The sequence below is a fragment of the Typopeltis vanoorti genome, chromosome 1, assembly GCF_054136105.1.
Source record: "Typopeltis vanoorti isolate ZY-2024b chromosome 1, IOZ_Tvanoo_1.0, whole genome shotgun sequence".
Classification (NCBI taxonomy): Eukaryota; Metazoa; Arthropoda; class Arachnida; order Uropygi; family Thelyphonidae; genus Typopeltis; species Typopeltis vanoorti.
In genome coordinates, this window is record NC_143549.1 from 138884118 (window position 1) to 139129608 (window position 245491).

The 245491-nt window shown below is 34.7% G+C and overlaps 1 protein-coding gene and 1 pseudogene across 1 annotated transcript; one reads left to right on the forward strand and one right to left on the reverse strand.

Annotated features, from left to right (window-relative positions):
* Window positions 1-38521: 38521 nt before the first annotated feature.
* Window positions 38522-218017, reverse strand: LOC150110470 (eukaryotic translation initiation factor 4E-like). The gene is made up of 7 exons (XM_090393999.1): window positions 217995-218017; window positions 196197-196381; window positions 144838-144901; window positions 138422-138535; window positions 81651-81790; window positions 56427-56481; window positions 38522-38739 (listed from the first exon to the last, which is right to left on the reverse strand). Exons 2-7 carry the CDS (start codon window positions 196340-196342, stop codon window positions 38680-38682), a joined length of 579 nt encoding a protein of 192 aa, XP_090250125.1. The 5' UTR covers window positions 196343-196381; window positions 217995-218017; the 3' UTR covers window positions 38522-38679.
* Window positions 169670-186425, forward strand: LOC150110471 (protein Dr1 pseudogene; annotated as a pseudogene).
* Window positions 218018-245491: the final 27474 nt, after the last annotated feature.

Genomic DNA, 245491 nt, shown 5'->3' on the forward strand with positions numbered 1-245491 from the left:
ATGTGACAGAAGGAACTCGAGGTTAAAGAGTGTTAGATCTGATTATAGTGTCGGGGAGGGTCAGTTAAAGACGTAACTATTCTGCCTCCGATTGGTGACAATGATAAGAAGATACTCACTTGGGAGGTGGCTAATTTTATGAATGTTCCCTTCAGAAAAGGTTACGTGCTGAACTAAAAAGCAGGAAATTATGACCGCCTGAGGGGGGTATGCTGGGCTCTGTGCCATGATATCAGTTATTGGATGGGAAGAATATTGATACTGCGTGAGAAGTGTTTAAAAAAATACTTAAATAATTCGATATCATAATATGTCCCTAAAGTTCGAAGAACAAATAGAAAAGAAGTGAAAGAGATGTATAATCTAATTAAGCAAGAGATGGTGTGGAAGGAATATAGTGTGCATGAGAATGATGTCAGTTACGATAATTATAAGCAGCAGGCCAGAAGAGTCACTAGTGTTATACGGAAAGCTAAGTAAGAGTATGAAAAGAAACTGGCTCTGCAAGTTAACGACAACCCAAAAGAATTCTATCGTTATGCTGCAAGTAAAGGACAGAATGCATTTGAAAGAATAACTCTGCTGAATGCAGATGGTATGCGGGTGACTTGATGTAGAAGTGAAAATGGCTGCTGATTAGTTGAACATAATCAGCAGCCATTTTGCTAAAAGCTATCAACCTGGTATATGCAACATTGAACTCATCGCTACCTCTTCACCATACGAGGAAACTCATGTAGATGAGGAAGAAGTACTAGAACTGTTGCATAAACTGAATAAGAATTCTGCAATAGGAACTGACAGCACAGATGCTAAAAGAGTGTTCAGTTGAACTAGCCATTCCCTTGACCAGGCTATATAATTCGAGTCTCAGAACAGAGAAAATTCCACAGGAATGGAAAGAATGTATGGCAATCCCATTGCACAATGGTGGTGCAAAGACCGATGTATCCAACTATCGACTAATCAGGATCTTCGGAGTGGTGGTGAAGATTTTGTAAAAGTTGGTTAGGACTCGCATTAAAAAATGAGTTTGAAAGAGAATCTCTACTTTGCAAAACAGCACGGGTTTACTAAGGGAATGCCATATTTTGGCAACTCGCTTACATTCTATACTAATGTCACCATTGAACTAGACAAGGGGAATGGATACACCATGATACTTTTGGATTTTGCTAAGACTTTTGACAGAATAGAGCATGGAATATTGTTGCATAAATTGGAGAACGTGGGTTTAGATTATAAAATATTAGCGTGGTTAAGAGGTTGGCTCACTGACAGATATTAACAAGTGATATACGGGGGATGTGATTTCTGCAAGATTTAAAGAAACTAGTAGTGTAACAACAAGGATCAGTCCTTGGTCCAGTGTTATTCAATCTGTACATTAATGATATTGGGAAGGATTTGACAGGCGACATACAGCTATTTGCTGCTGCTGCTGCTGATGATGATGATGATGATGCAAATATAGGTAGGGCAATCAGAAATGCTGTGATATGCAGTACTTGCAGAATGATTTGAACAGGTTGGAATTGTGGACATGTGAAAATGACTGTCGTTTGAATGTTAATAAATGTAAAGTCGTGCATTTTGACGTGATTAGATATCGAGTGTCGTATTATATTATATTGGTGGGATTATGCTTGAAGAAATTGATGAGCCTGGGGATCTTGGAGTTTTAGTAGACAGGAAGTTGAAGTTAAAGGATCATATTGCAAAAATTGTAAATCCAACCCAGAGAATAATGACAATGCTGAAACAAACCTTGACATGTAACGATAAGGAAGTCATTTTCCATCTTTACAAGACCTTAATAAGATCTCACTTGGACTATTGTGCACATGTCTGGTTTCCGTGGTGATTCTGATACAGTGGTGCAAAGGAGTGTCAAAAATAATATCAGGATTTTGGAATTCAGATTATGAAGAATGTATTATGTGTGTGGAATACAGATTGAGAATTTGTAGACTGCAGACACTAGCAAACATGAGAAAGAAGAGTGATATGATTGAGACTCACAAACTTCTGAAAGGGTTATACAGAATTTCTGTAGATGGAATTTGCCATTTTATGGAGATGTGGAAAAGACTCGAGGGCATCCATGGAAGTTGAAACAAGAAGGAGATTACGATAGAGTTTTCTCTCATAGAGTTGTGTGTGATTGGAATGGGTTGCGTTGGATGTTTTGTGTGCAAGCAGTGTGACTGAATTCAAGAACAGATTTGACAGATGAGAATAGTATGGCTTCCTTGTGTAAGAGCCTGTGTAGCTCAGTGGATGTGGAGTTTGCACACAATGGCGCTTGACCGCATGAAGGAAGACTTTGTTTCAAATCTAGTCGTCGACTAGAGGAAATTTTTCTAAGCCTTTTTTCGACCGGTTCCCGAGTTAGTCGATCTTTGGTACGGGAAAGCGGTTTTTTTCACCAGGAAACTCGGGTTCTTCGTCCCGTAAACTCAAGAAAATCAACCGTAGAACCCACATTATTTCAGACATTAAATATATTGTGTTAGGGTTAGGGGCCACGAGATGGCGGCACTTGCTAGCCGCCTTCTTCACTGCTTACTGATTAATTAGTGATAGCCTTGGGCCAGCTATCTCTGATTGGCTGCCAGTGGAGATTGAACTGCAAACTCAGTCTCCAAAAGTTAGATAGGGCTAAACGGCCTCGCCTACTACCTATATGGGAATAAAAAGGTGTTAGCTGATTTTGTTGATAATAATAATAATAATAATAATAATATAGTTCTTTCCCTGCAAAATACAGTGGTATGTTTCATTTCGCTTGGCATATTTTCATTTCATTTTGGCATGTCTAGTACTGACGTATCACTATTAACTTCAAGATCAAAAGCACAGTGTTACATTCTCGCTCTAAAATTCAATCGGTGACTCCACAAATAAGACTATCACTACAGTGATTATTATGTTTTGGTGAATACAAAAGTATTCAAAATAGGTGATGCTGCCAGTGCAACCAGATTTTTCTTGTTGTATTTAGCAATTGAAGAGGATTGGTATTGGCAGGCGCATGCCTATACGTAAAATAAAAATTTCTAATTCAGGTATGTGTACATAAAATGTCAGATAGCATCAATCTTCTTCTTCTTCTTCTTCTCCTTATCGTCTTGCAAGCTCTTTAGATTTCAGGTTGCATTGCTCTCAAACAGTTTTTACTTTTGGAGAAACTGATGTAGAATATGTTTGAAAATATTGTTTAAGTGACCTCTGTGAATTTCTGCCCAATAATGAAGATTTTTTTCTGTTGCATACACCGTTCAGCTAACTCTGACCAGTTATTCTTATATATATATATATAGCATTCCACTTACATGCGCTCGCGCGCGCGCGCGCACACACACACACACACACACACACACACACACACACACACACACACACACACACACACACACACACACACACACACAATGGAAAAACGTTTTACACATATACATCTGCGTGGTCGTGGAAAGTTTTTCTGCTGGATTACAAAGTATATTATACTTGCCAATAAATTATATTATTCTTTTAATCGTTATCCAAGCGTAAGCACATCAAGTTTGTACGTGAAATATCTTCACGTACAAACTTTTTTCCTTTTTTCCCTTTATTTCTTTTCTTTCTTTTTTTTTTTTTTTTGTACGATCTTGAAACAAAACGTTTTTACCACTTAAGAGATGGATTACTGTGAATGTGACCTTTTTGAAGCAGTAAGAAGTCATTTTTCTTTGATTTAAATATTTTAACTAACGACAACACTAAAGACCATTACTCTAAAAAAAAAAACATTCCACTAACATCTAATAATCGGAAGAATTATGAAAAATTTCTTTACGCGATGTTGAGATACTAACAGAAAAATATGCACTATCCAGAAAAAATGAACCAATTGAACAGTAATCAGGAAAGAGATGACCGATAATCTCAATTCTTTACCGTCGAATAAGAAACTGTTGCAAGTCTTTAATAACTGAACTGAGATTTCGCTTATTCGTGAAACTACGCATGCTTCTTACAACATATCACGAATTCCAATAGAATCTTTAATTAGGACATGACTCATACAGGATGATGAAACTGTATTTACGTTTGAGTTTATAGTACAGTGAATATGCATTGATTGCTAAACTTTAAGTAATGACTTCACTTTTATCATGTACATTTCCTTTTTAGGTGGAAAGTCTATTTCTTAGTCTATTTGTATGAATTAATGGCTTCTAACGTTTCCTCTTGTTATCAATAGAAAAGTTCAAATATCAGATGGTGCAGTTGGAATTTATTAAAAATAATAAATAAATCCCTGTATTCAATATAAAAAGGATCAATTTACTCGTTTGGATAGTAATCGGCGCTCTTACGGATCAACTACTAAAAGCGCAAAAATGTTTCATATCCATTATCATATTGTTATGATATTTGGATGGTATATTATATCCCATATTACCACGGTGGCCAAACTGAGGCTCGTGAGCCGCATGTGGCTCTTCCTAAGTTTTATTGCAGCTCAACTAACAAATAAAAAATATTTATAATTTTTTTTTAATTTTCTATTGTTTTTAATTTTATTTTTCAATTAACTACATTGCTGTTTGTCAGTGTAGTTATATTTATATTACCTTGTCAGAAAATTTAAAAAGATACATTAAAAGATATAAAATAATCAATTGACATTACAGACCAACCACAATTAGCAATTTTTATTCATTTTGTTCTTGAGGACGGAGTGACGCGAGAAGAATTATTAGATTTAATAGCATTAAAAGATAGTACTCGTGGCGTTGATATTAAGGAAGCTTTTGATGTTGCCCTTAAAAATGTTCCAAAAAGTAAATTTGTAGCTTTTAACAATTTCTGGTAAGTAACTATGGCTCTTGCTGCAAAAATTCTGGCCACCCTTACCATATTAAATATGATGAATATAATATAAAACAATTAGAGATACAGAATATTACATTTTCAAATATGCTAAAACCCTGTGGCATTCTTAAAACCTCTCTGGATACGGTGGTAGACCAAATATCAGATTTGTTCTACAATCTAACTAATTGTTAAATTCTAGAGAGGATAGACATATAGGAAGAGTAAGCATGCTCCATTAATGATATGTAGGCTGCTTCAGTGGCGCACTCAGGATTTAATCTTGGAGGGGGCCGAGTTAAGTAGACGATTTGAGATTTGAGAATACACACTACGCATTGCATACGACTTATGACTGAGCATCTGCAGTGATCGCCAACACATGATACCCGTGATCTTTGGCCCAGCTCGGGCAAACGAAGTATCACCCGAGCACTACTTTGTTCGCCTTGCGTTCACAACGACCATGATTCCAGAGCCAGAGGATATTCCCACCTTATGTGACCGCTAATTCATAAGTAGTATAGAAATAGAAGACACGACACAACATAAATTAAAAAAAAAAAAAAAGAATTTTAATTAGGAAAAGATTTTTGTAAAATGTTCTAATCTTTTTTCCTTTTTCTTTTGGGGGTAGCCAGGGCCCCTTGGCCCCCTCCCTGGGTGCGCCAATGGGCTACTTAAATCTAGATAGGAGAAGGATTGCCATTAGCAGTTTTCAATCTCTTTGGTGTACAGTTAAAGTTAATCGAATTGGTCGTTGTTATCATCCATAAACAGACTTTTGAAATCAATTCTTTGTGGAAAATTGTTCGAATAAAAAAAAAATGCACTGCTTCTAATTATCATGTATAGTTTTCATTTTGACTAGGACACTTCCACAGAGAGAAATGGTGCAAAACGTATTGAAAAGATGATGCATGATAATTCTCCGAGGCAATATGTAATGTATTTCAGAATAGAGATAGACTTCTGAATAATCTTATTTGCTTCGAACGTAATTCCAAACAGTACCAATACAGTCCATACATCATGTTTATCTGCTGTTATCTGAATGACAAATGATTGGAGAAATTTGACTTAATACATACCGTTTTGAACGGGACAGTACCGTTTTTTTCATATATCCTGGCTGTCCCGTCATTTTAATAAAAATGTCAACTTTGTCCCGTTTTTAATAAAAACTATAAATATACTTTAGTATTGGTCAATCATAAATTATTATTCATAACCTATAATCGTATATTAATATCATGGATACCAGAAATTTGTATAACTATGGAGTCGCATTGTTCGATACTAAATATCGATACCCGCAGTGATTTATTCAGAGAAAATAAAAAAATACATGTTGACAACACTTTTGCGTTCTCCGACGCAGCGTATGTTCTGCTGTAGCGTTAGTTTTTGTTTTGCCTGTATGCTAACCTGGGGCTTTGTTATTCAATCACAGTGGTTTAAATTTCATATTTTTTAAAGTTTTAAATTTTATTTTTTAAAGCTTTAAGTCTATCCTTGCAATGTGAAAGATGACACAAAAGTGGTATGCCAACATTGTAATGTCCATTTTTCCGTTGCTCATGGAAGCAAAAGTGACATCAACCAACATCTATGTAGCCAGAAACATAAGGGAAAACAAAAAATAGCTAACGCCTTTTTGTTCCCGTATAGGGAGTAGGCGAGGCCGTTTAAGCCTATCTAACTTTTGGAGACTTAGCGGGCAGTTCAATCTCCACTGGTAGCCAATCAGACATAGCTGGCCCAACGCTATCACTAATTAATCGGCACGCAGTGAAGAAGACGGCTAATAAGTGCCGCCATCTCGTGGTCACTAACCCTAATACAATATTTTTAATATCTGAAAATAGTGTGGGTTCAACGGCCGATTTTCTTGAGTTTCCCGGAGAAAAATCCGCTTGCCCCTGCCAGAGATCGACTAACTCGGAAACCGGTCAAAAAAGGCTTAGAAAGTGTTCTTCCAGTCGACGACTAGACTCCAACTTATAAGTCTTTCTTCATGCGGTCAAGCATCGTAGAGTGCAAACGCCACTTCTACTGAGCTACATAGGCCAATGGCGTAGCTCGAGGAGGGGGAGGTCCGCCCCGGGTGGCACTTTGAACCATTTTTGAATTTTTACAGTTAATTCTAAAATGCAGTCGCGAGAACTCAGTTCCAAATATTGTAATACTACTGCGAATTTTCCTCACGATTGCTGTAAGTGTTGCTAGTTGTGAGAGGAGTTTTTCTAAATAAAATTGATTAAGAATTACCTATATTACTATGAAATAGACTTCGGAAATGTAAGCGACGATTTTGTTAAATTTTTTAAATTTAACAAAATCGTCGATTACATAAAGTTAAATTAAAAGCAAGAAAAATAACATTTTAGAATGTTGAAATTAAAGTTTTACTTCAAAAATAAACATAGCGTTTTAATTTATTTCCATATACATCGTTTTGACTTTGTGTAGTATTTTTGGTGTGTATGTACTGAGAGGGGCGGTAAATTCATGTACCGCCCCAGGTGGCAAAAACTCTAGCTACACCACTGACATAGGCTCCTTGTTTGTCGACATTGATAAATAAATTTATGAACCAAAATTTTCTTCACCAAATCGGAAGCAAGAATTACCAACGTCTTATCACCAAACACTGGGTGAAGTAATAAAGGATTTGAATAAAACAAAAAAAGCATTACAGTCAGTTTAGATGCATCAAACAATAAAAAGACAAACTTTTTCCAACTGTTGTGCGGTACGTTTTACCAAATTGTGGTGTTCAAGACAAAATTATAGACTTTATTTCCTTACCTGGTAAAACACCCGATATACAGTGTGCTATGTTGAAGGAAATAAGTGACAAATTTCCCTTACAAAACAAAATTGTTGTTTTGTGTGCAAATAATACGAACACCAATTTTGGTGGTTGCAAAAGACTTGGCAAAAATAATATGTTTATGTAATAAAACCTTTTTATCCTCTTACTTTTTCATGAATACAGAATATTACATAACCCCTGTTCCATTTTCATCTGAAGGAAATATAGTCAGCCTATTCATACGTCAAATGGATAACAGCAAAAAAAATTAGAAAAAGCGATCATGTTAGAATTATAGTCGAAGCAAATAAGACTATGAGGTCATTATATTATTATTATTTGAGACCTCCAGGGAGTACAAAGACTCATCGAGGGAGAGTGTGCCAACAGCATCGAACGATTGGTCCCCTCCAACTACGAACCGCGCTCAAACTTACTTAACCGAGCCATTAGTAGCAGAGGCTCTACCAATAGACCAAATATTGTCTGGTAATTTTGTGTTCTGTCCAAATGCACGCTCTTTGACACGTTTCATCTCAACTGTGGCATTGAGTGCACATTTTCACTCTGATATTACATGCTAAAACTTCAAACTTAGAATCTCCTCTTTTGGGTCATCGATTAACTCTCTCTCTCTCACTCCCCCACCATATTCATTTACTGTTTCCATTGCACTCTTAATGCTACCAACCATTCTTAATTTTTATTTCCTTTTTTTAAATGTTAGTTTTATCCAGCCCAACTTTTCTAATAGTGAGATTTTCTTCCTTGGAGAATTCGATGTTCACGACTCCAATTGGCTTTCCCTGCAGAGGCCAATCAGACAAAGATATCAACAAGATATTTGCACGCTCACCAATGATTTGCACAAATTCTTCACAAGTCTACTAGAATAGCCAATAGTCCTAATCATTCTCCAAACACATTAAACTGTCTAACCTTATTACTGTCTAACCATCCTGCTGTCATCTAGACTATTCAAACTATTATACAGTAGTGTTGATCGCTTTTTCAATGGACCATCGCTCATTGCAAATATCAGGATTAGTGTTCTGAAGCAAATATTTGTAATGAGCGTATCAATAAGCAATTCTTATTGGTATGGAAAGTTCATTCCCAATTTTCTCTAAATTCTCGTACCAAATCCAGAAATAGCTATAAGAAATAACTATCACATTTGAATCTAATGTTCAAAGCAAAAATTTGTCTCAGTAGTCTTCTGGAAATGGGATTTCCTTCTATAGCTCTAGATAACCTGAAGATAGGTATAGGTTCGATTCTAGTTGTTGACTCCTAGAGAAACTTTGCCTTTTTTTTGGTTGGTTCCCGAGTAAACCGATTTTGGTAGAGATAAATAGGATTTCCTCTAAAAAATTCCACTTTTTTAATGCTACCGCCGTAAAAAAAATCGAAGAACTCGCACTATTGCAAAAGTAATATATACTTGTTAGGACTTACAACTATGGCATGATGGCGCGCACCTGCCATAATCTCCTAAAGGCCTAGAGTTCCCCACCAGAAACAATTGAGAAAACTACCTGTAAATCATTATCCCTAAGAGTTACGGCTGGAAGGAGCTCCGCCTCCTACTTCTGGGAATAAATTTCGGCGAGAAGCTTTTATTTCCAAACAGCAGTTGTCTTTTGGTCACTGCATAGATTGCCCATAAAATTATTCAAAACATGCTTCCACTTCTCTTACATTCGGATTATTCTATTGCTAATCTCATTTTTTTGTTTTGGTTTTTTAACTTCCAACTCCTATATTCTTCTTCTTCCCTTCATATACGTAGGCTGTTCAATAAGTAATAAGACTAATTTTACTGTGGCGAAACCACTCATCACAATATTAATTTCTGTGGAATAAAGAAATGCTGCTGTATGTATTAACAAAAGAGGTTGATAGATGGTGTATACGGGCTGATGTGCCAGAGTGTCACGTGACTAAACACAACTGCTCATCGCCGCGCCTAGTCTTCGAAATAGAAGCGTCCTTGGAAGAGCGTTATGCGATTAAATTTTGTGTGCGTTTGCAAAAATCGGCATCGGACACTTTTAACATGATACGCGAAGCTTTCCACGATGAAGCAATGTCGAAGGCAAGTGTTTTTCGTTTTTCGCTGGCATAAAACTTTTAAGGAAGGAAGGCAAAATGTGGAAGATCTTGAACGTGAGGGAAGACCTTCAACGTCCATCACAGAGACAATCAACATAGCAGCGATTATCATCAAGACGTCAAAAGGAAGCGTCCATTGCTGAAGAATGGCTTCTTATTGCACCACGATAATGTAAGGCTGCATACTGCTGGTTGTGTAGTGGACGTTTTGCAGAAGAACAACACAGATATCCTACCACACCCTCCATAGTCCTGATCTCGCACCGTGCGATTTCTGGCTGTTTCCTCAGCTCAAGAAACCACTAAGAGGCCGCCATTTCGAAAGCAACAAAGCATGTGTAAAAGTTGCGGAGGCGGTTTTGACAGAACTCTCACACGTGCTTAAGAAGTGGACGCAACATTGGGACAAATGCATCGCGTCTCACGGTAGTTACTTCGAAAAAGACCATGTAAATTATGACAATTAAAGGTAATCTGTTTTCTGTATAAATATAGTCTTATTACTTATTGAACAGCCTACGTATTAGGCCTAGTGGCTGGCCTATTACGGAGCTATCCTTAGCTCTTCTAAGCCGTCCCCGTCCCGAGGGTAAGGTGGTGGCTAGCCCTATGCCTCCCGGTGTGTCCTATGACTGTAGCCTGTATTCAAGGGGGCCGGTTTGCCTGCTTGCGGGACGAAAAACCCTGCTATCCATGTCCATGAGGATCTTTCTCAGCCTATGGCTGACAAAGATCCTTAGGTTTCTCACGTCGGCGACAGGAATCGAACCTAGGACACTCCTTTCCCAGGCATATGGTTGCGAAGCGCATAGCCACTCGGCCAACCACCAAAAAATATTTTACAGACAGAAGAGCAACCATGACATTAAAAACCACAACTGTAATGAAGTATTGATCTTGGTAAATGGCCTCTCACAATTATTTTAAACATGCGACATTCGATGTGCCCTTGATTTCATTTTTCACTACACAGATCAGAAGTCTTGTCCAAACTGGATGCCAAAAAAATCTAGTTTTCATGGCATTTCCCCAATTGTTTCGGAGTTGTCATTTAGAGTTGACTTATTTTTACTATGTTGCCTTTTTATTCTCTTCTATTCAAGTGGTATCTATCGTGCAGCTTGGATATATTATCCATTCCTTAGAAAGCTGACAAACCTTTGCCAACAAATTTTTATTATTATTATTATTATTATTATTCCTGATACCTCCAAGGAGTCCGAAGACTCATCGCGGGAGGACATCTTCAACTGTCTCTACACCTTACCTCTACTACTAATCAACGCCATCTACCGCCCACCTCCAACACCACTAGTAATTTTGTCTGTAAATTGCGTGTGTTCAATCAAATTACCATTTAATTTCACTCACCTCTTTCTGAAGTAATGAGGCCTTTACCTTGAAACATCTCAAGAAATAAAAGTTCGCCAGTATAATTTCACTACAGGAGATAAACAGGGGAAGTCTTCTATCACACACTTAATCGAACATATATGCGAAAAATCTAGGGACTCTCAAATGCTTTATTTTAATATCGTTAAGGCATTTGATCGAGTTTGGCATATAAGCCTACTAAACAATATCACATCATGTTTATTTTCTTAACTCTGGTTTCAAAGCCATCTATCTAGATGTGTGTTATATATGATGAGGGATAGTTTTATCCTCAAATGTAACTAATTATTATTATTAGTAGTAGTAGTAGTAGTAGTACGGGCAACTCCAAGGAGTCGAGAGACTCATCAAGGGAGGCCCTAACATCATGTCAAGAACAACTATTCAATATTCACACAGTATCTATCATACCTTGCCTTGAACGCATTCACAGTTATGGCATGCACAACAGATTCTGGCAGCTTATTCCACTTATTCACCACTTTCCAAGTAAAAAACCTACTTCTAACACTCTTGCAAGCCAGATTCTTGCCCAGCTCCATGTATGGCCCCTAGTCCTCCCATCACCACCAGTTCTATTCTCAAAAATATCTTCTGAATTAATCTTATAGAATCCTTTCAGTAAATGAATGTCTCAATCATATCACCCCTTTTCCGCCTATGAACTAATTTCTGCAACCCACAAATCTTCAACCTGTTTTCATAAGGTTCATTCTATAGACCTGCTATCATCTTGGTCACTCGCCTCTGGATCCTCTCCACCTCCTCCCCATCAAGAAGAAATCCTGGCGCCCATATCTGGGCACAGTAGTATAGATGGGGTCTTATCAAGGCTTGATACAGAGGAACAATAACTTGTTTGTCTCTGCTCGTCAAAGTATTCTTCAGTAACCAAGTGATTTGATGAGCTGATTTAGCCACTTTTGCAATATGCCCCCTCAACTTCAACTCCCTATCCACCAACATTCCCAAATCCCTGGCCTCGTCAATCTCCTGGAGTACAGTTCCACCAATATGATATACTGCTGCTAATCTTTTCACCCCAAAATGCATAACCTTACATTTTTCCACATTAAACTGACATCCATTCTCCTTAGCCCATAACTCCAATCTATTCAAATCACCATGCAAGATTTTGACATCTTCTGCATTCACTATTTCCCTACCCAACTTTACATTAGCAGCAAACAAATGGACCGTTCCTCTTAGATCCTTCCCTATATCGTTAATGAACAAATTAAACAGCGGTGGGCCAAGAACAGAACCCTGTGGCACACCACTAGTCACAGACCATTTTTTGAATTCTACTCCTGAATAAACCACTCTCTGATATCTCTCCATCAGCCACCCTCCTCTCCATCTTGCCAACCCTATATCCATCCCCCATATGCTGCAGTTTACCGATTAGAATTCCATGTGGTATCTGACAAAGGCCTTAGCAAGGTCCAGCAGTATCACTGTTAACCCATTATCCTTATCCAGTTCAGCCATCACTGTGTTATAAAACGTCAGCAAGTTACTGAGGCATGATCTACCCTTCACAAAATCATGTTGTCCCCCATACAGTATCCCGTTTTCATCTATCCAATCCTGTATTTTTCTCTTGACTAATTTCGTGAAGACCTTGACGATTCCGGATGTGCTAATCGGTCGGTAATTTACAAAAGCAGTCTTGGAACCTCCTTTATACAGTGGAACTATTTTCCCCTCTTTCCACCTCCTTGGGACTAACCCAGACCCGAGACTCAAATTAAACAAAATGGTTAACGGCACTGACAATTCTTTAGCTACTTCACGTACGACACGAGCTGGTATACCATCCAATCCCACAGATGTATTGACAATGAGGTTTTGTAATAGACTATTCCTCTTTCATTATTCATCCATTTAACCCCTACTTGATTTATTATTCGGACTCTAGGTATACAGTCAGCCACTGCCTCATGCAAACACTTCTTAACCGCTGAGGTTTTTCAAGCACTCTACTTTCTCCTTCTCTTCTATATTGAAAAAACTTCCTGTTGGTTGCAAATCCAATACAATTTTCTCAAACTCAAATTAGAAACCTTGCATTACACAAATCACTGAAAGATAAATCCTTATTTTCATGGATGGTGAGTAGGCACTGTTTGTAATATGTTCAAGTTGGGAGACTGGAGATTAGAGAAATCCATCTTGTTGACAGATTTGGGTGTTTTCAAAAGTAAGACTGGAAGAAATAAAGCAAAACGCGACTTTTACAACTTCTACAAATTCTGATCCCCAAACTTTTCTTCAATGGGGGTCTGATAACTTGACAATTGCAGTAATAGTAAAACTCAGTGTTTTTCTTCTAAACTTCAAAATCTCTAAAGAAGATGGATTATTCTAACTTCCAATCTCTCTTTCTGCTTGAACATATCAAAAACATTGCCTACTCATTCAAAAAAAATTAGGTTTTCTATCGCTCATGGATTACTTACTTCCGTCCAACGATTAAATAATTTTCTTCACATTATGTGAAGAACAGTATTCTAATAAGCTCTTAAGTATAGTACTTGTAAAACCTTCCTGGATGCGGCTCAGTACACAACAGAACAAACATGTAAACTGACATTTCTCACCAAGCATGTGATTGTCTTCCACAGTTCTTACATTTGATTTCATTTTGTAGAAATCGTATTTCCAAGGCCAATGTTCACTAGAATTGGCATCGGTAATTCCTATCCCTTCTACTTGCTATTCACTGACACAGCATATTCCACCAAATTCATAAAATGTTCTTCCATATAATTCATTCCTTCTATGGTCTTCTGAAACAGTCCTATATAATACCTTTATGTATTTCCTAAGGAGTACAATCCATAGCTTTTCAAATCTAATGTTAACATGATTCCTTTTTCTCCTGAACTCTGCCTTGTCCACAATCCTAATGTCTTGTAGGTCAAATAACCTCATATATATGTGGAATTACCATAAAAAGTGGAATGCATTTTTAATATTACAATCGTTTTTATTTCAGGATTGGTATATTATTTTTTTTCCCTTCAAGGTTGAAAAGCATATGCTATTTAGTTTATGTATTAATTGAAAATATGAGATTGGCTGCCTCTGGTCTTTAAAAGTTGGGTACTTTAAAAATTGACATATAGTTAATATTTATATTATTACTACCCATAGGAGTAGCATCATGGAATCAGCTATTAATATTTTAGTTATTTCCTGCCAAGGGGTCTAGATATCCTTTTGAGAAATTATGTGAAAATACATAGGTAGAGAGAAAATTTATACATCATTTCTACGTTATTTGGAGCATTGCTTCATAGATTAATTTTCAACTGGTTTCTCAGTTATCATTCTTTGGCACAGATAAGCACACTGGTGTTCAAAGCATAAGAACAAATATTACTTTTGAAGATTATAGCCACCAATTCAGATGAATCAGGGAGCATCATAGCCTCCAATTTATACTCACTACAAAAACAGGGGGGTCTGTTAACTCCTTGGAAAGGAGTTAACAGACACCTATCTTCCTGTAGCTTCCCCAATTTGGAAAATCCTAATTCTTAGATCTCATGACACCAGCCAAGGCTGCTACAAGCAATTGTGGAGATTACATATCTCCAAATTTTAAGCTTTCAGTCCAATATCTCTTCAACATAAATTTCAGTAAGGAAATACTGTGAGTAGACATATTACTTACTATTATAATAATGGAATTAACTCATGTGACATATTCTTTATTCGTAGAATTTTCCCTGAGTATCATAGGCATCATTTGCTGATTTATAGAGTATTATCTCCTGCAAGGGGGAAAGATGTAGACCATCGAATCTGTTTAGGTTAGGGGAGTGAAGTAACATTTCACGTTTCTTTGTAAAGCCGTTCCATTAGGAACCGACTTTTGTGAATGACTTTTGTCTTGTTCCACTGAACTCTATGTCTAGTGTTGATGGCATGCTCTGCAAGTCCAGACTGTTCAGGTTCAAGGTACTGGATATACAACTTGTGTTCTTCTAACCGGATCCGAGCAGATCTTCCTGTTTGTCTGAAATATGATAACCCGACCAGATTCCCTGCTCTTGTGGGTTATCATATTTCGGACAAACCGATCTGCTGATCCAGTTAGAACACAAGTCGTAGATCCAGAACCTTGATCCTGAACAGTCTGGACTTGCAGAGCATGCCATCAACACTAGGCATAGAATTCAGTGGAACAAGATAAAAGTCATTCACAAAAGTCGATTCCTAATGGAAAGGCTTTACAAAGAAACATTACTTCACTCCCCTAACTTAAACAGATCTGATAATCTATGTCTTTCCCCCTTGTGGGAGATAGTACTCTATAAATCAGCAAATCTTTCTTAACTTGTAATTGTATACACATAATTTTTTATTTTTAAATAAATTTACCCTTACCTACTTAGATGGCGCTTTGTGAATATAGCAGTTATTGTTTAATTAGCATTTGTACTTGTACTGATGATGCCTGTGATACTCAGGCAAAAATTCTACTAATAAAGAATATTTTGCGTGAGTTAATTCCGTTATTATAATAGTAAGTGATCTCTTCAATTTATGTTACATATAGTCCATGTACATTGTTACAATTTTTATATTGTATCCCTGTTGTCGCTGTGAGTCAAAAATATTGGAATGGTTAAACTATGAGTTTCATGCTCAAGCCTATATATACAGTCATGTTCAGATGAATAATGTTCTGTGTCTTCATGGAGTTCACTTTGTCTTTTATGTAACTTCAGGCAAAAAAATTGAGTGACACTTACTATTCAGAAGTTTGACACTCAGGCATATGAAGAAAGGAGCCCAATCTTGTTTGAACATTAGCAGGTTGTCATTCCACAAACAGCTGATGCATGACAAAGTTCACTACCTGTTAGATGTTTCTGCAAAAAATGGGCCAACAGCTTTACTCCAATTAATTCCTCCAGGCAAAGTGTACTCACAAAGTCACAAAATCCTGTTCAGCAGAAAGAGTATCATCAGCAATGTATCCCTTGAAAGTATGAATGTGGATTGAGTCTGATGCAAATGGTTGTGCATATTGAGTGTCTGAAGTGGAGACATTACATGTCATAGTAGTGTTATACTCTACTTACATAAATCATATGGGACTGAAGCAAAGTGATTATGATCTGCATGACTATTCCTAATTTGGCATCCTTCAATAAACGTTATGCTTCAAAGTTGTTTCATTTAAGTATATACACCCTGTAATATGGTCTGTATTATTATATAAACCTTACTATAAATAGCATGTCCTGGTGATGTGTTGTCCTATTGATGTAATAGGCTTTTGTACAGGCATGCAAATTAAGGAGAAACTTTACAATTGTAGGCTGAAGCATATCCTGCAAGGTGTTAAATATTTGACAATTACATGGTTTATGGATTAATTAAAATTTTAATGGCTGATCATTATAATTGTTAAAATTACAGACAGTGTTGTATTTAGGGCATACAAGTATTGCTACTAAAAATTGCTCCTACATTTAACTATGTGCGCTTGACACTGAGTTCATCACTTTCATCCTGGAATAGGGTGTGATTTCCCAAGGTTGTTGGGAGGGAGGGATAGTTACAGGCATTTAATACATATATTTCTTGATGTTTCACTCTTCTGCATCCCCCCCCCCTTATCAGATATAATCACACACACACCTTTGGAGTGAGGGGGGGGGATGCAGAAGAATGAAACATCAAGAAATATATGTTGTCTGCTTACAGGAGGAAACCTTAACCACTTTCATACGAAGAGCTAACCTGTCTTTGGTTGTGAAGCCTTACCTATATGAAGGCTATTATATTTGACAACTGTATTCTTGTTTTGATCCTTTACCCATGCATAAGCAAATAAAGTTTACACAGGAAGTATATTCTAGTACTTGTATATGCCTCAGCATCCTATAATATCATAACATTATGGGAAGGGTCACCACCTAGATCAGTTCTGGTCTGAAAGTGACCCTTCTCATAAAGTAATCTCTAATCTAAAGTATTTTATACACCATTTTTACTACTTGTTTATGGGAAAATATGACTTCTGCATTAACTTGATCTTAGTATCTTCATTGATCTAGCTTCCAATGATGAGACCTCAATAAAGGTCAACAGTTTCTGTATACAAAGTAATGTGTCATGAAAATACTTCATGCAAACTTTGTTTTTGCTTATGTGCCTTGGGTAAAGGATTAAAACACAAATATAATTTCATGTCAAGTACAATATGCTTTGTGACCAAGCAAAAAAAAAACCCTTTCTATAACTATATAAAGGTTCTTGTATCATCTATAGGGTTCAAAACCCAATTCTTTCTGATCAAAGGACAAAACATAACATTCTTGCAAATCAGCCATGGAGGCTCTTGACTGTTATATTGTTAAATTTTGCAAGTAAGAATTTGTGTATTGCATCAACTACATAAAATCAGAACAAATTACTCAGCAAAGAGTTCGTTCTAATAAGTAACATATCTGAGTTTGCAAATTATGTATTTCATCTTTTATTCATCATTAGTAAGATAAGCAATGAGTTGTCTAAACTGACCATTAAATATCACTTAATTTCCCTAACGAGTTTTGAAGTAACAGTTAGTATACTGCACGTGATCCTCCCGACAGCTTTATTGTTACTGATCTGGCTTTCTGGAATTGTTTTTCATGTAGCAGTGAATGAATGTATCACTGACCAGACTTCCTGAACTGGTATACTGGGGCCTCCTCGGTTATGTGACATTTTATGGTTGCCTTGGCATGTTGGATAGCCAAAGCTTGGATACAGGATGAAAATTCCAAGCAAAATGGAAGATGAGAGTACTTACATGAGTAAAAATAATTTATCCAAACAATGCTGTTAGAGATGCCAAATGATTTGAAGCTGAGAAGTTTGCACAAGCTTTTCAACTTCACCAGGTAAAAGAAATCTAAATCACTAAGATCAAAGTTAGTAAGCAAATTGACCACTATACTTACTGAAAAAAAAAAAAAAGGAAGGCAACGATTTTGGTATTTGTTAATAAAGTTATCTGAGTAATGGGTTTGAATCCCTTCATGGGTGTGGATATTTCTGACTGCACTTAGGTGGGAGATGAATTTCATTACTTAGTATGAGACTGCCTTGCTTACTGGATTCTGAAGTGGCTTGAAAAAGTTCAATGCTTGGTCTCTAAAGCATGGCTTCCAGATTATGTAAAAATTAAATAAAAAAGCCTTAAGCCCATCCATTACTGATGTACAATAAGTTTACGTTTTGTGGGTGGGCATCACAAAAAAAAAGGATCAAAAAAGAGATTCTACATTATCTTGTATATATTCACTACTTGACTTTTTTTTTTTTGATGGGTTAAAATATCTACAGTCTCTCTGTAAAATAATCAAATTCTAACAGTCATATTGTTCGAATTTGGTACAACTGTTTTTCTAATCTGGTGAAGTTATCTACAGATATAGGAACAAAATTGTTCCTATATCCTTTATTGCAGGGAAGACCACTGTCATCCTCTCGCCTACCCTTTCACCTCCACCACCTAATGCTATTTTTTTTCCCCATCTCAACAATTTCGGACATATGAGTGAGAGAACTAATCACATGTTCTAACATCAAAAACACTGTTTGAGGTTAAAATACTTAACATAATAAGGGCAAATAATATAGAATACCCTTCGAGCCACAGAGATAAGGTTTGCCCAATAATGTCACAAAGTAAGATAATCTCACATCATCATATCCAACAGCATGCAGAAACATGTCTGTGAGTCATCTGCATGAAAGTTTCATTTTGGAAGGAACGGTCAGTGTAAGGGTCAAGTAAACAGTACTATAAGGAAAACAATCAAGTCGAGCAGATTTTCAGTTACTGCAATTTGTTCATCCAGTGCAGCTATCGTATTGTGTTGTGATGTTTTGTGTCCAGTAAAGTAAAATAATGAGTGAACCACAAAAGTCTTTGAATATTTTTAGGTAATTACATGTTTCTAATTTTTTTCTGTTAATAATAATATTTCAACAAATTAAAATATGCATTTATAAACTTAAATGAACAAAGACCTGTGATGTGTTTTCCACAACGAAATTTTTATTGATGGCAGTATAAATGTATTGGTGTACAGAAAAACGACTAATACAGGTCGCTACCTACATTTCAGCTCCTCTCACCACATCTCACATAAACTCAGCATTGTACACATGTTAAAGAAAAGAGCGATTCGCATCACAACGGACGAGACCCTTCAAGATGAGTTAAAATTTATTTCCAACAATCTGTATTTGAACGGCTATCCAAGAAGACTAGTCAATAAATTCCTTTCCTCTGAACCACCACAAAGAGAACAAGATATTCAATATATAAAAACGATTGCAATTCCGTTTGTAAGTGGCATCTCCAACAAGCCCGCCAGCCTCCTCAAACAACACAAAATAAGAGTAACATTTAAACCAATAGAATCGATTCGTAAACTACTAAGATCTCCAAAAGACAACCATACTTTCTATAAATATGCTGGAGTTTATAATATTCCATGCACTTGTGGCTCTAGTTACATCAGACAGACTTCGAGAAGCCTCGAAATCAGGCAAAAGGAACACATTGGCTATGTCAAAAACAACAGACAGGATATTTCTGGCCTATCGTTTCATTTCTCTACAACTAACCATGTCATTGAGTGGGACAAAAGCTGTTCTCCTTACATAGAGGAAGATTACCATTCAAGAATTTTCAAAGAAGCGGCCACAGTCGCCCGTTCTACTGTCAACCTTAACAGAAATCAAGGCCTAATACTTCCAGATATATGGAAAACCCTAATCAGAACTTTAAAAACAAAAGAAATGAACTTTAATACAAACTACAGAAAGTTCCTTAGCGACAGCTAGCTAACCTTGTACACGCGATACGTGTTTCACTCACGTTCGATACTATTCCATTAATTATTCTAGTCAGTTTTGGAGTTACGCATAATTGTGAGATTGTTTAAACTTATACATGCCCTGAAAATGCCAACGGTTAAAGTGTGACGAAACTAGTTGGTTCAGTTTAATAAAATTTATCAACACTTGATCTGAAAACTAAATATTATTATACTAATTTATGATCAAGAAAATACCTTCATGATGAAATTTTTACGTTTATTGTTTAGAATTTGATAAAAAAAATTCTATAACTTTATATATACCTTAATGCAATTCTGTTTAAAAAAGGTATTGTACCATGCCAGATAACAAATACAAATTTTGGGGATTGAGAAGACAGGATAAATTAATGTTCATACAAGGTAACAAGAAGAAATAGACAGAAAACTTATGGTGCTTTCAAAATAAAGAGACGGTACATTTTTTTTTCTTTTCACACAACTGTAGATGATAAAAGTTAAAATCAAGTGACTTGAGTGCGAGTCGAAACTTATTTCACAACTTTACCACCCATACTATTTTAGTGTAGGGAAATTAAAAACAGGGTCATAGCAAATAACAGAATTGTAGTTTTGTGAATAAAGTACAAATGAAGTGAAAGTGACAATTTTGTTACTATATTTGTAGACAGCTCCTTCAGACTAGAAGAAAACACTCGTACCAAATATAAACGGCACGACTGTTAGAATTTGGTTATTTTACAGAGAGACAGTATATATTTTAACCCATCACATTACTAAAACTCTTAAAAAGTTTGGCATAGAAAATAAAAAGGTATCATACTGTGTGAAGAAAGCAAAAATACAAATTTTGGGGTGTGAGAAACAGGATAAAGAAGAAATAGGCAGAAAACATTTATGCTGTTTTCAAAAATAAAGAGACGATACATTTTTTTCTTTTCACGCAACTGTAGATGATAAAAGTTAAAATCAAGTGACTTGAGTGCGAGTCAACTTATTTTGCAGCTTTGCCACCCATACATTCTAGTGATGGGAGAATTAAAAACAGAGACCATAGCAAATAACGGAATTGTAATTTTGAATAAAGTACAAATGAACTGAAAAATGACAAATTTGTTCCTATATCTGTAGATAACTTCACCAGACTAGAAAAAGTCGTACCAAATTCAAACAATACAACCGTTAGAATTTGATTATTTTACATAAAGACTGCACATATTTTAACCCATCACGTTACCAAACTCTTAAAAAAAGTGGTGTAGAAAAGAAAAGGTATATGTCTTTTCTTTTTAAACATTTGTACATGATAAAAGTTTAAAAACATATGACTGGCAGTCAAAACTTTTTTTCAAAATTTGACAACACATGCTATGCTATTCCATTAGAACAAAAAAGGAAAAAAAAAAAACAGATGTGATAGCTGATAATGCAATTGTGTCTTTTGAAATGAATAAAGTACAAATGAATTTTTTTTTTTCTTGTGAAATTTCTTGCCACAAACTAACCAGACTTTTTTTTTTTTTTTGAAAAGCCACTCAGTGAATTAAGTCTTATTCGGTACATTTTTCTTTTCAAACATTTGTACATGATATAAGTTATAAAAGTTTTGACTGGCAGTCGAAACTTTTTTTTCTTCAAAACTTCACAACACATGCTATTCCATTAGGAGAACGGGGGAAAAAAAGTAAAAAAAGACAGATGCGATAGCTAACAATGTAATTGTCTTTTGAACTTAATGAAGTACAAATGATTTTTTTTTCTTGTGAAATTTCTTGCCACAAACTAACCAGACTTTTTTTTTTTTTTTGAAAAGCCACTCAGTGAATTAAGTCTTATTTGTTCATGCAAGCCCTCAGATATTTCAAGAAACCGTGTCAACTGCTGGAAGCAAAAGGAATCGGGTATTAAATTAATAGCCAGAATTTTAGTGGAGAATATTTCACCTGAAAAGTGACAATTTATTTATTATATATGTACATACCTCCAACAGACTAGAAAAAACGACTGTTAGAATTTGGTTAATTACAGAGAGACATTAGATATTTTAACCCATCAAGTTACTAAACTCTTAAAAAGTTTGTTGTATAAATAAAAAGGTAACGTAGCATGCAGATAACAAGTGAATCAACATGCAAATATCAAATAATACTAGCCATTGGAAGAGAAAAATCAAAAAACATTAACAAACTCAATAGCCAGATCCGTTCTTCATTCAAATGATACCAAATGATGAAAATATGGGTAGGAATTTCAAAACTTTGAAAGGGGTAATGAATTTCTTGTTTGGTGTGATCATAAATATTTATTTGAAGGTAAACATTTTTTATTTTCCTTTACAATTTTTCTTTCTTCCTTTCTTTTTATTTTGATGGTTGACATTGTTGCATATCGTTTTCAAGAAATATGTTAACCCTGCTTTCAGACATGTGTTAAGTTTAATGTCTTAATTTTTTTTTAGTTAGGAATGCGAAACATCCTTGTTTTGTCTCATTTTCGTTACTTAACCTTTTAATGCTAAAGAAAGAAAAATAATTTTTAGTTACATATGTAAGTTCAGAGGTTTGGAATTAAAGTGCGACAGTTAACATTTGGTGATTTAATATTTGAGCAATATAAAATATAAAATATGCATTTGTAACTTAATGAACAAAGATGTGTGCTGTTGTTGCGTTTTCCACAGTGAAACTTTACTGTTATTCTAATTACAAATTTGCGCAAAACATCAAAGGGAGGATATGAGTCATGAAAAAGGCGACGTTTGGATTGTTGTGTGGGAAGTATTATCAAACCCTCAAGTAAGAGCAGGAGAATTCCAATCCCCCCAGTCAGAAAAGTTCACAAGTAGACACAACAATTTGGCGAATACGGTCGCTGGCTGATATTACCCATGACAAGACACATTGAGCTACCATGGAAAAAAAAAAAATAGATTGAGCCACCATGAGTGTAGGAAATAAATGAACCACATTAGTCAGGAAAAGACATGCTGAGTTAATGGAAAATTGTTGCCTTTACTGTAAAACTCACGTGAATGCTAATAGCACTTAGTCACTGTGGGAACTGAAAGAGGACCGAAAACTAAGACCAGAAATTAATAACTAATCTTCAAGAAAGACTAATGAAAATATAAACACTGTGGGGAAAAAAAAATTTCACAGTTATTTATGTATTTATTTATTGCTCAGTTATTCTGGGTAGAAAAAATGTAGTCAACTGATTTTAAAGTAAAATAGAGAGAAAAAAAAACTATGAGTCTTAATAGCAAATTTACCAGAATTCCAAAATCAGGAAATCATTAGTAGTCAACAATATGGGACAGATAGGTTGGAAAAACAGCATGAGAACCGTGGGAAGGAATTAACGAACAGAACCAAACGGTTGGAAATCGAAAGGATGTAGTCAACTAGATTTTCTGGTTATTTACAGAAATATTGTTCTGTGTGTGCTGTGCCATGGATATAAAATTCAACTATTTTGGAATATTTGCATTTAGAAGAGCCATTCTGGAAAGACTAAGTAATTTAAATTATCATTAGAATTTTTAGAATACAAAAAGGTTTTGTAATCTATTTAACTGTCCATTTATTTTATTTTTTAAATCCTCTTTAGTTTTTCTCTTGACTGTGAAGTAAAAAATACCAATAGCTAAACATTTTGTAAAAAAGATAACGTTAATTAAAGAATGTAGACAAATCAAAATATTAGGATAAGTTATGTATATGGAAAAAAAAAAAAAGCGTTAGCGGGTTTATTACCGGAAATTTAATTTGCACTTATTCAATTATACCATCACAATTCCATTTTTGACCTTACTCCTTGAGGGACACCAGCATATAATTAAATTATTCAGAAAAGCCTAAACGCTGCTGCCACTAGACTCTACTGTACTCTAAGAATTCCCAGTCTTTTAACAAGAAAGAAATACCCCAAATTGTATTGGAAAATTAGTACTGCCATCTACAGACAACCAAACACAAAACTTGATGACAATGACGAATGTGTGTCACCCTGGGAAAATTCCAAGATATCTTATCTCAAAAACATCGCCCACAATTCCATAGGCAAACCAAAACACCATGTGATATCACAGAGAGACATATGTTCCCCAGAAATTTCCAAACACATAACTTCACGATTCCTTATCTCTAAATAACACCCACAATGCATTATGTAAACCCAACACACCACGTGATGTCCCTGACAGAAGAGCCCCCCCCCAGCGAAATTCCTATCCATCACCCATGCCATATGCAAACCATTTATTTATCTACAACTCATAACAACACACACATCCATCCACGACACGGATGTCGCTTCCCCTTTCACCCTACCCTTATTTTTTTCATGTCCCACCAATCACACCACGAATCCTTATCCACTAATATATATTCCTTTTCCATTCAAAACAATAACATCACTTATTTACAGCTAACAATTTACATCACTTATCTTCATGTGATAACAACACATCCATGTCACAATTCCTTATCTTACCTTGATCTGGTTAAAAGTGTCCTACCAATCACGACACGAATCCTTATCCACTAATATGTCTCCCTTTTCCATTCAAACAATAATGTCGCTTATTTACAACTAACAAATGATGTCACTTATCTACATCTGAAAACAACGCACACCCACGACACGATTCCTTATCTTATCTTGATCGTGATCTGGTTAAAAGTGTCCCACCAATCACGACACGAATCCTTATCTCTAACATCATCCATAATTCCATGTGTGAACCAAAACACAAGAACTGAAGCCATTGACGCATATGTCCCCAGGGAAATTCCAAACATTCCAAACTCATGACATCATCAAATGAACAATCAATCATGTCACGATTCCTTATCTTATCTTGATCTGGTTATTCATGCCACCCCTACTACTTGCATGAAAAATTCCCAATATTAACTGATATTGCGCAAAAAATTCTGTCGTGTTTTGGATCGACATGCTTGTCAGAATCTGCTTTTTCAAATATGACTGTCATAAAAAATGAATTAAGAAACCAAATTACAAATGATCATTTGGATGATTGCCTGCGATTGGCCACTTCTTATCAACTTGAAAATATTGACTTGGAAAATTTTGCGAGGTCCAAACAATGCCAAATTTCACATTAACTTTTTTTTTTTTTTTTTTTTAATCAACCAGCATTTCCTTGTGAGTTTGTAATCAATCTGTTGTTTTTTCTAACTTTGAGTTTCCAAAATAGAGAAATAAATATGTTATTCCAATATATTTGTTTTTTTTTTGTTGTATTAAAATAATTAAAAGTGATAAATAAATATTTAAATACACAAATAAAGTTTTTAGTTGTGTATTTTTTTTTAGTTGTTTATTTGTGCGTAATCAGATATCAGGTTGGGGGAACGTGATTTATATAAAAGAGTAGATCGCCGAATAAATTTTTATAGAAAAGTAGCTCACGTAGTAAAAAAGGTTGAACACCACTGGTATATAGAGTACTATAACACCTGAATTACTAAAATTTTACAGCTGTTTGCTAAACATGATTCAAAAATGCTGTGTGTCTTGGTTAAAATATTTAAATTAATCAATGTTAAATTCAAAATTTAACATCACTGCATAATAAATATATTTTATTTTTGTATGAAAATGCATACTTTACAAAGAATTTTTATATGTTATAACAACATACAAAAAACACTTTCAGTAACAGTTACTAACATTTTTGTTTAACTGTAATACAAAATATATATAAAACTTTCAGGACGCAACTATACAACTATGAAATAAAAATTTGTTCAGAGACAAAAAAAACAAAAACAAAACATATGCATTACTATCTTCATCATTTTTGATATCTAATCTTAACATATGCAGCCCAATAATGTTTATATTTTAACACAATATTTTCATTTTCAATCTTAGCTAATATTAGAAGTGGTTTGCATATTTCTAAGCAGTATCTTCAGTATAAAATAACTCCGAGGTTTATGTCTTTGTGACAATATACCTAAGATAGAATAGATGTATGCACTGTAATATTAGTAATAAATTATTTATACCAATATTTTATTACCAGTAATGGCTGATATCTTCAGAAAATACTAATACAAAGCTCACTGAACTATAAGAAGTAAATTAAAAGTGCATGCAATATGATGGACATAACTGGAATGGATCAACAATAATAATGACCTAAAGGTAAATTTATAAAAATACAGAAGTTAGAATTTTTTTGGATTACTTTCCATATATTTGAGTCAGAACAAGAATTAAAGCTCATTAAATGAATTACTATTAAACTATAAATAAACTATTAAAGCTCATTAAATGAATTACATGATAACAAGACATGTTAAAACATCTATTCAATGAGAAAGAAAGAACTGTGCAGGGAACTGCATAGACTGAAGATAAGGTATGATCAACCAAGTTATATTTCCCATGTCCAGTTTATCCAACACCTGAAAGAGACCATAAATACTTTTGTTTTTAAGAATACGTATACAGGACGTTTTTTTTCCCCCAGTGAATCTGAGCCCACTAGGTAGGGGTGCGTGTGTGTGTGTGTATGTATGTATGTGTGCATGTACACACACACACTTTTCTTCACAGATGCTATTTATGTACAGAGTGGTAATTCAAAAGTTGTCTTTGATACTAGATGTCTGAATGATATGCCTCATACAAACACAAGCAGCTGTTGTAGATTTTTTGAACAGCAGCTATTCCACATCTTTTCTCAACCCTACTTCTGATATATACTGTGCAGCCATCTTTAAACTGAGATTAAAACATTCCTACAAGAAAAAAAAAATCATCACTGAAAAAAGAAACCAATAACACTTGACCAGTTTCAGATATCAGGTGAATTTATGTTTCTCTGTTTATAGAAAATCCACTTTTTACTTTTACGTCCATAAACACACAAGCTCAGCTTCATCATGAACCCTAGCTCACAGAGTTGATATCTGCTCTAATACTCTTTTCATTGCATATATTTGTTTACATTCAGTTAGACTTCTCTCTCTCTCTCTCTCTCTTTCTCTCTTTTAATAGTCTGTGCTAAAATAATTTGTCAAGTTACACAAAATTAAAGACAATCTCAACTGGTATTTGAGTGAGTGGCACATGTCCTTAAAAGGTTCAATATTCTTCAGTATTTGCAGAATCTTTTTTTTTTTTTTTAAATTGATGGTTGAATTATTATGAATGAAATGGGCAATCTAGTGAAATAACACAAAAAACATGGATTACATTCTTCAATATCATAAATCTGGTGTAGCTGCACATGCATTTTAGTAGACCCAAATGATATTGATTCATTGCAGTTCTTTCAAACTGGAGGCATTATTTAAATAATGCTTAAATAACCACATCTTAATAAGATCAGTTCAGTACCTGTCTCAGGGAAGTGATAACCCAAAACAGGAATGCTTAAATTTATTAATCTAATATTTACCTTTAGGTCAGTACTGTTGATTGTCTATTCTAGTTGTATTCATTATGTTGCATGCTCTTTTAAATGTTACTAATGGTTAGGCATTAGAGTCAAAGAAATATTAAAGTAAATAATTTATATTTATTTAATATTTATAAATTTATTACTACTATTACAGTTAGTATTGCTATTCCGTTTTATCACTGTTTTCAGAATAAATTATAAAATATAGCTACATGGAAAGAATATTAAAGTGGACACATAAAATACAATGAAAGTAATATTATTATTAGAGAACATAACATGAGGAATAAGTTAAAGATAGTTTCATAGAATAAGAAATTCTTTAACCACCCAACTGGCCAACAAATTCAAAGATGATTATCCTTTTACACATAACAAATATGAAATCTATTATGAATAAGATCTATTTTGCTTCTGTTTCTAATGTTGTTTCTGATTTATCTAATAAACAACATCACCAAGAGTGGCTCCTCTTCAAATAATGCATATATCATCTGAGTTGTGATGAGATAAGAGATGGCCATCCAGGTAGTTTAAAATATCCCAAATATATAGAACTTATTTATAAACACAGTTTTAGGTGGACTAAATATTATACATTTGAAAAATATTCAAATCATAGTGCATTGTGCAACAAAGAATGTTGACAGCCAAATTAAAAATAATGAAAATAATATGTTTGGCACCTACAATATGCTTATCACATCATTAATGACATGTTCTAGAAAAAAAAATAATAAAATAAATATAAACTATTAAAAATATGACAATAAGAGTATTACAGCTGTCTAATCACTGAAAAAACTAGATTTTTCCTCATTTAACACTTATTAGGATTATGTTAATCATGCTAACAGGTTAATGTTCGCTCTTTGTTGTGGATTTAGTGATCCTTAATACAAAATATTTTTATGGTAATTTTTCTTTTTAAAGTTTTAATTTAAATAGTGAATATATAATATTGCTTTTGATAGCTAAAAAGACCCAACAGTAAATAAACTGGCTTTAACCTTAGATTAATATAAGGAGATATCCAAATTTCAAAAAAGTACAACAAACTCTCAATTACCTACATAAAATCAATTTGCTGGATGGATAATTGAAAGACTGATTAACTGAACATATGTAACATGGTGCTGAACCAGTAAAGTTGGCTTCATGGAGCAATTATGTAAGGTTTGGTTATTTGAAGGGTGGAAAATTAAGAGAGCACTGTACTAATATTGTTCACATAAAGGACTTGCAAATATTCAAAACAAAGCTTATTATTTAGTATTTAAAATAATTTAACTGAATATGAACTGGATTTATGTATATTCATTCATATGAGGTTCAGATAATCAAGTTTAAATGAAAATATTGAAAATCAATTGGAAAAGAAGTGGAATCAAAACCCTCCATATTACCACTTTAAAATACAATTGAACATTTTGATACAGCAGAAGAGAATAATTTAGGTCTATAGCATTTGACAGAAATGTTATAACAAGGACAAAGTGCCATTCTTTTTCATTTCAGTATATCAGAATTGACAAGTAATTTGTATAATCAAAAATAATAATAGACACAAGAAGTGCAATCAAAACACTGTATTACCATTAGTATTTTTTAAATCATTTAAACAATATGTCTAGTCAATGAACAAAACATTCTAAAGAACAGGTGAAGATCCATTAAAATATATTATATATCAGTCTTAAATTGAGAAGCAGAATATCAAAGAGGAAAGCCTGGAATTTTTGTTACAGAAATATTTTAAAACACATTTATGATTTAACCCTTAACCACTAATATTTCTGTTACATGCAGTCACAGTGACTGCACAGAGAACTTTTTTGATTAATGTTTGTTCATAAATTCAAAATCATCTACGCTGAGAAAAAATTATAACACACAAAAAAAATAATTTCTAACCTTAAATTGTACTGAAAGAAAGCAAATTAGATTTCCTATGCCGTAATATATATATATTTTTAATTCATATCTGGTAGAAATACATGTGCACTGGCTACTAACAATTATTGTAACTGTACAGTTACAATTGTCTCATTTTACAGATAATACCTTGTCTGTAAATGTACCTTAGTGCTGAACAGCAGTCAAATAACACAGATGTCATTTGATGTTTGTATCTTAAAGGTATAAGGCTTATACATATGTTTGTATCTTAAAGGTAAAAGGCTTATCACCTATCAGAAACAAATTCAAATAAAACTGCAGAAATATATAATCTGATCCACACAAGCTGCACATCACTAGTTAAGAATTAATGAAATTGAACCTGAAAATAACTACTCTGCTATAACACTAAAACCAATATTCAATTTAAGAAGACAAGTGGCACATAGCTGAAGTTTCTAAACTAGTTAATGAAGGTTAGAGGAAGTGTTGAGTTAAAATTAATTTTTTTTTACTCATTTTTATATGATATTTATTGAGATAATAAAATACTAAATACTGTCCGCATTTCTCCAAAAATAAACCAGTAGTATTTAGAAGAATAGCTCATAATGCTGAACTGCTCATTCAATTGGAGTTTTTTTTAAAGAATTTATGGAACATTTTTTAAAGATAATATTGATTATGCTAAAAACAGAAAGAAAGAAAGCAAAATTAGACTTTTTATGCCATAATTTTTTTTCCCAATTTATATTTGGTAGAAATATGTGTGACTAACCACAAGCAAAAGGTGAGGCTACTGTATATACATACACATATATGCAAATACACACAGCATGCTATCCACATCCTGAAGGTACAAGGTGACAAAAAATTAATATCAAAAAATGTTTCTTCTGAATATATGGAACGGTGGAAGTAACTTCTACCCCTTTCCATAGAGATTATCATTATAAGGATGCCATTTTGGTCGTTATTGATAAAGCTTTGCAAACAGTTAACTGAAGAGATACTATTCCTAATGCTTACTAAAACTGAGACCAAATTACTTTCAAGACTCATTTAATATATACATATGTTTGGTGCCAAATTAAATATATGAAAATACTGATTAAGATTTCATAACAATTACTAAAAGACTAAAATCTCATGCTAAAAATATTACAGGATAGATTATTATTCAAATTATTTTAAATGATATGTAGATTCCATTCACCAGAAATCCATAACAATACCCCACTTTTTCAAATACTCTTGACTATGACAGCATGCAATAAGCATTTTAGCAGTTGTATTGCTGTATTTCATTTTTGCCACACGGCACTAACATTTGGAGTATAAACTAAGTCAAACTACCTTGAGGAATTTCAAAAAAAAATTTTTTTGACAGAAGATAAGAAAAATACAAGTTATATAGTTCTATAGTTCAACACAATATTCAAATTATTACATATTTGTGCTCAGGCAAACACACATATATATATATATGCAAGTATTTGTTTCAAAGAACTTAGTATTCTCTAGAGCAGTAACTTGATCTTGGGTATGATTTCCAATGAAATCAAAACAGATGGAAAGTAACTATTGTGGGAAACAATAAATAACCAATAATTAAGATTGGTTATTCATTTTGCAGTAAGTGCAAGTAATGTGAAATTTTATATTTTAAATTATAACTATATAATAATATTATATAAAGTTATAAAATAAAAAATATTACAAACAACAATCCATACATATTGTAATTGTTCTTGTGTACTGTCAGAAGTATCATTATTGTTGGCCTAAGCTTTGAAAATGTTGTCTAATCCTGATATATATTTAAAATTATCTACATATTACATACTATTAATGCCATGGAATACAATTAGTTTTTTTTTTAATGCAGTACAATCAATTTCATGAATTAAAAAATGAAAATGATAATTTTCTGTTTTAACACGCGATACGACTAAATATGATAATTTAATATATGTTAAGTTACTTGACTTGACTTGAAAGCCACACAGATGAAAACACTGGGGAAGAAATTCATCTGCATCTTTTTAGTGATATATATATATGCAAGTATTTGTTTCAAACAACTTAGTATGTCTCTAGAACAGTAACTTGATCTTGGGTATGATTTCCAATGAAATCAAAACAGATGGAAAGTAACTATTGTGGGAAACAATAAATAACCAATAATTAAGATTGGTTATTCATTATGAAGTAAATGACTAACAAGAAGTAAACAAGATGGAGCACATTACATGTGATGAATACTATTTGCTTAAGATAGAATATAAAACATTTTAATAGAGAAAGTGGCTGTAAAAAAAAAAATGTACACATTAATGTCACAACTGATGGCTAAAGGATGACAATCTATTTTTATGCTACACAGCCTTGGATGGAACATTAATGCAACAAGCAGTGGAACAAAGATTGAGAAACAACAAAAGGGGAAATAAATTGGTTAATGAAAAAAATATATAGCTAATATAAAGAGAGTCTTTATGAGCTAGTGGTACATTAAATGATAAGCTGGAACAATGTGCATCTTGTATAGTGTAGTGGCATGGACATCCCAAAACAATGTGTATTGTGATGTCTTCATTAGTAATTCCGAAACAACTATATTATTATCAGAGTAACTTCCCCCACTCCCCCCACTTATATGCATTTTTGTAATTATGATCATTTGTATAAACAAATGAAACGAAATCCACGGTAACTTAGCAAAGAAAATGTATATAATAATTAATTCTTAAATAAATGGAATGCTTTTGACATGGCAATATTACCATAAAACAAATTTTTATTATTTTAAATTATTTTTTTAAACTACTCTCTGCCAAACTGGATGAATTTGTGTCCACCCTATTTCACTGGTGGACACAAACGGCATGCAAACAATAGATCAATCATGTATACAATCTGACACAAAGCAGGACCAATGTTTATTTATGGATCAGCTTCAAGTTTTACAATTCAGACAAGTTACAATTAAATGTGGTATATTGTAATTTACATTTCCCAATGATTTTGACAAGTTATTTAAAATTTAAATTGTCCACAAATATTCTAAATAAAAAAAGAAAAGAAAAAACTAATTCAGTAAACAATTGCACCTACACGAACACTATTTTCCCGACTGTTTTTATTTGGGGGGGGGGATGTTTTGTTTAATCCCTAATCATATACTGGGTTGTTCACTTAAGTGAATATTCAGGAACAAAATGCTCCATTTGTACTACTGCAAGACAATGGAAAAGTATATTGCATTTTTATGATAATTATTTTAACCCAATTTACCTTACATGAGGTCCACAACCTGAATATTTAAGGAAATATAATCTTATATATATATATAAGAAAATATGTATATTTGATAAAATCATCTCAAAACAGAAATGTTAATTGTAACTCAACTGGAGTTAAGGTTAAAAAAAAAAAGTGCCTAAACATTTAAAGGATGCAAAGTAGTCCTCCACTAGTCTAGTAAGAGGATCATATTGATCAATCATCTAATCACACCATGGAATCAATAGCTTTCAATTAGAATATAATTCATCATGTACACATCACTTCTCAAGATGAAGGCTGTGTCTTGCCAAAGGATGCTAAAATACTGGTATATTTGGCACATACCTTGATTTCAGGAATGAGAGGAACACATGACAAAAAAGCAGGAAATATACAAGTGCGACAGTCTCAATCTTCCTTTCATTATATTTTTTTCATTGTTTTATTCTTTCCTGAATAAAGGCACTATTTTTATGTCAGAAGGACAAGCATTTTTCAAATGCATTTTGCTATTATTACATCTCCATTAAGCAGAACAATTATTACTAATTTTGTGTGAGAGTGCATGTGTGTGTCTATTTGATAAAATTATAGATGTAACAAGTTCTGGATTATCTGCAAGTCAAGTATAGTATGTAAATATAGTTCAGGTCAAAAATCCACAGAAGATATATAATTACTCGAATTTTGGGTATACAGAATCAATATGTAGTCACACAATTATTCACAATTACAAAAACATATGAACACAGGAGCACCAGAAAGAAGCTGCTATCAATCTTTGTTGAGTTTGCATTCTGCCTTCAAAGAGAAGGGGATAGTATGTCATTTGTGACAGCAAGTTATATTTATGATAAAATGAACAAACATACCAAAACCTTAGATACAGTACACATTGCAGTTCATTAGAAGGATAATCACATATGTATTAATGCAACCCAATAATTCCTAAGTATATCATTTTGTCGGTACTCAAAGTTGAGAAGGCGAGAGTGTCCGCAAAAGATGAGATAAACATTAAAATAAAAAAATGGCAAGAATAAATTAAAAGAATACTGACATCAAAATTGGAATAATGTTGCCATAAACTATTTTTCTGTGGTGTTATTTATACTATGAAATAATGTCACAAATAACTACTAACATCTAAATATCTCTATTTAGACTAATACTGACAAAGTTTTGAAGCAGTTTATGAACTTAAAGATAATGTTCCTAATCCTATAAAACATAAATCTGAAGAAATACAATTACTAGTACTCCTACAAGTTTTAATTATCAGATTATGAGAGATCCACTACAACAGCAGAATGATGTGGTAATGGAAGAGATAGTGAAAAGAACAAAGGAAGAACAGTAACATCAGTCTTATGCGTTAGTGTAAAAGACTCCCCTAAATTGTCCGATTCTTTTGAAATGTCTCTTCAATAATGAACAGACATTTCAAGCATAAAAATATACAATGATAAACATGAATTCACCCAATTATATCAGGCTGACAGATTTTATAAAGGCAGAATGCAAGATAGATGTTACTTAGAGCTAAATTATTACTCATATCAGATTACAGCAAACCAAATAATGGCTGATGTTGGAAATTAACAAGTATGGACTAATAAAATTGTTTAATGACTGTGGGTTTCTCTATGTTTTACATTAGATTTGCAACATATTGAAACAAGATATTCAAGAGATTGAAAATCATGTCAGCCTCTACCTAATCAAAATTTGTAGAATTGAAGAAGTGACAAAAATAATAAATGTGAGTTGAGAATGACAAATAACAGATTACTTTGAGAGAAAAATTGTTGATAATAATGTCAACTTAATTATCTAGTCATATTATCCTGTACACCTACTGAAGGTACATATCAGTGATTTAAGAATGAAAAAGAAACAATACATAAAATTAAGAGGAAGAAGTTATTTAAAAGAAGGAAGAAGAAATTTAAAAGAAACAAAGAAAATATACATATTACATATGGAAGGAAAATTTGGGAATTGACAAAAGTAAATCAAAAGCTTTAGCCTTGGGGAACGTTTATAAAGGACAACAAGAGAAAGACCACATGAAAGGAGGAATGAACAAATGATGTGATAAATGTTATAGAGGAGAAGGAGAGAGAGAGAGAGACTAGCAAGATTTGATGATCTGACATTTACTATATATTTAACTGTCTGAATAAATGATAATCTATCAATTATTCAGACATATTGAAAAATATGATCACATATTTTGGCTTTTCTAGCCAATTAACTAAACATATAATTAACATAACATGGTTATAAAGTGCTGTTCCAAGAGTTAGTTGATTGTTAGTCATTCAAGGACTAGAAAATGAGGTTTGGTCATTTGAGGAGAAACATTTCTATAAATCATTTTCTCTGTTATCTATTACAATATATTTGTAATATTTTGGTCTCATTTACTTCTTACTTGCAATTTTCTTAAAATTAATATCTAATGACTATAAAATACTTGATTCATAATATATTTTGCAGCTGATTGTGAATTTTTTAATGCATAATGGCATATAATCAGATTATGATGGGCTATCACGCTAGTCATATAATGAAAGCTTTTTTGAATGTATCAGTTAACTGTGATTAACTTACTTTAATTGCATTTTCACTTTTTTCATATTGCAAAAATATTTACAAAACATGCTTGATAGATCACAGAAATCATATTCATAATGACAGGAAAATCACTGAATTTCCAGTTTCTGTGCACTATAGTTAATTCTGCACCATCTTTCATAGGCAAGACAAAAGTGCCATTGATTTTATGTGAATCAGTACTGTGAGTGGGCTCAATCTGGACACGTTCAGTTGTTACATTCTTCTCATTTGGGCGGGCAGGTGGGGGGGGGGGAATCTGAAGAATTAAAGATTCCTAAGTTATTAAAACTACTTTTTTTAATGAAAAAAAAATACAAAAAATATTATGAAACATAAAACGGTGTGTAAAAGTATAATCATTTTTAAATGTCATCAAAAACAAAATATCATATGCATGTTAAGAGAGAGGAAGGGTGAATTATATTCAAAATTCATATAACCAAAGAACTGTTAATAAAAGATGAAAAATTATTATCGAGCATAATAAAAATAGAAGTCAAATACCTTAAAACACGAGAAATTAATGATTCATGGCAAATATCTGTGAATAAATTGTATGTATGTATATACATACAATTTTTATATATATATAAAAACATTCCAGTTGAAACTTGATATAAATTCCAAATGAAATTTATATCAAAGTCTCTGTTTTTATACAAAAGAATCCTGCTGAAAATCTTTTCCCAAAGAAATCAACCTTAAGGAATACAATTATGCTTCAATTAAAACTATAAAATTTATCTCTTCTAATATTCAAGAACATTACCAAAAGAATCCATTAATTCAATTACCAACAGAGGATAATTTTTACCAGCAGGCACCTCTTCAAATCTTTGAATGCAGGCATTTTTGAGAAAGCTATATATAATAGATATGATAACATAAACAAATTATTTGATTTTGAGCTTACATAAAGCTGTGCATAAAACTATCCCAAATATGTGTATGTGTGTGTAGCAATTCTGGAAATAATACTAACTACATATATAATTATGTGTGAAAAACATATATTAAAACATATTTTTAAATCATGTTGCTGCAAAACTGCTTTACAGGCATCAAGCAATTATGCTATGTACAGATTATTCGTGTCTGTTATGAATTTGTTATGCTCTTTTATTATTTCCAATACTATTAGTAAGTGAATGTGCAAAACAAGTTGTAGGAGAGTCACAGTGATACTTTGGCTGCAAATGCAACAACCATAATTAACATCTACTAAATTTATACAGAAGAGCTTAAAAAGGCTTCATTTGGCATCAAAATCTATTAAAAGAAGGGATAATAAATACCCATTACTGTTTTATAGCAAACTAGCAGAACAATGATTGCTTCTGAAACAAACAGTTTTGAAAGTGACTGACAGGTGACAAGAATACAACCTTTGACATGGAAGTTGCCTGATACTGTTACTTAAAATATGATGAACTAAGAACCCATATTAACCCATAACTTGTTAGTAGTGCTTCTGATTAAAATTTTAATTCTCAAGTTAAGTTATATTCATCTAAACTTTAAAACTTGATCAAAAATGAAAAAAATATTTATTATTCCTTTGTTTTAATATACATAAAATAATTATTTCCGAGTCGCTTATCAACTTTATAAAATTATGAATTTAGATTTGAACATATTTCTTAAATAAGTTTCTGGAAAAATGTCTAATGCCTGAATTATATAAATAAATATTAAATAAACTAACAAAAAGTGAACAAATTACCTCACATGAAACTTATTTTGTATATTTTCAGGTATAGTATTTAAAACAAAAAACAAGGCTTCAATTTTAAATAGAAATCAGCTGCAAGATAGTTATATGCTTCTGTAAGTAATGACAAAAAAAAGAAAAAAAGTCAATTATTAAAATTATATATATATATCATAGAAACATTCTAAACCAGTATGACTTAAAATTATTTTTTTTATGATCATATAATATTTATGAAGTATGTTTTATCTTTCTCCAAATAGTAAGCATTTCATATTCAAAAAGAAGAAACTCCTTTAGCACTAAGCCATTCAGTCACTTGTTAAGTCTGGAGAATAAACTTGTATCTGCTTGTTAAATATTATCCAACAGTTATATACTGAATAAGTAGACATGAATTATTTCCTTTCAATAATGATGTGTGTCATTAAATACTATTTTTTTAAAAAAGAGGTTATGTTGCATACACACTGAAGTGTTTAAGGATAAAAAGCTATCCTTTGTAAAAACTGTGTATCCTTTTCTGTAAATATAAAAGTTTATTCTTTACAAAATATAATTTATGGTGGGTATTAGGAAAACAGAGGTTGTTTACCAAAAAAGTGTTGCATAGTAAAATGATATCTGAAATGAATACCATGCATTTTAATGCAGGATGTGCAAAACTGGTCCAAAGCTAATGTCAGGACAGTTTGTTTTCTGCACAGACAGCTGAACATTTAATTGAACATTTAGTTTTCTGCAACAGTAGTGGCTACATTTTATGATGAATTTGCTCTTTTAACAAATCCCTTGAACACAAGAATTAAGTAATTTGTATATCTGTATAACTAGGAAAAAAAAAACACTTTATATACACACACAAGCACACACACACTGATATTAAAAATTTATATCATTATATTATATAATAACAATTTGAATTCCCATTACAAAATACAGTAACCACTGTTCATAAGCTCAAAGCTAATTTTTAGAAGCATATATTTCTGATAAAAAGTATTTCTCATATACGAAGAATGTTTTAATGATTAAAATATAAAACTTACATATCTAAACACATTTCATACAGAATAGTTTTTTTTTTTTAGTTTTAAGGGGAAAAAATATCACCGAATGTTCAATTTCATATTTATCAAATATGATTATAAGGTTATTATTCTCACATATGCAAGAAAAATTACAGGAAATAAAGCTTCTTGAAGCAAGTTAGGAATGTGCGCATGCATGCATTTATGTGTATATATTTGCACACAAAAGCACAAATACATTAAAACCTATTAAAATGATTTTTGTTAAAATGAAAAAAAAATTATATGCAACATTTTACACAAATGCTGTTTTCTAGTTATAACAAGCAGTATAACATTAAACATACACAATACAATCAGATCTATCATTAACAACAATAAAATTTATAAAAGTGGATGCAATCAAAATGCCTGAAATTAAGTTTTATTCCAATTTGGTGTGCTCCTGAAGGAAAAGGAGAAGAAGATATTTAAATTCCATAAATCAAATACTACAGATAACAGGAGTAAATGGCAATCCACAACTTGGCTGTTGACCTATACCGGATGCTCAATTCTTTAATGTAAATGTGATGCTGAATTTAAGTCCAAGATTTCAGTGAAAAATTGAATGCAGCTAAAAATGGACATAGTTAAACTTGATACCTGTTCTTTGCTGTTGATCCAGTTTTGGACTGAGTGTCAGAATGGGCCTATGAAATTTAAAATGATATTTATAAGAAATGTTTCAGAAGTAGTCATTTCCCTACCTCTCCCCCAAATTGCAAAACAAAATACATTATTAAAAAAAAATTTAAAAAAAAGTGACAGAATATTCTAGATATTTAGTTTAAAGCTAACTACAAGATAACTCACTGTTGGCAGTCTATATTAGGATGCAACTACGAGTTATCTTGTATCGTATTGGCAATTAAAAACATAATGGCATTGGCAACAAGCTTACACATTAGACCAATGGCATTCAATTTATTAAACAGCATGGCTTCCTCTATCCATTTTTCATCTCTAACTGTAGTATAAAAAAAAAATAATAAATAAAAAAGACATCCCACTGTTATTCTAAAAACCTTACTATATAATATACTGGGTTTGGCTCCTACTGACGAGACCACAAAACCAGTTTCGACCTGGGTAGTGGCCCTTCCCTTAATGCATAGTATTATACGTGTCTGCAAGGAAATGTGCTTTGCATTATGGGAGATACTGAGACAAGGAGTGATGAGAGCTTGGTCCACTTTTACTACGAGTTGCCTCAGTCCTGAAGATACTTCAGGAGCAAACTTTGTTTGCTTATACTTGGATAAAGGATTAAACTAAATTTATTATAGTCTAACCAAGTGGAAAATAAACTTCCAACATCTTTCTCTAAATCCAGAGTAATTTAATAATAAGGTGGTACACCTTTTGGCAACTCGTATAGGTAAATATGACCTCTCCATTGCTTCTGCCTTAGTATAACCACTTCTGGGTCTGGCTAGTGGCCATTCCCTTAATGCATAGCATTATACACGTCTGCAAGGAGATGTGCTTTGCATTATTGGAGATACTGAGACAAGGAGTAATGAGAGCTTGGTCCACCTTTACTACGAGTTGCCTCAGTCCTGAAGATACTTCAGGCGCAAACTTTGTTTGCTTACACGTGGATAAAGGATTAAACTAAATTTATTGTATAACATACAAGAGACAATATTATGTCATAATCTTCAATGATTAGTTAGTGAATGAATGTGAACCACCATATATGATGGGATATATATATATATATATATATATATATATATATGAACATAATTACAATTATGGAAGTCATTTTAATTACATCTAAAAATAATATTGGATCCAAATCACTTTTGACATTTGTTTTAAAGAAATATCAATTACATTTCTGCCTTTTTATAAATTTTTGGTTGAAGTGAAATAGAAAGTTAATTACTCCAGTTATTTTTTAATTAAATGACATTTTAAAAATGAATAAGCAAGTAGTTCAAATAAAAAGAAAAGAAGCAGATGCAAGGTCCAGAAAGTAAGGTCCAGTCAAGAATTTAAAAAAACTGGTAGAGAAGAGAAAAGTTTTATTATATGCTACAATACCTACATGTATATTATGTTTTTCCACATAGTCACCATTGACTTCCATGCATTTCTGGTATTATGGCACCAGCTTTTTCAATACCATGTCAAAAAAGTTTGCCGCCAGTGAGTTCAACCACTGAGTCATACTGTTCTTCAGTTCCTCATCTTCTTCAAACTGCTGAGATAGGAGTCACTGTGTCATATGCAAGAACAAGAGGTAGTCACTGGGCACAAGATCAAGTTGTAGGGTGGGTGATCAAAATATTTCCACCCCAACTTCTGAATTTACTCGTCTGAGTTTCTTCAGTGATTCACAATAAGCTTTAAAGTAATTGTTCCTTGCTGAAGAAAATCGATGAGCAAAATCCCTTTTTGGTCCCAGAAGACAGTGGCCATCTTTTTTTTTTTTGTTTTTATAACCAATGGTGCCTGTTTGAATTTTTTTTTTCCCTTTCAGAGATGAACATTTGTCTGTGAAATCCACATTTCATCACCAGTCACAATAACAGTAAAAAAGTTCATCTCTATTTTCATAATGCTCCAAAAATTTCTGAGCTGATTACACTCGTTGCTGTTTATTCGCACTGGTCAGCATTATCAGACTCATCTGGCACATAATTTCTTATATCCTGGCTTTGTCACAATTTCATGAATGACTGAGTGTGAAACTTTTGGAAATTCAAAAGAAAGTTCTGTAATTGCGAAATGATTATTCTCACGAATTTTTGTTTTTACTCTTTCCATCCAAAATGCCTGTCACCACACTTGCCAGCCACTGTGCTCTTAATCATGAACATTGTTATGCCCTTCTTTAAACAAATGACATCATTGCCTAACCCTACTGCCTCATTATCTAGGCCCGTAAACAATCATTGAATTTCTGCAGAGCTATTGTTTCCCACTAACAAAAACCTATCAACACCATGAACCTCGCAATCTGCCAGTTGCGAGGTTCAATAGCTACAATATATGTGTGACCCCCCCCCACATATCTTGTTCAGTAGTAAATCGTGAATGCATCTTACTTTCTGAATGTCCCTCGTAACAAGGAAATGAGCTAGACAATATGAAACTAGAAACACCCAGGTATAGTTGATTCACACTATAGCAAATTCATAGTGAGTACAAAAATAATTTGCTATAGTGAATTTCTTTTAGCATAATTCTTACCAAATCCTTCCCACAGAACTTTAGTTTAGCTATTTTTACATGTAGTTTAACTCTTGTAGGGCATTGACTGACTTACATGCTATGATTTTGCTATAGTGAATTTCTTTTAGAATGGTATACAGTAGTATACCATTGGATTTTGGTTGGGATTTCTTAGTTTGTTATAATGAGCAATGTTTTTTTTATATAGTAGTGCATGATAGCACCACTACAGGGTAAGAGATGACAATGTATACTATTCATTTACTAATAACTAGTTCATTTAATTGTATTTAATTAATTTTTTTATTACAGACAATTATATTTAAAAAGTGTGCTTTATAATAGCATTCTAGAATGGTGATATATTCATTACTGCAACTAAATCCTAAGAGTTATTTTTGATAATGTACTGAGATGTAATTTTGTTTTTATAATTTTAATTTTTGGAGAAAAAGGCAAAGCTAATGACTGAAACACCTCTGGTTCAGAACATGGGGGGGGGGGGGGGACTAGTCAACACTAACACAATGTTTCAATACGATATGTATAAATTCCCATGGAGAAAAGACACAAGAAAAATGAAATCTTACTGACTATAAATGTTGACATTGATATTTGCAAATTAATTCAGGATAAGAATATACAGATCTGAAATAGGAAGTAATTATCATTTAATTCTAAACAGGATAAAAAATATCATATAAAAAGAAAAAAGATTTTAAAAAGAATTAGTCAATCAAATTTTAAAGGTGAATTGCAGACTCAATTATGCAAATGTTATTCAAGAAAAAAACTTGAATATTTGAAATATTAACTTAAATTTGAGATAACTTCAAAATTATTATTCCAGAAAATATTATACAGGTTTGAAAACAAGAACCACACCTTGGGTGTGTGGGAGGAATACATGTGGATTGACAGAGGAGCAAATCATCTTGTGCAATTTATTATGCTTGTTATGTGTATTTCTTTCTGTTTTATATATTTCACTTTATTTTCTGATAATTCTTTTATTGACTAATGATCAGTTTTTTTTTTTTTTTTTTTTTTTTTTTTTTAATAATAGCATAATATGTACATGTCAAAGCTTTATAACAGAGAGGAGACCTCCACACAGCCTTTAAAGGAATGCGGAGAACTGACCAGGGCTTCTGACCTAATGTCCAATCCTCACCTTCCCGTGGTGCGCCCTGTTGGGTATCTACTTGGATGAGGATGGGCTAGCAATTTGGGAACGAATGAGGATGGGCTGGAAATTTGAGATTTAGCTGACCAAATTGTATTCTTATTGGTTAAACCAAAATAAAAAATGATGGTACAACATGACAAAATTTCATGCTGGCTGGGGCGTCGCCAGTTAAACAAGGCCCCCGTTGTTTTTGCCAGGGAACCAGGGTGAACAGCGAAAAGTCAGCTACTGGAACAAATCTGAAAACACACCCAAACTCAGCATCAACAGAGTTAATGATCGGAACTATCAACATAAGAAGCCTGAATGGCAAAGAAATGGAGCTAGCAGAGGAATTAGATAAGTACCAGATCGACATAATAGGAGTGACTGAAACAAAAAAGACAAAAACTGGTGAGATCTTTTTGAGCAATAAATACAAAATGTTATATTCAGGCATGACAATCAAGGAAAAGAAGGAGTAGCCATAGTATCCAACACTAAATATGAGGGTAATCTTCTTGAATTGCAGGCAGTCTCAAGTAGAATGATGTGGGCAAATATCAGAATGGGGACTGGACAATGAGAGTTATTTGTTCCTATGGTCCCACAAAAGGTTCTACTAAGGTAGAAGTAGAGGAATTTTTTGAGTCTTTAGAGAAAGCAATTGACACAATGAAAAAGGAAAAGTTTGTCCTTGTTGGGGTTCTAAATAGCAGAGTAGGAAATGATTGTCAGACATACAAAAATATTTTTGGAAAATTTGGAGAAAAGAGCAAAGCTAATAATAATGGCAAATACCTGTTGGATTTCTGCTCAGGACATGGACTGGTTATTACTAACACCATGTTCCAACATAAAAATGTGCACAAATTCACATGGAGAGAAGAGGCAAGGAATAAGAAAACTCTCATTGACTATGTTATTGTTGATAGTGATGTTTTCTTCCCGGTGCAGGATACCAGAGTGTACAGAGGATTTGAAATTGGAAGTGATCACTATTTAGTCTTGAGCAGGATAAAATTGAATTTCATATTGAAAATAATGACATGTAAGAAAGTTTTAAAGCACATAAAAGTTGAGCAGCTCTCAGATGTGAACTGTAGACTAAAATACACAAAGATTATTGAAGAAAAAATGAAAGAGTTTGAGAACAGGAACCAAACCTTGGAGATTCAGTGGCAAGCCATGAAGAAAACACTGACCGATTCAGCCAGAGAGGCATGTGGTGAGGTTGTCTGCAAGGATAGAAAAACCAGAACTCCATGGTGGGCACAGGAAGTTAAAGAGGCAGTGAAGGAAAAGAAGAAATCATATCAAAGTTCCTGGCAAATAAGTCAGCTTTTGCTCTTAGAGAATATAGAGACAAATGTAAGAAAGCGAAACACTGTGTAAAACTAGCTAAACAAAAGTCATGGGATGACTTTGGCAAGAACATAGAAAATAAATATCAAGAAGGTGGTAAGATATTCTGGAGGTTGTTGAAGAATCTTAGAAATGGAGGAAAGAGTGCTGTAAAAGGAGTTAGAGATGATAAAGGTGACATGAAAACAGGAGAAAAAGATATCCTTGAAGTATTGAGTAATTACTTCGAAAAATTGCTAAATGAAGCAAGCAGTGATAACACAGTGGTAAAAGACAGGCATATAGTTAGGAATACATGTCCATACACACTTGAAGTAGAAAAAGGCATCAAAAGCTTGAAATGTGGAGTAGATGATATTCAACCAGAAATGCTGATGTATGTTGTTATAAAAGTCTTACAGTGGCTGCACTGCATAGTTCAGAAAGCCTGGACAGTGGGACGAATTCCCGATGATTGGAGTAGAGCTCTCATAGTACACGTAATAAAAATGGAAATAAAACTGAATGTGAGAATTACAGAGGCATTTCCCTACTGAGTGTTCCTGGCAAGATTTATGCCAGTATACTTGAGAAACAGCTGAGAAGAATTGTTGAAGAACAACCTGGATTCAGTCCAAATAGAGGCTGTCAGGATCATATCTTCACTTTATGACAAATAGTGGAGAAATCATGGGAATATAACAAAGATCTGTATTTAAGTTTTGTAGATCTGGAAAAGGTGCAAAGAGAGAAGCTATTCAATACGCTACAGTTATATGGTCAATGGGGTATTATATCAAGCAATAATTAGTCTGTATTTGAGTTGTAAATCAGCAGTTAGAATTGAAGGAAGTACAGGAAGGTGGTTTAATGTTAAATCTGGTGTCAGACAAGGATGTACATTATCCCCTCTGTTATTCATTATCTATATGGATCACATTATGAAGGAAAGTGGTATTAAACATGATATCAAAATTGGAGATGTTAATGTCAGCTCTTTGCTTTATGCAGATGATGCTATACTTCTAAATAAATCTGCAAGATTCTCTGACTAAACTGAATAACTGTTGTAATAGATATAGTATAAAGGTCAGCAATAAAAAGACAAAGACAATGAAAATAGGCAGAATCATTGAAAATGTCAACTGTGTTGTGAATGGAGAACCTGTGGAACAAGTAAAACATTTCAGTTACTTAGGCACGATTTTTAGTGAAGATGGTAAATTAAATATAGAAATAGACAACAGAATCAGCAAAGCTAGTATGGTGGGAAGTCAATTGAATAAATTCATATGGAATAAGAGAGAAATTAGTCGGAACACTAAATTAGCTGTATACAAGACAGTGTTCAAACCAGTTTTAACTTATGGATCAAAGAGCTGGATCAGAAGTAAAACACATGACCAAAGACTAAAGACAGTAGATATGAGAGTCCTGAGAAAGATTATAGGCTTGAACAGATGGCATCAATGGCAATATCATATTAAAAATGAGGATATCAGAAAAGAAGGAAATAATTTGACATTGTCAGCATCCAGGAATGCGTTAGCAGAGCTAATCTCAGGTGGTGTGTATACTGTCCATTCTTAAACAGAATGGGCGAAGAAAGATTAGCAAAACAAGTGTTCTCTGCCAGGTTGGCAACAAAACAACCCAGAGAAAGCCCAAGATATAGGTGGATTGATACGGTACAAAGTGACTTAGATGATAGAAATATAAGATCTGATAATGTTGGAGTCTTGACAAGTAACAGACTGATTTGGAGGAAAATTGTAGATAGGAAGTTAGTAATGATGTAATTTTTTTCATGTAGTACTATCATATCCTGTACATCCCTTGAGGATACATGGCAGGAATTTGATGATGATGATGATAATTTTGTTCTTAATAAGTTTAATTTTTGAAATTCACTTATCTACCTAGAGTTTTACAAATCCGAGTTGTAGATAAGCACTGATCTGCATACCTGTTAGTTTCTCTTCCCATAAATTATTATTACATGACACCTCCAGGGAGTCCAAAGACTCATCGAGGGAGGGTACCTACTCTACAACTCTGCACCACTCAATCCACTAACTGCTACTATTTTCATCATCTACACCAACGGCATCTACCGCTGACCACCACTATTAGTATTTTTATAGACAAGCACAAACATCCATGCCCACGGCAGGATTCGAACCTGCAGCCTTTTGGCTGGAGAGCGGATATGCTAACCACTCAGCCAACTAGGTGGGCAAATTCCATTAGGTCATCAATTAGAAATGCAGAGTATACTGTAGATGGATTTTCTACGTCAAGTGGTAAAAGTAGCTCATCTTCTCTACTGTAATCCTGTACCAGTACTGCCATGTTACTTACTGGATTCCATATTTCTTATAGTAAGGTTTCTTAATTTTCAGTTTCAAATATCTTCCTTAGATGAGGAACTGCTCTTTAAATATAATATCCGATTGAAATCATCATCTGAATTATTCACATCTCTGAAAATTTAGGTCATCAATTAGAAATGCAGAGTATACTGTAGATGGATTTTCTACATCAAGTGGTAAAAGTAGCTCATCTTCTCTACTGTAATCCTGTACCAGTACTGCCATGTTACTTACTGGATTCCATATTTCTTATAGTAAGGTTTCTTAATTTTCAGTTTCAAATATCTTCCTTAGATGAGGAACTGCTCTTTAAATATAATATCCGATTGAAATCATCATCTGAATTATTCACATCTCTGAAAATTTAGGTCATCAATTAGAAATGCAGAGTATACTGTAGATGGATTTTCTACATCAAGTGGTAAAAGTAGCTCATCTTCTCTACTGTAATCCTGTACCAGTACTGCCATGTTACTTACTGGATTCCATATTTCATATAGTAAGGTTTCTGAATTTTCAGTTTCAAATATCTTCCTTAGATGAGGAACTGCTCTTTAAATATAATATCCGATTGAAATCATCATCTGAATTATTCACATCTCTGAAAATTCAAATTTCATCAGATGTGGGTTCCCCCCCCCTTTTTTTTTTAACAGCAACTCAACTCAGGAAACATTATTAGAACATGTGGATTTTTTACGTTTCTAGTTTGTTGGCTTTCATCAGATGCATTCTTCTTATAGAATATAGAAGGATTCATTTTCAGTTAGGAATAGATAAATTCTTACTCTCTATGTGTATACTGTCCGTAGACTGGAGGAAGCTGTCCTTATATAATGAACAACACGCCCTCTCCAACAGCCACTATACTGCAGATGCAAGAAAAACAAGTATTTTACTGTATCACTGAATAAGGCACGGAGACAGTTGCAGTCTGTGTAATATATTTGTCAACAAATAGTGCAATTAGAGACAACTGGGATTAAAAAAAAAAGGTTCTACCTAATGAAACGCATGTCCCCTCCCACAGAAACTAAGATGCATAGACTCAAATATAAAACATTTTATTGTACTGCCAAACACAATATCTAACTAAAAGCAGTTGTCCTAACATTTGTCCAAATTTTCAATTACATGAAATATGTGTTTGTTTGATTGCATTTGCGATTTTCAATGTCTTTAAGACAGATCACAAATGCTAACTTCAAATAAAATTTTACTGAAAGAGTTGCAACATGCCATATAAACTTTGTGTCAGTGAGTCCACCCACCTGACACAGAAAGAGCATACAAATGGTAATGAGAAGTCCCTTGGGTACAATAAACATGCAAAACACATCCCAACATGAAGGTGGGAACAAAACACTGGAAGTGTTTTGTCACTTTAGTAAAAAAACAGATTTATTCTCAACCATGGGTATGCAATTTAACAGCACTTTTCCGAAATATCCCATGTTTCTGGATGTACTAGTGTATTCTTTCCTTCAGAATCCATCAGAAATCCAAAACATGGAAAAGTTGTAGTTGATGAAATATGATGGTATAAAAGCTCCATAGTGCTATACTATGCTATAGTGACTAATTCAGAAGGCTTGGTCATACAATTAAATCTTGAATGGAATAGTGGTCAGAACATAAAAATTTATGAGAAAGGGAATAAACTATTGTGAGCATTATGAAGGAATTCCCTTCCATGAAACAATTATGCATATACAGTGGTACCTTGACTTATGAATCCCTTGACATACGAACTTTTTTCACATCCCATTTTGACCTCTAGATATGAACCATGATGCTTTTCTTTTCAAATGAACCAAAGCCTGTTTTACATTATACTTTTTTTTTTTTAACTTTTTCCCCTAGTACTAGAAACAGGCTTAATGCAGAGTACAGCATCAGCATATATGTATGCACATTTAGCTGTGCACACGCTGAACTGTCTCTAGTGTAGCGATTGTTGTTACTATGTAGTATTTATGTAAAATACGACAAACATTCGCTTTTTTGTGTATCTATTTCTTTATTTGTGTAAATTAACAATACACTTCGTAAAAATTTTTTTAGATTTGTATTTATTATGTGTACTGTATGCATTTCTTTTATAAGTGACGTGTTTTATTGTAGCTTCATGTTTATTTTCTGAATAATCAGATAAGCATCATTTTCACTGATCAGCATATTATTTTCAACATGGGGGCCAAAAAACTAAGAAAGAAGAGAAGAAGAAAATCACAATAGAAATTAAGAAAGAGATTGTGGAAAAATATGAGAAAGGAGTCAGGCAAGGTGATCTGTGCAAGCAGTATGACTTGTTGAAATCCACCATAGCTACAATTGTCAAGAAAGCAGATTTTAATAAGGAATTGGATGTGGCCAAAGGAGTATCTATCACGTCATCTCGAAGAAATAAAGTTAAGGAAGAAATGGAAACTTTACTACTCGTCTGGATTAATGACATGCAACTGAAAGAAGATAGTGTATCTCAAAACATGATCTGTTTACAAGCTCAAACTATTTACAAAGATCTTTCGCAGAACTTGCTATTCACTAGCAGTAGCAAAGACATCGGCAAAGAGTTTAAAGCTAGCAAAGGATGGTTTGAGAAATTCAAGAATAGAACCAGCTTCCATAGTGTTGTTAAACATGGAGAAGGTGCTAATGCTGACAAAGAAGCCACTGAAAGGTTCATGAAGGAATTTCAGAAACTGATGGAGTCAGAAGGTTATAGACCAGAACAAGTTTTCAACTGCGATGAAACTGGGCTTTTCTGGTAGAAAATGCCTAAGAGAACATTCATCACTAAGGAGGAAATGGCATTGCCAGGACACAAGCCAATGAAAGACAGACTAACTTTGCTTTTTTGTGCCAGTGGTGACCTGAAGATAGAACCTCTGTTGGTTTACCACTCTGAAAATCCTAGAGTCTTTAAAAAAGCAGAAAGTTAACAGGCACAAACTCAGCGTTATGTGGAGAGGTAACAGCAGAGCCCCTGGGTGACCAGGCAATTCTTCTGTGAGTGGATGACAGAGGTCATTGCTCACACAGTGAAATGGTATCTACAAGAAAAGGGCCTACCTGAGAAAGTTCTTATAATGGACAATGCTCCAGCACATCCACCACAGTTGGAAGAAGATTTGGATGAAGAGTTTAATTTCATCAAAAGTGAGTTATTGCCTTCTAATACCACACTACAACCAATGGATCAATATGCTATTTCCAACTTCAAAAAGCTTTATACCAAAGCTCTTTTCCAAAGATGTTTCAAAGTTGTCACTGACACAGAATTAACCCTCAGGGAATTCTGGAAGAATCACTTCAATATTCTTCATTGTTTGCGTCTTATTAGTCAGGCATGGGAAAATGTTTCTGTGAGAACTCTAAAATCAGCCTGGAAAAAGTTATGGCCCGACTGTGTCCGAGGAACTGCATTGGAAGGACCTGAAAGCGAAATTGACATTGTAGATACAGTTGTCTCCCTGGGCAAGACCATGCATTTGGAAGTTGATGAAGCAGACGTAGAGGAGCACAAAGTTAAGCTGACCACTGAAGAGCTACAGGAGTTAAGAAGAGAGCAGGAAAAAGAAAGGGATGAGGAGGAAAATCAAATGTCTTCAGAGGACAAAGAAGACATCAACAAAAAGGGAGCAATTCCAACAAGTGACATAAAAAAATCTTGCAGCACTGGGGCAAATTTCAATAATTGGCTAACAAGTGGTATCCAAATCAAGGTGTTGTTTCTAGAGCCACCAATATCTTCAATGACAATGTCATTAATCACTTTAGAAGGGTGTTAAGGAAACGACAGATTCAGTCAATGTTGAATAGGTTTTTAAACCTCCCTCACTTAAGAGACAAAAAGAAGCAACTAATGACAACAAATCGAAAACTCCTGAACCACAAAACCAGCCACAAGAAAATTGATTTTTTTTTACAATTTAATGGAAGATGATTTTCATACTAATCATGTAAAACCAAAGATTTCATAAATAAAAATTAATATGTAATGGTATAAAAAATGCATATTTATAGTGTAAAAATGCTCCTTCTCACTCCTTCTCCATTTCTTTACATTTTCTTCATTTAGTTGAGAATAGTTTTATTATTTTTTGGATTTTTTTAAAATTTTTGAATCCAAGAACGGATTAATTGATTTCCCAATTTCCCATAAGATATAATGGAAAATTGGATTTCAAGATATATACTTTGAGATACGACCCACGGTCAGGAATGAATTAAGTTCGTAAGTCAAGGTACCACTGTACTTGAGAAAGGAACTAAGGAAAATTGATGATGAACAAACTGGCTTTAGGCCAAACATGGGTTTGCCGAAGACCAGATAGATTACAAAGGGTTGGGAAATCACAGGAAATCATCAGAATCTCTATTTAAGCTTAAGTGGGATCTTGAAAAAGCATATAATGTACCAAGGGAAAATCTGTTTAAAATGCTAAATCTGTATGCGTTAATGAAACCTTGTGCATATCAGCAGTCAAAATTAGAAATATATAGGAAAATGGTTTTTGATGCTATATATTACTTATAACCTATACAGATTGTTCTTTATAATCTATATGGACCACATTATTAAATGAAGTAATATTAAATCTAGTACACAAACAGGGCATATGAAGTTTGTTCTTGATGTTGACATAATCTTCCAAAATAAATCTACCACACATTTTCAAGGTATCTTCAGTCAGATTAAATAGCTATTATAAATTTGGAATGAATGTGACATACTTATATAATAAGCTGTTTTCAACAATTTCTGTATAAACATTAGCATGAAAGAGGAGCTAATAATAATGATTGCATGTATATGATATCTCAGGCAGCTTATGGCATACTGGGTGTCAATGAAAAATAGTGCAGATCTATATAATCATGACACTCAGAAGAGGTGAAGGAAAGAGAGTATAATGCCAGATCTAAACTTTGAATTTTCAGATAAGATGCAGATGAACCGATGCAATTAGAAGGTACTTTAATGATTTATATAAACATAACTTTATAAAAATATAACTTCAGAAATAAATATACTGATCAAATGGACCTAAATTCGCACATATAAATAATAGAAGAAAACTGTTCATAGGAAACTAGTAATGAGACAGTACTTGCGTTATGTAATCCCGGTACATTTAAAGTTAGTTAAATAAATACACAGAATATACACATCCCAAAATAATGATAATGACTTAACATATATTGAATCTTCTGAGATATTTTTGAGCATATTGAAATTCTTATTAAGAGTTTTAATGTAAGGGCCATATAACAAATTCCAAGATAATGTATCTAAGATGCAGCATGATACTTTATCATGGTATATCTCACTGCCATAACTAGCAAAAGATAGAAATAATTAAAATGCTAAGGAACAGAGCTCACAACATCTTATGTACTTCTATCTCCAAATGGATACAACTACAAGACAATAAGATCTTGCTAACCTTCCAGACAACAAAGAAGCAAGAATACTCTTTGTTATCCAACATGTAACAGACAAAATTTCTAAAATACTTTCATAACATGACATAAAAGTAGCTTTCACTCTACTATTCAAGATATTTTTCCCCTTCTCATAAATCACTTCATCTGCCACTCGAAAAAACCACATATTTATAAAATCCACTGTTCATGCATCATGTGTTATGTATGACAAATAGGATGACCTGGAAAAATCTGCAAGTTAGAAAATGGTAAAGATGTAGAAAAGAAGAGGAAACAAAAATCTGGGTTAGCCTATTATATAAATATCAAATGTCAATCCTGTATTTTGTCAGAAAGTGAAAATGCTGTACACATACAATAACTGCTTTGTCAGAAAATTCAAGCAAACTTTAAAAGTGCTGCACATACCTATTCAATGCAACAAAACCCAAGGTTATTACAACATATCAGGTCATTGGACAAAACTCTCTTGCACACAGACCTTGGTTATAATGCAAAGTATGTTTTGAAATGTGATAATTTCAGCTATGTAAATACTATCAACACATCCATTATTTTTTTTAAATTATTGGACAAAATTTAAGTAAACGTCCCTTGTCATTTAAGTTATTCCTAAAAAGTCTCCCAAAGTGTATGAAAAAGATACAAAACTCTCAAGAATACACTAAAAGTATTTAGTTCCACAACAAAAAGTTTCTGCAAATAAACTTTTGTTATTAGGTTATATATTTGTTCTGTGTGAACTATGCTGAGGATTTTAAGTGTTAGTGTTAACTATAAGTGAATAAATCATCTCGTAACTCATTCATCTATAGCGGTGGGTGGTGTTCAACCCGTCAACCGCGGAGCGATTTTTGGTCAATCTCTTGTTTATTCCTCCTTACTTACAAATTTAATTAAAACTGAAAACATAATATTTTATTTATCATTATTTTGTATTATTTTTTAATTCTCTTTAAGTGTATTGTTATTGTTTATTTATTTTTTGTTAAAATTGTCAAATCAGTAATTTTCTTATAAGTCCGGGTAAATGAATTAATTTGGATCAGTGGAAGTCAAACAGCAAGTCGAGTGAATACAATTATAAGCAAAGCACATCGTATGCATTTCGTTTATAATCGTGTTTGCTCATAACTACATCACACACTTCCCACTACCCCCTGTTAGAATTTCAGTTGCTCTAAATTTATCGTTGGATTTACCATTATTTTGTTCGCTAATTGATAAGTTATAAACATTTCTTATTTTAATAAAATATTTAAAAGTTTTTTTTTAATTTGAGAATAATCATGAGTGTATCAAAAAAATGGAAGACGTATCATTTTCACAAGAAATGGATTATTTCTTTACAATGGTAAATGGAAAGTGTTGTTGTTTGATTTGTAATTCATCTGTAGCAATTCCAAAAAAAGGTAACATTTTCGATCGCTACATGCAAAATATGAAGATTTTCCCAAAAATTCCAAAATACGTGAATCAAAAATTATAAATTTAAAGGCAGGACTTTCTGGACAACAAAATATGATTTCAAAAGTAATAAATAAACCAATATCAGCCACTATTGAATCTTTGAAAGTGTGTCATTTATTAGCAAAAGCAAAAAAGCCTTTTACTGATGGAGAGTTAATAAAAGAATCGTTTCTTATAGCAGCAGAATCTTTATTTTCTGATTTTAAAAATAAAAATGAAATAATTTCGAATATTAAAGATTTACAACTTTCCAGAACAACGGTTATGAGAAGATTTGAAATTTTAAGTGCAGATCTGAATACTCAGTTAATGTCAGACATTCACCAGTATGTGTTGCATTTTCATTACAATTTGGTGAATCAAACGACTTTACTGATACTGCTCAGTTAATGGTATTTATTTGCATAGTATTTCAAGATTATTCAAGTAAAGAAGAACTTTTGAAAATTGTACCATTATTGGGAAGGACTAGGGGAGAAGACATTTTTTCGGCATTTAATGAATTTGTGAAACACCACAAACTTGTGCTTTTTAAACTTGTGTCTATTACTACTGATGGTTCTCCTGCAATGATAGGTAATAAATCAGGCTTCGTTTCATTATGTAAAAACGATGACAAATATCCAGATATTTTAATGTACCACTGTATTATCCACCAACAAGTACTGTGTAATAAAAGATTACATTTAAAATTGTAAATTCTGTTTGAGGAAAAGCCCTGCAATGGCAGTTATTTAAATTACAGGCAGATGATAATAGGGAACTTCTGTTGTACAATAATGTTCGCTGGCTCAGCAGAAGTAAATTTTTAGAAAGATTTCTTGTATTAATTAACGATATAAAAAATTTTCTTGATGAAAAAGGAGATATTTATCCACAATTGAGTGATAAAAGATGGTTGTTACACTTATCATTTTTAGTAGATTTCTGTACAAAATGAAGCAATTTAAATTTAGAGTTACAAGGTAGAGATAAAAATTTAATTGACATGTTAAGTTCAATAAAAAGTTTCCAATAATACTTACTTTTATTAAAGAAAAATATAAATGGCCACGAATTTAGACATCTCCCATATTTATTAAATATGGGAGATGTCTTGATTTTTTGAACAAAATCAAGAAATGCTTTGCTGTGATTTAAAAGAATTTATTCGTGAAATAGAATTAGTTGAGGAAGAAATAAATTCAAGATTTAAAAATTTTAATAAAACTGAAATGATTGTATCTTTTATCAACAATCCATTTCAAGAAAACTTGAACATCACAGAAATTTCAAATAAAATTAGTGGGCTGTTTGATATAAACCAAGCTGAAGTACAACTTGAGATAATAAACATTCAGAATAGTTTACATTTAAAATCAGTAAACAATGATGTCATTTGGAAGTATATACATGAAAAATTTCCAATATTAACTGATATTGCGCAAAAAATTCTGTCGTGTTTCAGATCGACATACTTGTCAGAATCTGCTTTTTCAAATATGAACGTCATAAAAAATAAATTAAGAAACCAAATTACAAATGATCATTTGGATGATCATCTGCAATTGGGCACTTCTTCATATCAAACCTGACTATGAAAATATTGCGAGGTCCAAACAATGCCAAATTTCACATTAATTTTTTTTTTAATCAACCAGCATTTCCTGTAACTTGTGAGTCTGTAATCAATCTGTTGTTTTTTCTAACTTTGGTTTTCCAAAATAGAGAAATAAATATTTTATTCCAATATATTTGTTTTATTTGTTGCATTAAAATAATTAAAAGTGATAAATAAATTTTTAAATACACAAATAAAGTTTTTAGGGCTGGGAGAGTGGGTCCTCCGAAGTGAGTGAGCACATTTAATTGCATAGTTGTGTGTAATCAGATATCAGGTTGGGGGAACGTGATCTATATAAGAGAGTACATCACCGAATAACTTACTATAGAAAAGTAGCTCGCATAGTAAAAAAAGGTTGAACACCACTGACCTATAGTAATGAAATGTGTATAAAAACCAACAATTCATGCATGTAATGGATGTTGTCTCCATCTCTCTCTCTATAAAGAAGGGTGTAGTCTCTAAAACAGATATTACCTCAAGTTCCTTTAAGATATCCAGCTGTTTTGCACATGAATCTCATTTCATTATCAGTCTTTTTCTATCTGCTTGAGTTATGGTCCAGGCTTCTGAACCAGTTACAAAGACCTTTTTTCTTTTCCACTGGTTTTTCATTCCCAAGATTTCTCAAGCTGAATTTCTTAAAATATTGCAGAGATGATTCCACTCTTCATTAATAGATTCATCTGAGGGTAGTTGCTGTAATTTTTCATTTATTTTTTGCTGATATAGTTTTCTTTTATTGGAGTCAGATAATGAGCTGACTTTGAACTTAAGTTCTTGGTTGTCTAATAGATACTGGTATTTTATCCATCTTGGGTAGGAACTGTATTGATGTCACACAAAATAATGATCTGATTCAATTTCAAAACCTCAGAAGAATAACATCAAGAATGAGTCTATCTATTACAGATTTCGATCCTCTTGCTGATCATGTGAATTTATGAACGTTTTTGTGTTTGAACATTATATATTCACTATTCTTAGATTACTGGAGATAGAGAAATTTATTAATCTTTGGCCGTTTCTATTTTTTTTTTTTTTTTAACTAATTCTCAGTACAAGTGTTTGATTTGCTATAAATGTTTTATCTTTCATTAATAAATATGTAATAAAATTATCAAACTTGATGTTTCTGTAAATTATCTTAAAAATATTGGACTTTATTCATATATAACGAAGAGCACATTGTTTAGGCATTCTAAACAACTGCTTTCATTTAGAATTTTCCTATAACTGCATTGACAAAGGCTATGAAACTTAGCCAAAAATTTTACAAATAAAAATATTAAACATAAGTTTTACAAATAAAAATATTAAACATAAGTGATTCTGCTATTGATATTTTATTTTAAATTCTTCCTTTTATGTCTCAAGTTTTAGATGAAATGATAAGGATCTGTACTTAAGTTTTGGAAAAGGCATATGGCAAGGGTGTCCAGAGAAAAGCTTTTCCAAACACTACAATTATACAGGGCAAATGGAACATTATACAGAGCAATACATAGTATAACAATTAAGTTGTAAGTTAGCAGATATGACAATATTGGATTGCCAACAAGTAATAGACTGATTTGGAGGAAAATTGTGGATAGGAGGTTAATAATCATGTAAACCTAATCATGTAGTACTGTCACAGTAGCCTGAACATTCTTGAGGATACATATCTGGAAACTGATGATGATGATAAGTATTACACATATACTGTAATACATAAATGTCATACATTACATTAAAACTTACCTGGTAACCAATTGAAGCTAATGGATGAAGATTTAATCTTTCCTTTAATTTTTTCCTAAAAATAAAGCATTCATATAAGAAAGAATCAAAAAAAATATATTTATTAGTATGACACACAATGATCTCTCAATTATCCAGTCATGCTGGGAAATCAATTTGTTGTTGGTTAAATGGTGCTGTTGCAGAGACTATTTGATGTGTTAGCTCATTAAATGCCTGGATAACTCCAGGCCTTTAATGAAGATTTAGTTATATGAAGGTGGAAATGAGAGATCACTATTTCTTAAACTTTAACTAAATTATTTTATATTTATGTACTACTTAAAATAAGATAGAAAGCAAAAGTGAATATAGAGAGTTGTTGAGAGGATAACTATCTCAGGCAATATATGATAAAGACAGCCTGGTCGGCCGAGTGGTTAGCATATCAACTCTCCAGCCAAAAGGCTGTGGGTTCAAATCTCGCTGGGCATGGATGTTTGTGATGGTCAGTGAAAATAGTAGGTGGCATTGGTGTAGATTATGGTAAGTGTGGTTTGTTGTAGTTGGTGGAGGCAGAGAGTTGTATAGTAGTACCCTCCCTCAATGAGTCTTTGGACTCCCTGGAAGTGTCACATAATAATATTGTAATAATGACAAAAAAAAAATGAGGTTGTAGTGTGTCAGATTTGATAACACCACATGATGTAGTTCTAAATGAAATATCAACACTACTACTAATTAGCAAGAGTAGTCATGAGATATTGACTTGGGAGGTGGCAAAGTAGAAAAAAAGTTTCAGTCAAAAAAAAAAAGTGCATGTGCATGGGGGGGCATGTGGAACTATAAGGTAAGTCAATTACATACATTTCAATTACCTAACAGTGACAATCTTCCTTGGTGATTTCAATATCCACAATTCAGAAACCAAGCTCGAAGAGAAGCAAAATGATCTGCTATCAGTAATTATCTAACAAACTGTTTACCAACCCACAAGAACTCCAGATAATTCTTATCATTCTCCCCTAGACCATTTTTTAACTAGCTTTACCCTGAATATGTTGATGATGTTAGACTACACTTGGCAAGTCTGCCCATAACTTGTTTGTGTTTTCCTTTCTACAGATCATCCTTCTGCCAATTGATCTCAGCCTTGTGAGCTGAGATCAACTGGCAGAAGGATGATCTTGAAGATCATAGCAATGATCTTCAAGATTGCTATGCTTCATTTCCATGGTCAGATTGTGCAATCTTCTGATCCTAGCACCTACTCTGATCTAATAATCCAAAATTATTTGCAGTGGGTTGAATGTGTTTATTCTCCACTTCACTCTAAGCAGTGGTTCTCCAATGACTGTGCCAAAAACAGTCCAAGCCACGAAAACTCATCCTCTCAATCAACTTACACTACAGCTTGTAACAACTGTAGGAAAAAAAAAAAAAAAAGCATACATAAGGTCAAATACATTAAGCTTGTCTCCTATTCAAATGGCAATCAAGTCTTTAGTTCCTTGGCATGGCTGTGAGATGCAATTACTTCCCTTCCATAATTGTGTTGTGAATCTTGGAAGCAAGCTTTTATCCGGCCTATTCCCAAAATGGAAACAATATTCAATTAAACTAATTGAAGTTGGAACTATCTCCTACAGTTTCGACTTCAATTACTTAGTGATTCCCAAAAAGGATTCTGCCACTCTCACCCCACAACAGATTTCCTGGCTAACCTCACCCGCCTTTCGACTTAGGCCATGGAAAAGTTTGGAAAAACTCAAGTGGTCACTATTGATATTTTCAAGCCACTTGCTTGAATCTTGAGTTGAAGGAGTAAAATGACCAAGGATTGTCATCTTATGATACTCATTCTACCTGGCAATTCATTGCAAGTCATGGTGAATAGTTTCTTTTCAATGTATATGAGGTACACTATCTCATATACATTGATAATTCTCTGACATCCATCCTATTTATAGTTTTGCTAATAACAGTAATCTCAGTACTCTTGATTTTCAAAACCTTATAGTACTCAGGTAATTGAGGCTTAATCTTCTATAACCAATGCCATAAATACCCTCCTTGCCCTTCAAGTGGGGTGAGAATAACCTAACCCTACTAGAAAGCCAAGGAGGGCATTTAAGGCATTTTAAAGCTACTGAAATGTAATCAATCCTGTTTCATTTCCCAGAAGAAAGACCATGCTTGACTCTATCTATATGTTGATAATATTCTGCACACTAACCACAATTACTGTTCTTTTCTTGGGTTGACTTTCCCATCTACCATATCCTAATACAAACATGTTCCATAGCCTCTTCACCTCAAAAAAGGTTGGCATTCCTTTTTCATTCTAAAAACACTTCTCTCCTGCTAATATCCTGACACTTTAAAAAGCTCAAATCTGTCCTTAGAATACTGTTCTCACATTTGGTTAGGTAAACCTAGGACCTCTATCAGAATGCTTGATTGTATTTGAAATACAATAGAACAGCAACTGTATTTGGAAAAGCAAAATTTAGAATTCTGCAGTTCTAATGAATGGATCCCCAGGCCTGTGTAATCCTGTGGAAGTGGTGGTTGCTTCCATAGTGATAGGCTGCCCAAAGAAAGTCGTTCGCAGTTCAAATGTAGTCACAGATTACAGGAATTTTTTATAACCCTTTCTTCAACTTGTTCCTAAGTTAGTCAATTTCTGGTACAGGCAAATTTTTTCTCCCAGAAACTCAGGTTTCTTGTCCTGTAAACTCAAGAAAGTTGACCATAGAACCCATACTATTTCAGACAATAAATATATTGTATTAAGGACCATGAGACAGTGGTGTTTGTCAGCTGTCTCTTCAGCAGACGCCATTTATAGTGAGTGATAGTCGTGGGCCAGCTATCTCTGGTTGGCTACCATTAGAGACTGAACTCCCCCCCCCCTCAGTGTACAAAAAAAAAGTTAGGATTAAAATGGCCTACCTATTCCCTATAGGGAAATAAGAAAGCATTAGTGGATTTATGAACTATCAGCTATCATTTCTCCACTTTTCTCTAATCATGTACAAACATGATTCCAAACTTATCGAAACAACTTCTCATCCTTCTCCTTCATTCTTTACACCCCTATTCTATGGAACAGTTTTCTGCCAGTGATTACAAGCCTCATCTTTTCAAGGACCACATCAAGAAATTCCTTTCATCTCTCTTACACTAGCTGACACCACATTATAGGTCTTGGGACTTCTTGTATGTAAAGTGGATACTTAAAAAAGTCTATACAGTATTAAAAAGAGAACATTTAGGAGCACAGCAATAAAGCAGCAAATCATTTATCTGTTTAGTTTGATGCTATAGCATATAGACTGTTAGATGGCAATTAAAGCTAACATGTAACAATGTCATGTATCATTTTGGAAGCATATCTTAATCACACTCACAATCAAGTTCAGTAAATTAGAGCACACTTATTTTCAGTTATTCTTCAGTTTTGTTAATTTCATTTATTCATATATGCATTTACTAAAGTAAATGAATTAGTTTAAATAAATTCACTTAGTTAAATTAAAGTGAATTTACTTAAACTACCTAATGTTCAATAATCACTCTCTGCATCTGCAATGGACTATTAGGAATGAAAACTTGGTTATAATGACATTTCATCTGACTGTTGTTAACTCTCACTATGGCAGACTTCTATACTTATATATACTTGTACTTATACACAGGATCACAAGATATAAATAAGCTATGCCCACCTAATGACAACACTTAATGTCTAGCTAAAATAGTCTACATCCATATACAAGTCAATAGTGTAAAAAAATAAATAAATAATAAAAAAAGTGACTGAATCTTTCAGTAATGATTAAAATGACTGCACACCAACATTCTCACATCAAAGATTTATGGGAAAACATGGAACCGATGCTGTTGATGGTTATTCACGACTTATTTTTCACGGTATTAACAACACTTTTATCACAAAGATGTTTTATTAACGATTTTATTATTTTGCTGATTTTCAACTCAGCATCATCAGAGCACAACACACTTGTATACGCGACAGTGAGTGAGTGAAAACAGTGAGTGAGTTTTCACTCACTCATTGTCACGTATACAAGTGTGTTGTGCTCTAATGATGCTGAGTTGAAAATCAGCGAAATATAAGCATTAATAAAACATCTTTATCAGAAAAGTGTTGTTAATACCGTGAAAAATAAGTCATGAATGGAACCAATGCTATTAATACTTAATTTTATAATTAAATATTTAAATGTCACTTATTTCCTTTGATGTGTTGCACTGTATCTGCTGATATGACTTTACATCAGACATAAACATCAGTTGTTTCATGAAATTTGCTTCATTTAAAATGTGTTTCAGCACATTTACACTTTAATTATTATTATGAATAATTATGGACACACTGTGTTAAGAAAACTTACTTTAATTGTATTAAAGTAAAATTAGCTGTTTTGACTTTTATATCAAGGAATACATATATGTACACTGGATCATAAGATGCATTGGTACGTACTGCAGTAAACTCAGAATAGCTGCTTTGGTCAACTGTTGAGCATAGCCTGACTTCTGGTGGAAAAAAAAAAAAAAAAAAAAAAAAAAAAAAAAAAAAAATCCAGTAACTAGTTTCCTAGTTACTGGATTTCTGTTGTTGTTATCCAATTAAATTTCTTTTGATATCCCACTATGTAAGTTATTCTTGGTTGAAAAAGTTTTGAATTTTTTTCTTTTGCAGTTGCTATATGGGTTGTAAGTGAGTCATCTGACTCCTCAAAACTTTTATGCTGCCATTTTTGTTGAGATTTAGTTCCTTAAATTTTGCAACAGATTTTGGTCCAATGTAAGGACCAAGTGCCTTTCTTACAGAAAGACATCCAATCTGTACTGGAAGGGATCCATTATGGATAGACACAACTGGAAAGGCACCCAGTCCTTACTTCAGATCTAAACATGGTATGAATATAAATTCAAGAAAGCCTGCTAAATGCTTATCAAAACCAAATCTTAACAGAAATGATAGCATAAAAGTTCCAAGGATTTGGATGGCTCATTAACAACCCAAATAGCATCTGGAAAAAGAAATCCAACAATTTTTCAAGCAAGAATAATTAACATAGTGGATATCAGAAGAAAAGAAATTTAATTGGATAATGATACAATAACTCCCAGACAACAAATTCAAAATAACAGGACTACAGGAAACTAATTATTGCTGATGTAGTTTTACCAATGTAATTATGGATTTATTTTTATTTTTTAATTAATTTTTTTTTCCAAAGTCAGACTATGGTTAGTAGTTGACCAAAGCAGTTACTTTCAGCCCACGAACTACAGTATGCACCACTGTAGTGTGTGTGTGTGTGTGTGAATATAACCTTGATATAAAGGTCAAAATGTTGAATTTTATTTTAACAAATTATAAGTAAATTTTCTAACAAATAATTCATAATGATTGCTAATCACTATGTAATCCTAAAAGAAAGAAACATTTTAATTATACCTATGTAAATCTAAATTAGTTTTATAGGTTACATTACAAAATTATGACATTAAAAAATATGTTCAGTAATGTAAATTATCCAGTTACACTGGAAACCAATTCATTAGTCAGTTAACTGAGGGTATGTTTAATTGAACATAGTAACATTTTCAGGAAACAGCTGAAATGCCGATCAATCAAGGATTGATTAACTGAGAATTTGTTATTTGGAGGTCATAACTGAAAGATCACTGTGTTAATTTTTATAATGAATAACAGTTGTCTTTCATGTTATGTATTCTGATCCATAAGAATTGGTATAAATGCATGGTACATTAAGTAGAGAGGAGCAGAATAACATTATGATACTTAACACATGCTTAAAAATGTAAGCTTACGTTAAATATTAAGAATGTGTAGTAGGTAGTTGTGTTTTCAGGTAGCTTTGTAGTGGCACAAAACTATAACAGTTTTGTATCAAGTAGCATATGAAACTAATTCTGTGAAATGTAATGACCACAGGAAATTAAGTTAGGATATGCCTGGGTTGACCATCATCAATCTTCATATGAATGACAACCTGTAAATGTGGTAAATAACGTTCATAATTTTGAAACTCCACCTTATCTGCCCTGTTCAATCCTAGAACAAGAGCTCCAGCTTCTGTACACTCTCCTCTCATGTGAAATCTTTCAAGGGAATGTCAAATATAGTACGAATATCTAGACTAATTCTCCATTTGAGGATACTGCAGTAAAACAGTTCTGCAGGCTAGCTGATAGAGAGTATATGGAACCTCACATCTTATCTTTGTACTGCCCATTATGAATCGCAGGTAGAGATCCATATTAGTTAATCTCTTAAATGGAGATGGCACTTGACCAGACAATGATTTAGTAAAGCAACAACAATCAATTAATATTGAAATCTGAGTAGCTAAAAATGTTAATTTCCTTCCTTTATTAATATACAAAATAACAAGACTTCAAAATTAAATCAAAAATTCATATATAAACAAATTTAAATTGCTAATTTCTAAGTTTAACTTGCAATCAAATATGTCTGCAGTTGTCAAATGAAAAAAAAAAAAAACATCACAAATGTCTTGATTGCAATATATCAATGATAAATATATTTTAGCAAAAATTTTTATAAGAGCATGTTATGATTTAAAAAAAAAATCATCACCGATTTGTACTTCTAAAATATAGGATTTTTTTTTTTTTTTTAAATATATGATGTGTGCTGTGTATCACTCCTGCACTAGGCTGCAAGGCCTATCGCTAATAAATGTTGTGTATGAGCAAGGAAATTAAGAGAGCAAAGTAATCTGTTGATATTCTTCTTGAAGAGCTGGAGGACGGAGTCTTTGGGGAATACTTCACGGGGAAGGCTGTTTCAAAGAGCTGAGGTAGATGGAATGAAAGATGAATGGGAGCAGCAGGTTTGGTGAATCAGTAATTTAAATATTAAAGAATGTCTGACAGCTCATACTGATGCATGTTTAACAGAAATAGGGGCATGATGGATGTCCTATTGAATGCTGAAGAGACAGAGAGAAAGGGTATCAAACAACCAAGCCACTCTCTTCTGAACATCAGGAATTTTTATGGAGGCTTTAGGTACAACCCCAAATGTAAGCAGTATTCCAAGACTGAGCAGATTTGGTATTGTACTAATTGGACAGATGGATGAAAAGTAACATCTTGAGCAAATTGGATGCCAAGCTGAGAATGCTATACAAATAATATTATTATGCTAGGTAAGGCTAGGAGTAAGTGTCAGAGAAGAAAAATCTAGTCTTATGCTGAGAATTATCAAAAGTAAGGAGAGAAGAACTAAGGACATTTTTTTTTACAAGAAAAAAGGATAAAACATTGTTTTGAAAGCATTGAGGATAACGAGGTTGTTATTGTCCCCCCAGTGTGCAGATCAATATTTATAAGACACTTATTATAGGTGATTTTGAAGCTTGAGATGCTTGGGTCCTGTAAGGTTTGTCTCATATGAGTAGAGAGTGTTATCATCAACAAAACTCTTGATAGGATCTGAGGTCCATAAGGAAAGGCCGTTTATGCACATGAGGTAGAGGGTGAGAGAAATAAGTCTTGAGTAATGCATTAATCAAAAATCTGGAGAGAAATGCCCTCTACCATTACATGCAGTGAGCAACCCAAGAGAAAACTATTAATCAAATTGCAAAGGGAGGAAGCTGGACCAAAAAAATGGCAATTTTCTGAGAAACACTTGGTGACAATCTCTATCAAATGTCAAGTGCAACAGCACTGGTTTCTCCAAAACTTTCCATGGCATGGTCCAGACGTGGCTGATGTAGGTAAGAAGATCTGCTTTGGATCTTGACTCTAAAATCCATATTGGTGATCACTGATTAGCTAACAGTTCTCTGGGTATCAAAGAGGTTGATTGTCGATGACCATTACTTTAGACTACAACACAGTGAGAGCAGAGCAATGGGTCAACTGTACACAATCATCACTTTTTTTCTTTTCTGAATTGGCTGTGTACAGACTCGCTTCCTATGATGCACAGTAGATGCTGAGTATCATATAGTATAGATAGAGAAGATAAAGGTGTTAGTTCAGTATAACAACTCTCGAGAACATTGATAGGATACCATCAGAACCATTCTTTTAATATATTCAGGATGCTTAAGATTCTTCTAATAGCTTTTTGGCAGAAGGCATGCAATGCAATGTTCCAGAGTAAAGAGAGGTGGTGATTTGCCTTGATTATCTGTGCAGGCGATGGATTGTAGGCTGTGAATGAAGCTGGAACTTTTATCTCGAGTCACTTACAATAAGCTGTTTCTCCACCCTCAAAGTTCCTCACTGCTTTAGTTGGATTATTTCTGAGCAATGCTCAGAAATAAATCTAACATTAACTTTATGACTTTCTTCACACTTCATGCATCAGCATAATCCTGAATGCCACATTAATTATGTATTACTATCCCATCTAAATCGTTTGTTCCAAATTAAGCAACTTTTTATGTTTCACATTCATGACAAAGAAAATAAAAATCAGAGGAATTCTACAATTTAATAATGAAAGGACTGGGTTTATTAGTTTCTAAAATTATAACCACCCCCCCCCCCCCCACACACACACACAAAGCTGACTAGTTTAGCCATAATGGGAAAAGTGACTTCTTTCAGAGTAAAAAACAAGTAAGAATTACAAGTTAAATACAAATTAATTAATACAATATAAGTTAACTTTTAAAAAACTCAGATAAACCATTTGAGTATTAACAATCAAAGAATAAGGAGGCAGCGATGTGTGCCATGCATCACTGGTCTTCTAGAATTGTTTGAAAGTAAATTGTTAAAAAAAAAAAAGAAGTCAACTCAGCTATGTTAAGAGACCTAATTAATGACTTCCAGATGTCACTTACTATGATGCAATTTGTTTTTGTTGAGAGAGTGAATGATGGCAATAGTAGATTATTTGATGCAAAATGAAAGTTTCTTCAAGATAGGGAATAGTAGCTTTATCCTAATGATTTGTATTAGAAGAATGATAATCAAGTCCCAATTTTTCTTCTCTTCTGTAAGCTGAGCTACCAAATAAGATGTTTCTTCTTTCTTATTTCAAAAGTTGTGCAAGTCTGACTTATGTAGGGTAGAGCATGAGAATAAGGAATTTGGTAAATACCAAGATGTTTGTAGAAGGAGTTACTGTCTTTTAAAGATTGAATGAGACTATGTATGGTCTAAGTAGGCTTAAGTAACTGATATTATAACTTTGGAGTTGAGCAGTGATTTTGATGGAGTCTATAATGAATGTCAAGATTTTGCCATGTGTGTGTGTGGGGGGGGGGGTCAGAAGTAGTATTTTTGGATAGTGTGCCTTGAATACCTGAGGAAAAGGAAACTCTACAACTTACCTTTGATATTCTCTTTTCGGTTAATACTGCATTCATTATATAGAAAGGAAGGTTAATTCTATTTTACTCATTAATGCACTTACACAAGTAAGTTAATGTATACATATAATGTAATGTTCAAGCATGAGGTGGAGAGTTCGGGTAGTGTGTAAGTAGGTGTGTATGTTAGATTGTGAAGCGAGTAAGTGAAATTGCTTTCTCCAAAATTATTTTGTAGTAATATGTATGTAATTATTTATCATGTGGGTAAAACTGTGTTTGGAAAGTTGTTTTCTAAGAAAATAGTATTTCTATGACCTGTCATTACCATCAAGGAACCAATATATGCATTATTAAGAATTTAAATTGCTCAGCATTTAGTTCTGGAAGTATTTTTGGCCACTTTAAGACTGTGAAATTATAAGTATTTTTGTCATCTTGTAATTACAATCGCACATCAAATGCAGGCTTAACATACCTAACTTTGGGGGAGTTTCTGCAGTTTAGCAAAAGCAATGCTCTTCTGGGCTGTTTTTTTCTTGCTGTAAGCTGTCCTGTTACTGGTATTCTGAGCTTTCACTCCTAATAAACAATGCATGTATTTAGCACACAGCCGTTATCGTAAAGAATTAATTTCAGACTTCTTTAATTCTGCAGAATATGAATATCATTCATATCAAGATATTTAAGTTTAGCCATTCTGATTTCTGTACACACCATTTACTATTTTAGCATTTAGCTTTGCATTCACTGAAATCTATTTTAATTATATTTAATTTTCAGATTTTTTTTTCTTGTTGTTTCATCTTGTATAGATAATAAATCATATGGTGTTTTTATTTAGGAAATACTGCAATACATCACTAACAGCAGCTTATTTAAAGGCATGCTTCATTCACTGTGCACAGTATCTTCATAGTGATACCAGATAAGTAGGAGACTGTTTCATGATATATAAACTGGATCTGCTGACAGATTCAGATCTTGACTTGTAAAAACAGAGTAACTATTAATCACCACTATTTCAAAATTATCTAAGACAAAATTAACTGTGCAACTTATAAAACATGAATGGTGATGGCAACTGTATGGGATTTAAAATGTATTTATGAGAGGAATAAATACCTGTCAGGCAGCAGCAATATCATACAACTGTTCAGAAGTTACTGTGGTGCATGATTATTCTATTCAAATGTCCCATGAATTAATGTTTTATTTCTGGTCTGCTATGTTAATCTGCAAGATTTAAGCAAACAAAGTTTTCATCACCTGAATTACAGAGCCAAAATCTTACCTTAATATTGCCCTCGAGATTATCATCTTGAAATTCCTGATATGTACACTCAAGGAATGTAAAAGATACCATGAAAGTACTACCTGATTAACATTACATTATTACTAACTTTCTATCAATTGACAATTTTCCTCCAAATATATTAATTAAGTTACCAATATATTACTTTGTCCGAACTCTGAGACTGACAGATCTTATATTTTCAGTCTTTAAATGCACTTCTAACAGTGCAGTATCATTCTTCCTCTGGCTCTTTTTCCTGTCATTCATCCAGGTATCAAACACCTGTTTCACTCACTTTTTCTCTTCCTTCTTCTTAAGTGACCTCACCCTAAAATTAACTATGTTCACACATTCTTTAATGCTAATACGATTCTGCCACTCTTGCCATCTGCTAATTCCCTTAATTTTTCTCAGAACTCATCTCCGGTTTTGACCAACTATTATTTCTATCCCAACTCTGGGAGCTATTAGTTCAACTTCTCTGAACATTCTTGTATACTGCTAATTTAATATTTTGGTTAGTTTCTCCCTTATTCTATGTAAAGTTATTCAATTGGATTACTACCACTATACTAACTCTGCTAATTCCATTATCTATTTCCATATTTTTAATTTCCCATTTTCATTATTGTTGCCTAAATTAGGTGAAATATTTCACTTGTTTCTATAGATTTTCCACTAATATTTTCAATGTTTAAATATATTTTCATAGCTTGTCTTTTTATTATATTTTTTTCATACAAAACTTGAACATATATTTCCAATTTTGATAAATGCTATGTTCCTTCATATGTGAACCATATGGATGATGATTAAGAGTGCAGACTGCACACTCTTGTCCTACACCTGATTTGACAAACTATCTTCATGTAGCTCCTTCAATTCTAACTACTGGCTTACGTAAAAATATAGACTATGTATTGCTCTGTTTCATACAGCATATGAGTGGCTGAACAGTTTGCATTTTGACACTGTCATATATATTTCTTCCTGTTCTATAAAACTGAAATTAAGACTCTTCTAATATTCTCATGAGTTCTTACCTAAGTGAATATCTAATTTACTTAGGTAATTCTGAGAACCCCATTTGGTCTGAATTCAACTTGTTCTTCTCAAGTCCACAATTTTGATTAGCCTCTTCTCAAGTATTTGTGCATAAATCTTAATCTTACCATGAAACATCAGCACAGAAATACTTTTGTGATTCTCACATTGTTTTTCTCATCATCAAATTCCTGATATGCACTCTAAATGGATGTAGAGGGTATTTCAAGTAGTTCTAACATGGTATGTTTACATCATTAACAACTTTCTATTGACAATTTTCCTCCAAATTAGTCTGTTATTGGTCAAGACCTCAACATTATCAGATCTTATATTTCTATCTTCTAAGGCTTTTTACTGTATCAATCTTTTGGGTCTTGTTTTGCTGGCCCTTGTCCCATTCTGTTTAAATGACCATACCACCTAAGATTAGCTCTGCTAACACATTCCTGAATGCTAATAATGTGAAGTTCTTTCCTGATATACTCATTTTTAACAAGATACTGTCGTTGATGCCATCTATTTGAGAAAGATTCTCCTAATCTTTCTCAAAACTTGCATATCTGTTATATCCAGCCTTTGATCAACTATTTTATTTCTAATCCAGCTCTCAGATCTACAAGTTAAAATCGGTTTGAATACCACCTTATATATATATCCACTTTAGTGTTTGACTAATCTCAATCTCTCTCTCTTATTAAATACAAAGTTATTCATTTGACTTCTATCATACCAAATATGTTAATTGTCATTTCCAAATTTAATTTGCCATCTTCACAAAAAATTGTGCCTTAATAGCTAAGATGTTTTACTTGCTCTAATAAGTTGGCCCATTCAGGATGCATTTTCATAGTCTGTCATTTTACTGCAGATCTGTCACAGCTGTTATTCAATTTAGATCAGCAATCCTGGATTTGTACTCTGAGCATATCATTTGCATAACATCTCCAATTCTGATATCACACCTTATGCCACTTTCCTTCATAATGCAATCCATGTAGATACTAAATAACAACAGTACAGATAATGTGCATCCTTTATACCTGATTTAACTTCAGACTCTCTTTTCCTGTACCTCCTTCAATTCTAACTACTGACCTTACAACTTAAATATACACAACATTTTGCAATTTTGACACGAGTTTTGAAGTTCTTCTCTTTGCACCTTATCATATATATTTTCCACATTTAAGCAACTTAAATATAGATCCTTACATTCCTATTTCTCAAATATTTCTCTCAATGTGAAAGTCTCATCCTGACAGCTTTTATTTAGCTTGAACCCAGCATGTTTTTCTTCAAGTTTCCCTTCCATAATTTTTCTTAGCCTCTTTTCAAGTATGCTTGCATAAATCTCACCTGGAACATACAGTAGGGAAATTTCTCTGCAATTCTCATATTGTTTTCTTTTTTATCAGATGGTACTACTTCTTCTTAAGCCTCTTTTCATCCACTGCTAGATACAGGCCTCTACCTTAACTTTCTGGTTCTGTCTGTTTTTTTGACAATGCCAAATCTTTGTATTGGGTTGGCAAATAAGTTCATTTAATTTTTCAGAGTGGAATGAAACACATTTTATTTAATATATATAATACATACTAGTCAGTTATATATTGACCCTCTTTATCAATGACCTCTTGCCATCTGTCCACCAACTTCATTATGCTGCATTCATAAAACTCCTGAGGTTTACTGGCAAAAAACTGACACAGGTGTCATTTGACAGCCTCCTCATTAGCGAAGGTTTTCCCATTCAGAGAATTCTGAAATGATCAGAATAAGTGGTAATCAGAAGGTGCCAGGTCCAGTGAATACAGAGGATGCGGCAAAACACCCCACCCAAGACATAACAATTTACTCCAGGTTGTTAACAATGTGTGAGGTCTGGCGTTGTCGTGGTGAAAGACAACTCTTTCCAATTTGCCAATTCAGGATGTTTTGCGCTAATTGTATGGGCCAGTCGCATTAACTGTGAGCACTAGACAGTTGAATCAATCGTTCTGCCTGACAGTAACACCTCGTAGTGGACAGCACCTTTATAATCCCACCACACAAAGAGCATGATCTTCTCTGGGTGCAATCCCACTTTCGAGGTTGTTTGCAGTGGCTCACTCTTGTGTCCCCGTGATCTTTTATGTACTATATTATAGTACACAACCCGTTTTTCATCTTCCGTAATCATCCACTTCAAAAATGGGTCGTTTTCTTGGCGACGTCGCAGCGAATCATAGATGGATACGTGAGCAGTCATATTGGCCTCAGTCAATTTATGCGGCATCCAAACATTGAGTTTTGAAACATATCCCAGCTTGTGCAAATGGTTTTCAATGCTTGAATGGGATATGTTCAGTACTGCAGCAATCTCCCACACTGTTTGTGACGGATTTTTGTCAACGACATCCTTCACAACACTTGAATCAACCTCGGTCGGGCGACCAGCGCAAGGCACATCGCTGACGTTGAAATCTCAAGAACGGAATTTGGCAAACCACTTTTGGCATACGCGTTCTGTTAAGGCACCATCCCCATACACGTAGCATTTTTTTATGGGCCTCTGCAGCTCGTTTGCCTTTTTTGAAATAAAAAAGCAAAATATGCCAGTAATGTATGTTATTTCCTTCCATTTCTAAAAATATGTTACACACACATGCAACTGAAGTAGGCTGAACGAAAATTCACTGTAAGCTTATGTGAAATGCCGCCTTTCAACTGTATAATAGCATTGCGTGGTAGCGCAACAATAGCGACAGGTTAAGCGGCGTAAACTTGTACTAATGCATAAACCAAACAAACTTATTTGCAACCCAATACATCATTCCTCCATCTTGTTTTTTGATAACCTTTTGTTCTCTCGGTATCAATGCTGTGCTTAATTTTGTCCACCTTTCACCTGGCAGTCTACTAATATGGCCAGCCCATCTCCACTTACATGCTTTAAAACACTTCACAATATAATCAACTCCAGTCATCTCTCTAATTCTAGTATTTCTTATTCCATCTCCTTTTTCTTATTGCGGAGCATTCTTCTCTCCAAAGCTCTTTGGGCCACATGCAGCCCGTTTTCCTCTTTTTTAGTTGTTGCTCCATGTCTCACTTCCATAGATAAACACTAGAATAATGCATATATTAAAGAGCTTTCTTTTTAAGCATATAGGTAAATCTCCTAACAAGTAATCTTTATACAATCAAAATGCTTTGTTTCCTTATGTGATTCTTCTACTTATTTATCTTGTATTTCCTTAAAACTAACTGACCAAGGTAATATAGTCCTCCACAATTTCAATAAAGTTATCTGTTAATTTTAGATGGGTACTATGACATCTCTATTCCAATCATCTGGAATTTGATATTCTGACTATGCCTTCTGGATTATGCAGTGTAGTCAATATAAAATATACCTCCATGGTTGAACATTTCTGGCTGAATACCATCTATGCCATCTGCCTTTCCACTTTGATAGCTTTTTTCTACCACAAGCACCAATATGTTATCCTGATTGCATTCTTCTTGAATGTTTTCTACTACTGTTCTGTGACTTGGTTCATTTAGTAGTTTTTCAAAGTAATTACTTCAGACATCTAAATGTCTATGTTCACTTTTCATGTCACCTTTGTCAACTCCAATTCCTTTTACAGTGCTTTTTGCTCCTTCAATAACCTCCAGAAAATTTTTTCACCTTCCTAATATTTACCTTTTTATTCTCACCAAAGTCTTCCTGTGACTTTTGCTTGGTTACTTTTACACAACGCTTTCCCCCCCCCTCTCTCTCAGAGAACATGCTGATTTATTTGCTAGGAACTTTCCATGTGGCTTCTTTTCGATAAATGCCTCTAATTTCCTGAATCCAGTCCACCATGGAGTTTCAATTTTTCTATCCTTGTAGACAACTTCACCATACTTTATCTTCTATATTTTACCATTCTTTCCTCAACTTTTGTTTAGCTACTTTTATGCCTAGTTTTTTTTACATTTTTATCAATATTCTCTCTTAACAAACCTTTAAACTTGCTTCCAAGGAAATTCATCTTTTCATCTTTTTTCAGGACTGTCTCTAACTTCACGAGTCCACTACAAAGTTCGGACTTTTTTTTATCCCTGCAAACATCTTCAGCACATACTTTCTACAATCGATCAATCAATTACATAGTCAATGAGACTATTCTTATTTCCTGTGTCTTCTTCTCCATGTGAATTTGTGTACCTCTTTAAGATGAAACATGGTATTACAAATGACTCAGCCCATGTCTAGAACAGAAATCCAGTGGGTATTACTATTATTATTACCCGTCTCTTTTCTCCAAATTTTCCCAAAACATTTCTATATATCTAGTAATCATTTCCTACTCTGCTGTTTGGCTCTCCAACAAGAACCAGCTTTTCCTTTGTCAGTTCCTTCTCTAATGACTCAAATATATTTCACTTTTTCCTCAGAACGTTCTATGGATAGGCACAAATACATCTCACTCTCCAATTTTCCATTTTTACTCACATCACTCTAAAAGTGCTCATCATTCAAGAAGTTTATCTCTGTGTTTAGTGTCAAATGCTATAGTTACTTCTATCACTATTACCCAAACATAAAATATTAATATTTAGCAAAATCTCACCTGTTTTGATCCTCTTGGTTTTTGGTAGCAAACAAGCATGTCAACATGATGCATCTCTAATTCTTCTCCCAGTTTCACTATTTTTCCACTGATTCTTCTTATAATGATGATGCCTATCTTCAATTCTGGTGATGTTACATTTGAGATTGTTCCAATAGCTAACTTTCCAATGTTCGGACTGTTTCCCTGATGACAATCTTCCTTGAATAACGTAGCGCTTGCACTGCAGCCTGTGACAATTTTTTGTGATAGCCATATGCAGGTTGCCTTCTAATTTATTTCCATGTTAATGTATTAATCTCTCAAGGAAATGAAAGATAGTCCTCATGCATCTGAAATGTGGAAGTTTTTCTTTCAAGGAATTTGTTTCCTATAACTGTAGAAATTAATATCAAGAAAAGAAACTTTTCAAAACTGTTATAAAGTTTAGCTTCAAGTGAATTTCTATTATATGGAAACTAACCCTGTACACTACTGAAAAAGAATCCTATTTCAGGTTTTTCTTAATATTAGATGAATTAATTACTTTGTACATGGCTGTCGTTCAACAGAACATTTTGTTTATACAGTATGATATTGATCTGAATAAGCAGAATTAAACAGCAAAGAAAATTAACCTAATTTTCTCTGCTGTTTAATTTTGGTAGAGATGTGTATAATAGGTAAAAGAGAAAATTGACAATAAACCTTTTAGAGAAAAAATAAATAAGTCTTGGCTTTGTGAGACTCCAATTGCTGTACAATCTCTTAAATGTGAACAAATCTGAACTGCTATTTTAAATGGGTATGCTGATTGTTTATAATGTCAATGAAAAGACATTTTGTTAGTGTTTGGTAATTCATTTCTTTTGAGATTTTCTTAGATAAAATTGAAGAAACTTATCTAAATTTAACTTCATAGTCCAAACATTTTCTAAGTTGACATTTGATTCCTCCCCTCTCTACAGTCCAGTCAAAATATTATGATCACTCCATTATTTCACAATCAACCATTCCACCCTGATAGGTGGAATGGTTGATTGTGGCATTCATGAAATTCACCCTGATACAAGTGCCACCCTGATAGGTGGCACTTGTATCAGGGTGAATTTCATGAATGCTACAAGATGTAGCATTCATGAAAAAAACTGCTTAATGACACAGGATGGGATCTGATGAACTTTGAAGACATGATCAAAAGGTGTTGTCCTGCCATGTGCAAGTCCACAGACAAAAAACAGTGGAATGGCCAAGCATAAAATTAAACCAGGAGACAAACAATGATGTTTCCTGGATCAAATGCACCCCTCTCTTTAAGGACTTCCAAAGTAGGTACCAAAAAAAAAAAAAAAAAAAAACTGCTTTTACAGATGACTTCCAGCTATGATGTGTGGAAAATAGGTGGAAGGTAAGATGAAAACCAACGTGGAGGAATAACTCGAATAACTCCAATATCATAGTGCAGCACAAACAGGCAAGAAGTGACAGTGTGATGGTATAGGGCAAAGTTGGCTAACCTATGTGCATGTACCAAAAGTGGCACACCGGATTCCAATGATGATAATAAAAAAAAGTATTTATAGATAATATTTCTGGAAAATATTCCATGTTACTCCTCCAAATTAATATTAATTTTTATGGCTATTTTGCCTATTTTTCTTTAGGAGTATCCCTTTTATGATGTCATTGGCTTATTACTCAATTTTTATAGCATTATTGATATTTTAAAGACAGATACATGAAGAATGAGAACACTTGAAGAATATATGAAAAACACTCCTGTGACTGCAACATACTAATTCCAGAACATTTAAGCAATACGAAATGTAGTAACCAAAAGAGAAAGAAAATACAAAATATAGGGAAAATCAGAAATAGCAGCACATGCTCTTGAACAGAAACATACCCTGCAAATCGACAAAGCTGTAATAGTAGACATACAAGAAAACAAAACAATGCTTAGAATATTAGAAACAATAGCTATAAAATGTGACAAAAACTCCATAAATGTTCACCGTCCCTATATAATCTCTGAGAGTTGGAAGCTCTACAACATAAAAATTAGGTCATGATTACGACCAATGGAAAACAACACAGATAAACCCAAGACAAAAACACTAAGCTGACATCACATAGCCTCCACTTTTCCCACAAGCACCGAAGACAACACTCAGTTGAAACGGCTCACACCCTGTTACTCCCATCCCTAATTTTGATTCATCATATTCTATCCTTCTCCTTTTCCCTAAAAATATTCTATCTTTCACCTTCTTCCCAAAGAATTCACAGCCCACCTTTGGAATATTTGGGTTTTAAATTCACATACCTTTGTTTTATCCACAATTCCCACACATCTTGCTATCTCCACATTTCTGTCATACTTCAGCAGTGGTATATAAATGTCATCGCTATAAGTCTGATGCTGCTCCAAATTAAGACAACCAAGAACATCCTACAAAGGTATGCTCAAAATTATTCCTTCCTTCCTTATATTCCTCATGTATCTATGAACTTTAAAATATCAATAATGCCCTACAAATTGAGTAAAAAGCCAATGACATCACTGGCTATTTATTATTGACTAAAAGCCGATTTGCAGGGGAAAAAAAAGCTGAAACTTGGCAATTATTTTAGCAATTTTAGTGCACATATTTTGCGCATTCACTTGTTTAATCCTGAAGCGCCAAGCGTTAGCAACAGCAGTGAGTCATAGGTTTTTGTCAGTCAGTTTACAATTGATACTTGGAGTGTTTCTTTGTTCATCCTTTGTGAACATTTGAAATTTTGTACTTGAGTTATATGGCACATCTGAACTTATACATGAAAAAATTGGTGCATGGAATGTAAAAGGTCCCCCCCCCCCATGGTATAGGAGATGCTTTCCTAAGAATCTACAAAGTACCATCCATTGTGGCTCATCACGTATACTCCCTTCATGGTAAATGTCTTTTTAGATGGCGTTTTCCCATCAAGAATATGCTATGCCACACTGCCTGTATAATTCAAGAGTGGTTCATCAAACACAACAGCAACTTACAGGTGTTCACATTATTCCAGTGTTCTCAGGAATAATGTGAACTGAGAAAGCTGAAATTTGAATCCTCTATCCTAAACACCAATTGCAGTTCTATGGGAAGAAATCCTGAAAATGCAGTATACAGCAGAATTCCTGTAATGTTCAAAGTGTTATAAAGTCCATGCATGATGTATAGCAGCAGTTCTGGTAGCAAGAGAAGGGCATATCAATTTTCAGGATGGTGGTCATAATATTTTGATTGGACTGTGTAAATATATAATGAATATTTATATTTCTCTGTATTTATAATTTACCAATTTTCATTAAAAATTAAGTTAAAAAATTTATATGCCTCTAGATAACTGGTTCTCAAATCTGGCTCTTGACAAAAGTAAAGCAGGATAAGAAGTATGTAACTGTGATTACTAAAATAAGAAAGATCTTTTATTTTTGAATTAGAAAATATTTTTGAATTAGAAATTTAACTAGGCTGATGATTTTGAGGAAATCTTACTGTCAAAGTGATGTTTACTTAACCTAAGTGCTTTGCATATACATAAATAAATATACTGGATACAATTAAAATAGTTAACTAGTGAGATATGTTTATTAGATTCAAAACTAATCGGATATATTTAGTCCAACAATCAGACTCTCTTCTATAAATATGTTAATCTGTTTAAAAACAGCCCCTAGAGAAGAAGATTGAAATATCATAGCAAGAGAAGGAAACCAGCAAAAGGTTAATAATCTAGTTAAGCAAGCAGAATGTAACTAGGAAAGAATATGTTTGATCCTTTCTCTCTCTCTCACAATTTTTTTTTAAAAACAACAACAACATAGCATGCTATATTATATAGATCTCTTGCTATCTCTCTTAGTATGTCAAGAGAGAGATAAAGTACTATACAAAATGTAAATCCAAGAAATTAAATAGAAAAATGTCATTATGCCAATATGACTCAAAATTCCACTTATCAAAGTCCTCCGATGGAAAAAAAAAGTACAGTGAGCATGCTGAAGACCTATGCAATGAACACACAAATGGCCTGTATCTCTCATCCCTATAAGGTGTGAATATTTTGCAAACATAATAGTTAAGTATATGTCACATTTTCTGCACCTACACTGACTCCCCTATAAGTTGTTAAGTATTGCATGGTCATCATGGAAATCAGGATGATCATGGAAATCATCAAATTCCTGATGTACCCTCAGGTGCAGGGGGGGGGGGTACAGGATATTATGATAGTACCATATGAAAAAGTTATACCAACTACTAACTTCCAATCAACAATTTTCCTCCAAATTAATCCATTATATGCCAAAATTCCAACATCATCAGAACTTATATTTCCATCTTTTAAGGCATTTTTGGTGGTATTGCTCCATCTACATCTTGATTTTCCTCAGGGTAATTTTACTGCCAACATGGCAAAGAATGCTTATTTTGCTAATCTTTCCTCTCCCATTCTGTTTAAATGACCATACCACTTGAGATTAGCTCTGCTAATACATTCCTAAATGCTAACAATGGCGAGTTCTTTCCTAATATCCTCATTTTCAATATGATACTGACACTGATCTCTCTTCTAATGTTTCTCAAGCTCTCGTATTTGTGTTGTTCTCATCTTTGATCAAATGTTTCTAACCCAGCTTTCAGATCCATAAGATAAAACTGGTTTGAACATCATCTTGTATACAGCTAATTTAGTAGTTTGACTAATTTCTTTCTTATTCCATTTAAATTTATTCAGATAACTTCCACCATATCAGCTTTACTAATTCTGTTGTCTATTTCTATATTTAATTTTCCATCTTCACAAAAATTGTGAAATATCTGAAATGTGTTACTTGTTCTATAGGTTCTATACAAGTCAGGTTTTCAAAGTTAAAACATGAATGGAAAGGTATGGTATATTCACCTAGCCAGGCAGCATTTTATTCTGTAGTATAATCTTCAAGCAATGGAAAAGAATCTATCAGAATGAAGGAGAAAAGAAAGTTTGGATATGTATTTCTGCAATATTATAACTGCATTCAAGCTAATTGCAGCTATAATATTGTTAAAATCTGATTATGACAAATGCATATGGCATAATCAGATAACATGATGGCAAGGCAGAGACATTACCTGATTATAAAACCCAGGTACTATTTTCATCAAGAAACTAAGATGAAGTAAAAAGTCAGCCAAACAACCTCAACAGAAATGAATATAGGCACCGTTCACATAAGTACAAAAGCATCATGTCAACATAAAGAATCATCTAAATAACAAGCATAAGATGATTGATTCATGCAAGAGGAACCATGGAAAGCAGCTATAATATTCAACATTAAACATGAAGATAAATTTCTAAAAAAAAAAAAGTGGTTTCAAGAAGAGTGACAGGGACAAATTATAAAATGGGAAATTGGATAATGAGAATGACTTGTGTCTATGTTCCTATAGAAAGTGCCAACAGAAAATATATAAGTGAAGAAATTTGAGTCAGAGTCATTAGACAAGACAACATAGAAATTGTGTGTTTTGGGAAAATCTAAAGGAAAGACTAACACTAAGGGAAACCTGCTAGATTTCTGCAAAGGACATGAAATAGTTTATTATTAATGCCATATTTGAACATAAAACTGTGCATGAATTCGTGTTGAGAAAAACACAAAATTAAAAAATAAAAATAAATTAATGATTACATTAGTGTTGATAGATCATCTGAAGATGCCCAAGATATGTGTGCGGTACTTGTGTGGGTGTGCACATGCATACAAGTGATCCGAAATAGAATACAGTAGTCCCCCCCCCCATCCGCGGATAGTACCGAATCCTATATATATATATATATATATATACTATGTTTTTTCCTATACATACCTATGATAAAGTTTAATTTATAAATTAAGCACAGTAAGAGATTAACAACAATTATAACAACATACTGTAATAAAAGTTATCTGAATGTGAATGGAATCTTAACAACCTCAGCATACATTATTATTTTATGAAGTTGAGAACTTTTTCACTTAAAACGAAGCACTTTACAGCTTCTCTTTGGTATATCCGAATTGCCAGCATCACTACTCTTAAGCTTTGGGGCCCATTATTAAGTAAAATAAGGGTTACTTGAACACAAGCACTGTGATACCACAACAGTCCATCTGATAACCAAGAACTACTCAAAACGGCATGCAAATTAAAACTTGTGAATTGTCTACTACTAAAAGAAAGAGCCATACAGTTTCATTTCAGTGATGTAAAATTAATTAAATTAAGGGGATATCAGATCCCACATCGTTTTAAAACTGAATAAGAAACTCAAGGACTGGAATCAGAGAGTTTTATGTCGAATATAGTATAAAAACACTATAAAAATATCAGCGAATACTAGCGTGAGCTAAATGCAAGTAGTCCTAGAACGTAGTACAAGAAACTATGAAAGTTTCATAAGTTGACCTGAGAGCTTATGAGAATACAATCCTTGGCATCCCTTAGCTTGCACTACTTGACTTAAGTAGCTAAGACAACTCGGGGATGCCAAGGATTGTATTCTCGTAAACTCTCAAGCAACTTACGAAACTTTCATAGTTTCTACAAACATTTGGCTTTGAAATAATGTTGGATCTAATATCCACTTTGCCTATGTAATTAAAAATTGTTTATTTCTGGAATTTTCCATTTAATATTTTTGGACCAGGGTCAATCGTGGATAACTGAAACCATGGATAAGGGGGAACTATGGTATTTTGAAATAGGCTGGTTCGAATTATAGCTTCAGAGAGTAAGACAAGGAGAACAGTGTGTCTTGGAAATGCATGCATTTTTTTTAGTTGGTCAGTCTATTTTGCAGGATAAAAAATCCTTTCACTTGGACAGGTGGACTTGTCCAAAAAAAATCCTTATACTGCAGCAGTGGTACTATTGAAATCGGAGATTGAATTTTTAATGGAACTTGTGGCATTATAACATTTAGACATAGACATTTACAAAAATATAGTAATTTTATTACTGTAAATATTTCAACCAGAAACTAACTGGTCAACATTAGTGCATTAGCATAATCACAAAGTGAGCTACAACAAAGAATGTTAATCCTATTTACAAAGATGAGCTACGTGCCAGATCCACCTAGTGGGTAGTTACAATAAAATAATATTACAATTAATGCCATAATAAAAAGGGGAGATAGTTTAGAGCAGGATAAAATGAGTATCAAAAGTGAAAAGAAAAACAAATATGAAAGGTATGAAAAGAATCAAAGTTCAGCAACTTTCATCTATAGACTGATTTGAAGACCAACATATAATTTGGAAAAACATGAAGGCATTAAGACAACAAGAACCAAATATTACTGAAAAGCAAAACATGAAAAGAAATCATATAAAAAAGGTACTCAATGAATAAGTCTGCATGTGCTCTTAGAGAATATATAGAGAAAATGGGGGAGGGACTAATGAATGTATAAAAAAAATCATGGGAAGATTTTGGAAATAATACAGATGATAATATAATACTTCACAAATATCAGTGACTAAAAAAATCATGCGAATTTACTGAATGTCTGGAGCGATTATCAATGATCACTTCCTATTTCTGTATATTCTGGTATCTTGAAGTAGTTTAAAGACATCAATGTGAACAATAACATGATGTGAATCTATGCACATCTTTATGTTGGAATGTAATGTTAATAATGACTAACCATGTCCTAAATAGAAATCCATCAGTTACTTACCATTATTATTAGATTTACTTCTTTATCCATATTTTCCCAGAACCTTTCAATAAATCTGGAATTCATTTCCTATTCTACTATTATTTAGGTACTAAAGAAAATTAGCTTTTCCTTTTATGTCAGCTACGCTCAGTAATGATTTGAAAAAATCCCTCTCCCTTGCTAAAGACTTTCATGAGAACACAAATAAATACATTTCATTGTCCAATTTCTCATTCTAAAATCTGTTAGCATTACCTGCAATTCAAGCTTATTATTGTATTGAATACTATAGCTACTCCTTTCTGTTTTCATCCTTATGTTTTTTCTCTTATTCATCTCAGTGACAATAGTCAGTACACGTGTCCCTATCATTTCACTGCTAGCACATCTTTTCTACTGGTGCTTCTTACACTTACAGTATATCTCCAATTCTGCAAATGCTGAGATTGTTCCAGCAGCTGACTGACTTGTCATTGTCCTGATTCCTTGATGAAAACAGCAAGGGCATTGTTTGATTGTGTGATGTCTAAGTCAGCATGATAATTGATCACCTTGTACTATAATATAAAACTGCTCTAAAGATAAAACATAGAATGTTTTTGCCAAGGAGCTTTACCAACAATAAATGAGATAGTGTGGTTTCACTGGAAACAGTGAGAATCATCTAGAGACTTTCACAAACATTCCAGCCAATCCACAGCATGTTGGAATGTGTAAGCCGTTTACTTAGTCAACAAAGACAATGTGTGATCTGATAAGTTTACAAATCCCTGTTATAATATAATATAATACGATAATATTATGTTATAATATAATAAAATATTTATCCCCTGTGGATAAATATTATTTTATTTGTTAAAATTTTTAAATGTCTGATTTTCTTTTAGTGTTGGGGATCCATGTGATACTCTTAAAATTCAATTTAAGTTTCTATTATACTCTTTAACAATGCTGTCTACAGAACTCTTGATACTAATACCTAGTATCAAGAGTATAATACCTACTACTTAAATTGTGATGCCAAATGCTAATGGATATCATCATTGGGAGTGACAGAGCAGTGAAAGTATTAAAGCATATTAAAAAAAGAGGAAAAAAAAAACTTTTTTTTGTTTCTTTAACTAATAAAAATGAATTAATTTCATAACATCGAAAATAACATTCAGATTAAATTTCTCAGTTTTGTAATGATATTGGATGTATTATTTTTATTATTTTTTATTACCCAATTTTCATAATACCCTCTGTATGCTCCACTTCTGCTGTCCACACGCCAATTTTATCACCTTTCTGCCTGACCTGGACTACGGCACCACAGACATCTTTGCTATGTTCATCAAAGGCCTCTCCTATTAGACATAAAAGCTGCAAAATTAACCAAAACCAAATATGCTTACTACTTCAGACAATATTGTTACAGAGAATATTTTGCTGAGCATGCATTTTAGCAAATATCACAAGCTGATATATGCTTCATGGTTTGCAGCAGTATTGTGCTGCCTATAAAATAATTAATTAATAGTAAGCAATGCATGACCATGAAATAAAGTTGACAACAATGATGCCTATTCTGTAGTATAATAAGTTTATTATAGCAGAATTTGAGTATTAATGTTAAAAACAAAGTAACATCTTGATTATCCATCTCAAATCAACATAGTAATCTGGCTCCTGGATGAACCATATTCATTGTGATATCCTCTGAAAGAGGATATCACAACTTGAATGATTAAATAATTTACTGATGCTATAAGTAATTTTCAGTTTAGTTTTCAATCAATGAAAAAAGTTGACAATGTAGATCTTTGGAGTCAGCATGCAAAAAAAAAGATGAATATTGTGCAATGAAGTATGTGTAAGGCCAATATTTTTTCATAACAAAAAAAAAAAAAAACTGTAATTTACAAAAACCAACTACACACACACAACAGTATAACTGCACAAGTGCCAATATATGCTTCAGGTCACAACATGAAACTGAAAACCATCCTCTACACAATCTTCAATTACATAATTAAAATATCTTTTTGGAGAGAATAACAGTGCCAAAAGTAAATAAATTCAGGTGCATTAATTGGTAAACAGTTGCTAAAATACATGAGAAATAAAAATGATCACCTTGTATTAATCCATGTGTGCAATAAAAAATAACAAAAATAAGAGTAAAATTTGCAGAACCATTGAGTTTTATATGCAGTTGGTCAAATTAGGGGGGAACCATCATATGGGAAAAAAAAATCTAACATTTATTTCTTGCCTTTCCTTGCCAGCCTGGCTGGCCAAATAGTTAGCATATCCGCTCTCCTACCAAAGCCTGTGGGTTCAAATCCCGCATTGGGCATGGATGTTTGTGATTGCCTGTGGAAAAACTAGTAGTGGTGGCCAGCAGTAGATGGCATTGGTGTAGCTGCAGTCAGTTGGTGGATTGAGTGATGAAGATTGAGTTGTAGAGCAGGTGCCCTCCCTCGATGAGTCTTTGGACTCCCTGGAGGTGTCTAATAATAATAATAAACACATCGCTCAGCAACTTTCCTCAGTCTCTAAAAAACCAGATATCCTTTTCATTCAATATGCTACCCATCCAGCTAGTGAATCTACAAATACCAAATCTGCCTTAAAATTCTTAAGGTTGTCCACAAGAGGAATTCAGCTAAAAGACGATTTTCCTTACTCACTGACGCTTCAACCACTATGAGGCAGTTTCAGCTGTTTAACAAGTACTTCCGTGGCTGCTCCACAAACTCCACATATGAGATTTACTTTCTTTTGGCACATGCAATTCTGTCAATTATGCCAGTGCTTCTTAAACTATGGGCCACGGCCCCCTTGGGGGCCATCAGTTTTGTTGAGTGGGGCCATAAAATAATGAAAACAAATTTAAAATGTTTTAAGACTAAGTAGATTTTTTTTTATCTTAAAAGAAACGTATTTAATTTTTTTTTTTTTTTTTGCTATTTTTTATATTTTAATGATAAAAAATTACACACTAGTGTTGGTTCACAAATTTTGCTTCCTGCGTATTTCAGAGCTTAATGAATATTAGTAAATATATGCTAATTCATATAAGTTTCATTTCAAAGGTATTGATAAGAAGTACAAAAAGCTTACAAATGCAAAATCTTGCACTCAATTAAAACAGCCAAGTTTTTAACGCTTTAAATTAATGTTTCATTGCTAGTGTACACAGTGTGGGCGATGCACAGGAAAGAAATACGCTTGGGGTACAGGGTGACTGCACTGATAGCACAGATCACATGCAATTTTTTTTTTTTTTTTTTTTTTTTTTTTTTTTTTTTTATGGGGGGCCATGAAATATTTTAATTTTTCCAAGGGGGCTTTTACATCCATAAGTTTCGGAAGCACTGAATTATGCCATCTGTAAATCGCTCTTTTGATTCCAAGTGCTTTAACTCAACTTTAAAATAAAACAGCGAAAACTAAACTACAAATCAACATTCATATCCCAGGATATCATATATACAATTTATCCTCTTAACCATTTAACTCACTAAGAGACCGAGTCTTTCTAACACTTACTGAATACAACATACAGTTAATATAACTACACAAGTGCCAATATATACTTCAGGTCACAACATGAAACAAACCATGAAAAACATCCTCTACACAGCCTGCTTTAATTACAACATTTTTATCTTTTTGGACAAAAATGCTGAAGTCTACTGAATGAAATATCAGTAGACTTCAGCAAAAGGAATTAACTCAGACCATATCAAGAGTTTCAAATTACTCATCAGAGTGAGAATTAATCTGAAGCTCATGACTCAGAAATAAATTTTATTGGATTAATTTTTATATGAACTGAAAGCCATAGTTTCAGTTCTAAGTGCATGAATCTTATATGGACTAATGACAATATTACAATAAACTTCACAAATGTCTTTTTTAAAAAAAAAAAGATTTCCCTTTTTTTTAAAAACATTGATCGTATTAATGATGGTCAAGTTCTAGTTAAAGATTATATGGGATAGGTTAAGAAGCATTTTGATTATTCCAATATTTTGGAAGGATGATATGCAGTTTTGTTGTACGTAGTAGCATGTGAAGATTACAGTATACTGAAGTCATCAATATTCTAGATGATGAAAAGCAGGAAAGGAGGATGTTCAGAAATGCTAATTTTGTGCTCCTTTCTTCATTAATACACTCCAATCATGTATTGGAGTCCCTTGAAACAATTTCAAAGATCTTTAAAAAAATAAAGACCTGTGTCTACTTTCTTTTATGTTACCTCCAACCAAAGTGAAAGTCTCTTCTTTCCCTTTCGGGTGTTTACCAGGTTCCTTGTGATTGTCTTCTCTTATACAAGAGAAGACAATCTTGGAAGACACTATGCTAAACAGAGACTACAAGAACATCAAATCTTACATTCTCTGTAAAAAAAAAGTCTCGTGTAGCTCAGCACACACGAGTGGACAATGACCATGATCTTCTGGCTGAAGACCTGCCTGTCTTTTACATCAATGCCAGGTTCAGACGAAATAGAGGTGTTAGGATTAGATTTTCACTTGAAGATAAACAGTTGAGAAGACATGAGAATATAACAAGCATCTCAGATTTTAGTAGATCTGGAAAAAGCAAGGTTCCGTGAGGAAGCTGTTCAAAATGTTATTAGTTATATGGTATAAATAGTACATTATACTGAGCAGTACACAGTCTATATTTGAGTTGTAAGTCAGCAGTTAAAATTGAAGGAGTACTGGAAGATGGTTTGATGTTAAATAAGGTGTGAGACAAGGGTGCACATGATCTCCACTGTTATTCATCTGCTATGGATCACATTATGAATAAAAGTGACATTAGACTTGACATAAAAATTTGAAATATTCAATTCAGTTCTTTACATGATGCACATGATTCCACACTCCTAAACAAATCCAGTACAAGTTCTGCATGTTCCCTAACTAAACTGCTGTAATAACAGTGGTATGAAAATCAGAGTACACGACAACTGGGTAATGGTCAAATGGGCGACGTCATGTAGGCGACAGAAATTTACAAATTATTGCACGCTTAGCACGCATACGATTTGAAGGATTTTTTTTTTTTTTTGTAAATATTGGTAAAATATATATAAATATGTTGAAAGTTTATTTTTCACTTGGTTACACTATAATAAATTTAGTTTAATCCTTTATCCAAGTGTGAGCAAACAAACTTTGCACCTGAAAATATCTTCAAGACTGGGGTAAGGTAGTACAACACCGGGAAACTCGTAGCAAAGGTGGACCAAGCTAACATCACTCTTATCTCAGTATCTCCCTGGAGATATGTATAATGTTATGCATTAAGGGAAGGGCCACTACCCAGACTAGTTTTGACCTTTATTGAGGTCTCTTCAGTGGGAGCCAGGCCCAGAGGTGGAGATACCAGGCAGAAGCAATGGTAGGTCATCTTTACCTACAGGAGTTACCAAATGTTGTGCCACCTTTTTATTAAATTACTCTGGATTTAGAGAAAGATGTTGGAAGTTTATTTTATCTAATCCAGAGTAATTTAATAAAAAGGTGGCACACCGTTTGGCAACTCCTATAGGTATAGATTACCTGCCATTGCTTCTGCCTGATATCTCCACCTCTGGGCCTGGCTCCCACTGAAGAGACCTCAATAAAGGTCGAAACTAGTCTGGGTAGTGGCCCTTCACTTAATGCATAACATTATACATATCCGCAAGGAGATGTGTTTTGCATTATGGGAGATACTGAGATAGGAGTGATGTTAGCTTGGTCCACCTTTGCTATGAGTTTCCCAGTGTTGTACTACCTTATCCCAGTCCTGAAGATATTTTCAGAAACCAAACTTTGTTTGTCACACTTGGATAAAGGATTAAACTAAATTTTTTATAGTCTAACCAAGTGAAAAATAAACTTTCAACATCTTTCTCTAAATCCAGAGTAATTTAATAAAAAGGTGGCACACCATTTGGCAACTCCTATAGGTAAAGATAACCTGCCATTGCTTCTGCCTGGTATCTCCACCTCTGGGCCTGGCTCTCCCACTGAAGAGACCTCAATAAAGGTCGAAACTAGTCAGGGTAGGGGCCCTTCCCTTAAAGCATAACATTATACATATCTGCAAGGAGATGTGGTTTGCATTATGGGAGATACTGAGATAGGAGTGATGTTAGCTTGGTCCACCTTTGCTATGAGTTTCCCAGTGTTGTACTACCTTACCCCAGTCCTGAAGATATTTTCAGAAACCAAACTTTGTTTGTCACACTTGGATAAAGGATTAAACTAAATTTATAATATATAAATACGGTTAAGACTTATGAGGTATGAGTTATAAGTTATGAACTATGAGTTATTTCCACATAATTGAAAAAAAGACTAAAAATAATCCAGACCTAATGACCTAAGCTTACCAGCGTGAATTCGTCTCCGAAATTCTAATTTTTGATAAATTAAAAAAATTTATTTTTTCGAAGAATTGATCAATCGAGAAACTTACTTTCTAAGAATTCGTTTTCGAAGAGATGGTTAAAAAGAGTGGTCCAAAAATGATTTAGAAATGAAAAGGTATAATCACACGATATTAAAATAAAGAAAAATACAGTTTTTTAATTCATGTATTAATATTATTTTGTAAGGAACAAACATATTTATACAAGTTATACATGACAGCACAGTGGTAAAACACGCTGACTAGGCATGCAGTCAGGAATACATGTCCATACTTGAAGTAGAAAAAGCCATCAAAAGCCTGAAATGTGGAAAGGCAGCTGGAGTAGATGATATTCGACAAGAAATGTTCAAGAATTGAGGTATAAAAGTCTTATAGTGGCTGCATAGTTCAGAAGGCCTGGACAGAGGGGATGAATTCGAGATGATTGGAGTAAAGCTCTCATAGTACCCATATATAAAAATGGGTATCTGGTTAAAAGTTTGCATGAAGCAAAATGCTTATGAAGATTTTGTACAACATGAAAAAAGTAATCATTTATGTTAGCTTGCAGAAATACTATATGTATAGCTTGATGAATGGCAATTTCGTAATCAACATTTATATTTTCTGGATCTAGTAATGGCCACATTTCATGCATCATATAAATAATTTTCTGTATGTTTCAAGAGTCTTGTTAGTTAGTAAACAATATAAAACACAGAAAACAGGACCTCCATCCTTTCTAGCCAAAAAACAAAAATTTGAGCAAAAGAGGGGGAGAAAGTAAAAATGTGCCATCCACAAATAATTCATTCATTCTTTGGCTCCACATTGCATGACTTTCATGACCAAAAATTAATATTGTCATTATGATATAAACAAAAATATTTATTAACTAGCTGACTTATTTTTTGCATCGGAAATTCAATATAACTTCTATACAATTTCCTAATTCTACACAGTAAAAATAAACTCATTTATATGCGAGTTTTTTCAAATTTTATGTTTATACCATTCTTTTAACTCATTTCTCAAAAAAAAAAAAAAAAAAAAAAAAAATTAATTTACCAGGGGGTAGTAGATCGATAGAATAGCATTGCATATTTGATCTATTATTTTATCACCCAGATGTCCGGTGCCCACTTAGCCATTGCCCGGTTGACAATTGCCCAGTTGACAGTATCCCAAAAATCACGTTTACAGATAACTTTAGTATTAACTAGTGTAGGGCTAGATCAGTAAGAATATCAGCTGCATCCTGAATGGAGAACCTAAAGATTAAGTAAAATATTTCACCTATTTAGGCATAATGCTGATTTTTTAGTGAAGATGGAAATTAATTATGGAAACAGACAACAGAATTAGCAGAGCTGGTATGGTGAGGAGCCAGCTGAATAAAATTTATATGGAATAAGAAATAAATCGGTCAAAACACTAAACAAGCTATCTGAAAGCTGGGTTAGAAATAAAACATTTCTAACAAAAATGTTCAAGTAACTTACCAGCTGTTTTTGTACACTAACTTGGTTGTGCACAAGTGGGTGTAGTACATGTTTAAACACCACAGCGCACTCACTGCTTCATATTTCAGTTGAAAGAAACTGTTATAAACTGACTAAAATTTAATTATTTATAAAAGATCAATCAGCTATGTGAGAACTGTTGCACATGATGGATTTTAATTTTCTTCAGTTACAAGGGTTCTCAGCACTGTTTCTGCTATGACTTTTACCTGCCTTCAGCGACCCAAGAGCACTGAAGTTTTTCAATATGCACAGCAATGGGACAGTTAACTATTCATGCTATGAAAGCCAGCTGCTCACTAGTTACTAAAATTTATAAATTATATATTTAGTTTAATCCTTTCTCCAAGTGTAAGTAAACAAAGTTTGTGCCTGAAGTATCTTCAGGACTGGGGCAACTTGTGGCAAAGGTGGACAAACTTCACATCACTTGCCTTAGTATCCCATAATCTCCTTGTAGATATGTATAATGCTATGCATTATGGGAAGAGTCACTACCCAGACAGTTTCAACCTTTATAAAGGTGTCATCAGTGGGAGCCAGACCCAGAGGTGATACCAAGGTTGGAGCAATGCAGATAGTCATATTTACCTATACAAGTTGCCAAAAGGTGTCACACCCTATTAAGGCAAGTGATGTGAAGTTTGTCCATCTTTGCCACAAGTTGCCCCAGTCCTGAAGATACTTCAGGTGCAAACTTTGTTTGCTTACACTTGGATAAAGAATTAAACTAAATATATAATTTATAGCCTAACCAAGTGGGGAAAAAACTACCAAAAAAAAAAAATATATATATATATACATACATATACTAAAATCTAAACATCAATGGAGCATTTTCAGAATGGAACGAGAGAGAGATGGCAGATTAAGATCTGAGGAATCTTACTATGGCCTTAAGTGATTTCAATAGTGTTCTTGCAAGGAAAAAAAAAAAAAAATCCTTAGAAAACAGGGCAGGCCAGAAATGTTGAATGAATGCAGCGAGTAAAATGATGGTGTATATTATACTAAGCAGTTTGCTTATTACAGTTTTTAATAACTAAAGGAAGGACACAAATTCATCAGAACAGGCATAGCCTAGTCATACGACACATTTGATTCCAGACCACCACTATATAGCAAATCACTGCCCCCCCCCAAGACACATTTTTAGGTGCCAATGTAAATATAAGCATAAATAAAGCATTCATTAATGTCAATTACACAAACAAAAAAAGTTATTCTGAATAACTTGGCTTAAGGGAAACACATCAACAGTTTGGTTATCAATATACACCATTAAAAGTTTTTCCATTTCATTAATAAGATTGTCATATTTACAGATAACTTTAGCAATTTTCACTTCACTAAGAACTTCATCTTTGTTTGAAACAACTGTAACAGTAATGCTGACCAATTTCAGTGTTTGATAAACCATCAATAAATTTAATAATTGCAATCTTAGCATATAATGCAGGGTGTCTCAAACTCAAATGCAGCAAAGGGCCAGTCAATTAGATGTATATCTGACGTGGGCCGTATTCAATATTATTCTGTGACCCAAAACATAAACTAGAAAAAAGAAAGGCTCTAACAAAGGTGCTTTTGTGGCCTGGCCTTTACGACTTACGTAAACAGTTACACCACCATTTCAAGACTTTTCTCAATACACAAATATAAGTCATTTCCTGTCGTTGTTCCTGATATACGCACTATATCCATTGTTCTTCAGTCACATTCATATCATCATCAACACCATGAATAAATATTACTAACTAGGAAGTATTAATAATTTGTCAACTGCAATGGAAAATGCTACAAAAACTCTTTATTTTTTCACACAATATATCTTGGAAGTTCTCTGCTATATCTTCAACACGTTCCGCAGCTGCATTTCCTGATAGGATTATACTTTGAAATGCTTGCTTTTTTTCCAGACATATGATTTCAACTGCACTTAAAATACAATTTTTAATAAATTCTCCATCAGTAAAAGGTTTTGAAGCCCGAGCAATTTTTTTTCACCTATGACATAACTACATTTAACAGCAGCATCACTTGTTGTGATAACATTCGAAAATATCCTCTGTTGAAACCTCAGTTCATTTTTAAAATCTTTAAATTTGTCATCACGCATCTTTTCTGTATAATTATCACAGTTCTTATGGTTTGTTTCATAATGGTGTTTTAGGTTATATTCTTTCACCACGGCGACACTTTGTCTACATATCAAACATGTTGGAATATTTTTTACTTCCACAAAGAAATATGCCTTCTCCTATTTTTCTTGAAAACTTCTGTCTTCTTGATCTATTTTTCTTTTTTTAACTTTAAATTCAGACATTGTTATGGGCAAAAAAAATATAAGTTATTGAGGTAACTTTTTATTAACACACTATCATATTACAATGGTAACCTGTAACTTACTAACATTGTATCATGTGGCTTAAAATGGCTGCATGACAATCATGCAGTCAATTCAATGTTGCCAACATCAAATGTATGTTGGCAACATTGAAGTGTTGCCAACATTTGATGATAGAAACATAGTAATAAGTTTTACTTTTGCTTAAAGCTGTCATAAAACATTTAGAAGTTTGAATTTTTTTCTGTTTTAATCCCCACAGGATGTTAAAAATATTGATTTTTAGAAAAGAAATTATTGAGGTTGCAGGCTGGATATGAAGCCTTCACAGGCCTCTGATATAATGTAACACGTTTATGCATCTTCTTCATTTCAATGAAAAAGCAACAGTGCCTTACAATGAGTTTCAGCTGTCATTATTAACAACACAAAAGTTATAAGTTTAAAATTCCCAGTGAAACATCATAACACAAAGAGATTATGCAAACAACATTGTAAATGGACAGTTCACAACTCTGCATCGGTTGATTCATGGAAGTGTCATGTCACTAAAATCTTTGTATGAGCAAATGCAGCATTGTATAAATGGGCATGGTCATAACTGAAAAACATATGCGTGGACTGTCATGAAGTGAGGTGTTACTGTACAATTTTGGAAATTTAACATAAACTGTATATTACTTCATGTGTATTATATTATATTATATTATAATATTATATTATATGTATTATTGTATTATATTATTGTATATGTATATTACTTTACTTCATGTAATATACAGGGTGTTCGGGATAAATTTGACAGTTTCGTAAGGAAAAAGAAAATCTTCTTTGTATCTATTAAATTTAATGAATTGACAAAAAAACATTACAGGCAGAGTTAATTACAATACTATCAACAAGATTTACTCAAAATAACCACCATTAGCATCGATCACAGCTTCAATTCTGCTTCGGAACCTCGAACAAGCTGATGCTACAGTCTCCCTGGGAAGGGCCGCAAAAACTGTTTTAATTTTATCCATTAACTGGGCTTTTGTATTACTGGAAGTGCGATTGGTGTCTTTTTCAACTGCGCCCCATACAAAATAATCCATGGGGTTAAGGTCTGGGGAGTTTGGAGGCCAAACATTTGGACTGGTGAAGTCGTAGAAATTTTCAGACAACCATTTTTGACTTTTCCCAGAGGTGTGGCAAGGGGCCAAATCCTGCTGCCATACATATGGCCTACCATTGGCTACCCTTGTTATCCAGGGCTTGACTACAGTTAGCAACTCCACGAACAAAGCCCGAATTCCAATGCCAGGGTTCTTCAACACCTGTTCCTGCAGATTTGCGAGGAATTCTGCTGTACGAACACAATCAGATCGTCTGCTAGGGATCTTTCTTCTTGCTACATCCTCGTAGTCACCATTGCAAGTCTCTAGTTCATGCCTGATTGTTTTTACTGTATTCAGGGAGCATTGGGCAGCAGTCGTAATATCCTTATTTTGATGGCGGGCACGAATCATCATGATACAAGTTATTCTCTTCCATGATTCAGGTGGGTTCCAGCTATCCATCCTTTCTGACATCTTGTATATGAATGAAGAAGGGTCCAAACTTTTAAATGAAGAGAAGTGTGTGTTAATACATGTAACTTACGGAAAAATATAATTAATTATAAATATGTCAAATTTATCCCGAATACCCTGTACATCTGTTATATTATCTGTAGACTGGTACCTCCTCTTCCTTCTCTTCTTGCTCCTTACCCCCAATGCTATTAGAGTATTCGAGGGCTAGGGGTGAATCTTTCCTATTTTGCTGTATCATTTCATCTTATGCACTATTGTGAGGCACCAACCCGTCTGGCCAGCATGGTGCTATAAGGCAAAATATCTCCTCATGAATGAATGAATAAAATAGGAAAATTACATACTGTCTCGTCCATCCCCCAGCATAAAAAGAGACGCGTCCTGGACTTAGGCAGAGGGTCTAGGTTGAAAAATATGCTACAGTCTCCACTAGCTACAATGAGTCCACCTACAGTGCACAATGATAGAAGGATATTAGTAGGAACATATAACTGCAGATCTCTATGGGATGATAATAGATTGGAAGAACTGATGAAGGAATTGGAACATATAAAATGGGACGTTGTGGGCCTTTCAGAGATAAGAAGAAGAAGAAACTCTCATGTGATTAAAAGATGGACATCTACTCTACCACTGTGAATGTGACAGAAACTCAACTGGTGGTGTAGGATTCCTAATAAATAAAACAATCAAGGACAATGTCCTGTTTGTAAATAAAATAACATCAAGAATAGCTGAACTAAGTCCCTTCATAAATAAAAGATACTAACTGAAAATTATACAAGTATATGCCCCAACTATGGACCATCCAGATGAAGAGATAGAAAATTTCTATGAATCATTAGAATCCACATTCAATAATTCTAAAGAATTCTACATAATTATAATGGGTGATTTTAATGCCAAAATTGGAAGCAGAGATGACCATCTGAACTCCATCAGTAAATTTGGATTTGGACAGAGGAATGAAAGAGGGGAAAGACTTGCTAAATTTGCAGGAAAAAATAACCTCTTTATTATGAACAGCTTTTTCAAGAAGAAAATAACCGAAAATGGACTTGGAGAAGCCCAAATGGACAAACTTGCAATGAAATAGACTTCATCCTCTCCAACAGAAGATATATAATAAATAATACCGAAGTGCTTAATAGATTTAACACAGGACGTGACCACAGACTAGTAAGCGCAAAAGTATGAATCAACAAAAAATGGGAACGGAATAAGCTCATAAGAAAAAAGTCCAATTTAGTGAATCTACAAAACCTCCACCACAATAAAAGCTGTTATAGAGAATCACTCAAAAATGAACTAAAAAAGTTAAACACAGCTACTACCATTGATGATGCTAATGAAATATTAACAAAATCTATCTTGAATTGCGCACTAGAAATAGAAAGTGTAAAAAGGCACCAAGGAGAGGAAAAACTAAGACAGGAAACCTTAGATCTGATGAAGAAAAAAAGAGATATGAAAAAAGATTTGAATTCCAATAAAATAGAATATACGGAAATTTGTAAAACTATACGTAAAAGGATGAAACATGAACTTAGATCGTATAATACTAGGAAAATTAAAGAAACAATAGAAAACAATAGTAATATGAAGGTCCTAAGACAAACATTATCAGTTGGAACAAAGGAAATAGCTCTGTAAGAGGAAAAAATGGTGAACTGATAAAAAATAGAGATGCAATAATCAAAAGAATTCAGGAATTTTATACTGAACTCTACGAAGACAAAGACCGGGACATCCAAGAATCATCTATGGATTACTCAAGTGAGGAAGAACATGATGTCCCTGAGATCGTACAAGGTGAAGTGGAAATAGCACTGCAGGAAATGAAGAATGGAAAGGCCCCAGAAGAAGATGGAATTATGGTAGACTTCTTAAAACTGGGAGGAAGCCCTGTCATCAAACAGTTGAGTAAACTCTTCAATAAATGCCTAAAAAAGAGAAAAATTCCAAAAAATTGGAACAATTCACTTCTAATATTAATTTTTAAAAAGGGCAATAAGGAAGAAATTAAAAACTACAGACCTATAAGCATACTCCCCACCATATATAAAGTTTTCACAAAAATTATAAATAATAGAATAAAATCTAGACTAGAGGGAATGCAATCCTGTGAACAAGCTGCATTTAGGAAGAATTACAATACTTTGGACCATATTCACACATTAAGACAGCTCAATGAAAAATCAATTGAATACAATAAACCCTTATGTCTGGCCTATATAGACGATGAAAAAGCATTTGATTCAATTAAAACATCTGCAACACTAAAAGCACTTGAAACCCAGGGAACTGAGAAACCATATATTGAAACACTAAAACATATTTACAATAATGCAACTTCTGTAATTCTTCTTCTTATTGTGCTATCTTCTATCGAAGGTCAGCAACCATCTTGGTGAACAAACTGTGCTCTTGTGCTAATCTGAGCAGTTGTGCACTGCTCTTTCCTGTCCACGTCTTGATGTTGTCAAACCATGATATTCTTTTTCTTCCTCTAGTTCCTTTGCCATCAATTCTTCCTACCAAAATAGTTTGTAGAAGTTGGTATTTGCTGTTTCTCATGATGTGTCCAAGATATGTTTTTCGTTTCTTGATTATTTGTACAAGATGTTTAGCTTTGCCAATGGATTTTAAGACATCTTCATTGGTAATTTTTTCTGTCCATGATATCTTTAGCATTCTTCTGTATAGCCACATCTCAAAGGCTTCGATTTTCTTGATGGTTGTCGCCTTCAATGTCCATGTTTCAACTCCATAGAGCAGAATAGACCACACGTAGCATTTCAGCATTCGGCATCTGACTTCCATGTTTAGGTCTTTATTGCAGAATAGTGTTCTCATTTTCATGAAGGACTGCCGTGCAACTTCAATCCTTGTCTTTATATCTATTTCTGGATCCCACCATTCATTAAGCCAGCAACCAAGATATTTATATCTTGACACTTGATCAATATTTTTCCCATTGAGTGTCAGTTTCATTGATGAGGCTGGATGTTTGCTGATGATCATGTATTTTGTCTTGTTGATGTTTATTATTCCCATTCTTTGGCTTTCTATGTATACTCTGTCAACGAGTTTTTGGAGATCCATAATGTTATCTGCAATTAGCACGGTGTCATCTGCATATCGTAGGTTGTTAACAATCTTTCCATTTATTGTGATTCCCTCTGGACATTCTTCCAATGCTTTTTTAAAGATTACCTCTGCATATATGTTGAACAGGAGTGGTGAGAGCACACATCCTTGTCTCACTCCTCTTTTGATGTTAATATCACTGGTGGTACTGTTGTCTAATTGAACAGTAGCTGACTGATTCCAATACAGATTTGTTATTAGTCTTATGTCTTGTTCGTCTAGCCTTATTTGTTGAAGGATTTCTATTAAGTTGGTGTGTCTGACTTTGTCGAATGCTTTTTCAAAATCTATGAAACACATAAAGACAGATTTCTGTTTTTCTATGCATTTTTGTATCAATATTTGGGTACAGAAAAGGGCCTCTCTAGTACCAAAACCATTCCGAAAGCCGAATTGTGTTTCACTTAGAGTTTCTTCACTTTTTCTATAAATACGATTCTGAATTACTTTCAAAAATATTTTTAATGTTTGGCTCATTAGACTAATAAGTCTGAAGTCACCACAGGAATTCGCTTTGGGTTTCTTTGGGATAGTGATAAATGTAGATTTGAGCCAATCTGATGGAAATTCATCACTTTCATATATTTCATTAAATAGTTTTTCAAGACGTTTGATGTTATCTGGTTCGATTAATTTTAAAAATTCTGTTTGCACACCATCTGGTCCACTGGCTTTTCCTGTTTTACTTGTTCGTATAGCATTCTCTATTTCACATTTCATGATTGCTGGTCCTTGAATGTTATCTTTTATATTTATAGGCTTCTGTCTAGTATCATTGAAAAGTTCTGTTACATATTTTATCCAAATCTGTGCTTTATTCTCTTCTTCTAGAACTATTTTTCCATTTTCGTCTCTTAGAGACACTATTTGCTTTTTCCTCAGTTTTCCAGAAATTTTGTTGATTTTCTTATACAGATTGAAATTATCATGTTTCTTCTGAAGCAGTTCAATTTCAGTACATAAATTTTTCATCCAATTTTCCTTGGCTTCTTTTATTTTTTTCTTGATGATGTTATGTGTTTCTGTATACCTGGCTAGGTCTTTGTTTTTGTACATTCTTCTTGTATCAATAAGAGAAAGAATCTCATCTGTCATCCATTCCTGTTGTTTTATATTATTCACATAACCTACTTCTTCAATACTTGTTGTTACGATGGCATTCTTTAAGCTATTCCAAAGAGATTCCACACTTTTATTTTCTTCTATGTTAATCTGTTGTAATCGCAGGTTAAGCTGTGTCTTGGCACTTTTATTTATGTTCGGGTCTTTCAGTTTTTCTACATCACTTTTCTTTTTCTTCTTTTGTGATTTTTTAGCTGATTTTAATCTAAGACGTACTTCTGCAACTATGGGATTGTGGTCTGATGAGATATCTGCTCCAGGATAAGTCTTTGCACTCTTTATACTACTGTGGAATCTTTTATTTATCAGTATATAATCAATTTGATTTCTGACAATATTATGTTGGTTATCTTGAGGCGATTTCCAAGTGTACAGTCTTCTGGGTGGAAGTTTAAACCAGATATTTGCTATTGTTAGATCTTCTTCCTGACAGAATTGGACTAGGCGATCTCCTCTGTCATTTCTGGTGCCTAAGCCATGTTTGCCAACAATTTCTCCATCACCCCCTCTTCCCACTTTTGCATTGAAGTCATCCATCACTATGTTTATATCATGTTTCTTTGTTAGGTTTTTAATCTCTTTTAGGTGTTCATAAAACTCTTCAACATCTTCTTCACTTCTGTAATTAAATTACATAAAAACAGTGAAAAGTTCCCAATACAAAAAGGCATCCGGCAAGGCAACACCATATCTCCCAAATTATTTACAGTTGCACTAGAGGAAGTCTTTAGAAGCCTTGGTTGGGAAACAAAAGGAATAAACATAAATGGAGAAAGGCTGCATCATCTGAAATTTGCAGATGATATTGTCCTGATAGCAGGTAATCTTGAAGATCTGGAAGAAAGGCTAAATCAGCTAAACGAAGCCTCCAGAGAAATTGGATTAAAAATAAATAGAGAAAAAACAAAAATAATGTTGAATAAATACATAAACCATAGAGCTATCAAAGTTGAAAACCATGAAATAAAACAAGTTACTTTATATGTATATTTGGGCCAATTGTTATCCTTTGAGGAGTGCCAAAGAAAAGAGATTGAACGAAGAATTCATCTTGGATGGATGGCTTATGGGAAAATGAGAGACATGACATCAGAAGTGACATCCCTATGAGTCTACAAAGGAAAGCTTTCAACCAGTGCATACTTCCTGTCATAACATATGGAGGAGAAACATGGACTTTAACAGAAGCCCTAAACAAAAAGCTGAGAACAACACAACATTGCATGGAACGAAGTATGCTAAAAATAACATTAAGAGATAGGAAGACAAATATCTGGATAAGATCTCAAACAGGTGTCATGGATATTGTAAAATACATTAAACAGGCTAAGTGGAGATGGGCTGGCCATATTGCCAGATGCAGTGACGGGAGATGTACTAGAAAAACAAGAGTGGAGACCAATGGATGGAGCAAGACAAAGAGGAAGACCGAGAAGAAGGTGGAGAGATGAACTGGAACAAATTGCAGGAGTGAGATTGATGGGAGAAGCAGAAAACCAAGTGATCTGGAAAATCATGGGGGAGTCCTTCGTCCAGCAGTGGACAGAACCAGAAGGTTGAAAAAGAAGAACATAAACTGCATCTTGGAAACTGGAATTAAGCATTTGAGCTGAAGATAGAGAAATTCTTCCGAACTGAAGGTGAGGAATGTGTATGTGTGTGTGTCAGTTTAAAATTTGAATTTCAGAAATGTCTTCTGAAAATCCTGAACATTCCTTCTTCCTTCAATCTGCATTTTTTTTTATTGCTATCCTGGATTCTTTAAGATGGTAACTTAACCATCTGTTGTGAAATCATATAGTACTAGGCTGATGAAATTTCTATGAGAGTGAATGACACTGTGTAAGCTAACCACCAACAAACCAGTTCAAAATAAGATTTCATAAGAATTTATTATAATTTATTAAATTTATGTATTTGGTAACTAGATGGGTGTAAATTCATGTTTACAACAGAATTAACTGCATGTATAGTTATCATTGTTGCTTTCTGCATGAGGTGGAATCTTTGGATTCAATAATTAAAAAAAAAAAAAAAAAGTTAAACTAAGAAAGTATGTGGTAAAGTTGTCTGCAAGGATAGAAAAATAACACCATGTGTACAAAAGAAAAAGAAGCAGTCCTGGAAAAGAACACAAAGTTCCTAACAAATCTGCAGCTGCCATAAAAGAATGCAAAGAAAAATGAAACAGAGCTAAGCATTGTGTGTTAAAGTAGCTAAAAAAAAAAACAAGAAAGACTTCAGTAAGAATAATGAATACAGAAAAACAAATATCAGGAAGGTGGCAAAATGTTCTAGAAGCCATTGAAAAAGCTTAAAAATGGAGGAAAGAGTATTAATAATACAAGGGTGGTCTGAAAGGTTCTCGGCCTTGACCATAGATGGCAACACCATCAGCAAGACTTTTTTTTCTAAGTTGGTACATCTGTCATCCATGTGAAACTGCAAGTCATTCTATCAAATAATTTGCTTTATACAGCTGTCTGAAGCCAAAGTGTGGTCTGTATCCCTTGAAACGGATAAAACTGAGTAATATGAGGTTATAAAATTCTTTGTAAAAAGAAGGTTTAACAGCAAATGAAATTCATTTGAAGTTCATAAAAGTTGATGGGCACTCTTCTCCTTTGTTTTCGACAATTAAGAAATGGGCTGCAAAGTTTAAACATGGCCATACCAGCTTTGAAGATGATCCACGTGAAGAATGTCCAGAAAGTGTAACAACACCAGAAATCATTGATCAAGTGCATGATATGGTATTGAATGACAGGCGAGTCAAAGTGTGTGAAATTGCTAAGACTATAGGCATTTCAAAAGAACATGTAGGATATATTTTGCATGAAGAATTGCAAATGAAAAAGCTTTGTGCAAGATACGTGCCACGCTTGCTCACAGCAGATCAAAATGCACTCGCATGAAAATCTCTGAACATGCTTGGAGCATTTTAACAAGAATAAAACTGATTTTGTGAGTCGAGACTTGGATTCACCATTACACACCAGAATCCAAACAGCAGTCAAAACAGTGGACAAAAGCTGGTTGTTCAGCGCCAAACAACATAAAGTCAGTTCCATCAGCAAGAGGGTCATGGCATTGGTGTTTTGGGGTGTTAAAGGCATTTTGTTTATTAATCATCTTGAAAAGGGTAAAACAATAACCATCATTATAGTTCACACATTGTTTGTAGATCTCTCCTTGGCATTTTGCCAAGAACAGTCGATTCATGCTGAAGGGGAGAAAGAAATGAAGGATGTATGAATTGGTCGCCAACATGCGAAATCACGTGATTTCTTGTGTGTCGCTGTACTAGTACTAGCTTGATTTTTGTTGTCGCTTTTTTGCATTATTTTTTTATTATTAATTTATATGATGGATCCAGTACAGTCAACAAGTTCTGTTGTTAAATGTTTCAGTAGCTCTTGCAAAAGAATATTGAATAATGTGCTGACATTCTGCGAAAAAGAATCGTCTCCTTGTTCCCCTTTCTCAAGTCATAAAACGTGCAAGTGCAATTGTGGGCGTATCGGGGTCGACTGTTAAAAGAATTTGTAGGGAATCAAAAGGTGAAGGTAAGCCAAAATTTAAATCTCCTAAAAAAAACGCCAGAGTAAATAAAACCATCGAAACCGTAGCTTTGAATGATTTTGATGTAGATGTTATAAGAAGAACTATTCACGTATTTTACGTGGTCGAGAAAAGAGTGCCAACTATTCCAAAATTGATTCCTGTGCTTAAAGAAAAAATTAATTTTCCTTGGAAAAGAGAAACTTTAAGGAAAATACTTCACGAAATCGGATCTTGTTTAAAAAAGTCCCAGAATAAAAGGAAACTTATCATGGAGCGAAATGACATTGTTTTATCTAGAACACAGTATTTGAGAGCAATAAGACGTTTCAGGGAGGAAAAAAAAACGATTGTGTATCTAGATGAAACTTGGATTGATAGTAATTTAAATTATGGAAAATGTTGGCAGTCTAAAGAAGAATGTCGAATGCTACAAACCGGAAATGCCTCGCAGTGCATAATAATTTTGTGTGCGGGTGGAGAAATGGGTTTTTTACCGAATTCAAACTTACTATACAAAGATAATTACCATAGGCAAATGAATTCTATGATCTTCGAAGAGTGGGCAGAAGAAAAACTGATTCCAAACCTTCCTAAAAATGCTGTTGTTATAATTGATAATGCTTCATATTATCGCTCTATTCGATCAAACAAAGTTCCAAATTGGTCTAATAAGAAGCAAGTTCTTAGGATTGGCTCTCTGCAAATAACATTTCTCATTCCCCAGATATGCGAAAAATTGAATTGCTTAATTTGGTCAAAAGAAACTCGCCCACAACTAAACTATTTAAATTCGACACAATGCTCAAAGAGTATGGATTTCTAGCTTTGAGGCTACCACCATATCATTGCGATATTAATACTATTGAGTATGTTTGGGCAGAAGTGAAAAGTTTCATTCGCCATTGCAACGTAACTGGAGATATTGACATGTCGAAACTTTTTAAACTTTCCGAACAGGCGATTGAAAGTATTACAGTTCAAAACTGGGGAAAATATTACTTTCATGTCACCTCATTGGAGATGTGTATTGGGACAGAGACAGAATTATAGAAGAATTATGCGAACCTTTGGTGATCAGGTTAAGTGAAAGCGATGACGATTCGGACACCGATTTAGATGACTATGAAGATTAAAAGAATTTCATAATGGTATTTTTTTCCAACCTTTTTTTGCATGGGTTTGTTAAAAAAGTCACAACAAGTCATAAATAATTAATCGGTTTAGGATTAATTCAAGTATCTCAGTTCTCTCAACTGTAAGTTTAGAATATCTAAGTTCATTTGAAAAAATTTCTGTTTTTATTTTATAGAAAACTTTCTTAAAAATAAACTTAGTTAAATTTTTGTTTTATGCTATACCTTTTTTAATTCTGTTAATACGCTACGTACATTTTTCCAACTGTTTTACAAGCAAAATAGTTACACTTTAAAAACTGCAATGTTCATAAAAGAAAAGCTAAATTTTCCGACCTGTAATAATAAACAAACACATTCCAGAAGACAGATTGATTATCCTATTATCAGAATGGATTCTCCTTTTTCTGACATGAGCAGAAGTGTCGAGGGACCTCTAATTGGTGGGCGAACTATATCAAATTCCTGCCATGACCTCTCAAGGGGATGTACAGGATATGATAGTACTACAGGAAAAATTTACAATATTACAAACTTCCTATCTACAATTTTCCTCCAAATCAGTCTCTTACTTGTCAAGACTCCAAAATTATCAGATCTTATATTTCTATCGTCTAAGGCACATTGTACTGTATCAATCCACCTATATCTTGGTCTTCCTCTGGGTCGTTTTCCTGCCAACCTGACAGAGAACACTTGTTTTGCTAATCTTTCTTCGCCTATTCTGTTTAAGTGACCATACCACCTGAGATTAGCTCTGTTAATGCATTCCTGGATGCTGACAATGTCAATATGATATTGCCATTGATGCCATCTGTTCACGCCTCTAATCTTTCTCAGGACTCTCATATCTGCGGTCTCTAGTCTTTGGTCAAGTGTTTTACTTCTGACCCAGCTCTCAGATCCATAAGTTAAAACTGGTTTGAACGCTGTCATGTATACAGTTAATTTCGTGTTCCGACTAATTTCTCTCTTATTCCATATGAATTTATTCAATTGACTTCCTACCAAACAGCTTTGTTGATTCTGTTGTATATTTCCATATTTAATTTACTATCTTCACTAAAAATCGTGACTAAGTAGCTGAAATGTTTCACTTGTTCCATGTGTTCCATTGTCAACCGTTCACAATGCGGTTGACATTTTCAATGATTCTGCCTATTCTCATTGTCTTTGTCTTTTTATTGCTGACCTTCATACTGTTGGTTTCTGAATGAAGAGAACTGGAAATTATTAATACTTCATTCAGAGTCCAACATAATCTACCATTCCCTAAGCCAAATTTGCTCATCAGACTAATAATCTCTTATTCACAGTATGTTATTCATATGATTTCTTTCAAGTTATGTTTATTAATATTTATTTGTTCATTTATTATTTTTATATGAAGTACAGTTGTAAAAACTATGTATTAAATGTCACTTATTATTATGAGATTAATGTTACTGAAACAGACATAAAAACTGTAAAATATGCAATCTTATTATGCTATTAGTAAAAAGTAATGTATCCAAGTAATTCTTCAAAATAACTTGGTTGTTGTGAGAAATTGTATTTTTAGCCAGCGCATGCTTTACGTTGAGTTACTGTACAGTATGCAAGAACCAGTTCGGTATCAACAAAACCAGTTGGAACCAGATTTTGGCAGGAAAGGAGAGTAGGATGTTATGAGCAGTACATGAAAAACTAGAACAGAGTAGAAAGGGAAAAGGGGGAGAAATAACCTAGGGTTGGACGGGATAGGAAGGACTGGAAACCGTTCTGTATTTTGACTCATCTTTCTTCGAACTCTTATTCTTTTATAAATTCCTATCGCCTCACAGAAGTATAATGTTGGACGAAAAAATAATAAGAATAAATAAGAAATATTCAAAATTAGACAATTATGAGCAAGAAGATAAATTCTCCCAAGTTAACTAATCAGCTACTGAAACCCAGTATTCTATACTATTTGTGTGCTCTTAAAGTGAAAGTATTCAAGAACCAAGGAGTGTTTCTAGGATTCTCAATAATGAGGAAGCTATGTTGAAAGTTTATTTTTCACTTGGCTAGACAATAATAAATTTAGTTTAACCCTTTATCCAAGTGTGAGCAAACAAAGTTTGCGCCTGGAAGTAGCTTCAGGACAGAGATAAGTTAGTACAACACCGGGCAACTCGTTGCAAAGGTGGAGCAAGCTAACATCACTCCAATTTCAGTATCTCCCATAATGCAAAACACATCTCCTTGTGGATATGTATAATGTTATGCATTAAGGGAAGGGCCACTACCCAGACTAGTTTTGACCTTTATTGAGGTCCCTTCAGTGGGAGCCAGGCCCAGAGTGGAGATACCAGGCAGAAGCATTAGCAAGGTCATCTCAACCTACAGGAGTTGCCAACAGGTGTGCCACCTTCTTATTAAATTACTCTGGATTTAGAGAAAGATGTTGAAAGTTTATTTTTCAATTGGTTAGACTATAATAAATTTAATTTAATCCTTTATCCAAGTGTGAGCAAACAAAGTTTGTGCCTGAAAATATCTTCAGGACTGGGATAAGGTAGTACGACAGCTGGCAACCCATTGCAGAGGTGGAGCAAGCTAACATCACTCCTATCTCAGTATCTCCCATAATGCAAAACACATCTCCTTGCAGATATGTATAACATTATGTATTATTAAGGGAAGCGCCACTACCCAGACTAGTTTCGACCTTTATTGAGGTCTCTTCAGTGGGAGCTTTACTGTACAGTATGCAAGAAGCCAGTTCGGTATCAACAAAACCAGTTAGAACCAGATTTTGGTAGGAAAGCAGAGTAGGATGTCATGAGCAGTACATGAAAATCAAGAACAGAGTAGAAAGGGAAAAGGGGGAGAAATAACCTGGGGTTGAACAGAAACACGAGATGTGTTTTGCATTATGGGAGATACTGAGATAGGAGTGATGTTAGCTTGCTCCACCTTTGCAACGATTTATCGGTGTTGTACTACCTTACCCCAGTCCTGAAGATACTTTCAGACGCAAACTTTGTTTGCTCACACTTGGATAAAGGATTAAATTAAATTTATTATATTCTAACCAAGTAAAAAATAAACTTTCAGCATCTTTCTCTAAATCAAGAGTAATTTAATAAAATGGTGGCACACCTATTGGCAATTCCTATAGGTAGAGATGACCTTGCTAATGCTTCTGCATGGTAGATCCGCTGTGGGTCTGGCTCCCACTGAAGAGACCTCAATAAAGGTTGAAACCTTCTCATCAAGTTTCAACTTAATGGGAAGGGCCACTACCCATTGGCCCTTCCCTTTATGCATAATATTATACATATCTGCAAAGAGATGTGTTTGCATTATGGGAGATACTGAGATAGGAGTGATGTTAGCTTGCTCCACCTTTGCAACGAGTTTCCCAGTGTTGTACTACCTTACCACAGTCCTGAAGATACTTTCAGACGCAAACTTTGTTTGCTCATACTTAGATAAATGATTAAACTAAATTTATTATAGGAAGCTATATTGTTTATACCGGTAAGGATATCTTTTCTATGCCGCTTGTGAAGTAGCAAAGCTTGTTTCTAGAGAACATGAAATAGTTCATATTGCTGAAATTAACAGTCTAGATTAAATGTGTGATATAATGAAACATTTCCTCGTAAACGCAATATATGAAGTATTTCTGGATTAATAGTTCAAGATTGAATGTGTGATATAAAGAAGCCTGTTACGTGAGAACACAATGTAAATTTGAGAATGAATTTTCTGAGAACTACTGTGTTAGATTGATAAACTTTAAAGTTGCTGAATGAATGTCTGATGACTTGTGCTTTGTGATCGTTCTGAATAGTTAAACTGAATCAATGTTTGAAGTACATTGAATGATAGCATTGTTTAGAGTAAAATTGTGTTTGGAATCTTGAAGATAAGAAGATGCATAAATTCTAATCGTAATTGATATACTCAGCTGAGTAAATTACTAATGTCTTAATGAGAACTTATTCATTCTTAATTGTATTATCCTTATTAGACATCTTTGATTTAATGTAAATTTATGTGTTAAAGCATTAAATATTTTTATCTGAGTTGAATCTTGTGTTTACCTGATTTCTTTCATTGCACCACTCATTAAAATAGTTCGAATCTTAGCGGGAACCCTATATATATAAAGAGAATTTCGGCCTGAATTAAGTTGATTACTATATGGTGCTAACTGATGGTTGATTTCACAATGTTGCTTATGCAAATCAGAACATAGAGTGGTGCATTAAAAAAATAAATTTTCTGTGTTTGAATGTGTGAAGTCAGTCAACAGCTAGAACATACAACGGAGTAGAAACTACAACACAACAAAATGGTGCAGCCAACAGGATGTTGATTCACTAGTATTAATTAAGAGATTAAGTTTTTTTATATTTAGCTTAAGAGGAACTAATTCCTAAAACTTTAGTAGTAAAGTTAAGTGAATCATGGTGAGTTGGTTGTGGAACAAATCAGGCAAAGAATTGTATTTCGAATAGTTTTAAATTTGAAGTTCTGAGAATTAAAGTAGTAACTGATAATCCAATATGGCTCTTGCATCTAGCATGGGAATGGAGGACAGCGAGTTCTTCCGAATTATTAACCCCCAACAGGCATTTCCTCAATTTTCAGGAGAGGAATCAGACGATGTGCTATCTTTTGTTTCTTTTGCATCACCTTATCCAGATATTAGCAAATCTGGATAAGGTGATGCAAGGATTAGAGGGTATCAATCAACAGATGCCCATTGCCATTCAACCTCAGGCAAAGAGAGAATACCTCTCAAACCATAGAGATCCTCTCAAGTGTTTTAGATGCAACAAAACTGGGCATATTGCCAGAAATTGTTCCTATGTTAGGGGAACATACTCAAAAAGATGGGATTCAAATTTTGGGCATTTCTGAATCCTCACAGAAAGTGCAGTAATTATCAAAACTCCTTTAAATTGAATGAGTCAATAATGAAGATTAGAGGAAATATCCAAGGATTTCAGTGTAATATTTTGTTAGACACAGGCTGTAATGCTTCAACTATTAGTAGAGATTACTTCCTACACATAAGGCATAGATTGTGGAAAGACATTGCTCAATTAAGGAAACCAGTGAGAATTACTGCTCTCTCAGACTCTAGCTTTGTAGCATATGAGAAAGTTTGTGTGAGAATTTATCTGCCAAATTTTAGACTATGTGCCTGGCAAGATCTATTGGTTATTCCTTCCACACCTAACTTGGATTCTCACATCATCTTAGGAACTAACTTTATGGAAAAGTATCACTTTTCATGTGATTTTTCTAAGGGTGAGATATCCCTGATGAATAGAAGTGTTAGAAACAACAATATGCCTGCTTATATTGGAAGGAAGCGACTGACAGAAAGGTTTAGTAAATTAAATGAATTACAACCTCCAAGTAAAGTGAAATCACCTACAAATAAGCTGATAGAGCACAATAGGAGTGCAGACTCTGATAAACTGAATCAGCCTGAAGCTCAACTCAACACAGACATAGCATTACAAGAACAAGTATCCAAACATGAAATAAAAGTTGACCCTGCAGATCAACTAACAATTGGAATTAACTTTGCCAGAGCAACTAGTCTACATACTAGATCAAATAAAACAAGAAGAGAAATGGAAAGAAGAAACAGGCCTGACCATGTAATATTTCTAAGGGATTCACTGGAGACAGTATGGAAAAGAAAGAAGAATTACCATAGAATGAGTAATTGCAGAAAGGATACAAATAGTACAAAACAACTGAGACACAATAATAGCAACGGACATGAATTTTATTCTGAGGAGGCATTCCCACACTACAGGTACAGAAGACATGCTGAATTCGATAAGGATAGTAAATATTCAAATGAAAAAGGAGAGGAGAATAAATGCACAAATCATAATAAGGAATCAAGTTTTGTCCAGATGAGATATAATCTGAGACCTAGAGAAAACAATAAGAAGTCTGAATCCTCTGCAGGAGTGACCTGTGAAAAATATGGCTTATTAATCTCTTCCTGTGAAAAATTTTTCTTTGAAGAAAAATTTTTCACAGGAAGAGATTAATAAGCCATATTAAATGTGGCTTATTAATCTCATAATAAGCCACATTTAATACATAGTTTTTACAACTGAACTTCATATAAAAATAATAAATGAACAAATATTAATAAACATAACTTGAAAGAAATCATATGAATAACATACTATTAATAAGAGATTATTAGTCTGATGAGCAAATTTGGCTTAGGGAATGGCAAATTATGTTGGATTCTGAATGAGGAGAATTGGAAATTATTAATACTTCAGAGTCCAACATAATTTGCCATTCCCTAAGCCAAATTTGCTCATCAGACTAATAATCTCTTATTAATAGTATGTTATTCATATGATTTCTTTCAAGTTATGTTTATTAATATTTGTTCATTTATTATTTTTATATGAAGTACAGTTGTAAAAACTATGTATTAAATGTGGCTTATTATGAGATTAATGTTACTGAAACAGACATAAAAACTGTAAAACATGCAATCTTATTATGCTATTAGTAAAATGTACTGTATCGAAGTAATTCTTCGAAATAAGATTTGTTTGGTTGTGGTGAGAAATTATTTTTAGCCAGCACGTGCTTTAGCGTGAGTTACTGTACAGTACGCAAGAAGCCAGTTCGGTATCAACAAAATCAGTTAGTACCAAATTTTGGCAGGAAAGGAGAATAGGATGTCATGAGCAGTACATGAAAAACAAGAACAGAGTAGGAAGGACTGGGAACTGCTCTGTATTTTGACTTATCTTTCTTCGAACTCTTATTCTTTTATAAATTCCTATTGCCTCACAGAAGAATAGCGTTGGACGAAAGGATAATAAGAATATATAAGAAATATTGAAAGTTAGGCAATTATGAGCAAGAAGATAAATTGTTCCGAGTTAACTAATCAGTTACTGAAACCCAGGATTCTATAATATTTGTGTGCTCTCAAAGTGAAAGTATTCAAGAACCAAGGAGTGTTTCTAGGATTCTCGATAATGAGGAACCTATATTGTTTATACCGGTAAGGATATCTTTTCTATGCTTTGTGTGAAGTAGCGAAGCTTGTTCTGGAGAACATATAGTTCATATTGCTGAAATTAACAGTCTAGATTAAATGTGTGATATAGTGAAACATTTTCTCGTAAATGCAATATATGAAGTATCTCTGGATTAATAGTTCAAGATTGAATGTGTGATATAAAGAAGCTTGTTACATGAGAAAGCAATGGAACTTTGAGAATGAATTTTCTGAGAACTATTGTGTTAGATTGATAAACTTTAAAGTTGCTGAATGAATGTCTGATGACTTGTGCTTTGTGATTGTTCTGAATAGTTAAACTGAATCAATGTTTGAGGTATATTGAACGATAGCTTTGTTTAGAGTAAAATTGTGATTGGAATCTTGATGATAAGAAGAGTGGAATATGTATGCATAAATTCTAATCGTAATTGATATACTCAGCTGAGTCAATTACTAATGTCTTAATGAGAACTTATTCATTCTAAATTGTATTATGCTTACTAGAAATCCTTGATTTAATGTAAATTTATGTGTTAAAGCATTAAATATTTTTATCTGAGTTGAATCTTGTGTTTGCCTGATATATTTCATTGCACTGCTCATTAAAATAGTTCAAATCTTAGCGGGAACCCTATATATATAAAGAGAATTTTGGCCTGAATTAAGTTGATTACTATATGGTGCTGATAGATGATTTCACAACATTGCTTATGCAAATTAGAACATAGAGTGGTGCATTAAAAAAAATAAAATTTCTCTGTGTTTGAATGTGAAATCAGTCAACAGGTAGAATATATAATGGAGTAGAAAGTACGACACAACAATACCATATCTATTACAACAGTTATTCAATTTATTCAGAGAATCTTGCAGACTTGTAGCAGATTTATTTAGAAGTATAACATCATCCGCATAAAGCAAAGAGCTGACATTAACATCTCCAATTTTGATATCATGTTTAGTACCACTTTCCTTCATAATGTGATGCATATAGATAATGAATAACAGAGGGGATAATGTACATCCTTGTCTCACACCAGATTTAACATTAAACCATCTTCCTGTACTTACTTCAATTCTAACTGCTGACTTACAACTCAAATACAGACTAATTATTGCTTGATATAATGCCCCATTGACACCATATAACTGTAGCGTATTGAATAGCTTCTCTCTTTAAACCTTGTCATATGCCTTTTCCAGATCGACAAAACTTAAATACAGATCTTTGTTATATTCCCATGATTTCTCCACTATTTGTCATAAAGTGAAGATATGATCCTGACAGCCTCTATTTGGGCTGAATCCAGCTTGTTCTTCCACAATTCTTCTCAACTGTTTCTCAAGTATACTGGCATAAATCATGCCAGGAACACTCTGTAGGGAAATGCCTCTGTAATTCTCACATTTAGTTTTATTTCCATTTTTATATACGTGTACTATGAGAGCTCTACTCCAATCATCGGGAATTCGTCCCACTGTCCAGGCTTTCTGAACTATGCAGTGCAGCCACTGTAAGACTTTTATAATAACATACATCAGCATTTCTGGTCGAATATCATCTACTGCACATTTCAAGCTTTTGATGCCTTTTTCTACTTCAAGTATGTATGGACATGTATTCCTGACTATATGCCTGTCTTTTACCACTGTGTTATCACTGCTTGCTTCATTTAGCAATTTTTCAAAGTAATTACTCAATACTTCAAGGATATCTTTTTCTCCCTCCATTTCTAAGATTCTTCAACAACTTCCAGAATATCTTACCACCTTCTTGATATTTATTTTCTATGTTCTTGGCAAAGTCCTCCCATGACTTTTGTTTAGCTAGTTTTACACAGTGTTTCGCTTTCTTACATTTGTCTCTGTATTCTCTAAGAGCAAAAGCTGACTTATTTGCCAGGAACTTTGATATGATTTCTTCTTTTCCTTCACTGCCTCTTTAACTTCCTGTGCCCACCATGGAGTTCTGGTTTTTCTATCCTTGCAGACAACCTCGCCACATGCCTCTCTGGCTGAATCAATCAGGGTTTTCTTCAAGACTTGCCACTGAATCTCCAAGGTTTGGTTCCTGTTCTCAAACTCTTTCATTTTTTCTTCAATAATCTTTGTGTATTTTAGTCTACAGTTCACATCTGAGAGCTGCTCAACTTTTATGTGCTTTAAAACTTTCTTACATGTCATTATTTTCAATATGAAATTCAATTTTATCCTGCTCAAGACTAAATAGTGATCACTTCCAATTTCAAATTCTCTGTACACTCTGGTATCCTGCACCGGGAAGAAAACATCACTATCAACAATAACATAGTCGATGAAAGTTTTCTTATTCCTTGCCTCTTCTCTCCATGTGAATTTGTGCACATTTTTATGTTGGAACATGGTGTTAGTAATAACCAGTCCATGTCCTGAGCAGAAATCCAACAGGTATTTGCCATTATTATTAGCTTTGCTCTTTTCTCCAAATTTTCCAAAAATATTTTTGTATGTCTGACAATCATTTCCTACTCTGCTATTTAGAACCCCAACAAGGACAAACTTTTCCTTTTTCATTGTGTCAATTGCTTTCTCTAAAGACTCAAAAAATTCCTCTACTTCTACCTTAGTAGAACCTTTTGTGGGACCATAGGAACAAATAACTCTCATTGTCCAGTCCCCATTCTGATATTTGCCCACATCATTCTACTTGAGACTGCCTGCAATTCAAGAAGATTACCCTCATATTTAGTGTTGGATACTATGGCTACTCCTTCTTTTCCTTGATTGTCATGCCTGAATATAACATTTTGTATTTATTGCCAAAAAGATCTCACCAGTTTTTGTCTTTTTTGTTTCAGTCACTCCTATTATGTCGATCTGGTACTTATCTAATTCCTCTGCTAGCTCCATTTCTTTGCCATTCAGGATTCTTATGTTGATAGTACCGATCATTAACTCTGGTGATGCTGAGTTCGGGTGTGTTTTCAGATTTGTTCCAGTAGCTGACTTTTCGCTGTTCACCCTGGTTACCTGGCAAAAACAATAGGGCCTTGTTTAACCGGGCGACGCCCCAGCCGGCATGAAATTTTGTCATGTTGTACCATCATTTTGTATTTTGGTTTAAGTCAATAAGAATACAATTTGGTCGGCTAAATCCCAAATTGCCAGCCCATCCTCGTTCGTTCAGTATCCAGGTAGATATCCAACAGGGTACACCATGAGAAGGTGAGGAGTAGACATTTGGTCAGAAGCCCTGGTTGGTGTTCCGCATTCCTTTAAAGGCTATGTGGAGGTCTCCTCTCAGTTATACAGCTTTGACCTTAAGCACCCCTCCAAAGCTCATTAGAGACCACATTTTCAGTGGTGATGTTTTCAGATGCTCTTCAACATTTCAAGTGTTTGATGAATTTTTCTACTTCAAATATTGATACACACACACACTTGTTTGCATTCCTCTTGAAAATTTTCTACTACTGTTCTTCTGTCACTACTTGTTTTGCTTAAGTCTTTCAAAGTAATTACTCCAGGCATCCAGGATATCTTTATCTTCAATTTTAATGTCATCTTTATCATCTTTGATTTCTTATAGAAGAAAGAGTATGAGGGTGGTCTGAAAAGTTCTCAGCCTAACAATGAAAAAACATTATAATTTGAAAATTTTTTATTTTTCAACATAATCTCCCTCAAGACTAATAGTTCTGTAAGTTCTGCAAAATACCCCTCTACAGCTGCAATCACCTCTTGATTTGATTCGAAGAAAAACGCTGACCAGCGAGGAAGTGTTTTAGTTTTGGGAAGAGATAGAAGTTAGAGGGGAGCCAAATCTGGGGAATACGGTGGATGCTCGAAATAACCAGGAAATATTATTCTGATCTTTTAACCAGACTAGACAAAAAAATTTGAGAAAAGACTCAGTTTGCAGAAGAAAAAAATCATTTTTCATTAGGACAATGCACCCGCCCAGAAAGGTGTTTTGGCAATAAAAATAATTAAGGGATCTGCACTATGAAATGTTGGAACATCCACCCTATTCCCCAGATTTGGCTTCCCTCTAACTTCAATCTCTTCCCAAAACTAAAACTCTTCCTCGCTGGTCAGCGTTTTTCTTCGAATCGAATCAAGAGATGATTGCAGCTGTAGAGGAGTATTTTGCAGATCTTACAGAAACACTACAGGGATGTGATAATGGTGATGGACAGGTCATTTAGTAACATGCAAGCGAAAATAGGAAGAAAAATCTACATGGGATTCAAACATTTGTCCTTTGACTTAAATTGCTAGTACGATTATCATCAATTTCCTGATATGCCAACCCAAGGAGTGTTCAGGTTATTATGACAGCACTAATGATTAAGTTTACATTATTATTAATCTTTTGTCAACAATTTTCCTCCAAATTAGTTTATTACTTGTAAGCACTCCAATACTGTCATATCTAACATACCGTTCTTCTAAGAAGCCAGGTGGTGGCTTCTTAGAAGAACGGTGGCTTCTTTGGTGGCTACCCACTGTACCAGCAAAGCTGGTACAGTGGGTAGCCACCAAACTAGCAGTATACAAGTTCCTTTCTAATATCTTCATTTTTAATATGATTCTGCTACTGATGCTATTGGTTCACTCCCATAATTATTCTCAGAACTCTCATATTTGTGTTCTCTCGTCTTTGACCAAGTGCTTTATTTCTTACCAAACTTTTAAATGTATAACTTATAACTGGTTTGAACACTCTTGTATACTGCTACTTTGGTGGCTAATTTCTCTGTTATTCCATATAAATTTATTCAGATGGCTACCCACTGTACCAGCTTTGCTTATTTTGTTGTCTATTTCCATATTTAACCTGCCATCTTCACTAAAAACTGTCTAAATAGCTGAAATATTTTACTTGTTCTATAGGATCTCCATTTAGAATGCAGCTGAAGTTTTCTATGTTCCTGCCTATTTTCATAGTTTTGGTCTTTTTATTGCTGATTTTCATGCCAAATTTGTTACAGCTGTCATTCAATTTAGTTAGAGAATCCTGCAGACTTGCATGTCCAGGATTCTCTAGCTAAATTGAATGATAGCTGTGACAAATTTGGCATGAAAATTTGTTTAGGAATACAACATCTGCATAAAGCAAAGAGCAAAGTTGGACATCTCCAATTCTCAGCCACTTTCTTTCATAATGTAAACCATATAAATGATGTATAAGAGTGGAGATAAATGTACATCCTTGTCTTATCCTTGATTTTACATCAAACCACCTTCCTCTATAACTGTTGATTGACAGCTTAAATATGGACTATTTATTGCTCTGCATAATGTTCCATTCACCCATACAACTGTAGTTTTGAAAAGCTTTTCTATGGGCACCTTGTCATATGTCTTTTCCAAATCTGCAAAACTTAAGTACAGATTCTAGTCCTAGTTGAGAAATCATGGGAATAGTCCTATTCCCATGATTTCTCAACTATTTGTCTTAAAGTGAAAATCTGATCTTGATAACATTTATTTGGTCTGAACTCAGCCTTGTTTTTCACCAAATATCTCTTCCACAATCTTTCTCAACCTCTTTTAAAGTGTGCTTGCATAAATCTTACCTGCAACAATTATTAGAAAAATTCCTTTGTAACTCTCACATTCAGCTTTGGTTAATCACAATTAAGACCAACTTTTTTTTCCCCCTTTGAACTGTTAGATTAAGAGAATGAGTAATAATTTCCTTCAACCTTGTATATACAATATTTATATGAAATGAGTTATTTACATTTGTAATAAAGTTTAATCAAAATTACATTGCAATTCTAGATTTTAAAAAATTTAAGAAAGATTTGCAGATTGGAGAAGCACTATTTCCCATAATAAAATCATAACAAGTTCAAACTCCTCAAATTACAATGATTTAATAATGCTTAGCTGTTTTTTTTTTTTTTTTATATAGAAAGTTTTTTGCCTTGGGTATAATATTATATGTTAAAGATACCAGCTATTTTAAATCTGGTTTTAATCCATTTCCCAAGTAAGCAAACAGACAAGTAAGTCAAGTTTGCGCCTGCAAGTAGTGCAAGTCTTAGGCAGCAACTCGTGGTAAAGGTGGAATAAGCTCTGATCACTATTCTTAATATTTACCCTTAATACAAAGCACATCTCCTTGAGAAGATGTATAATGCTATGCATTAAAGGCAAGGGGCCAGCCACTACCCAGACCGGTTTCAACCTTTATTGAGGTCTCATCAGCAGGAGTCAGGCTTAGAAATAGCAAGGTTAAGTAATACAGAGCTCATAAGTATTTTACCAAAACAAGTTAACATAAGGTGCTTTGACCTTATTAAATAAACATCTCAGAATGAGAGATAGATGTAGAAAGTTTTTTGCCTTAGGTATAATATATGTTAAAGATACCAAGCTATTTTAAACCTGGTTTTAATCCATTTCCCAAGTAAGCAAACAGACAAGTCAAGTTTGCGCCTGCAAGTGATGCAAGTTTGGGTGACCCGCAAAGTAGTGCAAGTCTTAGGCAACTCGTGGTAAAGGTGGAATAAGCTCTGATCACTATTCTTAATATATAATATATGTTAAAGATACCAAGCTATTTTAAACCTGGTTTTAATCCATTTCCCAAGTAAGCAAACAGACAAGTCAAGTTTGCGCCTGCAAGTAATGCAAGTTTGGGTGACCCGCAAAGTAGTGCAAGTCTTAGGCAACTCGTGGTAAAGGTGGAATAAGCTCTGATCACTATTCTTAATATATAATATATGTTAAAGATACCAAGCTATTTTAAACCTGGTTTTAATCCATTTCCCAAGTAAGCAAACAGACAAGTCAAGTTTGCGCCTGCAAGTAATGCAAGTTTGGGTGACCCGCAAAGTAGTGCAAGTCTTACGCAACTCGTGGTAAAGGTGGAATAAGCTCTGATCACTATTCTTAATATTTACCCTTAATGCAAAGCACATTCCACCTTTACCATGAGTTGCCTAAGACATGCACTACCTTGCGGGTCACCCAGACTTGCACTACTTGCAGGTGCAAACTTGACTTGTCTGTTTGCTTACTTGGGAAATGGATTAAAACTAGGTTTAAAATAGCTTGGTATCTTTAACATTTTTTTTTTTTTTTTGTTAAATAAAACCCCTTTCTATAAGAAATATACTCTTATGCAAATATTCTTTCAAAAGTGCAACACAAGAGTTCAAAACAAGTATTCCAAAATATCTTAGGCCACAAGAGCAACTAATCTGGTAGAATCCTGAAAGTTTACTGAGGAAATTATCTTTTAGAAGAAAAAGAAGGAAAAGTAGAAATTTTCTAAACTAAACTAAATGCTACATTAATGTAGAGAGGCTTGAATATTTTCCTGTAACTACTGAATGCTTTCTCATGTTGGGAGCTTAATGGAGCAAAACACATTGAGAAAGGATTAAAAATATTAATTCTTCAAATATTTTGTCTCGGTCACTGGCACCTTCAGGGAGTACAATACTTGTAATGCGCACACACGCAAAGGACGATCAGCCGCCATCTAACCTAACCTGGTTAGGTTAGATGGTGGCTATGATGGTGGATGAAGATTTAGAGAAGTTGGCAAAAACTTGTATACAAAAATGGGCACACAAACAAGCTATACTCTGCAAGAAGCAGCATGGATTTACTAAAAGGTCATGTTTTAGCAATTTGCTCATATTTTATAACAATGTTACGGCCAAGTTGGATAAAGGGAATAGATATACTATGATGTTGGATTTTGCTAAGGCATTTGATAGGATACCACACGAAAGGCTGTTGCACAAACTGGAGAATATGAGATTGCAATATAAATTCTCGACTTGGATCAGTGGATGTTTAACAAACAGATATCAAAAAGTGGTGTGAATCGCCAGATTTAAGGTGACCAGTGGTGTACCTCAGGGTTCAGTCCTTGGACCACTGTTGTTCAATTTATATGATACATTAATGACATTAAGAAGGGTCTGGCAGGAGATGTGCAATTGTTTGCCAATGATGTGAAGATAGGCAGGGCAATCAGGAATGCTACTATATCCAGCACTTACAAAATGATTTGAATAGGCAGGAAATTTGGGAAAATGAAAATGGCTATCAGTTTAATAAGCATAAAGTTATGCACTTTAGTGTGATGAGATTTCTATCGCATATTATATTAGTGGGGAGTAATGCTACAAGAAACTAATGAGACTAAGGATCTTAGCATAATAGTGGGGAATTTGAAGTTCAAAGGTCAGATAGCAAAAGTTGCAAATACAATTCAGAGGATAATTGCAATGTTGAAGTGAACTTTAACATGTAAGAATAAGACCTTGATAACACCATGCCTGGATTATTATGCACAAATGGTCTCCCAGGTTCCAAGGGGATAAAGAAGCTGTGGAAAGGGTGCAAAGAAGAGTTACAAAGATTATATCTGGCTTATGGGATTTAGATTATGAGAACAGACTGAGTATGTGGATTACAGACTCTGGTTAACCGAAGAGAGAGGTGATATGACAGAGGTCTATGAACTTTTGAGGCAAGTGTTGTAGGTTATCATCTGATGAAATTTTTCATTATATGGAAGGTGAGGAGAGAACACGAGAGCATCCATGGAAGTTTGTTCACAGTCAAGAAAGGGATAAGAGCTAGGTTTTTCACTCACAGAGCAGTGAGTGGAATAGTTTGCCCCTTTAGAGTTAGTGAATGCATCTAATGTGAATGAATTTGAGAGAAGAGTATATGTCAATAAGCTGTTGCTCATTGACATATGCTCAAAAGCAAGGAAGAATGCCTATGTTTATCTCAAAACTACTGTCAAATGGCCGTCACCTCAATTCCTTCAAATATAATGAAGGGATAGACAGTCAATGAGATGGATGGTGTCTGATCTTCAGACTTGAAGCCTCCAAAAAAGCAATGTAAAAACCTTGTCAAGATTCAAGATTATCTACTGTAGGCTTGATGATAAGAACCTAGTCATTATTAACTCCTCCACTGGGGGGGGTGAGAAAAAAACAGTTCTTTCCCTTACCTTGAGAGAAGACCTAAGGCCTTTCTAGGCATAATCACATACTTCTTTAGTATCCTCAGCTTCTTAAAAAAAAAAAGATTTCTGCTGATTCATGACCCAAATTCTTTATTTATATCAATGTAACACGACTACTACTCAATGTATCGATGGTCATTTTTATATATCAATAACAGATCCCAGAGAGAGAGAATCCCAAAGCTATGAATAAAGTCTTAATTTCTGAGTTATGGTTACTGTGGCTTGATTTATATATATATGCTTTTGTGTCTGATGAGTACCATGTGCAACTTTTTTTGGTAAGAAATTACTATTTAATTGCTTCTGTACAACATTTCTAAGATCAAAAAACTAATTAAAAAAAGTATTCACAGAGAGATTTCTGAATTAACTGTCATTATTCAGAAAGCTCTGTAAATACTTTTTATAGAGTATTTTACAATTTTATCTTCTTCTTCCTAACATAGATTTTAGGCCAAGTGGCCTGTTCCAGTCTCATGCCATCTCTTTCTTGGTCTTCTGATTCTTCTTTTTCCACTTATTTTGTATCTGTATAACATTTTTGGTAGTCTCCTGTTGTCCATTCGATTTAAATGTTCTAGCCATTTTTATTTATACTGTCTTATCTAGTAATTAATTGGTTTTATTTTCAGGAATTGTAAGATTTCTTCATTTGTTTTATGGTCCCACTTGGTATATCCAGCTGTTTTTCTGAGAAACTTCATTTCTGCTGTTTGAATTCGCTTTTCATCTTTCCTTTTTATGGTCCATGTTTCACTTTCATGTAGTAGATGAGTTGGTTTTGACAAGACAGATTTTAGTCTGATTCTAGTGTGTTTTTGTACTAGGAATGGCTTAAACATATTATGCCATTTACTTTGACAAAGTTTGAAATTTTGGTGTGTATGGCTTTTCCTCTTCGTATGATAAATCGCATCCCAAGTATCTGAAAGTATTTACTTGTTCTAATATTTTGTCTATCATTATTTTACTTCTTATTGGGTTTTCTCCTTTGAATGCCATTATTTTTTGTTTTTACTTTAAATATTGTCACATATTGTTTTGAGATATCATTTAATGATTTTAATAATCTTTGTAAATCATCTTATGATGTGGCTAATTCTATTTGATCATCTGCAAATAGTAGTGTATTCATCTTCATTTGTGAGGTTATTTATATATATATATTGAAAAGCAGAGGTGAGAGGGTACATCCTTGTCATACTCCTCTTGATATATCTATCCATTCTGAGATATGTTCTAATTTAATTATTTTATTTCCTGTATGTATTTCTTGAATGGACTGTAAAAGTTGGTTTGTATGTTTAAATCGGTTAATATTTTAAACAATTTTTGTCTACTAATTTTGTCAAAGGCTTTTTCATAATCTAAAGGCCACGTGCGTTTCTTTCTGAAATTCTCTTCTCTTTTCTATTAATAATTTAAAGTAAAAATTGGATCTATGCAGGATTGGCCTTTACAGAAACCATTTTGTTCTTCTAGTAGTTTGTCCTCTACAATACTGCTTAGCTTCTCTTTTAATATTCCTGCATATATTTTATATCCTGTATTCAGCAGACTAATTCCCCTACAGTTATTGTAATCTTCTTTATTTCCTTTTTTATAGATTGGGATAACCAATGCTTTTTTCCAGACATCCAAACTATATTAAAAAATGTAAGTAGTCTTTCATTAAATTTTTCACCTGCATTTTTGTATAGTTTTATATTTATATTGTCTTCTCCTGGTGTTTTCCTATTTTTCATTTTCTTTATTGTAATTTTTAGTTCTAACATTGTGATATTTTCTATTAGGTAATTCTTTGTTCTCATCTGTCCAGAGATTTTGAAAATAGGTCACCCATTTTTCTAAATCTATTGTTTGCATTTTTATCTTTTTCTTTTATTTCTTTATTCATGTATTTTATTACTTTATAGATTTTGGGCTGTGGCTTAAATAAATCCTTTACTAGTTCTGTTACGAAACTGTTCCATCTTTCTCTCTATGTTTTTTCCTTACTTCTCGTTTTGCAATTGCAATTTCTTTTATACTCTATTTCTGCTTCTATTGTTTTGGAATTTAGCCATTTCTGGTAACTGTCTTTTTTTATTATATTTTCTATTTATTTGTTCCAGTCTCGTAGTCCTCTTTTTCTAATCCATTTGCACTTTATTCCTAAGGTTTCTGTTGCTGCTTTTGTGAGAATTTGTTTCAAATTTTCACATTCATCTTCTGTCACTTGATCCATGTGTGATTTCTGTTTTTAAGTTTGTGCATTTTTGATATTGTTGTCTAACTTGGGGATCCTGTAAAGAAGAAATTTTATAGCTTGGCTGGTTAGAATTTTCAATTTTGTGTTTTTAGCCACTTTGGTTTAAATCGAAGTTTTGCCGATACGAAATAATGATCAGAGTTTAATTCAAAGCCTCGATATGCCCTTACGTCTAAAATTAACTCTGCTAATTTAAAATTTGCAATAACAGTCAATTACTGATTTGTATCCTCTGGCTGACCAAGTATATTTATGTATTTCCTTGTGTTTAAACACTGAGTTCATTATTCTCATGTTATCATAAATGACTAAATTGCGCAGACCATTTTGATTACATGTATCCTCGCCAAATTTGCCTGTGTTTGTTTTGTATTTTTTGTTTCCTATTCTGGCATTTCAATCTCCTGTTAGTAGTAAATAGTTTTGTTTGTTTTATCTATGGTATTCTTTATAATATATTACTGTCTTCTTCTTTTCTCTCTTCTGGTGCATATACACTAGAAGAGGGAAAATATTTTATAATTTTATATTTTAGAATTACGAAATTTAAAAATATTTTAGAAATAATTTTAGAATTTTATAAAATTCATAATTAGAAATACTCTAATTATAAAAAGTTAATTAACTTTTCACGACAGACGTTGTAGGCCATGCTTTGAATATGGTTCATAGAATCAACTGGAAAAAAATGTCCATGTTGCACCATCATAGCAAATTTAGAAAAGAAAGTGTTTTTAAAATCTGCAACTGCTCACAAAAACAGCCTGCCTGAATAAATATCCTTGCATAAAACCTACCCACTACCCACAATATTGAAAACACTAATACCTAATACTTCAAGATCCCATCAAATGTCCAAAGCCATCAACAACTACCCACAAAGAGTACCCTACCTAGTTAGAACTAGTCTTTTGTCTATGTTTTTCATAGTTTTGCTTTACCTTTTGCGTGTGTGTTTGTGACAAGCCTCATATTATAGTTCCTGAAAATGTCTCTGTGGCAGATGAAATATTGGAAGAATTAAATAGTATTTTTAATCCTTTTTCAGTGCTGTTTCATTCATACTATTAAGCTTTCAACACAAGTTCTTTCAGCACTAAGCTTTAACACATGGACATTGAATGATTTATTGATCATCATCATCCTTTCAGGGATCAAGGCCGAGGGGCCTATTCTAGTTTAATTGCACGTACTCCTTGGTCATTCCTGACTTCTATATCCTCCAAATGGGTGGTATCAGAATAATTTTTTGGGCAATCTTCAAATGTCCATTCTTTCGATATGTTCAATCCACTTCTTTCGGTATTCATATACTTTCTGCAATACTGAGTCTATTTTTAATTCTTTATGTATTTCTGTGCTTCTTTTGTCCCGGAGTGTATAGCTTGATGGCCTTCAAATTTCATTTCTCCAGTTTCTATTCTTTTTTCTTCTGCAGTATTTGGTCCATAATTCATCTCCATACATAGACAACATCTTGTCAAAACTTTATAAACTCTTATACTTGTATGCTTTTGCACTTGATTAGGTTTGAAAGTATTACTGATCATTCCTGTTATCAATAATACTTTCAAACCTAAACTTCAGAAAGTTTGCAATTTTGATATCAGTGTCAGCTTCTTGTATATGATACAGAACATCCAAGGTATCTGAAGCAGCTGAATTGTTCTAAAATTTATTTTCAATTATGATTTTACTTTTTACTGGAAATGGTCCTTTAAAAGCCATGCTTTTTGTTTTGTCTGTTGATATTTGCATTCATATTTTTTAGCAATTATGTTTGAGTATATTGATCTTTGGAGTTCATCTTCACCTCTTACTATGATTATCTGGTCATTGGCAAACAGAAGGATATTAAGTATAGTTCCACAATTCAGTTTAAACACTGGTTTCATATTTTTCTTCTATTTCTTTACTATTTCATCTATATAGATATTAAATAAGAGTAGTTATATTGGGCATCCTTGACAGAGACCTCTGTTTATTGATTTCCATTCTGTAACTTTTAAAATGATTCCTACAGCTATTTGGTTGTTTTGATACATGTTAGTTATTGCAGCAAGCTGATTGGAATGTTTAGATTCTTGAGTGCTCCACAGTTAGTTCCTTTCACTATCAAAGGCTTTCTGGTAATCTAAAAATGCTATGTGTGTTTGTAAGCTGAATTCATAATGTTTTTCCATTAAGATTTTTAATGTAAAAGCTGGGTCAATGCATAATCATCGTATTCAGAAGTCATTTTGTTCTTTGCTAAGTTTATCTTCTACATATGATTTAAGTTTTGAAATTAATATTCATGCGTATTCCTCTGTAGTTTTCACAGTTGCACTTATCTTTTTTATAAATTGGGATGATAATTGCCTTATTCCAACTTTCTGGGATTTTTCCTTACTGCCAGATAGTTAAATAATTTTAAGTTGTTTAATAAATAGAATGCCTGCACATTTTATAAGTTCTATATTTATTCCATCTTCTCCAGAGGATTTTCCTGATTTGCTTTGCTGTATTGCATGTTGAATTTCTTGTAATGTTATTTCTTCCACTGTATAGTTAGTAGTAAGTATTATGTCATGTTTAAGTTAAGGGATATTACATCCCATATCGTTTCTTAGCCGAATAAGAAACTCGAAGAGTTTCATGCCAAATATAGTAGAAACTATATATAAAGTTCAGCGATTCTAAGCGTAAGCAAATACCTGGATACTGTAGCAACTGACCCTAAGGTAGTGCAAGCTGAGGCAACTCATGTCAAAGGTGGAACAAGCTCCAATCACTATTCTTGATATTTACCCATAATGTGAACTTAGCTCCTAGGAGCTGTATTACTGTTCTACATTATGAGAGAAGGTCACTACCCAGACCGGTTTCAACCTTTATTGAGGTCTTATCAGTGAGTAGGTAGACCTAGTTAATACCAAATTTGTAGCAAACAGAACTTACAACCCTTCTATGAGTATTGCCGAGAGGTGTCCTAATAAATTATTAGATATATGAAGAGCCAAAGGCTTCAATTTGGCGACACATGACTTGTTTAAGTTAAGGGAACAGTAATACAGCTCCTAGGAGCTAAGTTCACATTATGGGTAAATATCAAGAATATTGATCAGAGCTTGCTCCACCTTTGACATGAGTTGCCTCACCTTGCACTACCTTAAGGGTCAGTTGCTGCAGTATCCAGGTATTTGCTTATGCTTGGAATCGCCGAACTTTATATATAGTTTCTACTATATTCGGCATAAAACTCTGAGTTTCTTATTCGGCTAAGAAACGATATAGGATGTAATATCCCTTAACTTAAACAAGTCATATGTCGCCGAATTGAAGCCTTTGGCTCTTCATATATCTAATAAAGCATTATGTCAGTTTTAGATTTGTTACTATCTTGCCATAAGTTTTGGAAGAAGTCTAGCCAGGTTTTTTCTTTGATTATTTTAAGTTACACTGTTTCTTATAACTCCTTAAGCATATTTTTTAGAATTTTGTGTGTATTTGGTCTCGTCACCGTAAGATCTCTTTCCAATTTTGCTATGAGGTTATCCCATGTTTCTTTTTCTGGCATGCTTTTTTTTTTTTTGCTATTGCTCTTTTGTATTAATAATTAATTTATGCTTCTAGTGATTTTTTGTTTAACCATTGTTTACATGCTTCTTTCTTGTCTTTTATTATTGCTTCAATATTTTCATCCCAGTTTCTTATTCCCTTTCTCCTCTTACATTTATTTTTTGTTCCAAAGCATTCTGTTGCTGCATTTATTAATATATTTTTTAAATTATTCCATTCTATCTCTACATCATGATTTTCTTTTATTTGCTCTAAGTTTCCATTTATTCTTTGCAAATAAATGTAGTTGATATTTTTATCAACCAAGAGTTGAACTCTAAAAGATTCCTGGAGATTTCTCTTAGCAATGATTTGGTTCATTTTAAACCATCTTGGTGGTATTCTTAATTTTCCTAGTAAGAAATAATGATTAGATTCTATTTCTACACCTCTAAATACCCAGCTATCTAGTATCATATTTTCCTATTGGCTATTATATAGTATATTATATTTTTTAGGTTTCTTGTTTCCCAAATGAAATTATGGCAATCTTTATGCTTGAAAAAGGTATTAGTAATTTTTAAGTTATTATATATGGAAAAAATCCCTAAGTCTGTATCCATTTCTATTGCATGTTCTTTTGCCATTTATTCTTATATTTGTACTTAGTGGAACGTTCCCTACTCTGGCATCGAAATCTCCCATTATTAACAGATAATCATTTGGATTTATTTTATCTTGTATTTTTTTGTAAATCTAAATAAAAGGCATTATCTTCCTCTGGGATAGAGACACCAATAATAGTCAGGAAGCCAAAGGTTATTTGTAATCTTAGTTCTAGAATTCTCTTGCTCCAGTATTTGTAATGCATGATATTTTTTCTAACTGATTTTTGAACAAAAATAATCACTCCTGCTTTTGCTCTTTCTTCCTTTTTGACTCCATGTAGATATAGATGAAATAATTACATCTATATCTAAGGGTGTCAGATGAAACAAATAATTAGTTTCATCTGACCCTTTGTTTTTTCTTTGTTTGTTATTACTGCTAATTTGTCAAGATCTAAACAAATCTAATAGACTTTTGTCTAGATCTTGATATATTGTGATGGATACTCCCAACATTCCAGATATTCTTGGTTATTTTTATTCTTTTTCCTTTCCCTATCCTGCTGATATCTGTTAACCTGTCTGAGTTGTTTTCCAGAGTGACAGTTCAGTTACATCTTTCCTGAGACCTTGGAGTAAGAAAAGATCCAGCTAGATTGGTTATTGCCCATCTGCAGCCAAGTTTGATGGTGGGGTTCTCACCTTAGGACCTAAGTCTCCCTTTCTCTTGTTTGTACCTGACCAAGTTTCCTACTGGGGGGGGGGGGGGGAGTACCCAATCTTCCACTTGGTTGCTCAGATTCCAGGGTTTACCACATGGAGGTGAGAGGTAGATTGAGGAGGAGAGGATAGGTGATCCTATTTGAGAGGATTATATATTGCACATCCATCCCCTCTGAACCCCATGATTTATTGATAAAGGTCCCATTGAAGCCATTTACTATGAATGGTGACTTAATATAACTCTTGAAGTAGTAAGGTATCTTTAGAATTCAGATGCATGGGCATGATGAATCAAAGTTTTAATAGCCCCCATGTTTCTGACAATGATGAGTGTGCTTGGATGCAGCGTAAAATTTATGTTTTTATCTATTTTTATTTATTTGTTTTGTTGTTTCTTACATTTTAATTTTTAATATTTCTTAGACTGCGCCAGTTTAAAGAAAATCTTGCTCACCTTATATTTAGTCCTCTATACTGAATCAACTGCACTGTCTAACAGAGCTTATCTACACTACGATGTTATTTCCCTCTATCTTAATTTGTGTTCCCCCCCTTATTTTCTTGTTCTAGCCCTTTGTTCCTATCACATGTGTAGCAGACTCTATTGTATGCCCACAGATGCTAGACCCTTCGACACTTCTGTGCATGTCAAAAGAAGGAAAATCCATTCCGATATTAGGGTAATCAATACGTTTCGTAGGATGAGTGTTTATTATTATGCGTCAGAAAATTAGCTTTTCTTTTATGAAAATTCTAGTTCTTAAAGTAGTAACTATTTTGCTTGTACAACAGTTGGAAAATTTACATATAAAGCACTTGATTTCGGGTGTTAGTGAACAATTCATATATCCTTTATTTCTTTCTCCCCTTCAGCATGAGTTGACTATGTAAAAATAATCATATTAAAAAATTCTGAATATTTTTACGTATTAATTATGCTTGTTAGTTTTGTTTTCATACACGCAGTGTCTGCACTTGTGATGTGCTCGTTATAAAAATGTTATATTAGAAGTAAAAAAATTGATATACTTACTAAACTGAATATTTGTGTTACTTATAAGAAAGTTTGTTGTGGTTTAAAAATGTTGAATTTTGTGTTTTGTGAAAGACTTTCTCTTAGCGCTGATGGATACAGCGAGTTAGCCATTTTATTTGCAGTGCATAGTTTCTGACTTTTGTGGAGTGCGCATGCTCCCGGAGAGGATTTGATGAGTGATTGACAGCTGACAAGGAAAGCGTTGCGTATCCAAGTAACGGTTGTAAACAAGAGAGCGTTCGGAAGTTTTTTTAGAACACTGGCCGGTAAATATTCAAGTTGGAAGGAACTTGATTTTTTCTGTGTGTGGCAGTCGGAAGAAATTTTATAGTGTATTCCGAAAAAGGAATAGTGGAAATAATAGGTTTCAAGGAGGAATAAGTAATGAATAAAAGGGAATCTTGAAACTAAGTTTTTTTAAAGTGGAAAAAGTTAAGACTGTCATTTAGTATTGTGAATGAAAGAAGAACTTGTTGCTTACATTCTAAAGTGAATTTTTTTCTTAGAGAAAATATTGATAAGGAAGTTCTATAAGTATTAAGGATGCCTGAAAGTGAATGTTTAGAAAATCTATTGATTAAGAAGATTTATAGGTATTAAGGATGCCTGATCTGATGAGTATTGCTACTAAAAGGAAATTTAGTCAAGAAGGCTTTTATGTGTGTTACATTGATTGATGAAAAGGATCCTGAAAATGAAGTACAGAGCTGTATAACTTCTGAAAAAGAGCCTTAACAGAAAGAGAAAAAGACTATGAACATTTTTTTGTGATTGTGAAAGAAAAAGTGTTTAGTCTTAAGAGTAAGTTTATATTTTTAAATAAGGCCTTGGATCCATATAATCTGTAGTTATAGTTGTGTATTATTGCTAGAAGTGTATATATATTGTTTTAGTTTTATTAAATGTGTTTATTTTGTACTTGGTTTTGAGTCAATGATTAGTTGGATTCTGAAAGAGAGAGTTAAAGTCATTGCACCAATTGGAGTGAACTTTTGTGCAATACAATAACATATAGGAACACTCGGAGTCAAAATAAAAATAATTGTTAGTAAATGAGATTTATATAATAAATCACCTCATAAGTATATAGCATAATTATTAACAAAGGCACAGCCGGTAGACTAAATAGTTAATATAATATACTATATGTATAAAAAAGGAGGGAATATATAAAATATATAAAAAAATAACTATTCTTGGCACATTGCTATACTAGGTTCTATGAAGTGTGGGCATACAATAAATATAATTATCGACGGCTATATACAATTGTGATTTATTCAATCTCTCACATTCTCCAGTCTGACAAATTTATTTGATTTACATTGATTTACAACTGCGCCAGTCAGACTGAATAACAGAGAGCGAGGAATCAAAAAATGGATCAAAGGCAATACCTAGTCAAATTTCTCTTATCCATATAGCAAGTCATGGCAATATCTAATTAACCCACAGGGTCACCATTTTTTCGAGATAGTGCATTGGCAATTATCTGATCAGAATGGTGTTCAACAAAGCATTTATTCTAACTAGAAAAATTGTAATTACATACTAGACAAGTAATGGGGAATAACTGTTTCTCCAAGCATAGCTAACTCCAGAAAATGCACAAATAAAACATATACATTTCTGCCTTCACGCAACTGTAACACACTACTTAGCATTTTACAAATTTAGGACAAACTCTTGCTTAACAAATACATACATATATCTATCTAACAGTCAAACAGTTACATATATCTACAATCCAAGAACATCAGAAAAACTCACAGTTTTTCCTCTTATGAACAGTCCTTTTACTATGAACAAAGTTTCCATCAGAACATCTCGTATCTTTTCCTTATATTTCTTTAACTTGGGCATTTCAGTACTCTATATACCATCGTGGTTGTCCTGGCTCGAGTAGCAAACGATATCCTTCCTTCTCTTTTCTTTCTTTCTCGGCTGGCAGCTGCCTGTTGTTTACACTAGTAGGTAACTGAAGAGATTATGATTCCATCTTCAATGTTTATCCATCAGGAGCTCAGTTCAGTTGGGCTTGAAATCACAGGGAGTGCGGCCTGCTATACTGCAGGATACATCAGTGGATGTACCTTGGGAACTGCCCGGAGAACTTCAGGGAGAAGGACCGTCGACAATACTCTAACAATAAACCATGAGTGTACCCTCAGAGTCAAGAGTTACAAAACTTCCAGCCAGGAACTCCCAATCATCTCCCTCTCTCTCTCTCTCTCTCTCCTTTTTTTCTTGCTTGTCAGCCCCTTAAAGTCCTCATCATTCTTTGTTTCGACTCTGAAGTGTTTGCAATCACCCTCGGGGGAGATGACATCACTCGTGTTCTCTTTTGGTAAAAGTCTTTGTTTTAGGTGTCTAAATGTTCGCATGTTGTTGCGAACTTTTCCTTTTAGATGTGCTTATCTTATTTTTTCTTTAATCTGGCCAGCTTAACATCTTTTTTCTTTCTTTCTTTTTTTTTTTTTTTTTTTTTTTTTTTGCTGACTCACTATACTAAAAGGCATAATCTCTTTCTTCTGGTTTTAAACACTGTATTTACACAGGTAATATTGAATACAGTCTACAAAGTAGTTAATTTATGTAAAAATAAAACAATACATTCTATTCTCTATAATATTTTGATTTGACACCCTCGTAAAACCGAGCTCAATAAGTTAACTAAATTAGCTTATCGTGTGAGATTTTACAGTAACTTTCTGTATATGTTTTCTTGTTGACAAAGAATCAACAGAACTAAGCCCCATCAACAGAACTAATGTAGTTTAAATTATAATTAATGATTTAACACATTTCATATACCAGATAATTCTCATCATTCTCCCAACATCCTGGACCAGAATTTCCTCCCAGTATATTAAAGACACTAGCTCTCATCTTGTCCAAAAGCCTTGTTTGCAGCGTTTCTCAACCTTTCTAAGGCCAAGGACCAGTAAAATGCTCAAAACATTCTGCGGACCACTAAGTTACAGAGGCATAGCTGGGGGAGGGGTAATCTGCCCCAGGCAGCACTTTGGCGTTTAAGAAATCTTGCCTTACTGTCTATAAAACAGTAACTGAGTGGTGAAAGAGACTTTGACAATGTCAGTGACGATTTTGCAACAGAAAAGCAAGAAAAATAACATTTTAGAATGTTGGAATTAAAGTCTTACTTCAAAAATAAACAAAGTGTTTTCAATTTATTTCCCTATATCATTTTGACTTTTCATAATTTTTTTTAAAAACCTAAGTAGGAATTACCAACATTTCAAAAAAACTGTGCTATTTATAACATAATAAATCTAAAAGCATGTTTTGAATACATATGGAAACAATTAAATTGGAAGTAAACAATTAAAAGTATCATCATTAAACAAAGGTTTTAACTTTTATTAAACAAATAAATTGGATTTCTGCTCAGGACATAGACTGGTTATTACTAACACCATGTTCCAACATAAAAATGTGCACAAATTCACATGGAGAGAAGAGGCTAGGAATAAGAAAAGTCTCATTGACTATGTTATTGTTGATAGTGATGTTTTCTCCCTGGTGCAGGACACCAGAGTGTACAGAGGATTTGAAATTGGAAGTGATCACTATTTAGTCTTGAGCAGGATAAAATTGAATTTCATATTGAAAAGAATAACATGTAAGAAAGTTTTAAAGCGAATAAAAGTTGAGCAGCTCTCAGATGTAAACTGTAGACTAAAATACAGAAATATTATTGAAAAGAAAATGAAAGAGTTTGAGAACAGGAATCAAACCTTGGAGATTCATTGAAAGTTTATGCATAACCCTTATGCAATTCCCTTAATGCATAACATTAGACATATCTGCAAGGAGATGTGTTTTGCATTATAGGAGATACTGAGATAGGAGTGTTGGTAGCTTTCTCCACCTTTGCAACGAGTTGCCCTGGTGTGGTATCACCTTACCCTAGTCCTGAAGATACTTCAGGCGCAAACTTTGTTTGCTCACACTTGGATAAAGGATTAAACTAATTTTATTATACTCTAACCAAGTGAAAAATAAACTTTCAACAACCTTCTCTAAATCCAGAGTAATTTATTAAAAAAGGGTGGCACACCGTTTGGCAACTCCTATAGGTAGAGATGACCTGCGAATGCTTCTGCCTGGTATTTCCACTAGGGCCTGGCTCCCACTGAAGAGACCTCAATAAAAGTTGAAACTAGTCTGGGTAGTGGCCCTTCCCTTAATGCATAACATTAGACATATCCGCAAGGAGATGTGTTTTGCATTATAGGAGATACTGAGATAGGAGTGTTGGTAGCTTTCTCCACCTTTGCAACGAGTTGCCCTGGTGTGGTATCACCTTACCCTAGTCCTGAAGATACTTCAGGTGCAAACTTTGTTTGCTCACACTTGGATAAAGGATTAAACTAATTTTATTATACTCTAACCAAGTGAAAAATAAACTTTCAACAACCTTCTCTAAATCCAGAGTAATTTATTAAAAAAGGGTGGCACACCGTTTGGCAACTCCTATAGGTAGAGATGACCTGCGAATGCTTCTGCCTGGTATTTCCACTAGGGCCTGGCTCCCACTGAAGAGACCTCAATAAAGGTCGAAACTAGTCTGGGTAGTGGCCCTTCCCTTAATGCATAACATTAGACATATCCGCAAGGAGATGTGTTTTGCATTATAGGAGATACTGAGATAGGAGTGTTGGTAGCTTTCTCCACCTTTGCAACGAGTTGCCCTGGTGTGGTATCACCTTACCCTAGTCCTGAAGATACTTCAGGCGCAAACTTTGTTTGCTCACACTTGGATAAAGGATTAAACTAATTTTATTATACTTGGAGATTATACTTCAGGAAACTCTGAAGGAAACATTGATTGATTCTGCCAGAGAGGCATGTGGTGAGGTTGTGTGCAAAGATAAAAAAATCAGAACTCCCTGGTGGACACAGGAAGTTAAAGAGGCAGTGAAGGAAAAGAAGAAAGCATACCAAAAGTTCCTGTCAAATAAGTCAGCTTTTGCTCTTAGAGAATATAGAGACAAATGCAAGAATGCTAAACACTGTGTAAAACTAGCTAAACAAAAGTCATGGGAGGACTTTGGCAAGAATATAGAAAATAAATATCAAGAAGGTGGCAAAATATTCTGGAGGTTGTTGAAGAAGCTTAGGAATGGAGGAAAGAGTGCTGTAAAAGGAATTAGAGATGATAAAGGTGAAATGAAAACAGGAGAAAAAGATATCCTTGAAGTATGGAGTAATTACTTTGAAAAACTGCTAAATGAAACAAGCAGTGATGACAGCACAGTGATAAAAAACACTGACCAGGCATGCAGTCAGGAATACATATCCATACTTGAAGTAGAAAAAGCCATCAAAGGCTTGAAATGTGGAAAGGCAGCAGGAGTAGATGATATTCGACCAGAAATGCTGAAGTATGGTGGTATAAGAGTCTTACAGTGGCTGCACTGCATAGTTCAGAAAGCCTGGACAGAGGGACGAATTCCCGATGATTGGTGTAGAGCTCTCATAGTACCCATATATAAAAAGGGAAATAAAACTGAATGTGAGAATTACAGAGGTATTTCCCTACTGAGTGTTCCTGGCAAGATCTATGCAAGTATACTTGAGAAACGGTTGAGAAGAATTGTGGAAGAAAAGCTTGGTGAAGAACAAGCTGGATTCAGGCCAAATAGAGGCTGTCAGGATCAGATCTTCACTTTACGACAAATAGTCGAGAAAGCATGGGAATATAACAAAGATCTGTATTTAAGTTTTGTCGATTTGGAAAAGGCATATGACAAGGTGCCAAGAGAGAAGCTATTCAATACGCTGCAGTTATATGGTGTCAATGGGGCATTATATCAAGCAATACTTAGTCTTTATTTGAGTTGTGAGTCAGCAGTTAGAATTGAAGGAAGTACAGGAAGATGGTTTAATGTTAAATCTGGTGTGAGACAAGGATGTACATTATCCCCTCTGTTATTCATTATCTATATGGATCACATTATGAAGGAATGTGGTATTAAACCTGATATCAAAATTGGAGATGTTAATGTCAGCTCTTTGCTTTATGCGGATGACGTTATACTTCTAAATAAATCCGCTACAAGTCTGCAAGATTCTCTGACTAAATTGAATAGCTGTTGTAATAGATATGGTATGAAGGTCAGCAATAAAAAGACAAAGACAATGAAAATAGGCAGAATCATTGAAAATGTCAACTGTGTTGTGAATGGAGAACCTGTGGAACAAGTAAAACATTTCAGCTACTTAGGCACAATTTTTACTGAAGATGGTAAACTAAATATAGAAATAGACAACAGAATCAGCAGAGCTGGTATCGTGGGAAGTCAATTGAATAAATTCATATGGAATAAGAAAGAAATTAGTCGGAACACTAAATTAGCTGTATACAAGACTGTGTTCAAACCAATTTTAACTTATGGATCTGAGAGCTGGGTCAGAAGTAAAACACTTGACCAAAGACTAGAGACCGCAGATATGAGAGTCCTGAGAAAGATTAGAGGCGTGAACAGATGGCATCAATGGCAATATCATATTAAAAATGAGGATATTAGGAAAGAACTTGACATTGTCAGCATCCAGGAATGCGTTAGCAGAGCTAATCTCAGATGGTATGGTCACTTAAATAGAATGGGAGAGGAAAGATTAGCAAAACAAGTGTTCTCTGCCAGGTTGGCAGGAAAACGACCCAGAGGAAGACCAAGATATAGGTGGATTGATATGGTACAAAGTGCCTTAGACGATAGAAATATAAGATCTGATAATGTTGGAGTCTTGACAAGTAACAGACTGATTTGGAGGAAAATTGTAGATAGGAAGTTAGTAATGATGTAATTTTTTCATGTAGTACTGTCATATCCTGTACACCCCTTGAGGGTACATGGCAGGAATTTGATGATGATGATGATAAACAAATAAATAATATGATCTAATTATGTTACTACTTACTTTTAATGAGATGGTTGAGCTTCTCGGTCCTTGCAGAGTTGCTGGATATCTGCCTCAATATTAGTCAAATTCAGTCAAAGGTCAGCACACACACGAAGACGATTTCTGCATTTTGTTTTTATTTGAAGGAGTGATGAAAATCCTTTCTCACAAAGACAGGTTGTAGAGAACTGCATGACAATTTTCAATGCTTCTTAAGATAATTCGGGAAATTCACTTCTCACTGAAGGTGAGATCCAAAATCGAGCCAAACCAAGATCATGGAATTGCATTTTAAGTCCACTGTCACTTGAAAGCTCAATTAACTGTTCTTTTTTCGATAACGAAAGGTCGTTCTCATGACTGCAAGCCTGAAATGGATCACCAACCCACAGAAATTTCTTATACAAGTTATTCGGAAAATATATTTCAAAATTCCGTTTCAGATTTTTGAGGCGGTCACAAACCTTTTCCAGAAACTCAGAATCAACAAAAAGATAATTTTCCACTGAAAAGGATTCCAATGTTGGAAAAGGTGCAAACTGTCTTTTACATAATCAATCCATAAAACCAGTTTTTTCTCGCATTTTGTCATAGGCATCAAGAACAGTTGAAGAATTTCCCTGAAGGGAGAGATTATGTTCATTTAATTTCGAAAAAATGTCTGAAAGATAGGATGGTGTTTATAACCATGCTTCGACAACAAGGAGTGATGCAAAATCAGAATTACGTTCATTTACAAATAATAAAACTTTGTGCATTAATTGAAATAACCTTGTTAGTACTTTGCCCTCGGAAAGCCAGCGAATTTCAGAATGAAACAAAAGTTGTATATATTCACTACCTGTTTCATCGCAGAGTACTGAAAATAACCTGTTATTTAACGGTCGAACTTTAATAAAATTAACTAGCGTTACAGTGTTATATAGCACAGTTTTAAATTCTGGTGGCATTCCTTTGGAGGCTAACGCTTCCCTATGTATGAAACAATGTACCTACCCATTTCAAATCCAGAACTACTTCCTTGACCATAGAAACAACCCCACTATGCCTGCCTGTAAGGACATGAGCTCCATCCGAACAGAAGCCTATATATTTTTCCCACTGGATCCCTTTGTGTATTATGTAATTATTGAGTGTGAAATATTTCTTCTCCAGTTGTTTGGGATGGCAAAGTTCTACAAAACAGAATATCATGAATGTTGTTATCATGAGCATATCTTACGTAGCATATTAACTGCGCATCACTTGTAACATCAGTAGTCTCGTCTATTTGTAACGCATAATAAGGGCTTTTCTTAACTCTTTCAATTAACTGAGATTCTAAGACACCTGCCATATCATTAATTCTGTGACCAACAGTGTCATTTGAAGGAGGAATCAAATCAACATCTTTTAGTAACTTGTTGCCAAACATCGTTTTTACCACATCTTTTATAGTTGGAAACAGCAAATTTTCCCTGATAGAATGAGGTTTCCCTGTTTTTGCTACGTGCAAACTTAAGAGATAGGATGCTTCCAGTGCCTTGCTATTAATGGAACCCATGGCTGAAATTATATCTTTCCCATGATTTAATGTCCCTAAGCGTCGCTGAAAAAATTCAACTGGTTTATTTTTCACATCACAAAGTTTCTAAATGTCGGAGTTTTGCAGGTTTCATGCACTCGTTCGACAACACTTCATAACACAAAACACACTGAGGTTTCTGTTCACTTTCATCTCCACACCAAGTAAACCTGAATTCCAAATATGAACTGTTATATTTCCTGCTGTATTTTTTTCTTTAAACTCCTTGTTTCTTCTTCTTTAATAGTATCAGATTTACTCACTGTTACAATACTTGTATCACAATTAGAGTTAGCATCACCTGTTTCATTTGCCCTTCTTTTCAAAGTCCTAGTTCTAAGCCACTTTTCCATTATTAAAAAATGTTTCCGAAAAATATATAAATATATAATGCTGGGATTAACTCAGGATACACTTTGTCCAAGTATCACTTAGCACTTCTCAAGATATACTGAGCCTTGGTTGAAGGAGGGGAACCTTCAATAATAAATATTAATAAACAACAAGCCATTGGTTGAAATGTGGATAACACATGTTCACTTCAAATCTGACAAAACAGCAAGGGAAGGTGAAAGCAATAAAACTATATTATTGTTCACTTCACCCCTCTTTTATTATTGTCATTCTGCTGCTACAAATTTAGCAGCAGAATGACGAATAATAAAAAGGGTGAAGTGAACAACAATATATATAGCTTTATGCTTCCGCCTTTGAACATTCTGATGATATTTGTTGTTGTTTTTTAAGTCTCCATTTGATTTCAATAATTTTTACTTACTTATTCAATTTTAATTTGTTTAGATAATTAAAAATATATATTTATTTAATTAATTTAAGCCTGCCTTCAGACCACCTGTCCCATCGTTGCAGACCACAGGTTGAGGAAACACTGTTCTAAGGCATTTCTTACTGCATCAATCTGAGATCTTGGTCTTCCTCTGGTTCTTTTTCCTGCTACCATATCACAAATTATCCACAGGTAATGTAGTTTAAATTATAATTAATGATTTAACACATTTCATATACCAGATAATTCTCATCATTCTCCCAACATCCTGGACCTTTCCTTAACCAGAATTTCCTCCCAGTATATTAGAGACACTAGCTCTCCTCTTGACAGCTCCAATCTTGTCCAAAAGCCCTTGTTCATATTGCCTTTTCTACAACTCAACCCTTTTCCCAGCAAATCTCAGACTTATGTTCTATGGTATAATAATGATGTCAATTAGAATAACCCCTGTGACTTCTATGCCTCTTTAGATCAGAAAGCAAAAACATTAATCAACTGCATGCTTGATTATTGTTTTTGCTCTCCACCAGCTCCTACAAAATAGATAAAATAATATTTGCTGGAATGAGGGCTTTTTTCCACTTAAAACCACTATCCAAGACTTAGATCTTCAAACAAGTGTGACAAAGCAGTCAAGATAAAAATTCAGCATATATTCAACAGCTCGAGTCAAAAGCCTAATTTCTAATCTAGCCTATACTGCAAACCATAATCATAAAAAAAAAAAACATAAACAAATTGAAAACCTAATCTGTAAGAGCCAAATGCAAGAAACGTTCAAGTGCAATGGGGAATGAAGGTCCTAATTTCTAGCAAGTATTTCAGTTATTTGGATGGAGCAGATGTTTGCATCAGGAGAGCAAAACAGTAATCAAGCATGCAGTTGATTAATATTTTTGCTTTTGGATCCAAAAAAAGGCACAGAAATTGCAGTGGTCATTCTAATTGCCATCATTGTTGTGACATAGAACAAGGCTGAGACTGGCTGGGAAAAGGCTTGAGTTGTAGAAAAGGAAATATAGACTAGGCTTTTGGACAAGATTGGGGCTGTCAATAGGAGAGCTAGTCTCTAATACACTGAAAGGAAATTCTAAATAAGGAAAGATCCTGGGAGAATGATGAGAATTATCTGGTATATGAAAAAGGTGTATTAAATCATTACATATAAATATCAGTTGGGCCTTATACCTCACTGAAGTTGTTGGGTCCAACCTCCACATTACTTATTTTTTGTTTGTTTTTACACCTCTGCTCTCTCATTCTGGTGGTAAATGGCCTAAAAGATAAAGCAGATATATCTTGGCATCAGCACAAAGTAAATTTTCATCCACTATACCACAAACTTCTCACATTATGCCCCCTCTGATCTTTCACCTCTAGGCAGGAAAAGCCTCATTATTCATGATACTAATAAATTCCCAACTAATGGTATCCCTTCAATTGTGCTGTAGAATGAACATCAATCCTATAAGGCCTATAAAAGTTATCATACTTATCCTTCATTTACCAATCACCATCTGAAAACATCAAGAGTCAACTTCTTCACTATCCAGAAACACAACAATTAATGAGTGATCATCAATTTGGATTCCAGTACTCTCATTCCATATCAGACCTCCTAATTAACCTTACCTACCTTTGGACACAAACCATGGAAAAGTTTGGAGAAACTCGCAGGTTATTTGTGATCAAGATATTACATCTGATCAACTCTATCATCAAAGCCTTTTTACTAAGCCCACATTTTATGCACTCCCTCCTGCCCTTTGTGACTGGATTGCCAATTTCTTTGATCAATGAATACCATAAGAAGATTCATCAGATTTCTATATCAATGCAGATTCTTGTGCTTTTGTCCATATTCTTCCTTCTATTCATCAATGATCTTTTCTCACTAACCACAAATACAATCCATAGTTTTGCTATGGAGAGCATTTGGTGTTACTTAGAAAAGCTGACAGTACACTCTATTCCTTTTCTTCATTCAAGAAATCTCATTATCAGTTTCCTGATGTGTACCTTCAAGGGGTGTTCAGGGAAATCATTAAGAAATCTTAAGTGCATAAATGATTTAATCAACGATATTAAAAACAACCATCTTCACTTTCACTCTTAGAAGTAATTGGAAAGCAGTACACGTAAGTGAATAAAAGTGCGGAAGAAAAGAAACGAAAATTAAAGTGTGCACAAGGCGAGATTTAAAAAATAAATCGTCCGTGAATATGAACGTTAAGTGAAACGTTAACGTTTCACTTAACGTTCATCTAGGCATAGCGATCTTTGCATAGTATGCCATTTAACTGCATAAAGCCAATATTTAAATAAAATCACATCAGAACTTACTAGAATTACCTACATCGTGCATACTATTAATAACTTAATATCTAAACGGATAACCAAGACTTACTATACTTAATACAAGTAAATAAATCAATTTGAAAATCACTACAGACAAGCAAAGTAATGTTTCATAATTGCATTCTTGTATAACAATTCCTTTTATTATCAAGAATTGAACCTGAAATCATTTTTGACAGATGCACTATAGTTAATACCAAAATTTTAAATACTATCAAATGCTTGGAAGAAAGTGCTATTTTGAATTGTTTTGCTATTACGGCAATAAAAATATTACAAGCAGTCTGCAGTCTTGAAACAGACTAGTTTAATAAAATTATTAGAAAGAAATGCAGTAGTTACCCACCAGACAAAAGATTGTTTGAAATTTAATTATTCTCAAGTGAAAAAGATAGCCTATCAGAACATGATCTAGTCATTTCTCAGAAGAAAAATCTTGCTCCCCTTCTCCTAGTTGACTACTGCATCTAGCCCCCTTAGCTTCCAGAAAACTTGATATTCTTTTTCACTCAAAACAGTACTTCTCTTATATATGACTCCTAACACTTTATAAATCACAAATTTGGCCAACTTTAGAACAATTCTTTCACATTTGGGGTAGTATGCTCACAAAATCATTCTAAGAATGCTTGATTTTATCTAGAAGAGGACATTCTGCTTAACAGATGACCCCCCCATCATCTCACAGACTACTTCTGACTTCTTTGTCATAGATGCTCTTTCTGCACTGTCTTTTCTGTATGTTTACACAAGGACTGCTTCACTGAAATAACCATCACCTTTCCTCTGATCATGTAAGAACATGAGCTGCTGCTGGTCAACTTCCATATCCAGTTCAGTTCCAAACATATTGAGTCAACTCTTCATTCTTTTCATTCATTTCATCTACCTTCTTTGGAGATGTTTCTATGGTATTTTCTCCAATGAATAAAATCCCAGCTCATCAAGAAATGCATTAACAGAGTGTTGTTTTTTTATCCCTTAACTACTTGACCATGCATGACACTGTTGTGCTTTAAGTCTTGTGACTTCACAGGTTTGGAGTTGACATATGTATATGTTAAAAAGGCATGTACGAGTTACTTGTAAAATGTCATTAGATAACATGCACTAGTGTGACATTTTGGATGTTAGTGTACTGAGTTAGGAACTATTAGCACAAAGTATTATGCGATGATCATTGAAGTAACTAACAGTAATTGCATGTGTATATAAAAATAGCGTGTAAATGTATTTTTTGTAATATGCTATGAAATTAGTTACTTCAAGACAAATAATCTTATCAAGAATACCATGTAGCATACTGCTACAATGAGTCGAAATTGTAAATGAACTTACAGTTTCTAACCAATAGTTATCAAGATCTGTCACTCTCTGAGGCCGAGATATGTTTAGCAGCCATCGTCCACCACGTTTGTTATGCTCATCTTCCCACATAGGCTTAATATTGTTCTAAAAAAACATAGTTATTTAGTTAAACAGAATAAATAAGTATAAGGGGGATGGGAAAGTAATCAATTTTTTGAACTACATTTTTAATATACATTTTATTAAAGAAAAAATTAATATTATTCAATTATATAATTGCCATCATTAATTATAACCTTATTCCGACGATCTACTAAGTTTATAATTCCTTTTTTGAAAAAAGTTTTTTCTTTGGAGGCAAAAAATGATATCAAACTCCTTTGGACATCATCTTGCAAACGGAAGGTTTTATTTCTTATGCTGTGGTCTAAGGACCTGAATAAGTGATAGTCACTAGGGGCAATATCCAGCGAATATGGAGGATGTAGTAGAAGTTCCCATCCTAACTGCTTAATTTTTTCTTGAATCATTCTTGCAGAATGTGGTTTTGCATTATCTTGCTGCAAAATTACCCCTTTTCGAATGATAAGCGCAGGACGTTTGATTAACAATGCTTGATGTAGTCACTCTAATTATTCACAGTAGATGGCTGCTGTAATAGTCTTACCTTGTTCCATGAGTTCGTAATCAATAATTCCATGAATATTCCACCAAATGCACAACAGAACCTTTTGTGGATGAAGTCCGTCTTTAGGTGTTGGAATTGGAGTTTGATTTGGAGAAAGCCACTGTTTTTTGCATTTATTATTCTTATACAGCACCCATTTTTCGTCATCACTTACGACTTGTTCCAAAAAGGGGTCATTTTGTTGTCTGGTCAACAATGAATTGCAAATCACCCATCTCTGTGCTTTATTGTTTTCTGACAGTTCATGCGTTACCCATACACCCTGTTTAAAAATCTTGTCACTCTTATGTAAGTGCTCTTGGACAGTTGACCATGATGAATTAAGTTTCTCTGCTAATTCTTATATGGTTTGTTTTGGATCTGATTCACCGAGAGTCTTAAGAGCATCGTCATCTAGAGTAAGAGGTCTTCCAGATCGAGGACAATCAGAGAGATCAAAATTTTTTTCTGCAAATCTCCTAAACCAGCACTTCCCAAACTGTGGGCCGCAGCCCCCTTGGGGGCCGTAGGTTTTGTTGAGGGGGGCCATGAAATAATGAAAACAAATTTAAAATGTTTTAAGACTAAGTATTTTTTATTTATTTTAAAAGAAACGCATTTAACTTTTATTATTTTTTTTTTGTTATTTTTTATATTTTAATGGAAAAATTTACACATTGGTGTTGGTTCACAAACTTTGCTTCCTGCGTATTTCGGCGGTTAACGAATATTAGTAAATATTGCTTATTCATATGTTTCATTTCAAAGCAGTGGTTAATTGTATTTACTTCGAATGCTCTCCAGGGAAACTCCAAATCTTTCTGTCCTTTTCATAACGCATTCGTAATCAGGGACTGTTGATATTGACTTTAAATACATATCAAAACTCATTTTATATTATCACTGTCATCCGAGCTAGTTTTCTGTTACCAATAAAAGTTTCGCATATACTTCACACATGAAAAAAAGCTTAAACAAGTTCATGTGGGGATATAGTAACTCGCTTGCAGTGGTAAACAACACGCTCTCCCTAAGAGCCACTATACTGCAGAGGCAATAAAAATAAGTACTTTTATTATGCCAGTGAATAAGGTATGAGGAGTCTGTGTAATATATTTCTCAACAAATAGTGCAATTAGAGACAACTGGGATAAAAACACACTAATTAATGAATCACATGTCCCCTTATACAGAAACTATGCTGTATAGACTGAAACAAAACCATATGTTGCATGGGCAAACACAGTATCTAACTAAAAACTATTGTTATTAATTAGATGTGAGTTCGATTTCCCAAGGCAGCAATAAAATTCAACCGAACGTATTAAAATTCGTAAAAGTGTTAAAACTAAGTAATATATATATATATATAAATAATGAATGTTATGGCAGTTTCACATATGGAATTCGGTTGAAGAGAGTTAGCATTTCAACTCAATTGTCAGCTATGCTTTTATCTTTCGGTTGCGCGATCTTTTGTTAATACCGCACCAATCATATGCACATTTTAATAAACAGACTGCCTTTGCTGTCTGTTTCGCGTTAGGCTTAATTACCGTAAAAGGAGAAAAGTCACAAAAGTGAAAAATGTTCCTAGTCCGGGGGATTCCCTTATTCAGGTAATATTCACTAATTTCATGTTATCAGTCTGTGGTGTGCCAGTATTGGTAAGTGGTGATATTATTTAATCTATTCTACGTTAAAAAATTTAACCCTGAGATGGATAAGTGGTTGGTAAAAAATAAAAAAAAAATAAAAAAATCCCACGAACAATCAGAAGAAGCAGAAACAGACTAAAAAAAAAAAAAAGGACAGTATTTTACCAGAACAGCCCGCATCGTCTTCAGAACCAAACGGTAAGAAGCAAAAAAATGTAATATATGCATTTGATTTTTGCAATATTCGCTGTGTATGTTTTGTATTGAATATAAATACAATAAATATTATAATAATATATCTCTATTACGATTTTTTTTCGAGGAGGGCTGTGAAATATTTTAATTTTTGCAAAGGGGGGGCCCCCTGACATCCAGAAGTTTGGGAAGCACTGTCCTAAACCATCGGTGACATTTGTTAATCTTCAATACGTGTCCATAATTGAGCAACTGATTTTGGTAACCTCGGTAGCATTCCTTCCTTGGTGAAACAAAAACACCATACAATGACGTAAATGCTGCTCTTCAACTTTAAAGTCCGCCATATTAAAAAAAAATAATCTGAAATATAAAAAAAAAAAAGATTTTTTAAATAAAAAAGTAATTCTAATATTTAAATAAAAATCTAAATTAATAATTTATATGTTATTTAAAAAATAATACAATCGACTAAAAATGAAATATTAAAAATAATTGATTACTTTCCGGTCCCCCTAATACAACTTATTCACTAGAACAGAATGAATAGGAATTTCTTTGTATTTATCTAATTTAAGCAGTATGCAAATATTTCTGATGCTTTAGCAAATACACTAAAATAAACCATTGGTTAAATATATTTAATATAAAACTGACACTGGTCAGTTTTAATATAAAATAAGTTTTAATCTTATATAAGAATATTAAAATGACTTGCTGTTATGGTATCAGATTTTGTAATTTATTAATTACTAACACATAAGAATCTTATTAAAGCTTTCTTGAATGAAAGTGTTATGTCACACTATTTACTAGCAAACTGTAAGAATAATGCATGTTTATAAATTTTATTTACCAATTTTTTTTTTAATTCTGTTTTTCTTGGACAAAATTGAATAACTGTTTATATTTTAACATTTCCAAGTAACTAATTTATGCTAAGTAGAGTTACACAATAAAATGAAATAACTAATATATATCACCTCTCACATGACAGATTGCAAATCTCACAGCACAACAGTGCCATTTATGTGTGGGCTGGTGAACCGTGAGAAAGAAAGAATCTGTTGATGTGTTTCTTAAACAAATGGAGGTTGTAGTCTTCAGGAAAAACAGCATGGAGAAATCTGTTCCAAAGAACAGAGGTAGATGGAATGAAAGATGAAAATGAAAAAGTTGTTTTGATAAGTTTAATGGTGAATTGAATTGTATTCTGGATAGCAGCAAGACTTAAGGTTTTTTGTGCACCACCTCCACATGTGAAACTAGCATTCTGAGGTTGTGTGGATTTAGAATTTATATAGTATTAGGAATTCTACAGGCACAAAGAAATTGAATGGAAAAGGGCACCAAGTTTTTTTGGAGGGTGAAGAGGCTGTGGATGTGATATGTTTCTTCCAAGATGAAAGCCCAAGAGAAATCTGATATTCAATGGAGATAAATATTATCTAAAGTAAAGGAGATAAGTTGCAAAGTGTCATTGCAAACAATGACAAGAGAGTATGGTTTGGTAATATTGCAAGTTCAGACTATCTTCACCACACCAGAGAATGGACTATCATTAACTTAACAACCATTATGGAAGATATAGAAACTTGACTCATTTAATTAAGTACACCAAGGCTTATTGAATGAAACAAAGGAATGGCATATACTGCCATCAGCAAAACTGCAGACAGCATTTCAGTTTAGTGAGAGAAGATCGGTAAATGTAAACTGATAAGGATGTACATGTTGTAAAACTAATAATGATATGCATTCCTATTCAAATACAGAGATCACGTTATGCAATTTAAGCTGTAATCTCTGACCTATGTAACCTGAAATAATCAAAATTTCAGTTAACCAGTCCCTGAATGGATTGACATGAGAAATACCTTTGGAATAGTGCTATCATAAGAGAATCCAAATGTCATCATAGCTTGGTAACTATCATATAAATGACCGGAGACAACATGAATTGGATAGTGAAAAGTTTGAAATTAATGTTAGCGACTAGATATGATAATGCAGGGTTGAGCAAATGTCAGTGATAATGAATGAAATAATAGAAAAAATGTATAGGATTCGATATCTGCATTTGATGACAAAAGAGAAAAATTGTGATAACTCAAAAACTATGACGAATTTTTATGCAATTTGGTGAAAAGCTGTATAATATGAGATGTGATGTGAAAGAAATATCCATAAAAATTGTAAGTACATAGCATATAGACTACTTTTGTGAAGCCTTCTGCACAGAGTGGAAGAAGATATCAATGTTCCTGCAGCTGATACAAGGTCAGATGTAACTGATTTGAAGTAGAACTATTCTGATGAGTAGATAATCAGAGATATTGGTCATCCACTGTGGTTGTAGGTGGTGGCTTTCTTTCATTGTATCTGTGGACCACAATACAGTGGTCCACACAGGACAACTCGCATGCAACCATCTGGCTAACTCTGCCTGATTTTGGCCATCATCTATTCTTACAATGGCTCACTACATCAGTTAAATTATGTCTTGCAGCCATATCCAATAGGAAAAAGAAAACCAGGACGTCCTCTTAAATGATTCAACGATGACTTCTAGGCCGGAACAGGCCATACTAGGCCTAAATCCTTGATACGTATGATGATGATGATGATGAGCCATATCCAAGAATTCTGCTATCACAAAATGTCCTGTTCTCACTCCACCTCACACATAAAACAGAAACCACTCTGAAATGCCCACTTTTATGCTAATGCTCATTTGCATATACTGCTGATAGTGCACTCATTAGTATATAACCGGACTCAGTTACTTTTTACATAACATACCTGACTTTGGTATGTCCCCCCCCCCCCAAAAAAAAAGTATCGCAATTTTTCTCTTTGTTTCTTAATTTGTGAAAGCCAGTATATTTAAGATGCTGAAAGGTATTTATTTACTAGACTGACACTTCTGCCTTTCTGAGGAAAAGCAGCAAGGACAAGAAACCGAGTCAAGGATTAAACGAGAGTATAATTTCTTGTCAAGTATAATACAGATTAACTTTTCAGTTTTGGTTCAAAATCTCATACTCATGTTTTGTCTGTGGCAAGAATTCAGTTCAAAAACTGTTTGAAATTCAAAATTTTTACAATCTTTTCAAAATCAGCTTGGTCTTTTGTCTGGTGTTGGACCCATCCACTTGGCAGCAACTTTTCTCATGATCAAAATTTCGATCAGAATTCTGAAAACAGATATGACTGAGATGTTTACTTTGTTTACAATTCATCACATTTTGCACTGATTTTCTTACAGCAGTCTGTTGATGACAGCTAATGACATTAATTTGTAGTCATCAATTGCATGACTTTTTGGATTATCTTTAATGCCAGTCTGACCAACATGGAAGCAAGATGCCCACTGTAACACTGTGTTGTAATCCTTAACACTGCCACCACAAATTGCATATAAAGCATTCTGAATTTCATTGGATTTTTTTCCATGTAAGGTTTCAATGTTGATGTATAAATGCTTGTTACTATGTGATACCTAAGCTGAATTAGATTCTTCTGCCATTTTGAAGTCATATTTCATGGAACAAGAAAACCACAGAGAAAATAAGCAATGTCATTTTTATCCAGAGTCTGGCTTGCAACTAATGTGAAGATGGAAACTAGTTATTCCTCAATTAGTCAACCACACTTGAAGGGCAATTTGATAAATGAAGATGCAATGACATGGTGCTAAACCAGAAGTCAGCTGAATCTTAACTCATTCAAGAGTCAATTAACTGAAGGTTCCTTCAAAGGTCACTATGTAATCATCCCAGTGGCCCCATGCAAGTAGTTTGCAGAAATTCTGGGATGATCCTTGCAGCTGTTCAATATATGACGAGAAAAATAATTTCTTTTAAAATCACTTTTGGAAAGGTGAGTATGTCTCTCCCCCCCCCCTCAGAATTTTAGACACTTACCTTAAATAATGCATAATCACAGCCAGCTAGTAATCTACTAGCAACTTCAATGTGGTTATATAATCTGAAAAAAAGTAATTTTCATTAAGTAATGCATGTAATAGAAAACCAAATTAATTTTTCCCCTCTTCATTCAAACCAATTTAACAAAAAAAAAAAAAAAAGAAAGAAAGAAAAAGAAAAAAAAGCTTAATATACACACACATACATAACTTTCTATTAAAACAAACTTATTCCATAAAACTATTTCAGACTGTCTTTAAACTGAATAGCAGTCCATCTTCATGAAACACTTTAGGCCAGAAAAGCAGGCAGCTGGAGTGTGGTGTTACTTTCTTTCAATGCAGTTAAGAGTAGTCAAACAGGTAATGTTGGCTAAGGCTCTGATTCCAGCTCACTCTGAAAACATTTAGAATCAGACATTTACAAGTATGGAGTGAGGAGATGGAGTACTATGGTGAAACATGTAGACCAGCTGCATGGTCATCAATACATACAATGTAGTTATCCAAAATATCAATATATAACAGTTTCTATACAATCCATTATAGGTAGCTATTTTGATGCTGAACAAAGAATAAATTGGCATTATGGGCCTTAACTGATCAAATTGTACTCTACATTGACTGATCATAATGTATCTGAATACCACATATACATTATGATCATAAAACAATCATACATCATGCCAGCTGAGGCACCACCACCAAGTTATACTAAGTAGGCTCTGATTCCAGCTCACTCAGAAAGCATTTAGAATCAGGCATTTACAGGTTTAGAGTGAGGAGATGGAATACTGTGCTGAAAAAAACACACAGACCAGCTCCATGGTCATCAATACAATCATCAAATTCCTTGCATGTATCCTCAAGAGGGGGTATACATGCAGTTAAGAGTAGTCAAACATCTAGTGAAGATGGCATCGATTTTTCTTTCTTAGAACTCTCATATATCAGAAGTTGCCAGTCTTTGATCAGCTGTTTTATTTTTGACCCAGCTCTCAGATCCATAAGTTAAAAATGGGTTGAATTAATTTCTTTCCTATTCCATACAAATTTATTCAGCTAACTTCCTACCATACCAGCTTTAGTAATTCTGTTATCTATTTCCATATTTAATTTGCCATCTTCATCCTAAAAATTGTGCCTAAATAGTTGAAACATTTTATTTGTTCTATAGGTTCACCATTCAGGATGCAATTGAGGTTTTTAATGTTTCTGCTTATTTTCATTGTCTTTGCTTTTTTATTGCTGATTTTCATTCCAAATTTATTACAACAGTCAATTTAGTCCATGAATCTTGCAGACTGGTGCTGGATTTATTCCGAATTATAACACCATATGCATTAACCGTAGATGATGCATCTGCATCATCATCATCTACCTGTTAGTAGTGTGCCCCTAATCTTGGGATGCCCATGAATATCTCCTACAACATGTCCAAAGGGCACGATCCTCTTGGACTTCTTTTTACTTCAGCTATGTGTTGTCCTACTATTCAGTCTCATGATGGCTCGACCATTGGTCAGAATAACAAGGGTCACATTACCTGCTTGGGAGGAGGACAGATCATGAAAAGTGTACTAAAGTCCTCACATCAACCAAACCTCAGGATTTCCTCCCTGAACACTGAAGGTCTCTCTCGAGATCCAAAGCAATTGAAAAAACATCCCAGAATAAGAACATCGACATTCTGTTACCTCAAGAGATCCATGTGCCTGATACTGGCCCAAATAGACTCAAGATCCCTGGATTCATCTTAGTAGCCCAGAAGTGTTCACACAAACCATCTCAGCCATGGTTTGGCCACTTATGTGCACTCAAGCCTGCTTCAGCCATTACCCGATGGAATATGCCACCGGAATAAAGGTAGACAATCTCCAACAACTCAACCTAATTTTTTGTGCCAGCCCAGTCAAGCTGGATCCACATCCGCAATACCTGGGAGTGAACCTGGATAGAGGTCTGACCTATAAAAATCATATTCGTAAATTAAAAAAACAAAATAAAAACGAGAAACATCATCTCAAGACTAAATGGAACTAGCTGGGGTTGCTGAGCCAAGGTACTTAGGATCTCAAGTATGAACCTTGTTTACTCTGCTGCAGAGTACTGTGCACCAGTTTGGGAAAGAAGTGTTCACACAAACATTATTGACTCCCAAATGAACATAACCATATGCATGATTAGCAGGACCCTGAAATCCACCCCTATGCCATGGCTACCAGTGCTTTCCAACATAGCCCCACCAAATATACAAAGGCAGGCTTCACTAAAAGAACTGGAGAAAATAAATCACAAATAACTCCCTCTCCACTCAACCCTTATAAATCCCCCTAGAACCCTGGCTGACAAGGTACTCATTTTGGGACATAATCAGAGCTTTTTCTGGTCCAGCAACTTCGACTCACAACATATGGAACCAACAATGGACTATGTGCTTGTCAACAAATGGCTCTCTTGCAAAAGATCCCACCTGCAGTCGCCAGCAGAGCTTCTTCCTTCCTTCCTAGAAGGCTATGGGCAACTATCAACAGAATGAGGGCAGATGTGGTTATCTCCTACATAAATGGAATATGGAAAATAGCTCTTACTGTGACTGCCCCTTTGCTGTTCCATGGTGACCTGCAAAAGATACATGAAGTATCAAAGGAGGCTCAAGAGTGGCTTTCAACATTGAACATTGAACTATAATTGAACTCTGTCATAAGAATATATCTGCATAAAGTAAAGAGCTCAGATGAACATCACTAATTGTGATTTGAAATTTAATACCACTTTTTTTTTTCATAATGTGATCCATATAGATAATGAATAACACTGAAGATAATCTGCATACTTGTCACACACTTAATTTAACATCAAACCATCTTCTTATACCTGCTTCAATTCTAACTGCAGACTTACAGCTTAAATATAAACTATGTATTACTTGATATAATGTCCCATTTACAACTTAACAGTAGTTAAGTTGTAAATGGAAGCTTAAATAGAAACTATGTATTACTTGATATAATGACACATTCAGAACATAACAGTAGTGTTTTCAAGAGCATTCCTCTTGGCACCTTGTCACAAGCCTTTTCCAGATCAACAAAAGTTAAATACAAATCCTTCACCTTCTCATGGTGCACCCTGTTGGATATCTACTGGATAATGAACAAACGAGGATAAGCTGGCAGTTTGGGATTTAGCTGACCAAATTGTATTCTTATTGGCTTAAACCAAAATACAAAATGACAGAATTTCATGCCGGCTGGGGCGTTGACCGGTTAAACAAGGCCCCCGTTGTTTTCGCCGGGGAACCAGGGCAAACAGCAAAAAGTTTGCTACTGGAACAAATCCTAAAACACATCAACTGAACATCCCCAGAGTTAAAGATCGGTACTATCAACATAAGAAGCCTGAATGGGAAAGAAATGGAACTAGCTGAGGAATGTTGAGTTGGTGTGTGTTTTTACCAGATCGACATAACAGGGGTGAAACTGGTGAGATCTTTCTCAGCAATAAATACAAAATGTTATATTCAGGCAATGACAATCAAGGAAATGAAGGAGTAGCCATAGTATTCAACACTAAATACGAAGCTAATCTTCTTGAATGGCAAGCAGTCTCAAGTAGAATGATGTGGGCAAATATCAGAATGGGGAACTGGACAATGAGACTTATTTGTGCCTATGGTCCCACATAAGGTTCTACTAAGGTAGAAGTGGAGGAATTTTTGAATCTTTAAAGAAAGCAATTGACACAATGAAAAAGGAAAAGTTGGTCCTTGTTGGGGTTCTAAATAGCAGAGTAGGAAATGATTGTCAGACATACAAAAATATTTTTGGAAAATTTGGAGAAAAGAGCAAAGCTAATAATAATGGCAAATACCTGTTGGATTTCTGCTCAGGACATGGACTGTTTATTACTAACACCATGTTCCAACATAAAAATGTGCACAAATTCACATGGAGAGAAGAGGCAAGGAATAAGAAAACTCTCATTGACTATGTTATTGTTGATAGTGATGTTTTCTTCCTGGTGCAGGATACCAGAGTGTACAGAGGATTTGAAATTGAAAGTGATCACTATTTAGTCTTGAGCAGGATAAAATTGAATTTCATATTGAAAATAATGACATGTAAGAAAGTTTTAAAGCAAATAAAAGTTGAGCAGCTCTCAGATGTGAACTGTAGACTAAAATACACAAAGATTATTGAAGAAAAAATGAAAGAGTTTGAGAACAGGAACCAAACCGTGGAGATTCAGTGGCAAGTCTTGAAGAAAACCCTGATTGATTCAGCCAGAGAGGCATGTGGCGAGGTTGTCTGCAAGGATAGAAAAACCAGAACTCCATGGTGGGCACAGGAAGTTAAAGAGGCAGTGAAGGAAAAGAAGAAATCATATCAAAAGTTCCTGGCAAATAAGTCAGTTTTGCTCTTAGAGAATACAGAGACAAATGTAAGAAAGCGAAACACTGTGTAAAACTAGCTAAACAAAAGTCATGGGAGGACTTTGGCAAGAACATAGAAAATAAATATCAAGAAGGTGGTAAGATATTCTGGAGGTTGTTGAAGAAGCTTAGAAATGGAGGAAAGAGTGCTGTAAAAGGAGTTAGAGATGATAAAGGTGACATGAAAACAGGAGAAAAAGATATCCTTGAAGTATTGAGTAATTACTTCGAAAAATTGCTAAATGAAACAAGCAGTGATAGCACAGTGGTAAAAAACACTCTCCAGCATACAGTCAGGAAAACATATCCATACTTGAAGTAGAAAACGCCATCAAAAGCTTGAAATGTTGAAAGGCAGCAAGAATAGATGATATTCTACAAGAAATGCTCAAGTATGGAAGTATAAAAGTCTTACAGCAGCTGCACTGCATAGTTCAGAAGGCCTGGACAGAGGGACGAATTCCCGATGATTGGAGTAGCGCTCTAATAGCACCCATATATAAAAAGGGAAATAAAACTGAACCTGAGAATTACAGAGGTATTTTCCTACTGAGTGTTCCTGGTAAGATTTATGCAAGTATACTTGAGAAATGGTTGAGAAGAATTGTGGAAGAAAAGCTTGGTGAAGAACAAGCTGGATTCAGGCTGAATAGAGGCTGTCAGGATCAGATCTTTACTTTATGACAAATAGTGGAGAAATCGTGGGAATATAACAGAGATATTTATTTAAATTTTGTAGATCTGGAAAAGGCATATGACAAGGTGCCAAGAGAGAAGCTATTCAAAACACTACAGTTATATGGTGCCGATGGGGAATTATATCAAGCAATACTCAGTCTGTATTTGAGTTGTAAGTCAGCAGTTAGAATTGAAGGAAGTACAGGAAGATGGTTTAATGTTAAATCTGGTGTGAGACAAGGATGTACATTATCCCCTCTGTTATTCATTATCTATATGGATCACATTATGAAAGAAAGTGGTATTAAACCTGATATCAAGATTGGAGATGTTAATATCAGCTCTTTGCTTTATGCGGACAATGTTACACATCTAAATAAATCTGCTACAGGTCTGCAAAATTCCCTGACTAAATTGAGTAACTGTTGTGATAGATATGGTATGAAGGTCAGCAATAAAAAGACAAAGACAATGAAAATAAACAGAATCACTGAGAATATCAACTGCATTGTGAATGGAGAACCTATAGAACAAGTAAAACATTTCAGTTACTTTGGTACAATTTTTAGTGAAGATGGTAAGTTAAATATGGAAATAGACAACAGAATCAACAATGCTGGTATGGCAGGAAGTCAACTGAATAAATTTATATGGAATAAGAGGGAAATTAGTCAAAACACTAAATTAGCTGTATACAAGACAGTGTTCAAACCAGTTTTAACTTATGGATCTGAGAGCTGAGTCAGAAGTAAAACATTTGACTAAAGACTAGAGATATGAGAGTCCTGAGAAAGATTAGAGGCACAAACAGATGGCATCAATGGCAATATCATATTAAAAATGAGGATATTAGGAAAGAACTTGACATTGTCAGCATCCAGGAATGTGTTAGCAGAGCTAATCTCAGGTGGTATGGTCACTTAAACAGAATGGGCAAGGAAAGATTAGCAAAACAAGTATTCTCTGCCAGGTTGGCAAAAAAAAGATCCAGAGGAAGACCAAGCTATATAGGTGGATTGATACAGTAAAAAGTCCGTTGGACGATAGAAATATAAGATCTGATAATGTTGGAATATTGATAAGTTACAGACTGATTTGGAGGAAAATTGTAGATAGGAAGTTAGTAATGATGTAAATTTTTCATGTAGTACTATCGTATCTTGTACACCGCTTGAGGGTAAATGGCAGGAATTCGATGATGATTTCTCAACCATTTGTCTTAAAGTAAAAATCTGATCCTGACAACCTCTAAGTGACCTGAATCCAGCTTGTTCTTCACCAAGCTTCCTCTTCCACAGTTGTTCTTAGCCATTTCTCAAGCTTACTTGCATAAATCTTACCAGGATCACTCAGTAGAGAAATACCTCTGTAATTCTCACATTCAGTTTTCTCGTTTTATAAAAAAAAAAAAAAAAAAAAAAACGTGTAGAAAGGCTTATGTGTTTGTCATACATTTTGACTAATTTTGATGGTAATATATCAAATTATTTAAATTCACAATACATGCAGGATATTTCACATGGAAAGAGAAAATATACAAACAATTAGATGGGACAGCTAAGCCCCACTTTCTTCACCCTTAGCCAACGTCTACATAGAACACCTGCAAAAACTAGCTATCAATACAGCCACACTCAAACCAATGCTTTGGCTATGCTATCTTGACGATGTGCTTGCTATTTGGCCACATGGCCCAGGCACATTGGATACATTCTTAGCACATTTAAATAGCCAACATCCAAAAATCCACTTTACAATGGAACTGGAAGCTAATAACTGTCTGCCCTTCCTGGATACACTAATCACACGTCTTCCAGATGGTTCCTTATCATTCTCAGTTTTTAGAAAACTCACACATACAGGGAGAAATTTACACAAACAATTGCACCATCATCCTTCTCAACAGTATGGTATCTTAAAAAACACTAACCCACAGAGGGAGAGCAATCTGTTCCAATGACAATGTTCTTGTTGCAGAACTGCTTCTTAGCCAATGGCTATAATTCCCATAAGATAGACAAAATACTAAATGCCCACAAGAAACTTCTCTCACTATCTACCACGGAGAACTACAACAAAGCAGTCACCATCCCACGTTAAAGGCACATCGGAAAAGATATCTAGATTTCTCAATGAACAGCAACTATGCAATGTATTCGACCAGTGTGTCAAATTAGCAACTCTCATCCGTTCACCCAAGGACAGCATCTCTCCTTTATCACATCCAGGAGTCTATGAAGTACCCTGCTCACGAGATCAAGCTTATTACAGTCAAACAGGAAGAACTGTGGATATCCACATCAGTGAACATAAAAGATACATCCAGCACTATCGCTATGGCAAGTTGGGCCTAGCAGACCATGCTTTGGATACCCCCTTGCACACAGGATCAACTGGAAGAAAACAAAAGTACTGCACAGAAGCTTTTACAAGTCAGAGAGATTGTTCTTTCAACAGAAGCCTTAAAACATACTCCAAATCTTAAAAATATGGCTGTATAAATTTGCCTAAGATATGGGAGACAGTCATCTTAGTACCTGCTTTCTCAGTTTTTTTTCTTTTTTTTTTTTTAACCATAGAGGGTGCCTAATTAAGACTAGTCTGTGTTGTTGCTACAATTTTTCAAGCTAGTCCCATTATTACATCATGTTGTTGTAGTCTCACTTACTGTGACAAACTGTTTTGTGCTCTGAAGATGCTGGTTATAACACCAACAAAATATCAGCAATAAGTCAATAAATAATTGTTTACTTATCTCTTTTTATAAATTGATACTATGAGAGTACTGCCCCAATCATCTGGAATTCGATCCTCTGAGCAAGCATTCTGAATTATACATTGTAGCTACTGTAAAACTTTCATAATCCATATTTGAGCATTTCTAGTCAAATTTCATCTACTTCAGTTGCCTTTCCACATTTCAAGTTTTTGAAATGTGGAAAGGCAGTCTATGCAAGGCCTCGACTTTTTCTACAAGTATGGATATGTATTCGTGACTGCATTCCCGTTGGGAGTTGTCTGCCACTGCCTGTCTCCTTCAGCAGCCTTTCAAAGTACCGTATTTTTTGGACCATAAAATGCACCTTTTTACATAGAAAAATCAACGGAAAATTGGGATGCGTCTTATGGTCCGAAGGTAACATTAAAATACAAATCTTTACACTGTACTGAAGCTGTTAGCGAAGTTCAATTATTGGCGCAATATGTTAATAAAATTAGTAAGTACACCACTGAAGGTGCCTACCCAAGTTATCTTGCTGCATGTGGGTGAATCACCGATTCAGAGCGTCAATAGTTCATTAGTGTGTAAACATATGCACTTTTGTACGGTTCATTTGAATTATTTTTTATAAGTCATTAAAATTTTTATCTTAAAATTAGAAAAATGAGTGTAAAACAAAAAAGACTTTCATATAACATGAGTTATAAATTAAATATGATAAATTATGGAAAACAATATGGAAACAGATCAGTAGAAAGACATTTTGGTCCACCACCAATAGAAAAAATGGTTCGTGAGTGGAGAAAACAAGAGGAACAATTAAAACTGCTAAGTAAACACAAGAAAACATTCCGTTCACACCTAGAAAAATGGCCAGAATTAGAAGTACAAATGAAAAATTGGGTAACAAATCATCAAACACATAGGAATATCTGTTTCAACAAAAACGATCATTTTTGAAGCGACATGATGGGCAACTGCTAACGGATCACCGTCTTGGTGCTTTAGATTTATGAAAAGACACAGGTTATGCATGTGCACAAAAACCACTCTTGCACAAAATATGCTGGCTGACTATGAAGCTAACTTTATAGAATTTCATAGATTTGTCATATTATCAGTGAGAAGGAAATTTAACTTTGAGCTTAATCAAATTGCAAACATGGATGAAGTGCCTCTAACTTTTGATGTTCCTTCAAATCGAACAGTAGATTCAAAAGGCACCAAATCAATAGTGATCAAAACAACAGGTCACGAAAAAACTCACTACACTGTAGTTTTAGCTTGTTGGAACAAAACTATCCTCCATGTTAATCTTCAAGAGAAAAACGTTACCGAGAGATGAAATTCCTCGTGGCATTATTATCCCGTTCAAGATAAAGGCTGGATGGACGAAACAAGAATGAAATTATGGATATAAAAGATATGGGCAAAACGTCCAGGTGCGTTGTTTAAAAAGCCTGCGATGTTAGTGTGGGATCAATTCAGAGCGCATAAAACAGAATCAACCAAGAAGCTTCTAAAAGAAATGAATGCAGAATTAGCTGTCATTCCTGGAGGCCTTACAAGTCAATAACAACCCTTGGATGGATCTATTAATAAACCATTCAAAAATTTTATGAGGGAAGAGTGGAACAAATGGATGGCAAAGCCAAATCATGATGTTACAGCAACAGGACGCATGAAACAGCTAACAATTTCAGAAGTATGTACCTGGGTGAAAAATTCATGGGAAGCTGTGAAAGAAGAGACGATTATAGTCATTTAAGAAATGCGGGATAAGTAATGCAATGGATGGTACCGAAGATGACACAGTTTTAAAGGGAGTGACAACAATAGTTCAGACAAAAGTAATATGAACGGTGATATTAACGAGACAAGTGATAGTACTGAGAGTGAAGATGAACTGAATATTGCTAATACATATGATTGCAACAATAAATAAAAATTAAGTAAGAATTTGTAAATATCTTTATAGAATAAAATATTTTTTTCTAAAAATCATCTCATAAATTTGGCGTGTGTCTTATCGTCCGAAAAATACGGCAATTACTCCAAACATATAGAAAATCTTTGTCTCCAGTTTTCATGTCACCTTTATCATCTGATTCCTTTTACAGTATTTACAGACCTAGAAGAGAACCTCGGTATCTCTTCTAGGTCTGGATCTCACTGGTGACATTATGTTTTTTTTTGTAGAGAGGCTCTGCTCAATGGTGGGTTTTTGCCTGTCAGTGAGTGGAGTCACTGTTGAGTTTTCTGTCCTGGAATGATTCAGGTCAGGAGTGATGAGTTTAGATGAACGATCCATTTTAGGGTCATCCAGTGAGATTTAGAGTTCTTGTAGATCATTCAGAGTTTTTGGAGAGGTATCCCTACACTTTAACATATCTGAATAAAGGTCGAAACCAGTCTGGGTAGTGGCCCTTCCCATAATGTAAAGCATACACATCTGAAAGGATGTGTGCATTGCATTATGGGATACTAAGGCAATTGATGTAAAGTTATTAGCCTCTATATACAAGTAGTCCAGTCATGAAGATACTTCATGCATAAACATTGTTTATGCATGAAGTATCTTCATGACTGGACTATAAAAGATGAACCAATAATATAATTTCTTGGTATCATTAATTTATACAAGGCCTTGATTGTTCTTGTCAAGGAATCAGGACAATCAGCATTTAAAAGTCAACTTCAAACTTACTGTTTTTAAACATGTACTTGAAATAAAAGTAACGTATTAAGAATTAGTAAAATTTCATTTATTTTTTAAATGTAACTTTTTCATGAAATTCTGACACAGATTTATAAACATGTGAATCACATTAATTTTCTAACGTTTACTCAGAAATTAAGAAAAACATTAATAGTGAACCATACTGCTATGGTTACATGTTTAAAGAAGTAATTCTTTCATGAAAAAGTTACATTTAAAAAATAAATGAAATTTTCCTAATTCTGAATAAGTTACTTTTATTTCAAGTAATGTTTAAAAACAGTAAATTTGAAGTTGACTTTTAAAATGCTGATTGTCCTGATTCCTTGACAAGAACAATCAAGGCCTTGTATAAATTAATGATGCCTACTGATGAATTTTGATACAGATTTATAAACATGTGAATCACATTAATTTTCTAAGGTTTACTGAGAAATGAAGAAAAACATTAATACTGAACCATATTGCTATGGTTACATGTTTAGAGAAGTATATCATTTAGAAGCATTAAGAAAAAATGAATAATTTTAGGACAAAAACTGCATGTACATATATCCAGCTGAGAAGAAAAGACCACCATAAGGTATAGCTATGTGAATTGTAATGCATTTAGTCTTCATTCAAAATAAGAAAATATGAATCCCATTTAATCCAAAGCAAATACCACTCCTTTATTTTTCAACAGTTCATTTATTCCAAAATATGCTTTACTTTTTTGTGCAAGCACAATCTTCCTACTGATGACTATTTAATTTTGTTTAAACTGAAGCTACAATTGCATAGCTATACCAAAAAAACTTTTTTCTTCTTAAGATTTTCCTTTTTGTTTTTTCCATGGACTTGAACAAAGGCTGACAACAAATTTTTAATTTTCAACTGTAAGTTCAATAGACTGGTATAGAAATTGAATGGATGTTAACTAATTAAATGATATAGCTGCATGAGCAAATACAGACTCATGTAAGAGTTATAAATTCCATAAACTTTACATAACTAATATTTTATGTAAATCCAATTTAATCCCATCACCTATTAATCCCCACTGCTTACATATTTACAGTATAGGTATGCAGTGGTGCATTAACATATTTTAAGTGTTATTTGTTTCATTTAGATGAACATAAAAATTAATTTCAATATGTAATTATTGATGCCAAGTAATATAATAACATATAAATAGCATGAGAAAAGTATTATTTTTCAGGAAATTACAATGTACACTAAATATTAATTATGATAACTTTAATTCATACTTCATACATTTTGGCAACATTACATTGCTGTCATCATCAGGGATCACAAAGCAAAAATATGTGCATGCAGAAACTAACACTAGGTAAATACCGGCCTGGTCGGCCGAGTGGTTAGCATATCCACTCTCCAGCCAAAAGGCTGCGGGTTCAAATCCTGCCATGGGCATGGATGTTTATGATTGTTCTGTAAAAATACTAGTGGTGGTGGTGGGCAGTAGATGGCATTGGTGTAGTTTTGGTTCGTTGTAGTTGGTGGATTGAGTGGTGAAAACAGAGTCGTAGAGCAAGTGCCCTCCCTCGATGAGTCTATGGACTCCCTGGAGGGGTCACGTAATAATAATAAATGGCTGAAGAAAGGCAACCAAAGTCGGGCCTAGAGTCCTAAATGGCACCCCTAGTCGGTTAAATTTGGTAGTCTTGGCCACAGTACTAAAGATCTGAGGATGAGTACTTCCCAAATTTGGGGCAGTTTTGTGCACCCAAATTTGCTGAGGTTTGAAGTTTCTCAGGAATCTGCCTCAGTTTCTCAGAAACTGAGGCAGATTCCTGGAAGGAGACCACTCTTTTGCACTGTAGCAAATACAAATATGAAAGGCAGATTCCAGGAATAGCCTTTCATATTTGTATTTGCTAAAGTGCAAAGAGTGGTCTCTTTCCATTGTATCCTGTGGTGGGTATCCAAAGTAGCTGTAATGGTGAAAACGGATGTAGTCCATGCATTCAGAAAATCTGATATTCGCTGTCCTGCTTATTTGACTGTAGTAGGACAGTTCGCAATGCCAAGGAACTTGCAAATCCAAGGAACCTGGTAAACACCCAATAGGCCTAGAGAATGTGGCTGGTCTTTGGTGGAGTGAATAAGTGAAGCCAATTTTTATGTTCTCGTTCAACCATGGTCACTCAGATACTCAGTGATGTGCAACATCAGTCATGTGGTCCTGTTGTATGCTTTTCTGGAGACTTCAATTCTCCAAAGATCAGTCACTCCAGACACACCATCTATCCATCTCATGGTCTACCCCTTCCTCTTTATCGGAACTTTACCTTCTATTAACTGTTCTGAGGTCCTCCTTTGATCCTTTCAACGTGTCCAAAGTACTTCAACTTTCAATATCCTTAAGGAGCTTTAAAGTTCTACTGATCCTTTCTGGCACCCATCCCTTTGTCTGGCTTTCAGTATATATCCTCAACAGCTGTACCACCTAAAAACAGCTATCCTTTTTCTACCAGACTTCTTTAGATTCTAAGTCTCATATCCATAAGTCACTGTTGGAAAAACAGCTGCATCCAACATCCTCAATTTTGTTCCCATGGAGATATACAGGTAGGGTTGCAGTTACAAGGTTTTACTATTTTGTGATGGCTGTAGCCATTTGGCTAAGAAAGTGTTGAGAATGTGGTCAAGTTCAGTAGTTAGGGTTATTAATTTTGCTTTATTATATAGGATTTCTCTTCTTCTTCTTCTTCCTAACATGGAACTATTTTGTGATGGCTGTAGCCAATTGGCTAAGAAAGTGTTGAGAATGTGGTCAAGTTCAGTAGTTAGGGTTATTAATTTTGCTTTATTATATAGGATTTCTCTTCTTCTTCTTCCTAACATGGAACTATTTTGTGATGGCTGTAGCCAATTGGCTAAGAAAGTGTTGAGAATGTGGTCAAGTTCAGTAGTTAGGGTTATTAATTTTGCTTTATTATATAGGATTTTTATAATACAATATTGTTCATTGGGGGAGGGGGTGACTGCTGGTGGTCACAACCCTCGTACTGGTTATATCTACCAGTACGAGATTGTTTGAAAAGTTGTTCATTCATACCAGTGTCAGCATGTATCATCTTTTTCATGACCCCCTGGCAAAATTTTAGCTACGTGTGATGTGTAGTTCTCGTTTGGCAAACATTTAAAATTACCATGTTCGCATTTTTCATAAAAATGGAGAAAAACGAGTTTCATGCAGTGATAAAACACTTTTATTTGAAGAAGTGGACAGATGCGTAGATCAAAGCTGAGTTACAGGCAGTTCATGGGGCTCTACACTAGCATTAAAGACTGTTTATTTTTGGATAAATGAGTTTAAACGCGGTAATAAGTCCATCAAAGATGAAGCAAGCTCCGGACACCCAGCTGAGGTCACTACAAAGGAAATGACTGATAAAATCAGTCATTTCCTTTGTAGTGATATCGTTAAGGAAGACCACCGATTGAAAGTGCGTGAGATTGCTGAGATTGTAGGCATCTCAATTGAATGGGTGTATAATGTCCTGCACAAAAAAGTGCACATAAAGCTGTGTGCATGATGGGTGCCGCGATTGTTGAGTGCCGATCAAAAACGTATGCGAAAAGACATTTCAATGCAGTTTTTGCCAATGTTAATTGCAATTCACAGGATTTTTTGCATCAATTCGTGACTGTAGACAAAACGTGGATCCACCACTACACACCTGAGTCCAAGCAGCAGTCAAAACAGTGGGCAATGCCTGGTGAAAGAGCACCGAAAAAAAGCGAAGACCATTTTGTCAGCTGGGAAGGTGATGGCCACTGTATTTTGGGATTCCCAAGGAATTATCATAATAGATTATTTGGCAAAGGGTAAGACAATAACAGGAGTCTATTATGGTTACCTTTCTTCAGCCTCATTTATCCAGTGTTAGTGCCTGCATGCACATATCATTGCTTTGTCCTTTCCTTTATGCTTACACGGTGATTAGAATACATTTTATGAAATTTATGGATACAACTACCATGTTAGAGTAAAACTTTAGTTTAATATAAACCAAAATATACACTCGACGTTTCGACCTTCACATTAAGGTCATCTTCTGGAGTATACGTATATATATATATATATATATATATACATATATATATACACATACAAAGAAACAAGCTGCACTACAATCTACATGGCATGCTAAAGTTATTGATCAATCGTTAAAACTATTTGTCTGACATCTGGTGTTAAAAAAAAAACCTTACTACATCAAAGCTAGAGTTCTGTTATCTATTAGGTTACAAATTAACTTAAGCTGGAGAGTAGCATATTCATATAGAAAAATAATAAATAAATAAAAATAAAATTACCCATATAAATATGCATATAAATTGCAACAACTGTTTTTTTTTTTTAACACCAGAGGTCAGGCAAATAGTTTTAACGATTGATCAGTAACTTTAGCATGCCATTTAAATTGTAGTGCAGCTTGTTTCTTTGTATATATATGTATACTCCAGAAGATGACATTAATGTGAAGGTTGAAACGTCGAGTATATATTTTGGTTTATATTAAACTAAAGTTTCACTCTAACATGGTAGTTGTATCCATATTTTCATAAAATGTATCGTTGCTTTGTGATTCCTGATAATGACAATGCAACATTGCCAATATACAGGAAGTGTTGATTAAAGTTATTATAATTAATATTTAGTATACATTGTAATTTCTTGAAAAATAATAGTTATGAATAACCAACATAAGCCCTTCACAACCAGAAGTATGAGAAAACAGAAAAAAAATTCTTTAAACTTGTAAGCAAGCTGCAACCATGAAACTCGACAATTCTCTTGTGAAGTGGACCATTTGCTTTGGACTCAAGGTGTGATTGTTTTGCCTCTGCTTACTTTAATACTTGCAATGCTTAAGCATTATTTTACTGCTCTCAGTGTCCATGCATATGTTTATTTTAAACTAGCCCTGTTCACATAATAATTAATTTGTGTAAGAAAAAGAACGATTTAAAAATCCTGCACACATCAACACATTTCTTATCACTGTCGTTGCCATCTTCCTCAGTGTGCTAGGCTCAGTGGCCTGTCCATCAAGTAACATAATTTCATAGAAAGCAAATATTATGATATGATCCAAGTATGTGTATATTAATTGTGCGAGTCATTCTGATTGGTTAGCCTGTTTTGCATGATGCAAAAATTCCAAGTTCTCAAGGGATATGCAGGATACTATGATAGTACATGACTAAGTTTGCATTACTATTAGCTTCCTACTGACAATTTTTTTCTAAACAAATTTAATTTTCCAGATCTCCAATAATGTCAAAACTAACAATTCAGTCTTCTAAGGCATCAATCCATCTAGATCATAGTCATCCTAGATCTTTTTGTTCTGCCATCAAATAACCAGCTTAGCTAACTTTCCGTCTTTTTTTTTTTGTTTGTTACCATACCACCTTAGGTCAGCTCTGCTCACACATACTTAAATGCTAACAATGACACGTTCATTCCTAATATCTTCATTTTTTATGATTCTGCCAATGATATCATGTATTCATTCCATATTTTTTCACAGAACTCTCATCTGTGGTCTCTGATCAACTATTTTATTTTTAAACCAACTATGAGATCCATAATTAAAACCAGTTTGAACACTTATCTTGTATACTGCTAGTTAGTGTTTAAACTCTCACGATCCATTTAAATTATTGAAAGTTTCCTATCATACCAGCTTTGTTCATTATCTATCTAACTACCATCTTTGCTGAAAATTGAAACTAAATAAAAGATTCTGCTTGTTTTCTAGGTTCTCCATTGGGAATGCAGTTAATGTTTTGATGGTGCTGCCTATTTGCATAGTTTTTGCCTTTTCATATGATTTTCATATCTAACTTATTACAGCAGTTATTATTAAAAAAAAAAATATGGAAAACAACTACTATGGAAACATGTTATAGCAAAATTTCAGTTTAATATAAATTAAAATAATCACCTGATGTTTCAACCTTCATATCAAGGTCATCATCTGGAGTATAGACATATATACAAAGAAACAAGCTACATTACAATCCACATAGTATGCTAGTCTCATTAATTTGGTCAACTGCTAACACTACTGGCCTGACCTCTGGTTTTGAAAAAAAAAAAAAAAAAAAAACCTCACTACATCAAAGCTAGCATCCTGTTATTCATCATTAAAAGATATATTAAGCTAAAGAGCAACAAATTGATCAAATTGATAAATTTGCTAACATTAGCTACTTAGGTTGATAACTGATCAAAATTTCACAGGCTTCCTTGAATTTGTGTTCAATACCAGGTTTTTGTAAGCTGTAAAGAGCATGATCCAAGAGGCCTGCTTTACCAAAATTGTTAAATTTAATGTGACTTTTTTTTTTTTTTTTTTTTTTTAGAGACTGGAATTGTGCATCTAGGTTCACCACTATATGAGAAGTTACAAGTAAAATGGATTTGGTATATCATAGGGATGGCAAAAGGGGGAGGGGGGGGGTCCTTGGAGGAGTTAAATATTTACTTAAATTAAGGGGATATTAAATCCTGCATAGTTTTAAAACCGAATAAGAAACTCAAAGATCAGAATCAGAGAGTTTCTTGCTGAATATAGTAAACTATAAAGTATCGGCGACACTAGCGTTAGCCAATGCAGGTGATCCTAGTACGTAGTACAATACCGGGCAACTCGTTGCAAAGGTGGAGGAAGTTCAGATCGCTATTCTTAGGTATATCTTTTATACTTAAGTTAAATGTTTGTTTTTTTATAATTTTAGAGATGGTTTAAAAGTAGCATTAAGACTGTAATAGTGTATAATTCTATTTATTTTATCTAACAAACCTTTAAGGTATGGGACAGCTATGGTTTTAATGTAATCTATACTATTTGCATCTTTTGGAGAAGTTTTATGATGAATTTTATGGATGGTATTTTTGCTATAACCATTGTTTATAAATGTATTGCTAATAATTTGTAATTCTTGTTTAAGACTTTGTTCATTAGAGCAAATTGTTTAAAATTTGCTATAGGTCTTAGGGGAGAATTAGGTTTGTGGATTTTTGGTAAACTGTAAGTTTTTTTTTGTAATCAGTAGGACATTTTTTAACTTCAGTTTTTGTGGGATCATGTTCAAGTAGGTAGTGCGATCATGGAGAATAATATCCATTTTCTGATAATCAAATAAAGCCCTCTGGATATACAAATGTGCTAGTCTGGCCCTATTACGAGTAGGTTAAAGCAACATGCGCCGGCCTTGCTACGACAAATGCTGCAATTGGCTCGTTACAATCAGAGCTCTCTGCTATACTCAATCCTGAATTTTGGTCCATTCTCTTTGGCATCTCAGAAGCTTCCTCTCAGAAAGAATTCCAAAAAATAAGCACATCAAAAAGTTTAATAACCTTTGTAAATCTAAACCGCTCCATACAGTAGTCAACCTATCGTCTAAAAGACTCAGCAAAGATGCTGTTAGTGCCCTAAGACTCGGACAAAATTTTGTCGTCGCACCTAAAGAAGTTCCGGTATTGGATATTATGTACAACATCGAACACGGAATCTGTCACTTAGCTCCAGAAAATTTTCAAAGCAGCTAGCTAACTCTTTGACCCCCCCCCCACTGGTCTTACCACATCTCATGTGAAAAACTCTACCCACTTGAAAAACTTAATTGAAAATCTTATCTTAAATAATACAGACATATTGGTCAGCTATGACATCATCTCATTGTTTGCCAATATTCCCCTAATTGACACCTTAACACTCTTGAAAAACGTTTTTCCTTCTGATATCTTAGAGCTCTTTTCCTTTGCCATCAACTCTGGTTATTTTTTTTTGGAAGAACAAAATCTACAAACAGATAGAGGGAACTGCCATGGGTTCTCCCTCTCATCCCCTCTTGCCAATTTTTACATGGAAAATTTTGTAAAACAAGACATATTCTTACACTCTAAAACCTTCTATAGAGAACACATCATCTATTTGGCCTCATGGCCCAGACACATTAAATTCCTTCCTCAGTCACCTCAATAGTCTACATCCAAGAATCCAGTTTATGATGGAAAAGGAATATAACAATAGTTTACCCTTCCTAGACACCTTAGTAACACACCTTCCTAATGGTAGCCTTTCTTTCTCTGTATATAGAAAACCAACTCATACAGGCAGATACATTCTCAAACTCTCCCACCACCCCTCTCAGCAATATGGGATTATTAAAACTCTTACCTATAGAGCCCACAATCTTTGTTCCAGTGAAACTGCACTTTCAACTGAACTCAAACACATACACAACACCTTTCTTTCCAATGGCTAAAATGACTACAGAATTAAAAAAAATAATCAAGTCCTTCCCAATTCCCCGACCATTTCTTCAGGACTTCAGAAATGCCATCACCATACTTTACATCCATGGTACATCAGAAAAAATAGTCAGATCTTTAAAAAAGTACAACCTCCATACAGCTTTTAAGCCCCACTGTAAACTTGCTACCCTTATCCGTTTTACCAAAGACCAGCTCCCTCCTCTCTCAGTGCCTGGAGTATATAGAGTACCTTGTGCCTGTAAATTGGCTTACTTCGGACAGATGGGCAGATCAGCAACCATCCAGTTAGAAGAACACAAGTCATACATCTGCAATCACGATTATGTCAATCTGGCCTTGCAGACCATGTTTTGGATACAATCCACAGGATCTTCTGGAAAAAAAACCACCATGCTCCACCATAGTAAATTCAAAAAAGAAACACTATTTTTTGAATCTGCATCTGCACTCAGGAATCAACCGAATTTAAACAAATACGATTGCATTAAACTTCCCAAAATTTGGGAAACATGAATTATCAGAGATCCCTCTTTACATCCTAGGCCACCTGCAAATGCCCATAGAGGGCACACCACCTAGATAGGACTTTAGTTTCATTCACTATTGCATTATTTTTGTGTGTGTGTGTGTGTGTGTGTTGTTACAAAAAGTTTTTTTGTAATCCCTGAAGATGTCTCTGTGACTGAGACGAAATATTGGAAGTATTAAAATTAGCTTTAATCCTTTCTCAGTGCCGATAATATTCCATTAACTCTCCAACACGAGATCTTCACAAACATCCACATCATAGGGGAATTGGAACCCATGGTTTATTGGATGATCAGCAGACACTAATCACTTTGCCAACCAGGCCAACTTTTTAATGTTAAATTATGGATAAGCTGACATTTACAATATTCTTTGGTTAAATATGTGAACTGTGTTGTGAAGCATGCATGGTAGATCACACTATGGTGGATCATTATGTTGCTAACAGACTCCATGGAGCTTCCATATAATAATAATAATAATAAAATGCAGGCCCAACCTACATTTCATATAGATAATATCTGGGAAACATTGTCACATTTGAAGTTCAGCAATCTTCCTGAAAACCCATCCTTATTGTAACAGCTATGATTTAATTGCTACTTAGCTGCAGGGAATGCTGATGATGTTCAGCCAACAAATAGAGAAATAGATTTACTAGAACAAAAAACATTAGATACGTGTTTTGCACTTAAACTTGCAGTGCATAAAATCATTTCACTTCCTCCCTTCCACCAGTATATCTATTTTTAGAAACTGATTTAATTGATCCAATACACAAGAGGTAGAAGAAACTACAACACATCACTGCTCTGTGTGCAGGGAACAATCCACAATCTCATCTTGAAGATGAAATTGTAGTTGTTGTGAAACACTTCATGAGGAAGTATTATACTTAACAAGAAATTATATTCTTGTTTTAATCCTTTGCCTAGCAGCATAAGCAAACCAAGTGTGTGCACTAAATATCTTAACGACTAGTTAATTTGTCTATGAAGGCTGCTGACTTCATATCTAATGTCTCAATATCCCATAATGTAAAAGCATTATGGGGAGAGCCACTATGGTTTGGACCTTCATTGAGGTCTCATTAGTGAAAACTAGGGACCCAGGAGAATACAATTAAATCAATAAAAAATCATATATTTTCTTTTTGCAAGTTCTAAAATGGTACATATTGCCATGTTATTAAATACTCTATATCAGAGAAAACTGTATAAAGTTTTAGCACTGGGGTAGAAAGTATATTATACTTGCCAAGAAATTATCTATATTTTTTTAATCCTTTAACCAAAAATAAGCAAACAAAATTGGCATATGAAATATCTTCATCTACAAAGTTTGTTTGCTTAGGTTCAAATAAATGATTAAAACAAGAATATAATTTCTTGTCAACTGCAAGGGCTGGAAGTTGATAGTGCATGGGAAGCGGTAAAAGAGCTTTTGAAGGAGGTAATGGCTGACTGTATACCTATAGTCCGGATAGTAAATCAAGTAGGGGTTAAATGGATGAATAACACCATTAAGCTTGAGCTGCAAAAAAAAGAAACAACTGTGGAGGGAATTTAAGGAGAAAGGTTACCTGCAGGTCCATGAACAGTATAAAGCACAGCCAGAAGGATAACAAGTGTGGTAAGAAAAGCAAAAGTGGATTATAAAAGGAAATTAGCCATGCAAGCTAAAGAGAATCCCAAACAGTTTTTTCGATATGCTACAAGTAAAAGGAAAATGTATACGGCAGAATGATTTTAAGGATTGCCGATGGTAGGGAGGTGACTGAATCAATTGACATAGTGGAATTACTGAGCGAGCACTTTGCAGGAGTATATCATCCAGGTGGTGATATTGCAGGAATGAAGGAACCAATAGCTTATACGGGAACTGAGGTGAACGAAATGGAGGTGAATAGTATATTACAAAACCTTAATGTGAATACGTCTTGTGAGTGCCCTTGACCATTTTGTTTAATTTGAGCCTCGGGTCTGGGTTAGTCCCAAGGGAGTGGAAAGAGGGGAAAATAGTTCTACTGCAAAAAGGAGGTTCCAAGACTGCCGTTGCAAATTACCGACCAATCAGCATATCAGGAGTCATTGTCAAGGTTTTGCAGAAAGTAATCAAGAGCAAAATACAGGAATGGATAGGTGAAAATGGGATACCGTATGGTGGGGGGGGGGGGAGCATGGTTTTGTGAAGGGTAGATCATGCCTCATAACTTGCTCACGCTTTATAAAACAGATACGGCTGAACTGGATAAGAATGGGTTTACAGTGATACTGCTGGACCTTGCTAAAACCTTTGAAAGGATACCACACGGAATTCTAATCAGTAAACGGCAGCATATGGGGATGGATATAGGGTTGGTGAGATGGATAGTTTATTCAGGAGTAGAGTCCAAAAGACGGCCTGTGACTAGCGGTGTGCTGCAGGGTTCTGTTCTTGTACCAGTACTATTTAATTTGTTCATTAACGATATAGGAAAGGATCTGAGAGGAACTGTTCATTTGTTTGCCGATGATGCAAAGTTGGGTAGAGTAATAGCGAATGCACATGATGTCAAAATTTTGCATGATGATTCGGATAGATTGGAGGACTGGGTTAAGGAGAATGGATGTCAATTTAATGTGGCAAAGTGTAAGGTTATGCATTTTGGGGTGAAAAGATTAGCAGCAGTATACCACATTGGTGGAACTATACTCCAGGAAATTAATGAGGCCAGGGATTGGGGAGTGTTGGTGGATAGCGAGTTGAAGTTTATGGGGCACATTGCAAAAGTGGCTAAATCAGCTCATCAAATCACTTGGTTACCGAAGAATACTTTGAAGAGCAGAGACAAGCAAGTTATTGTTCCTCTGTATCGAGCCTTGATAAGACCCCATCTTGACTACTGTGCCCAGATCTGGGTGCCAGGGTTTCGTCTTGATGGGGAGGAGGTGGAGAGGATCCAGAGGAGAGTGACCAAGATGATAGCAGGTCTATGGAATGAACCTTATGAGAACAGGTTGAAGATTTGTGGGTTGCAGAAATTGGTTGATAGGCGAAAAAGGGGTAATATGATTGAGACATTCAAATTACTGAAGGGTTTCTATAAGACTAATTCAGAGGATATTTTTCAGAACATGACTGGTGGTGGTGGGAGGACTAGGGGCCATCCATGGAAACTGGGCAAGAGTGTGGTTAGCAATGGTGTTAGAACTAGGTTTTTTACTTGGAGAGTGGTGAATGAGTGGAATAAGCTGCAAGAGTCTGTTGTGGGTGCCATGACTGTGAATGAGTTCAAGACAAGGTATGATAGATACTGTGTGGATGTTGAATAGTTGTTCTTGACATGATGTTTAAGGCCTCCCTCGATGAGTCTAAGGACTCCTTGGAGTTGCCTGTAATAATAATAATAATCCACTGTAGGTAGTTTTCAGTATTGAGACCACATATTAATATAAAAAATTTATTAAAAATAACCAATTCAAAAATCCAACAAGTTTTGTGTCGTAAGACTTACATCGTCAAGGATAATGGTACATAAAAGTTTTACACAACAAAAGCTTATTGCCAATTAATTACACATATTACATGTTTTTAATAACTTCACAACTGTTAAATAATTGAGAAACCAGAATACATGATAATAGTTATTCTGGTTAAAATAAATGAGGGAGAGAGAGAGAGAGGTGCATTCAGCACGTTTGTATGCAGTTTAAAAAGTAATGTTGGATAGCTACTACTCATGTTTTAACAGACTAGTCTGATGCAGCAATGACCATGGAAGTACCTGTAGAAAAGTCACAGAGCTTAAATAGTACATCTGGGAGTAGTGACTGAATCGAGTTAGTGGGGGGGGGGGCAACTATCAGCCAAACTATTCTCCATCAAGAATTTGTAGGGATGGTTTGGATGCACCACCCTGAAAATGTAAACAATATTCCAAGGATGGGTGGATTTGTAGAGAGTTAGCTGGATAAATGAAAAGTTGCATTTGAAAAGAATGCCTAGTTTCCATGAGACTAAGGAAATGTCTCTCCAGAAATGTCAAGAGTGACATTTTCAAAACCTCTCCATGGCATATGTCCAGTGATGGGATGAGGAATTGGATAAATACCAGATCAAATAGGGACGACTGAAACAAAAAAGACAAAAACTGGTGAGATCTTCTGAGCAATAAATACAAAATATTATCCCAGTCCTGAAGATACTTTCAGGTGCAAACTTTGTTTGCGCACACTTGGATAAAGGATTAAACTAAATTTATTATAGTTGAAACAAGTGAAAAATAAACTTTCAATATCATTCTCTAAATCCAGAGTGTGCCACCTTTTTAATAAAAAAGGTGGCACACCATTTGGCTCCTCCTATAGGTAGAGATGACCTTGCTAAACGCTTCTTCCTGGTATCTCCATTTGGGCCTGGCTCCCACTGAAGAGCCCTCAATAAAGGTCGAAACTAGTCTGAGTAGTGGCCCTTCCTTAATGCATAACATTAGACATATCTGCAAGGAGATGTGTTTTGCATTATGGGAGATACTGAGATAGGAGTGATGTTAGCTTGCTTCACCTTTGCAACGAGTTGCCCAGTGTTGTACCACCTTACCCCAGTCCTGAAGATACTTTCAGGCGCAAACTTTGTTTGCTCACACTTGGATAAAGGATAAAACTAAATTTATTATGACAATCAAGGAAAAGAAGGAGTAGCCATAGTATTCAACACTAAATACCAGGCTAATATTCTTGAATAGTAGGCAAGACATCACTCTACTTGAATAGCTTCAAGTAAGGTGATGTGTGCAAATATCAGAATGGGGAAACTGGAAAATGAGACTTATTTGTGCCTATGGTTCCACAGAAGATTCTACTAAGGTAGAAATGGAAGAATTTTTTGAGGCTTTAGAGAAAGCAACTGACACAATGAAAAAGGAAAAGTTGGTCCTTGTTGGGGGATCTAAATAGCAGAATAATAAATGATTGTCAGACATACAAAAATATTTTGAGAAAATTTGGAGAAAAGAGCAAAGCTAATAATAATGGCAAATACCTGTTGGATTTCTGCTCAGGACATGGAGTGGTTATTACTAACAGCATGTTCCAATATAAAAATGTGCACAAATTCACATGGAGAGAAGAGGCAAGGAATAAGAAAAGTTTCATTGACTATGTTATTGTTGACAGTGATGTTTTCTCCCTGGTGCAGGACACCAGAGTGTACAGAGGATTTGAAATTAGAAGTGATCACTATTTAGTCTTGAGCAGGATAAAATTGAATTTCATATTGAAAAGAATGACATGCAAGAAAGTTTTAAAGTGAATAAAAGTTGAGCAGCTCTCAGATGTGAACTGAAATACACAAACATTATTCAAGAAAACATGAAACAATTTGAGAACAGGAACAAAACCTTAGAGGTTCAGTAGCAAGCCCTGAAGAAAACATTAAATGATTCAGCCAGAGGGGCATGTGGTTGAGGTTGTCCGCAAGGATAGAAAAATCAGAATTAAATGGTGGACACACGGAGTTAAAGAGGTAATGAAGGAAAAGACGAAAGCATATCAAAAGTTCCTGGCAAATAAGTCAGCTTGTGCTCAGAGAATACAGACACAAATGTCTGTATTAGCTAAACATTGAAAGCTAAACTAGCTAAACAAAAGTCTTGGGAAGACTTTGGCAAGAACATAGAAAATAAATATTAAGAAGGTGGCAAAATATTCTGGAGGATGTTGAAAAGGCTCAAGAATGGAGGAAAGAGTGCTATAAAAGAGATGATAAAGATGACATGAAAACTGGTGAAAAAGACATCCTTGATGTATGTAGTAATTACTTCAAAAACTTGCTAAACGAAACAATCAGTGACAGCACAGTAATAAAAAACACTCAACAGGCATGCAATCAGAAATACATATCCATACCTGAAATAGAAAAGCCATCAAAAGTCTGAAATGTGGAAAGGCAGCTGGAGGAAATGATATTCGATCAGAAATTATTATTGTTATTATTATTCCACGACACCTCCAGGGAGTCCAAGGACTCATCGAGGGGAGGGCACCTACTCTACAACTCTCTGTCACCACCACTCACCCCACCAACTACAACTAATCGCAACTACACTAACGACATCTACCACCAACCATGCTGAAGTATGGACCATAAGTCTTACAGTAGCTGCACTGAAAGTGCAGCCTCTGAAATTCTTAAAATTCAGAAGGCCTGGGCAGAGGGACAAATTCCAGATGATCGGAGCAGAGCTCTCATAGTACCAACATATAAAAAAGGGAAATAAAACAATGTTAGAATTAGTGATAATTCTCTGAGTGTTCCTGGTAAGAGTTATGCAAATGCATTTAAAAAACGGTCAAGTAGGATTGTGGAAGAGAAGCTCGGTGAAGAACAATCTGAATTCAGGCCAAATAGAGACTGCCAGGATCAGATTTTCACTTTACAACAAATAGTTGAGAAATCATGGGAATAGAGCAAGATCTATGACAAGGTGCCAAGAGAGAAGCTATTCAAAATGCTACAGTTGTATCAATGGGGCATTATATCAAGCAATACTTATGTTTTATTTGAGTTGAAAGCCAGCAGTTAGAACTAAGTACAGGAAGTTGGTTTAATGTTAAATTTGGCATCAGACAAGGATGTACATCATCCCCTCTGTTATTCATTATCTATATGAATCACAATATGAAGGAAAGTGGTATTAAACCTAGAATCAAAATTGGAGATGTTAATGTCAGCTCTGTTTTATGCAGAATGATGTTATACTTCTAAATAAATCTGCTATAAGTCTGTAAGGTTCCTTAACTAAATTGAATAACTGTGTAACAGATATGGTATGAAGGTCAGCAATAACAAGACAAAAACAATGAAAATAGGCAGAAACATTGAAAATATCAACTGTATTGTGAATGGAGATCCTATAGAACAAGTAAACCATTTCAGTTACTTAGGCACAATTTTTAGCAAAGATGGTAAATTAAATACAGAAATAGACAAGAGAATCAACAAAGCTGGTATGGTAGGAAGTCAACTGAATAAATTTATATGGAATAAGAGAGAAATTATTCAAAACACTAAACTAGCTGTATACAAGACAGTGCTCAAACCAATTTTAACTTATGGATCTGAGAGCTAGATTAGAAGTAAAACACTTCACCAAAGACTAGAGACCGCAGATATGAGAGTCCTGAAAAAGATTAGGGGGCGTGAAAAGATGGCATCAATGGCAATATCATATTAAAAACAAGAATATTAGGAAAGAACTTGACATTGTTAGCATCTAGGAGAGTTTAGCATCTCAGGTGGTATGGTCACTTAAACAGAATAGGAGAGGAAAGATTGGCAAAACAAGTGTTCTCTGCCAGGTTGGCAGGAAAAAGACAAAGAGGAAGACCAAGATATAGGGTGGACTGATGTGGTAAAAAGTGCCTTAGAAGATAGAAATATAAGATCTGATAATGTTGGAGTATTGACAGGTAACAGATTGATTTGGAGGAAAATTGTAGATAGGAAGTTAGTAAGGATTAAGTTTTTCATGTAGTACTATCATATCCTGTACACCCCTTGAGGGTACATAGTAGGAATTTGATGATGATCAGCCATAGATCTGGAATGGCAGAATACATACTGGTAGTTGCTGATTAACGAGGTCTGTAGTTAATGAAGAAGTTGACTGTTGATGACTTTCTCCATTATTTTGGAGATAGTCATTAGGTGAGTATAAAAAATGATGAGTATAAAAGACTGTAGACACAATATACACCCAACGAAATTTTGCAATGTTGTTACACTCAACAATTCACAATCTGTGTAAGGATCAGAAAGATATACAGAAAGCTGAGAAAAATTTATGCAATACAAGGGAAACGGGGTGTGTGTGTGTGTGTGTGTGTTTGTGTGTGTGTGTGTGTGTAAAGCAAGACCAATTTCAATGTGATATTCATATATGAATTACATAGGAAAGGGTAAAATGTAAAAATTTTTCCCTATTTTTATGTGAATCCCAAACAAGGCTTCCTATCTAGAATGCATCAGCATTTGTAACCATGGACAGGCTAGACAAAAACAGAAGCTTTTTCAAGTCACCTTAGGCCTTTAATAAGTAAGGTTAGTGGTTTCATGCCAGGCAATAAAATTATCTGTGCCCATAGTGGGATTCACACACACACACACACACACACACACACACACACACACACACACACACACACACACACACACACACACACACACAGTTGCTGGTTGGAGAGAGAGTAGATATTCTAACCTCTCAAAACCAACCTGGCTGGCAAAATGGAAGATATAATAATTATTATATCTTCTGCATTTTGAACTATATAAAAATAGATCAAAGCCAACACAATGGAAGATAGTTTCAATATTCAAAAAGGTAATACATGAACATCAAAGTTATTATAGAGGAATTAATTTAATAAATGTTCTAAAATAGATGACAATATTAAATGAAAAGTAAAAGAATATACAAAAATATTAATGAGGATGATTTCAAAGATTCTGTGTGGTACTATGATTCCACCTCCACATTAGCTAGACTGAATAAAATGTCATGGGCTCATCTGCTATTTTTCATGTTCTTGTTTCATGAAATAAGACTTCAAAATGGAGGAGATCTGACCGAGGAATATCATGTATGACATCAAAGCTGAAATATTAAATGGCAAAATCCAAACTGAGATTTAACAACCACTTTATGTGCAGTTTGTGGAGTTGGTGAGTAGTCAATGTCTTATCTTCATGAAAGCTATTTTGCTTTCATGAAGATAAGACAAGCACTAAAAAAGATCCAAGAAATGGCAAGTCACTGACAGCTACATCGATATTTTTTAAAAGCATCCATAGGGAAAAAAAAAAAAAGAGAGAGAATTAAATCTGGAATTAAAACAGTTGCAAAAAGTTCACTGCTACTCAAAATTGACTTTGGGAGGAGGAAAAAAAACTTGCCTTGCCAATAAAGCCTTCTGATCCTTCACCTAATCATCAGATGCAACTTCTGCCCATCCACATTTCCTCCTCTCCATAATATTCCAAAGACAAGCTGGCCTCTTGGCATTACTCTTTTCCTCCAAATACTGCACTGATAATCGAGACAAAGAATCTCCCACTTTACCAAGAATTTTTCCCTGCATTACTTATTAGTCTTTCATCAGAAGATTCCTGAACTTAGATACCAACAAGTCTTCTGGCCCAAGTGGTATACTTTTCTGTTGTACTTAAAAAACACATTCTTCCAAACTACACATTTCGTATTCATCTTGCATTCTTGCAAGATGGGTATGTCATAGTTCAATGTCATTCTTACAATGTGCTATGCTTCATTTCCATTAAAATGACAATATGAACATAACCAGCACTTTTCAAGTCTGATTAATTAAAAAATATATAAGGGAGACCAGAAAGTAATCAATTTTTTGAACTACATTTTTAATATAAATTTTATTAAAGAACAAATTAACATTATTCAATTCTATAATCGCCATCGTTAATTATAACCTTATTCCGACGATCTACTAAGTTTAGAATTCCTTTTTTGAAAAAAATTTTTTCTTTGGAGGCAAAAAATGATATCAAACTCCTTTGGACATCATCTTGCGAATGGAAGGTTTTATTTCTTATGCTGTGTTCTAAGGACCTGAATAAGTGATAGTCACTAGGAGCAATAACTGACAAATATGGAGGATGTAGTAGAAGTTCCCATCCTAACTGCTTAATTTTTTCTTGAATCATTCTTGCAGAATGTGGTTTTGCATTATCTTGCTGTAAAATTATCCCTTTTCGATTGACAAGCGCAGGACGTTTGATTAACAATGCTTGATGTAGTCGCTCTAATTGTTCACAGTAGATGGCTGCTGTGATAGTCTTACCTTGTTCCATGAGTTCGTAATCAATAATTCCATGAATATTCCACCAAACACACAACAGAATCCTTTGTGGATGAAGTCCATCTTTAGGTGTTGGAAATGAAGTTTGATTTGGAGAAAGACACTGTTTTTTGCGTTTATTATTCTTATACAGCACCCATTTTTCATCACCATTTACGACTTTTTCCAAAAAGGGGTCATTTTGTTGTCTGGTCAACAATGAATTGCAAATCGCCCATCTCTGTGCTTTATTGTTTTCTGACAGTTCATGCGATACCCATACACCCTGTTTAAGAACCTTGCCACTCTTATGTAAGTGCTCTTGGACAGTTGACCATGATGAATTAAGTTTCTCTGCTAATTCTTGTATGGTTTGTTTTGGATCTGATTCAACGAGTCTTAAGAGCATCATCATCTAGAGTTAGAGGTCTTCCAGATCGAGGACGATCAGAGAGATCAAAAATTTTTTTCTGCATATCTCCTAAACCATCACTGACATTTGTTAACCTTCAATACGTCTTCATAAGTTGAGCAAATGATTTTAATAGCTTCGTTAGCATTCTTTCCTTGATGAAACAAAACAGCATACAACGACGTAAATGGTGCTCTTCAACTTTAAAGTCTGCCATATTAAAAAAAAATAATCTAAAATTAAAAAAAAAAAAAAAAAGATTTTTTAAATAGAAAAGTAATGGCTAATATTTAAATAAAAATCAAATTTAATAATTTATGTGTTATTTAAGTAAAAACAATTGGCTAAAAATGACGTATTAAAAATAACTGATTACTTTCCGGTCTCCCTTATACCAATGCTTAACATTGTGTTATTACTACCCATGATAACAAGCATCAGCATGTGCAGAAAACAGTTGTTTTTTTTTCCCCAAATATTATAAATTTCTTTCCACTGTTCAGAAAAGTTAACTACTATTCATCCACAAATTAACTACTCCCACTTACAAAAGGATGTAAACTATAGCACAATGTTGTGAAGAAGCTAAAGTTTATTTTATTTTACTTTTTTTTTTATTTTTAACATAAATTTTAGATAAATATATTCAGAACAGGAATAGAAAGTATATATGGCAATTCCAACTATCGACCAATTAGTAACTCAGGAGTGGTGGTGAAGATTTTGGAAAAATTGGTAAGGGCTCGCATTCAGAAATGGGTTGACAGTGAATCTACTTTGCAATGAGCAACATGTGACATGGGTTTATTACGTGAAGATCATGTTTTAGCAACTTGCTCACATTCTATAATAATGTTACCATTGAACTAAACGGGATACACCATGATACTTTTGGATTTTGCTAAGGTTCTTGACAGAATACAGCATGGTAGACTGTTGCATAAATTAGAGAATATGGGTTTGGATAAGTGGATGTCTGACTGACATTGACCATTGACGTTACTGACAGGATGGGTGAAGCACAAGTGCTTTTCATATTCCCCTTTATCTGTAATGAGAGTTATTTGGGAATGGGAGATTTGTGAGCAATTAAGCTCGCCCTCTGAGGGCAGTAGTGTTAGCTATGATCAGTTGAGAGAAGAATAGCCTTCGGTCTTTTGTGTTTGTAGTAATCAGTCTCATTGTAATTGACAGCTTGCACGATTAGTGGGTTTGAATGTGAACTTGACTTCACGAAGAATTTTTCTGCAAGATCACGAAGAAGAGAGGAGATGTATGGAGTGCCGGTTTCTCGGTGAATTTGTGAATTTCTGATGAACCACGGTGCATCCAGGATCATCCTAAGGCATTTGTTTTGGATTCTCTGTAATTTTGAAATGTTTGATCTTGAAGTGTGACTCCATGCTGGTGAGGCGTAGGTAATGATTGGACGTATTACCATCTGGTAAAGAAGCAATTTATTATGTAGGTTCAATTTGCTCTTGCGGTTGATCAATGGGTAGAGCTGAGCTATGACTTTGGAAGATTTGGAACAAACGAGATTGATGTGTTTGTTGAAAAGGAGTTTCTTATCCATCAATACCCCAAGATATTTGGTCTCTGAATGCCATGGGATCTTTTGACCAGAGAGCAGGATGTCTTCTTTGTTGCAGATCTTTCTTCTTGAAAACATCATGGCTGAGCTTTTGAGGGGGTTTACTTGAATTCTCCAGTTGGTGAACCAGTTTGCTAGCTCATTGATACTTCCTTGGAGTCTAGTGATTGCTAGGTGAGGGCTGAGCGATCTGGCTAGAATAGCGGTGTCGTCAGCATAAAGAGCCATAGTAGTTTTTGGGTTGAGAGGAACATCTGCCATGTAAGTTGTGAAAAGTATTGGGGCCAGAAGAGAACCTTGAGGTACTCCCGCCAGGATTTTGCGCCTTGAAGAAACAATTCCGTTGAGTTTTACTTGCATGTATCTTTCATTGATATATGAATATATGAGTTTCACTAGTTTAATTGGGATATTGTTCTCAATTAGTTTGAAGATAAGGCCTTGATGCCAGACCTTATCAAAGGCCTTGGCAACATCCAAAAATACAGCAGCAGTATGAAGGTGCCAGTTAAAGCCATGAGTGATATGTTCTGTTAGTCGGTGAATTTGTTGCACCGTGTTGTGAGCTTTGCGAAACCCAAATTGTTCATTTGGGATTATTTTCTGTTGGTCCACTGCTGTTTGTAGTCTTGATAGGATGACCTTTTCTGTTACTTTGCCAAGACAGGAAAGAAGACTGATGGGCCTGTAGCTTTGGGGGAGTTGTGGGTTATTACCAGTTTTTTTCAGAGGTATAATGTCTGCGACTTTCCAATCAGAGGGAAAGTATTGGAATCTTAAGATGGAATTGGTAATATTAACTAGATGAATTATGGCTTTCCGTGGGAGTAGCTTTATTATTCTATTGGTAATGCCGTCAGGGCCGGGGGCCTTTTTATTCTTCAGATGGGAAATGATATTTATTATTTCTGTTGGAGATGTGGGGTGGTTTCTGAATCATCCTTAAGCTGACTTAGTGCATTTCTAACTTTACGATGGACTTTGTAAATAAGATTGATATTTAAGTTTGCATAAGATGGGCTGCATTGATTTTCCAGATTGTCAATTAGGGCTTCTGCTTTTTCTTCATCTGTGTGTGCAACTCCAAGATTGGTCTTTAAAGGGGGAAGTGGTTGTCTTTTGGTACGAAGAGATTTTACAAACTTCCACATGGAGTTATCTTCTGGGTTGATTTCTTTCAGTTTGGTTTCCCATTTGGAGTTTCTGTGGACCTGGAGGGCTTCTCGAACCTGTCTGTTCAAAGTGTTTAAGGTTGCTTTGTCCTGCGGGGCTCTGGTGTTGTGATATCGCTTTCTGGCCTTGTTTTTGGCTCTAATCAGGTCCATTATCTCTTCTGGGATCTTAGAAGCGTGGAAGACAGTGGTTTGAGTGACTGATGCTATTGCTGTGTTGATTTGCCTAGTTAAGTTGTTTACTGCTTGATCTATTTCTTCTTTTTTACGAATGACAGGGGGAGGACCGATGTGGATTGGAAGAACCTTAGAGAGCTTGTCCCATGGTATGAAAGAATGATGGGGAGAGAGTTGGTTTTGAAGTCCTAACCTGAGTAGGATGGGATTATGATCTGAGTTAAGCTCTTCTACTGTCTCCAGCTGGTATTGATATTTGATGTTTCTGAGGATAGCTATGTCTAATACATCAGAACTTCCTGATGGGCTGTAGTGGGTGGGCTCAGTGGGTCCAGCTACTATTGATGAGTTGAGTAATGTGTAGTTGTATAAGGTACGGCCTTTGGTGTTGATTGATGAACTGAACCAAGCCGTATGTTTAGAGTTAAGGTCTCCAGCTATAATTATGGAATCTGTGGAGCCAAGGATGGAGTCTAAGTCTGCTGTCAATAGTGGAATACTGGGAGGATTGTACGCTGCGTAGATTTTGAGTTATTTGTGTGCACCTCCACACCCATCACTTCAAGGTTTAGAGTTTGGGGGTTGGGCAGCGAGTTGTGGCTTAAATAATTTTTGATAAAGATAGCTGTTCCACCTCCACTAGAGTTAAGTCTGTCTGTCCTGTGTAAAATATAACCTCTTAGTTTTGGATTGTTTGATGGTCTGAGGTGGAATTCACTGATCAAGATTATGTCTGGATTGTATCTTTTTGCAAATTCTTGCAGCTCGAGAATTTTGTTTGTTAAGCCATTGGCATTCCATGCTGTTATCATGAGAGAATTTGGTTTAAATTTTTTAAACATTATAGAGAGCTGTTAATATGGATTGGGTTTCTAGGTAGAATCTTTTTCTGGAGGATGGTGAGGTGCTTGCTTTGCTGAATTCATGCAGCATTGTTGCAAGTGACGAGGTTAAAGCTGAGGTGAGATTAGAGCTTGTTCGCTCTTGTGATGAAGAAGTCTGGGTTCTTACCGCTTCTGCATATGATTTGGACATGGTTGAGGGTCTAGTGCCTTCCTGTATTGTTGAATGTGAGGTAATATGTTCTGGAGGGCGAACTTCTTGGATGTGCATTGTGTCATTTCTTGGAGGAGCGTGGTTACTTCTTAATGATCCACGGTTTTTTGGATGGAAAAGGCAACCCTTGTAATTAGAGGGGTGTGGTCCTCTACAGTTGGCACAACAGGCAGGTGTCGACCTGGGTTTGGTGCACGAGTTGGTTTGATGACCCTCACCGCATTTTAGGCATCTATATGCAGCTCTGCACAGTTTTTGGGCATGTCCGAACCTCTGGCATCTGTGGCACTGCCCTGCCGATGCCTTCTTCCTTAGAGGTTCGGTTGTGATTTTAAGCTTACAGATGTCCGTTATTTCATAGATGCTTTTTTTGTGTATTGGAGATTTCAACCAACACCAGTGGCATTGGTGTTTTATCTGACCTCAACATTCTAGTGACTTTGGTTGGAGTCGGTCCTTGATTGATGAGGTCAGCTGTAATCTCATCAGTTGAGATGCCTTCAGCCACTCCTCTTAGAACTACCTTTAAGTTCTTCTCGCTTGCTAGCGCAAAGGTGTGGAAGGGCAGTTTGGAGTTGTCAAACAATTTGGTCATCAAGCGATAATCGGTGACAGTGGTAGGGTGGATCTTTACACCCTCTTCCGTATTTCTTGCCCAGGAAAAATTGATATTATGTTCTCCTAGGGATCTTGAGACTGAGGTCCATTTGTCTTTGTCTCGAAGGATAACTGGAGGGACCTTTTCTTTTCTGTCTTGGGAGATCTGATTTTGTTGAGTTGATACATTATCTTCCAGTTCACCTCCCGATGTTCTTCGTCTTTTATTAGATTGTTCCTCATGAGAACAATCGAGCTGTCGGGAAGTCTTCGTAGGTAGAACAGGTGTAATGTCCTCTTCTATGTCTAAATCATCATCTTCAGTGTCATTTACTTGAGTGAAGAGATTCAAGCAGCCAGGGTAGTCTGTATCAAATTTCTTAAGGATGAATTTGAGAATGTCAAGTGACATATCTTTGTTTAGCTGTTGAATGGCGTCCTTGATATCGTTTACATTCTCCATTCTTGTGTACGAAATATTAAGATATATTTCGGAAAGGTATGATGGCGTATAGAACGGGCTAGGGCCAGAAAATTGTATCAAAAGTTAAATTCTTACCTTCTATTCCGTAAACAAAGCAGATTCACAATATCTAAAACTCACTAATCACCACTGATATCAAAAAACATTCTTCACAACAACAACCGACATGCGAGACGCCATCTTTTTTCGTCTGACTGACAGATATCAAAAAGGAGGATATGAGTCTACAAGATTTAGGGTAACTAGTGGTGTACCACAAGGATCAGTGCTTGGTCCACTGATATTCAATCTATACATTAATGATATTAGGAAAGATTTGACATGCAGCATACAGCTATTTGCTGATGATGCAAAGATAGGTAGGGTAATCAGGAATGCTACTAATATGCAGTACTTGCAGAATGATTTGAATAGGCTGGAATTATGGGCATGGGAAAATGTATGTCAGTTTACTATTGGTAAATGTAAAGTCATTCACTTTGGCATGATTAGATATCCAATGTCGTATTATATTGGTGGGATTATGCTAGAAGTAACTGATGAGGACTGGGATTTTGGACTGTTAGTAGACAAGAAATTGAAGTTCAGGGGCCATGTAGCAAAGATTGCAAATACAACTCAAAAGATAATTCCAATGCTGAAACGAATGTTTCACATGTAAAGATAAGGATGTCATTTTGCCTCTTTACAAGGCTTTGATAAGACCTCACTTGGACTATTGTGTACAGGTCTGGTCTCCTGGTTTCTGTTGTGATTCTAATATAGTGGAGAGAGTCAAAGGACAGCGTTAAAAAGGATATCAAGATTGTGAAATACTGATTATGAAGACAGATTGAGAATTTGTAGACTGCAGACACTAACAAACAGGAGAAAGACGAGTGATATGATTGAGACTTATAAACTTCTGAAACATACAGAATTTCAGTTGATGGAATTTTTCAATTTATGGAGGGCGGGAAAAAGAATAAGAGAGCATCCTTGGAAGCTGAGAATGAATGCCACTAAGAAGGGGGTCAGGGCTAGAATTTTCTCTCATAGGGTGGTGCCTGATTGGAATGGATTGCCATTGGATGTTGTCAGTACAAGCAGTGTGAATGAATTCAAGAATAAGTATGATAGTTGGTGTGTGTAGTGCATGTGGCCTCCCTCAATAAGTCCGTGACTCATTGGAGGTCTCTTAATAATAATATATAAATGCTGATTTCATTCTTTAAAAAACTGGAGTCATCAACCATTCCTTCAGCAAATGCTAAGCAGTTTGTTATAGCTCACTTTTTCCACATATTTCAATGACCTTTTGCTAACCTTAATTCAACCATGGTTTTGATCATGTAGGTATGCTCCATTCCTATACTTCATTTCATAAACCTTGTAATAAGCAAATGTTCCATGCTTCAAGATTTTCAATAATCAATGCCTTAAACACTGATCTCCTTGCTGTTATTCAGTGGGGTAAAGACATCTTAGAACCTAAACATTATTTTTCCTAAGAAAGATCTTAATTTACTTTCATCTTGATAATAATCAGTTCTGCAGGCAAGATTATATTTCTCTCCTTGAGATGACTTACAAATTGGGCATCTTCTGGCATATATCCTAGTCCATAGCCTCTTTAGTCAACAAAAAACGTATCTCCTTTTCTGTTCAAGATATTACTTCTCAATCATGAAATTCCAAACTCAGAATGTTTTTCACGTTTTACACCATCACAAAAAACCTCCCAAAAATACTCAATGCAACTGTACCAAAAGAGTACAATCTGCTTAACAGATGACTATGCCTCTCACTTGAATTACTTTTCTCATAAACAATGATTCTGCTTTAAGCATTGTCCATAAATATTTTTACGTGCACTGTTTCAGTAAAGTGGCCACCATCACATCCTCCACTTTCCTTTAAGCATGTAAAAATACAAGGAGCTGCTAGTCAACATCAGTACAAGTTCAGCTTCACAAGGAGATCTTTCTTCCCACCCCTCTCCTTTCATTCCATGAAAGGAGAGGGTGGGAAGAAATCCATCTACACAGTTCAACTTCAAACTACTGTACCAACTTCTCATTCTTTTCTTTCATTCCACTTAACCTCTGTTCTTTAACAGTCTTAACATTGTTTTCTGCAAGGTTTTCATTCAATACAATATCAACAGGTTCCTTTTACTTAACCATTTGTTCGCATATACCATTTAACACTAATATTGATAATGCATGCAAAATCTTGTGCTATACAGTCTCTTGTGTGGAATCGATATTAAAAATAAATAAATTAAAAACATGCTACACATTAAAATGCAGACATACAAAGGATTTAGACACACAGATAGTTTCAGTATTTTGCTAAAAATTAAAGCAAAATGATATGCATCCTTTCATGAGTGGGAACCATATAATAAATATAATTCCAGAATATTGAACAATGGAATAAAAAATGCCAAACTGAACAACCAACTATTTCATTAAAGGAAAAACTGATACTGTTAAATCATCATTTATCTTCTAATAAGCAGAAAAGAACTGATGCTGGAGAATGACATAGCTTTATGAAGAGGAGAGCTTGCTTAGTAAATCACTCAACTTTATACAATAAAGTGACAGCTGAGTTGGATGTGTAAATATTGCACCATGATATTACGGGACTTTGCAAAAACATCTGCAGGATAAAAAATCCCATTGTGTAAGTTAGAGCAACTGTGGATGGACATGAAGCAAACAACACAGATAAAAGGGTGGCAAAACTTAATCAAATAGGCACTGTATGAATAACAATTAGTCTGGGCATTTCATGTTCAGTCTTTAGCCTCCATGGAGATGCTAAGTAATAATAAATACCTGTGGCACATGAACACACAAATATAAATTCTACTGCATTCTGTATAATGTCCTCATTTGTAAGTTTCTTTCTTTTTTTTTTTTTTTGAAGTAAATGCCCACTAGAATGAATCCTGACCTAATCCAAGTCAAGCACAGTCAGAGAGAGAGAGAGAGAGTAAAGTTATGATCCACACTATTTATCACTTCAGAAATTGGAAATTCATCTATGATCTACAGATGATTTTTGAAATGTTTTTTTGGGAGGGAAAAAAAAATTGTAAAACCAAAATCAGTTTTGGGGAGAGAAATCAAATGCAGTATACATGAAAATATGTTATAGCTTCCTCTTAACTCAAACACTATAATACATACACTACCTGATCAAAAGTATCTGAACACCCCCTCTGTAATTCATAAACTGACGTCTAGATGTCACTACGACCTCACTTACCGGTATAAAAGGAGGCATGGAGCTGCGTATGTTGTTCAGCGATAAAAAAATACAAGTAGAATGGGTAGGTCAAGGGAGCTCAGTGACTTCGAATGCAGATTAGTTATTGGCTGCTATATCAGTAAGAAATCTGTCAGAGACATTTCAACCCTCAAGTTGCCCAAGTCAAAAGTTGGTGATGTGATTCTGAAGTGGAAACATGAAAGCACAATCACAGCCGGGTAGGCTGCGTTTAATGAAAAACAGGGACCATCGAGCATTGAAGAAGTGGTTCATGGAAATTGCCAGACATCGAGTAAAACAATCACCTGGGAATTCCGCAGTGCTACTAACTGTCCAGCCAGCACCACGACTGTGCGTCGAGAGTTAAGAGGGAATGGGGTTCCATGGTCGAGCAGCAGCCCATAAACTGAACATTTCTCCTGTGAATGCTAAGTGCCACCTGCAGTGGTGTAAAGAGCGATGCCACTGACAGTAGACAACTGGAAATGTGTGATTTGGAGTGATGAATCACACTTTACCATGTGGCAGTCTGATGGAAGGGTCTGGGTGTGGCGATTGCCTGGAGAACGATTCCTGCAAGCGTGTGTAGTGCCAACAGTAAAATTTGAAGGAGGTGGCATTACAGTGTGGGGGTGTTTTTCACGGAATAAACTTTGCCCTCTCATAACACTAGATGGAAATCTAAACGTGGAAGGGTACAAGGACATTTTTACCTGTTGCGTACTGTCTACGGCAGAAGATCAATGTGGTGATGATTATTGTCTCTATCAGCATGACAAATCTACCTGCCATAAAGCAAGGTCTGTAAGAGAATGGTTTGTGGACAATAGCATTCCAGAAATGGACTGGCCTGCCCAGAGCCCTGACCTGAATCCTACAGAACACTTTTGGGATGAAATAGAATGCAGACTTCACTCCAGATACCAACGACCCACATCACAAACTGCTCTGGCTATAGCTCTTCTGGAAGAATGGGCTGCCATTCCTCCAGAGATGTTCTGACACCTAATAGAAAGTCTCCCTGGAAGAGTTAGAGCTGTCATAGAAGCAAAGGGTGGACCAACCCTGTATTAATGTCCACTACTGGAAATTGTGTCACAGGGAAAGTCTGATTACAGTTTCGAGTAGGTTGTCCAGATACTTTTGATCAAATAGTGTACATACAATGGAAATACTTGGTTATTCATTCTTCTACAGTCTAATTTAACTATAACTGTAAACAGTGTAAATATTTCTGTTTCAGTTCTCTTTTCAGTTTTAGCACATAGCATAAATAAGCAGAATTGCTGATATCTCCTCCTCCAAATTTTCCCTAGTTAGATTCAATAACAATATTTAGAAGTTGGTTGAAGTGTACAATTAAGCGCATAAAAGGATAAAGAAGATCACGTTTGTTTCAATCCATTTTCTTTCAACAAGAAAGCAGAAGCATTATAATAAAACAAACGATGTCGATGTGTAATATTTTGGGACTAAGTTAATAGGCATGCTTCAAGGTGTTTTGTTTTCCACTCTTTTCTAAACAGCAGTTTTAAAGTAAACCTAAATGCGGAATATAATTTCCATTAATCAATTATTCTGTGAACTGAAATATGATCTAATTAAAAGAGACAAAAGGCCATTTTGAAAAGGAAAAAAAAATGTATTTGAAGTCACTAATTAATCTATAATTAAATATGGAGAGAGAGAGAGAGAGAAGTTTATCTGTCAAATTATATAGTAATCTACTGTCAATAAATTCACAATCTAAAAATTTTTACAGCCCACCAACCCACACCCACACAATTCTCTTTCTCTCTATCTTGCCATACATGTGCTTAAATATAGGATTCTGAAGTAGTAAAATCATTATGTAGATTTCTTTACAAAATATTGATTTTTAGAATAAAATGCTCTGTTCTTCCTCCTCTTATTCAATTCCTTTAATAAGTAAATGAAAATTACAATAAAATAGCTGATTCGTCAGCTATGCCAGTCCCAAGCTTGGATAAATTGGGGGGGGGGGGGGGATGGTGCCGCACTTCCCCATAAAAGGGGCCTCACGGCCATTATATCATCATACAAAAAAATAAAACAAAATAAATATTCTGAATTTGCTTAATAAATATTCTGTTAAGAAAACATAAGTCGCAAATAAACTTAACACTGACAGTGTTCCAGTTGGCAGTTTAATGTAGCAAAGTGAAAGATTATGATGCACTCTGAGATTAAAAGATTATCTATGTATTATAATACAAAACTGGACTGCAGGAAACTGATGAGGCTAAGAGTCATCTTGTGGGGGGGGGGATGATGTTGAACAAGGAGTTGAAGTTCAGAAGAGCTACCATGAAAGTGAGCAAAATACCTCAAAGGTTCACTGGGATTTTTGAAAAGCTTTCAGACAGCCAACTGAACTACTATACAGTGTAAGCAGTGGAAAAGATTCAGAAAGTACCAAGATAGTAACAGGTCTGTGGAATGGTCCCTACCAAGGAAAAACTGAAGACATGGATTGCAATAATTAGTTGGTTTGGAATTAGTTTTATGGGACTGATAAAGAAAAAATTATTCAATACATGACAAGAAAGATATGAGAGAGTCATCTCTAGAATTTGTGTTGTTAGCAAGAAAATATAAATATAAAAATCAGGGTATTTCAAAAGGGTATTGTTGGATTCTGATTATGTAGAGATTAGAGTAATTATTATTTGCTTCAGAATCCAACATGATCTTCCATCACAAAGGCTAGACTTGTAAATATTATTTAATGTAAATAACATGAATTATAACTGATATCATATAACTGCCTTAATTATATCAAGTTTTTAATTATTTAATCAAAAGAAAGTGTTAATGATAAAGAGGTTCTGTATTAAATATTATTAAGCTATTTTATTTATTGTTATGTCAATATTTTAAGAACTTGTATTTGTAATTTAACTACGCATTTATTGAAATGCAAATATTCTATTTATTCTGTTTTGTGAAAGCTTAATGTCATGTAATAACTCAATGTAGTTGTATAGCCTAATGTAACATTTGCGAGAATGTTTATGTTTATCGGTTGTGATAGAGACGCGTGAAATAAACGAGCGCGAGTGGAAGAGAACGTGGGCTAAATTTAAATAGAGAAGAGAAAATATATACGTAGTAAGGGAGTCGGAACGGAATTTTGGAAGTAAAAAGTAGCAAGGAGATAAACTACAGAAGTAGAAGTAAATAAAAGGTTCTTAAGGGGGGGGGGGGGGTTCAGTGTGGTGAGGACGATAGGGTTTTTGTGCCTCTTCCTGGTAGAAGTTCAGCAGAACATGTTCTTGCAGCATTAGAAAGCTTAGGATTTGGGTCATATAAAGAAGCAGCAGAAGCAGTAATGAAAGACTGTAAAGCTGTCGCTGCTAGGCGGCGAAGACAGAGTACAAGGTTAGAAAATTTGGGAATCCCTGAAGATGAATTGCTCCGTCAGCAACAAGAATTATTTGCCAAGGCCCGGCAACAACAAGCTGAAATTGAACAGCAGGAATGTTTACAAATGCAAGAAGCTGCTCAGCAGCAGTTGTTATTACAACAGCAGAACAGTCAGACAGATGATGAAGACGATTACTGATCATTCTGGGTATTATGACGTTATTGTACTGTGATCATGCAGCCCAAATTGACAAAAGTAGACATGAATCATTCTTTCCCAGTGCTCATGTTTAATGTCATAGTTCATAATTATCCCGCCGACTGCGCCATTTTGTCGTGACGTTTTCTTCATGTTGTGTTCTAATCCGCCATCTTGTTACTAGTCACTTTCATAAAATAAAACACAACTAATTGTAAATTGATCACTAATCCAAGGGTAGAGAAATTTCTATTATACTGCGCCACTCTATCCTTAGATAAGTCTATATGAAACAGTACGATCAATTCAAAGTTAGTTAGCATTCAATCAGGCCGAAGTATTTATTTTCCTTCTGCGATTCCCGCTAGATTCGAATTTTTGTGAACGGTGCAGTAATAAGAAATTCAGGCAAATACAATAGTTAGATTAACCAATGAAACATTTAATATAGGTTATATAACACATACATAAATTTTACTTCTAATTTCTATATACTAGAAACAAGTCAAACATTAAGTTTAGATAATCTCAATAGCACAATCTTCCAAGTCTTCACATGTACTTTCTCAGCTTCTGGGTTACAAAGTTTCTACACTTAAATTAATATAATGGAACATCCAATCTAGTCAGTTTTCACACAATTCTCAGTCATGCTGTAAGTTCAAAATATTACAAGCACTAATAGCTGAAAATATCTTTCACACAATTCTTATCTCCAACTCTCATTCACAAAGAGTTTCCACAGTTAAAGTAGCATTAAGCATAGCGTAATTAACACACAATAATTCAAGCATAGAATTAATACACTATGATAAACCTTACCGGAAATAGTTCCTAATACATCAATTATGTTGTGAGCAAACCTTTGGAACTTATTTATCTTACTTAATAAAAACACATCTACAAGACTTATCCACGGTTATACTTAAAGCACTATCAAACGCACTTCAGAATTCTAGACTTCAATTACAGGGTACTTCAACTATCGTCGTTACCACTCATAAACTAATTAAACACCGTGAGGTTCCTTTTAGGGCAAATCGGAAATAAGCCACAATTCTAGAATAGCCGGGTTCATTCAGAATTCTTCCTTAAACATCCAGCTTTTTATTTTATCCGATTGTAGTATTAATTTCCTTTTCGTTATTACAGCTGATTATACTTTCAGCTAACTATAAAGCTCGTTTCGTCCTTGCTCACTTATAAAAAAATATCCACTCAACTCCTACCCTTAAGAACCTTTTATTTACTTCTTCTCTAGTTTTCTCCTTGCTACCTTTTAGTTCCAAAATTCCGTTCCGACTCCCCTACTACGTATATATTTTCTCTTATTTAGCCCACGCTCTGCTACACTCGCGCTCGTTTATTTCACGCGTCTCTATGACAACCGATAAATGTAAACATTCTCGCGAATGTTACATAAGGTTATACCACTACATTCAGTTATTACATAACGTTAAACTTTCACAAACAAGAATAAATAGAATATTTGCATTTCAATAAATGCGTAGTTAAATTACAAATACAAGTTCTTATAATATTGACATAACAATAAATAAAATAGCTTAATAATATTTAATACAGAATCTTATCACTATTAACACATATCTTTGATTAAACAATTAAATATATAATTAAGGTAATTACATGATATCAAATTATAATTTAAGTTATTTACATTAAATATTTACAAATGTAGCCTTTGTGATGGAAGATCATGTTGGATTCTGAAGCAAATAATAATTACTCTAATATCTACATAATCAGAATCCAACAAAGGCTTACTTTCCTTTGAAAAATTTTTCTTTAAAGAAAAATTTTTCACACTAGACTCACAAGTGGAGAAAATTGACTTCTTATCTCCCTTCCAAGATCTTAAGTAGCACTTAGTTTGAATATAACTGGATATTTTATTACAGTTGTATATGCTTTTCTGCATCTCTCCACTTGAATTCTTGTTGTTTTTATCATAAGGAGAATTCTGATTGCTACACTTATAACGTGATATTGTCCTTTCAGGGTAGAAGTTCTGTTCTCTGTTACTAACTTTTATCCTCAGTTGTCTATCATTTTGGTAATTTGTTTCTTTTGTCCTAGTTCTGTTATATAGACTAGTCACTCTGGCACAATTTACCTCAACTGTTGTTTGTTCCTTATTGATAACTTCAGGTTCAGGTTTGGCTATTAGTTGTTGAGAATGTTCATCAGTATTACATTTTGATTTTGGTAGATAAGGCATAACAGACTGTGTATTACTATTCTCCACAGTTGGTTCAACTACAGACAGCTCCACTTTATTTGGGGCAAATCCTTTCTCAGGTACATGAAACCTTTTTCTCTGCCTCCTTGTTCTATTATGCATATAATTGCCATTTGTTCTGACACTTATTTTTCTGCCCATTAGGCATACTTCCCTTTTAAAAAAATCACAGGAGAACTGATATCTTTCTAAGAAATTTGTTCCCAATATGATGTGGGAACTTATGTCAGCTGTTGAGGGGATGATAGGTAAGTCTTACCAGACACTTAGTTTAAATTCTGGTAGGTAGATTCTTGCTCGAACCTTTTCAGATGCTACAAAGTTTGAATCTGAAAGAGAAGTAATTCTTACAGGTTGTCTAATTTTGGTAATATTATTCCTTAATTTATGTCTTATAACTTGGAGACAGTCTTTTCTAATAGTTGAAGCATTACATCCTGTATCTAATAAAATATTACACTTAGAACCTAGGATTTCTCCTCTAACTCTCATCATTCTTTCATTAGGTCCTTGGTGTTTCTGCATTCTATTATATCCTCTGTGGGGTGTGTATCCAAATTTTGAGTCCCATCTGTTATTAGAGTAGTTTCCTTTATTATAGAAACAATTCCTGGCATAATGTCCAACTTTCTTGCAATTATAACATTTTGGAGGATCTCTTTGTTTTGTCTCTGTCTTAGATTGAGAGATAATAGACATCTGTTGTTTGACATTATCTAGCCCTTGAATTATTTTATCTAGACTAGCTAAAATGGGTTGATTTTGTTTTTCCACTTCATGTTTAATTATCTCATTAATTTTATCAGTTGTGGGGTTTTGGTTTTCTTCAGACTTCAAAGTAATAGCTGATAATTGTCTCACAACCTCATTAAGACTATCCATTATTGGCTGATTTAACCTATTTACTTCCTGGTGAATTAGGGTTTTCACTTCTGTCATCAGCCTTTTGTCAAATTGCTCTTTACCTTCAGTTATGCAATTAATACTACTTGGATTTTCTCCAATATTCTTTCCCTTTCCATCCTTATTTTTCTTTTCAACTTCAGATTGGTTCAAGGAACAACCAGTCTTATTTACAACATTTACAAGACCTACACTGGTTGAGGGATAAAGATCTCCTAACATTTGTTCTTTTTCCTTGACACTTTTGAGACACTCTTCTAAGGTAGAAATTTTCTTCTTATAAGCTGTTTCTCTTAATTCTTGCCTAACACCTTGTCTAAATTGTTGGAATACAGCCCAATCTAAGTGTGGTTTATCCTCATTAGTCACATTTAAACTGTTGGCTAGTGTCAACAAATGATTGTCAAAATCAGTAACAGTTTCTTTATCTTTTTGTAAAACTCTCTGTAACTTCCATAAATTTGGGCCAATACCTCTTAATTTTGAGAACTGAGAAATAAGATTGTCCTTAAATATTTGATAATCAAATGTATCCTTGAGAATTGGAGATGAGTTAAAATATGCTTTAGCCTTGCCTATTAATTTACTTCTGAGTAAAATTAACAGTTGAAAATCCTTCCAATTCGCTATTTCTCTAAGTTTTTCAACATAAGTAAAAAAAAACAGTACATTATCTGATTCTTCACCTGAAAACTGGGGAAAAACCTGTTGTGGGTTCACTGTACGAAAAAATTCACTATCTTCCATTTTAGAACTTGATGAAACAGCCATATTATTCTATTAACAACAACTTTAAAAAAATTAGAATTCTAAAATAACTTCTATGTTTGCCTGATTCTAGTTTACAACCAATTCACTTGATTCACTCAATTTACCTTCAAATTCCTTTACTATTACAAATTTTAATACTTAATATTACAATCTATTTTAGTGAAATCAAATCCTGTCGGCTGCGCCATTTTGTTGGTTCCTACTTCGTCTTAATCTGTACCTTGGATCCGACATGTTATTTACTACGATGTTCTTAACCTAAAAATAGTTGCTAGTTGGTTTCTAATTCAAATATAGAGAAAATTTATATTTAAAGACTGCGCCACTCTATATCTGAATTAGTTCAAGAATTGAAGAAAAATCAACCCTCAACTATTTCTCCTTAATATATATACTGGCCGAGTATATTTGACTTACTTAATTTACCCGCTTTGGTTCGAATATTTTATGAATGGTGCAGTAAAAAGAAATTCAGGCAAATACAATAGATAGATTAACAAATGAAACATTTAATATAGGTTACATAACACATACATAAATATTACTTCTAATTTTTATAGCAGAAACAGTCAAACATTAAGTCAAGTTAATCACATTAGCACAATCTTTTAAGTCTTCACATGCACATTCTCAGCTTCCGGGTTACAAAGTTTCCACACATAAATTAAACAAGCAGAATATCCAATCTAGTCAATTTTCACACAATTCTCAGTCATGCTATAAGTTCAAAATATCACAAGCACTAATAGCTGAAAATATCTTTCAAACAATTCTTATCTCCAACTCTCATTCACGAAGAGTTTCCACAGTTAAAGTAGCGTTAAGCATAGCGTAATTAACACACAATTCTTCAAGCATTGAAATAATACACTATGATAAACCTTACCGGAATTAGTTCCTAGTACATCATTTATGTTGTGAGCAAACTTTTGGAATTTATTTATCTTACTTAAAAAAAAACACATCAACAAGACTTATCCACAGTTATACTTAAAGCATTATCAAACGCACTTCAGAATTCTAGACTTCAATTATAGGGTACTTCATCTATCGTCGTTACCACTCATAAATTAATTAAAACACTGTGCGGTTCTCCTTAGGGCAAATCGGAAATAAGCCGCAATTCTAGACCAACTGGGTTTATTCAGAATTCTTCCTTGAACGTCTCAGCTTTTTATATTATCCAATTACAGCATCAATTTCCCTTTTATTATTACTGCTGGCTTCACTTTCAGCTAACTATAAAATTCACTTCGTCCTTGCTCACTTATAAAAATTATCCTCTTAACTCTTGCCCTTAAGAACCTTTCATTTACTTCTACTTCTCTAGTTTATGCCCTTGCTTCCTTTCACTTCCAAGTTTCCGTCCCAACTCTCTCTTGTTACCTCTTATATTTTTTTATTATTCTTTTTCCAGCCCTCACTCTGTTCCACTCGCGCTCATTTATTTCACGCGTTTCCATCACAACAAATAAATGTAAACATTTTCGCTAACGTTACATAAGGTTATACCACTACATTCAGTTATTACATAACGTTAAACTTTCACAAACAAGAATAAATAGAATATTTGCATTTGTCGTGACGTTCTCTTTTTCAATGTTCTGTTCTAATCCACCATCTTGTTACAAGTCACTTTCATAAAATAAAACACAACTAATTGTAAATTGATCACTAATCCAAGGGTAGAGAAATTTCTATTATACTGCACCACTCTATCCTTAGATAAGTCTATATGAAATAGTTGGATCAATTTAAAGATAGTTAGCAGTCTTTTCATTCATTCAGGCCGAAGTATTTATTTTCTTTCTGGGATTCCCGCTAGATTCGAATTTTTGTGAACAGTGCAGTAAAAAGAAATTCAGGCAAATACAATAGTTAGATTAACCAATGAAACATTTAATATAGGTCATATAACACATACATAAATTTTACTTCTAATTTCTATATACTAGAAACAAGTCAAACATTAAGTTTAGATAATCTCAATAGCACAATTTTCCAAGTCTTCACATGTACTTTCTCAGCTTCTGGGTTACAAAGTTTCTACACTTAAATTAATATAATGGAACATCCAATCTAGTCAGTTTTCACACAATTCTCAGTCATGCTATACGTTCAAAATATTACAAGCACTAATAGCTGAAAATATCTTTCAAACAATTCTTATCTCCACCTCTCATTCACAAAGAGTTTCCACAGTTAAAGTAGCGTTAAGCATAGCGTAATTAACACACAATTCTTCAAGCATAGAAATAATACACTATGATAAACCTTACCGGAAATAGTTCCTAATACATCAATTATGTTGTGAGCAAACCTTTGAAACTTATTTATCTTACTTAATAAAAACACATCTACAAGACTTATCCACGGTTATACTTAAAGCACTATCAAACGCACTTCAGAATTCTAGACTTCAATTACAGGGTACTTCAACTATCGTCGTTACCACTCAAACTAATTAAACACCATGAGGTCCCTTTTAGGGCAAATCGGAAATAAGCCACAATTCTAGAATAGCCGGGTTCATTCAGAATTCTTCCTTAAACATCCAGCTTTTTATTTTATCCAATTGTAGTATTAATTTCCTTTTCATTATTACAGCTGATTATACTTTCAGCTAACTATAAAGCTCGTTTCGTCCTTGCTCACTTATAAAAAAATATCCACTCAACTCCTGCCCTTAAGAACCTTTTATTTACTTCTACTTCTGTAGTTTATCTCCTTGCTACTTTTTACTTCCAAAATTTCGTTCCGACTCCTCTACTACGTATATATTTTCTCTTCTTATTTAGCCCACGCTCCCTTCCACTCACGCTCGTTTATTTCACGCGTCTCTATGACAACCGATAAACGTAAACATTCTCGCGAATGTTACATTAGGCTATACAACTACATTCAGTTATTACATAACGTTAAGCTTTCACAAAACAGAATAAATAGAACATTTGCATTTCAGTAAATGCATAGTTAAATTACAAATACAAGTTCTTAAAATATTGACATAACAATAAATAAAATAGCTTAATAATATTTAATACAGAACCTCTTTATCATTAACACTTTCTTTTTATTAAATAATTAAAAACTTGATATAATTAATGCAGTTATATGATATCAATTATAATTTATGTTATTTACATTAAATAATATTTACAAGTCTAGCCTTTGTGATGGAAGATCATGTTGGATTCTGAAGCAAATAATAATTACTCTAATCTCTACATAATCAGAATCGAACAGTATATACAACTGCAGAACAGAGAATAACTCATAAAACATGCAAAAGCTGAGTGAGTGTCATAATGTAGTGAAACACAATTCTTGACAACACTAGATGGCATGATAAGTCACACCATTTGAAAATGGCGACTTTCGATGGTGCAGAGCGAGTACGTTGTGTGTTTTGATTTGAGGAAACAAAGTCTGAACAAAAGTTCAGAGGAATTTCCGCATGCAATACGGCAAAGAACCTCCTAGTAGATGTACAATCTACACTTCTTAGCACAAGAATTTTGTGGAAATAGGCTATTCTGCAAGTCATCCAAGGTCAACAGGAAGGTCAACTTCTTTCATAACAGGAATGCTGTTAAAGAAGACATTCAGTAAAGTTTCCAGAGAAGCCCTGGAACAACTAGATGGCATCTTGTCAAATTGAAATTCCACATGTGAATGTATGACATCTTTTACAACAGCGTCTACATTTAAGCCCTACAAATTTACCCTTATACAACATTTGAAAAAAGATGGTAAGAAGATAAGCCAGGATTCCTGGATGGAAATGATCAGTAGGATTGAAAAAACAATGAGGACTTTTTGGACACAATTGTTTTCAGTGATGAGTGCACTTTTCACATTAGTGGGCAAGTAAACACTAACAACTGCAGAATTTGGGTAAGTGAAAATCCACACACCATTGCAGAACATGTTCACAGCACCCCCAAAGCTAATGTTTTGTTGTGCCATAAGCAAGCATATGAACCCTTCTTTTTTTTCAGAGTCTACCATTACTGGCAATGTGTATCTGGACATTCTACAAGAGTACCTAATACCACAATTAGATGACAATGAAGATGACAGACGCTTACATTTTCAGCAAGATGGGGCACCTCCTCATTACCTGACAGATGCAAGGTTGTACCTTGACACTCATTTTACATGCAGATGGATTGATAGAGAGGCACCTGTAGCATCGCCACCGTGTTCTCCTGACCTTACACCGTTAAATTTTTTTTTATGAAACTTTGCAAAAGATCAGGTGTTTGTACCACCATTACCAGCCAATGTGGATGAGCTGTGTTCAAGAATTACTGCCTCCATTGCTGAAGTTGCGAAAGATATGATCTACTGCATGTGACAGGAAACTGATTGTAGATGGGACGTTTGCAGAATTACTGGAGGCAGTCATATCAAACTTTAACTGTGTTGAAACTTCAAGTATTATGCTACATTTGCATGGTAATAAAAATTGTTCATCTATCTATTTACCTTCTATTGTCATTCAAACTAGCATACCCCTTTTGAAACATCCTGTATATATATGAACTAAATTTTTTGCTTCAAGGAAACCCTTCAATATACTCTCCCCAACAAACTATTGCTATCCTCATTATTTCAGTATACAGTTTAAATCTCACTACGCATTTGAAGATCTTAGGTGATAGATGAATTTCACTATTTTGTATGAAGTCACCAGCTTGCTTAGTGGTGAAGGGACTTTAAAAGTTCCATATCTGATCTATAAAGCAATGTTGATTATCCAAGCTTTAATCCACCTACTAATCTAATGTATACATAGGTTAACAGATTTTTTTTTTTTTTAAAAGTGACATGGAAAGAGACAAATGATCTTAAAAGATTCTCTTGGCACCTTGTCATATATGTCCAGATCTATGAAACTTAAATACAGATCCTTATTATATTCCCAAGAATATTTAGTACAAGTATATTAAATAATATGCTGTATATCCCTTGAGGGTACATGTCGGGAATTTGATGATGATGATGATGTGTATAAAATAATTACAAGTTCAAAGAATTGATAATTCAAATATACATTCTCAAAGCAATAATCTATTAAACTAAAAAATAGTTGTAGAAAATATAAACAAAAATATTGCTCACAGCAATTAATCATGTGCAATGTGAAAGTGTAATTCTTTTTTTCCCTAGAGATGGAGGGATCCTTGCAACAACTGCATTTTTATACACACACACACTGGTGGGGGCTCTGTCCCCCTGGCACCTATGCCGCCTTATCCCCCCCCCCCAAGTTCCGGGCTGGTAAGCCAGTAGAGCCGGTAAGACAAAAAATGTGACATTAAAAGTTTCAAATTTCGGCTAATCTTTTTATATATATAGAACAGATATATATATTTGTAGATAACATACATGGTGTAATCATAAAACAGAATTATCTCTAGATATTCATATATACTTCCTTCTTCATGCAGAAGCCAACCCAATTATATAATGCATATTTTTAAAAGGAAATGTTACATAAACTTGAACCTCAAATTAGATATTCCTTTTGAAATATTTTTCTATATCATAAAGTCAGTTCATAAATATTAATTTTAAAAAAAATTCTACAGAAAAAAACTTGAAATAGGCATGCCATATATATTGACAAATGTGTAAAAATGTGCCAACCTGATGAGTAAAAGGTTTAAGTGGTCAAGCAAGCACATTACACATACACGGCCCATCATGAATGTGTTAAGCAAAAATTTAATTTTACACAAAAAAAATAAATAAATAAATAAAATAAAATAAAGTATAAATTCAATGATAAACAATTTGCTTAATGTGATGGCAGAACAATAACAACTTACGCCCAGAAATCTTCAACAGTGTCAAATGAAGTGATTTCTAAAAGATTATCCTCCCAAGCTTTTGTTTTATCATTCTTATAAAACCATAGACTCCACTTGTTTTCCAGTGGATGCTTTACAAGCATTTCTGGAGGAAATTCTTCCATGTTGTTGATTTCAATGTTTTGTTTCTCAGTCTGGTTCAACTACGAAAAAAATAATAAATAAAATAAATTATAAATTAGCAAAATTAATGAAAAAGAAACTATTACTCTCAAGAAAAAAAAGTATCAAAAAGAATAAATCATCATATGCATAAAAGCAGCATGAAATGACTAAAAGATAATGACCATATACATATTTAGAGAGAGAGAGATGATAACCAGATATCTTCTCCACCATTTTTTACTATTGATTTTAACAGGTAGAAAATGAAAAATGTTATGAATCTTAAATCCAAATACAACACTCTGCCATGATAGTCCACCACAATGCCCATCAACTGGTGCAGAATTCACACATATATATATATATATACAGGTATCCCTCGATTAATGCAGTTAATTAATACCTCAATGTTACCGTGTATATCAAAATCGCGTTAATCAAATCTAATAATCAATGGTAAAAATTACAATTTGTCCATGATCGATTACTGTATTAATAATTCTTTTTATATGGTACTCTTTTAGAAAGGATAAAAAATGAATGCAAAATAAATGTTTAATAAATACTTGTGCCTACATTATTCACTGCAATTTTTTTTATCAAGAGTTGTTTGAACAGTTTTAATTTTTTCTTATCGGCGTAAATTCTACGATAACAAGCAAAATGACTCTTCAGACCTTGGCAAACAAGCAATAAAACAAAGAAAAAACACTGCAAATATAATACATGATGGTACAAATTAAGTGGATATTGAATCCAACATTATTTCATAGCTGAATATAGAAACTACAAGAGTTTCGTGCCGAATATATAGAAACTATAAAAGTTCGGCAGATGCAAGCATAAGCAACCTTATAGGCAACTCGTAGTAAAGGTGGAGTAAGCTCCAGAGCACTTTCCTTAGTATTTTCCATAACGTAAAGCATATCTCCTAAGGACATGTATAATAAATAAGCCTTTGGCTCTCTATTTCAGTAATACACGATGGTTTCAGTTACAATCTAGAAATTATTGAACAAAGAAAAAAAAAAAAAGAAAAGAAACAACTCAACCATACTATACTGACATCAGAGGTCGCGGAATCTCTCAGATACAATTTACTGTCAAATATAATAAACCTTGCTAAATTGACAGCAAAAACAGTGCGGAACAAAAAACTTGTAACATATGAATGCACAGCTACTCATGACCTCCAAGTTATACACTGAATTGTGTAAGAATATTTACATTATATATTTCCCATGTATCTGTCAGATCAGCTGTGAGCTCTGCAGTGTTAAAGGCACATTAATCAAATCCCGCGTTAAGCAAGGGATACCTGTACTATGATTTGATTAGCACAAAACACTTGATTGATAACACAGAGATTGATCAAGAATCTATGGAAACAATTCAAAAACTGTGATGAATAGGAAATAAAATCTTATCCATGCATCCTCTGGCACTAGATTTATAGTTTACAGCTATAAATCTTAACAGAAGTAAGTCTTAAAATGACACTCCCAAATTTTTGGTAAATTAATATAGCCATACCTGAGGTTCACATAATCATTACTGATGCTCACTCCAAAAAGTATCATATTTGTAACAGCTTCTATAACTATAGTATTCAGTGTGGAGACATTCACTGTGCAGCATTTCAGAAAGGCAATGCAACCTGTGCCATTTGGCTGGAAAAGACTTGACTTTTTCTCAACTTAGTGAATGAGCAGAATTCAAAAGCCTGGGGAGAATTTTAATCCTCGAAACCAGCCATCAGCCTTGGTGTAGAGTTGAGTCTGCAGAGTAGACTACCCATTTGAAAGGATATTCTATTATAAGGTATAATTCACAGTAAGATGCTACTTTGAAGTTAAGTGTGTGTGTGGGTAGTTTTGTATTTCGTGTAATTAGTTGCATTTAGTACCATATCAGATTTGTAAGTATAGAATGGTTAAGTCTAATCTTGCTATTGTGGCAGTGTGTGTGCGTGTAAGCTGGTTTTAGCGCATTTCCTTTTAAATCAAAAGATGTTATTTTATAAAGTGCGAGTCTTTGAAGTTACGTTGTAAATTTTTGGACTGTTTAATGATTTGTATTTGGTATAGCATCAGATTGTGTAACTACTGGATAGTTGTTAAGCCTAACCTTGCTATCTCTCTCTCATTTTGCATTTACTTATTGAGTATGCATAGTAGTTCATCATCATCGAATTCCTGACATGTACCCTCAAGGGGTGTATAGGATATGATAGTACTACATGAAAAATTCACACCATTACTAACTTCCTATCTACAATTTTCCTCTAAATCAGTCTATTACGTGTCAAGACTCCAATATTATCATTATCAGATCTTATATTTCTATCGTCTATGGCAGATTGTACCATATCAATCCACCTGTATCTTGGTCTTTCTCTGGGTCGTTTTCCTGCCAACCTGGCAGAGAACACTTGTTTTGTTAATCTTTCCTCACCCATTCTGTTTAAGTGACCATGCCACCTGAGATTAGCTCTGCTAACACATTTCTGGATGCCGACAATGTCAAGTTCTTTCCTAATATCCTCATTTTTAATATGCTATTGCCATTGATACCATCTGTTCAAGCCTCTAATCTTTCTCAGGCCTCTCATATCTGCAGTCTCTAGTCTTTGGTCAAGTGTTTTACTTCTGACCCAGCTCTCAGATCCATAAGTTAAAACTGGTTTGAACACTGTCTTGTATAAAGACAATTTAGTGTTCCGACTAATTTCTCTCTTATTCCATATGAATTTATTCAATTGATTTCCTACAATACCAGCTTTGTTGATTCTGTTGTCTATTTCCATATTTAATTTACCATGTTCACTAAAAATCGTGCCTAAGTAGCTGAAATGTTTTACTTGTTGCACAGGTTCCCCATTCAGAACACAGTTGACATTTTCAACGATTCTACCTATTTTCATTGTCTTTGTCTTTTTATTGCTGACCATCATACCATAATTTAGTCAGGGAATCTTGCAAACTTCTAGTGGATTTATTCAGAAGTATAACATCATCCGCAAAAAGCAAAGAGCTGACATTAACATCTCCAATTCTCATATCATGTTTAATACCACTTTCCTTCATAATGTGATCCATATAGATAGGGGATAATGTACATGCTTGTCTCACACCAGATTTAACATTAAACCATCTCCCTGTACTTCCTTCAATTCTAACTGCAGACTTACAACTCAAATACAGACTAAGTATTGCTTGATATAATGCCCCATTGAAACCATATAACTATAGTGTTTTGAATAGCTTCTCTCTTGGCACCTTGTCATATGCCTTTTCCAGATCGACAAAACTTAAACACAGATCTTTGTTATATTCCCATGCTTTCTCGACTATTTGTCGTAAAGTGAAGATCTGATCCTGACAGCCTCTATTTGGCCTGAATCCAGCTTGTTGTTCACCAAGCTTTTCTTCCACGATTCTTCTCAACCATTTCTCAAATATACTTGCACAGATCTTACCAGAAACACTCAGTAGGGAAATACCTCTGTAATTCTCAGATTCAGTTTTATTTCCCTTTTTATATATGGGCACTATTAGAACACTACTCCAATCATCGGGAATTCATCCCTCTGCCCAGGCTTTCTGAACTATGCAGAGCAACCACTGCAAGACTTTTATACCACCATACTTCAGCATTTCTGGCCGAATATCATCTACTCCTGCTGCCTTTTAAGCCTTTGATGGCTTTTTCTAATTCAAGTATGGATATGTATTCCTGACTGTATGTCTATTGAGTGTTTTTTACCACTGTGCTATCACTGCTTGTTTCATTTAGCAATTTTTTGAAGAAATTACTCAATACTTCAAGGATATCTTTTTCTCCTGTTTTCATGTCACCTTTATCATCTCTAACTCCTTTTACAGCACTCTTTCTTCCATTTCTAACCTTCTTCAACAACCTCCAGAATATCTTACCACCTTCATGATATTTGTTTTCTATGTTCTTGCCAAAGTTCTCCCATGACTTTTGTTTAGCTAGTTTTAAACAGTGTTTCGCTTTCTTACTTTTGTCTCTGTATTCACTAAGAGCAAAAGCTGACTTGTTTGCCAGGAACTTTTGATATGAATTCTTCTTTTCCTTCACTGCCTCTTTAACTTCCTGTGTCCACCATGGAGTCCTGGTTTTTCTATCCTTGCCGACAATCTCACCACATGCCTCTCTGGTTGAATCAACCAGGGTTTTCTTCCAGGCTTGCCACTGAATCTCCAAGGTTTGGTTCCTATTCTCAAACTCTTTCATTTTTTCTTCAATAATCTTTGTGCATTTTAGTCTATAATTCACATCTGAGAGCTGCTCAACTTTTATTCGCTTTAAAACTTTCTTACATGTCATTCTTTTGAATATGAAATTCAATTTTATCCTGCTCAAGACTAAATAGTGATCGCTTCCAATTTCATATCTTGTGTACACTCTGGTGTCCTGGACAAGGGAGAAAAGATCACTATCAACGATAACATAGTCAATGAGAGTTTTCTTATTCCTTGCCTCTTCTCTCCATGTGAATTTGTGCACATTTTTATGTTGGAATATGGTGTTAGTAATAACCAGTCCATGTCCTGAGCAGAAATCCAAGAAGTATTTGCCATTATTATTAGCTTTGCTCTTTTCTCCAAATTTTCCCAAAATATTTTTGTATGTCTGACAATCATTTCCTACTCTGCTATTCAGATCCCCAACAAGGACCAACTTTTCCTTTTTAAAATTGTGTCAGTTGCTTTTTCTAAAGCATCAAAAAATTCCTCCACTTCTACCTTAGCACAACCTTCTGTGGGATCATAGGCACAAATAAGTCTCATTGTCCAGTTCCCCATTCTCATATTTGCCCACATCACTCTACTTGAGACAGCCTGCCATTCAAGAACATTAGCCTCATATTTTGTGTTGAATACTATGGCTACTCCTTCTTTTCCTTGATTGTCATTGCCTGAATATAACATTTTGTATTTATTGCTCAAAAAGATCTCACCAGTTTTTGTCTTTTTTGTTTCAGTCACCCCTATTATGTCGATCTGTACTTATCTAATTCCTCAGCTAGCTCCATTTCTTTGCTATTCAAACTTCTTATGTTGATAGTACCGATTTTTAACTCTGGTGATGTTGAGTTGGGGTGTGTTTTCAGATTTGTTCCAGTAGCTGACTTTTCACTGTTCGCCCTGGTTCCCTGGAGAAAACAACAGGGGCCTTGTTTATCCAGGCGACGCTCTAGCCAGCATGAAATTTTGTCATGTTGTACCATCATTTTTTATTTTGGTTTAACCAATAAGAATACAATTGCATAGTAGTTTAATTACATTATATATTAGTTTTTATGAGAAGGTATGAAAATGGAGAGAAAGTTGCTTTAGAAGTGGAATAATCATCAGGCCACTATGTTCAATGTATATAAGAGCTTGCTTTCTAGTGAAGTGCTTGTTGATGTAGCTTTGGCATCTGAAGGATTAAATTTAAAAGCCTTTAAGTTTAAAATAGTGCCTGCAGTGTGTAGTCCTTTGTTTCAAACTTTGTGGAAAATCCATGTAAGCATCCTATAGTAATTATGAAAGATATGGGATATGAAAATTTAAAAGTGTATTTGTAGATTTTATGTATAGTGGTGAAATTAGTGTATCTTATGATTGTTTACCTGAACTTCTGAAAATTGCTGACATGCTTAAGGTAAACAGTCCTGCACAAGGCAATCGGCATTCATTGGCAAGGCTGTAAGGACAATCAAATTTCATCACACGTGAATGAATTGAAATCACCATGTGTTAAAGATGCTACTTTGTTGCCTGCGGCCTTGCTGAATGCTAGGGATGTGGAGGAGTGTGATCAAATTTCATCAGAAGAAAATGCTAGTGATATAACTTCTGCTACTTTGTCATCTGCTGGATGCTGGGTTGTGGAGGAGTCTATGTTTGGTGGTGGAGAATTTTAGGTGGAGCCCTTGGAGTCTAAAGAAGTTATCCAGGCCTTGTTGCCTAAGGATATTTCTAAGGGATCTGATTATGCAGAGGTAGAGGAAAAATTATCAATGCATGACCATCCACAGATTCTGGTGTCCATTCCTTTAGCAAAAGATCTGCAGCGAGGGAGTCCACTGCTGCCAGTCCAACACCATCCGACCTTCTTGTAGTGCCTTGTGAGGGAAACTTGTATGAGAACAAGTGTGGTTCTACCAAAAAAAGGGAACAAAGGTAATGGAAAATAGAAACTTTATATAAAAAAAAAACAAAAGACCTCCAAATCAAGGGATGCTATTTTATATGGTGGTAGCATCAAAGATACTGAATCCACTATTTTAAATATATAAAATTCAAATGTATTAGCAACATCTAATAAGAGAAGAAAATCAGTTTGGTTGTGGATTATTAGGACAACATTCAGCAATTCAAAGGACTTCAGTTGATGTGCACAAAGTTTGATTAATGGAGTAAGCGACAGTACATTGCCTTTTTTCTATCCACCAGTACTTAAAGATATTGCGTTCAAAAATAATGTTATGTTTGTCTGATGTATGCCTCAGGCTTAAAAAAACATGTGGTATGAGATTAAGCAAGATGTATAGATATGTAAGAAATGTAAACTTATTGAAGAGATGATACACGAAAACATAAGGCAAAACGTGCATAAAAGCAGAATGATTTTGGAATGAGTGAAGAGTGGAAGTGTAGAACCAAGATTTTAAAGAGTTTGGAGTCCACTCTGGAGTCCACTGCAGACAGCACAGAGTGAGATTTGGGGTTTGGATAAGAGATCTTTGGGAAGTGGAATGGAAAGGATGAATTTGGTAGAGATGGATAGATAGGGGAGGAAAGAGATGCAGGGAAAAGTTAAGAAAATAATTCTAGATTATTCAATGATTCATAGAGTAAAAAGTGGAGATGTCTAAAGAATGTTGGCTGGGAGATACTTTAGCGTGTGTGACTAAAGCTATAAAGAGGTGAGAATGTAGATGAAATGTAATGGTTGGGACGAATGATCTGAGAAGCAGCATAAATCATGTGAAAAGGGATTTGAGGGAGATGTTGGAGACTTAAGAGATTTAAGAGTAAGAATGTGAGGATAATCAGTGTGCTGCCTAGATATGATAGTGGAGAATTGAGAAGAATTAATAAACGAAATGGTAGCTAAAATGTGTAGGGAGAGAGGGCTTGAGTATGTGGATGTATGGAATGAATAGGATGGAAGAAAGGAATTATACGCTGATGATAGCCTGCATTTAAATAAGTAAGGGAGTAAACATTTACAGAACTTATTTTTTAATGAAAATGTGTGGGTATTAGACCAGGGAAATGAGAGTTATTAAGATGGAAGGGAATGAGGATGGCTGTCAGAAATAACATTGACAAGGAGGCAAGAAAAAATGAAAAATCAAGGGTAAAGCTTAAAAATACCCTTCTCTGTTTATATACCAATGTGAGAAGTATAAGGAATAAGTCAAAAGAGTTTATATCATTTCCAGTCAATCACTAAAAATGATATCTTGACTGGAAGTGAAGTTAATGGATATATTATTTTTAGAGAAGACAGAAATTATAAAAAAGGAAGGGGCATATAACTGATGATAGCAAATGAGTTGTGTCCATGTAGGTCTGTAGAGGTAGGTGGTAAAAATGAGAGTGATTTTGAAAGTGTCTGGTCTGAAATAAGTGTTATTAGAGAGAAATATTTAGAGTGTGTTATAGACCTGGGAATAATGAATGGGTTGAGAAAGAAATGTATAGGCAAATTAGTTTAGCTAGTGAAAAAAGCATTATAATAATGAGGGATTTCAATTGTCTAAATATTATTACTTAACACCTCCAGGGGAGTCCAAAGACTCATCGAAGGAGGGCACCTGCTTTGCAACCCCCCCTGTCTCCACTACTCCACCAACCACAACTACCTTCATCATCTATACCAATGCCATCTACCAACCACCACTACTATTTTCACAGACAATCACAAACATTCATGCCCACAGCTTTCTGGCTGGAGAGCAGATACACTAACCACTCAGCCAACCAGGCCAGCAAAATATTTTGTAATACTTCTACACCAAAGGCATCTACTGGCCACCACCACCACAGATATTTTCAGACAATCACAAACCTCCATGCCCACGGCGGGATTTGAACCTGCAGCCTCTTGGCTGGAGAGCAGATATGCTAACCAATCAGTCAACCAGGCCAGCAAAATATAAAACTGGAAAGAAGAAATAGATTATGGGAGAAAGTTAGTAACTATCGCATACAGTTAGTGATGGATGGACCTTGTATGCACAATGCAGGATTTAGTGATAACATCAGATAATATAATTGTCAACAGCATATCAACTGCCACCAGTTGGTGACACACTCATGTAGTCCTGCCCTGGGAGGTACAAAAGCATGCAGAGGCATCCAGAGTAAAAGGATACATTTGGAACTGCAGGGTAGGAGATTATGGAAAACTCAGAAAACAGCTTGAAGGAGTTCTATGGAAAAAATAAAAAAAAAGAGATTAATATGGTGCAGATGATAGTTGAGAAGTATTTGATGATATCAATAACTGACTTTGTGCCAAAATCAAAAAGGATTAACAAAATCGGTGTTCAATGGATGAATAGGGAAATTAAGCAGGAATTGCAGCAGAGGAAGAGAAGATTATAGAGAAAATATAAACTTGGAAGATGTGAACAGTTACATGAAATCTAGAAAGTGCAGGCAAGAAGAGTGACAAGTATAATAAGAAAGGCAAAATTAGATTACCAGAGGAGACTAGCAAAATAGGCTAAGAAAATTCCCAGAGAGCTTTTCCTGTTATGCAGCTAGCAAGAGAAAGAATGATTATGGGAGAATAACTTTGCTGGATAGAGATGCTGCAAGAGACTGACCAAAGAAGAAGAAGTTATTATGAAGTTGTTCAGTGTTCATTTTGTTAAGGTTTTTCATACTAAAGGAAACAGGAAGGTGAGGAATCAATACATCAACCTAGTTCCTTGAAGGTGAATGAGGTATGTCTATAGAATTTACAACCGTGTTAAAAAAACTTTTTTATTATCCCAACGTTTCGATCTTCATATCAAGATCATCATCTGGAGCATACATAAATATACAAGACAAGCTCAGTTACATTATTAACTGTAAGCTAGAGAAACAATGATTTGATCACATGTTATTCTACTGGCATGACCTCTAGTGGGAGGGGGAAAAAAATTATAAATTACATCAAGCTAAATTCTATTTATAATGACAGGATTAAATATTCTTTCTTACAGATGGTTTTCTTTCAGAAACAACAATGTCCTATTTTTAGTATTATAATTGTTATTTAAGATACTGGATTTTCTACAGTCCTGTTTATATATCCCGAATATATGCCTTCCATATGTTTGGAATTTTAAGACCATCATTATTGTTCAGATTGGGGTGGTTGATAATGATCTCACAGGCTTCCTTAAATTTCCATTCATACCATGTTTCAGTGCGATGTAGACAGCTAGTGCTTTTCGACAATTTTGTGTAAGGTATTCAGGGCATGATCTGAAAGGCCAGCTTCACCATAATTATTATATTTAATGTGTCATTCATGTTCTTTTTGTCTGAAAGGAATTGTGCGTCCTGTTTCTCCTATATATGGTATGTTGCAAGTACAATAAATATGGTATACTCCAGGGTGGGCTAGTGGAGGGAGTGGGTCTTTGGATGAGTTGAGTAAGCTTTTTAATTTTGCAGAAGGTTTAAAGGTGGCTTTGAGGATGTATTTTTGTAGTCCTCTGTTTATTTTGTCAGATGTTCCTTTAATGTAGGGAATGGTTATAGTTTTACTGTAGTCTGGTTTGTCTGTATCCGTTTTTTTGGAAAGTATTGCTGATAATTTTAAATTCGTCTTTCAGTGCCTGTTCACTGGAACAGATCGTCTGAGCCCTGTTTTTTAGAGTGTAGTTTTTGTGTTAGGTGGTAGTAGGGGTTTATGTGTATATATTGTCCCGTATGCGTTGGTTTCCGGAAAACAGTAAAGGAAAGATTGCCAGAGGGAAGATGTGTGACAAGTGTATCTAGAAATGGAAGTGTGTTATGTTTTTCAATCTCAATTGTGAACTGTATGCGTTTGTCTTGTTTGTTTAGGTAGCTAAGGAATGTGTCTAATGTCTGGCGGCCATGGGACCAGATCGCGAAAACATCGTCAATATATCTAAGCCAGACTTTGGGTTTTAGGGGGGGAGGAACCTAAAGCAAGTTGCTCAAAATGTTCCATGTAAAAGTTAGCAATAGGGGGGATAATGGCAAGCCCATGGCCGTGCCTTCTTTTTGTACATAGAATGCATTTTGCCATAGAAAATAACCAGAACGTAATACATGCGCAAAGAGCGGCATGATACCTGGAGGGAATTTGTTCTGTAGGAGAAGGATTGTGTCATTGATTGGGACATTCGTGAAGAGGGCAGAGACATCAAAACTGACTAATAAATCATATTTTTCTAATGTAATGTCTTTGATGATGTTTTTGAAGTGTTGTGTGTTTTTGATATAGGAGGGGGAATGACCTACCAACTCCTTGAGTGTTGGTAGGTCATTCCCGTTGCTGCTAATTTTTTTAGCTAAGTGATACATCGGGCTATCAATTCCTTCAACTATAGGTCTTAGCGGTTTGTTTTCTTTGTGAATTTTCGGTAGCCCGTTAATTCTTGAGAAGCACGCATAGTGCAGAAATAGTTTTTTGACCGTATCTTCGGGCCATGTGGTAATTGACTTAAGTAGTTTCTCTGTTTTGTTTTTTTATTCTATTGGTTGGGTTGTAGTTAACTAATTGGTATGTGTTATTGTCAGAGACCAGCAGATTCATTGTTTTCTACATAAGTGGTACGGTTTAAAATAACGGTGGCATTTCCGTTATCAGCTCTGGTAATTATTACTAAGTTCAGGTTTGTTTTAAGCGATTTTATCGCTGTTAATTTGTGTTTAGTTATGTTGCTTGTTATTGTTTTGCTATGATTTAAAATGTTGGCAGTTTCTAAACTGCCAACATTTTAAATTTCTTTGTGAATTTCTTTGGTTTGTTTTCTTTGTGAATTTTCGGTAGCCCGTAAATTCTTGAGAAGCACGCATAGTGCAGAAATAGTTTTTTGACCGTATCTTCGGGCCATGTGGTAATTGACTTAAGTAGTTTCTCTGTTTTGTTTTTTTATTCTATTGGTTGGGTTGTAGTTAACTAATTGGTATGTGTTATTGTCAGAGACCAGCAGATTCATTGTTTTCTACATAAGTGGTACGGTTTAAAATAACGGTGGCATTTCTGTTATCAGCTCTGGTAATTATTACTAAGTTCAGGTTTGTTTTAAGCGATTTTATCGCTGTTAATTTGTGTTTAGTTATGTTGCTTGTTATTGTTTTGCTATGATTTAAAATGTTGGCAGTTTCTAAACGTATTTTGTCTGCTATGTTATTTGGGATGAATTTTAGGCCTCTTTCAATATTAAAAATAAATTCAACTTTGTTTATCGATTTCGGTGCTATAGGAAAATTTAAACCTTTGTTAAGTATAGAGATTTCATCTTTGTTTAGAGAGTGGTTAGATAGGTTGACTATGTTATTGATACCTGTGGGCGATTGGTGGCTCCTGTTGTTTCTTGCTTCTGGTTGGTTGTTGTTCACTGTGGAGAACTTTGAATATGGCGGCTAGTTTTGTCGTTCTTTTAGTCATTGGAATTTGGAAATCCTATATCAAAAACACACAACACTTCATAAACATCAAAGACATTACATTAGAAAAAGATGATTTATTAGTCAGTTTTGACATCTCTGCCGTCTTCACGAATGTCCCAATCAATGACACAATTCTTCTCCTACAGAACAAATTCCCTCCAGATATCACGGTGCTCTTTGCACATGTATTACGTTCTAGTTATTTTGTACGGCAAAATGCCTTCTATCTACAAAAAGAAGGCACAGACATGGGCTCGCCATTATCCCCCCTATTGCATGGAACATTTTGAGCAACTTGCTTTAGGTTCCTCCCCCTCTAAAACCCAAAGTCTGGCTTAGATACATTGACGATGTTTGCGCGATCTGGTCCTATGGCCACCTAAACAAACAAGACAAATGCATACAGTTCACAATTGAGATTGAAAAACATAACACACTTCCATTTCTAGATACACTTCTCACACGTCTTCCCTCTGGCAATCGTTCCTTCACTGCTTACCGGAAACCGACATATATAGGACAATATATACACATAAACTACATGTCATCAACACTCTAAAAAACAGGGCTCAGGCAATCTGTTCCAGTGAACAGGCACTGAAAGACGAATTTAAAATTATCAGCAATACGTTCCAAAAAAACGGATACAGCCAAAACCTATTAACAAAATTCTTTACAAAACCTCAAAAAAAAAAGACAAACCAGACTACAGTAAAACTATAACCATTCCCTACATTAAAGGAACATCAGACAAAATAAACAGAGGACTACAAAAATACAACCTCAAAGCCCCCTTTAAACCTCCCACAAAATTAAAAAGCTTATCCAAAGACCTACTCCCTCCACTAGATCACCATGGAGTATACCGTATTTATTGTACTTGCAACATACCATATATAGAAGAAACAGGATGCACAATTCCTTTCAGACAAAAAGAACATGAACGACACATTAAATATAATAATTATGGTGAAGCTGGCCTTTCAGATCACGCCCTGAATACCCTACACAAAATTATCTGGAAAAGCACTAGCTGTCTACATCACCCTAAAACATGGTATGAACGGAAATTTAAGGAAGCCTGTGAGATCATTATCAACCACCCCAATCTGAACAATAATGATGCTCTTAAAATCCCAAACATATGGAAGACATATTCGACCCACGAAACCTTCCTCACTAAGAACAACTATAAACAGGACTGTAGAAAATCTAGTATCTTAAATAACAATTGTAATACTAAAAATAGGATATCATTGTTTCTGAAAGAAAACAATCTGTAAGAAAGAATGTTTAATCCTGTCACTATAAATAGAATTTAGCTTGATGTAATTTATAATTTTTTTTTTCCACTAGAGATCATGCCAGTAGAATAACATGTGATCAAATCATTGTTTCTCTAGTTTACAGTTAATAATGTAACTCAGCTTGTCTTGTATATTTATATATGCTCCAGATGACGGAGCATATATAAATATACAATCTTGATAAATATTTCGATCTTGATATGAAGATCGAAACGTTGGAATAATAAAAAAATTTTTTTAACACGGTTGTAAATTCCATAAAATTTTTAAATGAATGCTGATCACTGTGTAACACTAAAAGAAAGGAGTATAAGTCTATGGTTGTTTAAGTCATCTTGATGTGAATAAGGCCATTGGACTGGATGGAATTTCACATGTTATGAAAGAATGCATTAAGGAACTGACACTTGTTGACTCAGTTGTTTAATGAGTCTGGTGTCCTCAACAATCCCTAATTAGTTGAAAGAGGGCAAAACAGATGTTTCAAATTACAGACCAGTTTGCATTTCTGGAGTGGTTGTTAAGGTCTCGGAATGATTGTTAGGAATAGAATACAGGATACTGGGTGGTGTTAAATCTGTAATTCGTCGTCTGTGTTATTGTTATATCCTTACTTTCATATAATGTTATTTCGTAAGTTCAATCTTATTATACATTAATTTACTGTCTCTAGAATCTATCCTTTTGCTTACTCAAAACTGTGTACAATCAAAGTCCTACCGGCTACTCTATTGTTATGTCTCTATCTCTCTATATTATATCTTATTCTACCTCTATTATAACTCTCCTTCTAATCTATTGTCGTGCTCCTAAAATACTAATTCAGATTTATTTCCTCTTCGGATATTGGCAAAATTTATATTTCTCTGTGCAGCCAATATCCTATAACAGAAGAGACTCTTGTTCAGGGAAATAATTCAAAACTTAAAAGGATACACACAATTTATCTCACGCTAGCGCTGTGCAGATTCAGTTAGCAGTCGTAGACCGAATCTTACTTAAATAATTATATCTAAATTCCTTCCCGCCAAAAAGGTTCAATTTCATAAGTGGTGGTTTGAATTCGTAATCAGGCATAACTCAGGTATAAGGTACAAAGCATGTTTATTGGAAAAACATAAAACATTTTATAGTTATTTAAGTTTAAATACTCAATGGATCAAAATTTACTCTAAGTTAAGGGTTATACTAAATCACAATGAATCAGAGCAAATTAAATCCTTCAATTATGAAAGGATTAGGTTTAAGCATAATACTACTAATATATAACTCCTTTCACAAATTACTCACAGAATACTTATTGAACACTTTCATTAATACTCTATCAATGATTACCTTAATTCTAAATTTCATTTAAGCAAGTCTAGCCACTCACAAATCACTGCCTATTTAACAACTCTTCTTTGTTCCACAAGGGCTTAATTAATTCAGTCAAATTCTCACTAAAAGTTCTCTACTAGTGTCCTTTAGTTACAACACACACAAATTTCTTGTTCTTCTAAACAAATTTTTAACATAGAACGAAAACTCTTACATTACTGGATCCTTTCAGATTTCATGCCGCCATCTCATGTAGGTCTGGATTACCGTACTGCATATTCTTCGGCTGTCTTTGCGCCTGGCGATGTACTATGCTTTATCTTCTAATCATTTCCGACTGTTGCGTGCTGTCTACCACTCCGCAGGAAACTTTCTCTAATGAGACATTCTGCTAAGGCTCGATTCCACGTGGGCCATCATATCACGATCAGCTCTGCTTGAAAATCTTAAAGCATTCTCAAGAAAAGAACCTGCCATCCGTCATTCCCGTAGTCAACTCGCCACTCTCTCACGAATCCTCTGACAAACTCCCCCTAAAACTCGAATCCGGCACTCCAAGATCAAAAGGTCAAAAGGCCCCTTAAAACGGCATGCTTCGTCTTTTATTCGCCCTATTCGGGCGCCCTCTATTCAATGCGGTTTTCACCCACGAACCCCATCGTTCATGCCCCTTGGCTGATCCTACACTCTCACTAACCTGTCCGGTTACATTATTCTAGGAAGGTGCTCTGACGTCATATTTCCGAGTAGGTATAGCCTCCAGCACTACGCTCGCATACCGATTATACGCGATTATTCCGGATTACTATTATAAACTTTTCTCAGAATTTTGCAAGGTACTAGACAGCTTACTTGGGAATTACAAATAACCTAACAATAACTCTCACTATATGGCACACATGGACTACAATTATTACAAGACATAAAACAACACTATAATTATTAGCTGATGTGCAGATATCTCCTTAATAAGTAGTAGTTTATCATGTTAAATCCTGAATAAAGAATTTACTTGTAAAGCTCTGCATTCAGGATCTAACAGTGGAAAAGGAGAGGATTCTGTATAGAGGTCAACATGGATTTGTTAAAGGGAGATCTTGTTTAACAAATTTACTTATATTTTTTAATAAGGTGACTACAGTTCTGGATAGGGGCGATTCATATACAGTGATACTTCTGGATTTTACAAAGGCATTTGACAGGCTACCATATAATAAACTGGTGTATAAGTTACGGCAAGTGGGATTGAAAAATCAGTTGGTTGATTGGATAGCAAACTGGCTTTCAAATCGATATCAAATGGTGGTCAGAGGTACTATGTCACTCAGGAAGAGAGCTACCTGTGCCACAGGGTTCTGTCGTAGGACCACTGCTGTTTAATTTATTTGTTAATGATATTACAAGTGGTCTGCAAGCTGATATTCAGCTGTTTCTAGATGATGCTAAGCTTGTAGATGTACTGGTGCTTCAGAGCAATTTGAATAAAGTAGCTATGTGGACAAGTGGAGGGGATGTCAACGATTTACACCAGAAAATGTAATTATCTCAAAAAAGTAAAGCTGTGCGTATCATATTGGAGACGTTGTATTACAAGAGGTGGAGGAAGCACGGGATATTGATGGATAAAGAATTGAAGTTCAAAGGACATATTGAAAAAAATGATAAAAACAGCACAAAGAAATGCCAGTATACTAAGAACACTGACAAATAGAGATAAGAATGTGGTAATTCCACTGTACAAGGCTATGATTAGACCACATTTGGACTACTGCACATCAATTTGGTCATCGGCATTCCTAGGCGAGAAGCAAACTCTGGAAAAAGTTCAGGGGCAAATCACAAAAGCAATATTGGGATTGTAGAATACTGACTATGAAGACAAGCTGAGAGAATATAAATTACAGACTCTAGTCAATGGCAGAAGAGGGGTGATATGATAGACTTAAATTGTTAAAGAGTGTTTATCAAATAGATATTCAGGATATTTTTCAAAGGGTTGAAGGAGGGAAGGGGATGGAGACAAGAGGTCATTCTTGGAAGTTGTATAAAGGAGTGGTGCATAAGAGAGTGCAGCATGATTTTTTTTGCATGAAGAGTGGTTGACGAGTGGAATTTATTGCCAAGTGAGGAGGTGAGTGCAGAAACATTGAACCAATTTAAGATGAGGTATGATAAAGATTATCGCTGTTAGAATGCATCCTGCTATTGCCTCCCTTGATGAGTATTGACTGCAGGAAGTGTTTGTATAATAATAAGAATTAAAACCTTTCACACTAATCCTGATCCAGAGTTTTATACCAACAGCAAATGCTCCAAAACAAACTGCTTGCTCAGACAGATCAAAGCTCTCAATTTCTTTCTATCTTCCCATACTCTTTCTTCATGAACAAGGTTCCAGCTCAAGTTTTTTTTTTTCCCTAAATTTTCTATAATCTGGTCTCTCCACCTCTTCTGATTAAAATACTGTGATCAAGAGTATTTTAATAATATGGTGAATCACCATTTTACTATTTGTAAATGGAAAATGACTTCTGCATTGATTTAACCTCAACATCTCAAGTCCAGCTTCCACTGGTGAGACCTCAATAAAGGTTGACACCAGTCTGGGTAGTGGCCCTTCCCATAATGCATATAATTATACAGATCTGAAAGGATGTGTGCTTTGCATTATGGGATACTAAGGAAACTGATGTGAAGTCTGTCATTAGCCTCTATATACAAATGGTCCAGTCTTTATAACTGGGCCACTTGTATACACTGCTTGCTTACACTTGGATAAAGGATTAAACTAAGAATATATTTTTTGGGCATCTTTAATAGTACAACCCAGTGAAAAAGCTTTCAACATCTATCCCAAGTCCTATTATACCAGGATGTTCCGCAAAAAGAATACTGTCTTCTCTGAGGAAACCAACTCATATGATTACAAAAATAGATTAAGATACCATTTCCTTACTCTAAATTAGCAGTTTCAAGATATATGCAATTTCTAAAACCAAGTCAATATTGTGTAGCATGTGAACCCCATTTCACATGCTGCAGAATTGTCTATGTTCGCCAAAAGATAGCATTTCTTTAGAAATACATCCCTGAGTTATACATTTAAAAACAATACTGTAAGTGTTCAGATGGTTTTTTTTTAAATGTTCTCTAGTATGTCTATCTTCCTGACAAAGCTATTAGTATATAGTGAAACATATGGAATAAATCTGTGAGTACAACCTGCTGTAATTTCTTACAAAACAAAATTTCTTAAATAAATATATATATATATATATATATATATATATATATATATGACTTTGAATAAATATTTACTTTCAGATACCATCTTTGTTTAATTATTAAGAATTTTATAAAATAATGAATATTTATTCCTTAGATTAAAAGAAATTTGAGAAAAATGATGCAATACTGGACTAACTCTCACATGGTGTTGCAGTTGTATTAGGGCACCCCAAAAGTTAAGAATCTCAACAAACGAAATTAAATAGAGGACTATTTCCACCAGGATGAGTTATTTTATTATAAATAGGCAAAATAGCCATAAAAATTAATTTTTTTTTAATGTTTAGTTTTTATAGTGAAGGATTTCTGGATTATCCAACTGAGTAAATGCCATCCAATTTCCTCTTGGATGGTATTCACATAAATATATATTTGGTTCATAAAAAATTGACTCGCCATCCAGGCAAAAAAAAAGGATTTTTCCAAAATTATTATTATTATGTTACACCTCCAGGAAGTCCAAAGACTCATCGAGGAAGAGTGTGCCAACAGCATCGAACGATTTTTCCCTTCCAACTACTAACCATGCTCAAACTTGCTTAACTTTTTACATGAGCCATTAGTAGAAGAGGCTCTACCAATCGATCAACCTTTGCTGGCTAATCAATTAAGTAAACTTAGAAATACATTACAGCAAGTTATTCAAATGCAAATACCATTCCACAAGGATTGATTTGTAAGCTTATATTATCATTTATTAATATAATCCATTTCCTCTTGCAGTGACTCTGCATCAGGCCATACCTTATAACCATTTTTTCTCTTTACTTCAAGAAAAAATTACTATGCTATATCCCCCTTCAGATTATTCAAAATATCGATATATTCATAATATTTCTATTTCCATTTTCTCCTTGCATATTAGTCTCAATGACCTATCATGGTCAAGTCAAGATATCATTAAAACTAATTAATGTGCTGATGCACAGTGAATTATGGCTGTAGTGAAGCATATAGGTCAGTTCGTTATTTTGTAAGACGAAACATCTAAGCTCTCCAGCAGAAGGGAAACCCTGCCTCATCTACCTGAGACCATTTAACTCATCTTCAACTGAAAAATCCTAATAAAGATTCTGTGTTCTAGGCAAGACTTGAAGACAGGAGTTTTCAACCAAAGGACCGTGTCAAAACCAACTGATTTTTACAGAGGTGGACACATGCACAAAGTAGATTTTCAACCGCTTAATGTAATCCAGTTCCTCCTGCAACAATCTATATTGGAACTTTCCTTATTTCCTTTTCTTTCTCATTTACTCCAACAAAATTTGGATGTCTCCCTTTCAGATCATGCTTCCAATTTATGTGTATACTCACATACACATTAATCAAAGAAATCCTGACTGAAATCACAGGTCCATCGAGGTAATCAAGGTAAAAGGAATTCCTCAATCGATGCATCACAATTCACTTTTCATTACCAGAGAAATAATACACAGTTATACAAGAAAATATTTAATGTGTATACTGCAGGTGATTACAAATCATCTCATCAATAGGATACTAGTACAGTAAACCCTTGCCGAATGCGGGGGTTACGTCATTAATACATTGCCCGCACGGCAAAATCGCGTTCCACAAAGTTAACTTTCTATGGAAAAAAATGTGTTAGGTATAATTCAAATTAAGAAATTAAGAAAGTATGTATGTATAATTTAAACTAACCTAAATTAAAAGGGAAAAATGAAATAAATGTTAATTGAAAGGATTTTTATTACTGTTTAATAAGTAGGTACATGATACAATTATTTTTTTAAAAAGCTAGTGATTTTTGCTTGGGACAATGACTGATGCAACTCTTAAATAGTTTCGCGGTAAGGAACGCAGTTTTTCAATGCCTTTCATAAAGTGTCCTCTTCTTTCTTCATTTGGGTCAATCTCCATTGCAAAATCACAGTTCCTGTGCCTTTTTTACCAATTCGTTTAACTTCTTGTAAGTTAAAAGTGCTTTATCTTCTTCACAATTGCTGCTTTCATGTTGGCTGGTGTTACAAGATCATCCAATTCTTCATTCGTCATTTCTCGATCGTCATTCTCGATTAATTCTTTGACTTCTCCTTCTTCCATATCTGAAAATCCTTCGCTGCCAATTGCTTTTGCAATTTGCACGATTTCTTTGGCTTCATTTTCAATCGATGGAAATCCTTTAAAATTGTTGACAACTTCTGGTGAGCGCTGATGCCAGCAAGCATTCAATGTTGATGAATTCACTTGTTCCCATGCAAGTTTAATCATTTCTATGCAGTGGCTTATGTTGAATCGCTTCCAAAATGCCATTAGCGTATCCTGCTTTCCTTCGTCTAGTGCTTTATTTGCAGAGGTGTAAACATGCCTGACATAATAGGCTTGAATGTTTTTATGATCCCTTGATTCATTGGTTGGATTAAGGAAGTGGTGTTAGGTGGGAGGAATAAAACCTCTACATTTGGATGCAATGTTGTGTGGGCTTCAGCATCGTGTCCTGGAGCATTATCGAGAATTAGGAGAACTTTAAAGCACGTTTTGCTGTTCTAAGTAATGTTTGACTTCTTTATAGAATGAATTTTCAAACCAGTTATTAAAGAGGGCTTTTGTTACCGAAGATTTTCTATTCCACTTCCACACAACGGGCAATTGCTCAAAATTTTTTCCCTGCAATGCGCGAGACGTTTTTAGATCGATAAATGAGCAGAGGCTTGCACTTGAAGTCACCTGATGCATTTCCACAAAAAAGCAAAGTGAGTCTATCCTTAAAAGCTTTAAAACCTGGGGCAACCTTTTGTGTCTTTGTGATGTAGGTTCATTGTCCCATTCGCTTATAAAATAGGCCCGTCTCATCCGCATTAAAAACTTGCTTGCTGTGGAACGTAACCCCTTTCTTCAATGAATTTCAAAAATTGGGGTTTGAATTTCTCTGCTGCTTCTTTATCTACAGAGCCAGCTTCTCCCAGAAGCTTTACATTGTACAAATTAAAACAACGCTTAAAGTTTTCAAGCCAACCTTTGCTTGCTTGAAAGTCAATTTTCTCTGACGATTGGTCATCTTTATTTAAAACGAAAGAAAAGAAATCTAAAGCTTTGTTTCGAATAGCAACAACATCCACAACTGAGCCTTTTTCGTTTACTTGATTGTCAATCCAAGCTATTAACATTTTTTCCATCTTTTCCAACTGCAAAATTCTTCTTGAAACTTGAGCAACCTTTGCGGAAATATCGTCTGAAGCTTTGACACTAGACCTAATCTTTTCTTCATTCTCCTGTATTGTTCTTATGCTTGATTCGTTTATAGCTAGTTCTCTTGCAAGCACGTGTACCATTTTTCAACTTATCTCAAATTTCAATTTTCTGAGATAATGTCAAAACTTTGCATCTTTTTGCTGCTTTATCATCTTCATTCTTCCTCTTAGATGTCATATTGAATTTTTGAAATTAAAAGAAATACAAATGCAAAAGGAGAAGAGGATAAACACTGATAAATACGTGATTATAGCTCTGCTAACGTGAGTGAAATGATCGCAACTCGGCCTGGGTCACTCAGCTAGCGGGCAGCGCCAAGCAGGTTTGCCGGTCGACGCTCTGTAGCGTACCGCGTATGAATGAAATTCTAGCGTTGGACAAATTAAATGGAAACAATTAAGATAACGCGTAGGTGCAAAATCGCTTTCTGCAAATCCGCGCTCGGCAAGGGTTTACTGTATATCGATGTTGATCTGGTTCCAACATGCGGCCAAAAAGCACTCTGACGGCAGGTGGAAGGGTCAAACAGCTGATTTTAATTAAGTATATACATATCTAAGTTATTAAGAACTTAAACCGCATATCCATAGGAAATGCTATAAGTTACAAGATAAAATTATAGTCCTCTTCATATATATATAAATATATACACACACATTTTCAACTTATCGGCAATCTTGCACAAATAGCATAACGTTAGTTGTCAACCGGCATTCATGTGGATATATTCTAATTCCAGTGTTTCACATTGAATAACCAATTTTATTTCTCTAATACTGCGTGAATTACAAAATTAAACCTCTCTCAAAAATTGCATGTACATGATAACAATTTAAATTTATAAAACTGTTTACCTCCAACTCCTTAGCCCCTTCTGCCATTTTAATCTTCGACACAATGTCAACGCACCCTATCCCCAAAAAAGGGTATTAAAAAAATAATAAAATAAAATAGTATGACCCGAATGATTTGGGAAGAGCTGCGACATCTGCAAAAATTCCGTCTGATGAGGAGCGGAGAAAATTAACAATCAGAATCAAATATATAATAACATCAGGATAAGTGCCTATTAGTTTAGGTGAAATTGATGTTTTTTTTTTTCACTTTCTTTTATACATTAGAGTAAGCTGATACAAACAGCATCTATATGCTGATGTGGTCAAGAAGCATTTGATTCCGAAATATGTAATGTTAACAAACAGAGTTTCCCAATTCATGTTTGATTTGGGTAACTTATCGAAAGTTACAGACTGCATTTATGTATATCTCACTCTAAGATTACTTGACAGTCAAAATATTTGAGTTTCAAATATCACAGGAAATTGCGATATATAAAACTGGAAAAAAAAAAAAGAAAAACTGTTATTATGAGTATTTGTTTCTAAGCATTTCCTTAGAAACAAATGTATGCAGTTATTAGAAAGAGGAATAAATGTTGCTTGTATTACATATTGTTCATTTTAGAACTAACGCAAAAGAGATCAATGGTGGAAGAGTTTAACGTGTGAGATGTTGTTCGCTGCACTGTGCATGAGAACTATTCGTTGCTCAGGGTAAAGGTTTTGTGCAAGAAAAGTGGAAAGTAACTGCAAAGCAAGTTCGAAACGTAGGAGGGAATACCAAATATGATACTGTGGGGTTGAACAACAAAATGTGAAGAAAACGCTACTGAAAATATTGACCAAACCCTTGCTGAAAGGGCTTGGTCAATATTTTGGTCAATATATATATATATATATATATATATATATATATATATATATATATATATATATATATATATATATATATATATATATATATATATATATATATATACGAGGGCTGTTCAATAAGTAATAAGACTAATTTTACTGTCGCGAAGCCACTCATCACAATATTAACTGTGGAATAACGAAATGTTGCTGTCTGTATTAACAAAAGAGGTTGATAGATGGCGTATACGGGCTGATGTGCAAGAGTGTCACTTGACTAAACGCAAGCTTGTTTCGGCGCGCCTACTCGCGACCAGTCGTCGAAATGGAAGCGTCCTTGGAACAGTGTTATGCGATTAAATTTTGTGTGCGTTTGAAAAAATCGGCATCGGACACTTTTAACATGATACTCGAAGCTTTCCACGATGAAGCAATGTCGAAGGCAAGTGTTTTTCGCTGGCATGAAACTTTTAAGGAAGGAAGGCAAAATGTGGAAGATCTTGAACATGAGGGAAGACCTTCAATGCCCATCACAGAGACAATGATCAACACAGCACCGATTATCATCAAGGAGTATCGCAGAATTACAGTACGCTAGCTGCATGTTGTCCTGAATATATCTGTAAGAAATGTTCACTCAATCATGGCTGAACATTTGGGACTGAAACTTGTTTGTGCTCGATGGATTCCCAAATTCTTGACACCGGAGCAATGCAGCATCGAGTGGATGTGTTCACAGAATGGAAAGAAAGACTGGAACAAGAAGGCGACAACTTCTTAAAACGCATCGTTACAGTAGATGAAGCTTGGTTGTATCACAATGACCCTACAATGAAACAACAAAGCAGTGAATGGAAGCATACGTCTTCGTTTAACCCCAAGAAAGCAAAAACTACAAAATCGGCTGGTAAAGTTATGACCATAATGTTTTTTGACTACGAAGGTATTGTTTACCAACACACTGTAGAACCCGGGAATGCTGTAAACGGCTCATACTATGGATGTTTTACGGATAATGGTACAGCACGTCAAAAGGAAGCGTCCATTGCTGGAGAATGGCTTCTTATTGCACCACGATAATGCAAGGCACATATTGTTGGTGGTGTAGTGGACGTTTTGCAGAAGAACAACATAGATATCCTACCACACCCTCCATACAGTCCTGATCTAGCACCATGCGATTTCTGGCTGTTTCCTCAGCTCAACAAACCACTAAGAGGCCGCCATTTCGAAAGCAACAAAGCATGTGTAAAAGTTGTGGTGGCGGTTTTGAAAGAACCCTCAAGAAACGGACTTTCACATGTGTTTAAGAAGTGGACGTAACGTTGGGACAAATGCATTGCGTCTCACGGTAGTTACTTCGAAAAAGACCATGTAAATGATGACGATTAAAGGCAATCTGTTTTCTGTATAAATATAGTCGTAACTTATTGAACAGCCAATATATATATATATATATATATATAGAGAGAGAGAGAGAGAGAGAGAGAGAGAGAGAATTTACATAGTCCTTCACCGGAAAGCGTAGCCAGCCTGGTGAAAATATCCAGCCTAGAGGCTGTGGGTTCGAATCCTACCTAGGCATGGGTGCTTGTGATTGTCTTCCACCTTCATACATTTATTCATCCAAGTATAAACACTCTCCCAAAATGGACTGGGTCACAATGGGAGAAGTAGACCCAACTGTTCTGCAACGGGAGAGGCCTTCACCCTGTCGTGGAGGCCTCTCCCGTCATCATCACAGGAAATTGTAAGGTAGAAGTGGTGGAACAACAAGAAGTGTAGGTAATATGGCAGAGGAGTGAAACGAATGCGAGGATCAATGGAAAAGGCAAACTTTATTATTATTATTATTTTATGAAAAAATTAAAAAATATAAACATAGATGTATGGAACACGTTCAAAGAATGAAAACGGAAAGATTACCAAAACAAGCCTTAAAGTACAAGCCATTAGGAAAAAGAAAACCAGGACGTCCTCTTAAACGATTCAGCGATGACTTCTAAGGCCGGAACAGGTTATACTAGGCCTAAATCCTTGATACGTATGATGATGATGATGATGATGATGATGATTAACACAATTAAAACACAGTCAAAACAAGATATCATTCAAACAAACGTTTGACTGGTAATATAGAGCAATTCAGATTCTACACAAGAATATAAAACTAGTCTGTCAGGTAGTGGCATAAAATATAGACTGTCCCAAATAATCCGTTTTTCGCAGATCATACAGACTAATCGGCCTTTCAGAAAACATGCAATTTACAGACAAAACTACTAGCTTTGGTGGTGGTGGTGGCACTAGATGGCGTTGACGTATATGATTGGTAATAGAGGCTCGGTGTAGGGGTGGAGACGGAGAGTTGTACAGTAGGTGTCCTCCTGCGACGAGTCTTTAGACTCCTTGGAGGTGTCACAAATAATTATAATAATAAATATGTAGCCACCAGTGGCGACCGGTGAAAACTTTAAGTGGGGATGCTGCATATACAAAATAAAAAAATGATTTTTTTCCTAATCAATAACCAGTAAATCAGTATTGTTATTATTTATAAACACAAACAAAATTTAATTTTTTCATTTTTTTCCCTTGGTGGTTACTACAGTGTCGCAGTGCTTATGTACGAGCCGCCACTGGTAGCCACTTTATTAATGTTTACTTCTTGTAAAGAGTTGGATGCTTTTTTGAAATTGTACCGAGTACACCGATAACTATTGAGTGGACTTTGGTGTGTTTAAGCCAAAACAGGCGAACTTCGATTGCGAGATCTCGATATTATTATTATTATTATTATTATTACTATTATTTTCGTAACACCTCCAAAAAGTCCGAAGACTCAATGTTGGATGCTGCCACGTTCTGCTGTTCAGTTTCACATTGTCCAAGGTCTCACTTGGATATATTTTTTTTATCAATGCTGACCAAACTTGGTATAGAATTAGGCCCTGGTGTTTGTTACACTGCGTTGAAAGTCTAAGCATGTTTGCAGTTTCCTTAAATTTCCTTATGTAACAATTTTTTTCAATATAAGACATGTTTGTTTTTTGCCTGAGTACATTATAGCAGGTGGAAGTTGTATGGTATGCCAGGCCTGATTTGTGTTCTCTTCTTTTTTTTACGTCTTTTTGGTGTTTTCATGCGAATTTCACCTGATCTTCCCGTCTGGCCTACAGAGAAGATGCCACAGGAACAATGAATTTTATATACACCTGGTTATTTTAAAGAATGATGTGGAGGTTTTGGGGATGTAGAAAACTTGAAATTTTTTTGCTATGTAGGCCAGACGAAAGATCAGGGGAAATTCGCATGGACGAACACCAAAAAGACGTACAAAAAAGAAGAGAACAAAAATCAGGCCTAGCATACCATACACTTCCACCGGCCATAATGTACTCTGCTAAAATTGTTACATTAGGAAATTTAAGGAAGCTGCAAACATACTTAGACTTCCAAAGCAGTGTAACAAAAACCAGGGCCTAATTCTACACCAAGTTTGGTCAGCATTGATAAAAAATATATACCCAAGTGAGACCTCGGACAATGTGAACCTGAACAACAGAACGTGGCATCATCCAGCAGTGTTCAAACTTAGCATTGCACTGAATCTACATTCGGATATTCAATTTAATAACAGTTAGACGGCCACAACTGTATATAATGAATTATATTGAGTAATTTCTCATTTCTTGTGTTTAAACTTTTCGTTAGCTTTGATCCCTGAAGATGTAAGTCAAACGACTTACGAAACTTGTCGGGTTTGTTTTTTTATTGTCATTTAGCTTAATAAACATGTTGTCCAATTAAAGGAATCTTTCTTATGAACTGCTAAACCACAGAAACCTTCGCATACAAAACCTCGCCATATTGTTTAAACGTAATATCCTGGCTTGTATCCACTTGTATTTACCTGCCATATTCGCCCCATTATCATTTGACTGTCCTCTTACATTTCTAATATTTAATCTGCCTGATATTAACTTTTTTTCCATATCATTCACAAGTGCTTTGCCAGTTTCTTCATGTGTCACAATAAAATCTATGAAGGTTTCTTCAATACTACATTTATTCTTGTTAGGATCAATGTTAACATAGCGCAAAATTTGAGTTATCTGTTCCTGGTGAGAAGTGTCAGGTGTGTTATCAAATAAAATAGAAAAATATTTTGCTTTTTGAATATTTGAAATAATATGTTGTCTAATTTTAGAAGCAACTATATGAATTATATCATTTTGTAGTATAGGAGAGAAATAATTAACTTGAATTTTCTTATGACTTTCAATAAGTTGCGCAACAATAGGATCGTAATGACTAATTAATTCTATCATGTTCAAAAATTTTCCACTTTCAGGATGACCAATTTTTTCACAAGCTCCTCTCAAAGCATCATTATTTTTTACGCAGTGCAGAATGGCATCCAAAATAACTTTTAAAATATGCCTCCACTTTTCTTTTTAAATTGCTTCTTGTAATTCATGGTCTATGTTTATTTATTTATTTAGCGTATGGCATAATAAAGACACATGACATCAGAATATATAAATACATATTTGTTCAGACAATAAAAATGAAATAAGTAATGCACATATACAAATATCATGTAAAAAAAGTCTAAAAATTTAAGTCTAGTTCAGATAGCCAATCAAGAGCTGCCTCAAAAAAGTCTCTCAGGTCACCAGGGTAGGCTCTTATGCTGCAGTTCTCCACAATATGCAGGATGGTTTGATTTATAGCCCAACAGTCACATTGGGATGAGATGATCTTCGCCACTTGTATAAGCTACCTGCACAGATATCATGTCTTGTGCGTATCCTATTTAGGTTTTTCCATAGCTGACGTGGAAGCTCAATCCCTTTCGGATTTTAGTTGGGAAGGATATACTTGTTTAAGTCTGGTGGCGAGTTTTCTTTCCAAGTTTCTAGCCATTTTGAATGAACATTGAAATTGCTATTGACTAGTTCTTCAGTCAGTATTAGTGGAGACCATCGGGATTTAAGGCGATTCATGTTTATATATGGGAGGTCTTCATGTATCGGCAGCAGGAGGATTGCTGTTTATTTTTTTGTATTCTTTTACTAGAGCATTTTGTCTGCATAAGTTCGGTGGTGCAATATTGCTCAAAGTTGGAAGCCAGTAGAGGGGGGTGGATTTGACACAACTTGTTATTGTCCTAATCGCTGCATTTATTTGCGTGCCCATTTTCTTGATATGAGGCCTGTTTAACCATACTGGTGAACAATATTCTGCCAGAGAGTAGACTAAGGCCAACGTGGAGTATCACAGTGTAATAGCAGAAGAATTCCATGTAGAACCACATAGTTTTGTATGATGTTATTACGGGTTCCGATCTTTAAAGAGAAATTCTCCAAATGTCTTTTGAAATAGAGTGTTTTGACCAGGGTAACACCCAGATATTTAGGGAAATCTTGGTGCTGCAGCATTGTTTTGTTAAAATGACCTGAAGTTTCCTATTTGCCAATTTGGTGTTTAGGTGAAAAGAGCTAACCTCAGTCTTATTGGGGTTTGGTGTTAGTCTCCATTTATTAAAGTATTCTCCAATGGTTCTAAGGTCATTTGTGAGAATATCTTCTGTTATTTCACTGCTCTTGTATTGGATGGTGAGGGCTATGTCATCAGCATAAGCAAATTTTTTGACCTAGTTGTCGGTAGATCAGATGTATATAAGTTGAATAAAATTGGTGCTATACTTAGCCCTGTGGGAGCCCATTGTTCAGCTTTCTCAGTTTTCTCATTTTGTTTCCCAGTACCACATGGAAGAACCTGTCACAAAGCATTACCAATAAGTCTTATGATATATTGGCATGGACGCTATACAAGCTTTTATCAGCTTGTATAGCGTCCCCTTTCCATGCCGTGTCGTATGCAGCAGTAAGGTCAACAAACACAACAAATGTTTTCAAACATCTCTGGAAGCCTGCTTCGATATAGGTAGTAAGGCTTAGTACTTGGTCCGTACAACTACGTTGAGTCCTAAAGCCTGCTTGTTCAACAGGGATAACTCATATATTTTTGGCCCAATTCTGTTAAGGAGGAGTCTCTCGAGGAGCATATAAATTAATAGGGGTTCGAGGTTATATGCTTAGTGGCCGGTGTAATTTAGCGCTCGTGTAAAATTGGTGATTTTTGGTTTTTTTTGTGTGTGTTTTTCCTTAGAAAATTGGTTTTATAGTATATTAGAACGATTTTCATGTTTTTAGAGTATTTGTGTGTCTTTATAACATATTTTATTAGGGCTGTCGCCGCTAGAGGGATTCGTAATGTGTAGTGTTCGTGAAAGCTCCGGATAAGATAAGTATTATTTTCAGTTATCTTTGATAAATTTATTTAATATTGCATAGTTTTGTTTGCCTTGCGTCTCTTAGTGCATCTTTTTGTGTGTTTTTGGTGTGTTATAATTCATAATTTGATAAAATACGTTGCAAGTAAGTATGGCTTCAGTACGAAGGAAAATGGCGGCCAGTAATGATGGTTCGCCATCTTTATCAAAGAACGGTAGTATAAAAGAGATGATTCAGTGTACTAGCTGCGAAAATGCGCTTTGCGGAGTGTGGTTAGATGATAATAAAGGAGTGAATGTGTGTAGAAAATGTAGGGAGAATGAGAAATTGAAGAGTATTTCGATCGTGAGTGTGATATTTTTGTCAAACATCAGAATGAAGAAAATAGGGATATGACAAGAAACGGCGAGGTTGTACCAGAGAATTGTGAGAGTGTGAATGATAGTATTAATGGTTTTACTGAGAATAAAAAAGATGAGATAGACGCAATGAGTGAGATTGCGTTGTTGAATTGTGCGATACAAAGGGCAAAACAGCAGCTAGAGCGTATGAGCAAAAGTCGACTGAATGAACCAGCCAATAATAAAAAGTATGACAGAAAAAATAGGCGTATGAGTGTGAACATGAACAAAATGAAGGATAAAGTGCTGTATGGAGACTCGTTAGTACGAGGTGTGTTAGTAGAGGATTTGACAAAATCGTACCAACCTGGTGCGACCCTAAAGGATGTAACTGAGTCTATTAGAGAACAAAAGGAAAGGGTGAAAGAAATGATTGTTGTGGAAGGTACGAATGATTTGAAAGGAGACAAAATGGAAATGATTAAAGACCTGAATGAATTGTTTGAGGTAGCAAAAGAAAAGCGTGAGAGAGTTAGAATGATTAGTCTTTTGGCAAGGTATGACAGTGAAATGTTTAAAAGGAGAGCCATAATTGCAAATGACTTTATGCGTGGGTTATGTATGACGAGAGGTGTGTAATTTGTGGAGTGAGTTCGATGGGCGAAAGGATCTATATAAGATGGATGGCTTGAATGGTTACGGTGTAAGAAGACTTGAGAAAGCGTTTCTGAGTGTGGTGGATGTGCAAATTCAGGGAATCTAGATTTATTAAGGGGGGGGGAGTAGATATACTGTCCTTAGGGAGGCAGTTGAATGTAAGAATGAATATAATATGCCCGAGCAAATAAGGACAACAAATCAGAGTGGGATAGTTAATATAAGGCATCAAGGTAGGGTTGGGGCTAATGGGGATCTTATATTCATATACACTAATGCTAGGAGTATTAGGAACAAGAAGGAAGAGTTTTTGGCCATGGTTGTCACATCCAGACCACGGTTATTCGTATTAGTGAATCATGGCTTACTGTAGATGATATAGCTAATGGGATTCAATGTGATGGGTATAGTTTGTTCAGGAATGACAGGGAGAATAAAATGGGGGGAGGAGTATTGTTGATGATAGCTGATGAGCTGCAGCCAACGAGAATAGAAGTTGAATTGCAGGATAGAGAAAAGAGCACATTTGGGGCCATTTGGTGTGAGATTGTGGCTAGCAGAACTAAATATATAATTGGGTGCTGCTATAGACCAGGTGATGGAAAAGATGGTGGTGACGCTATGCACAAGCAAATAGAAGAAATGAGTGGAAGGAGGTGATTATTATAGGAGATTTCAACTATGGTCGCATTGATTGGAGTGAGGAGAGGACACACGGGAGGAAGGAATTGGATTTTATGCGGTTATTAAGGGATAACTATCTGCGACAGCATATAATAGAAAATTCTAGGGGTAAGAGAGTGCTTGACCTAGTAATTACATCTGAGGATTTGGCTGTAACAAATATGACCACATTGCCACCAGTTGGTGAGAGTGATCATAGGGTCTTGACTTGGGAGGTGGCTAAAGGTGTGGAATTTTCAATTAAGACAGGGTACATGTGGAATTATCGGGCTAGAAAGTATGACAAGCTTAGGAGTTTGATTGGTTCAGTGCCACGGCATGTACAACTGCAAGGACTAGAAGTCGATAGTGCATGGGAGGTAGTTAAGAAGTGTTTTCATGAAGCAATGGCTGACTGTATACCTAGAGTCCGAATAATAAATCAAGTAGGGGTTAAATGGATGAATAACACCATTAAGCTTGAGCTGCAAAAAAAGAAACAACTATGGAGTGAATTTAAGGAGCCACATTGCTACCAGTTGGTGAGAGTGATCATAGGGTCTTGACTTGGGAGGTGGCTAAAGGTGTGGAATTTTCAATTAAGACAGGGTACATGTGGAATTATCGGGCTAGAAAGTATGGCAAGCTTAGGAGTTTGATTGGTTCAGTGCCACGGCATGTACAACTGCAAGGACTAGAAGTCTATAGTGCATGGGAGGTAGTTAAGAAGTGTTTTCATGAAGCAATGGCTAACTGTATACCTAGAGTCCGAATAATAAATCAAGTAGGGGTTAAATGGATGAATAGCACCATTAAGCTTCAGCTGCAAAAAAAGAAACAACTATGGAGTGAATTTAAGGAGAACGGTGACCGGCAGTCACACGAACGGTATAAAGCGAAGGCCAGAAGGGTAACGAGTGTGGTAAGAAAAGCAAAAAAGGATTACGAAAGAACATTAGCCATGCAGGTAAAGAGAATCCTAAACAGTTTTTTAGATATATAGCAAGTAAAAGGGAAAATGTACATGGCAGAATGATTTTAAGGAATGCCGATGGTAGGGAGGTAACTGAATCAGTTGATATAGTTGAGTTACTGAGTGAGCACTTTGCAAGAATATATCATCAAGGTGGTGACATTGCAGTAATAAAGCTTATACGGGAATTGTGGTGAATGAAGTGGAGGTCATTAGTCTATTACAAAACCCCAATGTCAATACATCTGTGGGATTGGATGGTTTACCAGCTTGTGTCGTACGTGAAGTGGCTAAAGAATTGTCAGTGCCCTTGACCATTTGGTTAATTTGAGTCTCAGGTCTGGGTTAGTCCCTAGGGGGTGGAAAGAGTGGAAAATAGTTCCACTGCATAAAGGTGGTTCCAAGACTGCTGTTGTAAATTACCGACCGATTAGCACATCAGGAATCATTGGCAAGGTCTTAGAGAAATTAGTCAAGAAAAGAATACAGGATTGGATAGATGAAAATGGGATATTGGATAGATGAAAATGGGATCATGCCTCAGTAACTTGATCACGTTTTATAATACAGTGACGGCTGAACTGGATAGGGGTAATGGGTTTACAGTGACACTACTAGACCTTGCCAATGCCTTTGACAGGATACCACATGGAACCCTAATCATTAAACTGGAGCAGATGGGGATAGATATAGGGTTGGCGAGATGGATAGGAGGGTGGCTGAAGGAGAGATACCAGAGCGTGGTTTTTGCAGGAGTGGAGTCTAAAAGACGGCTTGTGACTAGTGGTGTGCTGCAGGGCTCTGTTCTTGGACCACTGCTTTTCAATTTGTTCATCAATGATATAGGAAAGAATTTGAGAGGAAGTGTTCACTTGTTTGCTGATGATGCAAAGTTGGGTAAAGCAATTATGAGTGCACAGGATGTCAAAATTTTACAGGAAGATTTGGATAGTTTCGAGGACTCGGCTAGGAAAAATGGATATCAATTTGATGTGCCAAAGTGTAAGGTTATGCACTTTGAGGTGAAAAGAATAGCAGCAGTATATCGTATTGGTGGAACCGTACTCCAGGAGATTGAGGCCAGGAATTTTGGAGTGTTGGTGGATAGGGAATTGAAGTTTAGGGGACACATTGCAAAATTAATAAAAGAGCTCACGCACCAAATCACTTGGCTTCTGAAAAATACTTTAACATGCAGAGACAAACAAGTTGTTGTTCCTCTGTATCGAGCCTTGATAAGACCCCATCTGGGCTATTGTGCCCAGTTATGGGCACCAGGGTTTCATCTTGATGGGGAGGAAGTGGAGAGGATCCAGAGACGAGTCACCAAGATGATAGCAGGTTCTGTGGAATGAACCTTATGAGAATAGGTTGAAGATTTGTGGGTTGCAGAAATTGGTCGATAGGCGAAGGAGGGGTGATATGATTGAGACATTCAAATTACTGAAGGGTTTCTATAAGATTGATCCAGAAGATATTTTTGAAAATATGACTGGTGGTGGGAGGAGTAGGGGCCATGAATGGAAGCTGGGCAAGAGCGTGGTTGACAAGGGTGTTAGAGCTAGGTTTTTTACTTGGAGAGTAGTGAATGAGTGGAATAAGCTTCCATAGTCTGTTCTGGGTGCTACGACCGTGAATGAGTTCAAGGCAAGGTATGATAGATACTGTGTCAATGTTGAATAGTTGTTCTTGACATGATGTTAGGGCCTCCCTCGATGAGTCTGTCGACTCCTTGGAGTTGCCCGGAACAATAATAATAATAATAACTGGGGAGCGCAATTGGGCGATAGCTCTCTACTTGATTTTGAGGCTTGTTGGTTTTTAATATGGCTATTATTTTGGTTCTCTTAAAGGCTGTTGGAAGGTTTCCGGTCCTTAAAATGTGAGAACGGAATCTTGATAGCCATTGACGAGCATTTTTTCCACAGTTTACCAAGAATTCAGCGTGAACACCATCAAAGCCTGGGGCTTTGCCATTTTTCACCTCCTTCAAGGCCTGAGTTATTTCGTCTGTGGTAAATTCCCTTGAAAATTGGCAACTGCCATCTGCACTTTGTCGTAGGTTTTTGAGTATTTGTTTAACTTTTCTTGTGTGTTGAGGATCTCTAGTGGCTCTAGACAGCGAGGTTATTCGACAGGAAATTTGATCTGGAGTCACCAAAGGGTCTTTACGAGTGATTGGGTTACTTACACCTAACTTCTTTAATAGGCTCCATGCTTTTCTACTTGATTTTTTAAAGTCTAAGTCCTCTGTTTTTTATACATTTTTCTCTGCGCTCATTATCAAGCTTCTGGAGTAATTCTTCAGGTATGTCACAGTCACCAGATTCTAAATAGATTTGTTATAGCTCTTCGCAGTCTTTATTCCAGCCAGGTATGTATTCCTTTTGGAAACCGCTTGGAATATACTTCTTTTGCTGTTGATATGACTACTCCAATAAATCTGTTGTAATTTTCACTCACAGGAGGTATTCATCTTACTATTTTATCCAGTTCTTGTGAAAATTTCTGCCATTTCGCTTTTCTAAAATTCCATCTTGGTCGTGGAATAGACCGTATTGTTGATATTTGTATTCTTATACCAATACTGGGCGATGTTAGCTGTGTGGAAAATCTTCGAGGACTTATCTTGTTGTGTTTATCAGTTGATTTTGCAAATTTTGGGTAACAAAGCAGAGGTCTGAGTTCTATTGCCTTTTCCGTGCTGCAGCCTTAAAGGTTCCTTTTTCCTTTGCATCAAATATTATGCTAAAATTGATTTGCTCAGCCCAGTTTGTTAATGCTTCACCATTTTCATCATTATTATTATAATTCCACATGGTGTGATGGCTTTTAAAATCTCCTATGTAAATAGTAGGATGTGGAAATATGGGAATTACCTCAGGTGGCCATTCTACCAGGGGAGACTTATAGATGTTAATCACTGTGAGAGCTACAATTTTGGCTATGACAGTATGCATATTCTGATTAATATCTGCTGATATGAAGTGGGCACTCTCTATATTATTGCATACATAAGTTGCACACCCATGAGTTGGTAATGAGTATCTCCAAGTATATCGTACCCTGAAATTTTTCCTCAAGATTTTAATTGTTGTTCTTTAGATCTGTGCGTCTCTTGAATGACAGCTATGTCTATATCATTTTCTCAAAGGATTTTTGAGAGATATTGACTTTTAGCAAAGCTGATTCCTTCAATGTTGAGTTGGCAAATTCGGAAATGAGCACCTAGTTTTCTTTTGTTGTCTTCTCTTCTTTTCTTTTGGTCCTGAAAAGGACCGTTTGTAACTGCACAGCTTGTAATTTCATGTGTCTATAGCCAGGAGATCGTTAAGATTGGTCTTGCTGCCAGTAGTCGCTCTAACTCATTTAGCATTACCCAGGGTGCACCTGGGTAATGCTAATTTTTTTTATGATATAATGAATTTTCATGACGTGGTAACATGCGATTCAAATGCTGCCAGTATAGAAACCCTGCAGTTGTACATACATTCTGATTTTTTACAAAAAGAATACATGAAAAACCGAACAGTGCATCTTTTCTCTTGTAATATAGCAACCAATTTCTGGGTTTTCCGTTTGACCTGGGTTTTACAAACGATTTTTTTATCAAAATGCCGATTTTCTGTATCAGGATAACCACTTGTATTATCGCACAACTCTGGTCCATATTGAACAAATATTTGTATGTTACTATTGGTTATGTGCCATGTTGTGGGATCATTAAAATCTATTATTTTTGCATTATCATTATTTTCTAATTTAACATCCACCATATAATTATCATTATTACATTGCTTCTCGATTTCCTGGTTTTCATGTTCAATTGTACTTTTCTCTTCTGTTTCAATTTCACATGAAACATGACTACTTGTAGAAGACAGATTTAATTCAGTCGTCAAGCTTGAATGAACTAGAGGGGTAGATGATTTTTTAATAAAAAATGTCAATTGGAGTTATATTTTTCTTTATATTTTCAATTTTCTGTTCTCTTATTTTTTTTAAACTGTGCACCAGAAGGGTTTTTTGGTGGCATATTACCCTAGAAGTGTTTTGTAATTTAAATTTATATTTTTATTAATATAATTATTTATAGTATTTACTCATTATGCTAGTATGTTGTATATAAACAAAATTATCTGTCTTTTCCGGTATGTATTGTTCCACAAAAGAGCGAAAATATCTAACAATAATTATGACACAGCAACAGCACAACTGATCTTATGAATGACAACATGACTAATAATAATTACATGATTTTGAAATTCTCTTATCTAAAAAAATAGAGACGAATGGAAATATTGAAAGTGGGAAGATTGTGATTTTCATTGGATTCTGGGTTTCGTGGGTGTAAATAAGGGCTGGCGAATAATTTTTTGGGTGGGTCATGAAACGAGGGATTCAGGTAGATGGAATGATATCGAAGGAGGTCATAAAGAGATTAAAATTATAATTTGGAAAGTAATAAACTTGAGATGGGCAGATAGACACATCAGGAAGAATGTATTAGATTATCTATGCAAATGTTTAGGATCAGACGGGAATTTGGAGATACAAAATTCTACAAAATCATAAAATGGGAAAATACATTATTAATTGTTATTGGTGCGATGGAACAATTTACTTGAGACAAAAACAAGAACAATTGCAAAGAAACGTTATGTTCAAGTCGTGATATTAGGCGCTGTCGTTGCCATCTAACTCGAGACGAATTGGAACTCACCAGTGTTACCAAATGTAGCGGAATTCCGCTGTGTATAATAATTTGAATGTCTAAAGCAGCGTATTGTCGAAGTTTAAAAATATAATATAAAATAGCGGACTTTTATATCTATTTATTTATTTTTATTTTTTACCTTTTGCGACTCAAATCTCGTTGCGCCCGTGCCGGGCCTCTCTTTCGCCACGCCATCGTTACGGCACTGGTTGAGGCTTTTCTAGTGGGTAATGCGATGTCAATAATCTAAACTTGTACATGTTCAATAAACGCCAATCTGCTTGTATTCTAAACTTCTTTCCAGTACCTCCTGGCACGAGACCTCCCGAAGTAACAGTTTTGTGAGTTGATTCACAACGCCAACTAGAGGACCTTTTTTTAAAAGTCCTTTTTTTGGCCGGTTCCCGAGTTAGTTGATGTCTGGCCGGGAAATCAGGTTTTTTTTTGCTCGCAGAAACTCTAGTTTTTCGTCCAGTAAACTCAAAAAATCGACCGTAGAATCCTCATTAATACAGATGTTAAAAATATTGTTAGCATTAGGGAGGACCACGAGATGGTGGTACTTGTTAGTTGCGTCTTCAATGTATGCAGCTTAAATTAATGATAGCCGTCAGCCAGCTATCTCAGACTACATACCAGTGGAGATTGAACTGCTCACTTAGTCTTCAAAAGTTAGATAGCACAAAACGTCCTCGCCTACTCCTTATAAGTAAATAAAAGGCGTTACATGATTTGATGACGATTGATTTTTGTTTCTATTTTATGCTGCCACCAGTTATCAGAAGTAGGAAAACAAAACCATATTTTTGCATACATACCAATGAATTATTTTGGAGACTTCATAATGACGGTATTTATAATCAGTATGAGCTGTATTGTGCAGGCACTGATTACAGGTTCTACACTCTCATCATTCTGATCGCATAATCTTAAATTGCTGTTATTAATCATGTTCAAATTTTTGCTTTGATTGTGTTAGTATGTAATGCCTGTTCTTGAGCGGCTAGAATAAATCCTTCTGTTCCTTTTCTAATGTAGCCATTGCCACGTCTTAGTCACGTCAGCTTGTTCCTCAATATGTTAAAGGAATTGGTCAATCAAGGGTTTAGTTTTACAGCGACCATATCGCTTATTTTGTTGTTACTTTTTGTAATTGTCTTTGTTTCCTATTGCTTTTAGGTCTTCTTTTGTAATGGCTTGAAGCATTTGCTCAGTGCTATTGGCAATGTAATTTTTTAAACTAATTTTTCTTCTTCCACAGTCTGTCTCGCTTGCAGCAGTTCCCGACCAGCAATTCTTCTTGGTAGGTACAGCTGGACAACATCATTTTGTGGATGCAATGCATGATGCATAGTCATCAGTCTACCAGTTTTGCGGTCCAATGTTTGCAGAACTTCTTTTATTCAATCATTTATGCCAACTGTGTATCGGATCAATGGTATAGCTAAAGAGTTCATTGCTTTATTTTGATAAACCACTAAGTTTTGTTTCCAGACTATTTCTGATTTTTTTTTCGTGTATTCTGTTACTGCATGTTGTTTAAATTTCGAGTGACGAGTATCACTGGCTTACAGTATTCTTAGGCATTTATAGCGTTCGTTAGCTGAAATTGCTTTTATTCAGATATATTCAAATGTATATTCAAATATAAATTTGAATTTCTATTTGTTGTGCCAATTTTCCATATAACTTCATATTTAGGAATTTCATATTCAAATTTTATTTTCTTCAGTCCTTCAAAACCTGATCGTCCACTGATCCTGTATGGATTTCTTCTTACTTTTCACATACTTCTTACTTTTAAAATAGGAAGCGGAATTTTATTATTACACACACACACACAAAACCATGACAAGCCCCCTCTCAAAAAACACCACTACAAGGACACAAACAAAACACACCATGTCAAATCCAACCCTACCTGCAAAAACAGTTAAACTGTGTAATAGCAGTTGAAGCCTTACTGCTATTACCATCAAACAGTAAAATCAACACCTGGCTTATGACCAGTATAGAAACATAACCACGAAACCACCGCCATCTATTATCTTCCTCAGATAAGCTCTGCAAAGCTTCGAGGAAGAAATCAGAAATGTCTCCCAAACTATTATTATTATATTAGTTATTCACTCAAAAAAAAATTATTATTATTATTATAAGTTTCTCCATAGTCTCTGAAGACTCATCGCAGCCATATATTGACAAATTAATATTGTTGACATAATACCTAACATATTTCTCCTTAAACTCATTCATAGACGAAGCACTCAGAACTACATCTGGCAACGAATTCCACATATTCACAATCCACAAAGCAAACAAAATCTAGTACTGACGCCCTTGTTAACACTCTTACACAATATTTCCAGTGATGAACCCTCGTTCTCTCATTTTCTGCACTGTATAGAAAAAAAGTCATCAGTATCAATTCCACAAAACCCCATTAAGAACTTATATGTTTCTATCATATCTCTTGTCTTACGCTTCTCAGCTAGTTTTTGAAACTCAAAACCTTCAATCTATTCTCTCGGGAAAAATTTCACAGACCTGCAACAATTTTTGTCACTGTGTATCTGGTGGTCTGGATCCCTTGGTGAGAAAGAACTGGCTGTGAGGGATCCAGATGACCAGATACACAGGGCTACTGTGCACAGACCAAAGCTCTGTACACAGTGGTCCAGATATGACCTTATAAAGTGGAACAATAACTTCCCTATTCCTGATTCTCAGTGTGCTCTTCAACAGCTATATAATTTGATGTGCTGTTTTGGCCAATTTTGCTGTATGCCCTTTAAAATTAAATTCCCACAATGACCCCCTAAGTTCCTTGTTTCGTTACCTTCTTGCAGTTCAATTCCATTATCACAGTAAACAGCATGTGATCTCATCCTCCAAAGTACATCACCTTACATAAGTAAAACTGGTAGCCATTTATATTTGTTCATACCGCCAACATATTTAAGTCATCCTGCAAGATATGCATAACTAAACGACATAACTAATAAAATACGTGAAAGTGAAACTTGAATAAGCTGGATTTAAGCCAAACAGATGCTTTCAGGATTTAAGTTGGGAAATCGCTGGAATGTTACTCTGAAACGAACCATAAAATACAAGGATAAAAAAGGCACTTTGCCATTTTAGAAGGCCTTGCTACGACGTTACTTGAATTATTATGCGCAGGTCAGATCTCCTGGTGTCGATGGACATGCCGATACAGTAGGGGGAGAGAGAGAGAGAGCAGAGGAAATTACTAAAGATGATAAGGCATTTGCAGAATGGAGATTATGCTAGCAGATTAAAAATATGTCCACTACAGACAAAAACAAATTCGAGAAAGAGGAAGATGATATTATGAGACAAACTTCTGAAAGGATCACCCATGACACCAGTACATGGTACTTTTTATTTTCTAGAGAATAGGAAAAGAATGAAAGGCACCATCCATTTAATCAGGACGAATCCAATGAAGAACATGGTGAGAGCAATGGATAATCGCATTTAAATTGTAATTCAACAACAGAATTGAAAACAGTCCAGGAAAAAGTTTCGATGTTAAATCAAAATTCAGAGAAGGTTGCCTATTATTACGAGCGTTATTCATCATCTAAATGGATCACATTTTGAAAAAAGTGGTGTTAAACCTAATATCAAAATTGGATATGTTAACCACAACTCTTTACTTTATGCAAATGACGTTATACTTTAAAAAAAAATTCTGTGGAAGACCACAGAATTATCGAATTAAACGAATAACTGCTATAATCTTTGAATAAAAGGCAGCAATATAAATGCAAATTCTACGAAAACAGTCAGCAACATTGAAAACTTCAAAAGAACTTATAGTGCAAGTCAACTACTTTTAGTCATGCTTAGTCATGTCAAATAAATATGCAGAATTAGCACTGCTTATATAATAGCAAACCTGCCAATAAATATATATACAAAATAAGAGAGAAAGTAGTCAAAATATTAAACCAGCAGTGAACGCTTTGGGTTTGTGTCACAGATATGAGTATCCTGAGAAGATCAGGAATTACAGATTGCATCAATGGTAGTATCGTGTTAAAAATTAGGATATCGTGGAAGAAGTTGATACTGTTAGCATTCAGAAATGTGTATGAGAAGAGCTAGCCTCAGATGATACGAGCACTTAAAAATTGGAGAGTAATAAATTAACTGAACAAGTACTTTTGCAAGGAAATGAGAAAAAATCCCTTTCGAACACTATAATATGGCTAAAAATTGAGTTAATGACAGATAACAGATTAATGTAGAGGAAAATGTCCATAAGAACTTACTAAGGATGAAACCTGTGTACCCACTTGTGGGTTTATATCACCTAGTTCATGACGATGATGTTAATGCGATTAGCAAGTTCTTGAACAGTACAAACCACAAGTACGAAAGATCACCACCGTGATAAGAAACGGAATAGCATATAAAGCGAGGAAGCTAGAGAGAAAGCTAAATTCCACTTATAATTTCATTTTTCAAAGAGATCTTTGGATATGTGGTATGTAAAATTAAAAATGACTTGGTTGGATATCTTTAAAGTGCACAAATTGTAAGGGGATAAAAGATGCAGATGAAATAATCCAGTTAGTGAGTGATCATTTTTGAAACATGTAACAAGTATGTGAAGATACTTCTGCAACAGGACTCTAATCTAATATACCGACATCGTTTGTTAAATACGTACTTCCCATTCATTAAGATATCTTAATGTATGGGAAGGTAGGTGTTATTTCTGGTTTTATTTATTTTATTGATAGTAGCCTCTAATCTTCTGAAGCATAGACGAATGATATGGGGAAAACCCCACAAACATGGAAGAGGAGTGACCACACTGTACCAGAGATGGTTCTCATTGTTATGTTGGGAGGTGTGTAAAAAAGAGTCGTGTGGCGACCCAGCTGCAAACTAGCAACTAATGTTCCACCACTAAGAAGAACAGAGCTAGGACTGCTCTTCTCAGTGTCCAAGTATTACAAACTCCAGTTGTGTTGGTCAGCTTGTTTCCGATATTGTTTCTTGTAGATGGAAGAGTAGGCGTAAGTACGCAGTATATTGAAGAACATTAATAGAAATACAGGCAAGCGATTCTGTGGGAGACTACCCCATTTATCACGAGAATGTCCAAGGGAATTACGTGTTTATCTAACCGAGTTGTTTATATTAGGTTTTGGTGCTAAATGGGTATAAAGAGTGGAGAGAAGTAAGGGAGCAAAATAGTTCCATTTCATAAAGGGAGCCAAAAGCATAAGTAGCAAATTAGAGACCTGTCATTATCATTTCAGGAGTGGTGATAAATGTACTGGGAAAGTAGGATATGAGCAGTATTCAAGGACACCTTCTTGGGGAAGTATATTGCAATGAAGTCAAATCATTGTTAGTTGCTCGTTTTATATAATAAAGTGACAATCCATTTGGATAGCTAAAACGGGCATTAATCTGGTGATAAGGATAAGATAGCAGCTAGTGAAGAGATAACAACGAGTTGTATGTCGGGGAATAAAGCTAAGAGCTGGTATTTGAAATAGTGCTATTTAATATTTAGAATAATGAAATAGGCATCGATTTAACGTTAAATATTCAGTTGTTTGTCAATGGAGGTAAAACTGGGAAGATCGATGATCAATGAAGTTCTTCACTTAGGATGAAGAGTAACCAAGTAAATAAAAACCATATAGATCACATTGAATGAAAGAAAATGTAGACTCGATTGTTTGCTTTCACTTGGGTAAAGGATTAAACAAGAATATAATTTCTTACCAACTACAGGGTGTCCCAAAATTCACGCAAGAAGTAATTTTGATAGAAAGCACAGGTATTTAGTTAAAAATTGTAATTTCTCATTGATTCATAAAGTATACAGTATAGGGTTATGTATGGAATAGCATATCGGGTAAATGGCCTCCACGGCTTTGCTGGCACATATGCACTCTTTTGTCGAAATTTTCCATGACCGTTTTGCAAAAATGTGGCTGAATTTCGTTGATACAGCGCTCAATTTCCTCCTTCAAGGCGTGGGTGGTCGTGGGCATGATGGCATAAACCTTAGACTTAAAAAAAAAAAAAAAAAAGAAAAAAGAAAAAAGTCCAACGGCGTTAAGTCACATGATGTGGGCGGCCAATTCTGATCAACAAAACGGGAAATTACACGACCAGGAAATGACTCGTGCAGTAATTGAATTGTTTCTCGGGCTATATGGCATGTGGCACCGTCTTGTTGAAACCACATGTCGTCTACATCCATATCTTGCAATTTAGGCACAAAAAACTGGATTATCATGACGCGATAGCGAGCACCATTATCTGTTATTGCCTTACCAGCCGCATTTTCGAAAAAGAATGGAATGATGATGCCCCCAGCCCAAAATCCGCACCAAGCATGACACGTTCTGGATGCATTTGTTTCTCAAAATTACTCGTGGATTTTCTGAACCCTCAAATGCGACAATTTTGTCGATTAACGAAGCCATCAAGATGAAAATGAGCCTCATCGCTGAAGATGTTTTTGTTCGAAAAATAAGCATCCACTTGTTGTTGTTCCATAATCCATTCAACGAACTCTCTTCGCTGTGTGTGTGTGTGTGGTCATTTTTAATAACCCTGAACTGTCAGCTGTCACGCTGTCGTTTTTTTTTTCTCGTTGGCAACACTTTACCGCACAAATGGAGCTAAATTTAAATCTTGCGTGAATTTTGGGACACCCTGTACAATGGGCAATGAACATTATATACAAACTTCAGGATGACTTAAATAGGTTCTCGACTGAGAAATGCTGCCATCTCGTGGTCCCTAATCTTAATACTACGTTTGCTGTCTAAAAATAGTTGGGGATCTATGGTCGATTTGCTTTAGTTCCCAGGAGAAAACAACCCACTTGACCATGTCAGAGATAGACTAACCTGGGAACCAGGAACTAGGGATTAAAATGCTTCACAGGATTAATTTATTTAGTGGAGTACTCTGTAGTGAATGAATGAATGAAATAATGGAATTTAATGAGAATTTGCTACAGAAGAGAAAAAAAAATCAGATAACGCCTTTTATTACCCTATAGGGAGTAGGCAAAGCCGTTTTAAACTTACCTTTTGGAGACTTGATGGGTAGATCAATCTCCACTAATAGCCAATCAGAGATAGTTGGCCCAAGGCTATTCCTAATTGAAGACTACTAATAAGTGCTGCCATCTCTTGGTTCCTAATCCTAACCAACATTTTTAGTTTGAAATAATGTGCATTCTGCAGTCAATTTTCTTGAGTTTATAGGACGAGAATTCCGATTGTCCGGTAGAAGAAACCACATTGCCCGTCAGAGATCGACTAACTCAGAAGCCGATCGAAATAAGGCTTAGAACAAGTTCTTCTACTCGGCGATTAGAATGAGCTCATGAGGTCTTTCTTTGGACAGGCTAGTGCTACGGAGCGCAAACATAACTTCTACTGAGTTACATAGGCGAGAAGAAAAATGAAACTGGAAAATAATAATAATAATAATAATAATAATAATAATAATAATAATAATAATAATAATAATAATAAAATTATTTACATTTCAACTTAGAGGATATGAAATAAATGCACTTAATTACTGATAATGTAAATGATCAGGGTCGATTAATGGAAGCCATATAGCTGGATGAATATGTGAGATAGTGTCAATGTATAAAAGTGTTTATAAATGCTGTCATCAAGATATAGACTAGTCTGTTGTGATTAATACTAAAAAAATTAATGAAAGCTGATATACAGAGAGCCGTACGTATGCAGAGGCGCATTAATGTCTAGTTGAGGCTCCTGAAAAATTGGAGCCTCTTTAATGGCCTACACAGAGGCGAAAAAAGCTTAGTAAAAGTTTCTGAATTCGCTACTAAAACTTAACTTAAGGCACTCTTTCTTCGGGCGAGGGGGATCTAGCGCCTTGCACGGCTCACTTCACTTCCATGTAACTGCACTGCACAGGCTTCTGTATAAATGCTTATTTATATATTTAAAAGATGTTGCTGAGATTATTATTGGTGCCAATATAGTCCAGAGGAATTGTATTTGCATCTTCAGTGTTAGGTGCATGGAAAAAGTTTCGAATTTCAATTCTAGTTGCCCATCAAAGGAACTTTTTCTTCTTTAACCCAGATTCCATGTTTGTCGATCTTTGACACTGAAACATAGGGTTTCCACTCCAGAAATGGGGAATTAAAAGCCCCACGTCGGGTTTTTAATTCCCATCTCTTCAAAATCTATGAGACTATAATATGAGTGTTTGGGTTTTTACTGCCACAAGATAACAGCAGTTTACTCCCATATGCTGTCCTAAAAGTTTGATTTAACGATAGTTAAAGTTCAGCATCAGTATATTTTTAAATCATGCAGATGGGCTGCCCACTAACCTTCAAAATTTTAGTTGAACAGTCTTTACGGAAATCTGCTTTTTTGATTGTTTCTCTTACTCAAGGATAGTCTGTGCTAAAATATTGAACATTCAATACCATGGGCTGAGAATTTTTATATATTGTTTTATAATTTTATATTTTTTAGTATTTTTATATAATTTTACACCGCTGGTCTTGAGAACAAACATGGAACTTATTAATTCACTTTAAGCCTCCAATCACAGAGGGTATGATCTCATACCAAGCAAGGAAATCCATCACCCACCTTAAGACAGTGAAAAACGTTATAAACACAGTAGATTTCAATCAAGTACTGTGTTGTTTTATGAGCGAATATGCTAGCTGTTCGACAACCATTCCTATCTACTCCCTTTTTGGAATAAAAAGATGTTCGAAGATTTTCAAAATCCATCTATCAATCCATTATTTGCCAGAATACAGTTTAACCATAACTAACTTTTGAAACCTGGAGAGCAGCCAGACTCCACCTTTCAACAATCAGAGGTAGCTTATTCACGACTATCAGTGATTTTTATTAGAATCTGAGGAGGAGAGTACGATAGACAGCAGCTGCCATTTTGTGATCGTATATGTTCTATTAGCGATTTTCTGTAGTTTCCTGGATGAAAACCCACGTTTGTGGGAGAAAAAAACTCTAATTGTCTGTTTGACACAGAGAGAGAAACCAACTCTGGAAATTGTTGGAGAAAGGTTAAAAAATCTCAGCTATTTAGCAACTAGAATATTCTTTCTTAGGGTGACCTAGTACTATGAATGGAAATGACTTTTCCACATGGCTATACAGTTTTTTAAAACTAGATACTCCAAAGACTCTTATTCCCCAAAGTGAGCAGGAAGAGCTCTTGTGTTTCCTTAACATTTTGAAGCTGAGTGTGTAGCTGGTTCCATTATCAGCCTTCAGTCATAATGTGTTCTATGATTTATGAATAGTTATATATATAAAATAATAATAAAAGTTTGGTCGATTGGTAGAGCGTCTGCTACTAATGGCTCACACAAAAAGTTAAGCAAGTTTGTGTGCGGTTAGTAGTCGGAAGAGAAACAATCGTTCGATGTTGTTGGTACATTCTCCCTCGATGAGTCTTTGGACTCCCTGGAGTTATATATATATATATATATATATATATATATATATACGAGGGTGGTCTGAAAGGTTCTTGGCCTCGACCATAGATGGAAACACTATCGGCAAAATTTTTTCCTAAATTGGTTCATCTGTCATTAGCATCCTTGTGAAATTGCAAGTCATTCTATTAAGTAGTTCGTTTTATAGTTTTATACAGCTGTCTGAAGCCAAAAAAGTGTTGTCTCATCCTTGAAATGGATAAAATCGGGGCCGGCTCTACCGATGGTGTGACACGGGCATTTGCACGGGGCGAAAAGTTTTTTTTAATCGGCAAAGTTGGTATAAACTATACGAAAAATAAGGGAGAAGGGGTGGAAAAATATGCTACTGCACGGGGCGGCCCTGGATATAATTGAGTATCGCGCGGTTATAAAATTCTTTGTAAAAGAAGGTTTAACCATGCAACCGGCAAAGACGTCTACAGACGTGAAGGTAATCGTGGATGCGAAGTGCGTATTAAAATTGTAATGCTATTGATATTACATTAAAATATATGATGAATACGAAACTAATGAAAATACGTATTTGATCCATAATGGGCGGTAAAGTGGTTCACGAAAAAAGATATTCATTCGAAGTTCATAAAAGTTTATGAACATTCTTCTTCTTCGTTTTCGAGAATTAATAAATGGGCTGATGAGTTTCAACGTGGCCATACCAGCCTTGAAGGTGATCCTCCTGAAGGATGTCCAAAAAGTGTAACAACACTATAAATCATTGATCAAGTGTTTGATCTGGAATTGGATGACCCGCCAGTCAAAGTGTGTGAAATTGCTGACACTACAGGTATTTCAAAAGAACGTGTAGGATATATTTTGCATGAAGAATTGCAAACGAAAAACTTTGTGCAAGATGGGTGCCATGCTTGCTCACAGCAGATCAAAAACTCACTTGCATGCAAAATCTCTGAACAGTGTTTGGATCGTTTTAACAAGAATAAAACTGATTTTGAGCATCGATTTATTTATTACTATGGATGAGACTTGGATTCATCATTACACACCAGAATCCAAACCGTCAAAACAGTGAACAGAAGCCGGTTATTCAGAGCCAAAGACGACGAAGTCGGTTCCATCAGCAGGAAAGGTCATGGCATTGATGTTTTGGAATGCTAAAGGCATGTTGTTTATTAATTATCTTGAAAAGGATAAAACAATAACCGGGGAATATTATTCCGATCTTTTTACCGGACTAGAGAAAACATTCGTGAGAAAAGACCGTTTGCAGAAGAAAAAAATCATCTTTCATCATTAGAATGCACCTGCCCACAAAGGTGTTTTGGCAATGGGAAAATTAAAGGGTCTACGCTATGAATTGTTGAAACATCCACTCTATTCCCCAGGTTTGGCTCGCTCTGACTTCTATCCTCTTCCCAAAACTAAAACTCTTCCTCGCTGTCAGCGTTTTCTTTGAATCAAGAGATGATTGCAGCTGTAAAGGAGTATTTTGCAGATCTATCTGAGAACCACTACAAGGACGGCATAATGGCGATGGAGCATCGCTGGAATAAATATATTAGTCTTAAGGGAGATTATGTTGAAAAATTAAAAATAATTTTGAAATTATAAATTAGTTTTTTCATTGTTAGGCTGAGAACTTTTCAGACCACCCTCGTATATAAGAAGGGTTTGCATCTGAATGGATTTGGTGTTCGGAGACTGTAAAAATTGTTGTATGAAGTGAAAGTGGATGTGCAGAATCAGGGAAACTTGAGCTTTTTTTTTTTTAGTGGGAGGGGGGGGTAAGTAAGCTGTTGAGTGGATATACAGATATCAGTGAGCCAGTTGGGTGTAAGAACGTGTATAATATGCCAGAATTAGTATCTATGGTAACAAACCAGAATTGTATAGTTAGTATAAGGGGTAAAGATAGGGTGGGCTTAGGGGTCTTTAGCACTTTATGTACACTAATGCCAAGAACATTAGGAACACGCAGGAGGAATTTTTGTATGCTTGGCTCATCATGGCCAAAGATTATTGACATTAGTGAGACATGGCTAACAGAAGATGATATAGTTAGTGGGTTAGGATATGAAGGGTACGGTGTGTTCAGGAAGGATAGAGAGAAAAGAACTTGGGGGGGGGGGACTAGTGTTATTGACTATAGCCGATAAACAGCAGCCATAGAGAATAGAAGTTTGACTACAGGACAGTGAAAATAGCAAATTTGAGGCCAGCAGAACAAAATATATAGTTGGGTGAAGCTATAGGGGATTGAATAGATGATGGAGATAGTATGCATGAGCAAATAGACCCAATGAGTGGAAGACTGGTAATTATTATGGGGGGGATTTCAACTATGTCAACTATGGTAACATAGATGGAAGGAGGAGAGGATACATGGAAGAAAGGAAATGGATTTTATGCAGTTACTAAGCGATAATTGCATGAGACCGCATGTAATGGAATCTACTAGGGGGTTCGAGGATGCTCAGTCTAGTAATTGCATCTGAGAATTTGTTTATATCGAATATAACCACGTTGGCACCAACTGGTGAGAGTTATCGTATGGGCTTGATCTTGGAGGTGGCCAAATGTGTGGAATTTTTTGTTAAGACGTAGTATATGTGGAATTACAGGGCTGGTAAGTATGACAAGATTATGAGATTGCTTGGATCAGTGTCATGGCATGTAAAACTGCAAGGGCTTGAATGTTGATAGGGCATGGGAAGTGGTAAAGGAGTGTTTGTGGGAGGTAATGTATGACTGCATACCTAGAGTCATGAGAGTATATCTAGTAGCAGTTAAATGGACGAATAACACCATTTAGCTGGAGCTGTAAAAAAAAAAAAAGAAACAATTGCGGGGGGAATTTAAGGAGAAAGGTGGGCTGCAGGCAAACGAACAGTACAAGGCACAGGCCAGGAAGTCAACTAGTATGGTAAGAAAAGCAAAATTCTAATCAGTAAACTACAGCACATGGGGATGTATATAGAGTTGGTGAGATGGATAGGAGGGTGATTGATACAGAGATATCAGAGAACAGCTGATTCAGGAGTAAAGTCCAAAAGAAGGCCTGTGAGTAATGGTGTGCCGCAGGATTCTGTTCTTGGACCACTGCTATTTAATTTGTTCTTTAATGATATAGGAAAGGATTTTGAGAAGAACTATTCAGTTATTTGCCAATGATATAAATGTGGGTAGAGCAATAGTGAATACATGTGATGTCAGAATTTTGCAGTATGATTTGGATAGATTCACAGACTAGGCTAAGGAGGATGGATGTCAGATTAATGTGGCAAAGTGTAATGTAATGCATTTTGGGATGAAAAGATTATCAGCAGCATACCACATTGGTGGAATCGTACTCCAAGAAATTGATGAAGCCAGAGACTTGGGAGCTCCAGGGTTTCTTGGTAATGGGAAGGAGCCGTAGAGATGATCCAGAGGCGAGTGACCGAGATAGTAGTAGGTGTATGGAATTAATCTTACTAGAACAGGTTGAAGATTTGTGGGTTAC

Excerpts from the sequence above, each read along its gene's own strand:
- LOC150110470 (XM_090393999.1), bottom strand. The coding sequence starts at position 196,342 with ATGGAAGAATTTCCTCCAGAAATGCTTGTAAAGCATCCACTGGAAAAC. Across the intron at positions 138,536-144,837 it reads GTGATTATGCATTATTTAAG|AACAATATTAAGCCTATGTG; the intron begins GTAAGTGTCTAA and ends ATGTTTTTTTAG. Across the intron at positions 38,740-56,426 it reads TAGCTTCAATTGGTTACCAG|GCCCATTCTGACACTCAGTC; the intron begins GTAAGTTTTAAT and ends TAAATTTCATAG.